Source organism: Aotus nancymaae, unplaced genomic scaffold, assembly GCF_030222135.1.
Source record: "Aotus nancymaae isolate 86718 unplaced genomic scaffold, 86718_ANA_hifiasm-v0.15.2.pri h1tg000009l, whole genome shotgun sequence".
Taxonomy (NCBI): Eukaryota; Metazoa; Chordata; class Mammalia; order Primates; family Aotidae; genus Aotus; species Aotus nancymaae.
The window spans coordinates 9,773,651-10,005,940 of record NW_026988420.1 but is presented as its reverse complement, the minus strand read 5'-3'; the positions used below and the strand labels follow the sequence as shown (position 1 = coordinate 10,005,940).

The 232,290-nt window shown below is 39.9% G+C and overlaps 2 protein-coding genes, 2 non-coding genes and 1 pseudogene across 4 annotated transcripts; 4 read left to right on the top strand and 1 right to left on the bottom strand.

Annotated features, from left to right (window-relative positions):
* Positions 1-9,991: 9,991 nt before the first annotated feature.
* Positions 9,992-166,366, bottom strand: GTF2F2 (general transcription factor IIF subunit 2). The gene is made up of 8 exons (XM_012465187.3): positions 166,112-166,366; positions 148,484-148,557; positions 135,291-135,309; positions 132,810-132,954; positions 72,653-72,734; positions 35,586-35,685; positions 22,144-22,287; positions 9,992-10,253 (listed from the first exon to the last, which is right to left on the bottom strand). Exons 1-8 carry the CDS (start codon positions 166,175-166,177, stop codon positions 10,134-10,136), a joined length of 750 nt encoding a protein of 249 aa, XP_012320610.1. The 5' UTR covers positions 166,178-166,366; the 3' UTR covers positions 9,992-10,133.
* On the top strand, positions 86,370-87,536 carry KCTD4 (potassium channel tetramerization domain containing 4). The gene has a single exon (XM_012465186.2). The coding sequence runs from the start codon at positions 86,490-86,492 to the stop codon at positions 87,267-87,269; it is 780 nt and encodes a 259-aa protein (XP_012320609.1). The 5' UTR covers positions 86,370-86,489; the 3' UTR covers positions 87,270-87,536.
* Positions 113,845-113,983, top strand: LOC135273870 (U4 spliceosomal RNA). Its single transcript, XR_010341660.1, has one exon. It is a non-coding gene; the product is annotated as a U4 spliceosomal RNA (small nuclear RNA).
* Positions 147,348-147,450, top strand: LOC135273879 (U6 spliceosomal RNA). Its single transcript, XR_010341668.1, has one exon. It is a non-coding gene; the product is annotated as a U6 spliceosomal RNA (small nuclear RNA).
* A 45,719-nt stretch (positions 166,367-212,085) lies between the features above and the next one.
* Positions 212,086-212,379, top strand: LOC110569384 (large ribosomal subunit protein eL37-like; annotated as a pseudogene).
* The last annotated feature ends 19,911 nt before the right edge of the window (positions 212,380-232,290 follow it).

Below are 232,290 nucleotides of genomic sequence, written 5' to 3'. Positions count from 1 at the left end.
TGTGGTGGTGCACACCTGTAATCCCAGCTACTCGGGAGGCTGGGGCAGGAGAATCACTTGAACCCGGGAGGCAGAGGTTGCAGTGAGCCAAGACTGTGCCACTGCACTTCAGCCTGGGTGACAGAGCAATACTCCATCTCAAAAACAAAACAAAACAAAACAAATCCCCCCTCCCCCCAAAAAATAAAGTTTTAGCTATTCTGGTAAGTATGCAGCATTCTCTTGTAGTTTTTTTAAGTTGGTGCAAAAGCACTCTTGCAGTTTTAATTTGCATTTCTCTAATGACCAATTATGCTGAGCAGCTTTTCATGTGCTTATTGTTCATCTATACCTTCTTGATTAAATGTATGTGCACATTTATTGCTCATTTTATTTATTTATTTTGAGATGGAATCTTGCTCTGTTGGCAGGCTGGAGTGCAGTGGCACAATCTTGGCTCACTGCAACCTCTGCCTCTTTGGTTCAAGCAATTCTCCTGCCTCAGCCTCCCAAGTAGCTGGGACTACAGACATGTGCCACCACGCCTAGCTAATTTTTGTATTTTTAGTAGAGATGGGGTTTCACCATGTTGGCCAGGATGGTCTCGATCTCCTGACCTCCTGATCCGCCTGCCTCTCAGCCTCTCAAAGTGCTGGGATCACAGGCGTGAGCCACTGCGCCTGGCTTGTTTTAAATTTTTATAATTTGTTTTTCTTTTTTCTACCTGGCCTGGATATTGCCTGTTTTAAAATGAAACTGTTTTATTACGAAAGTTTTAAGAGATCTTTATATAGTCTGGATACAAATCCTTTATACACGTTTCACAAATACGATCTCCTTTATATGAAGTCTCCCTTTTAGCAGCACAGGTGAGAGAACATTCTTTCTGAAGTGCTAACTGGCAGTTTCATGCCACAGTCGTGTCTCTTGGAGGTCAACATCTGACAAATCTTGTCTGAACATATTGCTGAGAGAGTGCTCACAAATGTTTCAGCTGCGTTCTTGGGGTAGGGGTGGCAGTAATTGGTAGTTCAAGGGGAAGCTAGGGCAGCAGGCAGGCATAAAGAAGGGACTTGGGTAATAGCTCATTTGGTAGCCTGCTACCATTCAATCATTTGTGCCTTTTCAAAAGCCCATCTTTTCTATGTCGACTAAGTTAACAAACATTCCTCAACAATGTATCAAAGAATCTGACATGATTAGGTTCACCCTTTCCCACTCTGTGTTTACTGTGTTCTTGAACCCCTATGTCCACTCCCACAGGGTAGGCACACTAGGCTGTGATATCTCTGGGAGGACCAACTACTCTAGAGTTTTCGCCTGCAAGTGGTAAGTCAGGCCAACTCCCGTTGGTGACTAGTCATCTCTACTTGAGGAAAAGGAGAAGGAGGCTCTCCATTGTGGCCTCAGCTCTTAGCTAGGTTCTCTAGTCCAGCTAGAAATTACTGGGCCTCTACCAAGAAAGTGAATCATTTGACCCCATTTAGCTCCTGCTCCTTATTATTATTTTTTTTTCCTGCTCCTTATTTATCGTTATTGATTAGAGCTTGCAGTGATGGAGAGTAAGTGATTGGGACCTCAAACCTCTAACACATAATTCTCTCAGGTTGTTCTGGACTGCTACTCTAATTAGACCATATTAAAGAAATGTGTTCAGGGACGAATCAAAAGGAAAAAAACTACTGCAAATAAAGGAGTGTTTGAGTTGTTGGCATCAGTTTGTACCTGTGTGCACAGCTAAAGGAGGCTAACCCTGCCTAACTCCTCATCCATTCCACTTGGGCCCACGGTGAGATTACCTGTTTCCAAGTTGCTCTATCAGACTGAGAATGTACTCAGCTTGTCCTTTACAATCTGCTTTATCTGCAAGTACACTGAAAGTGTGTGCAGGTTCTCATTCAAACCACCTTGAGAGGTAAGTCTATTCGAATTCTCTTGTACTTGCTCTTTCTTTATTTCCTGCTCTTTGACTTTTATGAACTTCTAGACTCCTTTAAAACACAGTTCAGATTCCAACTCCTAAGAAGCTCTCCCGATTCTCCAAAAATGTAACAGTTGTTTCATTCTCTGCACTACCCCATATTTTATATAATAGCCAACCCTGACAAAGTACTTTTTATGTGCCATGCAGTGTTCCATATATGAGCATTAAATCAACATATAATTTTCATCACAATTTTATCAGGTAGACACTTTTTTTTTGCCCTCCCACCCACCGCCCCCCTCCTCGCTGAAGTAGATACTCTTAACATTTCTATTTCACAGACAAGGAAACAGGCACAGATGGTAGGCAACTTAAAGTCACAAGCTTGGAATCCAGGTGGCTCTTAAAACATTCTCCCTGCAGCCTTCTGACTTCTTGATGTTAAATGTAAAAAAATAAAAATAAAAACAAACAAATAAAAAACATTCTCCCGCTGGGCGCATTGGCTCACGCCTGTAATCCCAGCACTTTGGGAGGCCGAGGCGGGTGAATCCTGAGGTCAGGAGATACAGACCATCCTGACCATTTGGTTAACAAGGTGAAACCCCATCTCTACTAAAAATACAAAAATTAGCTGAGTGTGGTAGCATGCGCCTGTAGTACCACCTACTTGGGAGGCTGAGGCAGGAGAATTGCTTGAACCCGGGAAGCGGAGGTTGCAATGAGCCAAATCATGCCACTGCACTCCGGCCTGGGAGACAGAGTGAGACTCCATCTCAAAAAAAAAAAACAAAAAACAAAACAAAAAAACATTCTCCAGGCCAGGTGCAGTGGCTCACGCCTGTAATCCCAGCATTTTGGGAGGCTGAGGTGGATGATCACCTCAGGGCAGGAGTTCGAGACTGGCCAACATGGTGAAATCCCGTCTCTACTAAAAATACAAAAATTAGGCCCAGGCGAGGTGGCTCACACCTGTAGTCTCAGCATTTTGGGAGGCTGAGGCAGGCAGATTGCAAGGTCAGGAGATTGAGACCGTCCTGGCCAACATGTGAAACCACATCTCGACTAAAACTACAAAAAATAGCTGGGCCTGGTGGCGAGCACCTGTAGTCCCAGCTATTTGAAGGCTGAGGCAGGAGAATCGTTTGAACCCAGGAGGTGGAAGTTGCAGTGAGCAGAGATCGCACCACTGCACTCTAGCCTGGTGACAGAGGAAGACTCTGTTTCAAAAGAAAAAAAAATTAGCTGGGTGTGGTGGCAGGCACCCATAATCCCGGCTACTCAGGAGGCTGAGGCAGGAGAATTGCTCGAACACTGGAGGCAGAGGTTGCAGTGAGCCCAGATCGCACCATTGCACTCCAGCCTGGGTAACAGTGTATGACTCTGCCTCAAAAAAAAAAAAAATTCTCTCATGTATTTCTACTGCTGCACTTAAGAAACTATGCTGCCATTTATTTGCTTCCCAGTCTTCTTCAATACCATGGCTCCCTAAATGCAAGGACTTGTCTTATTTGTTCATCTCTGTATCCCTATTACCTGGGGGTCTCAAGTAATAGGGATGGACTTCCTTTGTGCTCACTGGGCCATAGCAAAGACCCCCAGCTATGACCACCCGAGCTAGCAATTTTCTCATAAGCCTGGCACTGAAGAGTCCTTGGATGGAAATAAATCAAATACACTGGCCATTTGTAGTCATTAATGGGAAATATTTTCTCATTTGAATCTACAGCAAAAAAGGAACATCATTCCAAAATAAGAAACTCTACGAACTAAATAAATACTGGAAACCCAGTCTCTAAAGGCAAAGCAACTGAGGCAGAATTTAGAAGCAATTATTTTTGGTTCAGGAAAGGTAACTTCTGAGGCTTTGCCACCAGCATTTAGTGAGGAGTCATTGAACCCTAGGCAGGTGAATGATAGCTGTGGGCAGTGAAGAGTGGAGGACCCATTATCTAGCACATAGTGGCCAGGAGCCTGTGTTTCAGAGTGCCATTCCGGGATTTAAGCTGGCTCTGCCCCTGGCTAGACCTGGGGCAGGTTCTACTGTATTACTGTATGACCCCGGGCAGGTTCTTAAACTTCACAGTGCCTCTGACTCACATCGATAAAACACAGATAATAAGAGAACCCAGATTACAGGGTGGCTGGGAGGAGTAAATGAGTTATATGAGTCAAATGCTTAGCATGGTGCTGGGCACATAGTAAGGATACAAGAAACATGAGCTATTATTCTTCCTGCTTATTTAGTAGGACAGGCAGAGAACTGGTGGTATGTAAGGTCCATTATCACAAATACCTATCACCTCTTCCCCTGGTGCTTGGCACACAGTGGGCAGCAATGGTTTTTCACTGAATAAATAAATGGCAAAGTGGCTGACAGGCTTTGTTCAAGGAGATACACTGGAATGGTAATCAGAAGTAAAGCTTAAATGTCAAGAGGACCAGTCCAGTAAGCTCTTAATTCAGCTTTCTATTGAGATCACTGTATTACAGACATCCACTATGTTTTCATAATAACCATGTTTTCATAATAATCAGTCTGAGGCATTGCATAAATCCTTTTACGTCTTAAGAATTATGGATGATTAAATTCTATTCAATAAAGTTTTAAAATTAAGTATAAGTTACTGCATTCAAATGCCTGAAACACTGGAAATCCATGAAGGGCACAAGTGGCAACAATGCATTAACTGGAGTATTCTCATGCATAGCAACACTTTATTCACCCCTCTGTACCTACCTGGTATTGTTACCCATCCACAGCTGCATTTCCCACTAGACTATGAATGCTTATGTCTAGTGCTTTTGTATCTCCAGTGCCTGAGATATAGTCATGCTTAGTAAATACTTACCAAATAAATAGCCATTGTGTTTCATGACCAAACCAGATTATAGTTTTTAGTCCAGAAACATACTCTTTCAATTCTACAACACAATAAAAAAAACTTATAACCTTGAGATCACTTAAATATAAGTTTCAACACTTAAAAATATGGTCCACAAGAAAATCATTCTTGAAAGCCCTAACATTTTAGACTACATGGCTTAATAGAATCCAGTTAAACTGAAAGCTAATGCATCTGAAAATGTATTCTCTTTCCCCACCCCATCTCACCTCCAAACCAAGAAAACTTACACAATTTCTAATACAATCAGATAAAAGTCCCTGCTTTTCTTTTAATTAGTAAAGGCTTATAGTGCTGGTCTATCTGCCAGATGGTTCATCATACTATTATATTATGTATAGTGGTACCCTGCTCCAAGGAAAGGAGGTAGGAAGAAAAAAGGATGAGAAATGTTAAGAAAAGTGAGGTTAAAAGTGACCTCTGGGCTGGTGCAGTGGCTCACGCCTGTAATCCCAGCACTTTGGGAAGCCGAGGTGGGCAGATTACGAGGTCAAGAGTTTGAGACCAGTTGGTCAACACGGTGAAACCCAGTATCTACTAAAGATACAAAAAATTAGTTGGGCGTGGTGGCACATGCTTGTAATCCCAGCTACTCAGGAAGCTGAGGCAGGAGAACTGCTTTAACCCAGGAGGTGGAGGTTGCAGTGAGCCGAGATCGCATCACTGCACTCCAGCCTGGGCAACAGGGCAAGACTCCCTCTCAAAAAAAGAAAAGTGACCTCTTGTTCTCCCTCTTACACATTATAAACATAACATTAGGCCGGGTACGGTGGCTCATGCCTGTAATCCTAGCACTCTGGGAGGATAATAATCCCACTCTCTGGTGGGAGAATCAGTTGAGCCCAGGAGTTCGAGACCAACCTGGACAACATAGTGAGACCCCATCTCTACAAAAAACGTTTTAAAAAAGTAGCCAGGGATGGCAGTACATGCCTATAGTCCCAACTACCTGGGAGGCTGAGATGATAGGATTGTTTGAGCCCAGGAGTTTGAGACTGCAGTGAGCCAGGATTGTGCCACTGTGCTCCAGCCTGTGTGACACAGCAAAACATCATCTCTTTAAAAAGAAAATGATATTAGGCTCAGGAACTTTCTCTGGACTCATGTTAGACAAATGATTACAGGCTCATGCCTGTAATCCCAGCACTTTGGGAGGCTGAGGCAGGCAGATCACTTGAGGTTAGGAATTCAGCCTAGCCAACATGGTGAAACCTGTCTCTTCTAAACATACAAAAATTAGTCAGGTGTGGTGGTGGGCACCTGTAATTCCAGCTACTTGGGAGGCCAAGGCAGGAGAATTGCTTGAACTCAGGAGATGGAGGTTGCAGTGAGCTGAGATTGCATCCCTGCACTCTAGCCTGGGTGACAGGAGCAAAAGGTGGTCTCAGAAAATAAAAAAATAATAAGAGAGAGAGATCAAACAGAATAAAAAAGAGAGCCAGCTTATTATCTCCTGGACTCTCACACAAATGCTAGGGAAAATGGCGAGTGTGGTAAGAAAGGTGGTCTGCAGCAAGTGATGTCTGGGTAGTTCCCCTCTCACCTCAGCACCCCTCCCCTCAACACATTGCACTGGGAGCCTCAATCATAGAGTCCACTCTAAAGTTGCACTCTCTACAAGGTACTTAAGTGTCACAGGGATTACATTTTTAGCAAAAGTATCTTGACTTTAAAGGTGGAAGTTTAGTCTTCATCCTGTGGATAGGAGGAGTTTGGGTGTCAGAATTCAAGGAGGGGTGCCAAAGACAAACTCCCATTCCTTCACAGCTTTGCTGGGATCAGCTCCATTTTCTTAGTTTGGAGGTGAGATGGGGTCAGGAGAGAGAAGAATTCTGTGAAAGTACACTCTGATTTTGGCCATGGCTAGAATTCCTCCAAAGAAGGACCAGTACTCATGATGGTATGCTAGGCAGGAAATGGTTCCATAAAATGGACATTACTTACCACTCAGCATTGTTTGTGAGGATTAAATATTATTTTAGACTACTTAACATACTATTAGGCACATAGAGCCTGATAAGTGTTTACTATTATTTCACTGATACGTACCAACGATGATGAAAATAAGCTTCCAAAAAAATTTGCTCACAGACCATTAGAAACAGCTGCACTTGTGCAGAAATCCATAAGAGTTGCCCAAGATACAAAAGAGCAAAATCTGTTCTCTTTTTAAAGATCTAGCTTTTTTTTTTTTTTTTTTTAAAGACGGGGTTTCACCATGTTGGTCAGGCTGGTCTTGAACTCCCGACCTCAGGTGATCTGCCCGCCTTGGCCTCCAAAGTGCTTGGATTACAGGTGTGAGCCACCACGCCCGGCCAAGATCTATCATTTTTATTATTTATTTGAGATGGAGTCTTGCTCTGTCACCCAGGCTGGAGTGCAGTAGTGCCATCTCAGCTCATTGCAACCTCCATCTCCCAGATTCAAGCAATTCTCCTGCCTCAGCCTCCTGAGTAGCTAGGATTATAGGCATGCACCACCATGCCCAGCTGAATTTTGTATTTTTAGTAGAGATGGGGTTTCACCATGTTGGCCAGGCTGGTCTTGAACTCCTGACCTCAGGTGATCTGCCTGCTGAGCAACTATAATCTTATTACATTCTGTCAGTTAAAGCATCCCCTAAGTATTAAATATGGCCTTCTGTCTTCTTATGATGTGACGTCTTTCCAGAGGTGTTCGTCTCCTTTATCTGTCTTCCTCTCACTCTCAGAGTTTATAAGGGTTTAGGATACCTACTTTTTGATCTTTGTCAAAAGACTGGTTTGTTAGAGTAACAGTCCTAAAATAAAAGAATAAGGGAACCTGGGTGGAAGGGAAAAATCTCGTCCATGGCCAGCAGTCATATTTTAATATTAAATAAGAAAGCAATTTAGGCTAGGTGTGGTGGCTCACACCTGTAATCCCAGCACTTTCGGAGGCTGAGGCAGGTGGATCACTTAAGGTCAGGAGTTCGAGACCAGTCTGGCCAACATGGTGAAACCCCGTCTCTACTAAAAATACAAAAATTAGCTGAGTGTGGTGGTGTGCACCTATAATCCCAGCTGCTTGGGAGGCTGAGGCAGGAGAATCGCCTGAACCTGGGAGGTGGAGGTGGCAGTGAGCTGAGATCATACCACTGCACTCCAGCCTGGGCGACAAAGAGAGACTCTATCTCAAAGGAAAAAAAAAAAGCAATTTAAAAAAATCAGAAACAGCATCAGTCTAGCACCTAGACTACTTATCCTACTGAAGAGAGAAGTGTTTAAGAGACCCAAGCTGATGCAATCAGGTGTCATGAAGTAGCAGGCAACTAAAAGAAGCTAAATAAACCAGTTTACAAAAAAGCCAAAGCATAGCTTCAAATAAGATACAACTCTGCCCTGGAATCTCTTCTGGCATAGCCATCTCATTCAATCTGGCAGGCACTGTCACAAAAACAAAAGACATCAGCAGAGGAGACACAAGTCTGTTTCAGGGCAGTACCACATATATAAAAAACAAGGTTTTGGGGGAGATACATGCTATGAACCAAGCACATGGCAGGTATCCAGAATTCTCAGTTCCCTATAGATTCATCAGACCATTATCCATGGGCTTCCTGACACTGAGGTTCCAGTCATCAGGAACTAGAAGGTGATGAGCATACCACATTTGGTTCCTATACATAAGACAAGTTGGGGTGGGATGGGGAATGAGAACACCCTCCTTACTCAGAATTTTATTTTATAGTGTGTACACAAGTGCTGTTAACAATCTCAGAATTCTAATGTTTTGCTGCTAAAAGCAAATCATATAAAAGTTATTTTTCTCAATGGATAGGTATTTCCTTGCTTTGTTTTAATTACATAACATTTTCTTCAATTTTTAGCATTTGCTACTTCTTATTTTGATTATTTTTTCCTCATTTTTTTCCCCTGCAAACACTATGGCAACTTGGGCACTTGCTACTTCTTGGTTGGAAGCATCCAGAAGCAGCTGATAGAAAAAACAACTTTTCCCTGTGCTTAGTTTACTAAAGCTTCTTTTTTTGTTTGATGGTCTTGATGGTATGATTTTGGATTGCCTAATACATAACCTGTTGTGCTAGAAAAAACTTCTAACATATACATGTATTGTTTTCATTTAAAAATTAATTAAAGAGAAAAGAAACAATTGAATGACCCAGGAATTGAAACTAACCTTTTCTGTCTCACCTATACCCCATGCCTCTCTTGATTTGCTGATATCATTTGCCATGTGATGGTCAATACATGTCTGCTGGGTGAGTAGTAAAATTCTGGGGGCAAACCAGTTTTGAGAAGCTTATAATCTGAATGGGGGAGATATATCTTGAAACTGGAAAGATATTTAATTTCTAATTTTCTTTTTTTTTTGAAATGGATTCTCACTCTGTCACCCCGGCTGGAGTGCAATGGCGCAATCTTGGCTCACTGCAACCTCCGCCTCCTGGATTCAAGAGATCCTACTTCCTCAGCCTCCTGAGTAGCTGGGATTACAGGTGCCCACAAATACACGTGGCTGGTTTTTGTATTTTTAGCAGAGATGGGGTGTCACCACGTTGGCCAGGCTGGTCTCAAACTCCTGACCTCAGGTGATCTGCCCTCCTCAGCCTCCCAAAGTGCTGGGATTAAAGGCATGAGCCATCATGCCCAGCCTAATTTCTAATTTTCTTAAAAGCAAATAAAAGAAACATCAACTGACCACGATTCTGCACATTTCTCATTTCAGTATCACTATGGTAAAATAAGCTAATCATGACAACTGCCATTTCACTACAAGCTTACATGCTCTCCTTTTATTAACGCTGAGTATGAACACGAAACATGATCACCTGTTTAAAAGAAAAACACCGCGTTGTTCTTTGACAATTTTAAAATAAGGAACTTTGGCTTTTTATTCCTTTTATGAGTTTCTGTAGTTGACTGCTTTTTTTTTTTTTTTTTTTTTTTTTTGCTATACAATTCTCTTTGGATCTGCATTATCTCAGCTCCTCAAAGATAACAGCAAGGTTAGAGAGCCCTCATTTAAAAAAATTTCGTAATTGTACATGTTTAAAAGCTAATATTTAAGAAAAACCCTCTTAATCCTCTAACCCCTATTCCCATTGTGAATAATCTGGTTTAATACAAGTCTATAAATAAATTTGTTCTTTCTCCTCAAAACAAAACAAAAGAAAGCAGTTAAGAAACTTTACAAGAATTACAGGTTTAAAAAATTTACTGAGAGAAATGAAAGTATTGTCACTTAACCCCTATTAACATACGGTGTTCAAGCCTTCCAGTATCAGCGCCTTTTGCTTAGCATCACTGCTAGTTGTTTCACTAGCGTGCAGGCTAGGAGTCATCTCAGTCACTCTTTTCTTCTCCTTGATAGTGTCTATACTCTGGCTTCAGCTCCCATGTGTTTTTGTGGATCCCTTTTACATTCTGAACACCAATTTCTTTTAAGATTTCCTTCAGGTACACCTAAAGCAAAAACAAAAAACCCTAATAAATGAGATTATAAAGGCAGCAAACAAAACTTAAAATAAGATGCTATGCCAAAGCACGTATGCAAGTCATAAAAATTATGCTCTCAGCTACTCGGGAGGCTGAGGCAGGAGAATTGCTTGAACCTGGGAGGCAGAGGTTGCAGTGAGCCAAGATTGCGCCACTGCACTCCAGCCTGGTGCCTGGAGACAGAGCGAGACCCTATCTCAAAAAAAAAAAAAAATAATATGCTCCTAAATGCTCAGCAAGATTTATCTCTAAGGAGGCTCAATAAACTGCCTTTTGATTCTACATGTGTGATATGATCACTGTACTAAATATATGATCATTTGCATTAAAGGGGATAAAAGTCCTGAATGCCAACAGCTTAAAAGCTAAAACAAACAAACACAAAAAACATTAGCTGAAATACATGAAAATATTACTGGTCCTCACTCAATGTGACACAGTACACGAAGTGTAATCTGCCCTTGAGTTCAGCGGCCTCACGGACTCAGTTCACAGTCAGATTGAAACCAGTAGTTTCAGGAGCAGTAGCATATATAAAAAATGACTAACATTTTTGAGAATATTCTATCAAGCAGGCATATGACAGGTATTCAGAATTCTCAGTTCTAAAGTGAGTTCTCAAATTTGTTATTAGGCCACTTATCTTTTCCTACATAAGAACGAGAGTTGTTATTTGCATTTACTACTATTTGTACTTTAGCCAAGCTTGCCACACAGAGAAGGGAAGAAGAAGTGATAATAAGGTTGGGCATGGTGGCTCACACCTGTGATCCCAGCACTCTGGGAGGCCAAGGTGGGCAGATCACCTAAGGTCAGGAGTTTGAGACCAGCCTGGCCAATATGGTGAAACCCCATCTCCACTACTAGGAAGGCTGAGGCAGGAGAATCGCTTGAACCCAGGATGCAGAGGTTGCAGTCAGCCAGACTGCACTCCAGCCTGGGCAAAAAGAACAAAACTCGACTTCAACAACAACAACAACAACAAAAGTGATAATAAGACATCTTCAAAACCTATCAGGGATGCAGCTTTGTGTTTGACTTCTCCAAAGAAAAGAATTTGTATGATGGTGTTTTAGGTCCCTAAAAATTCAATTAACATTTACTAAATGATTAATACAGTCATGGAAATAATGGCTATGTTAAGTGTAATATGAAACTCCACCTTTGCTTGCCAATGCTCAAGGCCAAAAAGCATTCCACAATGCTGACCAATATAAACTACAGAATTTCCTTCTTAGAGAAGAAAGGAAAGTTAATTATTTAAAAGTGACTCTTCTGTTGTGGTGGTAGTTGCAGAATAAAGCAATCCAACAATAATTTGTGTGTGTATGCTTTAAAGAACCAGTTACAGTATGATGATGACTCATCCCATTGATGAAAGATAATTTTTCTTATTGATTGAAACGAGGCATTAATAAAAATAACAGCTGAGAAGCTCTCGTCTGGATATTTCAGATAGTTTTCTTCTCTTCTGCAGTGATGCTAGACTACCTGTATCAGAACCTTGTGGGAAGCTGGTTAAATAAGATACATGTTGGGTCTACTGAGTCAAAGTCTTTGGGGCTAGGCCCAGGAACCTACATTTTAACAAGTGCCTAAGTGACTCATGTGACTATATACTACATCTGGTTTAAGGTTCTTCCAGCTCTGAAACTCTAGGATCTTTGAGTCCTTAGTGTGTTCTTCATTCTCTGAGCCTCATCACTGCTGGAGATTATGTGTTACCAACATAATCTAACACCACTTTACACTGACTGATACAACGCTCTAGAGTTCATAAAGTCCTTTCGGTCAGGGGTGGATTGTCACCTAGAAACATAATAGCTGATTAGTACTGGAACTACATAGAGGTTATTTCAGGATGGCTTAGCTCTCTGTTGGGCAGCCTTCCCATTCCATCAGCCAGCCCCAGCAGGTGGCAGCAATGAACCAAATGAGCCCTGGGTTCCCCTGAGGCTTGCCTGCCTCCCACACCTTCTACGGTTGGCTTCACTAGCAGACCCATGTGAATGAGTAAGCATAAAGGCTTGAGACATCCAGGTAATATAAAATGCAAGTCTGCCACCTGCTATTTCAAATTACATTTAAAAAACGGGACACTATTCATAAACTATTTTCTAATTGAACAGGGTTTATAAATGAAAAATGATTGGTTAGAAACAAATGATCCTCTGTTTAGGTGCCAAGAATGACATCTTTGTAAAATTCCAAAGAATGGTTTATTATGAAAATGGCTAAGACGGTGTTGCACAAACAACTATACAATTGTGGATGCACTGCAAAGGGTCAAAAATGAAAAGAGCAATCGCCAGGAGCATTTTAGTAGCTCCACAGAAAAGAAGCTCTCCTGACTTCAAGTCTCGTGTGCCCTAATCTAGGCCCAGAAAATGAAAAGACTAAAAAGGGTTAAACACAAAACATTAAGAAAGTCTTAAGTGTACAAATTCAGTTGCTTTCATGTCCACTCTCATTTTAGTAAACTAGTAGAATATATGGAATTATTTTTATACAAGAAGGTGTCATTCTATTTTCCGTGTAACATTAAGAATGGAATGAGATAATCATGGTCTGTCAATTTTTCAAGCAACAAAATGCAATCAGGGTCACAATCTACTGTGACTTGGGGGTAGGGGACACAAACTTCCTGATTTTTAGGATGTTCTAAACTGCAATCTAAGACCTTTTTCGTTCTTTCTTTTTTTTTTTTTGAGACAGTGTTTCGCTGTTATTGCCCAGAGGGGAGTGCAATGGCATGATCTCAACTCATTGAAAACTCTGCCTCCCGGGTTCCAAGGATTCTCCTGCCTCAGCCTCCCTAGTAGCTAGGATTACAAGCATGTGCCACCACAACTGGCTAATTTTTGTATTTTTAATAGAGACGAGGTTTCACCACGTTGGCCAGGCTGGTCTCAAACTATCGACCTTTGGCAATCCACCCACCTAGCCTCCCAAAGTGCTGGGATTACAGACGTGAGCCACCACACCCGGCCAAGACCATTTTACTGTAATCAAATAAATAAATTATCTTGGCAGGGAAGTAGGTACAAAGCATTAGCAGAGAAAGTAGTAGTGATGATAGGGAAAAACAAGAAAAAAAAAATCTCTAAAGGAAAGAAGACATGGACAGTGAACAGAGACAGCATGTCCTTCCTCTGTCTAAAATGCTTCCATGACTTCCCCCTTTGGCCTACACATTAAATTCCAAACGCCTTCGGAGGCATCCACTCAGGTCTGCCTTCTTCCTTTGGCCTCATCTTCCAACACTCCCCCTTACACATACTTCCCATTTCTGTATCTGCATGCTTCTGGGTTTTTCCATATGTTGTTTCCCTTCCTTGTAATGTTTATCTCCTTTCCTCAACTCTGAACCCCTCATTCTTTAAGACTAGGCTCAAACATTACTTTCTCAGAGAAACTTTCTCTAACAGCCTTACCTTAGATTTACATTTCACACTGCACATTCTTCCATGGTAGCTCTTACTATAATCCTTTATTTCTATGCCTTGCTCTTCATTTAAACCACATGCTCCTGTTACAGTGCCTGCCTGCACATCGGAGACTTAGTGTACTTATGCAAAGTGAATAGAGTGTGCTTAAGACTAACAAGGCAGCTAAGAGGATTGCTGGGTGGTGGTGGAGGGTATCACTAAGAAGGTCCATAAAAACAGACCACTCAAATTCTAGTTTATTTTTAAAACTCAAGCAGTGACCTAGTTTGAGAAACAAAGGCTTACTGACTAAACTGCTGCAACCTGAATCTGAATGGCATTTATTACTAAAATCTGCATTTTAGAGCTAAAATATTGTTGATGACAAAGCCAACTGAAGAAGAGGTTTTAAAGGTTCTACCAGGATCGAAAATTATTTGGTAATCTTATGTCTCTTTTTAATATTCCTATATTCATTCAAATATTTATTCCAGCACCTACAATGTGCCAGGTAGAATGACAGACAGTCAGTCTTCTTCCCAGAGTTCATGGTTTAAGATTAGTGCAGAGAATGGGGGTAAAGAATAAGGCATATTAGGCCGGACGCGGTGGCTCACACCTGTAATCCCAGCATTTTGGGAGGCTGAGGCAGGTGGATCACCTGAGGTCAGGAGTTTGAGACCAGCTGGCCAACATGGAGATACCTTGTCTCTACTAAAAATACAAAAATTAGCTGGGCATGGTGGCATGCGCCTGTAGCCCAGCTATTCAGGAGGCTGAGGCAGGATAATCAATCGAACCAGGAGGTGGAGGTTGCAGTGAGCTGAGATTGCACCACTGCATTCCAGCCTGGGCAACAGAAACATTGCAAAACTCCATCTCAAAAGAAAAAAAAAGGAAAAAGAGAAAGGCATATTAGCAGGTAATTAGTAAATATAGTTAGAGGCATGTGTACAGAGTATGATGAGACCACTGAGAAGGGGCACCTAACACAGCCTGCATAAAGATGTTAGGTTCTTTGAGAACAGGTATTTGATCATTTGATTTGAACAGCAATTCTGTGTACAGATCTAGAGAAAGGAGTTCCCCTCCTATTACTTACTCCTTCCAATTAAATCTTTTGTCTAACCACCTGTATTTTAAACTAAGGATTCTAGAACCGAGTAGATCGTCTTTATGTCACATAGGATTGGGTATATGTCTCATTACAGACTATGTGCTGTGCTGCAGCACAAGATTGGAATAAACTGGCTCAGGTCGTCCAGCAATTCTTTATCAAAGGATGTGTGGGAGAGAATTTACAGCTAGTCTGAATGCAGAGAAATAAGTGAGAGAACATCACAACTTTCTTGGAAGGAAATGGCGAGCGACATACTTGACCAAAGAGGTCAAGTCATTAGGATGTTTGCATTTGTGGGTCAAGTTAAAACTACAGTGGGCAAAAAGCCAGAAATCCATGGATCAACATCCTAATTGGCCCCCAAGACTGAGACAAACTGATGTACAGTCATAAGGCACAGTAGCCTACTATTTTAGTCTTTTGCTCCTTGCTTCCCTCCCTCCACCCCCTACCATTTCTCATACCACCTTTTCCTCTCCTGCTCTGTCAAACAAATGGAGGACTCATTCTGCATTTTATCTTATCAAGCATTTCAGTGATAAGAATAATAATAAATCAATTATATCTAAATTCATAGATGTTCATTAAAAACATACACCTTTGACAGGGAGCTGATCACCAACTACTAATGCTGTAAGTAAGTTAACAATATGACACCCTAAGGCTTCTAGTTACAAAATCTTCTCAAAACAGTGAGACTGAATATGCAATATGCAAATTTACACTGATGATGGCACTGATTAATGCAATCAACAAGGGTAAATACACTATATGCTTTTTATAAAGTGATCCACAAGAAGGACATTATCAATTCTGTGATAATTTCAAAGTATCATTTCATCTTTACATGATTTTTGCATGAACGACTGTAACTCCTTTAAGAGATATCAACAGAACGAAAACTTACTGATGAAGATGTTAGTGACTTCAAGGCACAAAATTCTCCTGTTAATATATAAACTACACATTGGGAAGAAACTGTGATCAAATGTGATATAGTTTGGATGTGTGGCCTCACTGAAATCTCATATTGAAATGTAATTCCCAGTGTTGGAGGTGGGGCCTAGTGAGAGGTGACTGGATCATGGGGATGGATCTCTCATGAATTAGCACCATCCCTCTGGGTACTGTCCTTTTGATAGTGAGTGAGTTCTCCTGAGGTCTAGTCAGTTAAAAGCGTGTAGCATATCTTGCGCCTCGCTCTCTCATTCATGCTTTTGCCATGTGATGTGCTTACACCAATGACTGTGGGTTTCCTGTGGTCTCCCTGGAAGCTGAGCAGATGCCAGCATCATACTTCCTATACAGCTTCCAGAACCATGAGCCAATTAATCTCTTTTTCTTATAAATTACCCAGTCTCAGGTATTTTGTTATTGCAATGCAAGAATGGCCTAATACGGAAAATGCAACAGATACTTTCACTCATTTAGATATAGAAAGCTGTGAAAAGGTGAGGGAAGGTGATGTTAGGAGACTTCTCTGAAACACAGACGATTTCTACATTTTTCTTCTCCTTTTCTCCTGATTTCCTCTTCCCCACTAGATCCCCCCTCCTATCTCCCACTGTCTCCATTCCTCCCTTTAGAAACTCTAAGCAGCACACAGATGGGAGATGAAATGGTCAAGGTGCAAATCCTACTTCACCACTTAATCCAAATCTTGAAAAAGCAATTATTGCGTTAATATTTTTGTGTTAGTAAATTATCTCACTTCAGTAACACCTCCTCTGTCTGGCACTGACAAATGATTCACATGTTTGAATATTTCAGGTAAACAAGTTTACTTTCTTTAGGCCAAAACTTTAACTTTGTTTAAAGACATGCTTCTGGCTGGGCATGGTGGCTCATGCCTGTAATCCTAGCACTTTGGGAGACTGAGGTGGGCAGATCACCTGAGGTCGGAGATTTGAGACCAGCCTGACCAACATGGTGAAACCCCATCTCTACTAAAAATACAAAATTAGCCAGGTGTGGTAGCGCACGCCTGTAATCCCAACTACTCAGGAGGCTGAGGCAGGAAAACTGCTTGAACCTGGAAGGTAGAGGTTGTGGTGAACCAGGTGGTGTCATTGCACTCCAGCCTCGGTAACAAGAGTGAAACTCCACCTCAAACAACAAAAACAACAACAACAACAAGACATGCTTCTCAACTGTATAAGGCTGGGTGTGGTGGCTCAGACCTGTAATCCCAGCACTTTGGGAAGCTAAGGCGTGTGGGTCACGTGAGGTCAGGAATTCAAGACTAGCCTGGCCAAAGTGGCAAAACCCTATCTCTACTAAAAAAATACAAAAAATTTTCCAGGCATGGTGGCAGGCATCTGTAATCCCAGCTGCTTGGGAGCTGAGGCAGGAGAATCACTTGAACTCAGGAGGCGGAGGTTGCAGTGAGCCAAGATCACACGATTGCACTCCAGGATGGGTGACAAGAACAAGACTCTGTCTCAAAAAAAAAAAAAAAAAAAAGTCTAGCAGTTCTTCAGAAGGCTAAACGAAGTTGCCATGTGACCCAGCAATTCTACTCCCAAGAGAAATGAAAACATATGTTCACATGAAAATTTGTACACAAGTGTTCATTGTAGCCTTATTCATAATAGCCCCAAAGTAGAAACAACCCAAATGTCTAACCCAAATGTACCAATGTATAAACAAAATATGGTATATACACACTGTGATATATATTTGCAAATAAAAAGAAATGAAGTACAGTCAGTCTTCCACATTCTTGGGTTATACATTCATGGATTTAACCAATGGCAAATCAAAAATATTGTGATTCTTTCTTAATGCATCTGTACTGACCATATACATACTTTTTTGGTCACTATTCCTTAAGCGATATAGTATAACAATTATTTACATAGCATTTACATTATATTATATAAGTAATCTAAAGATTTAAAGTATACTGGAGGATGCATGTAGGTTATGTATTAAAAAAAAAAACCACCATTTTATATCCAGAATTTGATCATCCTTGGATTTTGGTATCTGTAAAAGGTCCTGGAGCCAATCTCTCATGAATAGTGTTCTGATATGTGCCACAACATGGATAAAACATAAAAACATTATGTCCAAGTTAAAGAAGCCAGGTATAAGAGATCACATATCCATATATGTTAACATCCAGAGAAAATCTATAGACAGAAAGTAATATTAGTGGTTCCCTGCGAGGGAGAGGATGGAAATGGGGAAGAGACAGGAGTGACTAGTAATAGGCATGAAGTTTCTTTTTAGGGTGATGGCAATGTTCTAAAATTGATTATGGTATTGGTTGCACAACTCTCTGAATATACTAAACTCCACTGAACTATACATTTTTAAAAATTTTTTGGAGAAAGGGTCTCTCTCTGTCATCCAGGCTGGAGTACAGTGGCACGATCTGGGCTCACTGCAACCTCTGCCTCCCAAGTAGCTGGGACCTATAGGCACACACCACCATGCCCAGCTAATTATTTTATTTTTTGTGGAGACAGGATTTTGCCATGTTGCCCAGGCAAGTCTTGAACTCCTGGACTCAAGTGATTTGCTTGCCTTAGCCTCCCAAAGTGCTGGGATTACAGGTATGAGCCAACACATCCAGCCTGAACTATATACTTTTAAGAAAGTATAATTTGGCCAGGTGCGGTGGCTCAGGCCTGTAATCCCAACACTTTGGGAGGCTGAGGTGGGTGGATCACGAGGTCAGGAGATTGAGACCATCCTGGCTAACATGGTGAAACCCTGTCTCTACTAAAAATACAAAAAAAATGAGCCAGGCATGGTGGCACATGCCTGTAATCCCAGCTACTTGGGAGGCTGAGGCAGGAGAATCGCTTGAACCCGGGAGGTGGAGGTTGCAGTGAGCCAAGATCATGCCACTGCACTCTAGTCTGGGCAACAGAGCATGACTCCATTTCAAAAAAAAAAAAAGAAAGAAAAATAATTTATACTAAAAATAAAAGGTTTTAAATTGAGAGGAAAAAGGGAGGCCGCTTCAGCTTATAACAACAAATTAAGATGACTATTTTTATTGTCCAATTATCTGGGTAAAGTAACATATCCAATAAACAGTGGCTGGCTCTGTATGTTAATCTATAATTGAATTAGCTGACTTGAGACACACTAAAAAGAAGAAATGGCTCTGTAATGCTGCAATACAGAACTGAAGTAGCGCAGTGCTGGCACAAGGTCCTCTGCCAATTGGTTTATCCTCTGGTATTTGAATCCACCTGCTCAGAGAGAAATGGGAGGCTTCGAACATCAATTCAAAACCACAGAATGTTTCCTTGAACACAGAGCCCAACACCAAGAAAATGATTTCTTTCCTGAGAAGATTCCACAGAGATGGCAAGCCTAAATAAAACCACGTCTTTCTAGCTTGCTCAGGAACTAAATAAAGAAACCAGAAGCAGACAGTTAATAAGCTTAAAAATTTATTTTATCTCTCTTTAAAATCAAGTGGGAATGGAAGGATAAAATGGAGATTTTATTGGTAAGGGGATTTTTCAGAAAATACAATTTTTGTGGCCTACTGCTTAATTAAAAATTCAATGTAAATTCTATATATAAAGAAATACAAAATTTTGTTTACTGGGTACCTATCCCAGCTATTGCTCTTATCCATGTAATGCCTTACATAAAATTCTGACTCAATTGGTTATATTACTAAATTCATCCCAAATTTCACCTCATACAGAATGAGATAAAAAAGAAACAAGGGCCAGACACTGTGGCTCATGCTTGCAATCCTAGCACTTTTGGAGGCTGAATCAGGAGGACCTGAGGCCAGGATTTTGATACCACAGTAAGCAACAAAGTAATACCCTGTCTCCACAAAAAAATATTAAAAAATTAGCCAGGTGTGGTGGGGCATGCCTGTCCTAACTACTCGAGAGGCTGAAGTGGGAGAATTGCTTTGGCCTTTTGGGTCCAAAAGTAGAAGTAACAGTGAGCTGTGATCATGCTATGAGCTACGGAGCTATGAGCACTCCAGCCCGGGTGACAGAGCGAGACTCTGTCTCTTTATTATTTATTTTGAGACAGGGTCTCACTCTGTCACCCGGGCTGGAGTAGAGTGACACAATCTTGGCTTACTGCAACCTCCGCCTCCCCGGGTTCAAGCAATCCTCCCAACCTCAGTCTCCAGAGTAGCTGGGACTCCAGGTGTGCACCACCATTCCCAGGTAAGTTTTGTATCTTTTTGTAGAGTTGGGGTTTCACCATGTTGTCCAGGCTGGTCTTGAACTCCTGAGCTCAAGCAATCCTCTCACCTTGGCCTCCCAAAGTGCTGGGAGTACTCCCATGAACCACTACGCCTGTCCAGACCCTGTTTCTTAAAAAAGAAAAGAAAAAGCCAAAACAAAACCATATACAAAGTTAAAAGGGAAAATGTTACTGTTCCATAATAAAGTTGGTAGATCATTAGTCCTTCTATTAAAATCGTTTTTCAAAAAGAAAGTATTAAAATTTCACAAATGTGTTTAAATTTCACCCACTTATAGTCAACATAGTTAATACTTTATATCACATTTCATGTTCTAAAACTTTTAATTAAGGCTCTACTTTGTAAGTTAGCAAATAATTATTTCTTAAAACAGAAGTCTTAAAAGGGCTGTCATTAATTAATATGCTCTGTTGGAAATTATCTTTTTAGTACTACCATTTAAAAATAAAAATTTCCAGTTATAAGAAAAATGAAAAGAAAAAAGGAGCCAAGTGAAAAAAGGGAGAGTATATGTCTGTGCAAACATTATATAAAAACAGCAGTCATTATGTAGTAGTAAATTTGGGAATAAGCTTCAAACATTAAAAATATCTATTTTTTTCCTTTTGCAGTAGAAACTAAATGAACTAATACAAAGCTTAAATTCTACTCTCTACATACCTGGCTTAGGATTAATGATGATGATTCTTAATAATATAGAAATTAGAAAGCAGCCTGCCTAACAGGTGGATCACCTGAGGTCAAGAGTTTGAGACCAGTCTGGCCAACATTGCAAAACCCTGTCTCTACTGAAAATACAAATATTAGTCAGGCATGGTGGTCCATGCCTGTAGTCCCAGCTACTCAGGAGGCTGAGGCAGGAGAATTTCTTGAACCCGGAAGACAGAGGGTACAGTGAGCTGAGATTGTGCCACTGCACTCAAGCCTGGAGACAGAGCAAGACTCTGTCGCAAAAAAAAAATTAGCTGGACATGGTGGTGGCGCCTGTAATCCCAGCTACATGGCAGGCTGAGGCAGGAGAAATGCTTGAACCAGGAGGCGGAGGTTACAGTGACCCAAGATTGCACCACTGAGCTCCAGCCTGGGCGACAGAGCAAGACTCTATCTCAAAAAATAAAAATAAACTTTTCTGAATCCTGACCTGAAACTGGGGAGGTCGTGCAAGAGGAAATTAAGAGGTTCAGTTATAATCAGGGCTAGTTTTCAGTGACACTTTTTAACAGAAATGTGCTGTAGAGGAACACTGGTAAATGAATGTTGTTAGAGAACAGTGTTGAAGCTCAGAGCGGTATTGGCAGTTTGGTGTTTCAAAGGGATCAATTAGATAAAGTTTTTAATGGTTTGTATCTTTAAAGGAAACGCCATATATACATATATATATATATGCTTCTATTTGACAGATACAACAAAATATGAAAAAAGCTAGACATAACTCATTCAAGGTTAAAAATCAAAGAGTACCAGGGAGAAATAATAGGCCTCTTATAATCTTCTATTTTCGGGTGGGAAAAAATCCAAAAGTTAAACCATATAAAAATACCTGCTATGGTTTGTATATCTGTCCCTTCTAATACTCATGTGAAACTTAATTCCCAATGTGGCAGTTGTAAGAAGTGGGCCTTTGAGAGGTGACTGGGTCATGGGAGCTCTGCTCATTCATAGATTAATGGGTTATCATTGGAGTAGGATTGGTGGCTTTATAAAAGGAGGAAGAGAAAGAGAGACGTGAGCTAGCATGCTCAGCCTCCTCATGAGCTGCCTCAGGACTCTACAGAGTCCCCACCAGAAAAAGCCTCTTACCAGATGTGGCCCTTTGACCTTGGACTTCTCAGACTCGAAAATCTTAAGAAACAAATTCTTTTGCTTTAAAAATTGCCTGGCTTCAGGTATTCTGTTATAAGCAACAAAAAACAGTCTAAGATGAAACCTCTTTAAAAGGATACTATGTTCTAACTTTACACCAGTTACCAAAGCTTGGCCTCCTTGATGAGTAACTTTCACTCTTTCTAGTTGCTTATCTAAGTCACATACTGGCGAACGAGAGAAAAAGACATGTTATTAATCAAGGAGGGCATATTCAAAGGATCAGTATGAATATATACATACCACAGGTTGTTTTGTGATGTCCACCAAGTCCTTAAGATTATAGTACTGGTGTTTCTCAAAGGCTGAAAACAGCATGTCTAAAACATGTTGTTTATCAGCTCGAGCTCGCTTTCCGTCTTCTTTCTTTTTCCTTTCATACTCAATCTATATGCAAATAGGAAAAGAAATAAAAGCATCAATTCAACATGTCCACTCTGAAACACAGGCATTCTTTCTCGCTCTCTTTTTTTTTTTTTGGAGATAGAGTTTTGCTTTTGTTGCCCAGGATGGAGTACAGTGGGATGATCTCACTCCAACCTCCACCTCTTGAGTTCAAGTGATTCTCCTGCCTCAGCCACCCAAGTAGCTGGGATTACAGGCACATGCCACTACACATGGCTAATTTTTTCTATTTTTAGTAGAGACAGGGTTTTGCCATGTTGGCCAGGCTGGCCTGGAGCTCTTTACCTCAGGTGATCCACCTGCCTCAGTCTCCCAAAGTGTTGAGATAACAGGCATGAGCCACTGTACCTACCTAGGCATTCTCTTTTGAGTCATCCAAAAACAGCCAGATTTTAAGTTTCGAGGCAGCAGGCCTCTGAAGAATAGTTCAGAACCTGGGACCTGTTGCTCCCAGGGCTCTCCATATCTTTAAGGCTCTAAGTGAGTAATAATTCTAGTCACTTTCATTATTCCCTAAAGCTTTATGTAATGTGTCCATTTCCCCCCATAAAGGCCTTTTGCCAAAATTATATCCATTCAGTGTGTTTAACTGGTTAGCTTGTGTTGATCAAAAACTCTAACTTGCAGTTCTTTTGTTTTTGATTAACATTTTATCTAACAGATACAGTTTGGTAGGTAACATCTTTCAAACATGGGGTTCTTGGAGGCAGGCAGATCATAGAACAGGTTCTTCACGGAGTGAAAAAAGTTTGGGAAGCATTGGTAAAAAGGAAAGGACATAGACCTTTTCTCATCCTGACCCTGTGCAACCTCCTTGATACCTGTTTCTTTTCCTATAAAATGAAGTTAGTTTAACAAGACAAAGGGGAAATATATACTTATCACTCAGACACAAGCAAACAATTTTTCTGAAATTCCCATTTAAAACTTCATGTGACTTCTAAATTCACCTATATAATACATCTTTATTTTTAACATGGAAATAAAAAAAACAGAATACCTCCTGTTCAAATAAAAATGACACTTTAGGACCATGTGTTATGTTTATATGTTTATCCTGGAGTTTTGTGTATCTCCATGCATGCCAGCCTAAAAAGCAGTGGCACTAAGACTACAGAAGTTCCCTCCTACTGCTACCATCCTTGGACTGTTCATTTGTAAAACATTACCCTTTTTACTGAAAATATGCAAGTTTTGTTCAATAACTTAGTTAACTGAGACATTTGTTTATTTGTTTTTAGGAACACTTCACTTGTATAAACCATTTGAAACTTGTTGGAGGATCCAACCTGGTGAAGAAAGCATCAGTAGGCTCGATGGAAACTGTCAGCTGGAATAATTATAATCTGGGGACTAGCTTCAAAAACTATGAAATACATTTCAAAATTTACAAACTAATAATAATAATAACAAAATTTACAAACTAAATTATTGCATAAATTTCAGCTTCAGGTAGTTAAGCTTACTCTATTTCAACAATAAACATTTGTTATAAAAGGATAAAATTTAGTTTCTACTGATTTATTGACATTAAAACTAAAAATATATCTTAGACTGTCAAATTAGTGGCAAAAGGTAACTCTGACAACCCTGAGAATCTACTTTTCAGTTAAATAATGTTAGGAGTGAGACAAAGGGAAAGGACTCAATCATCTTCATTTTTTGATATGTACAACCTGGTAGTAAAACTCAAACTCCATTGATCTCTTATTAAGCATGATTATATGCTAGGCGTTGCCCTAAGATATGGGGAGAGTAAGACAGCCTTCTCTTTCTAAAGGTAATCCCCTTCTTATGGCTTTAAATGGATTAAAACTATTAGAGACGGCCTGAGCATTTTAAATGCAGTAATAGACAAAGAACTACCTAGGACAAGATCATGATGCCAAAAAATGCACATAAATGACATAGACTGTAGTGGGGAACACTGAAATCCAGGCAGTCTCAAGATTTTATGGGTGAAAAGGGCATGAAAGAGAGTAACTATGGGCAGCTACAAAAGATTCTGAGAAGAGCAGAGTGACTACAAGAGCTAGAAGCAAGACTGGAGAGGGGAGAGACCAGAGAACCTAAGACCAAGGAGTTTTTTCAATGTAAGGAAGATGGAAAAATAGACAAAAAAAAATGCACTTAAGGACAAAGGCAGAAGTGTAAATCCTGCCCCAATTCAACAAGGAAGCAAGCTACAGAGACAACTAAGAAAAAAGAGATGAAGCTGGGCACAGTGGCTCACGCCTGTAATCCCAGCACTTTGGGAGGCTGAGGGGGGCAGACCACTAGGTCAGGAGATTGAGACCATGCTGGCCAACCTAGTGAAATCCCGTCTCTACTAAAAATACAAAATTAGCTGGGCGTGGTGGCGCATGCCTATAATCCCAGCTACTCGGGAGGCTGAGGCAGGAGAATTGCTTGAACCTGAGAGTCAGAGGTTGCAGTGAGCCGAGATCGTGCCACTGCATTCCAGCCTGGTGACAGAGTTAGACTCCGTCTCAAAAAAAAAAAATGCAGGAAAAAATATAGACCCGGAGATAAGAATATTATAATCATTTACTCTGGTCAAGTGTCGGATAAAAGAAACTTAACTTGGGGTCTAGAAAATAGAAGAAAATAGAATCTAAGGAGAGGTAGAGAAAGCCATTCCTTTCCCACAGGTTTGAGTGGGATAAGTGATTTCATTTATAGCCAAAGGCTATCATTCTTCAAAAATGACTATGTAAAAGACGTGAGTACCTAGCAAAAGCCCAGTGCTATGCTTGTGTACTTTCCATATAAAGCCATAGCTGCATAATACTTTGTCTGGCCTCCTTTTCCAGCTTTAATTTACACTGAAAGATGACAGAAAAAGTTATATTCAGGAAATAGCAAAGAGAAGTGATGGTATATTCAGTTTCTACCTTCAGTAGGCTCTTCCCTGTGTAAAATGATTGGAGAAGCTAGAAAGTTTAACAGGAAAACTCTTTTCAAATAAGCCTACTGGTAAAGCAAGCTGTCCTACTTTATGGGGGACACACATTCTAGTTGGCTGTGGAGAGAAAAATTTTTACGTGTTGTTATCAAGTTGTCCCAACCCCAGAGCCATGTGTCAGATGCAAGAGGACCTGAATCAAAGGTAAAAATTAAGAATAAATTGGAAAAGAAATTTAAAATCAATACTAGGGATAAAAATAAGGGTCAGATTAAGTTGTAATTAGTAATGTTAATGGGTAGTAAGAAAATTACAAAATTCTACTATGATCATGCCACTGCACTCCAGCCTAGGCGACAGAGTGAGATTCTATGTCTAAAAAAATAAATAAATAACAAAATAAAGATTAGGCAAGGCACGGTGACTCACACTTGTAATCCCAGCACTTTGAGATGCTGGGGTGGCTGGATCACTTGAGCTCAGGAGTTCAAGACCAGAGTGGGCAACATGGCAAAACCCAGTCTCTACAACAAATACCAAAATTAGCCAGGCATGGTAGCACTCACCTGTAGTCCCAGCCCTTGGGAGGCTGAGGTGGGAGGATTGCTTGAGCCCAGGAGGAAGGGGCTGCAGTGAGCTCAGAATGCACCAGTGCACTCCAGCCTGGGCAACACAGTGAGAACCCATCTCAAAAATAAAATAAAGATTTAACTCATGCTGTATTAAAAAATATTATTGTTCTATTTTAATTAGTTAACTAATTAATTTTAGAGATAGGATCTCCCTCTGTCACCCAGGCTAGAGTGCAGTGGTGTGATCACAGCTTATTGCAGCCTCAACCTCCTGGGATCAAATTATCCTCCTGCTTTAGCCTCCCAAGTAGCTGGAACTACAGGTGCAGGCCACCATACCTAGCCAATTTTTAAATTTTTTTTGAAGAGATGGGGTCTGGCTATACTGCCCAGGCTGATCTCAAACTCCTGGCCTCAAGTGATCTTCGAACCTTGACCTCCTAAAGTGCTGGAATTACAGGCATGAGCCACTGTGCCTAGACAGTTAAATCTTTTTTTTTTTTAATTTTTTTTATTTTAGCTCTTCCACCTCCCCTAAATCTTTTTTTTTGATAATGTCTAAGATAGGGTCATAATCCAAATTCTGCTCTGTGGTATCAGATAAATAGTTCTAGTGCATGTGTAATTATCAAAGGGGATTTAATGATTTCCATGGCCATTAAGTTATGAATACTTAAACTTACAGTCAGGACAAAACCAGGGTCACTTAGGTAACTTTTTAAAACTAAACAGTGCAGAAATGATAACCTTAATATTATATTCACAACTTGGCACTACAAATTAAATTAATTGTACAAATAAACTATTAATGATATGAACTATTCTATTTAGGAGAAGATTACAGTTTTGAGATAATGTCATTTCTTCTCTTTTTAGCTCTTTGCCCTTTGGGCATTCTGTTTCTCACTAGAGCACAGGCACTGTAAGGAAACGATATTAAAGCAGTCAGATATCTAACTTGTTGTCAGCCACTATAAATCTTAGTAAGACTGGAGTAGAAACAATTTTTATATTGTGTGAATTATAATTATCAGTCTTCTATCTGTCCCCCAATGACCACAGATCACTGCACAACTGACTATATAGAAATAAATGTCAATTTAGAAAGCACTTTTTTTTTTTGGAGACAGAGTCTTGCTCTGTCACCAGGCGCCAGGCTGGAATGCAGTGGCATGATCTCAGCTCATTCCAACCTTTGTCTCCTGGGTTCAAGCAATTCTCCAGCCTCAGCCTCCTGAGTAGCTGGGACTACAGGTGTACGCCACCACACTCAGCTAAATTTTTTTTTCATTTAAAAAATTTTTTTAAAAACTTTCTTCTAGAACTAGTGCTACTGAACCAGCTAATTTTTTTTTTTTTTTTTGTATTTTAGTAGAGACAGGGTTTCACCATGTTGGCCAGAATGGTCTTGATCTCTTGACCTCAAGATCCACCCACCTTGGCCTCCCAAAGTGCTGGGATTACAGGCGTGAGCCACCGCGCCCGGCCCAGAAAGCACTTTAAATTTAGTCTTCAGTTACAAATTTTTACCAAAAAATCCATCATATACAATTACACAAATTCTTCTTCTTCTTTTTTTTTTTTAGACAGGGTCTCACACTGTCACCTAGGCTGGAGTGCAGTGGCACAATCTCATCTCATTGCAGCCTCTGCCTCCCACGTCCAAGCAATTCTCAGCCTCCTGAATAGCTGAGATTACAGGCATGTGCAAGCACGACTGGCTAATTTTTGTATTTTTAATAAAGAGAGGGTTTTACCATGTTGGTCAAACTGGTCTCAAACCCCTGACCTCAGGTGATCCACCTACCTCAGTCTCCCAAAGTGCTGACTATAGGCGTGAGCCACTGCACCCAGCCTATTCTTGACTCAAATTCAACCAAATGTTGAAAATCCTTTGTGGATGTGGTATACAGATGTTCAATTGTCATTACTGAAACCATAATCACTGACTAAAATTATAAATGCCACCCACTACCAATTAAAATTTATAATACATCTATAAATTTCTAGATTGTTGTTTGCAGAAATACTTTGTTTTGTCAAGGCAGTCTTTGTAAAGGCTTTTAACTTTGGAAGTGAGCATGACAGCTCTGAATATCATGGTTTTGCATGTTAAATTCTTATGAAAGTTTACTCCCCCTACCCTCAACTAATGCTTCTATTTCTGACTAGTGTGTCATTATCTCTTGGGAGGAAATTAATTCTTTAGAATAGGTCAGTTCTTTATGTGCAAATTCAAATAGACAAAGCATGTAGTATACTTATATTGCATATTATAACAGGCAAATATTACTGAAAATCCCTCATGATATAGTCCTACAAACATCCTTTTTATTTAGTAAAATTCAAATTTATGCATGTAACTTTAAAAGATCAGTCACTCAAACCCCAAATCTTATTTCTGCAGACTAACACAGTCAGCTGCCATATTGAAGGACATAGAGTATATATGCATAAAAATGATTTCCTTTCTAGTTCCTGGGGGTTTATCTCAACAATCAGTTTACTAGGTAAGCTTTTCTTTTTTCTCTCCTACCCATCTGAGCATAGTTAAGGTTTTTGAGTTCTTTCTGGCCAAGAGCTTTTACCAGAAATAATAATAAAGAGAAAAAGATAATTTTTTTTCAAACTGCAGAGCAGAAATTCTAACAAAGATAAGAAAATATTAATTCTTTTTAAAACTTCTAGGTTTGGTAGAAAGAGATTTCCTCCCAAGTACCATTATTGAACACCCACCTCCAACAAGAGATGGCAGAACTATAAAAAGTTCCCACCTCTTTGGATCAGTGGCTGCATACTAGAATTACTCGAGAAGTTTAAAAACTTAAGATGGCTGGCATCCCCATTAGATTAATCGAATCAATTTCTGAGGGTATTTTTCTTTTCTTTGAGATAGTTTCGATCTTGTTGCCCAGGCTAGAGTACAGTGGCATGATTCAGCTCACTGCAACCTCTGCCTCCCAGGATCAAGCAATTGTCCTGCCTCAGCCTCCCAAATAGCTGGGATTACAGGCATGTGCCACCACATGCGGCTAATTTTTTATTTTTAGTAGAGATGGGTTTCACCATGTTGGTCAGACTGGTCTTGAACTTCTGACCTTAGGTGATTCACCTGCCTCGGTCTCCCAAAGTGCTGGGATTACAGGCATGAGCCACCACACCTGGCCTATTTTTCTTTTTGAAAAACTTCCCAGGTGATTCTAGTATACAGCAACATTGAAAACAAATGTCTAGACAACAGAGGATATTGAGTCCTCACAAGAAGAAAAGGAATTTCTTATGAGAAAGGTTATAAGAGACCATGGAATATATAAAAGAATACTATGAAATTTACATAGGCTAGATAATGACGTTCACAAAGTCAACCAGAACACACATACAGAAGCACCCTTACTTGGATTCAAAGCTGAAGGGAGTTGGAAAGAACCTTACAGATCAGCTGACTCTATACTTTGATTATACACCTCCATAAGCAAAAAATTTCAAGCATGAACTATGCATGTATCTCTTTATAAAATGGACAAATGTATTACTGTATTTATATATAGACATTATAAGCATATACAAAATAAAAAATTTCAGAGGGATGAAATAAAATACATGATTTTAAGAGTAAGTTTTAATTTGTCAAAACTACAAAATGTCTTTTTGTTTTGCTTTCAAAATACAGTGATTTGTCTTCATGTTCTGTATGCTTAGTTTTTAAATGTATTGCACGCCATGACAGCTTTGTATCAGCAATACCTAATATAACAAGGTACAATACTCACAAAGGTCAAGGGTCACTTTGCCAGTTATTTTGCAACAAGCCTTCAGCTCTAGCCTTCGTGGCAGGGGCGGCAAGAGGTCTGTAGGCTACATTTCCAAGATTCCCTTGTTAGCTGGTTTCCAGCTGGGGTTCTGCCAATAGGAGAATGAAAGTGGGAGGGAGATTTTTCTTCTTTTTTTTTTGTATTGCAGGAGTACCTCTGCAGCAGCTTCCTGATCTCTTCTCCCTTTGTAACTCCAGCTCATCCATTTGGTATTCATAACCATTTGTAACCAACTCCCTACATTATATTCTTTTCTGCTTGGAATATCTACAGTTGTTTTTGATTCTACCGTAGACACTAACTGAGTCATCATTGAAGACAGGGCATGACAAGCCATATTTAAAATGATACTGATAATTTCCTTTTTGAAAGGGCCAAGTTCTCTTCAGATCTAATTACATCATCACTGTTTGTCACCTCAAAGACTGATAGACCGTTTTTAGAAGCAAGAGAAGTTCACTTTTTTCACTTTCTTGTTCACGTTTGCTTTATTAGTATTATCTTTAATTGACAGTTTCTCTGCAGAAATCTTTTAAAGCCATTTGTTCATTTGTTGAGATTGAGTTTGGCTAATAATAGATACTATAATCAGTAAATCTCTGAATTGAGCACCAATGCTAAAAAGCTGAAAGCAAATGAAACATGAGGGCACAATGCTCAACCCCTTTGTCCTGTACCATTACTACTCTTGTGCTGAAAAATGACCAACTAGCAGAGGGGCTGCAAAAAGGTGCCAGGGTCAATCTACATAGTATCTCTAAAGCTCAGTTCCTTTCCTTTATTAGGTGAAAAACAAGATAAATATAACTTATAATAATTTTCCCCCTCACCCAGTGGGCCCTCTTGTAAACCATACTTTGACATCTCCATTATTTCCCCAATGTCTGTTTTCACTACTTGAAAGAATGGGAGAAATTTGATGTTCAAATGTTTGTAAATGCAGGATTAAACAAATTTCTAAAGCTTCCCAGTCTTCACTATATTAAAGTGAAGCATCAATTTAAGAGGGGGATATACTCAGATCTACAAGTTCTTTAAACACAGAATCCTTTTTATATGACCTTCCCCCTACAGGGAGACTCTGTCTCACCAAGTTAATGTTACAAAAAATTTACTGTGGAAAATACTGACTTACATGACCTGATTCAAGTTCAGACACTTAATGAAGATTTAAGGCACAGGAAATGCCACTTAGGGAAAAAAACTGACATGTCATATCCTAGTAAGAGGATGGTTTTCAGGGGTGTGACTTCAATGAAGGAGCATTTTAAGATATAATAATAATCATGCAACTCCTTTTGGCCCAGTAAATGGTTTCTGAATGACAAGTATGACAGACATTATACCCAGATAGTTTGTGAATTAAAAAGATAAATCTGAATTTAATTTTTAGAATATCTCCAAGAACAAAACTGGGTATTTTCTCTACATATATACAGGTAAATTCATCTAGGTGATATAGGTGGGTGAAAAAGCTGCTGGTAAATCCAAGGGAGTTTCTTTCTGACCAAATGTGGGAACATCGTTTTGCATATACATATGTAATTTCCCAGTCCCTCTTTCACTTTTTTGTACAAAACATTTTTTATAGTTTTATTCTGAAAATTGCATTCAAAGAAGCTCAACTGTTAAAATGAAACACTGAGCTCCATGTTTATATAGCTTCATCTGGCAAGACTTGGAAAACATTTTAACATTATATTGAGTTAAAATTTTTTTAATTAAAAGTCTTTATTATGTTTCCTCTAAATCATTCTTGCTGACCTGTGTTCGTTTATGTTTCTCAATCTTAAAAATCAATGTCCTCTTCTAACAAATAACAAAAATGTTATACTCTTTCTATAGTTGGTATTACACTACAATACTGAATATGTCTTTTAAAGCTATGCAGGTGCCCATCCTGGCTTACTCCCAAAAGAAATAATAATTAAACATTCAAATACAGTGTGGTAGATTATAGTCAATCTTTGTTTGTATGTAGACAAAATCTTAATCAAAGACTCATTATTATAATGACTCATTTTCACTATGGCAACCTTAACAAAGGTTGATTATCTTGAACTAAAATGTCACTTACTGTTAATTATCTTTATATACTAAGGAGTTCAGAATATAATGTGTTTGCATTTATTCACTAGAGGTATGTATCTAGGGTAAAAAGTACTTGTTGTTTAAAGAACATAAATCTTAGACAATCGTGGTAGGGTACTACCATGGCTAGCTATTCTTCCCTGGCTTTCTTCCCCTTCCAATCTTCCCCTTCCCAACATAACTTTATTGCTTACTGCAACAATTAAAACAATATGTGCTCACTGTGACAATTCCAACAATTGAAAAATATTTTATAAAAAGGAGATTAGGATAAAATCACTCTAGATCCTACCATTGAATATAATGACTTAAAATATTAATCAATCCCCAAGTTGGGACATTTGTTTCCAATCTTTTCCTATCTTAAACAACAGAAAGAGACATTATTGTACATATATCATTGGGCACTGGTCTCATTATAATAAATTCCTAGACACAAAACTGCTAGGTCAAAGGATATATCCTTTTATAGTACATTTGACATAAATTACCAAACTTCCCTCTAGAAAGGTAGTAACCCTTTACAGCCTATGAAAGTGTGGTCTTTCTTGTACTCACTGTAATAAAAACACATACGAGGGTAGAAACCACACAGAAGTGTGGCCCATAAAAGGAGAAAAAACTCAGTCAGGAGCTACAGAAAGCTGCACACCGATGAGGAAGAAAGGCAAAAACAACTAAGATCTATACTGTTTTGCAAAATAGAATAGAATCTCAATTTACATATAGCTCCAGAAAAGCTGTATGTATTCCCATCCAAGAGCAGAAAAGACTAGAATGGAAGAGGACAAAGACGTGGACTTTTATCTATCTGTCTAAGTCAGAAACAACAGAAAAATACCTCTTTTGGATCATGTGACATCAACCTTACCTGCCCTTTTCTTTAGTTTATTTTCTCCCTAAAGCATAACCAGAGGCTGTAAAATGGAAGTTTGGCTGGATGCAGTTGAACTTTCACGTGGTTTGTTGAACACACATAGTGTAACAATTTCAAAATGTGACTGTATTTATAAGGGTCATGTGCACTCCAGTTCACATAGTCCCTAACGTTTACTTTCTTACATTTCATTGTCCCACTCATTTAATATGTCTGCTTAGCCGGCATCTGCATTTGCTACCTTTCATATAAAACAGCCATTCAAATATCATAAAGTACTAGTTTGGTAGATCCTATCCTGTGTCACTTAATAAATGTTGATACTTAAGGCTAGTCTTAAAGAGAGTTTTCTTCCTAAACTCAGTATCAAAGGTAATCTTAAACAGCAAAGTGGGATGCAAAATTCCAACTGTTAATTGCTATCTGACTTGACTTAGGTTATTTTATTTTCAGGAAACCATCACACTTATTACATTACAGGTATTTCTTTTTTTTTCTTTTTCACATCTGCAACATTTATTTTTTAAAGGAATGGATTTTGAGAGAAAACAACGTGGCACAGAAATATGGAACAGAAAGTAAATACAAATGTAGGCTATTTTGCTAATTGTTTTATAACCACAGCAAACTAGTACAGAGAATGCCCTGTACAAAACACAAAGGTTCAAACATCAAGGTGTTCCCTTAGCAAGGCTGAAAATCTCAGTCTCTGGTATTTGGAATTTAGGCTGCAGTCCTTGTTTTTGGATGGATCACTGGGTGTGTGGCACAACAGTCCATGCTTTTTTTTTTTTTAATGAGATGGAGTCTCACTCTGTGCCCAGGTTGGAGTACAATGGCCTGATCTCAGCTCATTGCAACCTCCACCTCCCAGGTTCAAGTGATTCTCCTGCCTCAGCCTCCAAGCAGCTGGGATTACAGGTGTGCACCACCACGCCCGGCTAATTTTTGTATTTTTAGTAGAGATGGGGTTTCACCATGTTGGCCAGGCTGGTCTTGAACTCCTGACCTCAAGGGATCCACCTGCCTTGGCTTGCCAAAGTGCTGGGATTACAGGCATGAGCCACCACGCCCGTCCTTTCTTTTCTTTTTTTTTTAAAGATGGAGTCCCACTCTGTCAGCCAGGCTGGAGTGCAGTGGCTCGATCTTGGCTCACTGCAACCTCTGCTGCCCTGGTTCAAGTGATTCTCCTGCCTTAGCCTCCTGAGTAGCTGGGATTACAGGCTTCTGCCACTGTGCTTGGCTAATTTTTTTTTTTTTGTATTTTTAGTAGAGATAGGGTTTCACCATCTTGGCCAGGCTGGTCTTGAACTTCTGACCTCATGATCCACCCGCCTCAGCCTCCCAAAGTGTTGAGATTACAGGCATGAGCCACTGCACCCAGCCTACATTACAGATATTTCAAAACCCCAAATCCTTAGCCCTTTTAGCAACTGCTAATGTCCAGCAGCAACATACACAGTGGTTAACAGTATGGCTCCTAAGTTAGACTGCCTGAGTTCAACACCTGGACTGATCAATTACTTGATGCGCCACCTCAGGTAAGCTAATCTCTCTGCCTCAGTTACCTCAACTATTGTAGGTTCTTCACAGGGTTGGTATGAAGATTAAATGTCATTACTTATGAAGCACTCAGACCAATACCTGACACAAAGTATATATAATATGTATTCAATAAATGTGTATATTGTATAATACATATAGTATATATAAGATGCACAACAATAAAAAATGTCTTAAAATATAATACACAATACTTTCCCCTTATTGGCAGGAGATATGTTGCAAGACACCTCCCTGCCCTATTTGGTGCCTGAAATTGTGGATAGTACCAAACTCTATATATTATGGTTTTTAACATACATACATACCTATGATAAAGTTTAACTTATAAATTAGGCACAGTAAGAGATTAACAACAATAACTCATAATAAAATAGAATAACCATAACAATATATTGTAATAACGATCTGTGAATGTGGTCTCTCTCTTTCAAAATAGACCATGCCTGGCCTAGAAAAATTTTTTAAAATAGTAAAACTACTATTTATTTGGCACATTGTAATTTAAAACATTAGCAATGTTGAGAATTGAAGTGTTTTGTTTCTTTGTAAAAACTTATCAAGGGTAGCCAGGTGTGGTGGCTCACGCCTGTAATCCCAACACTTTGGGAGGCTGAGGTGGGTGGATCACCTGAAGTCAGGAGTTCGAGACCAGTCTGGCCAACATGGTGAAACCTCATCTCTACTAAAAACACAAAAAAATTAGCCAGGTGTGGTGGCAAGAGCCTATAATTGTAGCTTACTCAAGAGGATGAGGCAGGAGAATTGCTTGAAACCAGGGGGTAGATGTTACAGTGAGCCAAGATCATGCCACTGCACTTCAGCTTGGGTGACAGATTGAAACTCTGTCTCAGAAAAAAACAAAACAAAACAAAAACCAAATTTTATCAAGGTTAGTTTGAACAGTGGTTGCCTTCTTTTTGCCATTATATAACTTAGAATGCAGATTAAACATCTTTTGTATACTTTTAGCAAATTGTCATATTCCTTACTAAGTTCAGATCAGGTACTGTAATTCAAGCACCTGATGGCAAGGTGCATAATCACTTAGTTTCTTTGAAAACCTAAGACTCCGTCAGCTGTGGTGCCTCGTGCCTATAATCCCAACACTTTGGGAGGCCGAGGCAGGCGAATCACAAGGTTAGGAGTTTGAGACCAGCCTAGCCAATATGGTAAAACCCAGTCTCTACGAAAAATACAAAAATTAGCCAGGTGTGGTGACGGGTGCCTGTTGTCCCAGCTACTAGAGAGGCTGAGACAGGAAAATCGCTTGAACCTGGGAGGCGGAAGTTGCAGCGAGTTGAGATTGCACCACTGTACTCCAGCCTAGGTGACAGAGTGATGCTCCATTTAAAAAAAAAAACAAAAAACAAAACAAAACCCAAAAGAAAACCTACGACTCTATAATACAGAAAAGAATAAAAATATAAAAGAATGAAAAGAGACAGCAGAAGACTTACATTGTATTGATGATTAGCAACAGGTTTGTAATTGGTTGTTACAACTTTGTCAAGTTGTTGTGATAGCCTCACAGGTTTGGAAGACTCTTCTATTTGCAATCTGAAAAAAATATAACACATTATTAACACTCTTGTTCAGCAGAGTGAAATATGAAGAGTTATTATTTCTATAATTCCTCTTACTCAATGACAACTAATATATAAAAAAGTAACCTCAGAGGATATGCTAACTTTAATACTTTAAAAATGCACTGAATATATGACTGCAATGTAGAATATACACAAGCTAACTCATTATAATGCCACAATGTACTTTTCATCACCTTATTGTATAGGCAATTCTTAACCACTAAAACCAAGAAACTAATCAGCCTTGAATTTCTGGGGAAAAAAAACTCCATGTAAAAATAAATTACTGTAAATTACACGGTCTAAAATCAATCAAGTTATTAATTCAAAATGTCTACTCAGCTGATAAAAGATAAAGGTAAATAAAAAGAGAATATATCAATACTCAAGGTCTAGTGCTAGCAGCTAGTTTATTGGACAACATAGACAACATTTCTATCATCACAGAAATCTCTACTGGATAGAACTGCTCCAGAAGAACTACTGCAGGACACCATCTAAACTGATCCTGTCTCTACAAAAAAACTAAGAAAAAAAAATTAACCAGTAGTCCTAGCTACTCAGGAGGCTGAGGTGGTAGGATCACTTGAGCTTGGGAGGTTGAGGCCACAGTGAGCTTTAATTATGCCACTGCACTCCAGCCTGGGCAACAGAGTGAGACCATGCCTCAGAAAATAAAATATAACTCAAAACATTGCTTTTGGAAATATATGCCACCATGTATAGTATATTATAAAACATAATAGTTGACTAGTACATGTATATTTAAGTAGCAATCTTAGGATATTTTATATTATGTATAGCATGACTCATAACCATTTACTTATTTAAAAAATTAATTCATTTGGTATATTAGCACAGTAAATTAAAAAAACTATTTTAAGGAAGAAGTACAGCTTTCTAAGGCAACTATTTTTAATGATGCAAAAGTTATCACTGTACCTTTTAGCCTCATCAGCAAGATATATAAATATAAGAATGTAATATATTTAAGAAAATCACCTCACATATGTAGCTAAATTACAATTGAAAAGTGTAAAACATAAGCATTTCTGGACAAAAGCTTATGTTTATTATTTATAGATCCTCACTGAGAAACTACTCAAGAATTTATTTCAGTAAGAAGGAAAATGAATCCAATAGGAACCAGTGAGATGCAATGATTACAGCAAATAAATTGAAAACCATGTTAGAAAATTGCCTTTAATAAAAACAAAAAGAAGGCAGTTTTTTTTAAAATGGTGAAACTAACATGAAAGATGGGAAAGAAGAGATCAGAACTGATGCATTTTAAGTTTGTTTTCTAAATGTTCTGCAATAACCATCTATTACTTTTATAACCAGAAGTACACGTTCCTAAAAAGAGAAGAAATACAATTTCTTGGAGGGTTCACTTGAAAACCACAAAAATGCTGGCTATTTAAAAATAATACGAGTTTAACATTACGTATTATTGTATTTGCATGAGGCTTTAACTTCTTTGGTCCAATAAAATAGAAACTAAAAATAATTTCCATTTTAAATTCCTTCAAAAGCAGAATTAAGTATAAAAGGTGTTTGTTTTTATAACATTCTTATTATTTAACTCCTTGGGTGAAGATAATTCTCTTTTTACTTCTGCTTATTTTTAGGTATATACCATCAAATTACTGAGAAGATTTAAGAAATTGCCTTTTCAATTTGAAATCTAAAAATACCACAGGTTGTGTTTTTACCATATCCCAAAATTCAGCATACTCATTTCTGTATGGAAATGTAAATATTATTCCAGTTATTTATAAATCCAAACTTATCTTTTAAATACGTAAGATTATTTACTTTATAAAGTACAAAAAGTTCTCTGGAAGTGTCTAGAAATTTACTGAATATGTAACCATAAATAATACTTATAATTATACTTTCTTTTTTATGTGCCACATAAGAGTTTCTATGAACATGGATTAAAATTTTCTTACTAAGACTGAGAAATCACTAGCTAGATTCTAGAAGGGAGATGTCCAATGCAAGGTTGGATTTAGATTTATGACTCTTCGATGGCCTCTTACTATTTCTTGTGACTTTAAGCCTCTTTGGGATCTAGTCCCTGCGTATCTCTCCAGTTCTCCCTGCCATTCTCCCATATCTGCCTCAGGCTGCAGCTGTAGCACAGCCAGACTCAGAAGGAGCCTCTTGCTGTCAATTATTCAGCAAGTGTTTACTGGGTACCCACTTCTGCCAGACACTGGGTTAGAGGCTGGAGACACAGCATTAAAGAACTGCTCTACTGGAAGATAAGCATTTAATACTATAATAACTGCAGTACTGAAGATGAACAAGGGTGATGGAGGGATGGTAGGACAACTGACTGCATACTAATAAGAAGATTAATCCCAAGGTGTGCATTCTGAAGGTAAGCTGGAGCTGAACTGCTCATGCTTATAAGAGATAACGTGGGCCAGGCATGGTGGCTCATGTCTGTAATCCCAGCACTTTGGGAGGTGGAGGCAGGCAGACTACTTGAGGTCAGGAGTCCAAGACCAGCTTGGGCAACATAGTGAAACCCTGTCTCTATTAACAAAAAAAAATTAGCTGGGCATGGTGGTGCATGCCTGTAATCCCAGATACTTGGGAGGATGAGGCAAGAGAATCATTTGAACCCAAAAGGTTGAGGTTGCAGTGAGCCAATATCATCCCACTGCACTCCAGCCTGGGCAACAGAGTGAGACCCTGTGTATAAAGTAAAAAGTTCCTCTTCAAAGTTTCCCTTCTTGTTAAGGAATAATAACAATAAATGTTAGAAATAATAGTTTGCTTTAAAGACTAACTTTCTTCAAGAGCTTCTTGCTTTTTGCTAATAACTCTTTGTTAAGTCCTATCCTATGTAGTAGCTGTTAGATATGCTCACAGGCACATAGTACATTCTATGTCCTTGTACCTTAACCAAGATATTTGTTCAGGACGTGCTCACAGGCATGTCACAGCTCACAGCCTAAGCCCTTTCCTTATTTGGACTTCCTCTTTTCCTTTGTTCTCCATTGCCTTTACCTATTTAGGAAAGTTTACTATTATTATTTCTTTATTTTCTTTTTTTTTTAAGAGGGGGTTTCACCATGATGCCCAGGCTGGTCTTGAACTCCTGACCTCAGGTGATCCACCAACCTCAGCCTACCAAAGTGCTAGGATTACAGGCGTGAGCCACTGCGCCTGGCTGAAAAGTTTTAAGTTTTTAGCCAATCAGTTTTAGTTTAGATTGTGAAGTCTGGCTCTAATCAACGGAGATGGGACACAGCAGTAAGAACCTAATGTGTAAGGAATAAATATGCTTGCCTTTCCTTTGTTCACTGTACTCTCATGGCAAGATGGTTAACACGAGCATCCTTTCTGCAGAAAATAAAATTGCCTTGCTGAGAAAACTTTTTGTCTGAATGCTAACTTTTTCTTGCAGTACCTGGAAACAAGCATTCTAACACTGTTTAAGAAAAAAAAAGAGTTAAGGCAAAAAGATTAGGTGGAAATGATTCCACCAAGGAAAGCTTTGTCAAAGCTACTAAGAGATAAACCTTTAGAGAGAGAAAAATGATTGAAGACAGATATAAGAATGTTTACAAAGTGTCAGGAGAGATAAGTGTGTTAATGTGGTTGGGGATAGGGACTGGGTGGGAAACACAACTAAGTGTCAGGCTTTTTCTGAACACAACTGTGTTCTAATCTTAGCCCCATCTTCCTCTAATGCAATCAGCTCTCAGGGGTTTGGCCTCTCTAAATGGTAATCTGTTATGTTGCCACTAAATCCCCTTCCCAGTTTCAGTCATCTCCACGATTAGATCTTATGAGACATTCAAGGAAGGAGGCATGGACTAGCTCCTTCCTTCTATATTTAATGATTGTTCCCATTACTTCATAATTTGAAAATTCCTCACGGTTTCAGTTTGTTTAGTGAAGTGCTTCTTTACAAATGAAAGCTTATTCTTGTCACACTCTTACACTTGAATTTATTAGTAGCCACTGCATCCTGACTCAGGTTCATGTAGCATACTTTCCTTTCAATTTTAATTCAACAATTCTAAAAGCCAATTTCATCACTCATACAGTGTCATGTTGTTTTTATCCTCAAAGCATTTAACCTTTTAAATAAAGTAAAACATTGACTTAAAAAAAAAGAATTTAAAAAATGTAACTGTTCTATTACGCATTTAAAAGGCAACCACAAGGGTTTTAATTAAAAGAGGACATCTTATGATTCAAAACTAAAAAGGTTAAAGTATGAACTGAAAAATATAACATTTTTAAAGAACTAAATCTTAAAGTACTTTAAACCACTTTGAATCATTTAAAATAATTTAGCAAGGTTCTTCACTTAACACTAAATAATTCCTTTAACATTATCTCATGAAGTGTCAAGAACAATTTGCAACTCTATTTCATCACTGAACAATGTACTAAATTAAACATTACTGACCTCGACATGCTTTCAAAGTCAAGGTAAGGTTTATCTAGGTTTGTACAAAAATAATATAATTTGGAAATATGTGCTTTGTAAAGCAGAATAACAAGTTACATAGAGAGGTATTAGGCTGACCTGGGAGCAAGCTAAAAGGCTGCCCTGACCATTTTAAAAAATGAGTCTCTACTTTTTCAGAACATTTAAAAATACAGTGTTTCTTTGATCTTAGATATAGAATGCCTGAAGAAGAGAGAAAAAAAAAGTGTTGTTTTCAAGAAACAGAAATAGAAAAATAATGTCTGATCACTTAGATAGAGCCAGGCTACATTTTACTTTGTTTTATAAATCATTAAAAACATAATTGGTGCTAATTCAGAATATAAATACACATTCTTCAAATGCCAGGACTAACCATGTCTTCTGGTATTCCCCATAGACATGCAGAAAGTGCTTGGAAACATACAGTACATTTATAAAATAATTGCTATGATAGTCACAAATCACACATAACTATGTGTCACAATGTAAGACTATTATTAAGTATCAAGTAACAAATTTAGTCAGGCTTGAACTAGTATTCATTCTAATGAATTAATACTCTATTTAACAAATCAGGCCAGGCATGGTGGCTCACCCCTGTAATCCCAGCACTTGCGGAAGGCTGAGGTGGGAGGATCAGGAGGTCAGGGTTCGAGACCAGCCTGGCCAACATAGTGAAACCCCATGTCTATTAAAAAATACAAAAATTAGCTGGCCATGGTGGCACACACCAGTAGTCCTAGCTACTGGGGATGCTGAAGCAGGAGAATCACTTGAACCCAGGAGGCTGAGGTTGCAGTGAGCTGAGATCTTGCCACTGCACTCCAGCCTGGGAAACAGAGTGAGATTCCATCTCAAAAAAAAAAAAATCTACAATTTTAATTTTAGGTAACTTAGAATGGTATTCTTAGAAATTCGAGTTGGTGAAGTTTGAAAGTAGTCCCTAAATTATTTACCTGAGTTATAACATCAAAAACACTAAAATACTTGGGAAAAAAATAAAATACAGGTAGCTGTCTAACAGAATAGCTTTTATTCAGGAAGCTTAATTTAATTTACTTTTTTTTTTTGTTGAGACAGAGTCTCTCTCTGTCGCCCAGGCTGGAGTGCAGTGCCGTGAACTCAACTTACTGCAACCTCTGTCTCCTGGGTTCAAGTGATTCTCAGGATTACAGGCATGCACCAGCACACCCGGCTAATTTTTTTTTTTTTTTGTATTTGTAGTAGAGACAGGGTTTCGTCATGTTGGCCATGCTGGTCTTGAACTCCTGTCCTCAAGTGATCTGCCTGCCTCAGCCTCTCAAAAGAGCTGGGACTACAGGTGTCAGCCACTGTGCCTGGCTAAGAAGCTTAATTTTAAAGTGAATTTATACAGAGTAAAATCTAGGAAGGCAAATAAGAAAAATATGGGCTGTTTCAAGTATTTTAAATCCTAAGATTAATGAAAAATCAGAGATTTTTAAACAAGGAAGTAATAAAATTTGTGTTTTAAAAATATTCCTCTGGCTACTATTTGCAGAATAGAATACGGCAAAAATGGACATCACTGTCTAGGAAAACTACTGTACCAATCCAGAAGAAAGATAGTATTCACTTGGAACAGGGTGATGGTAAAGGACTGGGAGTCAAGTTATACAAATGTAGGAAATATTTTGAAAATAGATTCAATAGAAAGTGGTGCCTAACTAATTAAGATAAAGGAGAAATGAAGGCATCAAGAATAACTGGGCTCAAACAATTTGATACCACCTTACTCCTTCAAGAATGGCTATAATTTAAAAAATAATAGATATTGTTGTGGATGTGGTTAAAAAAAAAAAAGGAACACTTCTACACTGCTGGTGGGAATGTAGACTAGTACAGTCACTATGGAAAACAGTATGGAGACTACTTAAAGAACTAAAAGTAGGTCTACCATTTGATCCAGCAATCCCACTACTGAGTAGCCACCCAAAGGAAAGTAAGTCATTATATGAAAAAGACACTTGCACACATATGTTTAGAGTAGCACAATTCACAACTGCAAAAATATGGAACCAGCTGAAATGCCTATCAATCAAAGAGTGGATAAAGAAAATGTGGTGTGTATATATACCATGGAATACTACTCAGCCGTAAAGGAACAAAATAATGACGTTTGCAGCAACCTGGGTGGAGATGGAGACCATTATTCTAAGCGAAGTAACTCAAGAATGGAAAACCAAACACCATATGTTCTCACTTGTAAGTGGGAGCTAAGCTATGGGGATGCAAATGCATAAGAATGACACAATGGCCTTTGGGGGCGAGGTGGTGGGGGAGATAAGGAAGTGGAAGTGAGGCGTAAAAGACTAAACATTGGGTACAGTGTACACTGTTTGGGTGATGGGTGCACCAAGATCTCAGAAATCACCCTAAATAAATTATCCATGTAAACAAACACTACCTGTTCCCCAAAAACCTACTAAAAAAATTTTTTTTTTTTTTAAAAATAACTAGACTCAGATTTCTGGCTTCAGCAATTATAACCTAAGCAGGGTAAACAGACTATATCACTGTAAAACTGTTTTGTATGGGATTCACCACATTTTACTAGAAAATTTGTAAATTACATGCTCCATTTTCAGATGTAGAAAAACTATTCCAGTTGAAAAGAGAAGAAAAATTACCACCTTCTATTTTGAATTCTTAATGTTTTATATAAAGATATCAGTTTTTCTTTATGCCTCACACTTACATTAAAATAGATACAAACATCTGACGTAGAAAATTTCAAGAGTAACTCATTTCTCCAAACAAGAAATAATGGCTGGCTGGGTGTGGTGACTCATACCTGTAATCCTAGCACTTTGGGAGGCCAAGGCAGGCAGACCACTTGAGGTCAGGAGCTCGAGAGCAGTCTGGTCAACATGATGAAGCCCCATCTCTACTAAAAACACAAAAAATTAGCCAGGCATGATGGCACACATCTGTAATCCCAGCTACTGAGGAGGCTGAAGCAGGAGAATCGCTTGAACTGGGGAGGCGGAGGTTGCTGTGAACCGAGATTGTGCCACTGTACTTTTGGCCATATAAAATTAAATAGCTTTGTTACTATTATAAGGAAACAGTCAAGATCAACTTCTTTAATTACTAATCTTTCTAGTACTACTATCTAAAGAATAAATTTTAGCTTATATTTTTTCCCACCAGAAAAAGAAAGCTCAAGGGCTACCTAGCACAGAAATAACAACTGTAACAAAATAAGACAAATAGGACTTTTTTTTTTTTTTTTTTTTTTGAGGCAGAGCCTTGCTCTGTCATGCAGGCTGGAGTGCAATGGTGTGATCTCGGCTCAATGCAACTTCTGCCTCCCAGGTTCAAACAATTATCTTGCCTCAGCCTCCTCAGTAGCTGGGATTATAGGCGTGTGCCACCACACCCGGCTAATTTTTATATCTTTAGTAGAGGTAGGGTTTTACCATGTTGGCCAGGCTGGTATCAAATTCCTGACCTCAGGTGATCCGCCCACCTCAACCTCCCAAAGTGCTGCCATTACAGGTGTGAGCCATTGTGCCTGGCCAAAAATAAGACATTTAAAGAATGGTTACTATGTGCTGGAAACTGTGGTAATAACTTTTCCTATATCATCTCAGTATCATTTTTTCCTCATAGTAAGGAAAAACAAAACAAAATCGGATTTTTCTTTCTTCAATTTAGGGTTTATGCAATTAATCATCAGTCTATATGGTCCCATAAAAGGCCATATAACAGAATAAAATCTCTAATTAAAATCTCATGGAACTTAGTTCAAAGTAATTTCTCCTTGACAGTCATCAGCCTCTCTAATAAAACTAATACAATTCTATACAAACACAGAAAGAGCACATTCTACTTTACAACATTGAAAAAAAGATTCCTAGTAAGTCAATGTTACTAAGTCATTGGGATATAACCATGGTTCATAACTACCCTTGTCAAAATTACAGTTGGGCCACTGTATCTGCATGTTAGGCACTTGCAGATTTAACCAACTGTGGATAGAAAATATTTGTTTAAAAAAACAAAAAATTGGCTGGGTGCAGTGGCTCACACCTGTAATCCCAGCACTTTGGGAGCCCGAGGTAGGCGGATCACTTGAGGTCGGGAGTTTGAGACCAGCCTGGACAATATGGTGAAACCATATCTCTACTAGAAATACAAAAATAAGCTGGATGTGGTGGCAGGCGCCTGTAATCCCAGCTACTTGGGAGGCTGAGGCAGGAGAATTGCTTGAACCTGGGAGGTAGAGGTTGCAGTGAGCCAAGACTGTGCCACTGCACTCCAGCCTGGGCAACACAGTGAGACTCTGCCTCAAAAAACAACAATAAAACAATATGAATTAAAATAGATAAAAACATCTGATGTAGAAAGGTTCAAGAGTAACTCATTTCTCCAGACAAGAAATAATGACTGGCTGGGTATGGTGGCTCATGTCTGTAATCCCAGCACTTTGGGAGGTCAAGGCAGGGAGATTACTTGAGGTCAGGAGCTCGAACCCAGCCTGGTCAACCTGTCTCTACCACAAATGCGAAAAATTAGCCAGGCATGATGTATAACCACTACTTACACAGTATTTACATTGCGTTAGGTACTGTAAGTAATCAAGAAATGATTTAACATATCGGTCCCCAACCTTTTTGGCATCAGTTTTTATAGAAGGCAGTTTTTCCACTGACAGCATGGAGAAGGTGTGGTAGATGGTTTTGGGATGAAATTGTTCCATCACAGATTATCAGACATTAGTTAGATTACCATAAGGAGCATGCAACCTAGATCTCTAGCATGTACATTTTACAATAGGGTTCAAGCTCCTTCGAGAATCTAATGCCACTGCTGATCAGACAGGAGGCAGAGCTCAGGCAGTAATGCTTGCTTGCCCTCTGCTCACTCCTGCTGTGTGGCCTGGTTCCTAACAGGCCATGGACCAGTATATGACCCAGGTGTTGGAGACCCCTGATTTAAAGTATACGGAAGAATGCATGTAGGTTATATGTAAATACAACACCATTTTATATATGGGGCTTGAGCATCTGAGAATTTTGGTATCTGAGGGGGTCCTTGAACCAATCCCCTGTGGATACTGAGAAACAACTGTACTTCATTATTACACTTTATGAGAATTTATGTACTATACTCAGACCTTAATTTGCAAATTATATTGTATATTCTGAAAATATAAAATTCATGTAATAAAAAATAATAGTAGCATATACATCCTCCAAATATTTTAAGGGATGAACACTGGTAAGACCTAACAAAACAAAAAAATGCCAAACTCATTCTAAACTGCTGGCAGACTTGAGAAGAGAAATTTATAAGTTTTAGTCAATAAATCCTCCATTTATCTCATTTGTAAGTACAGTACTTCTCACATAATAGCAACTCAATAAATATTCTTTAAGCAAATGAATAAATGATGCCTTTGTTAGACAATTAGATTACAAATAAAAAGGCTGAGTCCCATATTAACAATACCATAATTCTGCCTAATTTTATACATGTGGACGATTTTCATGCCTAAGCAAAAGGCCCTAATACTGCCTTGCTAGTCTCATTATCAACAGAATTAAACAACTACGAAAACCCTAAACAACAAATGTTTCCACGAGCAACTGTCAATGTAAAAGTTATTTCATAACATAAATATATCACTTCAGCAGCATTCGTCTATCTTTTGTGCATTTGATTACAATTTGTTATTTTTTAAAGGATAGGTTTTATAAAAGAATGTGTATTTTCCAAGGTCAGGAGTTCAAGAACAGACTGGCCAACATGGTGAAACCCCGTCTCTACTAAAAAATACAAAAATTAGCTGGGCATGGTGGCTCGTGCCTGTAATCCCAGCTACTTGGGAGGCTGAGGTAGGAGAATTGCTTGAACCAGGACCTGGGACCCGGGAGGCCGAGGGTGTAGTGAGCCGAGATCATGCTAGTGCACTCCAGTCTGGGCTACAAAGCGAGACTCCATCTCGAAAAAAAAACATGTGTGTATTTTCTAAACATTTATATTTCATTTTTGAAAGGGGGAAATGGAGGCTGACATTTGCAGGGTGAAAGAAGAAAAAAAGTTTTCATGGCAAGAAGCAAGAAGAGCAGTAGAGTGCTGGGACTGTCCGTGAGTGAGAGCACACACACTTGGCCCAAAGTCAGGTAACAAAAAAAGGAAGTTCTAGCAGAAGGCGCAGCTTGGAAGAAGGTAGACAGAAGGGTGGGAGAAAGGCCAGGTGAGGTAATAGTCAGGGTGAGGGCTGAGCTGATTTACTAATATGAAAAGGTTCTGAAGAAGTCTAGCTTTAAAACAGTACCTTTATAGGAAGTTTCAATATTTTGGCAGTAAGACAATGTTTTTCAGAGGACTGCAATAGTATGTATATGTCAATCTATTAGAATGTGGATCTGAGTAGCAATGAGGAAATTTTAGGGCTTGAAATTAACAAGTAAATGTATTACATCCTTATCTGGCAGGGTTACTGAAGGAATTACAGATAGTAAATATTAAATTACTCAGATAAGTATCTCTTACAAATATTAATTATCTGCAAACTTCATGAAAACAGGGACCAGTAAGGCGCAGTGGCTCATGCCTATAATCCCAGCACTTTGGTGGGATGCTACCACGCCCGACTAATTTTTTGTAATTTTTCTTTCTTTTTTTTGGTATAAACAGGGTTTTGCTATGTTGCTCAGGCTGGTCTCAAACTCCTAAGCTTAAATGATCCGCCCACCTTGGCCTCCCAAAGTGCTGGGATTACAGGCATGAGCCACCATGCTCAGCCGAGAATTATAATTTTCTTTTCTTTACTTTTATTTTTTTGATACGGAGTTTTGCTCTTGTCACCCAGGCTGGAGTGCAATGTCGTGATCTCAGCTCACTGCAACCTCTGCTTCCTGGGTTCAAGCAATTCGCCTGCCTCAGCCTCCTGAATAGCTGGGATTACAGGCACTCACCATCATACCTGACTAATTTTTGTATTTTTAGTAGAGACAGGGTTTCACCATGTTGGCCAGGCTGGTCTTGAACTCCCGACCTCAGGTGATCCGCCCACCTTGGCCTCCCAAAGTGCTGGGATTACAGGCGTGAGCCTGTGCACCAGGCCGGTAATTATAATTTTCTGTGAAATCACTTAACAAATATTGCTAACTAATTCAATTTTTAAAATGTGCAACTCTCCCATACCAAACCAACCAAACAGAAAACCCTTTCAAAACCAAATGGCATACTCTAGCTATACCAGGCCACTAGCTGGCTGCCCTGATCTACATATATCTGTATTACAGGGGTTTTTTGTTTTAAACAAAGCAGCAGGAAAGAGTTATTACCAGAAGCAGCAAAGTCATGACACAAGTGGGAAATAACAACCACCGGCATCGAGACTACAGTCTTATGAAAGGAACAGCAATTCCCTTCCCCTCCATCCCCATGCTCCCATCCTAAGGTGAATCCATGAGTTGGTTGATGGGCTCTCCTAGATTGTTCTTAGGAGAGTGCATGGCAGTTGGTGTTCAGGCTAAGAATAAAAAAAATCGCCCTCTACATATCACAGAAATTGAATCATTTTTGGCATATAAAACCAGCATCTTCATAGGAGTTAACTTAATAGCTCCCTCTTAGTGAAAGACTTAATACTGAGTTGAATTCTTCTATATGAGAGTATCATTCAAATCCCTAATTAAGTCCCAGCAGAACTGTGACGTGCCCATGACCATAATAAAGTTTGTAAGGGGCAGAGTGGGGGAAAAAATTCAAAATTCCCTGTTCAGTGTTTATCACCTGTATCATAATTGCATCTCAGATATAATGAAGGAATGCAGGCATCTTTTTAAGCTTATTAAGTATATACTATCTCAATTTAAAATATTTATAGCTATTTTAAGAAAATATATAATGTCCATACTATGTCCATTACATGCCATAAAAATATGGCAGCTTAAAGTTTTGGGTAATTTCTTATATATCTGATTCAAATGTGTTCAGAAGGGGCCTATGCCCAGTAAAGGAATGATGATTCATATTGGACTTTGTTTTCTTCAAGATTTCTGTTAGAAACAGCAAGCACCCACAAGTTTTTGTTATGTGTTCAGTAAGGTCAAACAGATGATGGACTAATGGAGATTTTTTTTGTATGTGTCTTGTTTTTATTTTTTAAAATTACTGCCTAATTTCTATTTTTCAAGGAAACACTGTAAGACTGCCAATCCACTGCCTAATTTTCACTTCTCTAGAAGAGTATACCACCAGCATTCCAGAGAGTTGCTCTATTACCTCTGTTAGCTAGACAACACAAGATCCAGTAACCAGTCCAAAATATAAATATCTTACCTTATGATCAGAATATTTCTACTATCTTACATAGTTTCCTTATCTCTTAGATTCTTTCCTTTTGAAATCTTTTTATCATCTTGAACTTGAAGGTATGTTCAGTGCATACCTTTGCCCTAAGCAGTGGCATTACTTCTAAGTCACCAGCACTCTGGTTGCAAGCCAGCATACAGATGCCGAAACTGGGGAGGGACAGGGGAGGCAGGCAGCACACCTAACAACTGCTTCTCATGAATCTGTGAGCAACAAGATACCTAAGACTGCACTGTCTGAAGATTTTGTCCAAATAATTATACATTTTGGTTACTTTCAATTTATTCACTGTAATATATTTTTTTCTTTAGTTCAAGTCAGGGATGATTTATCATGCTATTTCATGAAAGCAAACTGCTTTTCATCTTGGAAAGTGTGGATTCCAAAATAAATGTGTGTGTGACAGGGAAAGGGAAGGAGGGAGTAAGAAGAGGGAGGGGAGGCAGAAGGAGGGACAGCATGTGATGGAAGAAACTCTTTACTGCTAATGCTTTTCCTGTTTACCAAGCACTCTAGATTCTATTTTAGTACAGGCATAAAGCAGAAATACATAAGGGGAAAAAAACGTTGAGCTGATCAGGGACCATTTATTACTCCTCAATACTTGACCAAGTGGCTACTCTTTCCATGCTAAAAATAAAATCAGCTTAAACTCCAATGAATTTCATTCTTTAAAAACTTTTCAAACTCCAACTCCAAATAAAATGCCTAAATAATTTGGTATGGTTCCCAGGGGTGGGGATAAAAGCTTTTCTATCAGAAGAACCAGTAATATGTATAACTCAATATTAAAGAGAGCAAAAATGAAGTATCTTTTGTTTTCAGATCCATGCCAGTAATTTTGCATTAAAAATCAGAGACTAAAGCAAACTTATGGCATACAGAATAGCCCATAGCCTTAAATAATACTTAGAGTAAAAGAATGTACCATGGTATGGCAGGTCTGAAACCAGTCTCTGGTTTTAAGTTCCAGTTTCATCCCTAGGTGTGACCTTGGTCAACTTAGTTAACTTCTTTAATCCTTTGGTGCTCTCATGGAAAACAATGAGAATTATAACAGAAATAAGTGAGATAATCTTTATAAAACACTTAGTAAATAGCCTGTTCCATAGTATGTATTCAGTATATTTCACCTATTACTGTACATCTTATTATCACTCCAGTACCAATATTGAACAGAAATGTATGGGAGTTATTTGACTAAGCACCAACTTTTAATATCTATTTAGTTTACATATTGGATTTTAGAACCAAGACATGCAAAATCTGTGTTCATCCTTTATTTATTCTGATAGAGGATATTTAGCTATATTAGATCAAAAAGCACTTTATCTCTTCTGATGTTTTCGAATATGAAAAATATTTCTTCCTGGGCCAGGTGTGGTGACTCACACCTGTAATGACAGCACTTTGGGAGGCCGAAGCGGGCAGATCACTTGAGGTCAGGAGTTCGAGAACAGCCTGGCAAAAACAGTAAAACCCTGTCTTTACAAAAAATTCAGAAATTAGCCAGGCATCGTGGAGGGCAACTGTAATCCCAGGTACTCGGGAGGCTGAGGCAGGAGAATTACTTGAACTCGGGAGGTGGAGGTTGCAGTGAACCAAGATTGTGCCATTGCATTCCAGCCTGGGGGACAGAGTGAGACTCTGTCTCAAAAAAAATAAAAAATAAAAGGGCTGGGCATGGTGGTTCATGCCTGTAATCCTAGCACTTTCGGAGGATGAGGTAGGTGGATCACCTGAGGTCAGGAGTTTGAGACCAGCCTGACCAACATGGAGAAACCCCATCTCTACTAAAAATAGAGTATTAGCTGGGTGTGGTGGCACATGCCTATAATCCCAGCTTCTTGGGAGGCTGAGGCAGGAGAATCGCTTGAACCCGGGAGGCAGAGGTTTCGGTGAGCTGAGATGGCACCACCGCACTCCAGCCTAGGCAACAACAACAACAACAAAAAATAAAACTTCCTAAATGTCATTCAGGTGCAGGTAAAACATGTAATGTTCATGAAGTGCTAATTAGAACCAATTATAATTTAATCACAACACCAAAAAACATAAAAATATGGCAGCTTACAGTTTTGGGTAATTTCTTATACATGTGATTCAAAGAATTCACAGATCTTTAGATATAACATATTTTAGATTTAATCTTTTAGGGTACTCAAATCAATTCCTCATATGACTTTCAACCATTAGTGAATGGAATGTGTGTGTCTGAGTTTAACAAAAGTAGAAAAAATCATTTCACTGGAACATGTCCTAAAATTATACAGATTACTCATGATAACCATTTTTTAAACTAGTTTAAAAAATTTAGAAAAAATTGTTTTTCTCAATATTCCTCACATTAAAATATGACTCAAGAAGGTTATATCATTTTCTTCACAGGAGACAGGGACACTTTCAGACAAACTGCATAGTGGGTACAAATGAATAAAAAGCAATTGTTTTATCTCTCTCTTGCTCTGTATCATAGTTATCTATTTTACTTAGATTAGTGTCCCCATTTTTCATTTCCTTGACCCTTTTGGTTGATCTTCTATATAGTTCTAGATTATTTCATATGCATTATTTTACCTCAACAGCCAAATAGGCTAATGCTTTTAGGGAACACTAAATAATAACAATTAGGCACCTTTCCTCCCATAATGCCAAAACATTAGATTTTTATACTCCACACTTATCTACACTAAGCCTTATAAACTTATGTGTCTAGGGCAGGGAGGAGTCAATTTAGAGAGCACCTTGCAATCTTCTTGACACCATCATTCACTATACACAACTCAGGAGATTTCAGATTATTTCATAAACATAAAGTGAGTTCTGCCTAAGTACTAATTCTTGGGCCTCCTACTGCTTAAACTCTCCCATCTAGATAAGTAATTCACTCCTACCTTTTGCTTCTTTGCCAACTCCCTATCTACAATAAGAGTCCACAGAGTCCCATGATGGTATGTATGACTGAGGAATGACCAGTACAAGGGAACTGCAGGCCATAGACAGTGGGCCAGTTCAGGGTGAAGTATTTGAGATTGCCAAGCCCTTGAATATTCTCAAGTCACATCATACACATTTTGATTAGAAATACTTGGGAAATAATTTTTTTCTCTAGAAAACAATTAAATGCAATCTAGATAGTGGCATCAAGCACAAGACTACTACAGTGAGACTTCCTTTCGATCCCTCTTTTCTATTTTTGTAATTAGTTTTTGCACTTTTTGTGGTAAATAGTAAAGTCATACAGCAAAGGTTAACATAGAAAATAAAGCATATGGCTGGGCACGGTGGCTCATGCCTGTAATCCCAGCACTTTGGGAAGCTGCAGGCAGATCACCTGAGGTCAGGAGTTCAAGACCAGCCTGGTCAACACGGTGAAACCCCATCTCTACTAAAATTACAAAAAAAACCCCACCAAATTAGCCAGGCAAGATAGTGAATGCCTCTAATCCCAGCTACTTGGGAGGCTGAGGCATGAGAATCACTTGAACCTGGGAGGCGGAGGCTGCAATGAGCTGAAATCGAGCCACTGCACTGCAGCCTGGGCAACAGAGTGGGACTACATCTCAAAAAAAAAAGAAAAGAACAGAAAGTATATGGACATAATTTCAAATTTTACTTCATGAAATCTCCATTTAATTTGCTTATTTCCTTAGCATTTCAAACTGCTAATCAAACATTAGAAACAAAAATAAAGATAGGTGCCTACCCCTCCTCCTACATTTGTCCTTAAGAAGTCAAGAAGAAAACTCAAGTTAAGCCTATACTGTGCCAAAATGATGAACTACAATGCATTACTTGTCAGATAATGAAACAACTTTTCCTTTTCATTAAGAATTAAAATGTATTCATTAATTTAAGGTTGAAGTTTGGTTTTGAGAATTTAGTCTTACAAATTTAAAATAATTTTTAAATAAAATTGTTTAAAAATTAAAGGAGAAACTGCTGGAAATTACCAGTAATATAACAAAATTAATTCAGTTTCATAACAGAAACACTAATGTTTATAAGTTTACCATACTGACAAAGCGCTGACAATAATTATTACTCTTAGATTTTCTATTTTCACAATTTTGCCAGTTCATGTTATTGGCCCTCTCAATAAACATTCAACTAAGACCATCTTTTTTGTAAACTGCCCAAAGTGCATATTTACTAACTGATGTATAGGCTTATGGTCTGGAACAGTTTGATAAGGATTTATCCAACTCTGACATTAAGTTACCTGGCCAATATGCAAATTTTTCTTTTATACTGAACCCATGGATAGATTTATTAAGAACTTAATATATCAGTTTATAACTTTAACAAAATATTTTTGTTATTAGTAGGAAAAAGGTACTATAAAAATATTTAAGCTAGTTTTTTTCTAAATCTATAAAATATCTGATTCCAAACAGATTTTGTTAAAAAGCTAGTCTTAGTACAAAGGCAATTAAACTTAGCATACAGGAAAAAGATTTGCAAACAAGATGCTTGTGAAAATAGTTGATGCTTTACAAATCTGGACTCGGCAAATTATTTTATGTGCATCGCTAGCTCTATTTACAAACAGCTTTATATTTCAGTCACTTATTTTATAGCCTATTACAACTACAAAACGTAACAGACATCAGGCTATTCTTCACATGGCTCTGGTTAGTCACAGAATGACTATTATTATAGGACCAAAACAAATGTATAAAAATGTTTTGGCATCATCAACATGCAGGGATGGTAAAAATTATAATACAGGCTATTAAAGCCATGACGCATGTTCAAGAAGTCATGGACAAAATCTGTTTTATTTTTCTAAGCTGCTAATACGATGATCTGGGTTGCTTATATCCATCTTTGCAAATGTTGCTTTGGTAGACATCTTTATAGTGGGAGATGATGAGGCTGAGTCACCAGTAAGAAAGCATAAACTCCTATATTATTTTTTTCCAGCTGTGGCAATGGTTTTGTTTTTCATTTTTGTTTTTGAGACAGAGACTCGGTCTGTTGCCCAGGCAGGAGTGCAGTGGCATGATCTTGGTGCACTGCAACCTTGGCTTCCTGTGCTCAAGTGATCCTCCCACCTCAGGCTCCTGAGTATCTCGGACTACAGGTGAACCCCACCACACCCAGCTGACTTTTCTATATTTTGTAGAGATGAGGTTTGCCGTGTTGCCCAGGCTGGTCTCAAGCTCCCAGACTCAAGGAATCCTCCTGCCTTGGCCTCCCAAAGTGCTGGGATTATAGGTGTATGCCACCATGTCAGACCAGTAATTGTTTTATACTAAGTTGTTTTATCCTTTTTCCTCTATGACTGACTAAAGGTTCATTCACAGTGTTGCTAGCTGAAGTCAAGGGCAAAATCTGTGTCCATGGAACAGTCTATGGTAATATGTTCAAGTGGCAACTGAACCTACAGCCTTGGTTTCCTAGTAATATCCATCCAACAACTGAGTTAGGCAGAAACAAATGAAACAACATACATATCTGAATGAACCTGTGCCCATGTTTTCTTCTGGTTCAATATTTAGAGCCAAGAAATTAACAAGGATTTGAGCTTGCTGTGTTTTTATACAGATCAAAATGAGAATACAGATGTTCAAACGGAAGTGCATTTCTGTGGATTTAATTCATTCTTATTTACATTTTTTTTTATATTGCAGAGATGGGGTCTCACTATGCTGCCCAGGCTAGAGTGCAGTGGCTTTTGACAGGCACAATCACAGCATATTACAGCCTCAAACTTCTGAGCTCAAGCCTTGGCATCCGGAGTAGCTGGGACTACAGGCATGTGCCACTGTACCCAGCTCTGTGGATTTAATGCATACACAGGTAGAGCTTAAAATATAAAGTATGTTTCATAAAAGCAGTTCAGATATACAATGAACTTGGTAGTTTAAAGTGAGCCTTTACAAATTTTATAACAGACGGTAAAGCAATAATCTTTACATCATTTAAGATTACATCAGATTCTTGAAACTGTAAACACTATAACCGTGAACAGACTACACTATCTTCTCTATGTATTTTCTGCAAAGTACACACTTATGCTATGTGAAATCTGACCTAACAGAAATTACACAACAAAGACTGGAAAAATAACTTTAATGAGATGTATTTTTCTTTTCTTTCTTTCTTTCTTTCTTTCTTTCTTTCTTTCTTTCTTTCTTTCTTTCTCTCTCTCTCTCTCTCTCTCTCTCTCTCTCTGCGCCTCACTCTTTCTCTGCCTCTCCTCCTCTCTCTCTCTTTCTTTCTTTCTTTCTTTGACAGGGTCTTGCTCATCACCCAGGCTGGAATTCAGTGGTGCACCTATAGCTCACTGCAGCCTCAATCTCCTGGGCTCAAGTGATCCTCCTGCCTCAGCCTCCTGAGTAGCTGGGACTACAGGCACATGCCACCACACTGAGCTAATTTTTTAAAATTTTTATTTTTAGTTAAGACAAGGTCTCACTGTGTTAACCAGGCTGGTCTTGAATTCCTGGGCTCAAGTGATCCTCCTGCCTCAGCCTCCCAAAGTACTGGGATTACAGGCGTGAGCAACCATGCTCAGCTAAGAAGTATTTTCAATTTTCACATTATACTAAAATTTGAAGGCTTATAACAAGAATTATTTGAAGTTATTTGAAGCTAAGTACCCAAGATTATTAAGCAATCTTAATTTCTAACCCTCTGATCATCAATTTCTTTAACTCCTAAAAATGTTTAGGTTAGAAATTAAATAAGCTGCTTATGATGATGGAAGCCATGTTTCTTTAGCCAGCTACTTTGACATATACAAGTATGAATCATTTTTTCAAATTAAAATTTCTGTGATCCTATTACTATGTGATGAGTACCAACAGAATACAACAGTGGGATCAAACAACTTCTATTCAGCAAATTTAAAAATACTATTCTGTAAAATTCCTGTTGCCTCTGGGTAGAAATCAGAATTATTAGCTGCATATCATGTCAAATTGCAGGAAGATACCCAGGCTTCCTAGACAAGCTAACCAAGACAATGTTGCTATGGTGACCAAGTAAATATAGCAAATGGCTACTTCATTAGTGACTCCATGAAACTTTCAATGCTAGAAAAATAGATGGGAAATATCTGGCAGTATGTGGCTACCAATGTGGGCTGGGATTCAGAGAAAAATTCTCAAAAGAGAAGGTAGTTTTTAATATGCCATTTGAAAATCAAGAAGAGGGATTCTTGTGCTAACTAGAGTCAAATCAAGCCAGAAAATAAATGAGAGAAACAGTGGTCAATCTTTCAAGGAAGAGACCTTCATTTAGGACCAGCTGTGGTACAGATATTAAAGAGTGAAAACCATTGGGAGTATCATTCAGGACTGCAAAACAGGAAAGGAGGATTCCCTATTGATTCATTGCTCTGTGGACCTGGTTTCAGGCTACATGGTCTCTCTCTCTCCATTAAGAGGATGAACAGGAGTGAGAGAATTTCTGTACATGTTTGAACTTTGAAGAATTTAACTTTAAATTCAAAAATGAAAATAAAAGCTCAATATTAACTTCTGTGATACAATGACAAACCATTAATACTAGAATTGAACTTATCCTGAAGAAGCAAAGTTATCTAGCATTCTACATACTTCTACTCCAATCTTACAAAAAACAAAAGCTACAAACAAACCCCCACAAAAGCTGCAAACTAAAAAAACCCAAATCTAAACACTTTTATCTTATCCTTATGAATTTACATTGTCACTAAGAACTTTTAGCTGACACCTTACAGGAACTAACAAAAGATATTCTTATATTTTAGTAGATGGTAGTGGCATGTGATCTTTTGATGCTGCAATGCCACATAAATAAAAACCCTTGTTCAAAGTAAAGTTATAATTACATGACATGTAGCTACTTATGCATAACATATCATTATGAACAATTATACCTCAAAATGGACAATATCGTGTATGATAGAATATGTTAGGAAGAATTTTAAAAAATGGACAATATATTAGTAATACAAGTCCTAGACTTTTCACAAAACTGCCAGACTATTAAAAAAAAAGATGGGCAATATACTCAACTTTTTGACTTCTAGTAAATACAAGACAATGCTATGTTTGTTTTTGTCCCTTTTATGTGTGTAAACCTTGAGAGGAAAAGCCATGCTTACCAAATACCTCAATGTATCCTCCCATAGTTCTCCTATTAAAGTCCTTGTAATCCTGTCCTCTTTATCCCAAAAACATGTGTACACCACCACGCAAAAGATTCTCCTCCCAATCATCCATCTCTCTGCCTTTCCAGTATTTTCTATCTGAATGGCTTTCTTATCAGCATTGCTTAAGACATACCAGTTAGTACTGGAGTTACCTCTCCTATAATCTTTTTTTTTTTTTTTTCTGAGATGGAGTCTTACTCTGTTGCCCTGGCTGGCTGGAGTGCAGTGGTGCCATCTTGGGTCACTGCAACCTCTGCTTCCTGGGTTCAAGTTACTCTCCTTCCTCAGTCTCCAGGGTGGCTGGGATTACAGGAGGGTACCACTATGCCCAGCTAATTTTTGTATTTTTAGTAGAGATTTCACTATGTTGGCCAGGCTGGTCTCAAACTCCTGCCTCAAGTGATCCGTCTGCCTCAGTCTCCCAAAGTGCTGGGGATTACAGGCGTGAGCCATTGTGCCAGGCCTTTCCTACCATACTTAAGTACCCTACCCACATATAGGTTGCCATTATTAAACTTTTTACTCTAATTTCTTACATACTTATTCTACCTTCCTTGTTAAACTGAAGGTCTGAGGGCGGGGGGATAGGAGAAAAGAGGAGGGTGCAACCTGTATCTCTTAGCCCTAAGTGTTCTGCATATTTCTCAAATAAAATGTAAGAGACGACAAAATGCATTCCTTACATCACTACATTTGTTCTTCTGACCAGGTTTCCTTTCTGTCAACAGCACTCTAACACTTGGCCTTCACCCTCTTTCCTATCCCACCATTTTTCTTCACACTGGATTCTAAACAACCTCTCCAATTTCTATTAAATATTAATACTTATTTATACTATCTTCTCATGAGCCTCCTTCAATCCCCAACAAAAGCCTCTAATTTCAAACTGATATCACATCTCTACCACCTCCCAACAGCCTAAAGAGATAAGTATAATCAGTGTGTAGGAAGAGCTGCCATGGAGAGATGAGTGAAGCACACGGGAAGAGGGGGAAGCGCCTGGAGGAGGATGGGAAGGCTTTTCCAGAGGTGATGGCCTTGCTAGGAATTTGCTGTACAAAGAGGGCGGTAATGGGAGGTGGAGGGGAAATAAGGGGCAGAAAAAGGGGTGGTATATTTCAGGAAGGGTGTGGAATCCACAGAACCTCAGGAAGACAGAGTGAGAGAAAAAAACAGAGCAAGGGCAAGAGAGGAATAGAAAGAAAGAAAGAGCCAGGTACGGTGGCTCACACCTGTAATCCCAGCACTTTGGGAGGCCAAAGCAGGCAGATTACCTGAGGTCAGGAGTTTGAGACCAGCCTGGCCAACATGGTGAAAACTGTCTCTACTAAAAACTACAAAAATTAGCCGGGTGTGGTGGCAGGCACCTGTAATCCCAGCTACTCAGGAGGCTGAGGCAGGAGAATTGCTTGAACCCAGGAGGTAGAGGTTGCAGTGAGCTGAGATCATGCCACTGCACTCCAGCCTGGCAACAGAGCAAAACTCCGTGAAAGAAAGAAAATAAAATAAAAGAAAGGAAAAGAAAAAGGAGAGAGAGAGAGAGAAAAGGAAAGAAAAGAAAAAAGAAAGGGAGAGAGAGAAGGAAGAAGAGAGGAAAGAGAGGAGGAACGGGTAGAAATAAGATTGTAATGCTCAGTGAGTTGGCAAAAAATAAAAAAATTTAAAAAAAGAAATAAGATTGTAAGTTAAGCTGAAGAAGCTTATGTATGCCAAGATAAACTATTAGGAGTCAGTTGTTAAAATGGGAGAGCTACAGTAAAGGCTTCATTTAAAAATGAGGATTGGCCGGGCGCGGTGGCTCAAGCCTGTAATCCCAGCACTTTGGGAGGCCGAGGCGGGTGGATCACGAGGTCAAGAGATCGAGACCATCCTGGTCAACATGGTGAAACCCCGTCTCTACTAATACAAAAAATTAGCTGGGCACGGTGGCGCGTGCCTGTAATCCCAGCTACTCAGGAGGCTGAGGCAGGAGAATTGCCTGAACCCAGGAGGCGGAGATTGCGGTGAGCCGAGATCGCGCCATTGCGCTCCAGCCTGGGTAACAAGAGCGAAACTCCGTCTCAAAAAAAAAAAAAAAAAAAAATGAGGATTAACTCTGACAGCAATAAGGAAAATGAAGCGGGATAAGCAGAGACTGGTGTTTAAAGAGAACAATACCCAAGGGATGAGGAGAAGCTGCTCAGTGCCCGTGGGTTAAAGGGAAGAATGGTGTGGGTGAGCATGGTAAGAGGACAAATGCCACTGATCTCAAGAGGTTTCTGGGGGCCTAATAGAAATCTGACCCCATGTCAGGTACTGCTCGAGAAATCAAAAGGAAAAAGCTACAACCTACTGAAGGTGTGGGCAAGACAGACTAGTATCCAAATGTAATAGCTGGAACGTCAAAGGATTCTTCATTGGTAATTCCTAGAATTTGTCACCTTGTTTTCTAGCCTTCAGTCCCCCTTCTTTGCATGGCAAACTCAACCCTTGGGCCATCATTCCCCCGGAAAAATTTTCCCTTACTCCCTGGGCATTTGTGCCATTTCCCCATGCACTTTACTCATCTCTCTACTGCAGAGGACTCAGGATTCCCACAGCCTCCTAAAAAGTGAGCACCAGCATGGTGTTAAAGAAGGAAAAATAACCCAATATGTCATTTAATTACATTCCATATAATACATTCAGAGTGTCTGTCACCTGTCAGGGACTATGTCAGGGACTAAGGATCTATCTTCCTTTTGAAATACATTAGCGGAAACTTTAAAAGAAATCTTCAATGAAAGCAAATAAAGGCAAGACTATCAGAGAGAAATCTAACTCAAGCAAAAGTTTTGCAATATTTGTTTTTTAAAAAAGTTTTATTGAGGTATAAGTGACATATAATAATCTGCAGATAAAGTATACAATTTGATATTTTCACATCATTTGCTATTTGTTTTAGAAAAATTGTCCAGTCTTATAACCCAGGTTCTTCAATGCTGAATTTTGTTTTCCCTGTGGATGGATAAATTGAAGCAGAATATATATTTAAGTTACTATCTCTCTCTGATCAATAACCTGGAAATTTTATCTTACATTTTTAATTGAATATGAAAATATAGATTTATATAAAACTCAACAATATGCTCTTCTAAATTTCATATGCTAACAAATACCTTTAAAATGTCAGCATATATTTGCAGGCAACATAATTATATACCTTAAAGAAAGAGAAAAAATTGAAAAATGAAATAATATAAATATACAAAAATAATTTTCCTATATTCCAACTATATAATATTTTTTATTTTTGAGACAAAGTCTCACTCTGTTGCCCAGCCTGGAGTGTAGTGGCATGATCACAGCTCACTGCAGCCTTGACCTTCCAGGTTCCAGCGCTCTCTCACCTCAGTCTCCTGTCTGCCACCAGTAGCTGGGACTATAGGTGTGCATCACCATGACCAGCTTATTTTCAAATTTTTTGTAGAGACGGTCTCACCATGTTGCCCAGGCTTATATTTTTTAAAGAAACAGATTTACAACAGCAACAAAACTATAAATACACAACTCTTGTCAAAAAAAGGTTCAGCTCTCTTAGAAGAAAACTATACACTGTAACTGAAAGATATAAAATAAGGTGTGAATAGACAGCTATGTTTTTGAACAGAAAGATTAAATATTCAAGAAGTGAATTCTTCCCAACTAATTCTATAGAGTTAGAATAAAAAAATTTTTACTGGAGATTTTTGAACCTGGGAAAAACCGTTCTAAAATTTGGACATGGCAGACCAAACAGGTAAGAAGAATTAAGAAAAACATTTAAATAGAATAATAATGGGGATTATAATATTCTAGGCATTAAAATATATTAAGCCACAATAATCAAAATAGTATGTTTCTGATATAAGATTGGAATGACAGAATGGAAAAGACTGCTTAGAAACTGCTTATGATGTATAAGAATGAGACTTTTAAAATGCAATCTCAAACCTCCCAAATCTCCAAAGAAAAAGATTATTCAGATAAAATGCTTACAAGAGGAAAGGGTCTACCCTCTAAGATATGCTAATGCGGAAAGTTACCAATAAGAAAGAAAGTTAAGAGACAGCTATACAAATTAAACCAATAGCATAAGTTTAGAGCTGTAGTTACAACCTGATAACATAGCTTCAAATTTCCTTTTGGTTAGGCAATACAGTCACTTGGTACTGAATTCATATGGTACAAAAGGATACATGATTATAAGTAAGTCTCCCCTACACACCCAGATCTTTTCTTTGGGGGCAACCACTGACCCAAATTCTGGTGCATACTTCAAGATATATTCTATGACATTTCTTTTTTTTCCCTGATATAATCACCATTTATTTTACTATCAGAGCCCATAAAAGGAAGAAAACATGCATTTTTCCTAATTGCAACAGAATCTGCCAATTCCTTCATACTTGTTGAGTTAATTACAATAAGATTGGTTATAATGCTGATGAAGAAATTCAAATTGAACTTCCTGTAACAAACAATGAGGAAATAAAACTTCTCAAAACAAGTAAGTAAAACAGGCACCACTATCTCAATATTAAGGGTTATATGACAAGAAACCATTGTAGCAAAACATCAAGATATAGCTGGGAAACTTCTTAAATGCATTTGAAGATATGGTCTATGACATTTCATTTTTAAAGAAGTACTTGGGTGGAAATATTTTGTCTTTGCTCTGTTCTCTCTAATCACAGTTGTCTTTGGGAGACAGCTTGTCATAGGCCAATGCTATTCTTTTTTTGGAGACAGAGTTTCACTCTTGTTGCACAGGTTGGAGTGCAATGGCGCTATCAGGGCTCACTGCAACCTCCATCTCCCGGGTTCAAGTGATTCTCCTGCCTCAGCCTCTGAGTAGCTAGGACTATAGGCACATGCCACCATGCCTGGCCAACAGGCCAACATTATTCTTCAAGATTAATTATTGGTAGGGTATTGAAGAAATAAGAAATGATATTTAAAGTCAACCAAAGTATTTAGTAAGAAAAAACATTACGTGACTGATTTCAAAAACAGACTTTTGAGATAGTTTAAATTACAGATGAAATAGCAATCAGGTTGAATATAATATTTTATTGTTCTTGTCCACATATTATCTGAGAGTTGTACCTTCTTATTAAGAATTCTTTATCTGCCAGACTATAGAATATATTTTTCAAAATATGTTCTAAGGACCACCTACATCAGAATTGTCAGGCTATTAGCAATACATATTTCTAGTTCCAACTCAGACCTATTGAGCCAAAACCTCTGGGGGCCAGGCCACAGAATCTGCAGTGTAGTGAAGGCCTCAGCTGATTTGTACACACAAACATGAAAGTTTGAGAACTGGGTACTATGTTAGCCCCATAAATACAGAAATCCTTTCTTTCTTATTCACTGCAGTGACAGTGCTTATTAGCACAATGCTGACAAAGAAGGTATCCCACAAAATATGGAGGCTTAATGAACGTACATTGGGACTGACTGCAGAATATCTTGATATGTTGTCAACACTGAACTGATTTTGAAACTGCATGCTTCATCCTCATAGAGATTTGAATAAAAATCAGAAAAACAAGCTTTGTCAATTAACAGCTTAATAGAGTTCATTTACTTGCATGATTCACTTTTGTAGCAAAACACTTGGAAAGATGTCAGAAAATTTAATTAGCAATACTTTATTATATATCTGAGTTTCAGATAGATGGTACAAGTATATCACATTAACAAAGACTAAGTGACCCAAAGGAAGTGCTCCAACTAAAATGAGATATTCTACATATTTTCTATTTTGTGATTTATTAAATATAATGACATTTGCCCTAACTAGAATCAGAAAAGAAGACGGAAACAAAGGGTATCTCAGCAACTAAAACAGATATCACAAGGCTAAACATGACAGCTCTGGGCAATTGACTCAGGCAAGCCCACCAGACAGACCTTTACTCGGTCTATTCAGTCTTCTTTTACACACACTATTCATACTAATGGAATTTTTAAACTGGATTCTTTGCTCACAGGAAATTAAAAACACTAAATCAGAAGGAAGAGAGCAGCCGCAACAGACAGTAACACAATCAACATGACAAAATGATAGCTGATAAGAGCGGACTGAAGAACTACACAGAACTCTAAAGGAACTTGCAAAGCTTAATATTCTGGGGCCATCTCTTATAAGGGGTAAATAATCCTACTATTCTTGACGGTGCGTGAAGGCATCGGCCACATAATCAAAAAAGGGGTATTCATATGAAAAACTAAGTTACAGAGAAGGCTAAATTATGTTCCCAACAAACTCTGTTTATGAAGTATAGACATAGTTTAATATGTAATATAGTTTAGAAAGATTTTAATTCATTAAAGTAAATTAAAATTTCTAAGTTATAAACTTTTAAAGGAGTTTTATAACTATTTTGAAAACTCAACTACTAGAAAGAACTTGTTCCTCTAGAGTTTCAGGAAGGAAAAATGGTATTAATGTACCAAACCAACAGAGATAATTTTCAAGACAAAATGTTCTTTAAAATTTTCAGTTACTTCTTCGTTTACACGCTTAGCAACAGTTCTTAGAAGGACTATATAGCACATGTACTGTCATTTATTTACCATTTGGAGCTGACATGGGAGATTACTTCTAGAAAAGTCATGGGTGCTATATTCTATCAGTTATTTTCATCTTGAAGAGTAATTTTTTATAAAAAAGGAATATCTAAAGTTTTGTATTTAAAAAATGGGCTACTGAAATGCGTTAACAATAACACAAATAGAAATATAAACTGCTAGTAATTTAATGAACTACAGTAAAACACCATATGGCATTCAATATAATTATGTAATAAGAATTGAAAATTCTGTGAACAATAGCATTTGGCCGTCACCACACCCACTCCGTCTAAAACTGGTGTGCATACCAGACAGGACTGGTAAACAACAAATTTATAAATTAATTTTAAATATTTCTTGTTCATGTTAGCCTCATAAGGCATGCATGCATGGGTGCGTGTTTGAGTTTCTCCTATACAACTGCATCATTTTGGATTACAAAAATAAACTTTTTTTTTTTTTAATTGAGACAAGATCTCCCTCCCTCTGTTGCCTAGGCTGGAGTAGAGTGGCTCCATCTCGGCTCACTGTAACCTCCTGTGCCTCCTGGACTCAAGTGATTCGCCCACCTCAGCCTCTGGATTAGCTGGGACTACAGGCATAGCTGGGACTATAGGCGCACACCACCCTCAGTTGATATTTTAAGGTTTTTATACAGATGAAGTCTCACTACACTGCCCAGGATGGTCTCAAACTCCTGGGCTCAAGCAATCCTCCCACTTTGGTCTTCCAAAGGCCTGGGATTACAGGAGTAAGCCACAGTGCCCAGAGCCAAAATGAAGTCTTAAAAGCTAAAAGATCTAGCCATAGTTCATGAAGCAGGTTTAGTATTTATCTTTTTGAAACCACACAGGATGCTGCATATCAAAGAACAAATTATCTACAGTGAACAACTCAAGGGCAGGAAAAAAGTCTTATTTATCTTTTCATTCCTGAGTGTCTGGTATATAATAGATGTTCAAGGTTTACTGAATGGGTTTACATGCATTTCTGAAGCTTGGGCTGTAAAACCCTTGGTATTACAGTATACAATATTGATTCTGAGCAAAAAGAAAAAAAAAACTCTGCTCATCCTATAGTTAACTTTAGTTCTAACAGGTAATGATATCTTTAATTCCTTATCCAAGCTAAGGTACATTTATGTATCATGATATGCCATACCAAAGACATGCCATTTTAAAGAGAAGGGGGCTTCTTTCATTGAGATTCTAAAATTAACTTGGTATACGTTAAATAAAAGTCAATTCAATTTTATGAAGATTCAATAAATAAAAATCTTAACAAGGCCCTTGTTAAATTCCCAAATAAATTTAACAAAATCCCGAAGAAATTTGTTAAATTTATTTGAGATTTTAACAAATTCCTTTGGGATTTTGTTAACAGAAAAACACTCTGTTAACTTCAGATAAATCTCCAAAAAATGAAAGAGGCTAAAAAGGTTATGATAAACACTCATTCATGCCAGGAACATTTATTGAGCACTATCATGTATGAGGCACTATGCTAGGTGGTAGAGATACAGTCAATACGTCATAATTAATTAATTACGGTAGTCACACAGTGATCAATAAACCTGGGTAATGTCATAGCACGTAATTAGGTGGTGGTGGAAGTGGTGGTGGTGGTAAGAAGACTATATACTATTTCACCTAGCAGTGGTCAGGAAAGGCCCATCTGCGGAGGTTCCATTTAAACTGAGAGAATTGCCTGGTGGGAAGGAGGCTACCAGTTGAAGATCTGGTGAAAGATTTGTGCTTAGGTAGAAAGAACGGACCTGAGATGGGACTATTCTTGTTCTTTTTGATGGACAAAAGGAGGCAACTATGGCTGCTATCTAATGAATGAGGTGTGTAGTGGAAGAAGAGGTTGAAAAAGCTTCAGGATCAGATCAAAATTTTGAAGGCCAGATGATGCAGGATTTGTACATTTTATTTTAACTGCAATAAGCAGGGAAGTGGTATGACTAGATCTACACTAATGAGTCTGACTGATCTGTGAGGGATGCTCCATAGGGGGAAGGAAGGAGCCACTACTCAGGAAGTTACTGCAGTAATGGAGGCAGGGCCAGCTTCATGGACAGGGAGCCTGTGCAATCATACTGGGTCCCCACTTGGAAGAGCACTGAGCTTGATCTAATGCTCCACTGTCACTGTTCTGAATTTTTAAAAAAACTTCAATAGTTTTGGGGGGTACAGTTGGTTTTTGGTTACATGGATAAGTTCTTCAGTGGTTGTTTTGAAATTTTTAATAATGTAAGAACAAGGGGCCCCATATTTTCATTTTGCACTAGGTCCTGCAGATTATATGGTCAGTCTGGAACCTATATTCTGCAGTAAAAATGGCAGTTTAGAATAGTGTAGTAGGATTCAGGGTGTATTGTGGTGGTACAACTAACAGGACTTGGTCATTGACTAGATGTGTCTTGTCAAGAAAGGAGGAATCATGGATAACTCCCAGATTTTTTACATGAGTAACTAGGTAAAAATGGGTAAGACTGGAGGTAGGGAGGATACTGCATTAGAGGTGGGCTAACAACCACAAATTCAATTTTACACATATGAAGTTAAAACATCTAGGAGACATGCAAGTGGAGCTATCAAGGGGAATGGTGTATATAACTATGAAGCTCAGGAGAGAGGTCTGGAGAGGTCTAGAGATAAAAAATTTTGGAGTTTTTTTTTTCTCTCTCTCTCCATATATATACATACACACACACACACACACACACACACACACAGAGAGAGAGAGACACAAACACACACATACATTTTAAGTGGATGGGATCACTTACCAAGATAATGTAAGAGATAAAAAGTTCAGGCAAAAAGTAGGAGCCTACAAAGATGAGTAAGGTCAGTAACCAGGGGAGGAGAATATACCAAGGACAGAGCCCTGAAGGAGACCTAAACCCCCCTTGGAATAAAATACACTCAATCAGTGACTCTTACTAGATCAAGTCTAGCCTGTTCCATCTGGCACAAAATTCTCTACCATCAGCCCAACCTACTAGGTAATTTTATGTATTCCTTTAACTGTCCATCTCTGCTTTACCAGGATGATCTCTACTAAGTTTCCTAGAACACTGCTATTGCTTTATCCCTTCCCTGTTTACGCTATTCCAGTTTTGTCTGGGAGCCCTCCTTTCACTCTTTATCTAGTCAAAGTCTATTGATACGTACATGGTTGCATAAGTATGGAAAATACTTATATGATGAAGTTTGACTTCTGAAATCTAGTATTTACTGCCTGTGCCAACTTTTCACACAGCATAAAATAATACCCTAAATCATTAGTTACATTAAATAAGTATGATCAATTTTCCAAGAAACATAAGCTCTGGTCGCTTTTTAATGCTACACTGCTTAGTATATACTAGATGCTCAGTAAACATCTGTTAAACAAATAATTAATAAATGGCACTCTGAAGCTACAAAACACAGGGAAGTAACAAAAGCAGATAAATCAACTTGGCATGCAATAGCTTAAAAAAGAATGACTCATTGTGATCAAACCCTGGGCATCCTGCAGGACACAAATGCATAAAGCCAAATCACATACTTTTCATTCCTTCCTTTATTCAACAAGTATTTATCACATACCTACTAGGTGCCAGGCTCTTCTGTTCATCAGACACACACCCATAAATGAATCAGACAAAAAAGGTCTTGCCCTCATTGAGCCACATTCTACTGGGAATACCATTCATTGGCATATTTTGTTTTATATAACCTCACTAAGCCCATATATGTCACCCTTTCCCGTTTTATGACATGTCCTATTTTTCAGCTTGAAAAGTTTGTGCATGAATATTATTAATTCCTTCCTTTGGATTTCCTCAAATATGTAACGCAGTAAAAAAGGTTTTAGACATTTTGAGGTTTTCAAGTCATAAAAATCAAAGTGTGCAATATATGACAATTGAAATATCTGGGGTACATTATGTATTAGTAGATTTTCAAAACGGCACAACTACTAGTTCATCAAAACTACCCACAGCATTAGAGATTTCACATAAACTTCAGAAAAGGAAAATAAACTTCACAGACTCATAAAATCATTTAATGTCCTACTTCTCCAGCAGAAACATGGAGCTTTGAAATTTAATTCAATCATGCTATCAAAGTTCATTTTTTAAATTATAAAATAAGAAATTAGATAAAAATTGCAAACTAAAACAACGAGACAGTTTTATATCTTATATGAATCTTATATTTATTTTATAATGTAACAGAACGATGGTGCTAACAATGTTAGGTCATTCAATAAGAGGGAGGAAAGAGGGAGTACCAGCTCCCTTCTCTTTTCCTACGAATAATCCAGGCAACCTTTCGCAACTGAAAGTTGAAAGAGGCAGCTTGTCATGTGATTCCCTTGGAATCAATTAGATGTGGGTTCAAATTCCAGCTTTGCCATTTACAAATCATGACCTTGGGCAAATCACAACTTTTCTGTGATTCAATTTTCTTTTTTGTGAGAATGGAAATGATATATATATGTATTTTTTTGGAAAAATAGTCATGGCTGGGCGCGGTGGCTCACGCCTGTAATCCCAGCAATTTGGGAGACTGAGGTGGAGGGATCACAAGGTCAGGAGTTCAAGACCAGCCTAGTTAGTATGGTGAAACCCTGTCTCTACTAAAAGTACAAAAATTAGCCATGAGTAGTGGCACATGCCTGTAGTCCCAGCTACTCAGGAGGCCAAAGCAGAACTTCTAATTCATATAATATAAATATAAGCCATATAAAAGTGAGGAACCCACTATATAGGCTGAACCATTCTGCCTGTAACTAATTTATTTAAACTGACATCTTCTCTTTCTCTACTTATAAACTCAAAGATTCCTTAAATAATTCAAGCCTTTTTACAATACATCCCATGACAATTGCACTAGAGTCTCAAGCAAGACAGATAGCATGTAACAAACTTAGGAGTGAGGTGTTCCTATACTGTCAGTGATAAGCTACTAAGAATATTTAAATCCCGATCATCCCAAAGCCTAATTAGTTCTTCCTAATAGTAAGCTAAAGACTTGATTAACAGTATTTAGCAATCCCAGACCATTCAGCACCCCACCAATTTCCTAAATGAGACTCTTTTTCTTGAAAAGAACATGTGGTATCTTTCCTGAATCTTCAAATATTTCAGAAAAATCAAAGACCAAGAGTTGAAAATTCTAGTGCCTGCAAGGACAGACAAGTTTATTTAAAAAAAAAAATTTTTTTTTAAATTCTTTCTTTTTTTTCTAATATGGGTTGTCCTTGATTACTGCATTATTTAAAAAATTTTAAGTAAAATTTTTAAGTAAGAAAATAGGACACACTGGCCTGCCGCAAACTGGAGGGTGCAGCCCCTTCTTAGATTGGCCGGTTTTGTAGTGCACAATGATGTTGTGTTAAAGGGGCACGTTCACATAAGTGACGGCAATTATAGTGTTAATTTTCTGGCAGATGGCAGCAATTTCTTGTTTAACAAAATCTGTAAATTACCACAATTTTCTGACAGATAAAAATAAAACACTTGAGAAAGGAGCACCTTTTGCTAATATGTACAAAGATGCCATATGGACTAGTCAGTGACCGTCCTGGTCCTGCCTAAGGGAATTTGGCCACTTTTGTGGGTCACCTTCAGCGCTCATTTTAAATCCTCAGAACAGATCTCCAACAAATGCAGCTAGGTCAGATCTGCCCATTTGGCCCACGAAGCAGAGATGGTTGTCCTGGTGACAAATCTTCCAGCAAACTAAAACGATTCCTTAAATTTGTGTTTGGGGCCAATCTATAAATGGTTTAATTTCAGTAAGTTTCTTTCCCACGGGGGGAAAAAAGATCTGCCTACTCAAATTCCTTGAACAGGTAATCTAATGGCTTTTATTTCACACTTAGTAATAAAAGGTTTAAAACCAAATACCCAGTTTGACTTATGCCCATTCATTCTTAAAATGTATTCAGAATGGACAGGCTAGAAAAGATCAGAACAAGATAAAAAGTAGATGCCTAAAGACAGACATTGCTAAAGGAAAAAAGTGAAAAAAGGAGATGCCTGGATAATAAAGACAAACTTTCCATACTTCACAATTTTGCCTCAGGTTAGCCCTATTGATTTTCAACTGCGAGTGAACAAAGAGAAACTGCGTGCTGAGGTATTTTTATCCTGCAAAGCTGTAAGGCTTTGTAGAAACACCACCACATGCCAATACTGCTTCTCAGGATTTATAATTTGAATTTTAAACACAGCTAAAAAAGAGTATCAATTCTGGAGATTCATTACCAAGGTATAATTATAAATCCTTAACTTTAAAATGCTAATCTTTGGTTACTCTACTAGTGTTAACTGAACATAAAGCTGTTAGAATGAAGATGAACAAGATACAGTCCCTGACCTCAAGGAGCTCATAATCTAGCAGAGACATAAATAAAAGTAATAAAAGTAAAATAAAAAGCAAAATGTGATTACCGGTTTATTTAAAAAAAGTGTAGCAGGAGTTTGGTGGACATGGTACTTATTCTGTGTGGAATAAACAGTCAGTGAGATTTCCCATTTGAGTTGAATTTTAAAGCAACCAAGAGCACTGCGGACATTTGGGACATGGAAGCACTTGATGCACTTGGGGAAGAGTAAGAAAGGCTGGCTTTGATCTGGTGCACACTTGAGTTAGAATGGCAGCAGAATAAGATGAGGCCAGACTCCCTCAAGCAACTTCCTGTTCTAATGTCTTAAAAACAAAAACAAACTTTGGTCTGGCGCAGTAGTTCATGCTGTAATCCCAGCACTTGGGGAGACTAAAGCAGGTGGATCACTTGACCAGCCTGGCCAACTTGGAGCAATCCTGTCTCCACTAAAAATACAAAAAAATTACCAGGCGTGGTAGCACATGCTTATAATCCCAGGTACTCCATAGTCTGAGGCAGGAGAATAGCTTGAACCCGGGGGCATGGAGGTTGCAGTGAGCTGAGATAATGCCACCACACTCCAGCTTGGGCAACAGAGCAAGACACCTCTCAAACACACACACACACATCCCTTTGATTAAAAAAGACTTACAGCCCCATATATTAAAAATCACACATTTGGGTATGTCAGGAGAGTCACTAATCAAGGAACACAAGAGTGCAGGCAGAAGAGACAGGGAATTCCAAAGAAAATGAGAGATGTTCAGGGTGAGACAACACTGAGCTACTGAAAAAACTCCTGTGCTTCCCCTTTCTTAAAGTGAAACTATCAGAGAGCTCACAAGAAGTGTATATATGTATATATAAAACCTTTGAGTTTTTAAAATTATTCGAGTGGTTTTTTTTTTTCTCTTTAGACAGGGTCTCGCTCTGTTGCCCAGGCAGAAGTGCAGTGGTGCAATCTCAGCTCACTGCAGCCTTGACCTCCGGACTCAAGTCATCCTCCCACTTCAGCGTGTACCATCATGCTTGGCTAATTGTTGTTGTTGTTGTAGGGATGGGGTTTCTCTATGTTGCCCAGTCTGGTCTCAAACTCCTGGGCTCAAGCCTCGGCCTCCCATACATGGCTTAACAATGGAGATACATTTTGAGAAATGCATTGTTAGGCAATTTCATTGTTGTGCAAACATTATAGAGTGTACTTACACAAACCTTGACAGTATACACATTACTGTAATGAATACTGTAGGCAACTGTAACACAATTTTAAGTATTTGTGTATCTAAACACAGAAAAGGAACAGAAAAAATACAGTATTATAATCTTATGAGACCACAAGATATCCTTATATAGTGCATGACTATGTAACAGCTGATCTTTCAGCACATTTGAAAGGCTAAACAATTTTCACTTTTTTTGGTAGGAAAATAGCAGCCGTTTTATACACACAGCAGGTGACCTACCTGATCTCATCATCAGAAATCTTTAGAACCCTTTAAAGAAAACTAGGGCCACAGAAAAAGATCTTGGTAAGCAGCTTGGTAACCAAATTTTGCATTTTTCAATTTCAGTAGTTATTTGAAGAGATAAATTTTCAAAAAGACTTCAAAAATTTATTACATGATAAATTGTATAAACTAAAAACAATAAAAGGAACATCTTCTGCCTGTTTTCCAAAGCCATTTTCTGTTACAAATATTTTTCATTTTGTTTGTCATTCTTTTATTTGCCCCAAGGAGGCATTTAAATTAGAGAAATTATTTGACAAGAGAGCAAGTCTATGTCATTCTCAGGAGATAGAGTCTAATCTAATTGACAAAAGAGGGAAACTTTTAAAGATGCTGCAAAATGAGAGATGATCCGGCTTAACTGGCCCCTTTTCTAGATGAGAATGCTGATATCCAAGAGGCCACTACCACTGCTTCAGCAGTGTCTTCTCCACTACCGATTCAGTGTACCTCAATCTGCTACAGTGGAAGCTGTGGTAGAGATTTTTGTCTGCTTTGTTTACTGCAATTTCTCTCACTCCTAAAAAAGCACCTGGCAGATAGTAAGAACTGAATGAATGAAAAAAGTATAATCCTAAATCACATGGGGCTAAATCACATTAAAAATAAACTATGAAACAGGTATAATATATTTCTTCAGGGTTTAAAAAATTGCTGACTCTTTGAATGTCATAAAATTTGGAGTATCAAGAATCTGTAATCAGTAACTTCAAATACTAATTACAAAATATTAACCACATAAAAAATGTAGGGGGCAGGGGCAGATTCTGAAACAAACTCTCTAATAAAGTGTTTATAAAAATTTCTCTATAGATGAAGAGAATAGGATGATATTCTGGCAACTACACTTGCTTTATATGGTATAATTTTTTTTTTTTTTTGAGACAAGGTCTCATTGGGTCACCCAGGCTGGAGTGCAGTGGCATGATCTCAGCTCACTGCAGTCTTGACTTCCCAGGCCCAAGCAATCTTCACAACTCAGCCACACCCGGCTAATTTTTCTCTTTTTGTAGAGACAGGGTATCGCCAGGTTGCCCAGGTTGTTCTTGAACTCCTGGGCTTGAACAATTCGTCTACCTCAGCCTCTCAAAATGCTGGGATTACAGGCATGTGCCACCATGCCTGGCCCAGTTACAGTATTTTGGATACATATTTATTATAGAAATATGACACTCAGGAAAATAAAATAGTACAAAGATCTTATTACATATCTTTAAATAATCAAAATTTATAAAGACAACTAGAAAATGTAGTTTAAAAACTTTGATTCCAGGATATATGAACAAAGGAGCTTAAAATACCTCAAATAAACAGCCCACATACTGAAAGTTCTTTAGTGCCAAAGAAACCTTTACTTGCTGTTAAAACCAAACAGCTTTTGAAGCAAACACTCAACAATAACCACAGTTTTCATGCAGTCAACCAGGCGACACAACACATGTACCTCAATCCCCAAAGAGAAATATCAGGTATCATCTTGGAGTCACAAAACACCAACCTTTTCAATCGCATGTAGTTTTCACTGGCAGCTGGTCGGCATTCAGCTCTTTGTACCACTATTCCTTCCAATGACAGCTTATCTTGAATGGAAAAAAAAAAGTATTCAGAGATAGCACATCATTTTCAAGACTGTATTGACACACTAAACACAGTAATATGACAATCAAATATAGTTAATAACAAAAATCAAGAAAAAAATAGTAAAGTTTTAGGAATCTCACTGGTCAGAATAGAGAGAAACCTTATTCTTGGCCTAGTAACAAACTGGGTTCCTGTCAGATTTGTTTATTAGGCTGCTGCAGCCCTTTGCCAGTAACAGCTTTAACACATTTACCTCCTTCTAAATAAGATGGCTTAAAAGGGCATAAAATCAAATTAAAGAGTATAAAGGCTATCATCTTTGACAAAGAAGTAACTTCTGAAAACACAGCTAGTCTAAACCACTAAATCAAAGACCATTTGTGTGTGTAAATAAAATTCTCAAATACCTTGTGACCAGAACAGCCAGCCCAGAAAATACTGTGACACTGGGCAGGTCCACTGTCTGGGTTATACTGTATACCAGTTCAGCCTGCCAGTTGCTCTGACTTCTGTTTTCCTACAGAATTACAAATCTGGGCACAACAAAACAGAATCTTTAACTGCTATATTTGTCCAAACAGAATGCAATTGCCCCTATCTTTAGTAATTCTGATAGTGACCCTGACATAAAACCTAGGATAATCAGAAGAAGGAAACAAAGGCTATCATCTATTGTGTGCCTATTAGCCACCAAGCATTGTGGTGTGGTCACTTGACAGACCTTACCTTATTATATAATACTCATATAAATGTCTCATAATGGTATCAGCTTTATTATACCTTGGAAATATATGACTGTGGTTAGAAACAGTTAAGATTCAGTTATATTTCCACAAGAATTCACCTGGGTTTTAAGAAGAGACTCAGGAAATTCCCTGGCTCATCAGTAGTATATTTATGATTCATCTTTTCAGAGAGAATTACTTCATTCATTCCACTAACATTAGCAAAATGTCTGCTATGCAAAAGGCCCCATCTAGGCATTGTGGAATCAGGATGATTAAGACATAGTACTGTTTTCAAGAAGCATATAGTTCACTTGGGGAGACAGACAAACTGATCAAAATATAGAACGTATACAGAACCATGTCTACATGATTTATACTAAAACATCTTTTTCTAGTGATCTTTTTGGATGTCTCCAAAATCTAGGGGACTCTGTACGTACTAATTACAAATATACTGTATATAATCAATGTCCCTGGGGTCCGTTAATGCAACATTTGCAACAAATCTCAAGTAGATTTAGAAAATGCAATGATGAGAAGCATGACTACCTTACACCAAAATATGGCAGGAAGAAAATCTCTTAAAAGCCATAATTGTTTTATACTAAAGTTTAAATCCTAAAAATAATTTCCTCTCATTAATTTATCTAATAAAATTAAAATTTGAATTTTCTTAAAGCAAAAAAATCTTATATTCAAGTTTGCCTCTTACTGAAGCTAAAAGTTCTATCAAGAAAAATTCTTTAGTCATCACAACAGTAGCAAGCTTTGGGAAATTCTGATGTATCAAATGTCTTAAATGCATGAGGAAAGTCCAATAAAGGAAGACAATTAAAAAAAAATAAATCGCCAGGCGCAGTGGCTCACGCCTGTAATCCCAGCACTTTGGGAAGCTGAGGCGGACGGATCAAGAGGTCAGGAGATCAAGACCATCCTGGTCAACATGGTGAAACCTTGTCTCTTCTAAAATACAAAAAGTTAGCCAGGCATAGTGGCGTGCACCTGTAGTCCTAGCTGCTCAGGAGGCTGAGGCAGGGGAATTGCTTGAACCCGGGAGGTGGAGGTTGCAGTGACTTGCACCCGCTTGCACATTATTGCTGTTAATTATATATCCCATTCATTAATATAGAAACATTTACTTAAAACTAGTTTGTTGGCCCAGTTTAAAAGACCATAAATACTTGAAAAATTATTCCGTTTATTTTCATACATTTATTAAATATTTACTGAGTGCCTTCTATGTAAAAGATAACGCAAGAGTACGTCAGGAACAACAAGTGAAACATAGCTCCTACCCTCAAGGAGCACAGACTTTCTCGTGCTACTGCACTCCAGCCTGGTGACAGAGCAAGACTCCATCTCAAAAAAACACAAAAATAAATAAAAATAAAAATCTAGACTACTATCCCTGCAAATAAATAATTTAGTCACACATCGTTGAAACTAAAAGAGCTACTGATATGATCTGGCTCTGTGTCCCCACCCCAAATCTCATCTCAAATTGTAATCCTCACGTATCAAGGGAGGGAGGTGACTGGATCATGGGAGCAGTTTCCCCTATGTTGTTCTCGTGATAATGAGTGAGTTCTCACTGGCAGCTTTTTCCTGCGCTCTCACTTATCCCTCCTGCCACCTTGATGCCTGCTTCCCGTTCGCTTTCCACCACGAATGTAAGTTTCCTGAGGCCTCCTGAGGTATGGAAAACTGTGAGTCAATTAAACCTCTTTCTTTTATAACCACTCAATCTCAGGCATTTCTTTACAGCAGTGTGAAAATTGACTAATATAGCTACCTTTTTAAAATTTTTTATTTTTTTTTTTGAGAGGGAGTTTCGTTCTCGTTGCCCAAACTGGAGTACAATGGCGCTATCTCAGCTCACCGCAACCCCTGCCTCCTGGGTTCAAGCAATTCTCCTGCCTCAGCCTCCTGAGTAGCTGAGATTACAGGCATGTGTAACCACACCTGGCTAATTTTGTATTTTTAGTAGAGATTGGGTTTCTCCATGTTGGTCACACTGGTCTCAAACTTCCGACCTCAGGTGATTCGCCTGCCTCGGCCTCCCCAAAGTACTGGGATTACAGGCGTGAGCGACTGCGCCCAGCCTATAGCTACCTTTTAATAAGTGAACGCTCCCCACTTCTTTAGCAGTACTTACTCTAGGTGGACAAGCTGAATTTAATTTTCAGTAAAAGGTTTGTGCTATCAACCATCTCCATATGACTAGAAATCAGGTCCACAGCAACTCCCCATTTCGACTTGGCTATCACTCTCCTCACTATTCTTCAATCAAGGTCACTCACACAGAGCAATAACATTTGCTTCCTCAAACCATAATTTTCTGTCTATCATACCTTCCTTTTCAAACCTAAAATTGCTTTCAAATGGTACTCAAAGTGAAAAAAAAAAAAGTCTTCATTAGCAATGAATTTTCCCACCCACTGGATGTTCTTAAGTAACCTGACATCTCTGTTTACTGCCTTTCTCCCCTTCTCTCCTTAAATAAATTTTTAAAAGTTCAATTTGCTCCTGATGCAGCCCTCTAGGTATGATTTGCCTGCTTTCTTTTTAAAGCCTCATAGAAACACATTTTCATATTCTTTCCACTAAACCACACTTCTTGTCTTCTTCAAAACACTGCTTAAGATTTCAAAGGAAAGGTATTAAATTTTATTTTCAAAGTATTTAAAAGCACCCACTTGCACATTACTGCTGTTAATTATTTATCTTATCATTAATACAGAAACCTTTACTTAAAAGTAGTTTGTTGGCCCAGTTTAAAAGACCATAAATACTTGAAAAATTATTTTTTATTTTCATACATTTATTCAATATTTACTGAGTGCCTACTATGTAAGAGGTAATGCAAGAGTACATCAGAAACAACAAATGAAACGCAGCTGCTACCCTCAAGGAGCATAGACTTTCTCAAACGTTCTGTGGCATATATTAGTTAAAAAGTATAGATGTAAATAGCTTGATTTAGTCATTTCACACACATACATATATCAAAACATCATATTATGTACCATAAATATGCACAAATTTTACTTGTCAATTAAAAAATAAATTTTTAAAAAAACCTAAATTTAAATGTTTTTAAAAGGAAAAAAGTATATAAATCATTTTACTATATCAGAAGCACTTTTGATACACCTCTACTTAACTCACTTCTAGATTAACAAAGGCTCTCAAGTCCCTGCTATTTAATATAACCACAGATGCCCACAGCTCACCATACACTAGTGGGTAACAGGTTAATCTCTAGCACTCCCACACACTTCTGTTCAAACTATGCTGGAACTTGTTTATATTAGTTTTAATAATTATGTAATTTGATTATATGTTACATAAGCTAATTACGAGTATGGGAGGGAGTTTGGGGGGTGTTTCTATAAAGACTATGTAGAATGCTTTAGTAAGATGATATAAAGTAAGCTGTAACACATACTGTCAAATTAGGTATAGGTGAGACAACTGGAGACTGAAAGGGAAGCAAAGAAATCTAGAAAGAATCTGCATTTAGATAGTTTCACAGTGTCTAAGTTCTTGCTCCTTTTCAAAGAAACCAAAATGGAAAATCTAAACTAAATGATGGAGCCAGGTGCGGTGGCTCACACCTGTAATCTCAGAACTTTGGGAGGCCAAGGAGGGCAGATCACTTGAGGTCAGGAGTTTCAGACCGGCCCAGGTAACACAAGGAAACCCTGTCTCTACTAAAAATACAAACAAACAAACAAACAAAAATACCTGGGCATGGTGGTGCATGGCTGCAGTCCTAGCTATTTGGGAGGCTTTGTTTGAAACTGGAAGGTTGAGGTTGCAGTGAGCTGAGATCACACCACTGCATTCCTGCCTGGGCGACAGAGGGAGACTCTTCTCAAAAAAGAATTTGAGGCCGGGCGCGGTGGCTCAAGCCTGTAATCCCAGCACTTTGGGAGGCCGAGGCGGGTGGATCACGAGGTCAAGAGATCAAGACCATCCTGGTCAACATGGTGAAACCCCGTCTCTACTAATACAAAAAAAAAATTAGCTGGGCACGGTGGCGCGTGCCTGTAATCCCAGCTACTCAGGAGGCTGAGGCAGGAGAATTGCCTGAACCCAGGAGGCGGAGATTGCGGTGAGCCGAGATCGCGCCATTGCGCTCCAGCCTGGGTATCAAGAGCGAAACTCCGTCTCAAAAAAAAAAAAAAAAAGAATTTGAAAACTAAATGATGGGTTCAATTTTTGAAAAACAAAGAAAGCAGATGGTCAGTCAGTATCCTATACTCAAAGCAAAGGCCTTGTCCTACAAATATGTCAGCAACTAAATGTACATTTATTTTATTTATTTTCTGAGATGAAGTCTCACTCTGTCACCCAGGCTGGAGTGCAGTGGTGCAATCTTGGCTCACCAAAACCTCCACCTCCTGGGTTCAAGCGATTCTCATGCCTCAGCCACCTGAGTAGCTGGGATTACAGGCATACGTCACCATGCCCAGCTAATTTTTGTATTTTTAGTACAGTCGGGGTTTCACCATGGTGGCCAAACAAGTCTCGAACCCTTGACCTCATGTGATCTGCCCACCTCAGCCTTCCAAAGTGCTGAGATTACAGGTATGAGCCACTATGCCCAGCCAACTAAATGTATATTAATAAGGTTTAAGATAAAATGTTTAAGGCAGGTAGGAACTGCATATTGGTATCATTTTTATGATTTCCCATCTTTTAATTTAACTGACCAATTACTGGTTATTCCACATGAGCTGTGAGATTCTTCTGTCAAGTTGAATATGTTAAAGGTTACAAAACAAAGACATACACAGAGTACTGGGATTAAACACACATACACACACACACTCTCTCTCTCTCTCTGTCTCTGACATTATGTCGAGCTAGAGATCAAGAAGTGGTATTTTTTTTTTTTTAAGCCTCTGTTGCTGCCCAGGCTGAAGTGCAGTGGAATGATCTTGGCTCACTGCAACCTCCAACTCCTGGATTCAAGTGATTCTCCTGCCTCAGCCTCCTGAGCAGCTGGGATTACAAGTACATGCCACTGAGTCAGGCTAATTTTTATATTTTTAGTGGAGACAGGGTTTCACCATGTTGGCCAGGCTGGTCTTACACTCCTGACCTCAGGTGATCCACTCGCCTTGGCTTCCCAAAATGCTAGATTTACAGGCGTGAGGGCCCAGCCAAGCAGTTTTGAAGAGAAAGAAATGATTGTGCTGGACCTTGAAAAATTGGGGGGATTTAGATCGGGGTGGGTGGGGATAAGGAAGATGCTGAAGGTGGTGGGAATGGCATTAGCAATGGCTTCTGGTATGTGTCTGTGCTTGCTCACTCCTGTGCTTGAAATGTTCAACTAAGGGGCTTACACCACAAATTACTAGAAGGAAATGGTCTTGCCAGTACTCTGCAGAGAAGCCACACAAACTCATCCTTTGGAATGGCTCAATTCTTATCTTTGGCCATTTGTTCTTCTTTGAATTCTGGGAAATAATCTGAGATCATTTCTAAGTTCTCCTCCATACCCCTTTCTTGGCTAGATTGGTTTGTTGACTGGTTTCTGCTACTTGCAACCAAAAGAATCTTACTGAGTATGAACAGACATCTTTGATGACAGTAATTTATATATGTATATCCCACCACCTAAAATCAGAAAAAACTCGAGAGAAAATTTTAAAGGTTAAGTATATAAAGCATATCCTATAAAAAGAACTGAAGGCTTCTGGTTATGATTCTGTCACTAAACAGCAGTGTTACTCTGGAGAAGTTATTTTATATCTCTGGGCCTCAGCATCTATAATAATGACATTACTAGAATGTCTGAGATCTCTTCTAGGTCTCTTTCACTAAATAAAAACACTAGCCTTCCTCTCCAACTGAGGATGTTTTATTATTTCATTAGGGTTCATTTTGTTTGCTCTAGTACTTTCCGAAAGACATAGATATAATTAAATTTTTTTTGAGTAAAAAGAGAACAACAACAAAATGTTAAGAAGCTGCCCAAGGCTTGAAAATATTTAAACTTGTGCTCTATGCTGGATTGCCCTACCCTATATCTGAACTTGAGATATACTCTACATCAAAGAACTGAGGAGAAATGATACTGGCACTTTTTTTTACAAAGGCATCCCTAGTTTCAACAAGTTAAAGTAAGCAGCAACACTGCTTATTAGCATTGGAATGTAAGTAATGAAATCAGGTATGTTAGGAAGTCTTAGGCATCAGGAAGTTACACGCATTCATTTCCACAAGACCTTCTGGATCCAGTTGAATGTGGAGGCCTTTAAGAGGACTTCCAACTCCTGTAAAAACACAGACCAGAGGACTACTAACCAACATTTCAGGCGGATCCTCCAGACTTCAAAGTCACTCTTCTAACTCTTAATTACATCATATCTGTGTCGACACTCTCTGGGAAAAGACTGAAGAAATAATCTTTTCAAGAAGCAGGTACATTTAAAAGGTAAACCATTTTTAATATTCCTAGTAGTCTCCATTTTTCTCATTTAAATTATGTTCCTAGAAGTGTTTTTGTCTGTGGTTCTCAGGTGAGGTCTATTAATAAAAGATACTAGCATCTTAACAAACCAGTTAAGCAAACTTTCTATCCCTATATCATTAAAAAGCTGGTCTTTAATCAAATTGTGAAGTGATGTTCCAATCTCTATTCGATCTTCAGGAATTCTGCTGTGCATGATGGCTCAGGCCTGTAATCCTAACCCTTTGGGAGGCTGATACAGGAGGATAGCTTGAGCCTAGCCCAGGCAACAAAGTGAGACCCAGTCTCCATAAAAAAAATAAAAAAATTAGCCAGGTGTGAGGCACATCCCTGTGGCCCCCAGCTACACAGGAGACTAAGGCAGGAGGATCACCTGAGCCCAGGAGGTTGAGGTTGCAGTGAGCTGTGATAATATCACTACACTCCAGCCTGGGTGACAGAGTAAGACCTTGTAACAAGAAATAAAATTTAATTTTATAAAAGTTATAAAATAATTTGCCTAATTTTAACATCAAACAGTCACACTGTTTTGTCTCTCCCTCTATCTCCTCTATCTCCCTGCAAAACTCTTTCGTTCCTCCCTGTCTGTTAATTTTACTTTCTTGTTATACGGAGGGAATAGCTCACAGAACTACTCAAATATTTTATCAACTATAAGATGCTATCGCCCAGTGTGGTGGTTCACGCCTGTAATCCCAGCACTTTGGGAGGCTGAGGCGGGTGGATCACGAGGTCAAGAGATCGAGACCATCCTGGTCAACATGGTGAAACCCCGTCTCTACTAAAAGTACAAAAAATTAGCCGGGCATGGTGGTGCGTGCCTGTTGTCCCAGCTACTCAGGAGGCTGAGGCAGGAGAATTGCTTGAAACTGGAAAACGGAAGTTGCAGTGAGCCGGGATCGCGCCACTGAACTTCAGCCTGGTGATAGAGCGAAACTCTGTTTCAATAAAAAAAAAAAAAAAAAGATGCTATCATTTGTAATATAAACCATTATTTTATGTGCTACCAAGACAAAATACTGTCACTAAACTTTGACAAGTTAATGATGTTAAAATGTACCTCAGTTACAAAAATGGTAAATATGAAAAAAATGTGTGATATGATAGAGTTCTCCATCCCTAATTTACAACTCCTCCCTACTCTGTAAGAAATCAATTTGCTCCCTTGAGCCATCATATCCTGTTCTGTTCAGGCCCTCTTCTCTCTCCTCCACACCATCTCATCCCTGAAGACACCAGAGGATGTTAAGTGCTGAGGAAACAGAAGGAAAGTGGCAGAGGCACGCCTCTGGCAACAGAGACTCTCTTTATTCACCTACTTCATACCTGTAGTACCTTTACAAGGGTTTTCAAAGTTATGCCCCTCATTTTGAGATTATAGATAATGGTTATTAGCTTAAAATATCTTTTTCCCGAAGAGAAAGTAAAATTGCATTTTGCCAAATAGCACTATAAAAATTAGTTCTGTACAATATTGTAATTTTAATGTTCATTTGATGCCTTATATAAGTGCTGTGCTCATCTGGTTACAATATAATTTTCCAGTAAATAATAATGCATAGGTCATATTTCAAAAAAACCTTCGTTTTAAAAAACTTAAGGTATAACTGCTGCTTACAAAATTATAAAACACAGGTTTCCCTGAAATACTCATTCCCAAAGTACATTTAAAACATGAATTAATGTGATTCGCAAATTACCAAGATTACCTCTGTAGTGAAAATCAAAGAAATGTGGAATGGAATTTCTCCTGAACTTCTGCGCTAGTCTGTTGTTTTTATTTATACTCCTTTTAACACATAGTGCCTTATTTTTTCTACACTCCCCAAATGAGGCTAAAACATTTGCCAATGTAGGCAATTTTCCCGGGCTTCCTTGAAGACACAGTTCAATGCTGCAAAATACTTACAGCTGTATTCTTTGTGCTGGAATGACATGTTCACATGACCTTCTGGTCTAAGGTTATGTTCTATTAGTCCTAGGAAGGTTCAAGCACTCTACACAGTTTGTGAGATGCTGTGGTCAATCAGTTACATAAAGTGGCCGCCACAGTACTTTTATTAGTACAATACCAGTCCCAGACAGCATTTAAAGCAGATAAATTAAATATTTTGAAACATAACTAAAATTTGGACATTTAAAAAGAATTACATTCAAGAGAAAATCTTGATTCTTAAAATATGTCAATACATTAGACAGTGTAATTTATTTTTAACACATAAAAGAAGCCAACACAAAATATTCGTTGCTGAATCAAAATGAATGCTGCTTACGTTCAATGCTATTGACAGGAGGCTATGAAGAAGCAAGCACATGCTAAAAACAAAACTCAGCTTGTGAAAGGCAGAGGAAGGTCAAAACACAACAAACCAAAAAATGTGGAGAAGTCCAAGGCAGAGACATAGTGTCAGGTTTAAATAAAAAATTGACAGCAGCTTCTCTAGCTTTTACTTTCTTTCTAGGGTAATGCGAACAAAATCCTTTTAAAAGACAAGCATAGACGCATGCAGCTGACAACAAGTAAGATTTGATAGAAGAGGAGAATGTGGAGACAGAAGCTCCCTGTTCTTAACAAAAGCAGCTTCTAAGACCTCCCTTTTCCTTGAAGAGTGTTTGAATTTTACAGAGGAGTAACCTGTTAAGTCTAGAAATATCACACCTTTTGTATCTTCCAATCAGGAGAGAAACCCTCCTGGTAAGATTCCACTTCCTTCCACGGCATGGGAATATCTCTGACATATAAATGGAGGAAGTGTATATACTACAATGATGTCCTGCATCAATCATGGGAGACAAAGACGTCATTTCCCAAAAGGAGTTGGTAGAAAAGATGGGAATTCCTGCTACTGGCCTGGAATGAGTTCTGCCTTATGCAGATGGTAGGACATTAGCATTATCTCATAGTGGAAGGTTCTGCCAGAATTGAGTTAGGCATTGGATCCAACTAATTATAGGATATACTCATACCAAGGACCAGTTTTAATTCTCAAAGTTAGTTATGTATGATTAAAGATGTCTAAGACAGAAGTGATCAAGCTCTAATAAAGAGTTAAGGTACTGAGTAGGAAACAGGACCCCAATCTTTCAAAATTTTTTTATATTTTTGCCTGCAAAGGCAGAGCTAATTTTTGACATGTATGCTTTAAACCCTTCTGTTGAAACCACTGAGTAATTCCAGTTTGTATCTGCAATGAGGCAGAGAAACACAGTCCCATGATTCAGGGATGTCTCCCTTGGTACAGGTACTGGAACACCATTTTTAATAGTTTTAGGGCTGTAGAGACCTTACTGATACTACCTCAGACAAGCAATACCCACTCCCCACCCCCTAGCAAGTAAATAAAAATTTAGAATAGACTAAAAAGAGGTAATCTGGCTTTCTCCTGAGGGGCATGTGTACCACCACAGGCAGAAAAGATCAACAAACTGTAATTTCCATGAATTGCAGTCATCATGATTTACTGGAGGTAATATGGAGTAACAGGGATACAGTGGGGCCTACTTGATGCCATTTTTTTTTTTTTTGAAACAGGGTCTCACTGTGTTGCCCAGGCTGGAGGGCAGTGGGGCTATCTGGACTCATTGCAACCTCCACCTCCCGGGCTCAGGCGATTCTCCTGCCTCAGCCTCCCAAGTAGCTGGCACTACAGGCATACACTAATGCACCCAGCTAATTGTTTTCTGAATTTTTGGTAGACAAGGGGTTTCCCTATGTTGGCCAGGCTGGTCTCAAACTCCTGGCCTCCAGTAATCCACCCGCCTTAGCCTCCCAAAATGCTGGGATTACAGTCGTGAGCCAACATGCCCAGCCTCCATTTTTCTTTCTTAAGTCTGCAAATTGTGGCAAAGAGGACACAAAAGTCCTATAGATTTGTATTAGCCAGGCATTAAGACAAGGCTTCAGTTACACTATCATTGCCAGGCCATGGTGGCAAAGAAATCATACATGTCAACTTTGGAAAAGCCAAGAACACCAGAGTGAAGTCTAGAGTGAGAAAAAGCAATCAAGGAGAAGAGGCACAAGATGGAATGGTTCAGGGTCTGTTCAGACAAGCCTGCAGAAGCCAGGAGCACTCATCAATCGTTCTGAAAAGCTGGCAGCAGAAACCAGACACACTGAGTAGGAAACAGGACCCCAACCTTTCAAAATTTTTTATCTTTCTGCCTGCAAAGGCAGACAAAATCTTCCTTTGAGTTAGGAAGTGTAAGTTGGCCCTGGAGTGATGACTGAAGAGGTCAGCAGTCCCACTTCCAGCAGTCCTGCCTCACTCCTGCTCTCTCATCACCCCATGGAAGCCCATCCTCCAAAAGCAGTAGTATTGGGTTTTCCCCATGACGACATCTATAGACAGGCCAAATAGAGTGTAAGGAACCAGACCCAGAGTACATAGTATCCATCCACGTCACTTGATTTAAACAAGCAAGAACTTGCTAGCACAGTCTCCATCACTATACTACAGTTATATTGCACTAATTCTGGTATCCTATAAAGTTCAAAAAAAGAGAACTATACCTGTAAATGAAATTGTTATGCCTTTTTGATTTTGCTATTATATGATGCTACTCATGTGCAGTGACTATCTGTAATAACATAAGAAGAATTCCATGAATATACATCCAAAGTTGTATCCCTTTTCCCTCAAAATCTATTCAGTATTTCTTAAAAAGCTGTATTGACAGAAATGACAATCTAAAAAAGCAAAATCAAGACATACATGAGATTGTCAGAATGTAAGAGTAGGTAGGTCGTAAGTGCTGCAGGACTGAAAAGAAGTCTTAGCCAAAATGTTGGCTTTGCTGTAAAGTCCTAGATAACACACTAAAATTTCTCTGGAATGCAATTTTGTCTTTGGTGAAATGAGGAAGTTGAATTTCATAGTTTCTAAGCAAAAACACAGCTCTAAAAGCATGATGCCTTAGTTTTCTAGTTCGATTTCAATGAACTTTTGATAATCTCAATAATACATAAATGTTAACATCAAGATCACTTTAAGAATATAATTTTTTATATCTGAAAATCTCACATTGTTTAAAGAAAATAAAAAGTATGCATTTTAGAAGAATCTCTTCCAGTACTTCTATGTCAACATACAGTTAAATAATTTAAAATACTTTTAATGCAAGAGAAATATAAACTAAAGTCTAACTTTTAGCAGCGCGGCCCAGCATAGCGGCTTCTGCCTGTAATTTCAGCGCTTTGGGAAGCTGAGGTGGGCAGATCCTTTGAATCCAGCAGTTTGAGACCAGTCTGGGCAACATGACAAAAACTTTTCTCTACAAAAAATATAAAAAAACAAAAACAAAAAACAATGTAGTTCCTCAGAATAATTTAGCAGATAGGCTAAATAATAGTACTGAGGACAATGTTCACATTTCCTACCACTGAGCCTTTCAATGGTAGAAATGAAAGCTCAGAACCCTAAATTGCTTTGGAAGGGAAGTTACAGGGGATAGAGGAAAAAGACATGGGGAGTAGAGGGTGACATCACTCACACTGTTTCAGCTCCCAAGTTGAAAAACAAGGTTAGGCTTTGGTGGTTTCTTTTGCCCACTGTGAAACAAACAAAGAGGAACAAACTAACTTACTCATGACACTATTTTGTAGCAGGTATTCTGAATCTATATTGTTCTCCTATCTTCCTATTGCATATGTGCACATGCATATACACAGTTATAGTATTTTCTACACTTGTCCTAGTCTTTGTTCAGCACAAAAGCAGGCTTCAAGTGAAACAAGTTCATGCATTTCCCACAGAAAATCTTAACCAAAAAAAGTAAGTGATTACTGTAAAGCCTATTTGATTTTTTTTTTTTTTTTTTACTTTTAGGGTAAAAATAAAATAAATAATAAAACATAAAAAAATTTTCTTAACATCCTTTAACAAAGATCTCCAAATCAGAATCACACGCAAATCCAATTAAATTCAAGTGTAGTGTCACAAGTAGCACATTAAGTATTCTTATTTGTGTCTCAAAAATGACTAGACCATTGTGAAATGTGTGACTTTTTCCGGGAAAGAAAATTCTATACACCTAAGATTTTCATCTTACGTTTCCTACTCATATTTACTTTAAAAAGATGACACTAAATCAATATACATTATTTTCTGAAAGATGACAATATTATTCAATATTAAGCCTGCCTGATTAAAAAATAACTTAGGCATTTAGGAATAGTTAAAAATTTACATTTGGCTGAAGAAGATCCACATTTGGATCTGTTTAATTGACAAGAGGAAATTCAATTTACTCTGAGTAACTCTTATTATTCAAAGGATAGACATGAAAATCCTTTCAAAACAAATCCCTTCCCTGATACAGTTAAATGCAAATTCTCTTTTCCGTCTTACTCCAGAAAGCTCCTGCATACATAGGCTGATACGCCACCTACTGCAAAACTGAGCTGACAGCGCAGGCGATGCTGCCAGCATTTCCATTCCATCACCAGGCTGGGGCTGAATAAAGCCGTGCTTCTGTGGTAGTGTTTCTTTTTAAAAAATCTCAAAGCCAAGAAGAACAAGCTGAAATAGTATCTGCAAAAAATGGAGCGTAAAATAAACAGAAGAGAAAAAGAAAAGGAGTATGAAGGGAAACACAACAGCCTGGAAGATGCTGATCAAGGAAAGAACTGCAAATCCACACTGATGACCCTCAACGTTGGCGGATATTTATACATTACTCAAAAACAAACACTGACCAAATACCCAGACACTTTCCTTGAAGGTATAGTAAATGGAAAAATCCTCTGCCCGTTTGATGCTGATGGTCATTATTTCATAGACAGGGATGGGCTCCTCTTCAGGCATGTCCTAAACTTCCTACGAAATGGAGAACTTCTATTGCCCGAAGGGTTTCGAGAAAATCAACTTCTTGCACAAGAAGCAGAATTCTTTCAGCTCAAGGGACTGGCAGAGGAAGTGAAATCAAGGTGGGAGAAAGAACAGCTAACACCCAGAGAGACTACTTTCTTGGAAATAACAGATAACCACGATCGTTCACAAGGACTGAGAATCTTCTGTAATGCTCCTGATTTCATCTCAAAAATAAAGTCTCGCATTGTTCTGGTGTCCAAAAGCAGGCTGGATGGATTTCCAGAGGAGTTTTCAATATCATCAAATATCATCCAATTTAAATACTTCATAAAGTCTGAAAATGGCACTCGACTTGTACTAAAGGAAGACAACACCTTTGTCTGTACCTTGGAAACTCTTAAGTTTGAGGCTATCATGATGGCTTTAAAGTGTGGTTTTAGACTGCTGACCAGCCTGGATTGTTCCAAAGGGTCAATTGTTCACAGCGATGCACTTCATTTTATCAAGTAATTACCTGTGTCACGAACAAAGGCAACAAGCATGCAGCCAGCAAGCTTCGGAAAACTACAGCATCAAAGGCATCCCAAATAACGTGCCCAGCTAGCTCTGTACTACAGAGCCCTGCTACTAATCAATTACTGTGAGCTAACGGTATGTAAATTCTATCGCTAAAGATGTCCTTCCTCTGGGGTGTTCCTGCTGATCAGACTCTTTCACCTAAAATGAAAACAGTAACCTTCTATATACTGTAAATAAAGACTGAATGCTTTTGCTATTTGTTTATTTGTCCCTAAGCTGTCTTTTAATCAGAATGTCTTGGGTATTTGCACAAAAAACAAAGCATGTACATTATCGATTGTTCATTTAAGGAAATGGTAATAAAATATTTTAAGGGGCTATTAAGATTTAAAATCCTTTCTACTATGGCAAAAATCTACAAAGAAACTGAGCTGGTAAAATTAACCACCTGGAGCAAAACAGATGTGCAGATCTAACTAAAACAGAGCTGTAGTGAAACAAAATGAGATTGTAAGAAGGCATTAAGGCTACTGATTTGATTTTTCATAGCAGGCACCAAAAGCTTATATTCACAGTTCCCGTGTTTCATAGTAGAATTATAGCTGGATTGATATTTTGCTGAAAATTCCTAGAAAATTGCTTGATGACAATAAAAAGTAAATAAAAGCACTGCTACCTTCTTTGATTGTATCAATGATTATAATAAAAAGTTACAACTCACTTTAAAAGCAAACAGTACCACTTGATGATTTTGCACAAAATTATGCATTGATGTAGTAGTCAACCGGCAGGCTACAGTAACCCTGGCTGGTCTTGGAAGTAACAAAAACAAATTCAATTCTTTGCAGGCTAAGTTCTCACAAAGCATGGATAACTTAGACTCACAGAGTATGTGTTATTAGAATAATAAAGGAGTTCATTTTCACAATCACCCTAAGTATCTGTTTATTTTTCAAGCTCAAAAATATTAAATGAACATCACTAAACATTATTCTTATGAAAGAATTTTGATTGTTTTCAATGCCTTTTTGGATGCTAAATCTCAGACTCAATGAGTTAACATTACTTCATACCAAACAAAAAATTATTTTTAAAAATTAAGTTTTATGTATGGCTGCATTTCAATGAAGTAATCTACAAACTTAACTTTAAATGAGTGCATTTTCCCCCTGCAAAGGACAGTTAAATCATTTCACTTGTTCTTTGACTTCTAAGAACAAATTAAACTTAAATTTGCTCCTTTAAAATTAAACCATTAGATCTGGTAACTAAATCTTAATTTTAGTAAGTCTCAAGAAGATGTCTGAAAATCTTGACTGGGGTTACATAAATTAGCATATATGCCAAAAGTTTGATTACTCATAAAAACTTACAGTAAGTAAAGCTAATATTCATTTCCAGAACTATAACTGACTACTAGTTACAAAGTCTAATGTAATGTAAAAGTTGGCTGTATATACTAAAAGAAACTTTTTAAAATCTATTCTACAAAAAATTCCTTCAAAAAAATCACATTTAAAAACCAAATTCCACATCAGCTACACAATATTTTTATGTATACTAAGAAAAACAGATTTCTCCTAAAACATTTTTTACATACTTTAAAACAGCTTAATCAAGACTGAGCAAAACTATAAAAACAAGAATTATAAAGTTTATTTTAATAGCCACTATAATTGAACTGTTTTATATGCCTCTCCAACTTATGAGTTGACTTTTCCTTGGCATTTGGACTTTGGTAATGAAAAAAAGGTAGTGATTTAATGTCAGAGCAAGATTTTCTCTAAAAAGATTCATTACAGAGAATAAAAAAAACACTGACATATCTTTTTACAGGAGATATAGCTGAACAGATCTCCTTAGAACCATTACAAATAAGGTTTTTCATCAAATCAAAAAGTAGAATTTAACTACTTTAAGTTATTATTGATAGAAACCATTTTTATGTAACATCTTTTAGAAATTGTATCTGGACACATTTAATTCCTCCTCACACTTCTAATAAGTCACAATATTCTAAAACAATTTAGTAATCTAAAAGGAAATCTCACTAGACTGACTACCCTTGTAACTTTTTATAAATGTACCTTTTTAAATTTCAAATTACTTGTACTTGCATTTATATATTCAAGTGTCTAAATATTGTGATCTAAGTATACAGAAAATATCTATATTTTAATATTAGTATTTTCTAAACATATTTAGAAATACTTTCTATTCAAGAAACTCAAGAAATCATAAAAAATGTCAATTATAAGTCAGAGTGACGATTTCATAGTATTTTTGTTAGCAGTCACTGAAGAATTTCTTTCTCAAAATTTTTCTCATAAGTAAATATTGTTCCAAAAACAAATCACAAAGTAACTCTTTTTCAAAAGAAAGGTAATAAAAAAGTAGGTTACTATAGTTGCCATGAGCCAAACATATATCTCTTACATTTGGAATTATCCCACGCAGTGATTCTAGCACCATCCTTAAACTGTGAAAAGTGTATGGTTTTTACTATATTTTTAAAATGTATACATGGTGGTATACAGAACAAATGAAACAATTTGTTCTGTATATATGGTGGTATACAGAGCAAATGAACAAACAAAACAAATGAAAAATAATTTTCAAATAATTCAAGGAAGATAACTACCATGCCAGACTGAAGATGATGTTACTGAATCAGCTTATTCAGTTTGTCTTTTTTTTAAAGAAAATTACTCCAATTAGTCACGCATTGTGGCATACACCTGTAATCTCAGCTACTTGAGAGGCTGAGGCGAGAGGATCGCTTGAACCAGGAGACAGAATTTGCAGTGAGCCGAGATCACACCACTGCATTCCAGCCTGGGTGACAGAGCAAGACTCTCCATCTCAAAACAAAAAAAAATTACTTATAGTTCAAATGCTACTTACTTTTAGGGTGATAATAAAAGGTAACATTTATTAAGCATTTTACTACGTGCCAGACACCATGCTATGAACATACATTCTCTCAATTAAACTTCAAACAATTCTAAGAAAGGTATTATTACTCTTTCCTTTTTACTGATGAAGAAATGGAGACTTAGGTGGTTAAGTAACCTGCCCAGGATTACATAGTTATAAAGGGTTGGAACCAAGATTTGAAGCCCAGGTATACCAGTACCTGAGCCAAAAGAAACTGTGTCTGATTTTGCAAGCCACTTATATCCCTAACACCTAGAACGTGGCAGAAAACAGGCACTCATAAGGTAGTTGTTGAATACAGTATACCAAAATATAGGTTTGCCTCACTTGACACAATCTTCCAATGCAAGTATTCCTAAAATGTTGAGTGAAAAACTGAATTTTAGAACAGCAATATTTTTAATGTCATGTCATTTTAAAAACAGGTGAATCATCCAACTCACAACAGTAAAGAATATCACAAATTTGTCTGCTGGTGAATCTAAGATTTTTTACAGAGCAAGTTTGCTGAAAAATAGGCTAACTTTTTAATGACTGTATAATCCACAGAACTGACATATTAGGAGAAAAAAACACGGCACAGTGAAACACACATGGGCTCTGGAGTCAGATTTGGGTTCTAATTCCATTAACTTCCACTAACTTGCTTACATGACTATAAGCAAGATCCTTAACTCTATAAAATGTCAACATCCTCACAGTAAAATAGGGATAATAATGATTATTTGATAGGGCTTTTGCAAAGTTTAAATTAAATTCTAAATTGTATGTAAAGTACCTCACCTTCACAGACTTTTGATAAAGCACTTATTATTATCTTGTTCAGTAAAAAGCATTTTCATGATATAACCATGAATAGGTCACCCCAAAATGCACATTTACATTGATTAGGCTTTCTACTTAGACATGAACAGAATGGAGAACTTTTAACAAGCCCATGCTTAACTCTGTGACGAAATACTACAAAACATAAGACTGTACTTTAAATTGCTATAGGCGAACACAGTTTTCATTCTATTTATTTAAAATACATATAATAGGTTTCTTGGGACTTTTATTTTCTAGCTTCATGTCAAAATCTACAATAACAAAATAATCATAGCAGCTGTTTTGTCACCAATTTAAAATCAGACAGGGCCGGGCACAGTGGCTCACACCCATAATCCCAGCAATTTGGGAGGCCGAGGTGGGCAGATCACTTGAAGACAGGAGTTCAAGACCAGCATAACCAACATGGTGAAACCTCATCTCTACTAAAAATACAAAAATTAGTCGGGCATGGTGGTGCACACCTGTAATCTGAGCTACTTGGGAGGCTGAGGCACAAGAATCACTAGAATTCAGGAGATGGAGGTTGCAGTAAGCTGAGATCGTGCTACTGCACTCCAGCCTGAGTAACAGAGCGAGAGTCCATCTCAAATAAATAAATAAAATCAGTCACAAGTAATATATGTGATAATGCTATTTTAAAGATACGCCTATCTAATAAATTATGAACATTTTAAACTGCAATGCTGTTAGTCAAGGTTAAAATTACAGCATCAAGTCAAGGTTAAAATTACAGAATCATAATTAATCATTGCTATTAAAGGAAAGATGTAATATGAAGGACTATCCAAAACAGCATGCAACTTAGAAATCATTTGTATTTAGCTTTGAAATATGCAATGGCTTATTCTGTGTAGACTTATCATCCTAATCATATTTTGCTTAAGCTAACATGAAGATTAATTTGTTTCTATCAACAAATACGAAGGGAGTGGTGATAAAGAAAAATAGGATAAGCAAAGAGAAATATTTAAGATGAATCTAAAAAATTTTATGCCTAAAAATTTTTATGCCTAAAAAAATTTATGAAGAGGTGGACTGTATTTCTACTTCTTCTCTTAAAAAAATACATAATGGTTCAATAGTTTCTAGCAAACAAAAAGCATGAACACTTATAAGTTGTTATAAATGACTATATTTAATAAAAGTTTTCTAACAATGCAAAAATGTACATTAAGCATAGTATAATAAAATACAGAAATTCTAGTTTTATTTCAACCACTATTTTAGAAAAAAATACTGAATTGGATATTAAAGAATGAGACAATTATAATATACCCCTTTTAAGTTTTTTAAATATAAATTTAAAAATATATATATTTTCATAGAGATGGAATCTCACTTTGTTGCCCAGGCTGGTCTCGAACTCCTGGGTTCGAGCAATTCTCTTGCCTCAGCCTCCCAAAGTGCTGTGATTACAAGCATGAGTCATGGTCAACATATCCCTTTATAAATGTTTTAAAATCCTGCTCCATATCATAAAATATAAGACATTTAACCTTAAAGCATAACAGGTTTTTCCGAAACTATAATTCCAGAATATTCAGTTACATTTAAAAGCAAGTTTTAATAGTAATTTTATTTTAAAAACCAGTTAACTTTTGAAAATTCCTTTTTAAAAACAGGCCCAACTTTTCAAGAGTAATTTTGATTATTGTCCTGTAGGATATTTAGCACATATTTATTTATTGAAGTATAAAACTGAGGAAGTCTACTAATTCTTCATTGCAACACACTAGATTTTTGCCTTGTTAAAACAGATATTTATTAACTACTTTTAAGGTTCTTAAAAAAATGTTGAATGATACTAATTTTGCTATCAGTGGTTGCTTGATTTGACAATATTCTATCACTTAATGTTATTTTTCAAAGAACCAGACCATTTAGCACTTACATTAGGTATCACAGCATTTGACAAATTTTTATTTATTTTTTAAAATATTAAAAATAGGCTGTGCACCATGGCTCACTCACGCCTGTAATCCCAGCACTTTGGGAATTAGAGGTGGGTAGATCACTTGAGGTCAGGAGTTCAAAACCAGCCTGGTCAACATGGTAAAACCTCATCTCTGCTAAAAATACAAAATTTAGCTGGGCATGGTGGGTCATGCCTATAATCATAGCTACTCGGGAGGCTGAGACACAAGAATCATTTGAACTCAGGAGGCAGAGGTAGCAGTGAGCTGAGATAGCACCACTGCACTCCAGCCTGGGCTACAGAAGGAGACTCTGTCTCAAAACAACAAGAACTACAACAACATAAAAAAACCACATTAAAGGCCGGGCGCGGTGGCTCAAGCCTGTAATCCCAGCACTTTGGGAGGCCGAGGTGGGTGGATCACGAGGTCAAGAGATTGAGACCATCCTGGTCAACATGGTGAAACCCCGTCTCTACTAAAAATACAAAAAATTAGCTGGGCATATCGCGTGCCTGTAATCCCAGCTACTCAGGAGGCTGAGGCAGGAGAATTGCCTGAACCCAGGAGGCGGAGGTTGCGGTGAGCCGAGACCGCACCATTGCACTCCAGCCTGGGTAACAAGAGCGAAACTCCGTCTCAAATAATAATAATAAAAAAAAATAAAAAACAACAAAAAAAACACATTAAAAATAAGTATCAATGCAGATACCATAATCCTATAACCTCACAAAACTATTTTGATTTTTACATATTCTTTTTCTATCTATGCAAAGATTTTTTTTTTTTTTTTTTTTTTTTTGAGACGGAGTTTCGCTCTTGTTACCCAGGCTGGAGTGCAATGGTGCGATCTCAGCTCACCGCAACCTCCGCCTTCTGGGTTCAGGCAATTCTCTTGCCTCAGCCTCCGAGTAGCTATATGCAAAGATATTTTAAGAGAAATCCCTCTAGGAAGAAAAAAGAAAGACTGCATAGCTGGGCATGAAAATAATTACTAATAAAGGTTAGATGATGACTGGAGAGAAACACACCAAACAGAAGAATCTAAAAGTCATAATTGATTTTTTAGTGCATTTTTCTTTCTATGCAAAAAAACTATTTTTAATTGATAAAATTTGTATACATTTAGGGTATACAACATGTTTTGAAATATGTATACATTATGGAATGGCTAATCAAACGAATTAACATATATATTACCTTATATACTTATTTTTGTGGTAAGAACACTTAAAAGTATTTTCTAACAATGCAAAAATGTACATTAAGCATAGCATAATAAAATGCAGAAATTCTAGTTTTATTTCAACCATTATTTTAGGAAAAAATACTGAATTGGATAGTAAAGAATGAGACATTATTTTTTTCTAAAATAGTGGTTGAAATAAAACTAGAATTTCTGTATTTTATTATACTATGCTTAATGTACATTTTTGCATATATAATACATTGTTATTTGTATATTCACTATGTTGTACAACTGATAAAAGTCGTTGGTGATGGATTAATAAAACCACAAAACCGAAACTAAAACCAAACACAACCGCAGGCATTTACAACATGTATAAATCTACACGTTTACAACGTGTACAGGTTTATAACATATTATAAGTCGGTGTTGTTACAACACAGCCAAACCAACACACTGAGATTTAGAACATAAAATCCAGCTTCCTTGAAAACTGGAAGCAGGCTATATTAAAATATCATTTTTGTTCCCAGTTATATTTCCCTCTGCTCTCCTTTGTGTCTTAAGGAAAATTTGGATTATCTGGATTATCAGGCAGATTGTCCTTAATAAGAGGCAAGAAAGGAGCTTCAAATACATCTTTTGCTGTTACAGAACACAGCATTGTTAGGTATATTATAAAATTCACCAGGTGACAGGTATATAGAAAACAATGGGCTAAGCAGGGTGGTACACCTATAATCCAGGCACTTTCAAAGGCCAAGGCTGGAGGATCACTTGAGCCCAGGAGTTCAAGACCAGCCTAGGCAACATGGCAAAACCCTGTCACCACAAAAAATACAAACAAAAAAAAAAGTTGGGTGTGGTGGCACACACCTATAGTTACAGCTACTCAAGAGGGTGAGGTGGGAAGATGGCTTGAGCCCAGGAAGTTGGCAGCAGTGAGCTGTAACTACACCACTGACAGGAGGCCCTGTCAAAAACAGAGAAAATAACAATTTTGTGCTTGTATAAAATATATACAAACTTGGCAGTTAACACTGAGGTGTTTAGCGAAGCAAAGGGCATAAAGTAACATCTTTCCTAACTTTCCTAAGACTTTCTATTTAAGGATGTAAAAGAGAAAAGTTTAGGTAGAATTTTAATTCACTCTATCTTTTTAAAAATTAATATGTATCAAACACTGGCTTGTTGGTTCAAGGCAGTAGAAAAGAAAAGCAGGTGAGAATTTCACAATTAAAGGGAAAAAAAGGTTGGTTACATTGGCTTACATGGTAATACCAGCACTTGGGGAGGTCGAGGTGGGAAGACTGCTTGAGCCCAAGAGTTTGAGGCTGCAGTGAGGTAGGATCATGCCACTGTACTCCAGCCTGGGTGACAGAGCAAGACCCTGTCTCACAAAAAGGGAAAAATTAAAGTTAAAAAGGAATGCACCAATCAACTCCACCAATGTTAAGAATTACTAATGAAGTAAAATGCTAAAACTTCTACAGAAATTTCTTTCCCAATAAGGAACAGTCACCCCCTATCTACCTCTTTACTGCAGAGAAATCATCTATAGTTGTTTCTATACAGAAACAAGTTTCTGGTATTACAATACTATATAAGTCACTCCTCTGGGAAAGTAAGTGAATGAGTCAAAAAGAATGAGAGGCCCAGGTATGGTGGCTCACTTTGGGAGGCCAAGGAGGGCAGATCACTTGTCAGGAGTTCAAAACCAGCCTGTCCAACATGGTGAAACCCTGTCTCTACTAAAAAAGATATAAATATTAGCCAGGGGTGGTGGTGCACACTTGTAATCCCATCTACTCAGGAGGCTGAGACAGGACAATTGCTTGAGCCTGGGAGGAAGAGGTTGCAGTGAGTCAAGATTGTGCCCCTGTACTCCAGCCTGGGTGACCAAGAGAGACTCTGTCTCAAAAATAAATAAATAAATAAATAAATAAATAAATAAATAAATAAATAAATAAAAAGGAAAAAAAAGTGGTAAATGCAGATATGTAACAGAGATCATAAAAACGTCTGGCATTAGAGAAAGGAAAGCCCAGATGACAGATTTTGATCGTTTTAAAGTCATGAAAGCAAAGAAAATGAGGAACAATAATCAAGAATGAAGTTAAGAAGTTTCAAAAGGCAGCTCTCCAAAAGCTTCTCCCAAAAAAAGCACCTGCTGCTAAGGGTACTGCTGCTGCTGCTGCTGCAGCAGCTGCTAAACTTCCAGCAAAAAAGATGACTGCCGCAGTTAGAAGGCTCCAGTCCAGAAGGTTCCTACCCAGAAGGTTCCTGCCCAGAAAGCCACAGGCCAGAAGGCAGCACCTGCTCCAAAAGCTCAGAAGGGTCAAAAAGCTCCAGCCCAGGAAGCACCTGCTCCAAAGGCATCTGGCAAGAAAGCATAAGAGGCAATTATAAAATGTAATAAAGGTTCTTTTTGATATCTTGGCAAAAAAAAATGTCTGGCATTTGCTGATGTGTTACTTTGCATCAGGCATGGTACTAAGTATTGACATGCGTTGTCTGCTTTAAAGTGCACAATACATAACGATCTCATGAGGCGATGGGGTAGAAACTGCTAGTTACTTCTCCTGTACCCATTCTTCCCTTCTTGTCAGAAATGGAACCCTGATTAACGGTGTCAACTGAACCCAAATTAAACCTGTATTTCCCAGTGTTCCGTAGCTGTAAGATGTGGCCAAGTTATCAAGTTCTGACTAGTGGAATGTAAGCAGAGTGTGACATTTGGATATGCTCCTGCAAAGAATTTAAAAGTCCCTTTACACCATGGAATATTATGCAGCCATCAAAAACGATGAGTTCGTGTCCTTTGTAGGGACACGGATGAACCTGGAAACCAGGTAGATATGACAGTAATAACTACAGCAATCACTCTGGGCCCCCCGAGGATGGAAGCCACAGTTAAACAATGGCAGAGGCCTGCTAATTACCTTGGAAATGCCATAGCAGACAAGGAGTTCTTATCTAGGAATTTCCCTTACAAGTGAAAACAATGTGCTGAAGTCACTGATATTTTGTTAGCATAGTTAATTCTAACAGATAGAGGTAGGTTGTATTAAAACTATTATTTAATAGATGAAGAAACAGAGAGCCCCAGAGTTAAGCAATTTGCCTGCATTCACACAGCAAGCAAGCAACCTTCAAAGTGCCAAGCTCTTAACCACTGTGTGATAATGCCTTCAGACCAGCTCCTGGAACTCAGTAAGAGACTCAACAGAGGACATGAACCTTGAAAATGGGCAAAATAATATTGAAGAAAGGGGGGTGCCTCCACTCATTCATTAGTTTAGGTCAAGACCTAGTTAAAACAATGGAAGAAGCCACAGTTAACCAAAAGGGAACCCAGCCTGCCTGGTGAATATACTGTAAGAAAAAAACTAGTAGAGAGAATCCATTTCTGAGACTTGCGAGGCCAAAATCACAGAAAGGAAAAGGGGTGACTGGCAGGTGAGACATAACCAGGAAAGAAACCCGCTGTGAGCTAGGCATATTTTCTTCATTCATGTACAGAATTATTAATGAATTAAATCTGAAGAATAGCTACCAATTAGGGAATAACCAGCAAAATGATTTCTAAAAATGAACTGAAAATTCTTCCATGAGACCACCTAAGAAAAAAGTAGAATATTTTTTAAGCAAATAGGAAGAGGGAGACTATTTTTATAACAGTAAGCAAAGAAATCATTTCACAAATTTTTGAGATATAGTAAACTCTTGTACTGCCCTGCTCTGGAGATGGAACAAGAGTATAAAGGTAGAGAGAGAAAGGCATAATTCCGTTTCCCCACAGTACCATGCAATTTTAAAAAATACTTAGGATCACAAAGCTATCTTGAATGCTATTTTAGAGTCATCTGGGAAGGAGTGAAGTAAGAACACTGGGAAAGTGGCTGGGCACAGTGGTTCACACCTGTAATCCCAGCACTCTGGAAGGCCAAGGCGGGTGGATCACCTGAGGTAACAAGTTAGCCAGACATAGCAGTGGGCGCCTGTAATCCCAGCTACTCAGGAGGCTGAGGCAGGAGAATCACTTGAACCCGGGAAGCAGAGGCTGCAGTGAGCCGAGATCGTGCCACTGCACTCCAGCCTGGGTGACAGAGCGAGACTCTGTCTCCAAAAAAAAAAGAACACTAGGAAAGTGAAACATAGTCTAAAAAACTAAACTGGTAGAAGCTGGAAGAGAGACATGGCCAAATTCTTAGAAACGGCAGGATATGAAGGAAGAAAGGGCTACATGAGGAGCTACCTCCAGAGAGAGGCAGGAGTTTAAAGCTTCAGCCGGCAGGGCAGCCATTTATTACCTGAGGAGCTACCATTATTATCTCTAATTTTCTAAATTAATAAGCTTGTGGTAGACTATTCAAACAATTAGCCATTTTCCCCAATACCATATCAACAGAAGCATCAAGAAAAGCTACAGCTAGCTTTTGTATACTTAAGCTAACATAATGTGGTACTGATGATGCTCAAGCTCACAAACTGTATAAACAGACAAAAAGTGACCCAAAAGACAATGCTTTTGGATGAGACATTTTCTCAACCTAAATTCTCCCTCTAGCTTTCAAAAGTGACCCAAAAGACAATGCTAAGTAAGTTTTTCTGGCTTATATAGCAAAATATGAAGATCACTTAAAAGCAACACTCACTTATTCACAGGTTAATAGATTTTATATTTACTTCTTTTTTTTTTAACTTCCCTTCCATTCTGATTTTATATTTCCTTGTAAATACACACTAATCGTTTTTGTATTATACAGCTTTATAAGATAAAATGTAAAGTTGCTGTTGTTTAAAACCTAAAAACTGTCTTTAAGAACATCAGAGAGAAACGTTCATGTACAAGTAATTGACATGCTTAAAACATTCTTGGTTATTCATTTAAGGATTCCCTAAAGGATCTCTCTTGACTGAGCTTTTTTACTCTGACTGGTTATTTTACACCAAAAACAATGAGTCCTTAAAACTACTGTGAAAAAGAAAATAAATTTCAAGGTGCCACTAGTTGAAATGTATGACCCTTTCCTTTTTTAAGGTAGTCAGCAAGAAGGGAGGGAGGTATATGAAGTAAACTGATGTCATGATATCTGGATATTACTTTTGGCTTTTCTGTTTTTTTTTTCTGTCTTTTGAAACAGAGTCTCACTCTGTTGCCCAGGCTGGAGTGCAGTGGTGCGATCTCGGCTCACTGCAACCTCCGCCTTCCTGAGTAGCTGTGACTACCCTATAGGCATACACCACCGCGTCTGGCTAATTTTTGCATTTTTTGGTAGAGACGGGTTTTCACTGTGTTGGCCAGGCTGGTATCAAACTCCTGGCCTTAAGTGATCCTCCTGCTTTGGCCTCCCACAGTGCTGGGATCACAGGCGTAAGCCACTGCCTAGCTCACTTTTGTTTTTTGATGACCACATATGACAAAGACCACATCAGAGACTACCAATTTACCAATACAAAAGTATACTTCTTTTAAAGAAAAAAATCCATTCTTTCTTCAAGTCATTACACCCTTCTAAAGAAAACATTAGGTCAAATAAAAAATTAATCAAATAAAATTTTATTGGATAAAAATTTATTAAAGCAACAAAGTAAGGTAACTTACATGACTGACATGAAGTATAACACACATGTAGAAATAAAAGTACAATTCATTTGGCTACAAACACACAAAATTTGAGAAAAACAAAATGGGTAATCTTTTCTCTATATGATATAAGCAATATGGACCAAATTAGATTAGAGTTTATAATTATGACAAAAATACTCATTAAACATTTGCTGACCAGCTGAAAATCTGCTTTGAGGAATATATATTTTTATATATTATATTTTAGTGTGTATGTGTGTGTGTGTATATGTATACACACACACACATACACACTAAAAAAAAGAGAAAATTCTGACTATATGACTAAACAGACACAAAATACAAATGAATCTATTGTATAGACTAAAATTCTACAATAGACCTGAAAAGAAACTATGCATATTTTGTAAAGCTCACCTCTAAGTGCTTTTTTAGAAAAGAGATCTAACATGGAAATCTAGACAATAAAGAATAAAAATAAATAATTCAAGAATAAGATGACATGATCAAAAACCTAGAAGAAAGTACAAATTTATTTATAATTTATACTAAGGTTAAACAGCAGGGAAATTAGTTGTGGAATGTTAGTCTTTACAGCCCTGACAAAGTGATAATACAACTAAGTAAAAATGAGAAGTTGTTTTGAGGATTATAATTTTCAAAATTTTTTTTTTTTTTTTTTTTTTTTTTTTTTGAGACGGAGTTTCGCTCTTGTTACCCAGGCTGGAGTGCAATGGCGCGATCTCGGCTCACCGCAACCTCCGCCTCCTGGGTTCAGGCAATTCTCCTGCCTCAGCCTCCTGAGTAGCTGGGATTACAGGCACGCGCCACCATGCCCAGCTAATTTTTTGTATTAGTAGAGACGGGGTTTCACCATGTTGACCAGGATGGTCTCGATCTCTTGACCTCGTGATCCACCCGCCTCGGCCTCCCAAAGTGCTGGGATTACAGGCTTGAGCCACCGCGCCCGGCCTAATTTTCAAAATTTTTATAACAGAGAATCAACAGATTGTCAGAAATATGGAGTTATTTTGTTGTTTGTTTGTTTGTTTGTTTTTGAGATGGAGTCTCACTCTGTTGCTGAGGCTGCAGTGCAGTGGCACAATCTTGGCTCACTGCAACCTCTGCCTCCTGGGTTGAAGCGATTCTCCTGCCTCAGCCTCCCAAGTAGCTGGGACAACAGGTGTGCACCACCACGTCCGGCTAAGTTTTGCATTTTGTAGTAGAAACGGGGTTTCACCATATTGGACAGGCTGGTCTCAATTTTCTGACCTCATGATTTGCCCACCTTAGCCTCCCAAAGTGCTGGGATTACAAGTGTGAGCCACCACACCAGGTCAAAACAGTTTTTTTTTTTTTTTAAATAATATAATGACTCTGATTCTTTAATTCCTCACCCACATCTACACCCCCACCTCCAACTTAGAAGAAACTCTTGGAAACTTGTATTTCTTGTGAAAAAGAGGCATTTATTTGATGTTAAGAAATTCCTTCAGTTCTTTTTCTTTTCTTTTCTTTTCTTTTTGAGACGGAGTTTCGCTCTTGTTACCTAGGCTGGAGTGCAATGGCACGATCTTGGCTCACCGCAACCTCTGCCTCCTGGGTTCAGGCAATTCTCCTGCCTCAACTTCCTGAGTAGCTGGGAGTACAGGCACGCGCCACCATGCCCAGCTAATTTTTTGTATTTTTAGTAGAGACGGGGTTTCACCATGTTGACCAGGATGGTCTCAATCTCTTGACCTCGTGATCCTGATCAAGACCAGGATGGTCTTGATCTCTTGACCACCCACCTCAGCCTCCTGAAGTGCTGGGATTACAGGCGTGAGCCACCGCTCCTGGCCCAGTTCTTTTTCATTTGTTATTTCAGGTAAATTAACTATGCTGGTCCTTATTTTCTACAATGGTAGGCTAACTTATTTAGATAAAATCTCCCACTGAAAACAATTGAAAAGCTTAATAAAATCTTAAAAGTATCAAAAAGACCACAAGATAATAAGGAATTACAAGCCCCAAATAAAAGGAAAAAGAGATTTCCTGTGGTCATGAGACACTTTTGTTTAGATAGCCTCCCAAGGCATGGGGGACATAAATCAAAGTTCAGTGCCTATACAAGGTAGAAAGTCTAACAAGAGTTCATAACCACAAAAAATTAAAATCCCAAAGGACTGTATCTTCACGGTGTTGATAAATAGGAAATTTTAAAAGCTCCTGATAAACTAAGTAGGGTGATCACAAGTCCTAGTTTGCCAGAGACAGTCTAGTTGTACACCCGAAGTCTTGGCATGCTTGAAAATAGTGCTCCTTCTTACTCTTAAAAATATTCCACCTTGTAACCAGGTAAGCTACATGGCCACTGTAATGATCACCTAGTTTTCAATCCCTGGACTATCCCATCAAAGATATCTCAAGCCTTGAGCATGGTTTAATGTGATTATGGTAGACTCTGAAAATGACTGCTAACAATCCCTTCCTTCCCTGTACTCGCACACTGCTAGTTTCATCGAGAAGTGTGGTCTATTTTATAGCTTTGAATCTGAGCAGGCCCTGTGACTTGCTGTTTCCAACAGACTGCAGCTGAAGTGATGCTCCACCAGTTCCAAGTCCAGCTCCTAACAGACCTAGCAGCTTTTGCTTTTTTGGAAAAGAGATACCATGTAAAGAAGCATGGGCTAGACCAAATAAATGACAAGAGCACTAAAGAGAGGCCACAAAGAACAGAACAAAGGTGCTCCAACCCACATGCACCAAGTCTCAGACAACAAGTGAGGCAGTCCTGGACACTGCACCCTAGCCAACCTCCCAGCTGAATGCAGATGCATGAGTAAATCCAGTCAACATCATGTGGAACAGCGGAGCCCACAGCTTAAGCCAGCCAACTCACACATTCACGGAAATATGACATCATTGTTGTTGTAAGCCCCCAGTTTGGGGTGATTTATTATAAATTACTGAAACAGTGGATCAGAACTGATAGCGGTCTGTAGTGCTTTGGTGAGAATAGGTACATAACTTTCATTTAAAGCCACATGTTTGGTAAAAGGAATTTAAGGAGAAAATGAAAATAAAAATTTTTTTTCAAGAAAGTCACGTTATTCCTACAAATAAATATAATACCAAACACGAAGCTTTGAAACTAGACTCCTTGACCAGTACCAGTAAAAGCATCAACATAAAGGGACTCTAAAAGACTTCAGAGATTGGAATTCTCAGATACAGACTATAAAACAACTGGACTGTGTTTAAAAAAATAAGACAAACTCAGAAATATCTACAGGGAAAATTGTCATAAATTCAAAAAAGAATCACATAAGACATATAGATATAAAAATAAATAATAAATATAATTTAAACCTCACTGGACAAGTTTAATATCAGACTAGACACAAGTGAAGAAACCATTAGTGAGCTGGTATATAGGAAAAATAAATTTTCCAGAATGCAGCACAAGCAGAAAAAGGGCAGAAAAATCATTAGAGAGACACAGAAGATATAAAGAAACACTTGGGCGTATGTTTAAAATATTTGTTTCATCAGAATCTCAGGAGAGAAAAAAATAGAGGTAACATTTAAAGGGCAGGTGTCTGAAAGTTTTCTACAAATGAAGGAAGACAGCAATCAATAGACGCAAGAAGCTCAATGAATCCCAGGCAGCTTAAATAAAGAGAAATCTACATGTAGACATATCACATTAAAATCAAAGATAAAAAAATTTTATATAGCCACAGGAAATATAAAGATGCCTAAAAGTATCAGCAATAAAACTAACAGTAGAATTCTCCACAGTAAAAAACAAGACTGTGGACCCTTTTTCCTTCTTCACAATTTTACGAATGAAAGATTCATTTTTACTGCAGATCTTAGTAACCTCAACATATTTTTTTTCTTTCCTTATTAAGTCAGGAACTCTTACCTTTTCACTTAGAGAAAGCACTTTAAGGTTTCTCTTTGGCTTAACTGAGTTGCCAGCACCACTACTCCTGTACTTTGGGGCCATTATTAACTAAAGTAAGGGTCATTTGAACACACACACTGTGATACTAAGACAGTCTGTCTTATAACCAAGACAGTTACTAAGTGACTCATGGGCAGGTAGCACATACAGCATGAGCATGCTGAGCAAAGGGATTCACATCCCAGGTGGGATGAAGTCACATGGCTTCATCATTCTACCCAGAACAAAGAATAGTTTAAAAGTTTTGTATTATTTCTGGGATTTTCCATTTAGTATTTTTTGGACCTCAGTGGACCACAAGTAACTGAAACTGCAGATGGGAGGTGGTAGGGGGATGCAACTGCATAACCTTGATACCAAAATAAGGCTAGATGATATCGACCACAGGAAAAGAGAATGAGTTTAAAAGCAGACCTGTACTTCAGTAAATACTTGATTTACGGCAAAGCTGGCACTGTAGAACAGTGAGAAAAAGATGATCTTTATTTTTAAAATACATCATTCTCATTCATATGGAAGAAAAATACAATTTGACCCCTATCTCACACCTACAGAAAAAACAATTCCAGGCTGGGCGTGGTGGCTCACGCCTGTAATCCTAGCACTTTAAGAGGCTGAGGTGGGGTGGATCACTTGAGGTCAGGAGTTCAAAACCAGCCTGGCCAACATGGTGAAACCCCGCCTCTACTAAAAATACAGAAAAAAAAAAAAATGCACCTATAATCCCAGGTACTTGGGAGGCTGAGGCAGGAGAATCACTTGAATGTAGGAGGTGGAGGTTACAATAAGCCGAGATCGCGCCGCTGCATTCCAGCCTGGGCAACAGAATGTGACTCTGTCTCAAAAAAAAAAGAGAAAGCACAGATCCAAATGTGAAAGACAATACAAAAAAGCTTATGGAAGATGACAGAGAAAAATAACTTTATGATCTTGATTTCTTAAAGAGACACAAAAAGCACAAGCCACAAAGACAAGACTGACAAACTGGACTATCAAAGAGAATTTCTGTTCATCAAAAAACGCCTTTAAGAGAGTAAAAAGGCAAGCCACTGAATAAAAAATATTTAAAACCCACATAACTAAGGGCTGTATCTGGAATATATAAAAACAACAACTCAAAAAGAAAAAGACAACCAATAAAAATGGACAAGAAATCTAAACAAGCATCTCTCAAAATAAGAAATCCAAATGTATAATAAACACATGGGCTTAACTTCATTGAAAAAAGGGAGGTGTCAAATAAAACCACAGTGAGAAATCACTACACATTCACCATAACATTTTTTTATAAATATGATAATATCATTAGAGAAGAGTTAAAACAAAAAGAACTTACATACATTACAGATGGGAAGATAAACAAAGATGACTCCTTTGGAAAACAGTTGGGCCTTACCAACTAGAAATGAAGATAGATACATATATATATCTTCTATATATATATATATTCGATATGTATCATCAGGATATATCCTGTGACCAAACAAAGTCCACGCTTAGAAATTACAGCAGTATTGTTAATAAGCTAAAAATTATGAACAACACAAATATTCACTAACAGTAAAAATGAGTAAACTGCAGTAAATAAATATGCTGGAATGAAATAAAGAAAAGAAATGAACTACTGTTATATACAACACAGATCAGTCTTAGAAAACAGTGTTCCATGAAAAACTCATACCAAAAAAATGGCATACTGATTCTATTTATACAACACTCAGAAACAGGCAAAGTAAAATACATTACAGAGGAGTAAAGGCTTAAATGCCAAAATTATAAAAGAAAAAGTTACTATCATAAATATCAATGATGGTTTTCTCTGTGGATGAAGGAGTGAGCTGTGATCAAGGAGGGATACCTGGCAGTTTTTGAAGGGCTGAACATGTTCTATTTCAGCTGTTTTATATTAATACATCTTTTCTGATATGACAGTGGTCACATTTTCAAGTTTTTTAAAAAAAATCTATACTTTTACTTCTAAAAACAGCTTCTCTGGAAAACAGTTGGGTGGTTACATATTAAATTTAACTTGCAATTACCACATTACCCAGCAAATGCACTCTGGGGCATTTATCCCAAAGAAATGAAAACTTGCACTCACACAAAGATCTATACACAAATGTTCACAACAACTTTATGTGTAGTAGCCAAAAACTGGGAACAACACAGATATTCTTCAATGAGAGACTAGTCAGATGTACTGTGGTACATCCATACCATGGAATACTCAGCAATGGAAAGGAATCAACTACTGATTCACATAAAACCTTGGATGAATCTCTAGAGAATTTATGCTGAGTGAAAAAAGCATTTATGTAGTACTTATTTACATAACAGTTAGATGACACTTTTTTTAAATGACAAAGTCATAGAAATGCAGAACAGATGAGCAGTTTTCAGGGGTTAAGATGGGGTTGGGGAAAGGGATGGGAAGTGAAGGTGGTTAGGAGGAAGCTGGCATGTTTACAAAGGGTAACCTGAGGGATTCTTGTGGTGATGGAATTGTTCCACATCTTGAGTGTGGTGATGGGTACATGAAACCACACGTGATAAAAACTGCATGAAACTAAACAATACATACACACACACACAGGTAAGTACAGGTAAAACTAGGGAAATCTGAATGGGATCAGTGGACTACATCAGTGTCTACATCAATGTCAGTGGTTGGTATAGTACCATGAATTGCAATGTTACCATTGGAAGAAAACTGAGTAAAGGGTACATCCAATCTCTCTGTATTATATTTTACAACTACATGTGAATCTACAATTACCTCAAAGTAAAAAGCTTAATTAGAAAAATAGAACACATAATTTTTTTCTTTCTGTACACTGTTCTCTGTATCTAGGTATACCTCTATATTGCATATTTTGTAATGATGTCCACCAAATAATATTGTTAAGATGGGAATACTCTTCAAATTTATGTAAAGATTCAATACAATCCCTACCAAAATCCCAGCTGGACTTTTTGCAGAAATTAACAAACTGATCTTAAAATTCACATGGAAACTTGAGGGACTCAGAATAGATCAACAATCATGAAAAAAAAAAAAAGAAAAGAAAGAAAGAAAGGTGGAGGGTTCATGTTTCTCAATTTCGAAACTTACTACAAAGCTATAGTCCTCAAGACTGTGTGGTACTGGCATGAGGATAGATACACTAAGCAATGGAATAGAACTGAGAGCCCATAAATAACTCCCAATCAACTAATTTTCAAAAAAAGGTGCCAAGAGAATTCAATGGGAACAAAATAGCCTTTTTAACAAACATTGCTGGGAAAACTGGATAGCTGCATGGAAAATAACAAAGTTGGCCTCCTATTTCATACCATATACAAAATTAACTCAAAATGCATCAGAACCTAAATCAAAGAGCTAAGACTATAAAAATACAAAATAGATACACTGGATTTTAACAAAATTAAAAGTTTTGTATTCCAATGAATGCCATCAGAAAAGTGAAAAAGACAACCTTCAGAGTGGGAGAAAATATTTGCAAATCATATGTCTGATTAAGGGATTTGTGTATATATATTGAACTCTTAGAACTCAATAATAAAAAGATAAAAAACCCAATTTAGCAACAGACAAAAGGTCTGGAATAAATATTTGTCCAAATGAGATACACAAATGGCTAACAAGCACATGAAAAGATATTCAACATCCATCATCAGCCATCAGAAAAACACAAGTCAAAACCACAGGGAAATGCAAATGAAAACCACAATGAAATGCCACTGCAAACCCAATAGGTTGGCTATAATCAAAGGGACAGACAATAACAAGTGTTGATGGGGATGTGGTAAAATTGGAACCCTCACACACTACATTCCGCTACTAGGTATATATACAAGACAAATAAAAACTGAAGTTCCCACAAAAACTTGTACACAAATATTCATAGCAGCATCATTCACAATAGCCAAAAAAAAAAAAAAAAGGAAACAATCTACATATCCATCAACCGATGAATGGATAAACAAACCATGAAATATTCAGACAATGGAATACTGTCTAGCAATAAAGCAGAATTAAGCACTGATACATGCTACAACATGCATGAGCCCTGGAAACATCATGCTAAGCAAAAAAAAAAAAAAAAACAGTCACAAAAGACCAAGTATTTTAGATTTTCATTTATATAAACTGTCCAGAATAGATAAATCTATAGAACCAGAAAGTAGACTATGGAGTGGGAGGTTACCTATGGTGTGGGAGGTTGGGGTGAGAATAACAGGTGACTATAAATAGGTATGAGTTTCTTTTGAGGTGATGAAAATGTTCCAAAATTGTGGTGATAGATGTACTAAAACCATTCACTTGTATACTTTAAATGGGTGAATTGTATGGTATGTGAATTTCATCTCAATAAAGCTATAATTTTTTAAAAGGCAATGTAAATACTCCTTTTCATTTATAATACCACTAAATAATATCAGGTTTACCTCCCTCCTAACTTCAGATGGAAAGGAAACTCTATAGTGTTCCAATATGGATCCTTCTTACTCATTGCAAAGGTACAAAATGGATATCAGAATGCTTGGCAACAGTCATGCAAAATCTTCAAATTACTTAAACCTGTTTCTTTTAAAGTTGAATTGAAATCAAGATATGGTTTTAGGCTGGGCGCAGCCGCTCATGCTTGTAATCCCAACACTTACTTGGAAGGCCAAGGCAGGCAGATCACCTGAGGTCATGAGTTTGAGATCAGCCTGGCCAACATGGTGAAACCCTGTCTCTACTAAAAAATACAAAAGTTAGCCAAGCCTGGTAGCACGAACCTACAGTCTTGGCTACCCAGGAGGCTGAGGCAGGTGAATCACTTACACCTGGGAGGCGGAGGTTGCAGTGAGCTGAGATCATGCCACGCACTGCAGCCTAGATGACAGGGCGAGAGTCTCAAAAAAAAAAAAGATAACGGTTTTAGACACCAGCGTTTTTCACGGCTATGTCACCACATGCAAGCAACTTTGCTTTCTCTCTTCCAAACTGCTGCCTACTTATTTAATTTCTGCTGCTGCCCCAGCCAACTGCCTGTTACCATTCTAACTGGCCACCATGATCTTCCTCCACTCTCTCTGATACCCTCCCAGTATGACACATTGCTACTGCCTTCACTGGGCTTTCATTACAATCTCTCCTCAGTCAGCTGGAAGCCACATCCCTTTCATTCAGACCCTTCTCTGCAACTGGACTTCTCCAATTCCTCCATGAACTTTTCTGATCTCATGACGGTTCTCTCAGATACCACCTCTGATCCTTTTTATGACTGCAGCCCTTAGTCTTTCTTGTATGCAGATTCTCTGTATTTTCCAGCTTTCAGGAATAACTACTTCAAAGCCATAGAACCTTTCCATTAGAATATAATTTATTCAGACAGACAGTTTCAAGGGGAAAGGGGAAAATACTCTGCATACAGAGTACCTTACTAGCTGAAAAAAAAGTCATTTGTTGGAAATGATTTCAAGACTGTAAAACTCATGAAAAGAAATTCAAATAAATTACCTGCATCACTGATTCAAGTGGCATTCACTTTTCACAAAAGCTTTTATTTGCTTCTAAGCCTTGTCAGAAAAAAATTTTAAAAGATGTTAAGTGGGAGAAAGAAAAATTAATTCAAGCCTATGTAATGATAAATTTTACCAGACTGTGTCTTACAAAGATAACCAGTCTCTGCTCTGTTGGGTACAGTGGCTTAAACCTATAATCCCAACACTTCGGGAGGCCAAGGCAAGGGAGTTTGAGACCAGCCTGGGCAACAAAGTGAGACCCAGTCTCTAAGAAAAACCTTTTTAAAACATTAGCTGGGTGTGGCAGTGTATGCCTGTAGTCTGTTATTTGGGAGGCTGAGGTGGGAAGATCGCTTGAGCCCAGAAGTTAGAGGCTGCAGTGAACCAAGATCACAGCACTGCAGTCCAATCTGGGTGACAGAGCAAGACCTTATCTCTAAATAAATAAATAATCAGTCTCTTATTTTAAAAAAAAGATAAATAAATGTTGGAACTGTAACTCTGGTTGGTTTAGTTGGTTTGTATTAACCAACTAAACTAAGTAACGTAGTTCTTAAGAAGCTTAATATTATTTCTAATACTGCAACATTTCTAAACAATACTGGTTGTGTCCATGTAAAACTTATGCTTGAAGGTTAAAAACAAACAGTAATCTATGTTAAACAGGGAATATGTTACTGAAGATACGTAAAAGATTTGTCTAGAAAAATCTGATACTGGATCCATGAATAAAATCAAAGCATAGCTGACAATGTTCTTTTGTTACCTGGGTGGTGGTTACAGGGATGTGTTCACTTTGTGAGAATTCATCAACAGTATAAACTTAGGATTTGTGCCGTTTTCTCATATGTAGGTTAGGTTTCAATTAAAATTTTAGTAACAAAAAAGCAAAACACATGAAAAAAGTAAATTTTTCTAAAAATCCATCAACTAGACTTCTTAGTTCAAAAACTTAAATCACAATTATTAAATCACACATACCAGTTTGCTAGGGCTGCCATAATAAATTTCCACAAACTGGGTGGCTTAGAAACTATGAGGACATAGTTTCTGGGGGCTGAAGTTCAAGATTGAGGCGTCTACAACTTTGGTTTCTTCTAAGGCTCAGCTCCTGGGCTTGCGGATGGCTACTCACTTGCTGCCTCCTCACATGGTCATTCCTCTGTGCATCTGCACGCCAGGTCTGTCTCTCCTAACTGTCCAAATTTCCTCTTCTATAAGGACACCAGTCAAACTGGATTAGGGCCCACTGTCACTGCCTCTTTTTAACTTAATCACCTCTTTAAAGGTCTTATCTGCAAACAGTCACATTCTGAGGTAGCTGGGGGGAGGGAGGGAGGAAAGGAAGGAAGGAAGGGAGGGAGGGAGGGAGGGAGGGAGGGAGGGAGGAAGGAAGGAAGGCAGCCAGCCAGCCAGCCGGCCGGGTGTGGTAGCACACACTTGCAGTCCCAGCTACTCAGGAGGCTGAGGTGGGAGAATCACTAGAGCCTCAGAGGCTGGGGTACCGTGAGCAGAGATTGTGCCACTGCATTCCAGCCTGGGTGACAGAGTGAAGCACTGTCTCAAAAAATAAATAAATAAATAAATAAAGTTCAAGTACTTTATTTGTCAGAAAACACTGAGGATTGGAAAAGAGAGAAAGGAAGAAGAAAGGAGCCTCTAAAGTGATGAGTGTAGAAAACCAGTACCAGCTGGATACTACCAGGGAGAACTTGCTTAATCCTGCTGTAGTACTCTGGAAAACAGTGTGGACATGTGCCTTAGTCATCCCACCTGAGGGTTAAAGGAGCTGGGTGTTTATCTACCAACTCCTGGCAGATATTGGCTGAACTCCACCCCCAAAGTAAGTGTTAATATCCTGGTATTTCTGGCCTGCCCTCCAGGCAGGCAGAATAGCTGGCAGCAAGAAAAGCTCTCAGCAAGAAAACAGACAAAGTTGCTGAGATGCAGAAGTTGGCTAGTGTGCACAGTAATGGCAAGGTCTTAAGAGACTATGGGTGAACACCGGCAGCACCCGGGGCATCTATGTCACAGCCCCTAATCTATAGGAGTCTATCCCTTACTTGTGAATGTAAGAAACATCAGCTGTCATCTTGAAGCAGCAGAGAAAGGATTGAGAAGGGCTCTAAACCCAACTTTTTTCTTTGCTAAACAGTACAGGTGTTCCTCTCAAGAAAGGTCTAAGTATGGCACAAAAGTTATACAGCAAGGAAAAAAATGTGTCAAATCATCACAGTCACTGAGTTCTGCATGGTTATATAAAAGAAACCGAAGCTGTAAACAACACTGGGTGGTGTACTTTTTTTTTCCTCTGTGAGCAGAAAATGCCACAATTTCAACCATAAAATATTTTCAAGAAAGACTCTTTCAGAGAAGGGGAAAAAAAAAAAGTGAGGCTGGGCACTTTGGGAGGCTTGGGAGGCTTGAGGTGGCAGGATCACTTGAGGTCAGGAGTTAGAGACCAGCCTGGCCAATATGGTGAAACCCTATCTTAAAATACAAAAATACTTAAAACACAGAAAGTAGCAGGGCATGGTGGCAGGCACCTGTAATTCCAGTTACTCAGGAGGCTGAGGCAGGAGAATTCCTTGAACCCATGAGGTGGAAGTTGCAGTGAGCTGAGATAGTGCCACTGCACTCCAGCCTGGGCAACAGAGTAAGATTCCATCTCAAAAAAAAAAAAAAAAGCAAGAATAGTATGTATAATGTGTGTCTGCAGGGCTTTTTACTTTTTCTTCTTTTCAAACAGCTAATGATACAGTCTGTATAAGCAAGAATCTGTGAACAGATACACATACGTGAAGTTCTTTAAGGAAAAAAAAAAAAGACTTCAGCTGTATTTCTTTTTCTTCAACATATGCTGGCCACTACCAGAGTTTCACCTCTGGGCAGGCCACAGCTATCTATCTAACAGCTGGTAGGAACACATAAGAATAAGGTTTTCTTTCAGAACTGAAACATGTTTAGTCATTTTTGCATTAAAGATAAATGAACGGACCTAACTTGCAAGAGATTTATTTTAAATTCAACTTACGACAAAATTGGTTTCAATTATGGATCAATATTCCAGGCAAGAAATTCATACTCTAAATTGAGGCTTGTATACAAGTTATATATAATGTCCCTAATATTTATATTGAGATATACCAATATAGTCCTTATTCATATTCACTCTATGAAGTTAAATAGCATTTTTTATTCCATTCATCACATGACTTCTCACACCACCTGCTACTATTTTACTTTAACTTTGATTTTAAAGCCCCCTACTCACTAGAGTTTGGTCATACTGCATTGACAAGATTTTCTTTCTCAACTTATCTGCTTATTAACTTTAACTTGATGCAATCCGAAAACAATCCATATGATGTTCAGTGAACACAGCTTTTGTATTTTCCCCAAAACTGTCTCCAGTTTGACATCAGTGCCTCAGTACTGTTCTGGAAATAATTTTCTATTCTGTCATTTCCTTATCAGTCAAATCCCTCAAACAGTTCTGCAGCAAGACTACATCATGTCTTCATAGTAATACGAATGACTTGATGAAGTATATCTTCTCCAGCGGATGCTATAAGCTATATAATCGCAGTCCATGGTGACTTCTGACAGAGTTGGACCATAAACCAGAAAACAGAATGTATTTAAAAGAGAAAAAATATCAGAAAACACTGAAATTTAAGCATCACATAGTTCCCAGTGACTAGATCCACCGTGATATTTTGGAACTATTGTTAATTATTTTAGGTATCGTAACGATCTTATGGTTATGTATTTTTCTAAAAAGGAATCTGTATGAAGAATGTACTGAAGAAGCCAGGTGCAGTAGCTCACACCTGTAATCCCAGCACTCTGGGAAGCTGAGATGGGTGGATCACCTGAGGTCAGGAGTTGGAGACCAGCCTGGCCAACATGCTGAAACCCCGTATCTACTAAAAATACAAAAATTAGCCAGGCATGATGGCAGACGCCTATAAGGCCAGCTACTCGGGGAGAATCGCTTGAACCCAGGAGGCGGAGGTTGCACTGAGCCAAGATTATACCACTGCACTCCAGCCTGGGCAAGAAGATTGAAACTCCATCTCAAAACAAAACAAAAAAAACAATGTACTGAAAAATTTACACTCTCTGAGGTTTTCTTTAAAATAATCCTGTGAGGTACAAAAGTCATTCTTGTTTCAGCTATACCTTAGTATAGCTGAAACAAGAATGACTACTTCAACAAGTAGTCATTCCATATACCTATCATCCATCACTGGAAGATGAATGATAGGTATATGGAAGTTCGCTGTACTATTTCTCTACTTTTGTGTATGTTTTGAAATTTTCCAGAATGAAAAGGTTAAAAGCTAGAGGGGAGGGTGGGCAGTGGAAAGAAAAGTTTATTTTCTTTCCTGATAAGCTTTTATTTATGATGAAAAATCCTACAAGTAAATCTTCTATACTTATAGCTGAGAAATCAGCCATACTTCAATTTTATACTACATTTTTCTCTTTACGGTATATGAATCTTTAAACTTGAAATTAAAAAATTAAATTAAGCTTGAATTAAAATGGGTGAGGTAGAAGAGAAGACATCATTCCAAATGTAAGAATTTTTAAAAGAGCACTGAAAAGTCATGTTTAAAACGCCATATGTAAGCTTTGCGCAGTGGCAGTATCGCAGCCAATGAGGTTTATCCAAAGCGCGATAATTGCTAATTGAAAACTTTTCCCAATACCTCGCCATGACAACTTGAAATATAGTCGGCAGCAGCAATTTTTGAGTCTCTACGGAGACTGAAAAAAAAAAAATTTAAAAATCACCAGAATTGCTCTTAGAATTTTCTTCAGTCAGGGCTGTTACAGAATAAAAATGCTTTTATAATAGTGTTAAATGCCCCAAATTGTTTTAAAGAAGTAATCTGCAAAACAGCTAGTGAAAAAATAGAGGGGTTACGATGATTCTTCTTCTTTTTCTTCTTATTATTATTATTTGAATCAGGGTCTCCTGTTGCTCATGCTGGATTATAGTAGTGTGATTACAGCTTACTGCAGCCTCAACCTCCCCAGCTCAAGGGATCCTCCCACTTCAGCCCTCCCAAGTAGCTGGGACTACAGGAACACACCAGCACACCAGGCTAACATTTGTATTTTTGTAGAGATGGGCTTTCACCATGTTACCCAGGCTGGTCTTGAACTTCTGAGCTGAAGTGATCTGCCTACCTCAGACTCAGTGCTGGGATTACGGGCCTGAACCACCATGCCCAGCCAAGAATAATTTTTTTTTTTTAAATCAGTAAAGATAAATTCTCAAGATTAATCTCAATTTCCTTTTTGAAAAACAAACAAAACTAAACTAAACAAAAAACACTAAAATACCTTGTCCAGAAAAATAGTTTCACTTATACTGGACCAGGGTTTCAATACCTGAGCACTACTGACATTTTGGGCTGGATGATTCTTTGTGTGGAATGTACTGTGCATTGCAGGATGTTTAGTGGCGTGTCTGATCACTAGATGTCAGCAGCATGTACCCACTGTGACAATCAAAGATGTTTCCAGATGTTGCCAGAAGATACCCACTGCACTAGTAATACACAAATATACATCTAGAAAGTGGAGGTTAAAAATACTGATAATTTGCAAATAATGAGTAGATAGATCATTTTTGTTTCTTCAGAGCAAACCAAATAGATAATTTACAAATGAATTGAGCTCCACAGTAAGTGAAGAAACTACATGTCACTTTGATGTATCACTTTGATATATTCTGACTTTATCAAGTGATACATAGGCTCATAGAGCCTTAGGAGATAAAATTTACCAAGATTGATGGCAGAGAAGTGCAAATATATGTAAGTGAAATTATATCTTTTTACAAAAGTAAATTGCTATTAATCACTGATAGCACATTTAAAAATCTGTAAATTTCTAAAGTTGGGTGGGGGTACATAGAATTTGTTATATTATTCTATTATTCTATTTGGTGTATATTTGAAATGTTCTAAATAAAAACAAATTTATAGGCATGAGCGTGGTGGCTCATGCCTATAATCCCAGCACTTTAGGAGGCTGAGGTGGGCAGATCATTTGAGGCCAGGAGTTCAAGACCAGCCTGGCCAACATAGCAAAACTCCGTCTCTACTAAAAACACAAAAATTACCCAGGCATGGTGGTGCATGCCTATAATCCCAGCTACTCAGGAGGCTGAGGCATGAGAATTACTTGAACTCAGGAGGCAAAGGTTGCAGTGAGCTGAGATCACACTACTGCACTCCAGCCTGGGTGATAGAGCAAGACTCTGTCTCCAAAATATATATATATATATATACACATAAAATATGTATCACATATATAATACTATATATTATATATACTTTTTTCATTCCATTTCTCCTATTCCATGTATAGAAATATATCTGTATTTATATTTCTCTTTATTTCTTTTCTTATTTTTTTTTTTTGAAACGGAATCTCACTCTGTCACCCAGGCTGGAGTGCAATGGTGCAATCTCAGCTCACTGCAACCTCTGCCTCCCGGGTTCAAGCAATTCTCCTGCCTCAGCCTCCTGAGTATCTGGGACCATAGGCACCCGCCACCACACCTGGCTAATTTTTGTATTTTTAGTAGAGACAGGGTTTCACCATATCGGCCAGGCTGGTCTCAAACTCCTGACTTTGTGATCTGCTCACCTCGGCCTCTCAAAGTGTTGGAATTACAGGTGTGAGCCACCACGCCCAGCCCTCTTTATTTCTTATGTTGCCTAGTACCTCACAAATTGATTTTGCATCTACACTGTATAAGTGCTCACCATAATAAACAAAGTAAGTGCTCAATAGGTTACCTATTTCTGTCCACTTAATAAAGCAGCTTTAGCTAAATAAAATCTTTGCTTAGTAAAGATGTAAACACTGTGTATTTATATGCCATAATTAAAACTTCCTTCAATTCTTCCAAAACAAATAGTTGTGAGAATATAAAATGGTACTAGGCATGCACTTTGTATCAGAACCAATGTAATCAAGAACACAGTTCACGTGTAGGTCTCTAACTCATTTTTTGGTAACCCTTCCTATTCTGCTGTAATGCAATTTTTTGTTGTATAGGCTTTTTACCAGCATTGGGTACCCCAAAAGTGGCACTAGTAATTTTGTTTTTTAAAGACAGGGTCTCACTCTGTCACTGACACTGGAATGCAGTGGTGCAATCACAGCCCACTGTAGCCTCGACCTCCCAGTCTCAGGTGATCCTCCCACCTAAGCCTCCAAAATAGCTGAGACTAGAGGTGCACGCCATCACATCCAGCCAATTTTTTGTGGTTTTTTTGTAGAGACAGGGTTTCACCCTTTTGTCCAGGCTGGTCTCTAACTTCTGGGCTCAAGCAATCCACCTACCCTGGCCTCCCACAGTGCTGGGATTACAGGCATGAGCCACTACAGTTGGCCACTAGGGCTGCTACTTCTTTACTTGAAAACCTTAAACTCAATATGTTTTTTTGGGGAAAAAAAAAAAAGAGTATTGCTTTTTAAAGAAACAGGTCAGTTTTAAAGTCTTATCTTCTTTTTTTCCAAGGGAATTACTATACTAGTGCTATCACCATATCAACAGACTACCCTTCTCTCTCTCCCTCAATTTTTTTTTTTTTTTTTTGAGACTCTGTCTCTCTCTGTTGCCCAGGCTGGAGTGCAGTGACGCAATCCTGGCTCACTGCAATCTCTACCTCCCGGGTTCAAGTGATTCTTGTAACTCAGCCTCCCGAGTAGCTGGGATTACAGGCGTCCACAACCACGCTGGGCTAATTTTTGTTTTTTTGGTAGAGATGGGGTTTCGCCAAGTTGGCTAGGCTGGGCTGCAACTTCTGGCTGGGATTACAGACGCTCACCACCACACTGGGCTAATTTTTGTTATTTTTAGTAGAGACAGGGTTTTGCCATGCTGGCCAGGCTGATCTCAAACTCCTGACCCGAGGTGATCTGCCCACCATAGCCTCCCAAAGTGCTGGGATTACAGGCATGAGCCACCACAATTGGCCCCAAACAGATATTTCTAAGTGATAAAAATACAAAGGCAACGAAATAAGCTGTCTCTGTTTTTATAACGTAATGCTATACTGCAGAGAGAGAAATCAGTTAAATGGCATTTTTTACATTTTAAACTTGGATAATGGTACCTTATGCTCAAAGAACTAGGGAAAAGTTCATACTTATGTGCCACAAAAGCCTTGAATGAGGTTTTTAATAATGTTATTTGAATGTCTTCTTTTGTAAAGTATCTGTTCATATCCTTCGCCCATTTTTGAATGGGCTTGTTTGTTTTTTTCTTGTAAATCTTTTTTAGCTCGTTGTAAATTCTGGATATCAGCCCTTTGTCAGATGGGTAGGCTGCAAAAATTTTTTCCCATTCTGTTGGTTGCCGATTCACTCTATTGACTGTTTCTTTTGCCGTGCAGAAGCTGTGGAGTTTGATTAGGTCCCATTTGTCTATTTTGGCTTTTGTTGCCAATGCTTTTGGTGTTTTGGTCATAAAGTCCTTGTCTACGCCTATGTCCTGAATGGTTTTGCCTAGGTTTCCTTCTAGTGTTTTTATGGTGTTAGGCCTTATGTTTAAGTCTTTAATACATCTGGAGTCAATTTTAGTGTAAGGTGTCAGGAAGGGGTCGAGTTTCTGCTTTCTGCATATGGTTAGCCAGTTTTCCCAACACCACTTATTGACATACAAGAGGCCAACAAACATATGAAAAAATGCTCATCATCACTGGTCATTAGAGAAATGCAAATCAAAACTACATTGAGATACCATCTCACGCCAGTTAGAATGGCGATCATTAAAAAATCTGGAGAAAATAGATGCTGGAGAGGATGTGGAGAAATAGGAACACTTTTACACTGTTGGTGGGAGTGTAAATTAGTTCAACCACTGTGGAAAACAGTGTGGCGATTCCTCAAGGACCTAGAAATAGAAATTCCATTTGACCCAGCAATCCCATTACTGGGCATATATCCAAAGGATTATAAATCGTTCTACTATAAGGACACATGCACACGAATGTTCATTGCAGCACAGTTTACAATAGCAAAGACCTGGAACCAACCCAAATGCCCATCGATGATAGACTGGACAGGAAAAATGTGGCACATATACACCATGGAATATTATGCAGCCATTAAAAATGAGGAGTTCGCGTCCTTTGTAGGGACATGGATGAACCTGGAAACCATCATTCTCAGCAAACTGACACAAGAACACAAAACCAAACACCACATGTTCTCACTCATAGGAGGGTGTTGAACAAGGAGAACACATGGACACAGGGAGGGGAGCACTATACACGGGGGTCTGTTGCGGGAGAGTGGGGGGGACAGCGGGGGGGGAGTTGGGGAGGGATAGCATGGGGAGAAATGCCAGATATGGGTGAGGGGGAGGGAGGCAGCAAATCACACTGCCATGAATGTACCTATGCAACAACTTTGCATATTTTTCACATGTACCCCAAAACCTAAAATGCAATTAAAAAAAAAAAAAAAAAAAAAAGAGTGAAACTTCGTCTCAAAAATAGTTAAATAAATAAATAGGAAATACATATTTTAAGGCTGGGCACGGTGGCTCACGCCTGTAATCCCAGCACTTTGGGATGCTGAGGCAGGCGGATTACCTGAGGTTAGGAATTCGAGACCAGCCTAGCCAACACGGTGAAACCCCGCCTCTACTAAAAATACAAAAATTAGCTGGGTGTGGTAGTGCATGCTTGTAATCCCAGCTCCTCGGGAGGCTGGGACAGAGAATTGCCTGAACCCAGGCAGTGGAGTTTGCAGTCACCCAAGATTGCATCACTGCTCTCCAGCCTGGGCAACAGGGCAAGACTGCCTCAAAAAAAAAAATAAAAGAAAATATTTATTTTTAGTAGAGACAAGGTCTTGCCATGCTGTGCATGTTGACCTTGGGCTCCTGGCCTCAAAGGATCCACTTGCCTTGACCTCCTAAAGTGCTGAGATTGAAGCAGGAAAATAGGGTCCGGAGTCTGAGACATAAGGCTGCTTCAGACTTCAGCTATCAGAGGAAATATTCTCTCCGTAGGGCATACACTGAGTAAATGACTTTGTAACTTTAAGTCATCCTCTTCATTTACATAGGATGTACCCCAAGTAGAGGGTATTTAAACTTACAAAAACTCTGTAGCAGGATCCTTGAGCCCTGTACTCAGCCCACTCCCACATTGTGGAGTGCACTTTCATTTTCAATAAATCCCTTCATTCCTTCCTTGCAAAAAAAAAAAAAAAAAAAAAAAAAAGTTATTTGAAAAAGCCAAAGAAAATGAGTTTATTTTAATTAAAATATTTTAAAATTAAAACTATTTCAATTACTTAGTTTTAATACCTCAACTAAGTTTTAATACAACTTTTTTTTTTTTTTTTTTTTGAGATGGACTCTCCCTCTATTCCCCAGACTGGAGTGCAGTGGCACGATCTCGCCTCACTGCAGCCTCCACCTCCCGGTTCAAGCGATTCTCCTGCCTCAGCCTCCAGATTAGCTGGGACTACAGGCACACACCACCACATCCGGCTAATTTTTTTGTATTTTTAGTAGAGGTGGGGTTTCACTATGTTGGCCACGCTAAAGTAATTTACTTTTTTCTTTTTTTTTGAGATGGAGTTTCGTTCTTATTACCCAGGCTGGAGTGCAATGGTGTGATCTTGGCTCACTGCAACCTCTGCTTCCTGGGTTCAAGCAATTCTCCTGCCTCAGCCTCCCAAGTAGCTGGGACTACGGGCATATGCCACCATGCCCAGCTAATTTTTTTGTATTTTTAATAGAGACAGCGTTTCACCGTGTTGACCAGGATGGTCTCAATCTCTTGACCTTGTGATCCACCCGCCTCAGCCTCCCAAAGTGCTGGGATTATAGGCGTGAGCCACCGTGCCCGGCATAATTTATATTTTTAATTGATTTTACTATGTTACGTTTGGTTTTGCAAAGAAACCAAGTTATTCCTAAGATTTTAAGTATACAACGAATCAAAACAAAGAACCAACTTTATAAACTGAAAGCTACAGAAAATCAAAAGGAAGAAAAATATATTTGTATAGCCTGTCATTTTCTCTAGATATGACAAGAATTGCCTAAGTTCTTCCTAAATGTTTTACCAAATATGAAATAGACAGGTTTGATCAAAGCTGAGTATCACAGAATTTTAGGAATAGGCAAATACAACATACAATAAAAGTAAAAACCTGATGATGCTTTCTGACATTCTCCATAAAAATCAGAACAAAGATATTTATTTAGTAGAATCACAACCCAAACTTCAATAAATTTGAGACCATAAAATTTAAGTGGAATTCATAAACACTGTAACTAAAAGTTTAGGTCACATTAATACATTCATAGCAATAAATAAAACTGAAGAAAAAAATGTGTCAATATTCTTTGCATAAATTAGAGATCAAGTCTTCTGAGAAAGAATACTCTAAATACTATTTCATATTCAAAACACTGTCAGTTGCTGGGCGCAGTGGCTCACTCCTGTAATCCCAGTACTTTGGGAGGCTGAGGTGGGCAGATCACTTGAGGCCAAGAGATGAAGACCAGCCTGGACAACATGGTGAAACCTCGTCTCTACTAAAAATACAAAAATTAGCCAGGCATGGTGGCACATGCCTGTAATCCCAGCTACAGCTACTTGGGCAGCTGAGGAACAAGAATTGCTTGAACCTGGGAGGCAGAAGTTGCAGTAAGCCAAAATGGTGCCACTGCACTCCAGCCTGGGCAACAGAGTGAGATCTTGTCTCAAAAACAACAACAACAACAAAAACACTGTCAGTGTAATTATCACAATACAGATGAAGAAGAAGAAACTACATTACCAAAATAAAAATCTACATTACCAAAATAAAAAACAATACTTTTGATCACCTACTTTATGTTAAAATTCCAGAAAACATTCAATTCACGTACTATAGAAACAGAAGAAAAAAAGGGTTGTCAAGATATAACCTACACTGAAAAAATCTCTACTCAAACTAAACCCTGGACTTCCATAATTGCTAGAAATTTGGAGCACGCTGCCTAACACATCTCCAAGGAACTTGATTGGTTTTCACCAGTTAAACTATAAAGATTTTGTTTCGGAAACTGCAGACTAGTCACAACGAGTGACAATAATACATGCCAACTCCAAGACAATAGTTACCTCTAGCAAGTGAGGTAAGGGTTGTGGGGGAGAAGAAATATAAAATGTTTTCTAGCTTTAAAGAAATATGGCAAATGTCAACACGTACAGAGTATAGCTGTTAGGCATAGGTTTTACTATTCACTAGACTTTTCTGTAGGTTTGAAATATTTCATAATTAAAAAACTGGAGGGTAAATCGTTAAGTTTTAATAAGTTTATGATTCCAAATCTTAATATTATCCTATACTGTTTTTTTTTCTTTAATCCTCCTTACCCCATCCTCAGATTATTAAAGCTACCACATATTTATGCATGAATACCTGAATACGAAGAGTACAAACATTGTTTTTAGAAGTCTCTTGCTAACCACTAAATAAAGGAACATTTTCTGCTATTAGGTTTAACTTTTCAGAGAGTAGACCTGGCTCAGGCAGTTGGCAGTAAAATGCAAAACTAAATCTCTGCAGTCAGCCACAACCTTGGTGGCAGTTCAGGAAATAAACACCAAACTCAACATTTTTGTTCCTGTTTGTTCCTCCTCACAAGTATAAGATTGTCAGAAACTGGTATGATTCCAAATGTTCAGCGGCAAGGCTGTTAATCAAAGGAGTAAGCAAAAAACAGCTTCCTTACTCTTTCTGTAGGGCCTTTACCAGGAGAGTGAGAAAGAACCACTAGCTGCCAAGGTGAATGGGACCTCAAGATGGCTGCCCTGTGAAATGTAGTAAAGAGACAACCTGGAGTCACCACAGAGCATCTACCCAAGCAGACCTCACAAGATTTCTATTATCTACTTAAAGAGACTATTTTAACAATATATTTCTAAATATCAGGAAATAGGGACTAGTCACACAATCTCTTAGAGCTTCTGTCCCTCCCTTGTGCAGTTGTGAGGAGAATTAAATAAGACAGTAAGGGCAAAGGTAGGTTATCCACCAACAGAAGTGTAATGTGTAACAAATACATGCTTAAAAGAAATAGTTTAAAAGTGGTTCAAATCTGGTTAAAAAATATGTACTGTATGGTTGGTTTTTTTTTTTTTGAGACGGAGTTTCGCTCTTGTTGCCCAGGCTGGAGTCCAACGGCGCAATCTTGGCTCACTGTAACCTCCGCCCCCTGGGTTCCAGTGATTCTCATGCCTTAGCCTCCCAAGTAGCTGGGATTACAGAAGCCCACCACCACGCCCAGCTAATTTTTTGTATTTTTAGTAGAGACAAGGTTTCACCATGTAGTCCAGGCTGGTCTTGAACTTCTGACCTCAGGTGATCCGCCCGCCTCGGCCTCCCAAAGTGCTGGGATTACAGGCGTGAGCCAATGTACCTGGCCCCTATATTCTCAAAACCAGCAATAAACACTGAAATAGGCATGCAATTCATTGTTATGAATGAGGTTCCCCTAAGAAGCACTGCGGGGAGGAGTGTCTCTATTAGGCAGGCCATCTCAATAAAAAGGGATCAGCACTTCACCAGGTATTTTAAAATGGAACCTGCAATCTTTTCACACTACAACATACTAAATTAGCATTCTCAAAGTATAGTCTTCAGATTCCTAGGAGTCCTCAAGACTGTGTGTTCACAAGGTCAAAATATTTTCTTAAAATATTTAATTGCCCTCTTTACTGTGTTGATATTTGCTGATAGTGCAAAAGCAACGGTAAAGCTACTGGTACTACCACAAATCGAGGCAGTGGTACCAAAGTATACCACTGTATTCTTTACCACCTAGCACTGGCCATTTTTTAAAAAGTCTGTTTCGCTTCAGAATGTCCTTGATGAACAGTAAAACTGTTTTTATTAAATTTCAACCCTTGAGTATGCATCCCTTAACATCCTGTGACACCAAATGGCAAATACACATGAAATGCTTCTGCTGGACACTAACATAAGATGATTGCCTCAAAGAAAAGCACAGTTGCAACTGTTTGAGCGCTGAGCTAGCTACTTTTGTTGTGGAAGATCATTGTTACTTGAAAGAATGACTGACAGATAAAGCATAATTATTCAGACTCAAGGATCTGAAAGATATTTTTTCAAAAATCAATGAAAAAAAGCCCATCCTTTAAAAAAAAAAAAACAGCTGACAGAATTTGTCATTAATAAAATTCAACTTTTAAGTGAAAATTAAAGTCTGAAGAACTTGTACCCACCACTATAAGCTTGACAGCTCCCTATACTTAAAGACTTTTCTGATAAAATCAGTAGTGAGGCTAATGAATGTGAATTTTTGATATTCTATAATGAAACATGTCAACATTCAAAAGAACTACATAATTCAAGGAACCAATAGTTTCCAGATGATGGATATATGATGCTACAAAATCATGTCTGGGTAAGAGATTCATTCCAAATACAAGACAGACCAGTGAATTTAATGTAAGAGAGTATAAAAGGTTTGCTGATCAAATTTCAGATTCCGTATTGCAAGTGACCTTTAAGAAACTAACACTTGCAGAGTTTTAGTGTAGTAGCAAAAGAGAATGTCTACAACTACGTGAAAACGCTACTAATTACTCCTCCCTTTCCAACTCTGTATTTATAAGAGGTAGACTTTCTTCAGATACTTCATCCAAAACAGCAGATCATTATAGATGGAATACAGAAGTGAAGATGAAAATCTAGCTTGTCTTTTAAGCAAGACATTAATGATATCTGCAAAATGGCACTCTCTTCACTATTCTTTTTTTGGAAAATAGATTTTTACTTTTTTATTTATTTTTTTTGGGATGGAATTTCGCTCTTGTTACCCAGGCTGGAGTGCAATGGCGCGATTTCGGCTCACCGCAACCTCCGCCTCCTGGGTTCAGGCAATTCTCCTGCCTCAGCCTCCTGAGTAGCTGGGATTACAGGCACGTGCCACCATGCCCAGCTAATTTTGTGTATTTTTAGTAGAGACGGGGTTTCACCATCTTGACCAGGATGGTCTCAATCTCTTGACCTCATGATCCACCTGCCTCGGTCTCCCAAAGTGCTGGGATTACAAGCGTGAGCCACTGTGCCCGGCCCCGATTTTTAAATAAAAACGTTAGCATGTAATGTATAAAACAGCCCTGAGACCAAAAAGTTTAAGAAATGCTGCATTAAAGTGATGACAATAATTAAATTATGATAGATAAGGTAAATAAAGTCTCAGAAAGTCCCACTGCATGGCAATTAGTAATATACATCTGATGACAATTCAGGAACAGAGTGTAATTCATGTTTTAAACCAGTAACAAGAAAAAAAGTTCAATGAAAAAGTACTTTGAATGCTTATAAGCACACATATACAAAAGGCTTAATTCAAACCTCTCAAAATCATATACCTGATACAATGTTTCCCAAAAAAACAAGGAAATGCACCAAATTAACGTTTCCCATAAGCACCCAACAATCCAACTTAAAAGTGAAAACATGGCCAGGCATGGTGGCTCACGCCTGTAGTCAGGAGTTGGAAACCAGCCTGGACAACATGGCGAAACCCCATCTCTACTTAAAAATACAAAAAATTAGCCAGGTGTGGTGGTGCACACCTGTAGTCCAAGCTACTCAGGAGGCTGAGCAGGAGAATTGCTTGAACCTGGGAAGTGGAGGTTGCAGTGAGCCAAGATCACACCACTGCCACTGCCCTCCAGTCTCGATGACAGAGTGAGACTCGGTCTCAAAAAAAAAAAAAAGAAAGAAAACACTTATCTTTTTCATTTACTACACTTGCAGGATAGTACCGTTCAGGACAAATGATAAATTCTACAGTTTCAGTTAAGTTTTCAAAAGGACTGGTAATTCAGCATCTTCAAAGAGCATTTCCATTGCTATACTTTGTTCTTCAAATACAAACGAAGATATTCTTAGTCATATGTGGAATTGGTATGTGTTACCAAATTCAAGCTTGAAAGTAAATAAGGCAGGCTACCATCAATAATCTTAGCTGCTACTTTTTCTGGGGACTATGTCTCATGACAATATATATATAGAGTGGCTAACCAAGTGTCACAGAATATAGTACTGAGCTAGTCTGATTAGCCAAGAGAAAGTTTAAAAAATCATCTGTGGCTTAAAAAACGATGAGTTCGTGTCCTTTGTAGGGACATGGATGAACCCGGAAACCATCATTCTCAGCAAACTGACACAAGAACAGAAAATCAAACACCGCGTGTTCTCGCTCATAGGCAGGTGTTGAACAATGAGAACACATGGACACAGGGAGGGGAATATCACACACTAGGGTCTGTGAGGGGGAAATAGGGGAGGGACAGCAGGGGGCAGGGAGTTGGGGAGGGATAACATGGGGAGAAATGCCAGATATAGGTGATGGGGAGGAAGGCAGCAAACCACACTGCCATGTGTGTACCTATGCAACCATCTTACATGTTCTTCACATGTACCCCAAAACCTAAAATGCAATTAAAAAAAAAAGACTTCACTCACAGACACTTAAAAAATAAAATACTATGCCCCCCCCAAAAAAATCATCTGTGGCTAAGACGATGTTAGCAGGGAAAAAGAAAAAAAAATCATCTGTGCCAAAATATAATGAGCAAAAAATAAAGTGAGGAACAAAGGGACTTAATATTTGATTCTGAACCTCAAGTGTCTTAATAAAAACACTTTGAGACCACGTGTGGTGGCTTAAGCCTGTAATCCCAGCATTTTGGGAGGCCAAGGTGGGTAGATCACAAGGTCAGGAGATCAACACATCAAGGCCAACATGGTGAAACTCTATCTCTACTAAAAATATAAAAATTAGGGTGTGCCTGTAGTCCCAGCTACTCAGGAGGCTGAGGCAGGATAATTGCTTGAACCCAGGAGGCGGAGGTTCACGATCTTGAACCCAAGATTGTGCCACTGCACTCCAGCCTGAGTGACAAAGTGAGACTGTCCAAAAACAAAACAAAACAAAATAAAAAGCTTTGACACAAGAATATCTGAAGGGAGATTAGCCATCATGTGAGTCACTAAAATAAGCTACCTCACTTAAAAACCATTCTAAAAAGTACCATTGGAGTACTACTAATTCTTAGGAGGAAACAAATGATTTCAACACATTTGCTTTAATGACCCCATCACTCTGTACTCAATCCTAAGCCACAGATGTGTTCAATGCTATACTAGGTACCAAGGAGATAAGCATGAGATATAGTCCTCTGCCCACAAGGTTTAATAATGGGACAAAATGAGTAATATAAACTTACTGCCATACAAGTTTAGATAAAGGAAGAATCAACAAAGGATCGATCAGTAAGGGAAGGCTGATTATGACTATAAAAGACAAATCTCTGGCAGAGGAAAAAGAAGGGGAAAAGCAGAGGCCACTGTGCAGGAAGGTATAGTAAAGGTAAGATTTCCACAGATGGGGGTGGAAAAGGGCTGGGGATGATTGGTGGAGTTTTCAGAGGGTTGCTTTGGATTAAGTGGCATATTAGTCTGTTTTCACACTGCTGATAAAGATAATGAGACTGGGTAATTTATAAAGAAAAGGAGGATTAATGGACTCACAGTTCCACATGGCTGGGGAGGCCTCACAATCGTGGCAGAAGGCAAAAGGCATGTCTTACGTGGTAGTAGACAAGACAGAATGAGAGCCAAGTGAAAGGTGAAACCCCTGATCAAACCACCAGATCTCATGAGACTTATTTCACTACCACAAGAACAGTATGGGGGAAACTGCCTCCATGATTCAATTATCTCCCACCAGGTACCTCTCACAACATGTAGGAATTATGGGAGCTAAAATTCAAGATGAGATTTGGGTGGGGACACAGCCAAACCCTATCAAGTGGTATCCAGAAATGTGTATATGTGATTCCTACAACAGAAATGACAAAATTACCAAATATGAGAATAAGAGGAGACTAAGAATTATTATGGCCAAGACAATAGAAGAATAATGTATCACTGGCAGAAACATGAATATATGGAGAATAAAGAAATGGAGAAATAAATTTTATTTTATATCTCCTGGTTTCAGGTAATAAGAAATCCAAGTGGCAGGCTGGGCATGGTGGCTCACGCTTGTAATCCCAGCACTTTGGGAGGTCGAGGCAGGTGGACAGCTTTGCACTCAGGAGTTCAAGACCAGCCTGGGCAACATGGTGAAACCCTGTCTCTACAAAAAAAATTTTTAAAAATTAGCCATGCATGGTAGCATGTGCCTGTAGTTCCAGCTACTGAGGAAGCTGAGGTGGGAGGATTGCTTGAGCCCAGGAGGCAGAGGTTGCAGTGAGCTGAGATTGCACCACTGCACTCCAGTCTGGGTAACAGGATGAGACCCATCTCTCCGCATCCAAACAAAAAAAGAAATCCAAGTAGACTATCTGTTAAGACAACTAAAGATATAAAGCTGGATATCAGGTGATTGAGTAGACCTCTGTTACTGCTACCAATCCAAGCTCTAATCCAAGCTTCTGTCATATCTCCCCTGGATTACTGTAAGAGCCTCCTAGTCCCAACCCTGTCCCTGCCCCATGGTCTCTTCTCAACCTACCAGTTAGAGTAAGTAAGTCTTTAAGATGTACATCGAATTTATATCACTATTCTGCGTAAAACTTTCCAGTGACTTCCCACTTTACTAAAAGCAAAATCCAAAATACTTTTCATGGTTTACAAATCTTTTCATGATCTGCCACTGCCAACACCCACCCTTGATCCCTGGCCTAACAGCCCACTACTCTTCCCCCTTGCTCATCTACTTTACCCACACTGACCTCTTGGCCACTCCATGAACATGCCAGGCTTGTTCTCAACTTGGAGCATTAGTCATTACTGCTCTCTGTCCTTAAAAACTCCTAGCTGGCTAACTCACTCCACATGGCTACCCCTTTTGCCTCCTTCAAGACTTTTCAACTTCTTTCACCTTCTCAATGAGGTCCCACTCTGACCATGCTATTTTAAATTGCAGGTCCCACCCTCAACCTGATACTCCTGAGCCTACTTCCCATTTTATACTGAGAAAACTTACCAACTTCTAGCCAATGATATAATTTACTTATGTTTATTGTTGTCTCCTCTTAGTAAAATGTAAGACCACAAGGGTTGAGCCTTTGCTTGTTAAAGTATCCCAAGCCTAAAAGGGGGCCCGAAAAAAGCAGGCACAAATATTAATTTATTGAATTAATGAACTGCTACAAAGAAGTCAAAGATAATAAAAAATGAAAGCAAAAAAAGTCACTGTTATCAGCTCTATCCCTGACCATTTCTTTCAATATTTTCTAACTCAGTAATGGTTTTTCTATCCATCCAGATGCTTAAGCCAAAAAAAGCCTGGAAACCATTCTAGACTGCTCGATCTTCCAATTCCCCATAGCTGAATAATCACCAAAAGCTGTCAAAATAACCTCTAATTCTGGTTGACTTACCTGATGGCAAAAAAGATTTAAAAAAAGAAAATTACCTCTATTATCCCTAGAATATGACCCATCTTTTCCACTCCCATTGCACGAGTTCAAACTTTTTTCATCTCTAACCTAGACTATGACACCCACAACTAGGTTTTTTGCTCTAATGAATTTTTAGATAGATATGACAGAGAATAACAGGTAAAAGAATATAAAATGAAGAATTAGATCCGTGAAGGCTAGAAAAATAAATTTTATCCTCACTATCTTTCTTTCTATTCATATACTTCAAAGTCCAGTTCAAATATTATCTCCACTTCTGAAGCCAGTTTCCTCAGGCAAAGTACACATGCTTTTTTTCCTCTTTGTGTATAACTCGATTAGAGCACTTGTAGCATTTATTCACATACCAGTTGCCTCACTGGACAGGAGTCTAATCTTATTCTAGCACAGGGCTTAGCACCAAAAATATCTATTGAACAGATGAATGAACATTTTTGTCTAGAATTGGCAGCTATAAAGAATAATATCTAAGAGCCAGATATGATGGTGCATGCCTGTAGTCCCAGCTACTCAGGAGGCTGAGGTGGGAGGATCACTTGGGCCCAGAAGTTCAGCCTAGGCAACAAAGTGAAACACTGTCTCAAAGAAAAAACAAAAAAAGAAGAAAATATAACTTTGAATAAAAGTTGAGATGCCAAAGACAGAAAAAAATAGAAATTATCTATAGTTACCAAGAAATAGTAGATAAAAATACTAAAATGAAGACCCAAGGTGGGGAAACGTAAGGCCAAACACATGAGATATTTCCACAGAGATAAGAGTAATGGATAAGAGAGAGTTCCATGAAAATAACAGGGAAATATTAAAAGATCATTTTGAATTTCACAGAAGAAAGCAGAGGTAGAAGAAGGGGTAACCCAAAATAGCACATAAAAATAAAATATATTCTCTCAGACAGGAATATTGAACTAGAAACAAATTAATTGGGTTCATAAAATGTTGATGACATGCAGATTATTTTAATTAAAGAGAAAACACTGTTACCATTAGTCCCCTCTAATTCCCTCTCCCTAAAAGATACCCAAATGTACCAAATTCAATCATTAGGAAAATGGGCTCAAAGGGAGCCTCTCAAAAACCAGCAAAATCATATTAACAGGAGTAAAGTTATTAAAACTAAAACTCCTAACATATTGAAATCAAATGTGGTTTCAAGCTTCCTTACTAACTCTACATTTTATAGACCTGTGCACTATTTAAAAGAAATGAAGAGCCTAGAAAAGCAGGTACAGTTTTATGCTTGATAGAAAAATGTGAAAAATATTCAAAATAATGCCTACCTCATTTATATTTCAATGTAAAATCAACTGCTTACTCCCTATAAAATGGCTTAGTCACTTAAACTTCGGCAAGTTCATAACCAACCTAGGTTAACACTAAGGTAATGGTTCTGTAGCTTTTCTGGGCCAGAGATTCCTCTGAGATGCCAGTGAAAGCTCTGGTACCATCCTATAGAAAAGTACACACATACACAACATATATCTAACATTTTAAATATGTCGCAGCAGTCACACAGCCCCTGCTGTTCTATTTATGACTTCCATGAGATCCAAGGAACCCACTTGTAGAACTGTTGCTTTAATGACTAGAAATAGCAAATACATAAGACTCCTCAAAGGAGATAAACTACTAACAATTCTAGAGCTTTTTTCTTGGTCATGTAGGCAACTGAGAAACATTTAATATAAAAATCCCTATTGGCTGAATTTTATCAAGTGATATACATCCAGATTGAGCTAAAATGTATGCACGTGCCTTAAAATAAACTTGAAACTTTAAGTGTTTAAAAATAAGATACAATATTAATAACAAAGCTAATATTTGAGCATTCATTAAATACTGAGCATTGTTCTAAGTGTTTAAATGTATTCATATTTACACATAAATGTCAATAAACTATTATCCTCATTTCATAAAGGAGGAAATTAAGACACAGAAAGGTGCAAAGAATCAAGGAACAATGACTTGAAATAGAAATAATGAGGTTAAGAAGCAAAAAACTGTTACAGCGTATTATAACTAATAGCAACTTAGGACTGCACTTGTATTATCACAGTTCTACAAAGCAAGAACATACTGTCCAAGCCCCAGAATAAGGAAGGCAATCTTAATTCTCTTCCATATACCTGCCAAGATAATCCTTATACAACAACATTCCCTTTAGAGTACCCTGTAGCCAGAAATGTGAACATGAAATGTTCAAAAAGATCACAACACTGAAGTATTTTTAAAATGTAAAATGGAAGACGAATTTTGAGGCTGTTAGCTTTCTAAATCACTGTCCTTGTAGAAGTGCCAGGAATAAATCATGCTTTAAAAAAATTAGTCAATAAGATGTAAAAAATCTGAAATAGGGTACTTTTTTCTACCAAAAAAGTCCAAGTTTCTCTAACTCAAACATTGATCAAGGCTATGCCTTCTTTTTACCATCTTGATGCCATGCCTCTTCCATTCTAGGGACAATTACAAAAGTAGAGAAAATCTCAAAGGTTCAACAGATCTTATTAAATCTCATCAATCAAAAAGGTACAGAGTTGTAAAACTCTTTTGTTGGTGGGGAGAGGGTACTGAGTCTCCCTCTTCATCAAGGCTGGAGTGCAGTGGAACGATCTTGACTCACTTCAACCTCTGCCTCCCGGGTTCTAGTGATTTTCCTGCCTCAGCCTCCCAAGTAGCTGGGATTACAGACGTCTGCCACCACACCAGGCTAATTTTTTATTTTTAGTAGAGACTGGGTTTCACCATATTGGTCAGGTTGGTCTTGAACTCCTGACCTCAGGTGATCCACACGCCTCAGCCTCCCAAAGTGCTGGGATTACAGACATGAGTCACCACACCCAGCCAAAACTAAAACTCTTAATGTACATTCAAATATGCTTTTAATTTCAGACAAATATCAGATTCTTTAGATAGGCCTATACTATGCCCTGAACAATGTAGCATGCAATAAATATTTGCCGAAAGGCTGAATCTTCTCTAGTGTAAAATGGATGTGTTGAAGATACCGTTACTTTAACATTTTACTTTAACATCTGCCTCCCATACTACTACACTACTAATTATTACAGCATCAAAAAACTGCAGTGAAACCAACCTTCTACCCTCGACAATATAAGTAAAGAGTTATAATTTACCATTTTGTTATACTGTACATCCAAGAAAAAAAAGAATAATTTTTTAGATCATTTTATGTAGCTATTGGTAATCCAAGATACCACAAAAAAATTTAGGAAGATGTTCCTTTTTTTAAACAATTGTGTTCTTAACATACTATAATTTCTTTGAAATATTTGATGAAATGCAACAAAAGCACAAATATTTTCTTTTATCAATAAGCTTTTTGAACTAGATATGAGAAAATTAGCTCCATTAAACTGAGGTGGCCTGTTGCTTTAATAGTATTCTAAACTCAATGAAAGATAAAAATCCCAAAACGAGGAAAATATAGTCATGCTAAATGTGTGCCACAAGAAAGTTCCCTCTGTATTTAATTCACAAGTGGAAACATTTGCTTCTGATTTATTGAACTGTTAAAATATCTCATTGCAAACACATACAATCTTAAAACTCTATGTGGAACCTTCTTGGAAGCCAGTATCAATTAAAAGTTAATCTCTATGCAATAAAAGGGGCCTCTTGATATACAAAGCATAGAAGATGAAAAATTCAGACTAAAATATTCCCTAATATCAAGCAGTATTTTTTGACTACAACTTATAATTGCTGAATATCAATTTACTAAAACAAGCAAGGATGACCTTATCTTGGCAAAATTCTAAATACTGTTTCTTCAACATCTTAGAATGCAGCTTGATGAACCACATTCTTCCATCTGCTTTGTTCTATATCTTCATATCCCAAATGGAAATTAAACCCTTCTCAAGTAATGGCCAAAATTTCACTAATCACAAGAAAAGACACAGAGCAGAGAAGCGGCACGGTATGAATAACAGAGGCAGACAAAATGAGAGATGGAACAATCTTGGTAATGACCTTAAAAAAGCAAATAGGAATGTATGTTGAGACAAAAAATCTATACAACATGTACAGGAATCACATTAAATAATTCCATTCCCACTTACCTGACGAGCTCTCAGTAAATACTGTTAATGTTTGTCCTCCGACACTTTGCAAGACAAATGGATGTTCTCTAGGAGCACTGACTGAAGCTGGTTTTCCACCAATGTCGTGAATATTTGCAAGATCCTCATTCAAAGTAAATGACACCTAATAGACACATTAACCAGAGATTATAACAGACTTTTATATTCAAAGTACATGTAAAAAAAATTTTAGTTATAAATCAAATTTTTTTAAAATGTGTTTTCCAGTCATATCATTAAACACTTTAACTTTATTTAAAAAGCCTTAATACTTGGCCAGGTGCAGTGACTCACGCTTGCAATCTCAGCACTTTGAGAGGCCGAGATGGGCAGATCACGAGAGGTCAGGAGTTCGAGATCAGCCTGGCCAACATGGTGAAACCCCGTCTCTACTAAGAACACAAAAATTAGCCGGGTGTGGTGGCACATGCCTGTAATCCTAGCTACTTGGGAGGCTGAGGCAGGAGAATTGCTTGAACCTGGGAGGTGGAGGTTGCAGTGATCCAAGATCGCTCCATTGCACTCCAGCCTGGGTAACAGAGCAAGACTCCGTCTCAAAAAAACAAACAAACAAAAAAAATTCCTTAATTCTTGATCATAAAAAGAGAATGTAAACTGGACACAGTGGTGCACACCTATAATCCCAGCTACTTGGGAGGCTGAGGCAAGAGGATTCCTTTGGCCAGGAGTTACAGGCTATAGCTCACAATGAATAGCCATTGCACTCCAGCCTTGGCAACACAGCAAGACCCTGTCTCTTAAAAAAAACAAAAGAGAGACAATCTATTCCTGTTTGTCAGAATAATGGGGCTAATAAAAAAAACACCAAAATCACATCCTTTGCAGCAACGATGCAGCTGGAAGCCATTATCCTATGTGAATTAGTATAGAAACAGAAAACCAAATACCACATGTTCTCACTTATAAGTGGAAGCTAAACATGGGGTATACACAGACCTAAAGATGGAAACAACGGACATTGGGGACTCCAAAAAGAGAGAGGAAGAGAGGGGACAAAGGGTTGAAAAACTACCTATTGGTTACCATGTTCATTATTTGGGTAACAGAATAAATATCAGCCCAAATCTCAGCATCATGCAATATACCCATGTAACAAACCCACACATGTACCCCTGAAATAAAATAGAAATTACTAAAAAGAATACAGCAATAAAAAACAAAAACAAAAAGAATAATGGGGCTAATCTACCATTATGAAAAAAGACAGATTTCATGTTTTCTCTGGTCTGTGGCTGAAGAACTCTTTCCAAAACAGGAGTAAGATGATTTTTTCCAGCTAGGCAAGGTGGCAATTATTTTTTCCAGCTAGGCAAGGTGGCTCACACCTATAATCCCAGCACCCTGGGAGGCTGAGGCCGGTGGATCACTTGAGGTCAGGAGTTTGTGACCAACCTGGCCAACGTGGCCAAACCCTGTCTCTACGAAAAATACAAAAATCAGGCAGGCATGACAGAACAAGACTCCATCTCAAAAAAGAGATGATTTTTTTCCTAAAACCTCTGAGGTCTGAGGTCAAGGGATCATGTCTTACTATCTTTTGTATCCTTACAATCTAACAGAGGGCATGGCACATAGGAGGAAAATAATATTGCTGAATAAGTGAGTATTTTAATAATATTAAGAAAGCAATTGTACTTAAGGTTGAGGGGTAAAGTTAACTATTTACTCTGAAAAGCTTAAACACTCCCATAAACAGAGGATATATTTATTCTATAGGTCTTAATGACAACCATATGAGTACATGGTACTATTTTTGAATGTTTTAACAAATGCAACTAAACAGTTACAAGGATAGCTCAATAATAAAGTTTAGAATAAAAAGACATACTAGGTGTTCTTTTAAAATGCTTTTTATTATATACCAGATATCCCCAAAAGAACAACACATTTTTTTTAATTGCGTTTTAGGTTTTGGGGTGCATGTGAAGAATATGCAAGATTGTTGCATAGGTGCATATGTGGCAGTGTGATTTGCTGCCTTCCTAGAACAACACATTTTTACATTAAACAGACTCATAAACAAAGTTACTCATCTCCTAAGCATGTAGGAAGATGATAAAGTATTTATTAAAAATCTCTCTACTATATGATAAGTACTATAAATCACAAACTGGACTCAATGGGTCAAAATCTAAAATTCTCAAAAATCCACATCAAATGTCTCTGTCACACTGAAGTAATACTAATATATTAGTAGAGTATTACAGAAATTTTCATGGTACCAAGAGAGGGAAAATGTAGGTCAAAGAAGAAAAATTCTGAGAATGAACAACTAGAAAAGAGTCCATTCATTCACACAAGAGTGGCATTTATACCTTTATATGTTCCTAACCATCACCTAATGTAGAGTTTTCCAAAATTCAAATGCTCTTTTTTCACTGTTACTAATGAAAAGATAGTTTTATGTTTTAACTAAAATTTCCATATAAATAATCTTACCTCAGTCCTTCCTTGATTCCTAGAGAGGAAAAAAAAAATTTTTTTAATTATTTAGATTTCAAGTTGTTTTCAAAGATGAGTTAAAAGGTTTTAAAAAAAAATCATATTTACATAAAACATTATATTTACATAAAACATTATATTTACAGAGATAAACAAATATTAACCCTTGGCTCCCCATAACCATCCTATTTATAATCTTATAGGAAAAAAAAACTCACATTAAGGCCGGGCACGGTGGCTCATGCCTATAATCCCAGCACTTTGGGAGGCCGAGGCGGGTGGATCACGAGGTCAAGAGATCGAGACCATCCTGGTCAACATGGTGAAACCCCGTCACTACTAAAAATACAAAAAATTAGCTGGGCGTGGTGGCGCGTGCCTGTAATCCCAGCTACTTAGGAGGCTGAGGCAGGAGAATTGCCTGAACCCAGGAAGCGGAGGTTGTGGTGAGCCGAGATCGCGCCATTGCACTCCAGCCTGAGTAACAAGAGCAAAACTCCGTCTCCAAAAAAAAAAAAAAAAACTCACATTAATCACACATCACTATTTTGTATATTATGAGTTTATGTCACTTAACACTATTATAATCTCTGCTAGTTCTATTTTGTCCAAATAATCATCTTATTACAATTCTTTCTTTTTTTCTTTTACTCTTTCCTTCTTTTCTTTTTCTTTTTTTTTTTTTTTTGAGACAGGATCTCCCTCTATCATCCAGGCTAAAGTACAGTGGCATGATCATGGCTCACTGCAGTCTTGACTTCCCAGGATCAACCGATTCTCTCACCTCAGGCTCCTAAGTAGCTGGGTCTATAGGTACGTGCCATCACACCCAGCTAACTTTTGTAATGTTTTATACAGACAAGGTCATACCATGTTGTCCAGGCTGGTCTTGAACTCCTGGCCCCAATCCACCTGCCTCAGCCTCCCAAAGTGCTGGGATTACAGGTGTGAGCCACTGTGCCTAGCCTTATTACAATTCTTATCTTTATTTCTAAGCATTTTTGGCATTCAGCAGTATGTTAATACATATTTAATACCAGATCTACATAGTACTTCATCAAATGTTACTATTCATTTTATCTAGCTGAAGAGGTTTCATTTACTAACAAAATCTTAAACATCAAGTAATTGATGTTTAAATTATGAGCAATTAATTTAAATTATGAGCATTTTTCTCCATTATAAAACAATATATGCCCCTTATATATTTTTAAAACAGACAAGCAAAAAATAAGTTTTAAAATAGCCATAATTCCACTGTTAACATCTTGGTACAGTATCTTTCCACACTATTTTCTATATACTGTATTTGAATTACTTTAAAAACGTCAATTTTAAATTTTTTTACAAATAGAAATCAATATAAATCCTATAAAAGAACTTAATTTTTAAAAACCATGTACTAAATACCTCCTATATGCAAAGTACTGAGTTTAAGGTCCCTGTCCCAGCCAGCAGAAGACAAATAAAGCATATCCATAAACTATAAAATGAGATAAATTTTAATATTCGATTAAGGGAGCCACAATGCACCAGGATCAGGCAGGAAGACACCATTTCTTCCATTTTAAGAGTTAAGGAATGGTTAAACAAAGAGGGAACTCTGAGCTGAGCTTTAAGGAGTACTAAGATTGCAATAAGTTGAAGTGGGAAAATATAGTATCAGAAGTGAGAGTTGAACAAAAGTCACAAAAGGGTCTGATCACAAATGAGTGATCAGATTTGGCTAGAAGGGAAAGGGAAAATAAGGAAGGGTGGGAGATGAACTCCAAAGCAGAAGTGGAGCTCAACCATGGAAGCTCTTAAATATCACAGTACGAAGTACAGACTTTATTCTTTGGGCAATGGAGATCTGCAGATATCGTTTGAATAAAAGAATAATGAGTACAAAAATTTCCTACAGGAAACTTGTACTAGAAAATATATACAGAATAGACTAAAGGTAGACTAGAGATAGGAAGACAAATTAGAAAACCACTGTTTCTCCATAACATTCAGTTTATTTCCAACCTGCCTTCATTCACTTGCTCAGTTAATCACTCATTCTATTACAAAGAGTCTACTATACATCCACTATGCATTGTGCTAGGTACATGGTACAGTATTAAGTGTGGGTTCCTGGCCTCAAGGAAGTCCCAGTTTAATGAAAATAGACAAGTCCAATCCATGAACAACTACAAATAAGACAGTTATATCTTGCCATAACAACAAAAACTTTATGGCAAAGGTATACACCATAAATGTACCTGTTATGGAAAGGCAAACTAAAAAGCCAGGTAAAGGAGTGAGGGATGAAGCTGAAAACATGGGGAAATTCCAGGCTAAGGGAATAGCCCTAGTGAAAAAAGAAAATATCTAGCACATTCTTCTGACCTAGTGAATGGCAGCCTGGAGTCAAATGGTAGAGTCACTTAGGACAGACTAAGGAGTCCAGATTGTTCCACAGATTTGTTTATGTAGGACTTCCCAGTCTTTTATATATTAAAATGCAATGTCAGACTCCTTTTTGTTGATGAAGTATCCTAAAAAGGTGAGAAATTTTTAAGATTTCACATAAAAATATGAGTTTCCAGCTTCTCGTACAAGAAGTAAAGATATGGCAAAGATTGGCCCCTAATTCAGCATGACAATACCTTCAACATGTATTTTGGGGCAGGCACTAAATTCACCACAGTCCCTTCTCTAACACTCCTGAATTTAGCTTTTAGAGCTCAACTGAACATAACTACCTTTAATTTAGCTACCTATAAGGCAGAGGTGCTATAGACAAAGGAAAAAATGCAGAATAAACATCCATAATGTTTACAGAATTCAACTGAGACTAACGCAAATACCCACACAGAAAATAAAGAAACCTTGAAGCAGCTAGTGGTAGAATGCAAGGAAGAGATACACAGCAGGTCATTAAATTGTTAAAACTAAGAGAAGAGGAAATGACTGGAAGTGGGTAGCATAGGAAAAAAGATGAATTAAAAATCATGTTGACATTTTCAGCTTGGTAACTAGATGCAATTAGGGAACATAGGAGGAGAGGACAACTTCATTTTCACACATATATAATCATAACAGCATCTTAATTGGAATGCTATAAGATTGATGAGCTCTAGATGAGTTAATATTCTCCAGGAAAAAAAGCTGTCCTTGAAGACTTAAAACTTATTTAAAAAGAATGGCATATTCCCTTTTCTTGGTGTGTAAACATATGAAGTAGATATAACCTTTTGTTATTCTACATTACAACTATAATATACCCTTTGTATGATGACCTTTGCACAAAATTTTAAATGCTAATTATTGTACAATACAGAGCTATCTTCAGAAATTAATGAAGCAAACATCTGGCCATCCTTTCACGAAATTTCTCACAATGCTGTGCATTTTCTCCTTTACTATTCTGAGTCCATTTCTCAATACCCACAGCTACTCTTTTAGACTCTGGTCTCGTTCCTTTTGCCTTTCTTAATTTGCATTAATCGTGTCTTTCCTTTTTCTTACACTTTTACAATACTTATTGGATTTGATACCAATGGGGCCTGACTTTTCACTATCACTAACAGCCAATAAGCAACACCTTTTCCAGGTTAAGAAAACTAATCAGATAATATCAATATTCAACTGTGCTCATGGCTCTTGTTTTTGTTTTTGTTTTAAAGACAGGGTTTCTCCATGTTGGCCAGGTTGGTCTTGAACTCCTGACCTCAGGTGATCCGCCTGCCTCCGCCTCCCAAAGTGCTGAGATTACAGGCGTGAGCCACCATGCCCGGCCTCTTGTTTTTGTTTTGTTTTATTTTTGTGACAGGGTCTTGCCCTGTCACCCAGGCTGGAGTGCAGTGGTGTGATGATGGCTCACTGCAGCCTTGACCTTTTGGGCTGAAGTGATCCTCACATCTCAGCCTCTGGAGTAGCTGGGACCACAGGCGCACATTACCACATCTAGCTAACATCTGTTTTTATTTTTGTAGAGACAGGGTCTCGCTATGTTGCACCAGCTAGTCGAACTCCTGGACTCAAGTGATCCTTCTGCCTCGGCCTCCCAAAGTGCTGGGATTACAGATATAAGACACTGCACCAGGCCTTGTTTTGTTTTTAATTCCCATTTATACTTCCCCTAACTGAAAATTTGAGCTCAAAAACCATTAGGTGCAGCCAAACAAGGTAGGCATCTTCTTCAGAGTGGGTTGGGTAGGATGGTCATAGTCCAAGTGGGGTGAAGAGGATGTCAACTGGGGTGAAGCAGGCAAGATGGGGTGAGGTATCAGAGACCAATAAGGTAAGGAGGGCATTGCTATAAAGGAGTGGCTCAGTAAGAAATGTGTCAAAGCCTAGCAGGCAAGAGCAACCACATATAGGAGGACAACCTGAAACAGGATGCTGGAGCCTCAGTGGAGTAAGGAGGCATGCCTATGGAGGAGTGGAGAAGGCTCAGAACAGAAATGGAAGACTGAACAGGGTGACGAGGGTGTCCCAGTGGAGGACAGTGAAAGCAGCAGCACACTGACCAGAGCTAGAGCCCAAGCAGGGTAAGTAGGGTATTTGCATATGGAGCAGGGAATGGACTGAACAAGTAAGAACAGAGGACTGAACAAGTAAGTAAATACATTAAGGACAACAGGAACCAGTTTTCTCACTTTTGGAAAAGAGGTACAAGTAAAAAAAGGAAGAAAACTAGAACTAAGTATGTGGTATTATATTGGAACTGGATATGTTAGTGCAAATTTGTGATTTCAATATATGTAAGTATAGAAATACAGATGTAAAAGGGATGAGGGTGTGTGTGTGTATGTATGTGTACACATATGCTCCCTAGTTCTATTCACTGAGAAGGCCTGGAAGCAGCAATAAGCATTTGGAGTATCCAGATCTCAGTTTCTAAATATCATTCTCCCCGAAAAGGAACCATGGCCAACTCCTTGGAGAAATGGCTAACTTCAGGGCTTAGGCAGAAATGTACAAGATGAGTCTAAAACATCTCTCTATGTCAAAAAATAAGAGGTGCTCAAAGAATGATGAAGACATGTCAAAAGGACATGAATATTTTATCATTAATTTATCCTTACATATTAATCTTTCTATCACTTACCTATTACTTCATGAGATAAGTTCCTAGCAGTTGATGGAATTAAAAACAAAGAAATAAAAAGAAATTTATGGAATTGCTGGGTGAAAGGCATGAATATTTTGTTATTAATTTTTCTAGCTTTCTCATTATCCCAGTCCCACTCTACTGGATGAGCTTATTTGTCTGTCTCTCTAGATAATGGCAGATCAAGGACTGAACAAAATGTCTGAGCTGTGAGGTAACTGGCAGAGAAAATAGTGGGATTATTATTCTACATTGTTTTGAGTAGGAATATGTGTGCATGTTATTTAAGTTACACACACACACACACACACACACACACACGTTGCCAGACTGCCTTTCAGAAAGTTTGTACCAAATTAAACTCCCATCATATCATCAGTATAACACTGTTCTAAACTAAGTCAATTTTATAATAGAAAAATTGTCTCATTAATTTTTCGTTTCCATTCTTTTTATTATTAACGGGTCCCCACATGACCCGGAATGTTAAACGTGTTTAGAAATAAAGCTAGAAACTAAAAGTCTCTGGGAGAAGCCATATTATTAGTACAGGTTATGTGATTATCAATAAGATATATGTTGTATATATCAAACATTTGGAAAACTGAAGTATTCTGAGGTAGGATGGTGATGTAGAAAGGTTGCCTTTAAGATTAAACAAGCTAAAGCAAAACTATAAACTAATTTTTTTTTTTTTGAGACAGAGTTTCACTCGTGTTGCCCAGGCTGGAGTGCAATGGTGCAATCTCAGCCCACTGAAACCTCCATCCCCCGGGTTCAAGCGATTCTCCTGCCTCAGTCTCCCGAGTGGCTGGGATTACAGGTGCACACCAACATGCCTAGCTAATTTTTCTATTTTTAGCAGAGATGGGGTTTCACCATGTTGGCCAGGCTGGTGGTCTCAAACTCCTGACCTCAGATGATCCACCCACCTTGACTTCCCAAAGTGCTAGGATTACAGGCGTGAGCCACAGCACTGAGCCAAGCAAAACTATGAACTAATTAAAATGTGGCACGCATCAGATGTCCAAAGATACAAAAATAATCCAGGTACATTGGTTTAGAAATATCACATAAATTGCTTGATAAAAAGGGTCCAAATGTTACCAACTGTCAGAACAAGCTGTTACTCTCATCTTATTCACAACTGGACTCTCCTCTTTTTGAGTATTAAGACAGAACCAAATTCAGGAAGAGCTGCATTCCAAGTTGCAAGTCTTTTCCCTTCTCTAGACCTCTCCCAATCTCTCCACCCAGAGCCCTGTCTACTGGAATGAGCAGCCACGCCACGTAGATCTCCTAGCTTCTGGCCTGCACCACACAGCAAGCTGCTGCTCAGCTTTAGGAGATCCGGTAGAGAGGCGAGGTCCTCCCACACCACATTAGACACAATGCAGTATCTACCATCTAGACTGTGTATTACGCATGGTTACGCCAGCAGGTGAACTCTTATTAACTACATATTTTACATGCATTTGAACCTGTGAGGTATTAATACCATCTCCTCAGAGGAGGAAACAGAGTAAACAACCTACCAAAAGTCATATAGCTAGTAAGCAACAGGGCTAAGGACTAAACCTCAGGCTGATTCCCAGGTCCACACTCATTACCAGTATGCCACACTGCCTTTCTAAAATCTTAGTTGTTTTCATTTTTTATCCAAATATATGTTTTTTTAACCACAGGTAACCTATAGCCTATAAACCTACAAACTTAGAGGTTAATTTGCCTCTAAGAATCAGTAGTTGATTCTACATTTTAAAATATGTGAGGATAGTTTGCCTGGTCTGCCCTACATCTTCTCTTAATAGCCCTAGACTTTCAAACATTCCTTATAAGACATTAATTTTTTTTCAGCTTTCTGATTATCCTAGTCTCACTCCACTGAATGATCTTATTCATCCATGTCTCTCTGTAAGTACAGCACTAAAAACTGAACATACTGTTTTCACTGTGACTAGCAAAGAAAGGAGTAGGATTATCATTCCACTTCATTCTAAACAACAAACATCTATCAATGGGCCTTTTGTTTGTAAGCTCATAAATTTGATGACTCATATTAAGCTCAAAATCAACTAAAATCCTGATAACCTAGTCACATGCACTGTAAGCCTTTCCTCACCCCTCCTACATTTGTTTAATCGTGAATTTAGTTAAATTCAGTAACAACAATGAAAACTAAGTAAATCAGGAAGGTAAACAAGACAGCCTGGAGAATACAGCCAGGAGACCAACTAGGGAACAAGCTGTTTTCAAGCATTTTCATAGCAGTCTTAGAGTACTAATTACTGTAAGTCCGTTCTTATCAGTAAAAGCATCTAGATCTTCTACAAGACTGATTATGTGTTATGTTAGGCAGAAAATCTGCTAGATCTGTTGCCTACATATAGACCACACAAACATAAACAATCTGCTTATTTGTCTCTGATATTAGTATATATAGAAACCACTAGATTCCCTTTTAAGAAACTCTTAGGGCCAGGGCAGTGGCTCATGCCTGTAATCCTAGCACTTTGGGAGGCCAAGGAGAGAGGATCACTTGAGGTCAGGAGTTTGAGACCAGCCTGGCAACATGGTGAAACCCTGTCTCTATTAAGAACACAAAAAAATTAGCTGGGCGTGGTGGCGGGCGCCTATAATCCCAGCTCCTCAGGAGGCTGAGGCAGGAGAACCGCTTGAACCCTATCAGGAGATAGAGATTGCATTCAGCTGAGATCACACCACTGCACTCCAGCCTGGACAGCAGAGCAAGACTCTGTTTCCAAAAAAAAAAAAAAAAAAAAATGGTGAGTTTACTTTTTCTTTAACTGTGGTTGAGGAAACTGATTTGAATAAAAGAATTTCAACTCACTACTACTGAGGATTTTACTTTCAAAAGAATTCAGAGACTAAAACGAGAAAAACAAGGAATATAAGTACTGATCATGTACCCTAGGGAAGAGATCAAGATGCAACAAAGTAAACCAAAGCCTTATAACTACATATAAGAAAGAACAACAAAGCAAAATCAGACTTCTGTGCTATATTCTGAAGTTAGCATAACAGTTAGGCTTAGGGATTTGAAAAATACTTAGCTCGGGTTAGTGGATTTAAAACATTGTCCACATTAAACACCCAAAATGATTTTTATGTAATCTGGAGGGTTACATACCAAGCAGTTACCCATGGCCACCTCTAAAGCATGCCAATGGGGAAAACAGACACCTTTTCATTTTGTAAAAATGTAAAAGGAAAGAACCAAGGAAGAAAGTATTACTTATACACACACACACACACACACACACACACACACACAAGGTATTTCTAAGGAACTTTGGTTGGATCCCTAAAGGAATCAAATAATGCCAGCTCATAAAATCAGCCTGGTAATGCATAGAACAACCATCCTCCATCCTCGCCCCCATTCCTACACACACGTCTGCTACCATTTAGGACAACAATGTTATCAAAACCAGGACACTGGAGAGTGGAAAAGGGGGCACTATTAATAATTTGCATAGGGAAACACATAAACTGGGAGGGTTCCAGACAAACCTGGAGGTTTAGCCACCCTATGTGGATTAGATGCAACTATGCGGACCATCTGCTTTAAACTAAGGAAGAAAAAGACCTTGAGATTTTCTACCAAGCAAGGACTGATAAGGAAAAATTGCAGCATGCCCATTATTGCTTATTTAGTATGCTATCTTTAATATTTTACTTTAGTGATCAAAGTGGTTACTTGAGATTTACATGGGTTTCTCTGAGCCTTGTTTCCTTTTACTGTTTTTCTTGTAATCATTTCCCCATCCTCTACACCAAAAGGAAATATTATATTTCTCAACCAGGTATTTTCTTTACATACAAGTTTTCAGAAATGTAATATTCATGGTGGGACAAGAATATTACATGGAAGGAGAACATTTGAGTTTACAAATATTTTAACAAATGCTAAGCTATTTCATTTGCTTTATAAACACCCTATGGATTGGAAAGGCATTATTATCCACATTTTACAAACAAGAAGTATAAGGCCCAAAGCCAAACAACTATCAACAGCCATTTAGGACTAGAAGCCACGTCTTGAGCTCTATAGTGAAGGCACTCCACAATACCATAAAGTTTGTTATCTAAGTAATTTCTCCTTTAGGCTGCCTGCCTTCAGTGACATACATTCCTGAGATTTTTGTCTTGGTTGTGGCTCCCATTTCAGTAAAATCTAATATAAAAAATTCTGAAGTTCATTACAGAACAGTAGCTAATTATGTGCATTACAAAGAACTTCACACTGGGGGAAAAAAACTCCACAGATTTCAACATTATTTTTCTCTTTGAATAAAAGTATGACAACTCAGAAAAATGTGATACATCTACAGCTTTCCAGGAATATGTTCATCTTATAAACTTAAATATACAAATAAACAATATTTCCATATTATCTCAATGGATTCATATAAAAGCCCTGCAAACAAGCAACTTTAAGGATAAGAAATCTAAAGTCAGAAGATTGAGTGACTTGTACAAAGTCTCACTTATAGTAAATGCCTGAGCTAGAACTACAAGCTGCTAGAGTTTCCTGACCAATAAAAGGCCAGAATACAAGGCTGACTCCACTATTAATGTATAGTCAATCGTTCCTTGAGAAAACGAGATATTACAGTTGGCCCCCTACATCTGTGGGTTCCATATTCGTGGAGTCAACCAATCGCAGACTGAAAATATTTTCAAAATCGGCTGGGAATGGTGGCTCATGCCTGTAATCCCCAAACTTTGGGAGGCTGAGGAAGGAGGATCCCTTAAGCCCAGGAATTTGAGACCAACCTAGGCAACATAGGGAGACCCTGTCTTTACAAAAAAAAAAAAAAAAAAATTAGCTGGGCACGGCAGCACTTGCATATAGTCCTGGGCAACAGAGTGAGACCCAGTTTCAAAAAAAGGAGGAAAAAAACTAGTAACAACTATTTACATAGTTTTTACATTGTATTAGGTATAAGTAATCTAGAGATGCTTTAAAGCATACAAAGGATGTGTGTAGGTTACATGCAAATACTGTGCCATTTTATATAAGGGACTTGAGCATGGTGGATTTTGTTATGAGGGATGGGACATGCCAGATACCAATTTCCTGCAGATACTGAGGGACGACTGTACTTGTCCCTACCTAACCTTAGAACACGGTGTTTATTATGCCAAGCATTGTTCTAGACAAGGGAAACTCAGTAATCATCAAGACAAAAATCATGACCTAGTAGACTTTATACTTTAGTAGATGATATGAACAATACACAAACAAATATACAGTGTGTCAGATGGATATAAAAGGGGAATAAATATCAATAACACAAAAGAATAGCGAATAATAAGAGAGTAAGGGAGGTAGAGCCTACAGGGTGCTATTTTACATATGGTGGCCAGAAAACACCTCAGTGAGCTGACACTGTGAAGAGAGACCGAAAAGAAATGTGGGAGCAAGCAATGGGGATTATCTAAAAAGAGTGTTCCAGAGAGAAAGAACAGAAGAATAGCAAGTTTGAGATGCTTCTGAAACATCCAAGTAGAAACATCAAGGACACAGTCAGAATTATGAATGTGGAGAGAGTGAGGTGTGTAAATATACTTTTTGGTTTTTACTTATTTTCAATTGAAATGAACATTTATTGAGCCCATATTAAATGAGACACAGCTAAGAAATGCCCCTGCCCTATCCATGCACAATTCACACCATCCAGCCTAGGATCAATGTCTTGCTGTTTCTCCTCAGCCAGGTATATCCTACATTTTACTAGTTTTCTACCATCATGCAGTCTCCTATAGTGTAGTGACAGGCTTGTCTTAAAGCTCAGAATCTTCTTAGAAAGTGGTGGATAACAGTGATAGTCACAACTAACAAAGAATTTGCTTTATTTAAACATGAACTGAGATGGACTCATTGCTTCCTGTGAAGCTGCTACACTTGTCTGTCACTCTACTCATGGGCTCTTTGGAATAAATGACATTCATAATACTCTTCACTCATGGCCAGGGGCAGTGGCTCCAGCCTATAATCTCAGCACTTTAGGAGGCCAAGGTGGGCAGAACACTTGAAGTCAGGAGTTCAAGACCAGCTTGGCCAACATGGTGAAACCTCATCTCTACTAAAAATACAAAAATTAGCCGGGCGTGGTGGCGCACATTTGTAATTCCAGCTACTCAGGAGGCTGAGGCAGGAGAATCATGTGAACCCAGGAGGCAGAGGTTGCAGCGAGCCGAAATCACGCCACTTTACTCCAACCTGGGCAACAGAGTGAGACACTATCTTAAAAAATAATAATAATCTTCATTCACATCATAATCATCACTCATAAGCACTCTGTCTGAAATGAATTATAATCAGCTGTGGCGTCAGCAGCTTCTGCCACAAAGCTAGAGGTGGCTGATTCCACATCAGTAGAGAATTCCAAACTCTGCATGTTCTGTGGTTGACTCTAGGTCTGTGGTCAAGTCTAGGTTAATGGTTAAATCTTGGTCTGCAGTTAACTCTAGATCAGTGATCAATTCTAGTAGGTCAGTCGTTGATTTTGGGGGTAGTGTAGAGAAAGTCACAGCTGGGGCACAGAACACAAAGAAAATCAGGACCTTCCTGAGCATGGTGCCTGCAGGGAGGGCAGAAGCATCTTGAGCGGTATATTTAAACACCACCTGGTACTTAAAGCTATGAGAGTGAGATCACCAAGGAAGTGAAAAGAGAGAAAAGGAAAGAACTAAGGACTGAGTCCTGGGGTCATATAACATTTAGAGATAGAAGATGAGAAGGGGCTTAGCAAGAAACTGAGAAAAAACAGCCAATGAGGGGAGAGGAGAAGAGATGTGTCCCAGAGTGAAGTGGAAAAAAAAAGTTTCAGGAAAAAAGTGATCGACTATGTCAAATTCTACTGAAGTTCAAGTAAGAGGGCTGCTACTTGACTCTTGGATTTAGGAATGTGGATGTAGCAGATAATAGAAAAGAAACATATGCTCACCTCAGCAGCATGTACTAGAATTGGAATGATACAGAGAGGATGAGCATGGCCCTTGCACAAGGATGACACGCGAATTTGTGAAGCCTTCCATATCTTAAAATAAATAAGGAACACAAATTTTTTTTGGCAGCAACTTCCATTAACAGGTTGAGTCTGTTTTCCCACAGTTGAATCTGGGCTTGGCCGTGTGAGCTGCTTTGTCAAAAGGACTTTAGCAAATGTGATACATGCACAGGCTCTCAAAGTGCTTGTGCACTGGGCTTCCTTTCCCTTTTGCTACTAGAATGCTTTCACCATCATGTTAATGAGCTTGCTAGAGATGAAATAAATAGCCACTGCCCCTACTGATGTCAAACCAACCACCACACACAAGTGAGGTCATCCTCTCCAGGAAGGCCACCCAGGCCAGCTCCAACCAGAATTGATCCATAGAAGTATCAGCAAATAAAATGGTTTTTGTGCTAAGCCACTAAGTTTTGGGATGGTTTGTTATGAAGCAAAAGCTAAGTGATAAAAAGGAAGATACCAGTAACAGGGAAGAGCTGTTTCAATGGAGTCATGGGCATAGGAATCTGACCAGAGTTGGTTAAGAATGAATGGATGGAAAGAATAGAACACAAGGCCTCCAGCTGATACTAGCTGAGCTTTAGAGGCTTTTCTTTCTAACAGGACCATTTCCTCAACCAGAAAACTATAATGTTACACTGTTTTCTAGATACTTCCTACCCACTTCCAAAGCTCATATAAGTAGGCACAGTGGTATAGTGGCAAAGTCCTATTTTCCTTGTGCATCCCGTTATACCCAACCCAAGCACACCTGCTCATGGATGCAGACAGGATGGAGGGGTGAAAGAACTAATACTCTGCTGCTTCACCACCATTAAGGTAAACCAATAAACTTGATGTTATATTTATACCACCTGTCACTAGGGGTGTGTGTGTGGGGATGTGTGTGTACGTGCAAAGATGTCTCCTTACAGGGCACCTGTCTCTTGACAAACCTTGACATGTTCATTACTTGTCATTTTGTAACTAAACTCTCTGATCAGGAATTATAATCACATTTTAAAACATTTATAAAAATTTCAAAAATAACTTTTTTAAATGTCAAGAATATGTAAATAACTTACTTGGCAATCCGCAGTTTCCCAACTTCACCTCTTCCAGGGGCTTTAGCCCATTGCTGTGACAAATATTTAGGAACCTAAAACAAAGTAAAACACTAATAAGACTATTTTAGATGCTAACAGATTTTTTCAAACATAAAATACTGCTTCTATTTTTACTTTCTGCCTCTAATAAGGCATCATTATCAAGTTATCACTGTATGTTTTATGCTACCTGAAATACTAAAACACGTAAAAAATGATTTTAGCTCTCAAAGAGCTTAAATACAATCTCGGTGGTGACACAAAACTAACATAGGTCAAATAACCTAACAGTAATAAAGTACTAACTTACCTTCCCAAATAAGTTCAATTAAAGGTCACAGAAGAGAAAGGCTATCAGAAAAGGCTTCTCAAAAAAGAACAGCACTGACAACAGTAATAGCATTATTTAGAAACACCACTGGGCTTAAGATGATTTCAAAAGTCAAGTTTTATTATGTAGAAAATTGTAACATTGACTACTGTGAAAAAGCTGCTGCTAATATAAAAGGAATATTAAACAGCATAGCTAACATTTATATAATCCTGCCTTCCTGACACTGTTGTAAGCACTTTATACAGATTAACACATCTCTATAGAACAGGTACTATTACCCCCACTTTACAGATGACGAATCTGAAGCACCCAGGGACTATATGAGTTACTCAAAGTTATATAATTAGTAAAGATGGAGCCAGGACTCAAACCCACGCAGTCTGCCTCCAGGGTCTGTGTTCTTAACCAATACACTATATTGCATCTATAACTGAGTACATGCAATCAGAAGGACTTTAATTCTCAAAAAGGAGAGGGGATGATATATGCTGAATCTCTATTATACACCTTATCTCATTTCTTCTATAAAGTACTCTGGACTCTGTAATCAGTCCATACCTTGAAAGCTATCCTATTATTAGGAGTGAGATACACCAAGTATGAAACATAATGCCTTACACAAAGCCAAGTACTCAATAAGTGTCAGATGTCATTATTTTTCATGATAAATTTGGAATAATCCACCTGCCAAAGCTGAGAAGAAAACTAATTCTACCTAGCAATTACTTCATGTGCAAAAAAAATCACTTGACCACTAGTCAAATTAATTGCAGTACCTTGGTACAGCAAAAATTCAGGAATAGTAGGGTAAAAAGAAGCCCCTGATGGTATTTGTTCAATTATGTATGTACTCTTCACACTAAAAGTTACTGAATAGGGCCAGGCATAGTGGCTCATACCTGTAATCCCAGCACTTTGGGAGGCCAAGACAGGTGAATCATGAGGTCAACAGTTCGAGACCAGCCTGGCTAACATGGTGAAAACTCCGTCTCTACTAAGAATACAAAAATTAGCTGGGCGTGGTGGCGCATGCCTGTAATCCCAGCTCCTTGGGAGGCTGAGGCAGGAGAATTGCTTGAACCAGGGCGGCAGAAGTTGTAGTGACCCGAGATCGCGCCACTGCACTCCAGCCTGGGCAACGGGGCAAGACTCCATCTGGAGAAAAAAAAAGTTACTGAACAACTATTCAATATTATGGGTTAACTGGGCACGGTGGCTCGCTCCTGCAATCTCAGCACTTTAGGAGGCCAAGGTGGGCAGATCACTTGAGGTCAGGAGTTCAAGACCAGCCTGGCCATCGTGGCAAAACCGCGTCTCTACTGAAAATACAAAAATTAGACGGGCGCGGTGGCGCATGCCTGTGGTCCCAGCTACTTGGAAGACTGAGGCACAAGAATCACTTGAACCCAGGAGATGGAGGTTGCAGTGAGCTAAGATCACACTACTGTACTCCAGCCTGGGCAAGAGACTGTCTAAAAAAAAAAAAAAAAAAGTTAGACAATATACTACAGTCAGTCAGGTACCATGCTAAACATCCATTATCCCATTTCATCCTTCCAGTCACCCTGCCAAATCGCAATCATTCTCCTCATCCTACAGATGAGAAAACTGATGTTCAAAGGGTTGAAATAACTCAGGTAGCCAGGATCAGATTCAAGACTCAACACCAGACTGGTCTTTTGTTCTCTTCACTAGACCATACTACCTCTCATGAGGGTCTATGTGCTAAAGAAGAGTATGTAACAGATCTAAGGAAAAGAGGATTTTGTAGACTCCATATCTTAACAAACTTCCACTATACTATACTCCATTCATCCAAACAAGCTTAGAGGATTTGGCAAACTCCTTAGGATAACTGTTTCTACCCATTCAGTCTCCTTTGATTACAGGTGACAGAAAACCCACTTAAAGAGGATTAATGTGCCAAATAACAAAAAATTCCAGAGGTAGCTTAAAGGTGGTTTCATTAAGGGCTCAAATGAGGTCCCCAGGACTCTTTCACTATTTCTTATCTATCTCTCCCCCATGTGAAGTCAGTTATTTGGCAGACCCTCACCTTAGGTAGCAAAATGGCAGAGGCAGCTTCTGAAGAGCACAAGTCTCCTTCCCAGAAGTCCCTAGCGAAAATTTGTCTTTCATGAAGCTGACAAGGGTGTGTGCCCTTCCCTGGACCTATTGCTGTGCCCAGAGATGAGATACCTCACTGGCCAGCCTGAGTCAATGACATCTTTGAGGAAGGGTAGTCGACACCATTAAAATCACACAGATTGAAAAGGGGAAGCAGGGGCCGGGCGTGGTGGCTCACGCCTATAATCCCAGCACTTTGGGAGGCCGAGGCAGGTGGATCACGAGGTCAAGAGATCGAGACCATCCTGGTCAACAAGGTGAAACCCTGTCTCTACTAAAAAAATACAAAAATTAGCTGGGCATGGTGGCGCACACCTGTAGTCCCAGCTACTCGGGAGGCTGAGGCAGGAGAATTGCTTGAACCCAGTAGGCGGAAGTTGCGGTGAGCCGAGATCGCGCCATTGCACTCCAGTCTGGGTAAGAAGAGCAAAAAATCTCCGTCTCAAAAAAAAAAAAAGAAAAGAAAAGGGGAAGCAGTGGTTTCTACAAACACAGTCAAGATTCTACAACAATATCAAAGTAAATGGATACTGGTTAAAGAGGCAAATGTCCACAACACTAACTGTGAGATACGCTAGGAACTTCTCATTATCAACAACAGTATCACTTTCATAATCTGTATTTCAAGCAACCACTCTGAGCACCAACTCCTAAATTCCTAGCTCTCTCCTTAGTACTTTGACTCCCAACAATTCTTCTCACCCTTCAATTTGCTGACTCTAATTAACATCTTCTCACTGTCCCCCATCTGCTATGTCCCCGTTTCTCTCTTTAATGAAACTAGATTTCATGGTTTATCATTATAATCATTCCCTTGCCCCATCTATCTTCCTCCATCATACTGGCCTGGCAGAACCTTAATCCTGATTAAAGCCAATCGCTACTTCTCTTTATTAATTTATAATTTATCTATGATTTTATTTTATTGTGTTATTCTTCTCTGCCACAGTTGCATCTGAGCAGCTGAAGGAAAGCTCACAATCATGCTAGGTGGTCTCACATTAAATACATGACTACAAACATCAAGTAAGCCCTTAGTGACACCTGGCAAGTTAACTACATCTCCCTAGTCAATTTAGTCCCTCATTCCTGAGTATTCAATTATTCTCTTCATTTCTCAAACCTACAACACCTCTTCCTTCCTCCTCCCTCAGTGTTGCCCTGACTTCCTCTTCCACAGAGAAAAAGCAAACCATCAAATTTAAACTTCTACATCTACCACCTAGCCACAATTGGATCCTTTTACTTTCTACATCTACCACCTAGCCACAATTGGATCCTTTTACTTGCTTTACCCTCCTAAAACAATGGATAAACTATGGCCAATCCCTCCACTTGTGCACTGAATTTCTTTCCCTGTTATGTAACCAAGGACATCTTTCCTTCAAGTACACCCTTTCTTTCCTCTATTGCCTTCTCTGCTTAATCGTTCCCACCAGCACAATAACAATAATAATAAAAGCTAAGACAGAGTGCTTACTAAATGTAGTGGGAGATTTCTATGATGGTTCCCAACGGACCCAACCTGCTGTCAACCCCATCCACGTACTGGTGTAATATCCTTTCCTTCAGTGTGAACACTGTCTGTGATTCAGGGCAGAAGTGCTAGGACTTCATGTGTGTGATTAGGTTAATTAAGATTACGACTTCTGTCTTATTTCTCTCACTGTTTTCTCAGTTTGCAAACTCTGATTTAGAAATCTGCCATACTGAAGAGGTCCATGTGGAAAAAAAAAAAAAAAAAAGCCAAGCGTGGTGGCTCACGCCTATAATCCCAGCACTTTGGGAGGCCAAGGCGGGCAGATCACAAGGTCAGGAGTTGGAGACCAGCCTGGTCAACATGGTGAAACCCTGACTCCACTAAAAGTACAAAAAGTAGCCAGGCATGGTGGCGCACAACTGTAATCCCAGCTACTCGGGAGGCTGAGGCAGGAGAATCACTTGAAACCAGAAGACAGAGGTTGCAGTGAGCCGAGATTGAACCACTGCACTCCAGCCTAGGCAATGAGCGCAACTCCATATCCAAAAAAAAAAAAAAGAAAGAAAAAAACCCCACAAATGGCAGGCTTTAGCCAAGAGTCAGCTAGTAATTTGGACTCTAAGTCTAACAACCCTGGAGGAACTGAATTCTACCAACCACATGAGCCTGGAAATAATACTTCCCCAGTCAAGACTTCAGATGAGAATCCAACCTGGCTGATACCTTAACTATAGCCAGTGAGAGACTCTGAAGCAAAGGAGTCAACTAAGCCATGCCAGGAGTCCCAGCCCACAGAAACTGTGAAATAATAAATGCATGCTGTTTTAAACTACTAAGTCTGTGGTCATAGGTTATATACCAACAGATAATTAATATATTAAGCAACAAGCACTCTTCTAAATGCTGTAAATATATTAACCATCTACTTCTCATACAATACTGTTAGTATCTCTATTTTACAGATGAGGAAACTAAGCCACAGGGAGGTTTATAAATTTGCTTAACATCATGCACCTTGGTAAGGGCAAACTTAATAATCCTTTCCACCCAGTGTCTAATTTCTCTTTTTATTTTTATTTTTTTGAGATAGGGTCTCATTCTGTCACCCAGGCTGGATTCAATATTTTGGCTCACTGCAACCTCCACCTCCTGAGCTCCAGAGGTCCGCCCACCTCAGCCTCCCAAGGAGCTGAACTACAGGTGTACACCACCATGCCCAGCTAATTTTTGTATTTTTTTTGTGGAGACAAGGTCTTACCACATTGCCCAGGCTGGTCTCAAACTCCTAAGCTCAAGGGACCCCAAGGTGCTGGGATTACAGGCATGAACCACTGCGCCTGGTCCTCTGCCTCTCTTTATGGCAAAACTCCTTGAGAGAGTTCTCTACATCAGCTATCTACACTTGCTCCTCTGGCACTTTGTTTTGAACTTACTCTAGATAGGCTTTCCTCCCTACCACACCACTGAAACTGATCACAGGGTTATTAAGATCTCCAAATTGCTAAGTCAGTGTTTAGTCCTCATCTCTCATACTTATCAACTATATTTGAGAACTAATTATTTTCTATTCCTTCAAATCCTTTATTCACTTGGCATCTGAGTTATCACATTCTCTCGATTTGTTCCTCTATTTCTCTGACTCTTTTGGTCCCCATATCCAGATTCTCATCTTTCTGGCCTCTTAACTTCAGTGGGCACTGGATTCAGTCCTTGGATCCCTTCTCTTCTTGTATACTCTCAATCTTATGTAACGTCATCCAGTAACGTGGATTTAAATAGCACCTGTATAATGACAACTCTCAAACTTAGAATAAGCTCAGGTTCTCCCCCAAAATCTCAATTTATACATCCAACAGCCTATTCAAACTCTCCACCTTAATATTCAATAAGCATTTTCAACTTAAAATCTCCATACTAGAACTCATTTCTCCCCCATAAACCTTGCTCCTGCTGCAATTTTCCATATCTTAGTAAAAGGCACCTCCATTCTTCCAAGCACTCAGGCTGAAACCTTGGAGTCATCCTGAATATCTTTTTTCTTATACCCCACATCCAATCAACTGATACATCCTGTCAGCATCTTCAGATTATATCCAGACTCCAGCCTTTTCTCACCAACTCAAGTTACTACCCTAGCCCAAGCCACTACTATCTGTTGAATCATTATTGTTAACAGCCTCCTAACTGATGTCCTTGCTTCCACTTTTGCCCATGTACAGTTTATTCTTAATAAAGCAGCCAGAACGGTCATCTTAAAACCTAAGTCAAATGATACAGTTCTGCTCAAAACCTTTCCATTTAACAGATATCTACATAGTGCTTATTATGTTTTTATTACTTCATTTAATCCTTATAACAGCCTTATCATCATTCTATTTTGCAACTGAAGAAACTGAAGCAGCAAAAAGCTATGATTTGCCCAAGGTCTCACAATCACTAGTGGTGACGCTAGGATTCTAACCTAAGCAGTTGACTCCATAGTCTACAATTTTAGTCACCATGCCATGCTGCCTATCCATGGCTACTGGCTTCCCATCTCACTCAGAATAAAAGTTCTATAATGTCTTAGATAGTGCAGTCCATTAGATGATCCTATCCCATATCTTCAACTCCTATTCTCCCTCTCATCTTACTCAAACCACACACACCTGTGAACATTTTCAGTGCTGTCCCATCTAAAGGCCCATTTGCTGTTATTTCTGTCCAGAATACTCTTCCCATGGGTATCTGCAAGGGCAAGCCCATAAATTCCTTTATGTCTCTCCTCAAAGACCATCCTATTAGTGAGGTCCTTTCCTGCTCTATTTAAAATAGCATTACCAGTTACTTCTAGATCTGTGACCTTGTTTTATTTTTCTTCAGAGCACTTACCATCTGCTATAAATGTATTTGTTTATTATCTATTCTCCCTCCTCATTAGAATGCAACCTAGTTAGAACGTATCTGAATAGGCAGATATTGTTGTAACTTTCGGTTATTGTCATATATCTAGTATCCAGAACAGAAGAATACTTATCACTTTAATTACTGGATATTGTTGGAGAAACACTAATGTAATGGCAATGATGATTAATACTGGAATACACCTAGGATATGTGATTTACTACACTTCATTTCATTCTAAGAGAGAAGTCTCAGTTCAGAGATCCACCTTAAAATAAGGGGGAAGGGCTGGGCATGGTGGCTCATGTCTGTAATCCCAGCACTTTGGAAGGCTGAGGTAGGTGGATCATTTGAGCACAGGAGTTCAAGAATAGCCTGGGCAACATTGCAAAACCCATCTTTCCAAAAAAACAAAAATTAGCTAGGCATGGTCATGCATGCCTGTAGTCCTAGATACTCGGGAGGCTGAGGTGGGAGGATCATCTGAGCCCAGGGAGATTCAGGCTGCAGTGAACCATGATGGTGCCACTGCATTCCAGCCTGGGTGACAGTGTAAGACTCTGTCTCAAATAAATAAATGAATAAGGGGGAAGAAGACAAAAAGCAAATAGTGGAGTAGGGCATTTTCTAACCTACTACTTTGAACTCACTGCTATACTCTGAAATGCTCTTAAAGAGAATAAAAGAATGTTTGGGAGCTTTTAAACACTTAAATAAGATCATACTTCCTCAACATATTAACCACATCAGGATTTTCTGTGATCAAACTACTGGAGACTACATTTTAGACCTGCAAACAAGAAAACAGCTCAAGGGAAAGTAACTACGTATCATACACTAAAGCAAATTTAAGAATCAAATTCAGTACCATAGATTATACCTAATACAAGCAATTGCCAACTTAAAAACAGATTGTGTCAGGCATAGTGGCTCATACCTGTAAACCCAGCACTTTGGGAGGCCAAAGAGGGAAGATCACTTGAGCCCAGGAGTTCGAGACCAGCCTGGGTAACATACAGAAACCCTATCTCCACAAAAAATTTAAAAATCATCTAGGCATGGTACTGCATACTTGTGATCCAAGGTACTCGGTAGGCTGAGGCAGAAAGATCGTTTGAGCCCAGGAGTTTGAGAGGCTGAGGTGGGCAGATCACAAGGTCAGGAGTTCAAGACCAGCCTGGCCAACATAGTAAAACCCCATCTCTACTAAAAATACAAAAAATTACCCAGCCGTAATGGCGGGCACCTGTAATCCCAGCTATTTGGGAGGCTGAGACAGGAGAATCTCTTGAACCTGGGAGGTAGAAGTTGCAGTGAGCTGAGATTGCGCCATTCACTCCAGCCCGGGTGACAGTGCAAGGCTCCATCTCAAAAAAAAAAAAAAAAAAAAAAAAAAAGCCAGGAGTGGCGGATCATGCCTATAATCCCAATACTGTAGCACTATGAAGGGCCAAAGCGGGTGGATTGCTTGAGTCAATGAATTTGAGATCAGCTTGGGCAACATGGTGAAACTCTGCCTCTACAAAAAAAAAAAAAAAAAAAAAAAATTATCTGGGCATGGTAGCACATGCCTCTAGTCCCAGCTACTCAGGAGGCTGGGGCAGGAGGATCACTGCAGCCCAAGAGGTAGAGATTGCAGCGAGCCAAATTCATAGCACTGCACTCCAGCCTGGGTGACAGAGTGAGACCCTGTCTCCAAAAAATAGCCGATTGTGTTGCAGAAGTCAATGAACAAAAACAAGTTTGCAGCTCATATTGCATTGTCTTCATTATTATAATAAAACTGTAGGTTCCCAGGTAAGCCCACCAGCTTACTTAATTCAAAGGTTCCTAAAATACTATAACCCTTGACGTAAAAAGAACAAAATAAGGATAGCATATTAATTTTCTCTACACCAAGAACTTACAGAAATTGGCTTCCCAGAAGTCCCAGCCTATTAAGTCTGAAAAGAGGGAGGGAGAGGAAGAAAAAATGACAGTATATATGGTTTCAAGGCTCTAAAACACCATTGTCAACATATCACTTATTAAGTATCCATGTTATTTCCACTATCTCACTCATTACTGAAGATTTGATGTAGACAAGGTAATAAGAACAGGGTATGGTTGCTTAGATTTCCCAATACCAGAAAAAGGGACAGAAAGTAACTCACTAAAGCATTATTTCCTCAGGGAAACCTCCCTTGACTTCCTAGACCAGGTCAAGTCCCCTTTTTATTCACATGCACAGAACAGTATTTCTTGTTTCAGTGTCCTTCTCTGAAAATAACTGTTTTTGTTACAGCCAATGTTTGACTGATGTCTGTCTCCTACACTGGGCTCTAAGTCCTAGTTTACAGAGTATATACCACGTCCATTTTGTTCACTGTGACATACTCAGAGCCTAGCACAGTGACTAGCAATCACTGAAAGCTTGTGGGATGAATCAATCTGGGCAGAGTAAGAAAGTCGTTCTTGCCTTTGAAGCCAAGGTGCTTCTTTGCCAACTTTGCTTCATCAAATACCTAGTTCCCCAACTGCTAGCCTCTAAAGCCCTGTTTATCCCAGAAAACTAAAAGCACTGAAGTGGACACCATAATGCAATACCCAGATTCCCCTTTTAGCACTGAGGGCATTATTCCCACAGCTGCTGAGAGTGTGGCCAGGAGATAGCTCTCAGCTGTTAGGCCTCTTTGAAATTGCCTCCACTAAAGAGAGACCCCTTGCAAGGTCATGCCCTCTGACTGGGGCAAACCATATCCAATGACTGGCTGAGACTGGAGGACAGCTGTGGGGGGGCTCTCTGTGGAACTGTCCTTGCTTTTCATTGAGACTGCCTCACACAAGCTACCCAATTTTGCTTAAATCCTTTTCCTTCCACAGGTGCTGATCCCAAGGGCACTCGCTAATAAATACCTGTCTGCATCTCAAAATCAGCTGCCCAGGGAACCCAATCTATGACATGCAGCATTTACTCCCATGTTCCCTTGAACTTCCAGATACAGAGCTTTGGCCAGGCATGGTGGCTCACGCCTGTAATCCCATCACTTTGGGAGTCCAAGGTGGGTGGATCACAAGGTCAGGAGTTCAAAACCAGCCTGGCCAAGATGGTGAAATCCTGTCTCTACTAAAAATACAAAAAAAATTTAGTTGGGTGCAGTGGCGGGTGCCTGTAATCCCAGCTACTCGGGAGGCTGAGGCAGGAGAATTGCTTGAACCCAGGAGGCGGAGGCTGCAGTGAGCCGAGATTGTGTCATCGCACTCCAGCCTGGGAGACAGAGTAAGACTTCGTCTCAAAAAAAAAAAAAAAAAATGATACAGAGCTGACAGCTGACGAGACCAAAGACACAAAAATGAAGTCCCCACCTCACCTCTGAATCTCTAGGGAGATAACCCATTAAAGAGACATAAAAGACAAAAAAAAAACTTTCTATTGCAAAGCTTTTGGCCTAACAAAATTGAGTAACTATTTCCATGCTTAGGCAAGATAATTAACCTCCCTAACCTTAAATTTTATCAACTGAAAAATATAATTAGTTCTTACTTCATAGGTCTGCTTTGTAAAATACTTGCTGCACAAGAAATGTTAAGTTCCTTTTTCTCCTACTACCGGCAAGGGTCTGGGGTATCACCCATTCCAGTTTCATCTTTCCCTGGTATACAGCTTTCTCTTTGGCCACCAATGTCCAAGTGCTTGCCTGTCTGTGAAAAAATAAAAGCTAGCCGGGCACAGTGGCTCAGGCCTATAATCCCAGCACTTTGGGAGGCCGAGGCAGGCAAAATCACTTGAAGTTAGGAGTTTGCAACCACCTTGGCCAACATGGTGAAACCCTGTCTCTACTAAAAATACAAAAATTAGCTACGCATGGTAGTGGGTGCCTGTAAACCGAGCTACTTACCAGTAATCCCAGCTATTTAGGCTTGAACCCAGGAGGTGGAGGTTGCAGTGAGCTGAGATTGCGCCACCTGCACTCCAGCCTGGGTGACAAAGCAAGACTCCATCTCAAAAAATAAAAGAACACAACATTCACAGGACATGATGTCCATCCTTTCAATCCTGATCCTCTCCTCCAACAAACATTATTCACAATGCTTACAAGAAGAAGGTTTATTGGGCTAGAAAAACATCTTTTTGTTGCCTAGAAAGGTGTTGGTTAGAACTTGTGCACCTCTCCATTTCTCCCTCTGAAAAGACTGTACTTCTTATCATTCAAGCCCCAATGATATTCATGACTTTAAAAATCCCACCCCTAACAACCTTGCCAACTTTATCTCCTCCTCTTCCCCATCATGTACCGTACCCTCTAGGCAATCATAACTAGAGAAAATGGTTTTCCAGAAGTCTAAATATTAGAAGCCAAAAGACAGCTGTGCTAAAATTGGCCAGGCACAGTGGCTCACACCTGTAATCCCAACACTTTGGGAGGCCAAAATGGGAGGATTGCTTGAGAACAGGAATTTGAAACATAGTGAGAGCCCATCTGTATTCTTTAAAACGATATTTAAAAATGTAAGAAAAAAGAACTCTGCTAAAATATTTTTAAACATCGGAGCCTCACCCTGATGCCCAGGCTGGAGTGCAGTCATGCGATCTTGATTCACAGCAACCTCTGCCTCCCAGGTTCAACTGATTCTCCTGCCTCAGCCTCCAGAGTAGCTGGAATTACACAGGTGCCCACTACCACACTGAGTTAATTTTTGTATTTTTAGTAGATATAAGGTTTCCCCATATTGGCCAGGCTGGTCTCGAACTCCTGACCTCAAGTGATCTGCCTGCCTCAGCCTCTGAAAATGCTGGGATTATGGGCATGAGCCACTGCGTCCAGCACATCATCCGATTTTTAAACCGTAACTTGGTATAGGGTGCATAGTAGTAGTGTGCCCAGTAGGTAACTTAACAGTAGCATAAATTGAGCAATATAAAAAGGGTAGTGCAAACTACAAAAGACTAGCTCTGTGACAAGGTAAAAAGTATAGCTAATTACATGTTTTGGCAGGTGACAGCTATTGGAAAGTATTAAATTCAGTCATGTCTAATGTCTATCAAAATGTGTTTGGATCATCATTCTTTTGCAGAGTTAAGATATTCAAAACTGGCTCTCTGCTCCTCCCGTTAGACAGACAACCACATCTTCTCCCACATCACCAGCCACATCCCTGAGGCACCACGGTGAGGTGAAGGTCAAAGTCAATGGATTGGGTCGTATTGGGCACTTGGTCATCAGGGCTGCTTTTAACTCTGGTAAAGTGGATACTGTCGCCACCAATGACCCCTTCCTTGACCTCAAATACATGGTCTACATGTTCTGGTATGATTCCACCCATGGCAAATTCCCTGGCACTAGCAAGGCTGAGAACGGGAAGCCTGTCATCAATGGAGATCCCATCACCATCTTCCAGGAGCGAGATCCCTCCAAAATCAAGTGGGGCGATGCTGGTGCTGAGGACATCATGGAGTCCACCAGTATCTTCACCACCATGGAGAAGGCTGGGGCTCACTTGCAGTGAGGAGCCAAAAGGGTCATCATCTCTGCCCCCTCTACTGACACCCCCATGTTCGTGATGGGTGTGAACCATGGGTATGACAACAGCCTCAAGATCGTCAGCAATGCCTCCTGCACGAAGTGCCCCTGGCCAAGGTCATCCATGACAACTTTGGTATTGTGGAAGGACTCATGACCACAGTGCACGCCATCACTGTCACCCAGAAGACTGTGGATGGCCCCTCCAGGAAACTGTGGCGTGACAGCCACGGGGCTCTCCAGAACATCATCCCTGACTCTACTGGCACTGCCAAGGCCATGGGCAATGTCATCCCTGAGCTGAATGGGAAGCTCACTGGCATGGTCTTCCATGTCCCCATTACCAATGTGTCAGTCATGGACCTGACCTGCTATCTAGAAAAACCCGCCAGATATGACATCACGAAGGTGTCGCTCAGCCTGGAGTACAGGGTATGATCTCAGCTCACTTCCACCTTTGATGCTGGGGCTGGCATTGCCCTCAACGACCACTTTGTCAAGCTCACTTCCTGGTATGACAATGAATTTGGCTACAGCAACAGGGTGGTAGACCTCATGGCCCACACTGCCTCTAAGGAGTAAGACCCCCCAGACCACCAGCCCCGGCGAGAGCACAAGAGGAAGAGAGAGGCCCTCACTGATGGGGAGTCCCTGCTACACTCAGTCCCCCACCACACTGAGAATCTCCCCTCCTCATAGCTTCCATGCAGACCCCCTGAAGAGGGAGAGGTCTAGGGAGCCCCACCTATGTGCCATCAATAAAGTCCCCTGTGCCCTCCCCAAAAAAAAAGATATTCAAAATTCCAGAAATAGCACTTCATTAGGCCAGAACAGTACAGGTCCTGGATATTTTGTTATTTTGGTAAACAATCTCCTACTATATTTGTTTTTCCCTAAACACACTACTTATCCCAAGTCTGCCAGGAAGGTTTTTGTTTTTCTTTACAGATAGGGTTTCACTCTGTTACCCAGCCTGGAGTACAGAGGTGTGATCTCAGCTCACAGCAGCGTCAACCTCCTGGGCTCAAGTGATCCTCCCACCTCAACCTCCCAAGTAGCTGGGACTATAAGCGTGTGCCACCACGCCCAGCTAATTTTTTATAGTTTTTGTAAATAAAGGTTCTGCTATGTTGCCCAGGCTGGTCTCAAACTCCTTGGTTCAACCAATTTGCCCGCCTCATCCTCCCAAAGTGCTGGGATTACAGGCATAAGCCACTGCATCCAGCCTTCCATAGGCTCTTCTTGAAAGCTTGTTTGGATGTTCTAGCAGGGGAGTGCAGCCACACATATACCCTTGACTGAAGACTAGTCCTCCTCTACCAGGATTGTCATCTTCTTTGATCAAGCGCACAGCTTCGGGACGGACACACGTGGAGCAGTAAGGGGGGAAGGGGACATCCGCCTAGTCAGTGAAATTAGCCGAATCAACCCTGGTGATGATCAATGTGATGACAGATGTCCCAGCCAGATCACCCTCACATCCAATTTTTTTTTTTTTTTTTTTTTGAGACAGCGTGTCACTCTGTCGCCCAGGCTGGAATGCAGTGGCACCATCCTGACTCGCTGCAACCTCCAGATAGGCTTTTTTTTTTTAATTGCATTTTAGGTTTTGGGGTACACGTGAAGAACATGCAAGATTGTTGCAAAGGTACACACATGGCAGTGTGATTTGCTGCCTTCCTCCCCTTCACCTATATCTGGCATTTCTCCCCATGCTATCTCTCCCCAACTCCCCACCCCTCAGGCTCTTCTTAAATGTCACCTTCTCTATGACGTCTTCCCAGTTCTAGCAAAGCATTAATTTTTTTCCTGCTCAAACCTCTCAGAGATCTTGTATGTATAGCCCTTACTGTATTTACACAGTTCTATACCTGTCTAGTGATATAATTAAATATGTACAAGATGACCTATAAACTTTGAGATATCCTAGGAAGAAACATTACTTAGCAACAAAGATCAGAACACAAAGTATTATTTATAATAGGAAATATTAATGTAAGTAGAAAAAATTAGCTAGAAATGTAAGGAGAAAAAATTAACTACATATTGAAATCAATATGTAGTTCAATTCAAATTCTGATTAGATGAGAATGAAGATACACTTTATAAGCAACGAGTTACACTTCATTTCTATTTTTAACTTTTGAGATACAGTTTTTGCTCTGTTGCCTAGGCTGTAGCTCAATGCCGCAATCTCAGCTCACTGCAACCTCTGCCTCCTGGGTTCAAGCAATCCTCCTGAGTTGCTGAGATTACAGGTGCCCACAATTATGGCCAGCAAATTTTTGTATTTTTAGTAGAGACGGGGTTTCACCATGTTGGCCAGGCTGGTCTCTAACTCCTGACCTCAGGTGATCCACCTGCCTCAGCCTCCCAAAGTGCTAGGATTACAGGCATGAGCCACCATGCCGGGTCCAAGTTACACTTTAATATCACACACATGCTGAAAATGAAGTAGACTAACACAATTTGATGCACTGCTTCATATAATTTATTCCTATAATTCAGAAATGAAAATCCAAGTACACTGAAGACACAGGCATGGAAATCACACTGAATGCTAACCCCAGTGCAAATGTAAGAAGTTCAAATTATCTGACAGGTGTGTATACCAAACCCCATTGCCTATTAGTACTCCTTTAGAATACAGATAAACGTTGTCAAGTAAAGGGGTAACATGAATAGATTTTAGAACAAAAGGTATTCACTAGCCAAGTGCAGTGGCTCATGCCTGTAATTCCAGCACTCTGGGAGGCCAAGGTGTGTGCATCACTTGAGCACAGGAGTTCAAGACCAGCCTAGCTGGGCAACATGGCAAAACCTTCTCTCTACAAAACATAGCAAAAAAAAATTAGCCAGGTGTGGTGGTGTGCACCTGTAAGCCCAGATAGTCAGGAGGCTGAGGTGGAAGGATCACTTGAGCCCAGAGGCAAAGGTTGCAGTGAGCTGTGATGGCACCACTGCACTCCAGCCTGGAAGACAGAGTAAGACCCTGTCTTAAAAGGAAAAAAAAAAGTATTTGCTAGTTATTCTCATCCTCCAGAGATAAGGTTGTCTGGGCACAAGATCTGGCAAGAAAGAGAAAGTATCTACCACACCCTCTTCACACCCTGAAAAGATGCATTTGCAAATTTCTTCACTTCTTTGATAGGTAAGATTACAAAAAAGAAGAAATACTGCATGCCAAATTGGTATGAAGAAGCAATGAGGCTGCAAACAAAAAATAATCAAAACATTGCAACTACTTTGCTTGAATTCTTTTTCTGAGTGAGTCACCAAATTCTGACAACTTTTACTGAAAGTTTCCCTAACTCCTAAGCCTTCATTATCACACACCTAGCATCCTGTGATTTTTTTTTTTTTTTTTGAGACGGAATCTCGCTCTGTTGCCCAAGCTACAGTGCAGTGGCATGATCTTGGCTCACTGCAACCTTCACCTCTACAGTTCAAGCGATTTTTCTGCCTCAGCCTCCCGAGCAGCTAGGACTATAGGCATGTACCATCATGTCTGGCTAATTGTTGTATTTTTAGTAGAGATGGGGTTTCACCATATTGGCCAGGCTGGTCTCAAACTCCTGACCTCATGATCCGCCCACCTCAGCCTCCCAAAGTGCTGGGATTACAGGCGTGAGCCACCAGGCCCAGCCCGATCCTGTGATATTTTTCTAATTGTGACTCTGGTTGCCCTCCCCTCTAATTTGTACTGCACAATGCCAAACATTTTTTTTTTTCTGAATAAATATTTGGCATCGCTACCTCACTCAAATCCTCCAAAAAGTTTGTTACTTCCTTGTAAACTAAAGTTAGAACATTTCCATTTCATGACATAACAATCTGAATATATGGGCCCAACATTTATTTACACAGATCTTCTGCTCTAGGGTCTGTTTTCCATGACATGAAAAACATGCCATGTTTTCCAAGATTACGTATTTTGAGTCTTGTATTTCTATTTCACTCCCCACGGTATACACTATGTCCACCCATCCAAATCCTGTAAGGCAAACATTGAGCATTTATCATGCTCCTAGGACAACGGCACCATCTCAAGTCACACTATTTTTTCAAGCTTTTTCCTTCAGTCTGCAAGGACCATCTCTTCCTTAGTGACTCTCCTGCAATTAATATGCTGCTAGAGAAAGAAATGCCTATTTAATCCATTCTTTTAAGTCATACTGAGCTTTGAAATAAGTCAAATGAGTGCCACAGACTAAGGCAAGGGTTGAAGAATGAGAGGTCAGGCATTTATTCATCACCTATTTGTTGAGTAATCACCATGTGCCAAACACTATTCTGGGTATGACAGGCAAAGATCCTGTTCTCATGGAATGCAATTTTGTGTGCTGGAAAGACGCAGGTAACCAACTTCTAACATATTAACACAAAATCACTCTACACTGTGAAAAGTGCTTTGAAGAATGTAACATGGATCTGTCATGTTAGCAAATGATCATAAGGGAGCTATTTTAGGAAGGCCGCCAAGAAAGACCGCTTAGATGTAATTGATGAGAACTCAGCCATGTGATAAAATAAGTTAAAGCATTAAGAAACCAAAAGTCCCTACATTTTAAGTTTCAACGACTTTCAAGATCACATCTTGAATATGCTTAAGTATTATGAAACTCTCCTAGGAGACAACACTCCCCAATATGAAACAGTAAAGCACAAGTAGTGCCCACTGTGAGCTAACCAAAATCGCTGTCTTTACATAAAACATTTATTGACGGTCAGTTTCACAAGACCCAAATGTGCTCTAAAAGAATATTCCAGTCCAATGACCTCTCCTGTGAGTTCAGAGCTCTCTCGCCTCTTTTGAGAGCTCCATTAAGGACCATCAACCTAAGACAACACTTTAAGGGTACGCATGGACCGCTTCTACTTTCTCGCCGAGAAAACTGTACAGAAAACAGACATTCAACTACCTCACACAGGCTCATGGCTAAAACCAGTTTCACCAAGAGAAGACAGAAGGAATTCTTCGGTCTGAGATAAAATGCACCGTCCAAAACAGGGACATCAAGACACGGCTCCAGGAAAGTCGTGAGAAAAAGAGACTAGTCCAGGCAGATTCAGACTAGTAACTGGCTGAAAGTCACTTGGCGAGCCTAAACTGATTTCCTCATCTGCAAACATACAACAATGACTCCTGCCCCTCAAAATATGTGAAGCTCTAATGAAATAGCTGTAAAAGAACTTTAAGAGGCGCATGCAGCGGAATGGTTTCAAGTTACTTAAACTATACTTGTGTTAGGAGGAGCTAAGTGAAGACTCGCGAACATTACCTTGACAAGCCACACTCCTGTGTTCTGTTTGGCGCCGGTCAGATCGAGTTCCCCGCGCTCGGCCATGGGTCTGACTCTTGTGGAGGCGTGCGGGCTCTAGCAGCGACTCCAGGAGCCGGAGGGCTGCGGAGCGAACGTCGGGATCAAAGCGCAAGCCGCGCTGAGAGGTGAAGAGCCGGCGTTTCTTACCTGCCCGGACGCCGGAAACCCGCGGAAAGAGGAACACGCCGCCGGGGACTGGGATTGCGCCTACGTATTACTACGTCAGTACGGCGCCCTGTTGCAGACAAACTTCCTGTTTCGGCAATTTCTTGGGTGGGCGTGGCTGTCAGCGATGTCTGTATCAGAGGGATTAAAACTTGGTTGGGATAAGCCAAAACGTTAACAATGTATTTAAAGACAAGGTCAGCATAACTGAAGAAAAAGATTATCAGAACGAAAAAATGGGCTTCAAAGAGACAAAAGCTGTCAGAACATGTCCAATCCTAGCCAGAGAGAGAGAGAGAGAGAGAGAGACAGTATTTGAAGGGCAGGGTCAGGGTAGTAAATTGGCGTCCTTGGCCAACGTCATTAGCACGAGTGGGCACTGGGATCAGACTGAGTAGCCCTGGTATTGATGACATGCCGTTTCTAGACCTGAAAAGAAAGCGGTGTTTCAGCTCAGAGGCTGCCTGAGCTCTTCTGATTAAGCAAGCAGAGCACCTCAGACTCCAAAACCCGGAGGTCTGTGACAAATGAACAAGTAAGAGACAAACCTGGTCGTTTCCTCCCCTGCTTAAACAATGTTCTCTTTCTCTTCTTGCCTCTGGAATAAAATTCAACCCTACTGCTTCAACTGAGCCCTCTCAGTTTCATCCCTTTGCACCTCCCACCATCACTCCACCACCCACCCAACCACACCAAACCCAGCAGACTTCCCTGAACACGTCAGAATCTTCCTCGGTCATTTCAGAGCCTCTGCACACTGGATTCCCTTCCCTCAGATGCCCTGTTTTACTCTTACCCTCATTCCCACCCCTGTCCTCTGGTTGCCAAACTCCTACTTATGGTTCAAGACCAATGGAAATGTCACTTCCTGTGACACCTTTTATCAACTCCTCCAGAAGAAATTAGTTTTTCTTCACATCACAATGTGATACTTAGCACTCTGCACTATAATATATATGTTTACATATCTGCCTTTGCTTTCCAGACTATGAACTCCTCCTAGGCAAAAAGAGCTTTATTGAGGTATAATTGACAAATAAAAAATAGTGCTTTATTCATTTTATATCCACAATGTCTAGCACAGTGTTTGATACATTGTCAGATTTCAGTAGGCTTCGGTTGAAAGAACATTCGCTGAAGAGAAACAAACAATAAGATATTGTTAAGAATGGCAAGTAATTTTTCGAGTCACATATCAGAGCCATGCACAAAATTGAGGAAATTTTATGTATGTTCAGCATAGGGCCAGGAAAAGCTGTCAGAACTCTACGATTAGCTAGCAAAACTAATAGGAAATATAGGAGAGACCAGGAGTGTGTTGAAAATGAACGTTTCAGCCGTGTGTGGTGGCTCCCTGTATTCCAAGCACGTTGGGAGGCTGAGGTGGGTGGATCACAAGGTCAGGAGTTCGAGACCAGCCTGGTCAACATAGCAAGACCCCATCTCTAAAAACAAGAAAAAGAAAAAAAAATTAAGTAGAAAATGAAAGTTTCTTCTTGTGCAACAACTTGGGAAAGGGCCTAAAACATATAAAGGGTAAGTGGGTGAAAGGAACTGCTCTAAGCTTTAATCAAGTAGAAGGAATAAATTGAAATATGAGACCATGGGAGAAGAGAAGCAAGGTAGCCTAGAGCACCCCAGGAATGGACTTTAAAGATTGGAAACTTGGCCTTCGTCTCTGGGTCATGGGAGGCCTTAAAATGTATGGAGAGTGTGTGTGTGTGTGTGCGCGCGCGCACGCGTGTGCACAGAGATTGGGAGAGAAAAGTGGCTGATGAAAAGGCTAGAGAAGAAAAGAGGCCGGGCATGGTGGCTCATACCTTTAATCCCAGCACTTTGGGAGGCCGAGGCAGATGGATCACGAAGTCAGGAGATCGAGACCATCCTGGCCAACATGGTGAAACCCCGTCTCTACTAAAATACAAAAAACTACCTGGGAGTAGTGGCGTGTGCCTGTAGTCCCAGCTACTCAGGAGGTTGAGGCAGGAAATCGCTTGAACCTGGGAGGCGGAGGTTGCAGTGAGCCAAGATCCAAGCCACTGCACTCCAGCCTGGCAACAGAGTGAGACTCCATCTCAAAAAAAAAAAAAAAGAGAAGGAAAAGTGGAGATTTAAAAAGGATTATATAGAAGAAAGAATAAAACAACTTATTGAGCACCTCTTCCTCATACACCGTTGAACAAAGAGCAAGCTTCTCCAGTCTGTCCTTTGCAAACCCCTTCTAGCTTGAAGAGGGATGTTTATAGAACCATGAGAGAAAAGGAGGGCGCAGCCTCTGTGAACCAGATTCACAGATTTACTGAGGAGACCCTTAGGGTGATAGATATTATAGCCAGATCCCTCACCTTCCTAAGCACCTATTATATGCTGGATGCTCGGCTAGTTGTTTTCTGTATTATCCCATTTAATCCTTATAACAATGTGCCAGAGCAGATATTACTTTTCCTTAATATAGCTCTATATGCCATTAAACATATCAACATCCAGGATCTGAGACCATATCCCAGGATGGGGCTCACAGAGCAGAAGACGCAGAGGTCAGTGCCCCAAAAAAGGTAATACCAAAATTTTGTACTCCCTCAGATGATTAAGTAGTCAAGTTATTATCAAAATTTGTAAGGCATGAATGCAGTTCTGGGAGGGAGGGCCCAAGAACTCTGCTGGCTGCAATTTTTCCAAAAAGTCTAGTAGTGCTTAGGGCAACTTGAAACTCCACCTTTATCTAGGGCTTAGATTCTAGGTCAGACCTCAAGTCCACCCAACCTTCTTTACTGCTTTTTTGTTTTTGACAGAGTCTTGCTCTGTCACTCAGGCTGGAGTATGCAATGGCACAATTACAGCTCACTGCAGCCTCAACCTTTCAGGCTCAAGCTATCTTCCCACCTCAGTCTTCCAAGTGGCTGGGACTACAGGTGCACACCACCACACCCAGCTATTTTTTTGTAGAGACGGGGTTTCACCATGTTGCCCAGGAGGACACGGCCTGAGCTCCTGGGCTCAAGCAATCCACCCACCTAAGCCTCCCTAAGTGCTGGGATTATAGGCATGAGCCACTGTGCCTGGCCCCAACCTGCTTAATAGGCAGAACTACATTCTTTTTTATAGGTCTTCTAGACTAGCTGCAGCAGGAAAGAACCCCAAACACCACACCCACCACCAAACATGCTTCAATCTAAATGAGTGTTCTCACCCTCTGGTTCCTGTACAAGTTGCATTAGAATTCCCTGGGGGAAATGTGTTTTAAAATGCAGACACCTGAGCCCCAATCCAGGCAAACAAAATTAGACTTTCTGGAGGTGAGTCTGGAAATTGACAATTTTAGCAAGCTCCCCAGAGTGTTTCTTAGGCACACCAAAATCTGAGAATTGTTGTTCCAAATGATAGTGTTCTAATCGATAGAATTCTAATAGATATTTTTCTAATCAATATAGTTCATTAGAACTGGGCCAGTTTCCAAGGTATGAAGCATGTGAAAAAGTTTACCAGAAAGTCTTACAGCTAGAATTACAGCTAGAATTCCCTCATGCCTTGTTAATTCAGAACACCACAGTTCTATCAGGTAGCTATTGAGAGTATAAGCAGCAAAGCCATTAGGCGAGATGTTACAAGTGAGTTGAGGAAATTAGAATGACTTTAACAGATAGCTGAATTCACTTTCAGATTTTGTCCTTGGCTATCACACACAGGCCTGGTCTCTCCAGGCCAGAGATTTTCTTTGTTCACACTCACTCAAATTTTCTAGCAAGAGAAAGTATTACCTCCAGGAGAGTTCACATAGGCAAAAAATGTTACCACTAAGTCTTTCTTAATAAGCCAGACTCATTACCTGTTGGTTACTAACATAAACATTGCCATTCAAAAATTATAAATGAATACAATGTTGTGATAATTCATTCAGTTTGCCTGACATTAGTGATGTAGTAGTTAAGTAAGTTTGCTTCAATATCACACCAAGGCTATAAAACCCCTTCTCTGAATTCTCCCTGCCTTTCCCTTCAGCAGTTCTCACCTTCAGAGAATGCCCAAATTTCTGGGAGATTCCTTGTTTCTCTAGTTATACACAAACAAAACTAAATATTTCCTAAAATAGTTTCCATATTGTTTAGTATAGAGAGAGTGCATGAGCTTTGGAGTCACACTTTTTACTTTTTCTTTCTTTTTTTTTTTTTGAGATGGAGTCTTGCTCTGTCGCCCAGACTGGAGTGTAGTGGCATGATCTTGGCTCACTGCAGCCTCTCTCTGCCTCCTGGGTTCAAGTGATTCTCCTGCCTCAGCCTCTGAAGTAGCTGGAACTACAGGCACGCACCACCACTCACAGCTAACTTTTGTATTTTTAGTAGAGATGGAATTTTACCATGTTGGCCAAGCTGGTCTTGAACTCCTGACCACAGGTGATCCCCCGACCTCAGCCTCCCAAAGTGTTGGGATTACGGGCGTGAGCCACTGCGCCTGGCCAGTCAAACATATTTCCAAGTGATACCTCTGCTGTGTACCAGCCTAATTATGTTAATCTCTCTGTACCTGTTTCCTTGCTTATATAATGGAATTATACTCACCTTGTAGAGTTATTATGTGACTAAACGAGAAAACATATTAAAATAATTTTACATTATGATGTGGAAATTTATTTGGTAACTACATTAATTATATTGGGTCAAATAATTGAAAGGAAACACAAAAGTTTTATTATAGGCAGCGGTATACTGGTAAATGTTTAACAACTGGGTTCCCTAAACTCCCCTACCCCTAGGAAAGCCCTGATTAGTAGTGTTTGCCAGTTTCCGTGGTGGAAGTACTTCTACAATAGCTGATTTCAAGCTGCCAAGAAGAGATCAGTGAAGGCAAGGCTGGAAGAGATGTGCTGTGCATTGTATAGTATATAAACTGTATAGGCTGGGCACAGTGGCTCATACCTGTAATCCCAGCACTTTGGGAGGCCAAGACGGGTAGATCACTTGAATCCAGGAGTTCGAGACCAGCCTTGCCAACATGGAGAAACCCTGTCTCTACTAAAAATACAAAAATCAGCTGGGTGTGGTAGTACACATCTGTAATCCCAGCTACTCAGGAGGCTGAGGCATGAGAATCACTTGCACCCAGGAGGTGGAGGTTGCAGTGAGCCAAGATCATACCACTGCACTCCAGCCTGGGTGACAGAGTGAGACTAAGTCTCATAAAAATGATAATAAATAAATAAATAAACTGTATACTATTGTAATACATTATATAGTATATTCACTAGATAGATACATTAAAGCTTTAAGAGCATGGACAATAATAAAATACAGAAAAAGAATTAGGAAGTGATGAGTATTAAGTTTTTGTTACCTTTAGGTTTAATATTCTTTATTTCTTCAGAAGTGTTTTAGGAAAAGGAAGTAGCATCTGCAAACCCTGAGGAGGGAAGCCCCTGGTATGTTGGTATTTGTGGGAGAGAGAGGATGCGAGTGGGCAGGCCATAGTGAAACTGAGGCAGTGTCATTGGCTGAAGAGGTCTTGAAGACCTTGTCCAAAGCAAATGTAAACTGGAAAGATAATTTAAGCTTGAATATAAAATAATTATATTTACATTTGCAAAAGATCCCTGTAGTTGCTGTGGAAAAAATGGATTGGAGGAGACCAGAATGAAAAACAAGAGCCTAGCTGAGACACTATTTTACTAGTCCAGATGGGAAAGGATAGTGGTTTCAATTAGGAAAGTGGTAGTGAAGATGAAAAGAAGTGGATCTATTTGAGACATATCAGAGATAGATTTAGGAGGCTGAATTGACAAGGCTTTGTAATTCTTTGCTGTATAGCAAAATAGGAACAGGACCATCTACCAAGTGATAACTCAGAACGAGAAAATGAAACGAAACATACACACACAGCATTGCTCCTTCTGGGAGATCAGATAAGACTCTGCATGTATTTTGCCTGATGGATGACATGATTCCATTGAATTGCTTCTGTTCAGTGTCTTATGTCTAATGTGACATATGGCTGCTTTGGCCTGCAAGAAGCCTTCACTCTCAGTAAGTCACTTTAATTGCTCATTAGGTATTAAATGCTGTGGGAATAAAGTATTAAATAAAGCATGAGAAAATTTAATTTATCATTACTGTAATGAAATCCAATGTATTTGCATATGCAATTTAACAAAACATTTATATCATATTTTATATATTAAATAAAATTTTAGTTAGGAAACAGCACTGAAATACTTGATCAAAGTGCCCAAATAAAAATCACAATTAAGAATAAGCCCTAAAATACCATATTAAACAGATGGATCTCGCTAATGTTCAGATTTCAAAGCCAGAGAAGCCATGTGTGCTGAATATCAATGAGCAATTGTGTTCACATTCCACTAAAAGCAAAAGCTAGGGGCTTCCTTTTTGATAGATCAGACTTCCTACCCAAATACACAACCGTCAGGGGAGGATAGTTTTCACATCCATGGGTAGGTGAAAATATTAGATCAATGTCAACGTGTGGAGCCAAGGAATGTTCAGTTCAAGGACCCTTTCTATAGGTGCCTCAGGCTGTACATCAGAATTGCCCTGGAGGTGGGAAAGAAATGCCTGTGTATCTCGAGAATATTGAGGGGTCCCCCTCTGATCTCAACACATGGTTGTAGGAGGGCAGGCCAGAGTGTGAACAAGGAGGAAGTGAGCTAGTTGGAATTATAATAACATTGACCAAGTCCTAACTACAAAGCCTTTTCTATTGCTTATCTAAAACAATCCTATGAAGTAGGCCTGTGAACTTCACCTGAGTAAACTGAGGCTCTGAAGTGTTTTTTGTTTTTTTTTTTTTTTTGAAGTGTTTAACATGCCCAAAATCACCCAAAAACTTGAGAGTAATGGGATTTGCACCCAGCCCTGTGTGAGGCTCTCGGCTACCCTGAGGGGAGGAGAAGGGGGCCGCACCCTCACTTACCCGGCACACGTACTGGCTCTGGGGTCCCGGGGAGAAGGTCTTAGAGCAGATGATGGTGCTCCCTCGAAGAAATGGCCTCGGGGACAGGGTGCCCACCCTCCAGTCCTTGGGTCGCCCCACTGTGGGGGATGGGGCTGGGGTCTCGGTGTTGGTCTCTTTGTCCACCTGAGGAAGAAGTCACACCTTGAAGCCACCAGTGTCCTGAGCCTCAGCTACCCACCAGAGACCACTCAGCTGCCCCTCCTCCGTCCTGTCACCTCACCTTATCCCGAAGACACAACCAAATGGCTGGGACTACAGGCACACACCACCAGACCCAGCTAAGATTTATATTTTTATTAGAAACAGGGGTTTCAGGCCGGGCGCGGTGGCTCCCGCGCCTGTAATCCCAGCACTTTGGGAGGCCGAGGCGGGTGGATCACGAGGTCAAGAAATCGAGACCATCCTGGTCAACATGGTTGAAACCTCGTCTCTATTAAAAATACAAAAAATTAGCTGGGCACGGTGGTGCGTGCCTGTAATCCCAGCTACTCAGGAGGCTGAGGCAGGAGAATTGCCTGAACCCAGGAGGCGGAGGTTGCGGTGAGTCGAGATCGCGCCACTGCACTCCAGCCTGGGTAACAAGAGCGAAACTCCGTCTAAAAAAAAAAAAAAGAAAGAAAAAGAAACAGGGGTTTCACCATGTTGGCCAGGCTGGTCTTGAACTCCTGACCTCAAGTAATCCACCCCCACCCCTTGGCCTCCCAAAGTGGTGGGATTACAGGCATGAGTCACCACACCCACCCTTCCCTTGTATTTTCTAAATATGGTAGTTAGATTTCAAGGTATGATCAGATTCAGGTTGGATTTTAGTGGAGGGGAAGACTATTTAAGTGGTCATGTGCACTTCTAGCATGAGATATATAATGTCTAGTTTTCTTTCTTTCTATGATGTTAGCAGCCATTAATGATTGTTACTTAAACCCAGTAATTCATTAGAGATTACAAAATGGTGATATTCTAATTCTGTCATTTTTTCTTTGTAGAAACTTCCTCATCATTTTCTCTATTAAATATAGTATTAAAAGTTGATTCTGGCACAGACCTAAACAAAGGCAGTGTGAAGTTTTCATACTGTGAACATCAAATAGTTGGTTAACAAGTACTTGGATTGAAAAATACATCCTTGGGAGCCGCGGTGGCTCCGGCCAGTTGTCCTGGAGCTTGAGGAGGTGAGGCTATGCATTCAAGGCCAACCTGGGCAATATGAGAACCTCTCATTCATTTAAAAAAAAAAAAAAAGAAAGAAAAAGAAAAATACGTCCTTTCTTATTTTATGTTAAGGGGAAAAAAGAAAAAGAAAAAATATGCACCCTGAGCACTGGAAGAGTACCCCAAACAAATCATCACTCAATCCCCTACAATACTGATTCCCATGCTCACAATCCTCTTTATCCCTCCGCTCCAAAGCTGTTGTCTTTTGAGATGGCATCTCATTCTGTTGCCCAGGCTGGAGTACAGTGGTGCGATCTAGGCTCACTGCAACCTCCGTCTCCCAGGTTCCAGCAATTCTCCTGCCTAAGCCTCCTGAGTAGCTGGGATTGCAGGCATGTGCTACTACACCCAACTAATTCAAAGCCATTGTCTTTTTTGTTTTATTTTTATCCACATCTTTTGATTACCCATGAAGAAAAAGCCTTTATGACCCATTAAAATTGAAGCTCCGAAATTCACAGTTGCTTGATTTCCTACTTGCTTTTATTCCTAGACATAATGGATTTCTACAGCATTTGCCTGTGAAGCATCCAAAAAGAAGGTATGGTCTTCTGAAATTGTTAAACTAGGAGAATTGAGTGCCAGGTAACTGGTCTGCCTGTATATGTGTTCAACTTTGTGGACAATTAACACCTCGCTGGGTGGCCACCAAGTGAAGAAAATCTGGCCTGGGTCACAAGTCTTTGTTCTGTGGCTAGTTGCCCAAGGTGGACACATCTCTGTAATGTCTCAACATCAGTAAATTGAAGCTATACTTGGAAGACAGAATTGATCAAGATGGAATGACTCCTGAGAGGAGACAGTAGTTAGTGATATTTCTGCTGCATTGCTATTTATTTTTCTGGCTTCAAGGTTCAGATTCAACCATGGCAAGGGAGAAAGCCCTTAGCAGTTTCTTATCATTTTATATTCTTTTGTTCCTATGTACTCCTCATTAATAAAATAATCAGAATTTGCCCATTTCCTGAATCCAGAGAGTATTATGTGAATCATATTTTAAAACTGATTATGAGCAGGACGTGGTGGCTCATGCCTGTAATCCAAGCACTTTGGAGGCCAAGGTGGGCGGATCACCTGAGGTCAGGAGTTCAAGACCAGCCTGACCAACATGGTGAAACCCCATCTTTAAAAAAAAAAAAGAAAAAAAAACTGATTATTGATCTTTTACAATTCCCTCAGGTTTCAGACACCTTAAGCAATGAATGCTATTTCGTGAAAGAGATGTTAATTGCTTCCCTGGGATCAAACATCCTCTTTGTAAATCACGAATCCAATACCCACAAAGAACCCAAAAAATTGATCATTAGTCTTATGAGAGTTATAATTGAGCCTTTTAAATTGAATTCTAATGCAAAATTGTTTTCAGTACATTTGTTTTCTCCTAACGTCTTTAACATGAAATAATTACTGTAACCCTTTAGACTCAGCTTATTCATTATTTTGGTTAATTCTATGAGGCTTCCTTCCAAGAATCTCTTCCCTCTGTGATGAAAACAGCTCTCTCTCACTCTTTTGTCTACGATTTTTTTTTTTTTTTTTTTTTTTTTTTTGCATAAAGCATGTGTCACTGATGATTTTCCAAAGTGTGCACCTAACATCTCTGATTTTCTGTATTGCTTGTGGTGGTGGGATTGGCAAATGGTAGAGAGACGAACACTAGGATAAAAATTCCTCTGTATGTCCAGACAGATGTAATCAATATCGTCTCGTGTGAGGAGGCAGACTAGAGTAAATATGTTGTATTTACTATAGTACTATTTGAATTTAGATGAACTCTATATTATTTTAATTCCACCAAGCAAAAAAAAAATGAGGACAATAATAGTTATGCTGAGAGAATGCTAGAATAAGCTGCTATTGGACCTGAGTTACTGCCTATCTTCCTGGGCAACTTCTTCTACTGCCACTGGATATGATCATCAGGTGGTTTAAAAATATGTCCCAATACATCTGACACTCCTTTCTTGAAAATGTGAAGCCTAGTATACTCCCTCATGATGTGGGCCAGACCCCTGGTGATTCACTTCAAAGAAATAGAATGTGGTGAAAGTGATGTTATAGGATTTCCACAGCTAGGTCATAAGGATAGCTTGTGCTCACTCATGCTTTCTCTCTCTCTCTCTCTCTCTCTCTAAGGAGATGATCTTTTTCTGGCTATTGCACTCCAGAGTGTCTTAAGGTGGTTTTACCTTAGATTTTTTTTTTTTTTCAATGGAGAAATAAGTTACAGATGGGGTGATTTTTATGGTTTGGGTTGTTTTGCAAGCAGGGAAAGTCTCAGTTATCTGAAGAGGAGAGGGTGTTCTCTGTGGTTAGCTAGTTTCAGGGGTACAAACAGTTCTAAGTTTAATCAACTGTAAACCAAAAAGTATCTGAGATGAGTTTCAGTCAATTTAGAAGTTTATTTTGCAAGGTTAAGGACATTCCTATTGCATAGCCTCAAGAGGTCCTGACAAGTGCCCAAAGTGGTTGGGCTACATCTTGGTTTTATATATTTTAGGGAGACATAGACATCAATCAATATGAGACAGCCAAGTAGGAGGGGGTCCCTGGCAAAACTCTAACCGGCCTGCAAACTGGGGTGCAGCTACAGAAGTTCATGCCACTGTTGGCAGCTGGGAGGAGCCTGGCCCCTCCTCTTCACACACCTAGGATTCAGACTTCAAGGTGGGAAGCCCACTAGAGTAACTCTGGCTTTGCGGAGAGTCCCTGTTCCCGCCTTTTTTCCCTTTTCACCCAATAAAACCCTGTTTTACTCACCCTTCAAACCATCTGCAAGCCTAAACTTTCACGGCCATGGGACAATGAACCCTGTCTTTAGCTGAACTAAGGAAAAGTCCTGCAACAAATCCATGTAAGATCTACATTGGTTTGTTCCAGAAAAGTGGGAAAAGTGGGATAACTAGAAGTGGGGCTTCTGGGTCATGGGTGGATTCCAAGATTTTTCTGATTGGAAATTGGTTGAAAGAGTTTAATTATCTAAAGACCTGGAATCAGTAGAAAGGAATATCTGGGGTGAGGTGTGGTGGCTCATGCCTGTAATCCCAGCATTTTGGGAGGCTGAGGCAAGAGGATTGCTTCAGCCAGAAGTTCTAGACCAGCCTGGACATAAGCAAGACTTCGTCTCTACAGATAAAAAAAATTATTAGCTACTTGGGAAGTTAAAGTAAAAGGATCCCTTGAGCCCAGGAGGTTGAGGCTGCCATGAGCCATGATCTTACTGCTACACTCTCAAAAAAAAAGATAAGAGGTTGTGGAGACCAAAATTTTCTCTTTTTTTGAGATGGAGTCTTGCTTTGTCACCCTGGCTGGAATATAGTGGCCCAATCTCTGCTCACTGCAACCTCCACCTCCCGGGTTCAAGCAATTCTTCTGCCTCAGCCTCCTGAGTAACTAGGCTGCTTGAGTGTCAGTATAGCAGTCAGAAGGATCACTCCTCTAGAATGAGTGAGAAGACATGGACAAACACAGATGCTTTCCCTTTTGCTTGAACCCACTGAAAACCTGCTCCAACATGGTCCTCCAACTTCTGTTTTTTTTGTCATTATTGTGTAAACCAAAAGTAAAAGTCTATGCCTCTCAGCCCACTGATGCCTGCCCCCTGCCTCAGCCAAAGCTATTCCAAAGTAAACCTGAAAATCTAGTTCAGGTCATGATTGGAAGGGGGTTGTCTGACATCCCTTATTTTACTCTCATCCCTTTGAAATTCAGGCATAGCTGAGCAGCTTCAGCATTACAACGGAAATCTTAAGACTGAAGAAACAGACTTTTTGTAGCGATCAGACACCAAATTCCAGCCTAACTTTAGTATAACATCACATGACAGATAGCAGACCCTGAAAGAAATCAAAATATTTTACTCCAAAATGTATTTCTTTGAAATATTTTGAAGTGACCCTGCAAAGCTGCCTCTTGTGGGGAAAATCTACATTTGGTAAAAAAACAAAAAAATCCCTTTTGCTTTCCAAGTCTTTCCTTTCCAAGTCTTTTCCCTCATCTAGGAGAGAATTCACTGAGTTTGGCACTTTTTCAGCTCTGATAAGAACTCTGAGGCTTGCTACAGGGAGGCTTCATCTGCATGATAAAACCTTGGTCCTTGGTCTAGGACTGGATGGGGTGGCTTATGCCTGTAATCCCAGCACTCTGGGAGGCTGAGGTGGGTGGATCATTTGAGGTCAGGAGTTCAGGACCAGCCTAGCCAATATGGTGAAACCCCATCTCTAATAAAAATACAAAAATTAGCTGGGTGTAGTGGCACGTGCCTGTAATCTCATGTATTTGGGTGGCTGAGACATGAGAATCTCTTGAACCCAGGAGGCAGAGGTTGTAGTGAGCTAAGATCATGCCACTGCACTCCAGCCTGGGCAACAGAGCAAGACTCTATCTCAAAAAAAAAAAAAAAAAAAAAAAAATCTGCTTTTAACCATACCCCTTTGATAGAGGCAGGAGGCAGAGAAATTCTAGGCAGGCAGAATTGGGTCCCTGGCAAAACCCTACCTTTGAGCCAAGAACCCTGAAACCTGCCTCCAAAGTGAGAACTTCTATCCCCGTTTGCCAGCTCTCTTCCAATTGGTTCTTTCTGAATAATGTCTTTTTACCGATCGAATGTTCCCTTTTCCAAAACTAACTATGGCTCACCCCATGCCCCTATCCTGTGCCTATAAAGACCCCAGACTCGGTTGGTAGAGGGAGAAAAGTGGCTTGACTGGAGAGAGATGACTTGCTTTCAGAGCGATGGCTGGGCTTCAGAGAAGAGATGGCTTAACTTCAGAGACAGCTTGACTACAAGGAAGAGCTGGCTGGACTACAAGGAAGAGCCAGCTGGAGACAGCTGGATTTCAGGGGAAGATTTCCTGCCTGTCCTGTCTCTGGCTCCCCTCTTCACTGACGGCCATTTCCCATCGCCTAATATAATTCTCCACCTTCACCATCCTTCAAGTGTCCGGGCAACCTCATTCTTCTTGAATGCCAGACAAGAGTTTGGGACCCACTGAGTGTGGGTACCCAAAAAAGGCTGTCACACTGGCCCTTCACACTCGCTGGCAGAGGGCAGCCACCCCACACGACGAAGCAAGGGGCTCACTGAGCTGATCACACACCGCTGTCCACAGACGGCAGAGCTAAAAGAGCATTGTAACACGTCCTCTGGAGCTTCAGGGGTCACAGGCACCCCCACCTGGGCACTGCTGCGGGGCCCGCACGAAGCCTGCTTCTGCCAGCACCCAAAGCAGCAAACCAGGTCCTGCACTTTCTCACTCACGTTCTCCTTCCTGCAAGGGGTTGAGTGTGGCAGGCTGAGTAAATGGGGCACCCCTGTTGCAAGTCCAACGAAGGGGTTAAGAAAAATCCTGCATCACCTTGGCAACTGGATAAGTCAGTTCATTTAGTTTACAATCTCCACATACTCATTTGTGATGCAACAAGGGCTGATTGTAGCATAATCCAAGTTTAAAATCTCAAGTTTAATGAGCAAAACAAAATACACAACTGGTATAGCCAGTTATGTATACTAACATGGGGATACTTATGAAAAATTTGAGCCAGGCCTGGTGGCTCATGCCTGTAATCCCAGCGCTTTGGGAGGCCCAAGTGGGTGGATCATTTGAGGTCAAGAGTTCGAGACCAGCCTTGCCAACGTAGTTAAACTCTGCTTCTATTAAAAATATAAAAATTAGCTGGGCATAGTGGCACACGCCTATAGTCCCAGCTACTTGGGAGACTGAGGCAGGAAAATTGCTTGAACCTCAGAGATGGAGGTTGCAGTGAGCTGAGATAGTGCCACTGCACTCCAGCCTGAGCAACAAAGCGAGTCTCCATCTCATAATAATAATAATAATAATAATAATAATAATAAGAGGTTTGAAATGTGCAATTTCAAACCTTGCTATTCAAAGTGTGGTGCCCGTGGCCAAGCATGGTGGCTCGCATCTGTAATCTAAGAACTTTGGGAGGCTGAGGTGGGAGGATAACTTGAGCCCAGAAGTTCAACACCAGCCTTGGCAACATGCCTAGACCCTGTCTCTATAAAAGTTAAAAAAAATTAACCAGGCATAGTGGCACATGCCTGCAGTCCCAGGTTCTTGGGAGGCTGAGGAGGGAGGATCCTTGAGCCCAGGAAGTCAAGGCTGTAATGAGTCATGATGGCATGACTGCACTTCAGCCTGGACAACAGAGCAAGACCCTGTCTCAAAAAAAAAAACCAAAAAACCCCAAAATAAAGTGTAGTCACAGGACAAGCAATATTAAATTATCTCAGTGCTTTATTAGGAATGTAGAATTTAGCCTAGAGCAGTGGCTCACACCTGTAATCCCAGCACTTTGGAAGGCCGAAGTGGGTGGATCACGAGGTCAAGAGTTCGAGACCAGCCTGGCCAATATGGTGAAACCCTGTCTCTACCAAAAATACAAAAAAAATTAGCCGGACGTGGTGGCCTGTGCCTGTAGTCCCAGCTACTTGGGAGGCTGAGGCAGAAGAATAGCTTGAACTCAGGAGGCAAAGGTTGCAGTGAGCCAAGATCGTGCTACTGCACTCCAGCCTTGGCAAGAGTGAGACTCTGTCTCAAAAAGAAAAGAAAAGAAATGTAGAATTTAGAGACCCATCTCTGACTTACTGAAGCAGAATTTGCATTTTAACAACATCCCCAGGCGATTCCTGTGCACGTGAAAGTCTGGGAAGCCTGGTTTAGAATTCCGACTCCCCCAGTTTCCTGTGAAACGGTAGGTACATCTTTCATCTTTGTGACTCCAGATTTCCCATCTGTAAAATGGGAAAGAGTGATGCTTCACTCATTTACACATTCAGTAATTACTGATTGAATATTCATTGCTCTGGGGATAGAAAAGTGAAAAAGACAAATACTTTTTCAGTCCTCTTCCAGCTCTAAAGTGTTACAGATCTTTAATCTGATTCCTTGATAGAATTATTTTTCCCTAGCCTTTCACCCCCTCCCCCACCTCCTGATCTCATGAGAGTAGTTGCAGCATCACACAGTTTTGCATAAGAAGACAGGTGCCAGAGAAAAAACAACTCCCTCAGGATCGGAAACCCACTTAAAATTGGAGTAAGAGAATGAGCACATACATTAAACGCCCACCGCGGCTGCCAGCTTGCTGCAAATCCCCTCCATAAGGAGTCTAAGGTTCCCTGACTTGACTTTCAATATTGCTCCACAAATCAAGGGAAATTTCACAGTATTTTACAAACAGCGTGATTCTGACAGCATATCAGGCATCTACTGTGGTGCCTTCCTAGTTGTATCTCTAACAACAAACCCACAGGGCTTGCTAGAAAAAGTGGCAGAGGAGGTTCAGCTATAATTATAAAGCCCAAACTGGCTGATAGTTGCAACCAACCATGGGACCTGAAACCTTTTTAAGTTCCATTAATAGGCCATTAGGCAGAACAAAAGAAAATGGGGAGGAGAATAAAAAGAAAATGGAAGATAAAGCAAAAAAGAAAGAAAGACCAGCAATACCGTCAGGACTAAACTCGATTCCCATTCAGTGGTGCCAGATACCTTGGGCCTTTGGTCTGGTGCCTCCATTTAGCAGCCAGTAAAGGAAAAGCCACAGCTATTATTTTAAAATGGCATTCCTTTCCCTTCAGAGGTTAGATTTTCAAAGTGACTCTTTTCAAAAGCTTAAGGAAAAATTGATTTGTAAGACAAGACACTTGATTTTCCACAATTGCTCCTTTATTGACCCTTGAAAATAGTATGACCCTTCTTTATGTGTATGAGAAACGGTGCTATTCTACCAGTAACGTCTCTAGTCCTCGATATTTGCAGAAACGGGGTGAAACAACATGGTTTAGGTTATTTGTTGGTAGAGAGATTTTGTTAATTATACCACTGTGTATCTGTACTTTTAAGTCTTAATGAGTACCCCACACATATTAATATCAAAAACATATCAATAAATATTTGTTAAATTAATAAATAAAATAGTGTTCTGAAAGGTGAAAAAAAATATAATTTAGACCCGCAACTGTCAAGGACTCAGCAGTTGGTTATATGACCAGTCATGACCTGCTCCTTCAGCAAGCCTGTTTTAATGAAGAAAAAAAAAAGCCATTGATTTATATCCGTTAGTTCTAGTTTAACCCCAAGACTGCTCAGTATTATGGTTTTTTAGGAGGCAAGCTCATTAAAAAGCAATGTGGGGTGAGGCAAACACATCACAGTCAAATGGCTATGTGACTGCAAAATCCTCCTGAACCAAACATTCACCTAATGAGCTCGGTTTGTGAGCTTTGAATTATAATGAAGAAGAGGCAGCATCTGAAGCCCTAAAAAGTATGTGTGTATGTATGTGTGTGTGTGTGTGTGTGTGTGTGTGTATAAGCAATGGCTTCTGAAGCACACTTTATAAAAGTATGTGCTTTAAAGAAGCCAGCCAGGTTTTATGTTCACTGCATGCTCATTAGTAACTGCTCTCATTTCTGTTGTTTACTTTTTTTTTTTTTAAAGAAATCATAAGGATGCAATTAAAATCTCAGTGACTGGTGCTTTCTGCTAGAGAGATAAACAGTACCTGACCCCATGTGATCTGCTGCATGAATAGATCAGGAGTTCATCTTCTAGCAACTCGATTTTGGATGGTTGCTAAGGAGACTATTGGCATCTCTGTGTCCTAGGTGCCCCATTGCTTGGAGAGAATTACAGCAGCTTTTGCCTGTTATTTTCCCAGAGAGAAAACCTGAAAACTCATTAGGGCAGTCAACATTTTTAAATTTCGCTGGTCTCTTTAATGTTTTGAGTGTTTCTGGCCTTGGAGTATAACTGGTGAACATGTTGGCATCTAAATGCATACACTTTCAGAAATGACAGTGTAGCTTTGTTACAGGAAAGAGGCGTAAGTAGTCAGCTTCTGCGTATCAAATTCTATGACCCACACAGACCTGTATTTGTTTCTTTCTTTTGTTTTGTCAGAGTCAGGAGATCAAGATTAAATCCCAGCTTTCTTTTTCCTTTTCTTTCTTTTTTCTTTCTTCTTTCTTTTTTTTTTTTTTTTTTTTTTTGAGTCAGAGTCTCACTCTGTCACCCAGGCTGCAATGCGGTGGGGCAATCTCAGCTGACCACGACCTCCGCCTCCTTGGTTTAAGCGATTCTCCTGCCTCAGCCCCCTAAGTAGCTGGAATTACAAGCACGTGCCACCATACCCAGCTAATTTTTGTATTTTTGGTAGAGGTGGAGTTTCACCATGTTGGCCAGGCTGGTCTTGAATTCCTGGCCTGAAGTGATCCACCTGCCTCAGTCTACCAAAGAGCTGAGATTACAGGCTTTAGTCACCCCTCATGGTCCCAGTCTTTTTTCTAACAAGCTATATATGGTCCCGGGCAAATATCCTCTTGACATTCAGTTTTCTTATCCTAAAAGCAGAAAAATAGTTAATGCCTTACAGTGTTGTTTGCGAGGATTAAAGATCATAGTGAGAACATGTCAGAAGCTACTCATAAATTACAAAGCAGCTGTCAGTTACTGTCCTAAGTGTGGTTCCCCTAGGGCACAGACTTTCAGGAATTTAGCCTCCAGCATGTTCATTAAGGAGTCCTAGGATGAGTGCTTCTGGAAGGAAAAAGAAGGAAGCAGGATAAGTAGAGGGAGAAGCTGAAAGGCGAATAAATGCAGGCCCAACAACATACTCAGCTAACACTACTGATGAGCTCTGAAGCTAGAATAGCCCTTCGGGTTGTCTTGAATAGAACAAACCATTTTTTCTCCCTAGCAACTCTACTCCCATTCATATGTTGAAGTCCTAATCCCCAATATAATGGAATTTGAAGATGGGGTCTTTGGGAGGTAATTATTAGGTTCAGATGAGGTCTGACAGTTGAACCTCCATGATGGGATTAGTGTCCTTGCAGAAGAGGAAGAGGTCAGAGTGCTCTCTCTTTCCACCATGTGAAGTCATAGTGAGAAGGCAGCTATCCGCACACCAGGAAGAGAGCCTTCACCAAGGCCCCAACCATGCTGGCACCCTGATCTTGGACTTGCAATTTGTTAAAAACCTGTTGCCAAGCTAGTGCACACCTGTGCAGATTGTCTCCAACACCCACCCTGCCAGCTTAACTTTGCCCCTTCCCTTGCTTTATGGAGGTATAATCTATTTTCTAGAAAAATTGAAAGGGGAGAGGCTCTGAATCGGGGCTACGGGGCTCTTAAGAGGGCAGGAGTGAAGATCCAGACTGAAAGGAAGGGGTTTGCATGTGGAGCAGTGGCCCGCTAGGCAGATGGCTCAGCTCCTCGCCCGCCAGCAGCCGGGTATAACATCCAGGCAGGAGCCCCAGGTTCCCTTCTCGGAAAAAGGGAACATCCCCAGAGAACAGACTTCCTGATACTGATCATCACCGTCATTTTTATAAGTCTTAAGAGTTGATGAAAAAGAAAAGTTGTCATTTTAGTGAAACAACTTGGCTAAGATTTTAGCAAACCAAATCAGGTCCCAGTTGCAAAATAGGCTGTTTAGGATGTGCTGAAGAAAAGGTGTTGAGGACAAATGCTCCGAGGAAAAAAGACTAGAGTTGAAGAAATTAAACGCTTTCTGTTTGGTCAGGGCCAATCACTGTAAATTTCCTCATGTACCAGGCTCTAATAAAGACCTAACTGATTGGGTGATAGACTGAGAGAGTGCCCCTGCCAGGGCCCCTCAGGCATCCTGTCCTCAGTCCTGAGATGTCAGTGCTCAACCTGAATCCACAACACTGGCCTGTCTGAAAATAAACACTCCTTCTCTGGGTTGAATAATTAAAACTGACCCTTAGGAAGAAACAAAAATTAAAAACATGAGGTAGATATGGGGAAGGATAAATAAACATAGATGAAGGGCAGGCACAGGGGCTTACACCTGTAATCCCAGCACTTTGGGAGGCCAAGCTGGGAAGATCACTTGAGTCTGGAGTTCAAGACCAGCCTGGGCAACATGGCCAAACCACATCTCTATTGAAAATACAAAAATTAGCTGGGCGTAGAGATGAGTGCCTGAAATCCCAGCTAACTTGGGAGGCTGAGACAGGAGAATCACTTGAACCCAGGAGGCAGAGGTTGTAGTGAGCCGAGATCGTGCCACTGCACTCCAGCCTGGGTGACAGAGTGAGACTTCATCTGGAAAAAAAAAAAATTAAATCATAGTATTAATACTTTGTCATCTGTTTATTATGATTATTCTGATCAGTTTTTATTTATTTATTTTTTCTTTGATATGGAGTTTTGCTCTTGTTGCCCAGACTGGAGTGCAGTGGTTTGATCTTGGTTCACTACAACCTCTGCCTCCTGGGTTCAAGCGATTCTCCTGTCTCAGCCTCCTGAGTTAGCTGGGGTTACAGGCACCCGCCACCACACCCAGCTAATTTTTGTATTTTTAGTATAGACGGGATTTCACCATATTGGCCAGGCTGGTCTTGAATTCCTGACTTCAGGTGATCCGCCTGCCTTGGCCTCCCAAAGTTCTGGAATTACAGGCATGAGTCACTACGCCTGGTCTCTGATCAGTTTTATAATCATTGAAATATATAAATATTTTGCCTGCTTTCAAAGTAATTACTACATTTAAAGAACTCTAAGATATTAGACTTGCAAAAATTTAATTGACGATTTGCAATTAGTGTTTGCTTGGAGACAACTCATTTGTAAAATTATGACTTTGATTGGTGTGTAAGTAGTTTGTAAATAAAGGAACACTAATTGTTTAAATATTAATAAATTCAGGATAGGCAAAGTACAAGTAGCAGTGAATATTCCTCTCCAAGAGGAAGATCCCCAGACAGTTCAATAAAATGAGACTTTGAATAAACTTGCACACACAGACTACCCAACCACTTTTTTTTTTTTTTGAGACAGAGTCTTGATCTGTCACTGAAGCTGGAGTGCAGTGATACAATTTCAGCCCACTACAACCTCTGCTTCTTAGGTTGAAGGAATTCTCCTGCCTCAGCCTCCTAAATACCTGGGACTACAGGGATATGCCCACTTGCCTGGCTAATTTTTGCATTTTAGTAGAGACAGGGTCTCTATGGACCATACTGGCCAGGCTGGTCTTCCACCTCAGCCTCCCAAAGCGATAGTATTACAGGTGTGAGCCACCGCTCCCAGCCCCAATCAACTTTTTTTTACAGCTTTACTGAGGTATAAATAATGTGCAACACGTTGCACACATTTAAATTGTATAATTTAATTAGTTTTTGCATATTTAAACACTTGTAAAACCAATGCCACTATCAAGATAATGAACGTTTTGGATTAGGCTCAAATGATTCCCCTTGTTCCTTTGTGGTCCAATACTTCCTCCCTAACACCCTACCCCACAGCCCAGACAAAATTTGCCTGCTTCTGTCCCTATACATGAATTGTATTTTCTAGAATTTTACATGAATGGAATGGCACAATATGTACTCTTTTTGTCTTGCTTCTTTTAACTACTATAATTATTTTGAGAGTCATCCATGTTGTTGCATATACAACAATTCTTTTTTTTTTTTTAAATTTTTTTGTTTGAGTCAGGATCTCCCTCTGTTGCGCAGGCTGGAGCGCAGTGGTGCAATCATGGCTCACTGCAGCGTTGACTTCCCCAGGCTCAGGTGATGCTCCCTCCTCTTCAGCCTCTCAAGTAGCTAATTATTTTTTCCTTTTGTAGAGATGGGTTTTGTCATGTTGCTCATGGTCTGGAGCTCCTGGGCTGCAACTCCTAGGCTTGAGCCGCTTGCCTGCCTTGGCCTCCCAAAGTCTAGGATTACAGGTGTGAGCTGCCGCAGTCAGCCCATTCTTTTCTATTGCTGGGTAGTGTTCCATTATATGGATATACCACAATTTATTTAACCATTCACCAGTTAATGGACACTTGGGATATTAGATATAAAGTGCTAATAACATTTATGTACAAGTCTTTGGGTGAACATATGCATTCATTTCTCTTGAATACATACTTAGGATTGGAATGGCTGTGTCATAGGGTATATAGATGTATAACTTTTTAAAAAAATTTATTTATTTTCTTTTTTTTTTAAGACAGCGTTTCACCATGTTGGTCAGGCTGGTCTTGAACTCTCGACCTCAGGTGATCTACCTGCCTTGGCCACCAAAGTGCTTGGATTACAGGCGTGAGCCACCACGCCCAGCCATGTATAACTTCTAAGAAACTGTCAAGCTGTCTTCCAAAGTGATTGCTTCATTTTACATTCCTACCAACATAGTAAAAGAGTTTCAATTGCTCTATAGCCTTGTGACACTTGGTATGATCAGTTGGTATATACCGCAAGCTATTCTAGTGGGTGTTTAATTTTACTTTATTGTGGTTTTAATTTGCATTTTCCTAATGACTAATGATGCTGAACATTTTTTTGTATGTGTACTTACTTGCCATGCATATATCTCTTGTGAAGTGCTTGTTCAAATATTTTGCCAATTTTTTATCGGATTGTTTGTCTTGCATTATTGAGTTGTAAGAGTTCATGGTATATTTTAGATACAAATCCTTTATCAGGTATGTATTTTGTGACTATTATCTCTCAGTCTGTAGTTTGCATTTTCATTGTTTTAACAGTGTTTTTGAAAAGCAAGTATTAAATTTTCATGAAGTCCAATTTATCGAAACTTTATCTTATAATTTATGCTTTGTCTCTGTCTTCTCACTGTCTTTTTTTTTTTTTTTTGACAGAGTCTTGCTTTGTCACTCATGGTGGAGGCAGTGGCACAATCTCAGTTCACTGCAGCCTCTGCCTCCCAGGTTCAAGTGATGCTTGTGCCTCAGCCTCCTGAGTAGCTGGGATTATAGGCACACACCACCACGCCCAGCTAATTTTTGTATTGTTTTAGTAGAGATGGGGTTTCACCATGTTGTCCAGGCTGGTCTCGAATTCCTGACCTCAAGTGATCCACCTGCCTTGGCCTCCCAAGTGCTGGGATTACAGGCATAAGCCACCATGCCCGGCCAGCCTTTTTTTTTTTTTCTAGAGACATGATCTGGCTCTGTCGCCCAGGCCAGAATGCTGTGGTGTGATCATAGCTCACTATAGCCTGGAATTCCTGGGTTCATGAGATCCTCCTGTCTCAGCCTCCCGAGTAGCTGGGATTATGGTAACTGGGATTACAGGTGTGGGCCACTGCCTCACCCTTCTCATGGTCTTAACTACTGCTTTCTCATCTTCTTCTCCTGTGAGGAGCTGAGGCATAATGGGAGGCAAATGTGTTTCTTTTACAATTTACATAATTTTTTTTGTATTCAATTAAGTTTATTTTCAATTCAATTAAGTTTATAAGCATGGGTTTATTTTTTAAAGTTCTAATAGAGATTTATTTATATTTTGTGAGACCAAATTTTAATTTTAAAGTACAATATCAACTCTCTCCTCAGAATTTCTTACAAGCAAGAAAACCTCCAAAGTCACATGGAGCATGACAATTATTTATGATCCATGCATAATAAAGAACAAAAAAAGTATAAAGAGAAGAAAGTGGTGGAGAAAATGAAGTATTCAAAACACATTTTATCCTTACAAGTCCAATGAATTATACTGTTCATTGAAAAAAATTTCTATTTCCAAGGTTTAAGGACAATGTTTTCTCAAGCAATTGTATGAAGCTGCATGCGCATACTAAAATATTAGAAACAGAAGAGCAAAAATCCCCACAACGGTCTCAAGTCTGCTTCTGAAAATGTGCAGAAGCATTTTCAAGTGGTTCACAGAGCTTCTATTTATGAGATCGGTTCAATGAAATTGCATTATCACGATCTGCTTATCTTCAAGGCCAGGAGTTGAAAATAAGTCCTTACTTTAGTCAATTCTGATTAGAGTGGAAGTAAACTTAATACTGCAATGGTAACATCCCCATCTGCCAAAGACTCTATTGGCAGTGCTAGAAAAAAAGTCTCACTACTCTTCCAACTTCATAGGAAATTGACGATTTAGTAACATTAATGTAGGCATGGTTTGTGTAGTGATGACAAATGCAATCCAGGGGCTAACAATGTTGTTCTTTACTAGATCAACTTTTAAAGTAGAGCACCAAATCTATCATAATAAATTTATGACAATTATTGAGACATTTTGATAAAATGCCAGCTTTATTCCTATATTTCAGAAATTCATTTTATGTTAGTAATACTTAGCCTTGATCTTGTCTCTGTCAAAGAATTGATTTTAGCCAAGCACGGTGCTCAAACCTGTAATCCGAGCACTTTGGGAGGCCCAGGTGGGTGGATCACTTGAGATCAGGAGCTCAAGACCAACCTGGCCAACATGGTGAAAGCCCGACTCTACTTAAAACATACAAAAATTAGCTGGGTGTGGTGTCAGGCACCTGTAGTCCCAGCTGCTTGGGAAGCTGAGGCAGGAGAATAGCTTGAACCTGGGAGGTAGTGGTTGCAGTGAGCCGAGACTGCACCACTGCACTCCAGCCTTGGTGACAGAGCGAGACTCTGTCTCAAAAAAAAAAAGGCGGGGGGAAGAAAAAATAATTAATTTTAACATTAACACTTGGCCACTAAGCATTCAGCCAATATCTGTACCTATTAATTCTGTTAGTTATATAATTTTTATGTATAAACATGAGTTTTTCTCTTTCCACCTCCATTTCCTTTTCCCTTACTATTTTGTATGTGTTGGTTTGGTTAGTTTTTAATTTAGTCCACAGGTTACAGGATATAAAGACAAAATTTGACTAATCTAGAAGGATTAAAAGTCTCCCAGAGGACTCCCAGGAACTCCTGTGACTTTGGGCTTATTATTTTAAAGAGAACGAGACAGCATTTTGTTTATACAGAAGATAGTTACTTTATGCAAAACAGGTGTTTTGCTGTTCAGAAATTTAAGTATATGGCCAGGCACATTGGATCATGCCTGTAATCCCAGCACTTTGGGAGGCTGAGGTGGGTGGATAACTTGAGGTCAGGAGTTCCAGACAAGCCTGACCAAGATGGTGAAAGCCAGTCTCTCCTAAAAATAAAAAAATTAGCTTGGCAAGATGGTGCACAACTATAATCCCAGCTACTTGGGAGGCTGAGGCGAGAGAATTGCTTGAACCCAGGAGATGGAGGTTACAGTGAGCCAAGATCGCACCACTGCACTCCAGCCTGGATGATAAGAGTGAGACTCCATCTAAAAAATAAAAAGAAAAAGAAAAAAATTTTTTTTTTTGAGACAGAGTCTCACTCTGTTGCCTAGGCTGGAGTGCAGTGGTGCAACCTTGGCTCACCGCAACCTCCACCTCCCAGGTTCATCAATTCTTCTGCCTCAGCCTCCCAAATAGCTGGGATTACAGGCATGTGCCACCATGCCCAGCTACTTTTTTGTATTTTTAGTAGAGATGGGGTTTGACCATGTTGGCCAGGCTGGTCTCAAACTTCTGATCTCAAGTGATCCACCCTCAGCACTCGGCCTCCCAAAGTGCTGAGATTATAGGTGTGAGCCACGACAGCCAGCCAAAATAAAAGAAATTTAAGTATAGGAGGAAGCCTCAGAGGTTGAGTAGCTACAGGTGTGAACTGTTGCAGATGCCGACTGTCTCCGTGTCTATTCCAACCACTGCTGGCATGGCTTTCCGCATGACAAAGCCTGGGAAACTGAAAACTACATTCCTAGGATCCTCTGCAGCTAACGGTTAGAGGTATTTTAGGCTTCCCTGATTAGAAGAACTCACATGAAATTTTAATTTGGAATGAAAATTCTGGAGAGAGTGGCAAGCTATGAATCATCTCTTGGCTGGCATGGATGATGGCAAAGACGGCACAGTCAGACACCAGCTGTGGTTGTGGTTTTCGTAGTCCTTAATTTCCTAGTTGTGGCAGGGGTGGCAGCTCTCTTGGCAGGCCAGTTTTTTAATTGTTGTGGCTTTGTTTTGTGAGTCTAGGTTTTCGCCCCTTGCAAAAATTCTGTGAGTTCTTCAGTCCTCTCAATAAATGCCTTTGTACTTAAACTGATGAAAAAGGATTCTGTTTTCAATGATTTGTAACTTGACCAATTCAATTTGTCTTGTAACATGCCAAGCCCTTTGATTACATTAATTTAGTAATCACAAGACCAAGAGATAATTACTGTTGTTTATTTCTTTAAAAAAAAAAAAAAAAAAAAAAAAAAACAAGGTCTCACTCTGTTGCTCAGGTTGGAGTGCAGTGGTGCCATCAGGGCTCACAGCAACCTCTGCCTCCTGGGCTCCAGCAATCCTCCCACTGCAGCCTCCAGAGTTCCTGGGTCTAAGGCACACACCACCATGTTCAGCTAATTTTTAATTTTTTGTTAGGGGTAGAGATGGGAGTCTTACTATATTGCCCAGGCTGTTCTCAAACTCCTGGGCTCAGACGATCCTTCTGCCTGTTTCCCAAAGTGTCAGGGTTACAGGAATGAGCCACCATGCCCAACCTTTATTTCTATTTTGCAGATAAGGAAACAACTTTCTGATTCCTTCAAAAGATATAGAAGGGATGTTGGAGGGTAAATTTTCATTGTAGAAACTTTCAAGAGGCCAGACGTGGTGGCTCTTATCTATAACCCTAGCACTTCGGAGGCTGAAGCAGGAGGATCGCTTGAGCTCAGGAGGTGGAAACCAGCCTGGGCAACATAGTGAGACCTTGTCTCTACACAGAAGTTTAAAAATTAGCCAGTATGGTGGCTCACACCTGTAGTCCCAGCTACTCAAGGGGCTGAGGTGGGAGGATCACTTGACCCTGGGAGGTTGAGGCTGCAGTGAGCTATGATAATGCCCCTGCACTACAGCCCGAGTGACAGAGTAAGACCCTGTCTCAGAAAAAAAAGAAAGAGAAAGAAAGAAAGAGAGAGAGAGAGAGAGAGAAAGAAAGAGGAAGGAAGGAAGGAAGGAAAAGAAAGAAAGAAAGAAAGAAAATTGCAAGAATAGTAGAAAGAACTCTTATATTCCCCAGTTGTAACTATTTTACCACATTTTATCACGTTGCTTTTTTCCCCTCACATTTTTTTCTCACATTTTGTCTTTCTCTTTCTCATAATACTCATGAGTACACATATCTCCCAGATATAGTATTTTGTATATATTTTGTATGTATCCAAAATATGCATTGCAGACATGATGCCCCTTTGCCCTTAAATATTTTAGTGTATGTTTTTCCTAAGAAGGAGGATATTCACTTACATAACTACAGTACAGTAACAAAAATCACTAAGTTGGCATTGATATCATACTATCTTCTAATCTATAGACTTTATATTTTGCCAATGATATCATTTGTAGCAAAAATGTTTCATTTTTTTTCATGCCAGGATGTAATCCAGACTTGTCCATTGTATTGTCATGCCAATTTAGTCTCCATTAATTGAAATAGTTCCTCGTCTCAGTCTTCCATGACCTTATCATTTTGAAGTATAAAGGCCAGTTATTTTATTTCGTAGAATGTCTCTTAATCTGGCTTTGTCTAGTGTTTCTTGAGTAGAGAGTTTTATATATATGTATATATGTGTTTTCTCCTGTGTGTAAAGTAGAAAGTAAAAATTTCTCCATCTCCCTCACCAATAATCACTGTTGGTAACAATTTTACTTTTAGAACATTTTAGAGCCTGGGCACAGTGGTTTATGCCTATAATCCCAACACTTCGGGAGTCTTAGGTGGGAAGCTCATTTGAGCTAGGAGTTTGAGACCAAGTCACTATGTTGAGTTTGGGCAACATAGTGAGACCCTGTCTCTATTAAACATAAATGAACTTTTTAGAATTTAAAAATGTTGCTTAAAAATAAATTTTTGGGGGCTGCTCTGCCCGTGGAGTAGCCATTCTTTATTTCTTTACTTTCTTAGTAAACCTGCTTTCACCTTAACATAAATAAATAAATAAAGTAATAAATATTTTGGCCAGGCACAGTGGCTCACGCCTGTTATCCAAGCACTTTGAGAGGCTGAGGTGGGCAGATCACTTGAGGTCAGGAGTCCAAGACAACTCTGGCCAACAAGGAGAAACCTTGCCTCTACTAAAAATATAAAAATTAGCCAGGCGTGGTGGCACATGCCTGTAGTCCCAGTCCCAGCTCCTCAGGAGGCTGAGGCATAAGAATCACTTGATCCCAGGAGGCAGAGGTTGCAGTAAGCTGAGATTGTGCCACTGCAGTCCAGCCTGGGCAACAGAGTGAGACTTTGGCCCAAATATAAATAAATAAATGATTTTTTGTTTATTTGTTTGTATTGCTGGAAGTTTAAGAACATGGCTGAAATAACATATCACCTTAAAAATGAATCACTATTCTTTAATGTTATCTAATATCTCAGTACACAATCAATTTATTCCCATTGTTCCAGAAATGTCTCTTATGTTTAATTTGTCCAAACCAGGATTCAATCCACAATTGGACATTTGTAACTGATTGCTATGTCCTCTAAACCTCTTTTGTCCAGAATCTATGTTGAACAGTAAGAAACAGTATAGAGTAGTAAGGAAGGAAGCACCAATCCCTGACATTGACCTTGAGATTCTGTCAAGAAGAAATGTTTGGACCCAGCTTGGTGGCTCATGCCTGTAGTCCCAGCATTTCAGGAGGCCAAGGTGGGCAGATCACTTGAGGTCAGGAGTTCGAGACCAGCCTGGCCAACGTGGTGAAACCTCATCTCTACTAAAAATATAAAAATTAGCCAGGTGTGGTGGTGTGCACCTGTAATCCCAGATACTTGGGAGGTGGAGGCAGGAGAATTGCGTGAACCTGAGAGGCAGAGGTTGCAGTGAGCTGAGATTGTGCCACTGTACTCCATCCTGGGCAACAGAGCAAGACTCCATCAGAAAGAAAGAAAGAGAGAAAGAGAGAGAAAGAGAGAGAAAGAAAGAAAGAAGAAAGAAAGAAAGAAAGAAAGAGAAGGGGGGGGGAAGAAATGTTTGGCTGAGGTTCCAAGGTTCCAGAAGTCATTCTCATGCCAGGAGTGAGAGCCCTCACCACTGCAGACCAGGACAGGATTTCAGGTGGCTCAGAACCTGGCTCTCTGAGCAATTGTCTGTGGCCTTGTCTAGTTACCCTAGGTCCTCAGTTTCTGTCTCATCAACTATAGCCAAGACTCAACTTCTCTCTGAGCTCTGGTTTTTTTTGGCTTTTGTTTTTGTTTTTTTGGCAATGCCAGTAAGAAAGTACTTAGCCCCAGCAGTTTCTAAGACAAAGCTCATCATGGCTGGCACTTTGGTTCAGGCCTGTAATACCAGCACTTTCAGAGGATGAGGTAGGAGAATAGCTTGAGCCTAGAAGTTTGAAACCAGTCTGAGAAACATAGCAAGACCCCACCTCTCTAAATTTTTTTTTTTTTTTTTAAATTAGCTGGGACTGGGTGCGGTGTCTCATGCCTGTAATCCCAGTACTTTGGGAGGCCGAGGCAGGTGGATGACCCGAGTCCAGTAGTTCAAGACCAGCCGGGCCAACATGACAAAACCCCATCTCTACTAAAAATATAAAAAAAAGCCGGATGTGGTGGCAGGTGCCTGTATTCCCAGCTACTTAGGAGGAGGCATGAGAATCACTTGAACCCAGGAGGTGGAGGTTGCAGTGAGCTGAGATCATACCATTGCACTCCAGCTGGGTAACAGAGCAAGACTGTGTCTAAAAAAAAAAAAAAAGCTAGTTGTGGTGCTACCTGTGGTCTGGTCTGAGCTACCCCAGAGGCTGAGGTGGGAGGATCGCTTAAGTCCAGGAGGCTGAGGCTGCAGTGAGCTTCTTCCACTACCACACTCCTCCAGTCTGGGTGACAGAGTGAGAGCCTATCTCAAAAAAGAAAGAAAGAAAGAAAAAAAGAAAAAGAAAGAAAGAAGAGAAAATGCTCATAATTTATCATATGTAAAGTATTAATACAAATATACTTCCCATAAAAAATATGTCTAAAAGCATACAAGAAGAAAACTTCAAGCCGCAAGGAATTGGATAATGAATGCTCTATTCACACAAAGGAAGACAAGTCTGTACTCTGAAGATGTTTCATATTTTGATCTGTTTTTCAATGTTTTTTCTTTCAATGTTTTCTATATAAATGGCAGTAAGAAGGTGAGAATTCATGAAGTTAGATAGTTTAATTGGAAGCAACGGAATCACATTCTATTTATAGATCTGAGTGAAGTGGGAGCGAATCTCCAGCTGTGATATAGGAAAACAAACACTAAACAATATTGCATAAACATTAGCTATGACCTGAATGTCTGCGGCCCCCGCAGCTTCCCACATTGAAGCCGAATCCCCAGGGCAGTGGCGTTGCGAGGTTGGGTCTTTGGGTGACAGAGTTCTCATGAATGAGATCAGTGCACTTATACAGCAGGCCTGAAGGAGCTTGTTCACCTTTTCTGCCATGTGAGGGAAGAAAGCATAGTCCTTAAGGCAGAGGGCAAGCCCTCACCAGACACTAAATATGCTGGTGCTTTGATCTTGAATTTCCCAGCCTCCAGAACTTTTTCTTTTTAATTTTTTTTTTAATGGAGTCTTGCTCTGTCGCCCAGGCTGGAGTGCAATGGCATGATTTCAGCTCACTGCAACCTCTGCCTCCTGGGTTCGAGCAATTCTCATGCCTCAGCCTCCCAAATAGCTAGGACTACAGGCACAAAATACATTTGGCCAAAAACACATTTCTACTGTTTATAAATTACCCAGTCTAAGGTATTTTGCTATAGCAGCCAAAATGGATGAACACAGCATTCTTTCATGTCAGCAAAATGCCATGGCTATTACTTCTGAAAAGTTCAGCTAGGTATGGTGGCTCAGCCTGTAATCCCAGCACTTTGGGAGGCTGAGGCAGGGACGCATCACTTGAGGTCAGGAGTTCAAGACCCGCCTGGTCAACATGGTGAAACTGTCTCTACAAAAAATACTAAAATTAGCTGACATGGTGATACATGCTTATAATCCCAGCTACTTGGGAGGCTAAGACAGGAGAGTCACTTGAACCAGGGAAGTGGTGAGTGTAGTAAGCCGAGATTGCACCATTTCACTCCAGCCTGAGTGACACAGCAAGACTCCATCTCAAAAAATAAAAAAATAATAAATAAATGAAAAATAAAGGAGTTCAGTTTGTTTTCGGATCTATTTCATGACTTTATTATCTCCTACTATTTCACATGTACTAACCCTAGAGAAAGAAATCCTCTGTTTATTTCTCTTTTGGTTGTAAGTATGTTAATAAGCCTATCAGTAGGTTGTATTTAATGGTGACTAATGAACATTTGTACTGTGTAGAATAGCATCCCTCCAAAATTCATATTTACCCAAAACCTCAGAATGTGACCTTACTTGGAAATAAGGTCTTTACGATGTAACTAGTTAAGTTAAAGTGAGGTCATATTGGATGAGGATGGGCCCTAATCCAATGAATGATGTCTTTGTAAGAAGAAGGAAATCTGGACACAGACACATTAGAAGAAGGCTGTGTGCTGATGGAGGCAGAGATTGCAGTGATGCATCTTCAAGCCGAGGAATGCTAGGCGTTGCCAGTAACCACAAGAAGTTAGGAAGAGGCCAGGAAACATCCTCCCTTAGAGCCTTCAGAGAAGCACAGCCTCGCTAACACCTTGATTGACATTTCTAGCCTTCAGAACTGTTGGGGAATACATGTCTATTGTTTTAAGTCATAACAGTTTATGATAATTTGTTACAGCAGTCCCTAGAAACTAAGAAAACATTGCAATGTCACATGCAACTGGGCTTTAAGGAGCTGACTCATTGTAACCAGAACTCTCCAGCTGCTTTATAAACTTGAATTCAATTTATTAATCTACAGTGGGAAATAGCTGGCAAGATAAATAGGCATTCCCTCAGCGAACACCAACCTGGTTGACAGGCCAAAATTATAAATGAGAAAGAAAATGAGAAAGAAGAAGGAACTAGTATTTATCAAACATCTGATATATTTCAAGTACCATATGTGTCACAAATACATATAAAATTACAACTGTGAAAGCAATTTGAAGGGAGATATATTGTGGCACATAATCAAGGGAAATTGGAACGTCAGGGAGATAAAGGATGAGGACTACGGGGAATGGATTTGGAAGAATAATAGAAATTAAGAAAAGGAATGGGAGACACAGCGTGGGGGCAGGTGGTGGATGGCAGGTACAAAAGCTGCACACATTCAAGGAACTGAAAAAAGGGCCAGGGGCATGAAGGAGTGGGTGGGGCTGTGCAAGGTGAGAGAGGAGAGAAAGTTAAGGGTAACACACGCAAAGCCTCCTAGATGGTGTTAAGGTTTGTGTCTTTCTCCTAGGGACAACGAGGCGGTGTTACATTTTGCTCTACAGAGGAGTGACATAATTAGATTCGCAGTTTTGTTTCTTTTTATTTATTTACTTTTTTGAGACAGTGTCTCGTTCTGTTGCCCAGGCTGGAGTGCAATGGTGCCATCTCAGCTCACTGCAACCTCCACCTCCTGGGTTCAAGCGATTCTCCCTGCCTCAGCCTCCCAAGTAGCAGGGATTACAGGAGCCCGCCACCATGCTTAGCTAATTTTTTGTATTTTTAGTAGAGACGGGGTTTCACCATGTTGGCCAGGCTGCTCTGGAACTCCTGACTTTGGGTGATCCACTCGCCTCAGCCTCGCAAAGTGCTGGGATTACAGGCGTGAGCCACCACGCCCAGCATGACCACCTCATTTTTGTATTTCTAGTAGAGACGGGGTTTTATCATGTTGGTCAGGCTTGTCTCAAACTCCTGACCTCAGGTGCTCTGCCCACCTTGGCCTTCCAAAGTGCTGGGATTATAGAAATGAGCCACGGCGCCCAGCCTAGAAAGGGATTTTGGAAGCCAACAGACCAGTTCCTAGAGTTCATTAAATTCCATTCTTTTTGTGTCAATTATGCCTCAGATATGTATTTAACCTTTTATTAGAGATGTTGTGAGATGATTAATTCTGGCCTTCCTCCCAGGAAGGCGGCTGTACAGCTTTCATGAGTTGTTTCAACACAGCGAGAAGAAGCCAGGAGAGCCAATTTCTGACGGCAAGAGTTGAAGAAGGGAAGGAGAGGTTGCTGCTGATGGATGATACTGCGTGTCTGAAGGCTTGCTCTAGGTACTGTTTTAGGTAACAAATCTGTAAGTCTGTTTTAACCGTCATGTCAAAACTCAAGTGAGCAAGTGTAAGGGGGAGGGGGATCACTTAGATGTGAGGCTGAGTTACAACTTTTAGCCACACCTTTGGGAAGGGACCTGGGAATCCTCGAAGACTGTCCCTGCGGGGTTTAGGCATCATGCCAAAAAGAAGACCAAGGGCAAGTGGGTGTCACCAGAAAATGAAACAAGAGCAATGGGAGAAACCACATGGCAAGTGAGATAGCCACTTTGAAAGACCCTGGGTAAGTTGAGAGCAAGAGGAGCCTCCCTCTACCTGAGAGGATCAGGGGGTCCTCGTGGAGAACATAACACCTGAGTGAAGACTGAAAGATGAATAGCAGATCACTGGGAGGCCACAGTGTGGGAGGATGGATTGGTTTCCTACGACTGCAGTAACAAACTTGATGGATCGCACTAACAAACTTGATGGATCACAGCAACAGAAATTTATTCTCTTACTGTTCTGGAGTCTACAAGTCAGAATCAAAGTGTTAGCAGGGCCACAGTCCCTCTACAAGAGACTTCATTCCTTGCCTGGTTCAGCTTCCATCTTCACGTGGCCTTCTCCTCTATGTCTGTCTTCTCTTCTCTTTCTCTCCTTTTTTTTTTTTTGAGAGGAGTCTCGCTCAGTCACTCAGGCTGGAGTACAATGGTGCGATCTCGGCTCACTGCAACCTCTGCCTCCTGGGTTCAAGCAATTCTCCTGCCTCAGCCTTCAGAGAATCTGGGATTACAGGCATCTGCCACCACACCTGGCTAACTTTTTGTGTTTTTAGTAGAGACGGGGTTTCACCATGTTGGTCAGTCTGGTCTCAAACTCCTCACCTCAGGTGATCCACCCGCCTCGGCCTCCCAAAGTGCTGGGATTACAGGTGTGAGCCATCGCGCCTGGCCTCGTCTTTTCCATCTTTTTAATGACATTTGTCATTGGATTTAGGGTCCACCTAGATAACTCAGGATGATCTCATGTCAAGATCCTTAAATTAATTCCATCAGGGAAGATCTACTTTCCAAATAAAGTCACATTTGCAGTTTGCAGGGTTTAGGGTGTGAACACATCTTTTGGGTTTTCACCATTCCATCCACTACAGAAGGTGCTCCATGCTGAAGCTCTCTGGGACAGAACCCACACTTCTTAACAAAAGACCTTTAATGAACAGGTCTTTGATGATCACTATCTTTCAAATCCCATCATCCTCATCTTCTCTGACTTCAAGGTGTGATTAATTCTTTTATTTCCACATATGAAAGTTCTTTTTTTTCATGTCTCTACGCCTCCATGCAGTTCCCCTTTCAGTTTTAATTAATCAAGTCAGATGCTGGAAGGGAAATTGATAGGATGGAGGGGTTACTGGGAGCAGGTTTGCAGAATGAAAACAGACGTTCTGGTTCCAAATGTTCATATCTCATCAATAAAAGCTTCTTTTGGGCAATTTAGCTAAGCACTGGAGGTCCTTTCATTATTTTCCTTGACTTCATGTAAGTAGCAGTTAGAGGGTTTATTTGTGTGAAATGTGAAAAGTTTGTCTCTGAAATTTGATTTCTTGTTTACTCACGAATAGCAACTGCTCTCAAAAGTTGTTCACTTTTTGAGTAAATGAGGTTTGCCTCTGAGCACATAAATATCCTCAAGGTTTATTTCATTTTGTGTCTCAGGAGAAGGAAGTGGAACAGAATGAACTGGATATTCATGAGGTTGCAGAAAACTTGTTTTGGATGCTCTCAGTAGCTGAGGAGCAGCAGTTGATGAAGAGAGATGCTTGAATTTCAATGGGAGTAGTTGACATGAAGTGAATGACAAAGAACCAGCCACAGATTAATGTATTCATATCCCTCTGTTATTGCTTCATTGCAATTAAAACCTAAAGTAGGTTATTAAAACATACAAACAAATATCTTCCACCTTGAATTTCCTCCTGGCATGCTATGAAATTGTGGTGGGATATGCTTGACATTATGCGGATTTTACCATAATGGAGTGACTGTAATATGTAAGGGAGTTTCCATGTGATAAAAATGTAAGTCTATCAACACAAAGGCAGATGTAAAGGGTATTGTTTATTAAAGATCTTAAGCAGAGCTGGGTGTGGTGGCTCACACCAATAATCCCAGCACTTTGGGAGGCAGAGGTGGGAAGATCACTTGAGCCCAGGAGTTGGAGAACATCTTGGGGAACACAGTGAGATCTTGTTTCTACAAAAAACAAAAAAACAAAAAAACGAATAGACTAGGAGAAATTAAGGGGCAGGGAAGCAATAGAAGGCATCGTGTGCCAGACACATAGAAGATGTAGAATATCTGGTGCATAATCAAAGGGACCTGGTGAAGGAGTGACTGGGAAGCAGATCAAAGGAGGACCCTAGTGTGTCACTGTTCTCCCACAAATTCTATTTTTACATGTGTAAAACTCTACCATTGCTGTCCAACCTGGCTCCAGACCCTCTCCCAGGGCTTCCCAGGATGCCTGCCTTTCTGTGGTCTAGGGACCATTGTCCACCTGCATTCCCACAAGTAAGGGCACCGCTTATGAAGCATCTGAAGGGGAGGAGGAGCACAGAGAAGAAATGGCTCACCAGCTTCCTCTTTTCCACCCTGAGAGAACCGACAGGTGCCAACTGGTCTGGGGATGGGCTGTCAGGCAAAACTTCGGGACAGGGGCAAACTGATCCTTGTCCTCCCTCAGTGTCCAGAAGCTCTGGTGTACCCTGGACTGGCCTCTGGGGCCTGTGGGGCAGCCCGGTGCCTAGGATTCCATCTGTGGGCAGATGAAAAGTGATCCGACCCTGTGGCTCTAGCCTGGTGAGTGGAAGCAGAGAGGCTGAACCAGCTTGTGTCCAGGCTCTGGCCTGAGACAGCCTGACAGGTGTGAGGTTTCAGAGGGAATGATTCCCTGGATAAAGTGCTAAGGGCTCAGACAGACTTCAGTCTGCAGCCTTGTCCAGTAATCTCTACCTCTTTGAACAAAGAAATCATTTTCTGCTCTCTCAAATTGAATGTCTTTTGCTATAAATTAAGATAATACTACCTACACCCAGACTGTGAAGGCAAATGGGACGCATGCCTTTATTCCTTCTTTCAGCCAACTCATTTTTTGTGGTCCTGTGGCAGGCAGATCTCTAAGATGATCCCCCAATTACCTACACCCTTGTATGGTTTCCTCCCTTCGAAGGTGAGCAGGGCCTATGGATATGATGGGTGCCATTCCTGTGATGAGGTTTTGTATTATGGAAAGGTTAAGGGATTTTTTTTTTTTTTTTTTTTTGAGATGGACTCTTGCCGTTGCCAAGGCTGGAGTGCAATGGCGAAATCTCGGCTCACTGCAACCTCCGTCTCCCGGGTTCAAGCAATTCTCCTGCCTCAGCCTCCCAAGTAGCTGGGGCTATAGATGCCCGTCACCATGCCCAGCTCATTTTTGTATATTTAGTAGAGACAGGGTTTCACCATGTTGGCCAGGCTGGTCTTGAACTCCTGACCTCAAGTGATCCACCCGCTCGGCCTCCCAAAGTGCTGGGATTACAGGCGTGAGCCACTGCTCCCAGGTTAATGGATTTTGCAAATTGGTCAATTTTGAGTTTATAAAAAGGGAAGTTATCCTGGATTGGTCTAAATCAGATGAAAGCCTTAGAAATGTCAGAAAGATTCTCCTGCTGGCCTTCCAGCAAGCCACCATGAGTTCTGTAACTGCAAGGAAGTGAAGTTGGCCAATAACCTTAAAAGGTTAAAAGAGAACCTTGAGTCTCAGATGAGACCCTATCTTATAGTGGCTGACATCTGATGGCAGCTTTATGAGACTGAGCCAAGACTCTGTTATACCATGCCTAGACTCCTGATCCTTGGAAACTGTGAGATAATAAACATGTTATTCCCAGCCACTGCCTTCCTGTTAATTTGTTGCATAGTATTATGCTAAGAGCTGGGGGTGCAATGGCTCTCATGGCAAGCATAATCCGCCCTACTAGGACCACAAACAAGGGAGTAGATGACTAAATATTGTCTGATCAATGTGTCAAGAAGAAGTACTTTTGAATTAACTCTTTTTCAATGAATCTTTCACTGAAGCCCTTCTGCCATAAAGGTTGTACAGAATGGGAACAGAGAATGCCATTTCTAGAAAAGGAGGATGATGTAGCATTAAGGAAAATCCCTTGGCAGAGGAGGAAGAGGGCAGAGGAGGTAACTCACTTGGGCTTGTCCTCTCTTACCTTTTTCCTCCTGAAATTTGGGGGAGTGTGGAGAAGGTTTCAAATAACCAGAAAAGTTTTGGGGAGATCTCAGAATGGGGGATGTTATTCTTCTCTTCCTTGGGTAAATCCTGGGAAAATCCCAAATATCTTTAGAGAGGAGCTGAATCCAATGCCCCAACTTGGGCAGTAAGCTGCAAATGGATCCAGACAGAGAGAACGTCCCCTTGCTGCCCCCACCTAACTGCTAAGCCTTTTAATCTATAACCCTACACATATCCAGCTCGTTCTGACCCACTTCAGAGACACAAAACACAACTAACCTTTAGGATATTTATGTGCTTATTACTTATTCCAAAATGAATAAGTTTTGAGAGCAGCTGCTATTCATGAGTAAATATAAAATCAAATTTCAGAGAGGAACTTTACACATTTCACACACACACAAAATTTAAACCAGAAGAAAACATGGTACCTTTAATTATGAAGATAAAGTGTTTTCCTTCACCAGTATGATGACAGTTTGGTGGCTTGAAAGCAAGATCAGATGACCACTACAAACAAATGAACACTGCACTTTAAATTTTTTTTTTTGGACACGGGGTCTCACTCTGTTGCTGGAGCTGGAGTGCAGTGGCCCAGTCTCAGCTCACTGCAACCTCTGCCTCCCAGGTTCAAGCGATTCTCCTGCCTCAGCCTCCTGAATCGCTGGAATGACAGGTGCCCACCATCATGCCTGGCTAAACAGGGTTTCACCATGTTGGTCAGGCTGGTCTCAAACTCTGGATCTCAGGTGATCCGCCTGTCTCGGCCTCCCAAAGTGCTGGGATTACAGGTGTGAGCTACCGCACCTAGCCATGCATTTTTATTTATTCATTTTTTAAACATCTGAACATAGCTGAAGTACAATTGGCTCCACTATAAGCAGTACCTCAGTGCAGTGATTGAACTGGCACAGTTTGCCTCCCAGAGGACACTGTCAATGTCTGGAGACATATTTGGTTGTCACAACTGGAGGCTGTGCTGTTGGCACCTAGTGGGTAGAAGCCACAGAACTGCTGAACACCCTGCAGTGCACAGGACAGCCCTCCACCCAAAACAAAAATCTATCATGCTATCATGCCCAACATGTCAGTGGTGCTGCTGTTGAGAGATTCTGTCTTAGGGAAAAACCAAGTTACCAAGGGGGCATTTAGGAGGAAGATCCAGCTAGATGTGGGTGAATGGGAGGCACAGGGAAGAAAGGGTGTAGACAGAGGGATGGGCCTTAGCCCATGGGGGTACCCAGGGCCTGTGAAGGACACTAGATGGGTACAGCCTAGGGTGGGATGTGGATGAGAGAAAGATGTCTGCAGACGCAAGCCCAGGTAGGAAGAATCTTCAAGGCACGAACTCTGGACTTCATTCCCAGGTCCTAAGGGCAACTTCAGAGGGCTTTAGGCAAGGCTGTGACAGCAGCAGGTTTTCCCTTTACAGCTTGCAGAGGAATCTCAAATGCTTCTCATCAGATCTTCATGATACTCAGCGAGGAAGGAAGGGAGGCTGTTATTATTTCTACTCTAAAAATATATATTCAACGGAGTGCATTGTCTCACACCTGTAGTCCCAGTACTTTGGGAGGCCAAGGCAGATGGATCATCTGAGGTCAGGAGTTTAAGACCAGCCTGGCCTACATGGTGAAACCCCGTCTCTACTAAAAATACAAAAAAATAGCCGGGTGTGGTGGTGGGCACCTGTAATCCCAGCTACTCAGGAGGCTGAGGCAGGAGAATCACTTGAACCCAGGAGGCTGAGGTTGCAGTGAGCCGAGATCCTGCCATTGCACTCCAGTCTGGGCAACAAGAGCAAAACTCTGTCACACACAAAAATAAATAAATAAATACAAATCAATCAATCAATCAAATAAAAATACATTCTGTATTTCTTGACTTTCCTCATTATGTAAGGGGACATAAACTGCCCTTCTGCCTATGACAGGAGGAAATCCCAGTGGAAAAAGAAATGAAGAGATGCTTTCTGGCCTTCTATTGCAGAAGGGACAAAACTGTGCATGAAGGATCTTAATTGTCTTATGTTCCTACCTACCACCAATGTGTTGTTCTTGCTCTGTTATTTTCCCTTTTTTGAACCTTGACTATGCCTCAGCTACTTAGAATTGCATAAGCAAATCAAATTCTGCTCCAGCAACTGTCTGCACATGAACTGTTGTGGTATTAGTTTAAACAAAGATGGACTATAACACAAGTTCACAAATGCATAGGTAGTACTATCACCATAAAGATATTATTGGCTAGTCAAAAGTCAATGGGCTGTGAAAATTAATTAAAACCAGATGTCGGTAAATTACATAAGTTTGGAAAAATAAGCACATACAGAGAACACGTTACCTTAATAGATGGATTAGAATGAAATGGTGGTATTCATATAGAAGAAGTACAGCACATTGAGAGCATATTTTTTTTTTTTTCTTGAGATGGAGTCTCAGTCTGTCACCAGGTTGGAGTGCAGTGGTGTGATCTTGGCTCACTGCAACCTCTGCCTCCCGGGTTCAAGCAATTCCCCTGCCTCAACCTCCAAGGAGCTGGGACTACAGGTGCACACCACCACATCTGGCTATTTTTTTCTATTTTAGTAGAGATGGAGTTTCACCATGTTGGCCAGAATGATCTTGATCTTCTGACTTGGTGATCTGCCCGTCTCAGCCTCCCAAAGTGCTGGGATTATAGGCGTGAGCCACTGCGCCCGGCCTGAGAGCATCTTACTTAACATATGGCTTGTTCATATCTCTTATTTTCAGAGCATCTCCTGCTTATGGTCTATAAACAAACTGCGTGGCATTTGCAATGTGCTAACTTTTCCCGCGAGGCATGATGAAGCTTCTTTGGGGACTTTGTTTATAGTGTCCTCTAACTATGCTGGGGTGAAGGTGCAGGGTTCTCCTTCTGTTCTGCAGGTGGCGAGGAGGAGGATTCTGTGAATAAACTGCATATTTACCAGCCAAGGGCAATGACTGCTTAACAACTTCTCTGATTTATCTGGGAGATACTTGCCAATAAATACAAACTAAGTTGAAGACTAGATTAAATCCAAGAAATAATTTTCATCACCGGACATTACAGATTTTAGTTATTTAACATTGGTGATTACACTAATGCTTTGTCCTCCATGTTGCCGTTGGATTTGTTTTTCTAAACTGTACATGATATCATGACACTTCTATGCTCCAGAACCTTCGGTTTTCAAATCTTTTCGGTTTTGAAACCAAAGTTCAAAATGGCTGGCATACAAACCCTTTCACAATCTGACTCTATCAAATTTACCTTTCTTTGCTCCATTTGGAATCCCAATATGGAATCTGTGCAGTAGTCACAAGTCACAACAGGGGTCCAGCCATTCTTGTTTTTTTGTTTTGTTTTGTTTTGTTTTGTTTTTGAGACAGGGTCTCACTCTGTTGCCCAGGCTGGAGTGCAGTGGTCAGCTCACTGCAACCTCCACCTCCTGAGTTCAAGCAATTCTCTTGCGTTGGCCTCCTAAGTAGCTGGGACTACAGGTGTACTAAAAATACATTTTTTTTTTATATATATTTTTAGTAGAGACAGAGTTTCACCATGTTGGCCAAGCTGGACTTGAACTCCTGATCTCAAGTGGGAGGCCTGCCTCAGCCTCCCAAAGTGCTGGGGATTACAGGTGTGAGCCACTGTGCTCGGTCCAGCCACTCCTGTTTTGATGCATATGTTTATTCTTCCTTGTTTCTAACTGTGGTGGTTCCTCTGTCTAGACTGCCCTGCCACTTCACCTGGATAACTCCCCTGAGTCTTTTAAGAATCACTCCAAATGACAAGTAAGTTGGGGGTATAGACAAAATGACTGCCCTTGGAAACCCAGATTTAGGGAGTGAGTCAAGATCCTTGTCCTTTGATCTGTGCATGAATGTCAGTTTGATACTTGCATAGGTCATTTGCAAATAGATACCTGCCCAGCTATCAGGAGTCCCTCTTTTGAGAATTGCCGCCTGGATCCATAGGTTACAGGAGTAGACCACTGGCAGCTGAATTTGTTCCATATGATCCATGGTTTTGGGGGCAACTGCTTGACACTCTGTAGAATTCTCTTTTCTGGAAATTTTAAACTGGGACCTAGGAAGAATTTGGTCATACACATTATTACATGGTTAGAAACACAACTTACACATTTAACAAGTGTGAAGCAGTTATCCTAACTGTGAACCTGCAGAAGATGCAGAGGAATTAAGTTTATGGAGAGAGAAAAGTTTAACAAATCCTTTGGAGAAGTGGTGAGAGACGGAGAAAGAGACCTAGAAGGTTCCTAGGTGTTAATTTAGTTCCTTTGCTACATTCTTGTTCTCAGAGTCTATGAAATAACAATGTATCCTTATAATAAATTATTGCCTTTTAATTTCTTTCCTTCTCATTTGCAGGTTATAGCATACTATGCTCATTTGATATGCAAATCGCTCCTCTTGGTTTTAATGAATTTTTCTCTTTCATCTCTGACCCTTACTTTCTCTTTTTTGAGACAGTTTTTGCTCTATTGCCTAGGCTGGAGTGCAATGGTGCGATCTCAGTTCACTGCAACCTCCACCTTCTGGGTTTAAGCGATTCTCCTGCCTCAGCCTCTCGAGTAGCTGAGATTACAGGTGTCCACCACCATGCCCAGCTAATTTTTGTATTTTTAGTAGAGACAACGTTTTACCATCTTGGGCAGACTGCTCTCGAACTCTTGACCTCAGGTTATCCAAAGTGCTGAGATTAAAGGTGTGAGCCACCACCCCCAGCTGATCTTTGACCCTTACTTTCTTCCCTGCAACCCCACTGCTGAACAGCATTCCATTGTGTGATTGATTATAATACAAGTTATTTATTCATGTTCCTGGGGATGGACATTTGGGTTGCTTCCTTTTTTTTTTCCTTAGCTATTTTAAAGACAGCTGCCAAGGACATTCTTCTATATGTCTACAATTGTACTCAAGTACATTTTGCTAATTTTAGGGCATATTACTTGAAGTGGAATTGCTGAGTCGGAGGTTATGTAAATGTTCAAGTTTACAAGATAATGTCAAATTCTCTTCCAAAGTTGTAATGATTTACATTTTTCTGCCATCAATAACAGACAATAATAAAAACTAATACTGAGCATTTATTGCATGTCAGGCAGTCACCCGCGTGTAGAGACAGGGTCTCATTCTGTCACCCAGGCTGGAGTGCGGTAGAATGACCACAGCTTACTGCAGCCTCAAGTGATCCTCCCACCTCAGTCTCCCAAGTAGCTGGGATTACAGGAATATGCTACCACATGTGGCTACTTTGTAGAGACAGAGTCCCACCATGCTGCCCAGACTGATCTCAAATTCCTGGGTTCAGTGGATCTGCCTGTCTCGGCCTCCCAAAGTGTGGGACTATGGGTGTGAGCCACTGTGCCCAGCCCCATGTGTAGAGTTTTAATGCTGCCCTACACTTGCTTTCCTAAGACAAACGTTATTTGTATGTGTTTGTGTGTGTGGTGGGGTGTTTTTTGTTTGTTTGCTTGTTTGTTTTTGTTTTTTTTTGAGACAGAGTTTCGCTCTTGTTGCCCAGGCTGGAGTGCAATGGTACTGTGACATGGTAAAAGCCCCATAAAACTACATACCTCAACCATACCTCGGCTGTCTGTTGAAACTGCTCTCTGTAACCTTGATGTGACAGGCAAGCAGTCCAAACCCACACCATCTTGGCCCCTGCGACTTGTAATAAGTAACTAAGGTCTGTAATTTCCACCCTACCCAGACAATGTGTAAACTAATGCTTATCTTGACTTCTGTGAACCACTTAAGTAAAAATTAGAATGTCCGAAACCCCTCACCCTCACCCCCGCCCAGGAGGTGGTTTACAGAATGTCCAAAGTCCACTGGCCCCGGAATGTCCAAAGCCCCTCGCCCCCAACCCCACCCAGGTGGTGGTTTACGGGCATAAAAGGTCTTGACACCCTCCTTTCGGGGCCACGGGTTGGAGAGATGCGAGTCCTCCGTGGCCGCTGGCAATAAAGACCCTGCAATTTGGAATCCGTTTGTCTTGGTGTTGACTTTCTATGCTCGCTCCAGTACAACAAACAGTACAATCTTGGCTCACTGCAACCTCCGCTTCCTGGGTTCAAGTGATTCCCCTGCCTCAGCCTTCCGAGTAGCTGGGATTACAGGCATGTACCACCATGCCCAGCTAATTTTGTATTTTTAGTGGAGATGGGGGTTTCTCCATGTTGTCCAGGCTGGTCTCGAACTCCCAACCTCAGGTGATCTGCCCACTTCGGCCTCTCAAAGTGCTGAGGTGAGCTCCCAAAGTGCAGAGGTGAGCCACATGCTCAAATAGCATTTGTTGCCTGGCCGACAAATGCTATTTGAGCATGATGTACTTTTTGCCTTTTGCCCAGGCTGGAGTGAATTGGGGCGATCTTGGCTCACTGCAACCCCTGCCCCCGACCAGGTTCAAGTGATTCTCCTGTCTCAGCCTCCTGTGTAGCTGGACTACAGGCATCCACCACCACACCCAGCTAATTTTTTTTTTTTTAAGATGAAGTCTTGCTCTGTTACCAGGCTGGAGTGCAGTGGTGCGATCTTGGTCACTGCAACCTCTGCCTCCTGGGTTCAAGTGATTCTCCTGCCTCAGCCTCCTGAGTAGATGGGACTACAGGTGTGCACCACCATGTCCAGCTAATTTTATATTTTTAGTAGAGACAGGGTTTCACCATGTTGGCCAGGATGGTCTCAATCTCTTGACCTTGTGATCTGCCCACCTTAGCCTCCCAAAGTGCTGGGATTACAGGCATGAGTCACCACGTCTGGCCTAATTTTTGTATTTTTAGTAGAGATGGGGTTTTGCCATGTTGGCCAGGCTGGTCTCAAACTCCTGACCCCAGGTGATTCACCTGGCTCGGCCTCCCAAAGTGCTAGGATTACAGGCATGAGCCACCACGCCCAGCTCTGTTTTTCTATAACTGTGAAATATATGTAATATTCTCTTGGATTCAGATGGTCAACATTTAGCCAGGCGTGGTGGCACATGCCTGTAATCCCAGCTACTTGGGAGACTGAGGCAGGAGAATTACTTGAACCTGGGAGGCAGAGGCTGCAGTGAGCTGAGATTGTGCCACTGAATTCCAGCCTGGGTGATAGAATGAGACTCTGTCTCAAAAAAAGAAAAAAAAAAAAAAGGTTAACATTTTATTTTGATTTGTGCATCCATGCTCACAAGTGCAAAGGACTTATAATTTTCTTTTCTTGTTCTGACACTGACTGGGTTAGAAATCAAAGTTATCCTAGCCTCAAGAAAGGAGGCTATCCTTCATTTTCTATTTTCTGGAATGATTTGCACATAAATGGTTATTTTCTGTTCCTCGAAAATTGCCAACTCAATATTAAAACCATTGAAGCAGGGCCTTTTATGTTTGGAGTGAAGTTGCTGATGTCCTTGATAATCATGTCAATTACTTTAAAGGTTATTAGTCTCTTCAAATGTCTTTTCTTTCTCATATTAATTTTGGGATTTTATGATTTTTTTCTTTTTTCAGAAATGTACCTCTTTTATATAAGTTGTCAAATAGTTACTCATTTTATTGTTATATTAAACTCTGTTGTGTTTGTATAGTTTTTCTTTTTCCATTTTGTGATTTAGTGACTTTGTGTCTGCTGTTTTCTTCATTAGTTTTGTCAATTCTTTTTTATAAAACACCTTTAGTTTTGTACATGTTTCTATTGTGTTATTGTTGTGGGGGTTCTCTTTAATTTCTGCTTTTATTTTTATGGATTTCTTTCTTCTGTTTAGTTGGGTATGACCTGTTACTTGTTTTCTGATTTTTTTTTTTTTTTTGAGATGGAGTCTCACTCTATTGCTCAAGCTGGAGTGCAACCTCGGCTCACTGCAACCTCCATCTCCCAGGTTCAAGTGATTCTCTTGCCTCAGCCTCCTGAGTAGCTGGGATTACAGGCTCGTACCACCATGCCCGGCTAATTTTTGTATTTTTAGTAAAGACGGGGTTTTGCCACGTTGGCCAGGCTGGTCTCAAACTCCTGGCCTCATGATCTGCCTGCCTCAGCCTCCCAAAGTGCTGGGATTACAGGCTTGAGCCACTGCCTGTGGCCTTGTTTTCTGATTTCTTATATTCAATTATTTTCAGGATTCGATTTTTGCTTGTTTCTTTGTTTTCTTATTTTTCTGCTTGGAATCATTATCCCCCAGACAGCTTCGCAAACGTTCCTTTCCTCTTTCCAGATGTAATTTGAATTACACTCTCTCAGCCCTGCCTTCTCTGCCTACTCTATTTAAACTTGCCCCTCCTCTTCCCTCTCCATCCCCCTTCCCTGAGTTATTTTCTCTAAAGCATTTGTTACCATCAAACCAAGTGGGCATTTTACTTAACTATTTATTGTCTATTTCCTCCCATTAGAATGTGAGTTCTTTTAATTTTGGTAAATTTATGAAATTGTTCAATCATGATCATGTCTAGAGCATTTTCATCACACCAAACATTTTCCTGTGCCCCTCTACCTTTAATTTCTGTTGTACTCCTATCCAGGCAACCACGGCTCTGCGTCTGTCTCTATAAATTTGGGAGATACGAATTTTGACTGTTTTGCTCACTTCTGTATGTCCAATATCTAGAATGCATCTGGCACATAATATGTGATCCATTAATATTTGTTAAGTGACTATTTCAAATAATCTTTTTTTTTTTTTTAAGGCTGGGCACGGTGGATCACGCCTGTAATCCCAGCATTTTGGGAGGCTGAGGCCGGTGGATCACGAGGTCAGGAGATTGAGATGTTCCTGGTTAACACACGGTGAAACCCCGACTCTACTAAAATACAAAAAATTAGCCGGGCGTGGTGGCACGCGCCTGTAGTCCCAGCTACTCGAGAGGCTGAAGCGGAAGAATTGCTTGAACCCAGGAGGCAGAGGTTGCGGTGAGCAGAGGTAGCGCCACTGTACTCCAGCCTGGGCGACAGAGTGAGACTTATCTCAAAAAAAAACCAAAACAAACCAAATAAAGGTTTGTTAAAAACATTTGTTTACCCATCTGTTTATCTCTGTGATTCTGCACGTGGATGCTTTATATGTTTTGGAGCTGTTGTTGTTATGAACGGTTTGGATCAGTGTCCCCGCCTAGATTTCATGTTGAAGTATAATCCCCAATGTTGGAGGTGGGGCCTGGTGGGAGGTGATTGGATCAAGAGGACGGTTTCTAATGGTTTAGCCCCATCCCCCTAGTGCTGTCTTGTGATAGAGTTCTCACCAGATCTGGTTTTTAAAAGTGTGTGACACCTCCCCGCCCCGCTTTTCCTCCTGCTCCAGCCATATAAGACAGGCCTGCCTTCTCTTCAGGTCTCTCTGGTCTCGGCCGCAGAAGCAAGATGATGAAGGGAACGTCATTGTTTGGAAAGCATTGCGGTAAGACACACACGTTGCGCCTCCGCTGTGGCTCTAAGGCCTACCACCTTCAGAAATCCACCTGTGGCCAATGTGGCTACCCCACCAAGCACAAGAGAAAGTATAACTGGAGTGCCAAGCTTAAAAGAAGAAATACCTCTGGGACTGGCTGAATGAGGCACCTAAAAATTGTATACCGCAGATTCGGGCACGGATTCCGTGAAGGAACAACACCGAAACCCAAGAGGGCGGCTGTTGCAGCATCCAATTCATCTTAAGAATTTCAACGATTAGTCACACAATAAAGATTCTGGTTTAAAAAAAGAAAAAAAGGCTTGCCTGCCTTCCCCTTCCCCTTCCCCTATGTTGTAAGTTTCCTGAGGCCTCCCCAGCCATGCTTCCTGTACAGCCTGTGGAACTGTGAGCCAATTAAACCTCTTTTCCTTAAAAATTACCCAGTCTTACGTATTTCCTTATAGCAGTGTAAGAACTAATACAGTTGCTATATGTAATATATTCATAATCATTAAATCTTGATCTATTGTTCCTGTTTTCAATATTTAATGTCCTCTTTATGATGCTTTAACTTTGAATCCTATTTTTTCCAATATTAAAGTTGTGGTCTGTGTTATCTTGTTGTTTCTATGCCTTCATCTTTTTCTACAGTTTTATTTTTTGCCTGTCTATATCCTTTTTGTTTTAAGTGTGTCTGTTGTTATATAGTTTACACATTACTAGATCTTATCAATTTAAAAAAACTCTGAAAGGCTTTATCTTCAGATTGCTGAATTCAACTTTTATTTCTCTCAGCTTCTTGGCCATTCATTTTTACCACTTATTTTACATTTGTGTGTATGTGTGTATATATATATGTGTGTGTGTGTGTGTGTGTGTGTGTGTATATGTATTATTATTATTTTTTTTTGAGACAAAGTCTGGCTCTGTTGTCCAGGCTGGAGTGCAGTGGCACCCAATTTTGGCTCACTTCAACCTCTGCCTTTCTGGTTCAAGTGCTTCTGCCTTAGCCTCCTGAGTAGCTGGGACTACAGGTGCACCCTACCATGCCCGGCTAGTTTTTGTAATTTTAGTAGAGACGTGCTGGCTAGGCTGGTCATGAATTCCTGACCTCAGGTGATCCACCCTCCTCGGCCTCCCAAAGTGCTGGGATTACAGGTGTGAGCCACCTGGCCCAGCCTTATTTTATATTTTTTATATTCTATTTTTTTGGATTTATCTCTTCTTTCCAGCTTTCCACTGGAGATTGAATTAAACCTTTAATTATCTTTATTTTTCCCTATCACTTTCTTAAATGGATTAAAATATTTATCTTCTCTGCATATAAGACTAGTCTAATAGCATCTCCTCTGTCTCCAACCAACTGTGCTTCCCTCCCCCAACATGCTGGTATCATCTAAATTTAGTTCTGAATTGTAATCATCTGGAGACAGAGCAGCACCCTCCCCCAGCCTGTCCGCAGCTCCAGATCCCAACACTCTCTTTTTCCCTTGGAGGAAGGCGAGAAGAGTTCTTGAAGCCTTTGTAGTTTCCCAGGTCCACACACTTTTTCTCTGTAGCATTTATAACCATTGACCATAGTATATATTTTACTTATTTATTATCTGTATTTTTCTACTAGAACATAGGTGTTAAAAATCTATAGGATTGTTCAATTGTAATCCAGTTTTCCTGGGGCAGAGCTGGGCTGGGAGACAGGAGCCAGCAGCCTTTGCTAGTTTGCCAACTTCTGAAGTTCCATCTTTCTGCTCGGGCTATTGCTATGGTCTGCATGTTTACCTTTCTTCCAGATTCATACTTTGAAACCCTAATCCCCAATGTAATGGTATTTGGAGATGAAGCCTGTGGGAGGTGATTAGGTCATGAGGGTGGAACCCTTGTGATGGGATCAGTGCCGTTAAAAGAAGAGACGTAAGAGACTGAGCATGGTGTCTCACTCCTGTATTCCCCTGTAATCCCAGCACTTTGAGAGGCCAAAGCAAGAGGATTGCTTGAACCCAGGAGTTTGAGACCAGCCTGGGCAACGTACTGAGACCTCATCTCTACTGAAAAAAAAAAAAAAAAAAAAAAAAAAAAAAAAAAAAATTAACCAGGTCTGGTGCACATGCCTATGGTTCCAGTTCCCTGGGAGTAGAAGTTGAGGCTGCAGGGAGTCACGATCTCACCACTGCACTCCAGCCTGGGTGACAGAGTGGGACTTTGCCTCAAAAAAAACCAAATTAGGTGTTATACTCACATCTAGGAATATAAAAACAAAACAAAACAAAACAAACAAACATAATAATAATAACAATAAAGAAGAGGCCAGGCATGGTGGCTCATGCCTGTAATCCCAGTACTTTGGGAGGGCCAAGGCAGGTGGATCACTTGAGGTCAGGAGTTCGAGACCAGCCTGGCCAATATGGTGAAAGCCTGTCTCTACTAAAAACACAAAAAATTAGCAGACATCTAAATCACAGCTACTCAAGAGGTTGAGGCAGGAGAATCACTTGAACCTGGGAGGCATAGGTTGCAGTGAGCCGAGATCACATCATTGCACTCCAGCCTGGGCAACAACAGCAAAACTCTGTCTCAAAAAAAAGAAAAAAAAAAAGAGAGCTTGTTTGTCTTTCTCCGCTCTCCACTGTGTAAGTACACAGCAAGAGGACAGCCGTCTACAGATCAGGAAGCAAGCCCTCACCAGATACTGGACCTGCCACAGCCTTCATCCTGGGATTCTCGGCCTCCAGATCTATGAGAATTAAATGTTGCTTAAGCCATTCAGCCTGTGGTGTTTTGTTATAGCAGCCTGAACTAAGATGGCTAGCTTGAGTTGGTTCTTGCTAATTTTATTTTATTTATTTATTTTTTAAGACTGAGTCTCTCTCTGTTGCCCAGGCTGGAGTGCAGTGGTGTGATCTCGGCTCACTGCAACCTCTGCCTCCTGGGTTCAAGTGATTCTCCTGCCTCAGCCTCCTGAGTAGCTGGATTAAAGGTGCCCACCACCATGCTCAGCTGATGTTTGTATTTTTTAGTAGAGATGGGGTTTTACCATGTTGGCCAGGCTGGTCTCGAACTCCTGACCTCAAGTGATCCACCCGCCTCAGTCTCCTAAAGTGCTGGGATTATAGGTGTGACCCACCACACCTTGCCTGTTCTTGCTATTTTTAGGCACAGGGTCCTAACAAAATATGTCAATAATTGTACTATGAGAATTAAATTGACTATTTTAACAGGGTAAACTATATACTGTTTAAAAAGGACCCTCTTTAGAAATACATAAAACACCACAATGGGGATGCAATCATCAAAATCCACAATGTCGGAAACTCTGTAGGACAAATCCTCCAGTTTTTTCTTTTCTTTCTCTTTTTTTTTTTTTTTTTTGAGATGGAGTCTCACACTGTTGCCCTGGCTGGAGTGCAGTGGTGTGATCTACACTCACTGTGACCTCCGCCTCTCAGGCTCAAAGGATTCTCCTGCCTCAGCCTCCTAAGTAACTGGGATTACAGGTGCCTGCCACCACGCCCAGCTATTTTAAAAATATTTTTAATAGAGGTGGGGTTTCACTATGTTGGCCAAGCTGGTCTCAAACTCCTGACCTCGTGATCTGCCTGCCTCAGCCTCCCAAAGTGCTGGGATTACAGGTGTGAGCCACCGCGCCTAGCCCAGTTTTTTCAAAAAGTAAATTTCATGAAAAAATAAGGAGAGGAAAAGGGAACCTATAGATTAAAAGAGACTTAATGGTATTAAACAAATAAATAAGTAAATAAAAGAGACTTAGTAGCCATGTCAACCAATTATAATGTCTTTTTAAAATTAAAAATGTTTATGAGTCAGTTCAGGAAATTTGAATATTGACTGGATGTTTGATGGTTAATATCAAATAATTGTTAATTTAAGAAGCGTATTATAATGATATTGTGGTTATGTTTTTTTTTTTGAGACGGAGTTTCGCTCTCGTTACCCAGGCTGGAGTGCAATGGCACGATCTCGGCTCACTGCAACCTCCGCCTCCTGGATTCAGGCAGTTCTCCTGCCTCAGCCTCCTGAGTAGCTGGGATTACAGGCACGCACCACCATGCCCAGCTAATTTTTTGTATTTTTAGTAGACACGGGGTTTCACCATGTTGACCAGGATGGTCTCGATCTCTTGACCTCGTGATCCACCCGCCTCGGCCTCCCAAAGTGCTGGGATTACAGGCGTGAGGCACCGCACCTGGCCTTGTGGTTATGTTTTTAAAAAGATAATTATCTTCTTTTTCTAAAAACAAATTTTCAGGCTAGGCGCAGTGGCTCACACCTGTAATTTCAGCACATTGGGAGGTTGAGACAGGCAGATCACTTGAGGTCAGGAGTTCGAGACCAGCATGGCCAACATGGTGAAACTCCGTCTCTACTAAAAATATAAAAATTAGCCAGGCGTGGTGGCGCATGCCTATAATCCCAACTACTCGGGAGGCTGAGGAGAATTGCTGGAACCTGGGAGGTGGAGGTTGCAGTGAGCCAAAATAATGCCACTGCACTCTAGCCTGGGCAACATAGTGAGACTCTGTCTCAAAAAAAAAAAAAAATTTCAGAGTCTCACTCTGTTTCCCAGGCTGGAGTGCAGTGGGGTGATCATGCCTGACTGCACCCTCAAACTCCTGGGCTCAAGTGATCCTCCCACCTCAGCCTTCTGAGTAGCTGAGACCACTGGTGCGTGCCACTATGCCTGGCTAATTTTTAAATTATTTGTAGAGATGGGGTCTCTCTATGTTGCCCAGGCTGGTCTTGAATTCCTGGGCTCAAGCGATCCTCTCCTGCCTTGGTCTCCCAAAGCACTGAGATTACAGGCGTGAGCCTCTGCGCCTGGTCAGAATTATCTTTTTAAACATTTCAGATGAAATTATATGGGGCCTGTGATACATTTCAAAGGAACTGGGGTTGGGGAGTGGGTGGGCGTATAGATGAAGGAAGAATGGCCATGAATTAGTAATTGCTGAGTCTGGATGACAAGTAAGTACATGGAAATTCATTATACTATTTAGTCTGCTTTTGTACATGTTTAAACTTTTCCATAGTCAGTTTTTCTTTCAAAGTTTTTCTTTATAATTATTGACTTGGAGATCTAAAAAAAATAAGTGAGAAAAGAAAATTGCAAAAACCGTTTATGTAAAGATTATACCAATTGCTGTCATGGTTTAGTAGCAGGGAAAGGCAAGTAAACTTGCAATGAAAATGCAATGCAATTAACTTCTATAATAGAAGTATCACAGGGTAGAATGTGTGTACATGAGGGTCACTCTACCCAGCCTGGAGAATCAGAGAAGGAGAAGGCTTTGGAGGATGCCGCCCAGATTGAAATAAAACACAATCCGTTTGGCTTCCACAGTGACTGAGACCCAAGTGTACCTCTGCCTGCTACCAGCCTCTGTTTTAATCATTCTCTTTATGTCCTCCAAGATGACTGTCCATTGGAAAACACAGTCTCTTCGTCTGTACCCTCTGCATCTCCTTGCCTTGAGACTTGCCTCTCTCCAGAGATACTGCCTTCCTGCGGGCCCTCCCAGAGACTGACCATGCTCCCACACCTGACTCCTTGTGGCTGTGGGCAGGCAGGGCATTGGCTTTGTCCTACCAGATACCACCTGTCTTCTGCCTCCTCAGCACCCTGCTTCTCTTTCTCATCTTATGTCTCAACAACTTAACTGCATTGGCCCTTTACTGTTTAACCGTGTTCAAGTTTCCTGCATCCTAAAAACAGGAACCCTGACTCTCTAGGACCACTTATTTCCTTTAGTAACCACATCTCACTCTTTCTCTTTACAGTCAATCTTCTTCAAAGAAGATAACTTACATGAAATGCACAAAGAAGGGAGCTCACTTCTATTCCTTCTTGAGTCAAGGTTGGTAGTTTCGGTGTTTCTAGAAATCTTCTTCTAAGCATTCTGTCATGCATGTATACCACATCTTCTTTATCCAGTCATCCACTGATGGACCATTAGGTTGATTCCATACCTTTGCTATTGTGAATCCTGGTGAGCTTGCAAATTAAATACATATATATAATTATTATATATATTATAGATTGTCTCTTGTTCCCAAACTTACTTGGAGAGTCACTGTCATGTACTGATGGTCAATATGCATCAAATAAGGATGCTATAATTGACACTGCCTCTTGTCATGAAAAGCACTCCTGAGGCCGGGCGCGGTGGCTGACGCCTGTAATCCCAGCACTTTGGGAGGCCGAGGCGGGTGGATCACGAGGTCAAGAGATCGAGACCATCCTGGTCAACATGGTGAAACCCCGTCTCTACTAAAAATACAAAAAAATTAGCTGGGCATGGTAGCACGTGCCTGTAATCCCAGCTACTCAGGAGGCTGAGGCAGGAGAATTGCCTGAACCCAGGAGGTGGAGGTTGCGGTGAGCCAAGATCGTGCCATTGCACTCCAGCCTGGGTAACAAGAGCGAAACTCTGTCTCAAAAAAAAAAAAAAAGAAAGAAAAGCACTCCTGAGACAAGAGAGGTTTCAGGGATGTGAGCCACCTGGTCATAACAGAAGAGCGCCTGCCGATTGGATCCTGTTGTAGGTACCAGGTTCATGGGCAGGAAGTCATCATGGAAGTACATAGTGCACTTTTTGTTGTACTTGGCAAGTATTCATTGACAACAGTCTTTAGCCTACGTTGGCGTATTTCATCTACCCACCAAGGGAATTTTGTAATGAATGTACCCGAGATTGCAAGTAGACCCCCTTCTCTAACACTTTTACTTCAAAATAGCCAAGGGAAAAAATTATGGACTTTTCTAGATCTTGGTCCTCAGTTCCTCTCTGTAAAAGTTATTGGATTTTGAAACTTTCTTCCCAATTTTCTAGAGGAGTGACACCAAAATTCCCAGTAATTAATGGAAAAAGTTGAATTTGGATTTAATGATTTAACTTTTCTAGTCCTTCTTTTGAAAAATATCACAAGAAAAAAAAATAAATGAAAGCTTGACAACAACGAAATTATAGTGAGGATCCTACGCACAGTGGTGGGAGGGTGGTGATAACCAACCATCTGGAAACACGGAGCCGGTGAGTGCCTGTGTCCCAGGTACTGACAGGAAAGGCGCAAGAACAAAGCGTGGTTCCTGTCTGTGGATGGCTTAGGATCTGGTGAAAAAAGAGCACACATGCTTGTGGGAAGCAGAAGTTAGCTATCTAAGATAGCTCTCAATATACCTAACACCAAGTGTATACACACCTTCTCCCAGTTAGTAAACCAAACAATAATCTAGGACTGCTGCAAGATGTATTTAAGGTCCCAAGTCAGTTGATTTTAAGATAAAAAGATTTTATCCAGTCTAACCTCATCACATGAGCTCTTTAGATCTGTGTGTAGGTCTAGAGGTCCAAGACAGGGGAAATCAAAACTTGAAAATGTGACAGAGGGCCAGGTATGGTGACTCATGCCTGTAATCCCAGCACTTTGGAAGGCCAAGATGGGCGGATCACTTGAGGTCAGGAGTTCAAAACCAGCCTGATCAACATGGTGAAACTCTGTCTCTACTAAAATCACAAAAATTAGCTGGGCGTGTGGCATGCATCAGTAATCACAGCTACTCAGGTGGCTAAGGAAGGAGGATCGCTTGAACCTGGGAGGTGGAGATTGCAGTGAGTTGAGACAGCACCACTGCAATCCAGCCTGGGCAACAGAGCAAGAGTCCGTCTCAAAAAAAAAAAAAAAAAAAAGGAAAGAAAAGAAAAAGAAAATGCAAGAGGGATTTAATGTGACGAAGACTCTTCATTGAAGATGGAGGGGCCATGTGGCCAAGAATGTGGGTGGCCTCTAGGAGATAAGAGTGGCCCCTGGCTAACAGCTAGAGAGGAAAGGGGGACCTCAGTTCTTCAACCACAAAGAACCGCATGTAGCCAACAACCCAAATGAGCTTGGAAGATTTTTTTTTTTTTGAGACGGAATCTCACTCTGTCACCCAGGCTGAAGTGCAGTGGCATGATCTCGGCTCATGGCAACTTCTGCCTCCCAGGTTCAAGTGATTCTCCTGCTTCAGCCTCCCAAGTAGCTGAGACTACAGGCGCCTGTGACCATGCCCAGCTAATTTTTGTATTTTTAGTAGAGACGGGGTTTCACCATAATGGCCAGGCTGGTTTTGAACTCCTGACCTTGTGATCCGCTCGCCTCAGCCTCCCCAAGTGCTGAAATTACAGGTGTGAGCCACTGTGCCTGGCCAGCTTGGCCAACATCTTGATATCAGCCAAATGAGGCCACGAGCAGAGAATTCAGTTAAATCTGCCCAGACTTCTGGCCTATAGAACTGTGGGCTCTGAAATGAGTGTTGTTCTAAGCCACTAAGTTTGTGGCAATTTGTTACATAGTAATAGAAAACTACTACATGTGGGAAAAGATAATATTACAAGAAATCTTTCATGTCAGACATGCTACTGTATTATTACAAGTGGAACTGCCTCTAGGGCAGGTTATACGTGCAGATAGTGTGAAGGAGTCTGGAGGATATTTTTTTAGATTGGGTGTGTGTGTTATTTCGCCCGGGTTGGACTCAACTCCTGGACTCAAGTGATTCTTCTACTTCAGTTTCCCAAGGAGCTGGGACTAGAGGCATACACTGCCTCTGGAGGATATTTTTGAGAGTTTATGTTTAGTAATTAAGAGTTCAGGCTTTGCAGTCAGAATGAGCAGATTTAAACCCTGACTGGACCTCTTTTAAGCTGCTTGATCATCTATAAACTATATAACATCTAGGAATATTGTGAAAGATAAATAAAATGATGCTTACAGAAGGCTTAGGTAGAGACTAAATAATACATATAAATATATACTTTAAAAAGAAACATTTGTGGTGCAATCATGCTCACTGCAGCCTCCACCTCTTGGGCTCAAGCAATCCTCCTACTTTAGCCTCCTGAGTAGCTGGGACCACAGGTGTGTGCCACCATGCCTGTCTTTTTAATTTTTTTTTTTTTTTTGGTAGAGACAGAATCTCACTATATTGCCCAGGTTGGTCTCCCCTGGACCAAAGGGATCCTCCCACCTCAGTCTCCCAAGTTGCTGGGATTACAGGTCTGAGCCACTGCACCCAGCCAAGAATATTTATTAAGTGCCAAATTATTGTTGTTTGCTAAAATTTCCCCCATATAGTCTTTAGAACACTCATCTTGAAAGACAGGCTGGTAGTGGTGTTTCATGCCTGTAATCCCAGCAATTTGGGAGGCTGAAGTGGGGAATCACTTCAGCCCATGAATTTGAGAACAGCCTGGGCAGCATGGTGAAACCCCATCTCCACAAAAAAAAATTTAAAAGTTAGTCAGGTGTGGTGGCACACACCTGTAGTTTCATTCACTTGGGAGGCTGAGGTGGGAGGATTGGTTGGGCCTGGGAGGTTGAGGCTGCAGTCAGTGAGCTGTAATTGTGCCACTGCACTGCAGCCTGGGTGACAGAGTGAGACCCTGTCAAGAAAGAAAGAAAGAAAAAAAGAAAGAAAGAAGAAAGAAAGAAAAAGAGAGAAAGAGAGAAAGAGAGAAAAAGGAAAGAAGGAAGGGAAGGGAAGGTAAAATATGCACGTTGTTATGTCTGAGTTGTATGAAAAATGTTTAGATGTGTCACAGATATGATGCAAAATTCAAGATGGCATCATAAAACATCTAGAGAACTCTCAATATAAGCCAGGTGTGGACTCATGCCTGTAATTCCAGCACTTATGGAGGCTGAGGCTGGAAAATCACTTGAGTCCAGGGGTTCAAGACCAGCCTAGGCAAAAACGTGGGACCTCATCTCTATAAAAATAAAAAAACTTGGGTGTGATTGTGTGCACCTGTGGTCCCAGCTACTTGAGAGGCTGAGGTGAGAAGATTGTTTGAGCCTTGGGAGGTAGAGGCTGCAGTGAGCCGAGATGCACCATTGCACTCCAGCCTGAGTGACAGAGAGAGACTCTATCTAAAAAAAACAAAACAAAACAAAACAAAAGGTAAATTTTATGTATATTTTACCCCAAATAAAATAATATGCAAAACATGCATAATTCATTGTTTACTATTTTTTCCTTCTACTAGACATTCTGTGAGAATGGGGTCTTGTCCTTCTTATTTCCTGCTATGTGCCCCACATCTAGTACAGTGCCTAGCACATAGCAATAGCTCTATAGGTATTTGCCAAATGAATAAATTGTACTAGGAGTGGGATTTGGGGGCAGAGGATGCTCCAGAAAAGCAATATCTCATATAATTAATTACCTAGGAAACACTGGCAGGGGATTGCATAATTTGCTACTGATAATATTCAGTTACCATAGAGTTTGAGAATCTGTGAACATATATTTTGGTTAACTATAGAAAGAGAGGAAAAATAGGTATCATATTGCAAACCTGTAGTCACATTGTTAATTACTTGGTCTCATGCAGAAGAGGGCTTTTTTCTTTAAGCCTTTTAAAAGAATGAGGATTTCTTTATTATGCAATATTTACTGTATTTCTATATAGTAGTACAAGTGTTTTACATTTTAGCCTGAAAGATTGACCTAAAATAAACATTTCAGCCTTTTAATGTAATTATAGAAGACAGAAGCAAGAAAGGATGCAGCAGAGAAGAGGGGAAAATGGAGAATTGTAGAGAGCTAGGGAGAAAAAAAGGTGATGTGAGGGATTCCAGCCATTGTAATTGAAGATAATGTTGAAAATTAAACATTCATATGTTTATGAATTCCCAGCAAGCTCCTGCCTGGGAATCTATCCCACAGAGATAAAACCACTAGTTCATAAAGACATGTAATATGTACTTGGATGCTATTGCAGCATTCTTCATTGTGACAAAAAGCACAAAACATAGCCCATGGCTGAATAATTTATGGTATATCAATATAATGAATTATTATTCAGCCATTAAAAAGAATGAAATAAATCTAAACCAATGGATTTAAACAGATGTTCGTGAGGTATAGTTGAGTGAGAAAAGGAAGATGTAGAAAAGTGTATATAGTATGTTCTCACTTTTTAATTTTTTTTGATTGAGTCTTGCTCTAATGCCCAGGCTGGAGTGCAGTGGCACAATTTCAGCTCACTGCAACCTCTGCCTTCTGAGTTCATGCAATTTTCCTGCCTCAGCCTCCCAAGTAGCTGGGATTATAGGCATGCACCACCATGCCCAGCTAATTTTTTATATTTTTAGTAGAGACAGGGTTTCACCATGTTGGCAAGGCTGGTCTTGAACTCCTAACCTCAAATGACCGCCCACCTCAGCTTTCCAAAGTGCTGGTATTACAGATGTGAGCCAAGTACCCAGACACATTCTCACTTTTATAAAGAATAAAATGTCCAAACTGCCAATTTCTAGATAAGATTTTGTAAGCGTGGAGAAAAATACAGGTGTGTGCATACTTGGTTGGTGATCTGGCTTGTTGTGTGTGTCAGCGGAGCAACAGCTGGTGTTGGAAGGGAGAAAGGAGAAGAGGAAGAGAAGGGAGAAATCAAGCAGAAAAAAAAAAAGAGAGAAAGCATTGTGCCCAAATAGCCGATGATGTGCATATATGTAAAATTATATGTGGCCAGGCGCAGTGGCTCACGCCTGTAATGCCAATACTTTGGGAGGCCAAGGTGGGCGGATCACTTGAGGTCAAGAGTTTGATATCAGCCTGGCCAACATGGCGAAACCCCATCTTCACTAAAAATACAAAAATTAGCTGGGTGTGGTGGCGCATGCCTGTAGTCCCAGCTACTCTTGAAGCTGAGGCAGGGAATTGCTAGAACCTGGGATGCGGAGGTTGCAGTGAGCCAAGATTGCGCCACTGCACTCCAGCCTGGGCGACAGAATGAGACTCCATCTCTGAAAAAACAACAACAACAACGAAAAAAAACAAAAAGAAAAACAAAACTTAGTCCGGCATGGTGGCACGTGCTTGTAGTCCCAGCTACGTGGGAGGGTGAGGCAGGAGAATCGCTTGAACCCAGGAGGTGAAGGTTGCAGTGAGCCAAGATCCAGCCACTGCACTCCAGCCTGGGTGACAGATAGAGACTCTGTCTCCATATCACAACAAACAACAAACCAGGGAATTTGTGCAGTTCTCACATTCACAGTCCAGATAATGAGTGAAGCTAGTCTGGCAGCTTAATGATGGTGGACACCCAGGCTCCCTTTGTCCCTCTGCTCTCCTGTCCCTTATCAGTTCACCATTATATTTGCCTTCAGGCTGTTATAGAGAGAAAGAGAAAAGAGGAGGCTCCCCTCCTTTCCTTCTAAGTGCTACACTCAGAAGTTGAATGTATCTCATTGGCCAGATTCTAGTCATGAGGCTACACCTAGCTGCAAGGAAAGCTGGAAAATGGGGTTTCTCACAAGCAGCTTGCTGAGGAAGACAGGAGATAGGCCTTAACCTCAAAATCATACAATGATAGCCTTGTAAGCCAAAGAAGACATGGTAGCATGAACCCTGAAAGCATATAACAGGGAACCCTGATCCAGTCACAGGGGCTGGGGTGAGGAGGTTTAGGTAACTGACTTTTTCCAGAGGAAATGATTTTGAGCAGAGATCTGATGGAGGTCACTGGATGAAACAAAGAAGAGGGTTCCAGCAGGAGGAACACTGCACAAAGGCCCCCAAATGGGAAGGACGAGGGATGTTTGAGGAATTGAAAAAGGTTTAATTTAAGGAGAAGCATAGATGAGGTTTCTCCCCAAGGAACGGAGCCTGGCTAGTGAAACAGATTCCAACATGAGCACCAGCTCTCACAGATACCGTTTGTTTTCTGTGGCTTGGAAAACATCCCACGGTGGTTTGTCTGGCAGCCCAGAGAAAGCTGACATTGGTTTGAGAAGGTCTAATTATTCCTCGTTTAAGGCTTGGGTAAATGAGTAAAGTCTTTGTGTGGGTTGCTTTAGAGAATTTGGCCAAGTTGTATGCCTTGTTTGTGTTATTTATAATTTTAAGAAAGCTTAGGAAACAGTCTTATTATTTTGTCTATAATATATTGAAATGCAGTGGCTTTGAAAATCATTTGCCTTTTTGAATTAAAGGAACAGATTGGCAATTGAGTAATGGATCCACCCTGGGATGTGGGAGGCGAGAGCAAAAGTAGTTGTTGACTCATCTCCATGTATGTGTGGTAACACATGAAAATCAGTTTCATTACTTTGTAGCTTCACCTCCTATTAAAGCCCTGTAAAGTGTGAGTCACGGGAAACTTGAGGTACTAGAATTCGAGAGAGCCTAGTATAAAAAATTCATGAAATCTTTCTGCACCACTTACTCCACTTTTTCTGATTGCAACTGGGTAATTGTTTTTTTAAATTTTAATGTCCTTCTCCTTTGCTTTCCCGAGGACACAGCCTCTACTTTAGCTGGCTCCAGGCATCTGTCTGATTAGAGAAGATGAACATCTGTTACGGGAGGAGAGCCGAGAGAAAAACTGGGTAATTTCAAATTTTTGGCACTCTAAACCAGGATGGGGAAGCTGGCTTTCATCTTGAAGGTGGATTTGGCATTTCAGCATCTTCATCACACCCAGAAACCAGGGTTTGGCTCAGTGTGGGAAAGTGCAGTGCAGCATAGAGAAGACTCCTAAGGTGAGCTGCCAGAGAGGATACAGAATGCCCAGTTAAATGTGAATTTTAGGTAAACAATGAATAATTTGTTAGAATAAATATGTTCCAAATATTGCATGGAACATAATTACACTAAAAAAATTGCTGTTTATTTAAATATAACTGTGCATCTTGTATTTTTTTTTTTTTTTTGATAGAGAGTCTCACTCTGTCGCCGGGCTGGAGTGCAGTGGTGCAATCTCGACTCGCTGCAACCTCTGCCTCCTGGGTTCAAGCAATTCTCGTGCCTTAGCCTCCCGAGTAGCTGAGACCACAGGTGCATGCCACCATGACTGGTTAATTTTTTATATTTTTAGTAGAGTTGGGGTTTCACCACATTGGCCAGGTTGGTCTCAAACTCCTGAGCTCAAGCAACCCGCCTGCCTTGGCCTCCCAAAGTTAAAGTGCTGGGATTACAGACGTGAGCCATCATGCCTGGCCTATATTTTTATTTGTAAACCTGGCAATCCCACCCCTGGGACAGCTAGGTAAGTACCACTCTATCTATAGTGGGAAAATAAACAAGGAGGGAAGAGTGGAGCATGCTAGTCACACTGACAGGCCAACCTTGAAAGCCCCTTTCTCTATCTGAGTAGAACCCATTCCCACTAGAGAATCAGAAAATAGCAGATCTTGCTTTTCCAGCTTGTTTAGCACACGTGAAGGCACATGCCAGTCAGGGCCATCTTCCCTAACCCTGATGAGAAAGCAAGGGTTTGGAAGAAGCAGGTGCAGGACAAAGCCCACGCTGGCAACAGATGATGGCAGTGACTGTAGCTGCATTATTTGTCCTGTGTTGTCAGTGGTGGAGCCTGTCAGGTCCAGGGCCCACAGCAGCAGAAGCATTTCTAAGGCCTTTTCCTGGGCCATTATTCCTGGCTGCGGAGCCTCGGTGCCTGGATGTGGGCCTCTCAGGTTCTGGGCAAGCCATCCAATATCCTTCAGATAAATTCCTTTGTCCTTAAGTCCAGCAGTGTTGGTTCTGTTTCTTACACCTAAAAACTGAGTGATAAATGAGATAAAAGCCTTTTGAGGTGTGAGGAACCGTGGAGAGAGGAACAAGAGGAATGAAATGGGAGAACAGAGTGGGTAGAAATGTGCCTGGAGAGTGGGTGGCATAGAGTAAATCAGGGGAGGACGGGGCCCTCTTACGAATGCCTCTGTGCCATTCTGCACTCATTCCGCACTCACAGAGCCACTGGGGAGGTTGCAGCCAGTGTTGGTTCATAAGGACGAGTTTCCATGCTGATTGTGTGGTGCTTGTACTTTACTGGCTTTTAAGCATTTTGAATGACTCCTGGGTGCACCCATTTCATATTGGTTGGGCAGAGACAGTCTCTGAGAGTTAGTTGTCCAAAGCCTCCCTTGATGCCAGTATGTTACAGATAAAATCTAGAGTTTAGCAGAGGAGTCTGACATGGTGGGGGAGAGGTAGCTCCACAGCAAAGGACTGTGCAGTGAACAGCACTCAAGCCAGGGCTGACTGGGAAACACAGACAGACTGCACTGTGTTAGGGCCCAGGAGGGGCCCATTGTCCAGGCAGTGCCCCTGGGCCAGGTCTAGCTAAGTTAGACTAGGATAGCCATGGATTTTCTGCCTCAAATGCCAGCACGGCCAGCAGCACCCTGGAGGAAAGAAATGCTGCCTATGTTCTTGAAGTCCTCAACTCTTTTTGGCCATCATGAGATTATAAAAACCATAATTTTCCAGGCTCCCTTAGGGAAAGAAGCAGAGGGCAAGGTGGGCATAAGTGACACAGTGGACATAAGTGACCTACATGGATGGCCAAATTATTGTATTATATATCTAGTCACTTTTGTAGCCCATGCCTATAATCTTAATACTTTGGGAGGTTGAAGTGGGAGATCTCTTGAGGCCAGGAGTTCAAGACCAGCCTAGGTCACATAATGAGACCCCTGTGTCCCCTCAGAATGTAAAACTAATTAGCTGGGTGTGGTGGCATATGCCTATGGTCCAGATATTTGGGAGGCTGAGGTGGGAGGATTGCTTACGTCCAGGAGTTTGAGACTGCAGAGAGCTATGATCACAACACTGCACTCCAGCTTAGGTGACAGAGCAAGACCCTGTCTCAAAAAGAAAAAAAAAAAAGAAGGAAAGAAAGAAAGAAGAAAAGAAAAGAAAAAAAATTTCCTTCTGCACACCTGAATAATGACATGTATTAACCTTAGTGACCCTGCTATCTTTCTCTACTTCCCAACCCACATCTTGTGCCCCAGCTGTCATTCTCCAAATGGTGCCTATGTCGCCTGTGGGCTCATGAAGCCGATGTTCTCATGTGGAGTTCTGGGTAGTGGCTCAGCTGCTGCTGCTTGTGACCTGGGAAAATCAATGGTTTCCAAGGTGCCTCAGCGTCAAAGCCTATGTCCTCCTTTTCATTCTGTTCCCTCGGTGTGGAACTCTCTCTTCTACACTTGAAAAAACCCATTAGCCCCTCAAGAGCCAGACCAAATGTCACGATGGAGAAATTTCTTGAGACCTGTGCTTCATTCTGTGTTCCCTTTCTAGACAGAATTAACTGCAGCCCTCTTTCCCTGACCTTTGCATTTGAAGGCTGAATGGCTGTCTGCCTTGCTGGGCCGGGAGCATACAGAGGGCAGAGACTGCATGGTTTTCATTGTTCCACCCAGCTTCCGACATTGACCCAGCAAAGAGCTGGGCCCTGACAAATGTCAGCTCAACTAATTAAATGAGTACCCTCCTTTGTCTCCTCCTATTTACCTACCCTAGTCTCATATCGAAATGGCCTTTAATTGGATTTGTCTTTGATCTAAATACTGGTAAGTGTTCACTCCTATCCATTTATTACAGCAGTTAGTGACATAGCTTGTGCGTCATAAGCGTGCACATGGTGGTTGATTTAATTGGATGTCTTGGTTTAATGCCTCCATCACAGGATGTGACTTTGAAGAGACCTTAGAAGTCATCTAGTGCTAGCCAGGCACAGTGGCTCACGCCTGTAATCCCAGCACTTTGGGAGGCCGATACAGGCAGATCACCTGAGGTCAAGAGTTCGAGACCAGCCTGGCCACCATGTGAAACCCCATCTCTGCTAAAAATACAAAAATTAGCTAGTCGTGGTGGCGTGTGCCTGTAATCCCAGCTACTCAGGGGAGGCTGAGGCATAAGAATCGAATCGCTTGAACCTGGGAAGTGGAAGTTGCAGTGTACTGAGATTGTGCCACTGAACTCCAGCCTGGGTGACAGAGTGAGACTGTCACAAAAAATAAAATAAAATAAAATAAAATAAAATAAAATCAATAAAAAAATAAGGTAGGACATTTCAGCCAAGTTCAAGGATGGGGAAAAAAATCTCTAAGGTAGGATGGGCTTAGAGCTGCTGACATACTGAGAGGAAGGTGTCAAGTAAGAGGAAGGATTGGGGGATCAGAAACAAAGCAGTAACTGATGGAGCAAGGAACCTGAAGTTGGGGTGGGAGGATTAGAGGAAGGCTGGTTCTTTCCTCTGAAACCTGGTCTAGGGGCTGATGAAGATGTTGGTTAGTGGAGGCAGATGTTGGTGCTGAACAGGAGACATCTGAGGGAGTTCACACCCATTGGACTCTGTATTCACAGTGAACATTATCATTGGAGAAAGCCTGACTATTGCACAATGGCTGAAAGGACAGACTTTGGAGATGCTATTAGAGTTCAAATGCTTTTCTACCATTCCGTAGCTTATGACCTTGGGAAATTTCCCTAAACAACATGTGCCTCAGTTTTCTAATCTGTATAGTGGAGATGACAATAATCCTCAATAAACTGTGGTAAGAATCAAATGAATTAAAATATGTGAAGTGCTTACAACAGTGTCTGGTGTATAATAAGCCTCCTATCACAACTGCAGTCGTCATCATTGTCTCCATCATTTTCTGCTGAGACAGATGATTGTTTGTTTTGTTGTTGTTTTGAGATAGGATCTCACTTTGTCACCCAGGCTGGAGTGCAGAGGTGCAATCTTGGCTCACCGCAGCCTCCACTTTCCAGGCTCAAGTGATCCTCCTACCTCAGCCTCCTGAGTAGCTGGGATTACAGGCATGAGCCACCATGCTCGGCTGGTTTTGAATGCATTGTTGAAAGCTGTACACATTTAGACCACCTATTGAGTAAAATAAGAGAAAGGGCTAAGAACATGAAAGACTGCTGTGTGATATTGGGAGGTAAAGATAAAACTTTGTAGCAGTCTAAAGTTCCACAGTTGTGTGAAGTTGCCACTGAATAACCTAAAGAGATTGGTTTTATTTCCCCTTTACAGATGAGGAAACTTAGGGTTTAGGAAGGTTTGATAGCTCGTCTAGGGTGACACACGGGTAAGTGGCAGGCACAGATTTGACACTGCACTCTACCTTTTCACCACACTGGTGTACAAAACATGCAACAAAGCAGCTCCCCAAACTGTCATCAAGGCCTTTGAACCTGTGGTTGCAGGAGGAGTGATGGGGTTGTAATGCGCACAGGAAAAGAAGAAAAGAAATGGGACGGAGAGAATGGTCTGACTTTGTGACGCACTTCTATGACATTGGAATAATGAACATTTCCTTCAAAATGAAAAGAGTCTAGTTCTTATCTCACTTACTGGAAGCACAAACCCAAATTCTGACAGATTCTGATAAAGAAGACTTCTGATAAATGGACCCTTTTATTCAGGATTTGCCTGGGCATTAAAACTGCTAGGACAATGTATACGAACTGGGATATATAGAGATAATGTATATATCTGTGTATACATCATATTATATAATGTATATGATGGGATCCAGGAGAGTGTCCAGCACACCAGAGTGATTACAAGGTAATTAGCATGTGTTTGCTGAATGAATGATAAGTCATGACTCTGGAGGTGTGGTAAGAGGGTTGTGGAGAAAGATGTGGAGGATCCTTCAGAAATTAGTCTAACATAGGACGCTCTATGGAAAGGCTTTCTCTTGAACATTTTAAAGCATTGGAAGTGCCCAGAAATTACTTAAATGTCTGTCACTCACTCACCTAAACAATTGTCATCTCTTGACCATATTAACTAGGGCTAATAGTCCTTCTAATTGCCACAGCCCCACCAGCTTCTAGATGGTAATGGCCCAGCCGGTTTAAATGGATCTCCATGGTTACACTCATGCTCTGGTTTCCATGGTTACATTTCCCAGTCTCTCATAGGAGTTAGATATATATTTGAAATTTAAAAGGATTTTTTTTTTCTTTCTTGTCTGCCTACACAGAAATCTAGGGTTCAAAGGTCCAGGATGAAAGTTTCAGTGACCTCTTGGGAGGTTACCAAGGCGGAAATGGGGATAATATTTGTGACAGCTGTGATCTATCATGGCCTGAGGAAGAGAGCACTCAATTGGGAAATACTGGGGAGCTAGAATGATAACCTAATGATAAGCCTTAGTGTTTTGCTTCATTAGAGAAGGCGAAAAACTGGAATGAGAAAACAATGTCCGATTGTTTGGATGCACGGCTCCCAGGGCTAGGAGTAGGATGTTGTCCAGAGGTGGGGGTGGGGGCTCTCTATTGAAGTCCCTTTAAGATGCTCATTCATTTCTTTACCATAACAGTGTGTGGCCTCCCTGCATTCATTCCTCCTACAGTCCTCATTTCAAATCATCTTTCTTGGCTTGCTCGGCTAAACCACGCATCTGTTAACAAGGTACCAGCCGGGATCAAGACTCAGTTGGCTCCAGCTTGTCTTGGCGGAGGAAGACAGGTGGAACTCTAGTGCCTCCTTGTGGAATCGCTGACATTTCCAGGTCTACCTCACCTAGAAAAGAACGCACGTTTGTACTCTTAGGATTTAAGAAGTCTCCATTTCTTTTGATGTATCCATCTTTCCCTCCCTCCCTCCCACAAACTTCACTGAGTATCTATTATAGGTAGGTCCTAGAAATAACCAATAAAAAAGGTAGGATATTGCCTTCACAGAGTTCATAATCCATTGCAAAACAAGTCAACAGCTCATAGCAGTCCCAAGAGCTAATGGAAGGATGAGTGTGGTGACCTACTGGCTGGAAACGATGTGTAAGCTATCTAGCTAGAGGATATTTTTGAGCTAGTGTTCACGGATTCTCTCCCTCAAGGTTGAAAGATAAAATAATGACAATGTTTTATCATTAGGTGGATTTGTCATCAAAATAAACCAAAGGATAACATGTCGTGATTCCTGTCTTTATTTGGGTTCGTATGCTTGCTACCTTCCAAACAGCTCTGCAGGCAGAAGCAGGTACACCGAAAGTGCTGGCGGGAAAACCTGAGCAGCAGCTATCGGTGTTAGACCACATACGGCAGCCCCTTTGGGACATTCGCAAGCATCCAGAGCAGAGAAGGTAGGCATCTCCTTGCAGGAACAGGCTGTTCACTGGGCAGGGGGAGGGAAGGAGTGTGAAAAGAGTGGCAGAAATGAATGACTTTAAGTAGGGGAGTAAAGTCATCAAACTTGAATTTTACACTTTTGTTTTTATGGCATTACAATGATAACCAAGTTCCAGAATGACTCTCTGGCCCTGGATTGGGCGACTTCATTGTCTGTGCTTCTGATTCTTAGAAAGAGGGAATATTAGGGGAAGAGCCTGGAACATGGCCGCTACACTTACTGGTTTCTTGTGCT

What these genes read in the sequence shown, in the direction of transcription:
- KCTD4 (XM_012465186.2), top strand. Translation starts at nt 86,490, where the DNA reads ATGGAGCGTAAAATAAACAGAAGAGAAAAAGAAAAGGAGTATGAAGGG.
- GTF2F2 (XM_012465187.3), bottom strand. Translation starts at nt 166,177, where the DNA reads ATGGCCGAGCGCGGGGAACTCGATCTGACCGGCGCCAAACAGAACACA. An exon ending in CAGGAGTGTGGCTTGTCAAG is followed by an intron (nt 148,558 to 166,111) that starts GTAATGTTCGCG and finishes ACTTTGTTTTAG; the next exon opens with GTTCCTAAATATTTGTCACA. An exon ending in ATTTACTGAGAGCTCGTCAG is followed by an intron (nt 72,735 to 132,809) that starts GTAAGTGGGAAT and finishes TTTCCATTCAAG; the next exon opens with ATAAGCTGTCATTGGAAGGA.